Genomic DNA, 208,734 nt, shown 5'->3' on the forward strand with positions numbered 1-208,734 from the left:
AATGGACCAAAACACAAGGCCGTGACATCACTGTGACGCACTGACGTGGCGTGCGTGACAACCAGGAAATAAAAGTAAACAAGGCAGAGGTTGAACGAAATGTTATGGAGCGTTAGTCGTCTATTATCGTGCCGAATCTGTCATTTGTTGTGGTGCTTTATTAATAATCCATGAGGCATTTATACCCCGATAAGGACAGGGAGCCGGTTAGAGCCAGGCTGAAGACTGGTAAGACACCCGTAGAGTTGAGAAGAGTCGGGTGCGGCAGCCGCTAATCATAGCTAACAGTTAGCTCGACATGGCAGTTTCTTGTATTATTTGACTCTGTTTCGCTAACTACAGGATGAAATGCCATCACGACCATGGCTGAAAACGTCTCCTTGACGTTAGGGCTGTTTGACAAATAAAACTCCCTCCCCCCTGTTTATTCTACCATCGATTTGCCCAAGTGTATACGCGTGGTTTCACTTAACGCTACTAATTTCAGATTTAGCCATGCTAGCCATTAGGTCTTCAGAGGAGGAGTCCACTGAGATTGAGGAGATGGACACCTCAGAGCCCAACTGGTGCTGGTTCTACCTGGCTGAGTGTGGAGTGTGGCATATGTTTGAGGTAGTTCACTGAACATGAGGACTTTCTAAAACACAGCACACTTTCCTATACTGCATATTATTGTTGTTAGTGCAGTGACAGTCAGAGACTTCTGGGTTCAAGGGTGTGATTTGCTTTTTCATCTCTTGCTGAGGTCCGTCAATCAAATTAATTGCAGAGTATAGTCTTTGTGGCATTTAAGAAGACAAATGAGTCTGCAGATGAAATGATGATAAATCTCATCTCAGATCTATTCAGTTATTTTCAAGGCAAAATGTCAAACATTTTCATGAACATACTGACTTCACTTTCTTGTAAATGTAGTAATTTTATTTTTATTATCAGATAAGAAAAGACATTTGATGTTAGCCTCAGGTGTTCTGGGATATTGTGATGGTCACTTTACACAATTTTCCAAGTTTTGCAGATAAAGCTATCAACTGTGAAAATAATTGGCAGGTTATTTAATCATTGCTGCAAATACTCAAAATGAGGAAGCTGGAACTAACTGATGTTTGGAAACATCCTGAAAGCAGTTGCTACTTTACCTTTTAACATCAAATAACAGACTCTCAGAATAACTTTTTTCTATTGCTCCAATCAATTATTCATTTTTATATTTTTTTAATTAGATTGATCCCAGTGCAGCCTGTTCTGTGACCAGTGCACAGATCGAGCAGTGCTACAACAGAAACCAACGCGGTGTCATGGAATTCTACACGGCCAAGTATACATACAGACTGGACTTCTCAGGTATGTCGATAAAATACTTTGTATGACACTGCACGGTTGAAGTATAACTTTTGAACCTTTATCAAATTCTTTTCCAGTTATGCGACAGATCAACGTCACAACAGGGAAGCAACGGCCAATCAAACGCTCCCTCCACTCTGCAACTGGCTTCAGGTAAGAACTGGTTGTGTGAACAAGTGAACATGCAGAGAATTTTTTATTGTTTGTTTTTAGTTCGTTGCTTTACTTGCACAGATATGGTAGAGACAAATGTATGTAACAGAAGGAGGTTGTGAGTAAGCAGAGTCAGGGTTCAAGCATCTGCCAGCCCTTAGGCCCTGCAAATGCACTCAGTCCTTTGTTGCTTTAAGAGCTTCTCTTTTACCTATTCTGTTTAGGTTTATTTGTGATAATCTTGCCTTGCCTGTTCCCTGTCACTGGGAGAGAATCAATACAGATGAGCCTTATCAGGTGAGCAAAATAACACCCACTACTTTTATAAACATACAGTTTGGTTCATACACACAGTTTGGCATTGTGATATTTTGAGGTTTATCTACTGGGAAGGAAACAAGTGAATAATGAGACCAGGCAGACTTTATGATGATGTCATTTTTATTCATGTTTTTACACGTTTAGACAGGGTTCGTTTCCCCAAATGCACAATTTATACACAGAAGCATAGATGGCAAAGTAGCTTGCATTGTCATTGTTGATGAATGTTTTTAATATTAACAGTAACATTAAAACTAGAGATGTAACCTGTAACAGCCCTGGTACCAAGGCCAAAATCACAACACAAACATTCACGGCCTTGTGTTGTTGTATCTTTTGTCAGAACTCCCTACCATCACCACCAACCCACTAACACCTCCCACATATTAATAGCGGAAGAGAAGAGGCAGGCAGACAATAACATACTCAGTAGTGTGACAAATGTATACATGTGTGATTGTATTTTTGCAGCTAATCCAGCTCGGCAGAGACACGTATGAGTTTAAAGAAGTGGCCAGACTGTATGAAAGGACTATGGATCATCCAATCAAATCTATCCAGAGGATTCAGAACCTGGACTTATGGGAGTTCTTCTGCAGGTAGACCATAATTGTATTGTTGTGCGTGTTCAAAGAATTGTTTGGGTTAATCAAGCGTTGTTGTTGTTTAATGGGATATATGATGCGTAATGCAAATGCATAAATTACTTCACAGTGGTTTTCAGACCATGAGACATTGTGTGAGAAAAGCAGTGGTATCATTCTCCAACTCCCACCACACAACTCTTTCTTCTTTTAAAGTAAGCAAACAGAATGAAACCCAGGTTAGAGCCCTCTCACCTCCACCAAAACATGCAACTGACTGTGCTGCAGCCTCTTAAACCACAGTGAATTTGTTTCTTCCATGAAAGTCAGCCATGCTGTAGTTGTGAGCGCAGCCCTTTAGCTCAGTGTAGCTCGGAAATGCATTCCTCCAGTAACCAAGTGATGATCAGTGCTGTGTGTTGTGTTGTCATTCCTTGGTTCTCCCCTAAGGAAGAAAACACAGTTGCGAAAAGTCAAGCGCACACTGGATATTGAGGAGCGAATGCTGTTTCATGGCACAGGACACAGCAACATACAAGCTATATGTACATTTAACTTTGACTGGCGGCTGACAGGAAGCCATGGCGATGTCTATGGCAAAGGTAGATCTCTCTGTTTTGTGATGTAACATCATGAAACAATTCACCAGACTTTTCTTGGGAGATTTTAACATTTCTCTCACACTTCTCTCTTTCAGGGAGCTACTTTGCCCGGGATGCCAAATACTCCAGTAAATTCTGTCACACCACGGGGAAGCACAACACTACCCTGCAGAGACATGGACTCGCACCGCCAATATTTGCTAGTGAGCCACCTTATAAGACCATGTTCCTGGCCAGAGTGCTTGTTGGAGAATACACAGTCGGTCATCCCATGTACTGCAGACCACCCTCCAAGGATGCCAGCTTCACCAACTTTTATGACAGTTGCGTGGATGATATGGCCAATCCAAAGATCTACGTAGTTTTTGACAGCAATCAGATTTACCCAGAGTATCTGATTGAGTTCTACTGACGGCAAACAGGAAGATATGGACTGTTTCATCGAGGCTGGATCTCAAACATGGAAATGTTTAGGATACGGGACGAAATGGAAAAAGAAGTAGTCGTGCTCCTTCTCAATTCCAGCACCTAATTGGAGCATGGGTCATCTAAAGTGCCTTTGGGAACATATGGAAAATGAAGAAGACAATAAAGACTTTGTGTACAGTTTTAATCTGTACTGAATATTCTAAGACAGGAACTTAAGTCTCTGTGGCATTTTTTGTATTAAATGCAGAATCTGTGCTTGCTTGGTCAATATTTGTTTGTTTAAAACAAGAGCGCCACTCGCAGCCTGTAGATTCTAGGTGATGTCCTGCCATCAGCCACAGCCCTTTCTTCTCATCCACAGTGCCACGCATGAGCAAGTGGTGTAGACATAATTCCAAATGCCGAGACCAAAAACCACCACATATTCCTGCTCACTCATGTAGCACCTTTATAGGCCGGTTAGTGACATAAACATCTGTGTGTGCCCAGCACTCTGGATTTTTACAGTTTTTTTTATTCATGAAAACGCTTCTACCTCTGACTTTTTTTAATCATGCATCAGTGCACCCCCCCCCCCCCCCCCACCCCCTTTCCATGAAAGGTTTTGTAATTGTGTCACATTGACATAAGTTGCGATGTCGTGTTCACTCATCATCCTTGAGCAATATGTTTCTGTGAATCTGAATATTCACTTCAGCCACTAAAAGACTGCACGGTGACGGAAGTTGAATGTGCTACGAGTTTGCAGCAAGGTTCATTCCACCCCCTCTGAGTGTGACATCTCCACCTGCAATTGTTGAGAATAAAGCAGGTTTTTCTTTTTCAATTTATAATAAAATGAATGTAGCCAGCACATGTAATAGCACTGTAATGAAAATGAACCACACAACGTAGTATTGCTTTGCTCTGTGCATTTGTCGAACTCATTGTATGATTGTGTTTGTGTGTTTTTATGAACAGTCAGAACAAGAGGATCCAGAGTATTACTATAAGTTTGCCACAAGGTGGTGTCACGCTACAAGAATGGGTCACGAGCACCTCTTGAATTTCCTAACAGCAGAGGAAATGCAGAGAACAAGAACACTACAGCTGTGTGAACAGGATGTGTGATAGTGTTGACACTTGCTGGCCACGTTATTAGGTATGTTATATTAAAAGGGAATTTGTGATGTTTTTTCTCTCTCATTTATGTAAATAGAGTGGCCAAAACATTAGAAAAACCTTCTGATATAATACACTCCAGCACCAATAATAAACAGATTTCAGTAGAATTATCACCTTTCTGACCATTTCAACAAAAACTGAGAAATTATAACTGTCAAAGTAAAATTCATGACAGAGCTGCTGTAATGGATTACGTTAGATTGCACAGGTGTACCTAATAAAGTGGCCAGTGAGTGTATTTGTCCGTCTGTAATTTGCACATGTTAGACCTAATAAACTTTTCAACACATGCTTTTTTCTTGTGGAACATCTTTCAGCAAATCACACTGCTACTGCTTGTACTGCTAATTATTTTGTGTTGGTAACTATGGGCACTTGCTCTTTCCTTAGTGAATAAGCCGGCCTACCTCAGAAGGTGTGGCTATAGATGAATCAGTATATGAATCTGAAGAATCCTATGTCAACTTTAATAGTTTCCTGATAAGGGCAGAGGGGCGAAGGTCAGTTTTCTTGAACCTTTGTTGTTATACAAACTCCTATTTCTTAGTGTCAGGACAATGACGGATGATACAGATGTGGAATTAATGGACACATCCGACGTCCCATGGTGCTGGTATTACCTGGCAGACTGTGGAGCGTGGCACAGATTTGAGGTAAACTTTCAAACATGTCTTTGCACTGCTCAAAGCCATGTAGAGTTGATAGTCTTGGTTAAAATGTTCCTCCTGTTACCTTCTCTCTATCCTACAGGACGACCCAGATAATTCCTTGAAGAGTGGGGATATTGAGAGGCATTACCTGAGAGACTCAAAAGGGGTTTTGAAAACATATTCATCTAACTGTTTCAGCAAGATTGATTTCTCAGGTATGTAGAGTGATTTTCCTCTTTGAGTAAAGTCACTGTTCACATATTATTACTACATACTTGGCTGACAGAGTGTGTTTCTATACAGCTAAGTTACTGACTGACCTTAGAACAAGCAGGCAAAGACGAATCCGGAGGCACTACAACTTAAAGAAAAGGTGAAATGAGGTTTAAAATACATAAATATAACAAATAATCCATACAACAGGAGGACTATGAATAAATCAGTCTTTAGTAGTAGTTTCTTCCAAAACGAAAGTGAAACTTTCAGTGAAAGTGACACTTTCATTTCAATGAAAACAGTGTTCTCCTCCCTGTCCCACAGCTGTTCCTGCTTCAACACTGCTCCAGTCTTCTGGGAAAAGTTTGATCCTACATGTCCATATCAGGTGACAATGACAGAAAAAGTATTTTTTAGAGCTGAGGAGATATTAGGGCTCAGAATTTGATTCAAGCACAACTTGACATTTAATAGTTTGATGTCTTATTACTCAAAAAAAAGATTTAATCATGATCAAACATATTACAGGTAAAGTATGATGCAGATGACTGAGAAATTTAAAGAAAAACATAGTGACTGCCCGACCACTTTGACTGCCTTAACTGTATAAATCACTGAAACTTGGCTGGTAGCATGAAACAATTGCCTCATTTGTTGTTTATATGACGCACCTGGTAAGTGCATCTACTGCATGACTTGTATACTTATTCAGGCATTCATTTGCCCCTATTGCCCAAGGATTGGGGTGTTATTATCTAGGAAAGGACCATTCCCATCAGGATAGGTGGCACTGTTTTTGTTGACACAGTAATACATTACAGTACATTCTCAGTCACCTGACCTAAATGCAGGTGTCACTTTAGTCATTGTTCCTGTTTCTAACTACTCGCTGTTTGAGGAGTCTTTTTGTGACTGAAGTTGCTACTATCCATGCACCAACAATCAACCACTTAGGTCCAAATCAGCCAAAGAGCAGAAATGCATCTGTTTTTCCGCTCATTCATTCAGGTTTTTCATTTTATTTGTCGCCCATCTGCACCTATCTCTGCTGTGCTTGGCTTTGGCTGCCACTGAAATAGGGAGCGTCCATTTCCGAGCTGGTATGCAAAGTATTCAGCGAAGCCTCCGTGCACTTATGAGGCCTGAGAAAGAGTTTAGCAAAAGTAGCTTGATTATTTCCTTTAATTTGTATAAAAGAGGCTCTGAAATGACTTTTGCTTTGGGTCAAACACCTTTTTTGTGGTTAAAATTACTCTTTTTGTATTTGTCAGTTATCAGATTTGACTTCATCATGAACACTTTTGATTTAATTCCAGTGTGTTTATGTTTTTTAATGAATTGGCAGTTAATCCCTCTGAGTGAGCTCTCTCCTGAGTATCAGACAGTGGCAGGTTATGTGAAGAATGACGGCTTGTTGGACAGACGGTTTATATCAATCAGCAGGATACAGAACTTGGACCTTTGGGAATTTTATTGTAGGTAAGAAAGTTTTCAGTCTCTATTCTCTTCACCATCCATCTTCTTTGTTAGCTGAATGTCTTTTTCTTTATTTGTGTTTGAGGAAAAAGAAACAGTTAATGAGGATTCAAGGTGTCTCCGAAATTCCAGAGAGAAGACTTTTTCATGGGACTAATGTCGCGAATGTTGACACAATCTGCAAGTACAACTTCGATGTACGGTTAGCTGGACGACATGGCCACATATTTGGCAAAGGTAATTGAAATGATTCAATAACAGCTCAATGTGCATCAAAATAAAAGATGTGTGTGTAATATCATGACAGTGGTGTCAAAAGAATCACCTCATCTGATGTGACTTGCTTTGTTCTTATTTAGGAGTATATTTTGCAAGACATGCAACAGTTGCAGACAAGTACACCATGAGCAGCATGACTGCTTTGCCTCTGTATGGCGGGGCCACATCGAGTGCAGACTTTGGACCCACGAAGGTGATGTTTTTGGCTCGCGTGATAATTGGAAGACCAATTGTTGGAGAATCTGATTTCCTAAAGCCAGATCATGAAAGTTCTGAAAATTCTCACGACAGCTGTGTTGACGACATCACACACCCCAATATTTTTATTATTTTTGACTCAAATCAAATATATCCAGAGTATTTGATTCAGTACATTTGACATTTGATTATGAAACAAAAGAGCTTAATAAATTTTTTGGCAGAACTAAACCTGAGTCTACGTGTGTTTATTCCTATTCCAGCTTTTAATCATCAGCATTATTACAGGGGATTTGACATCTAACTATTCTCGTCCCTCTCACAAGATGTATATTTTCTGATTTCTAGAAAATTACTTCTCTAAAAGATGAAGATTAAATCATTGAAAATCAGTCAAAAGCGTTGGTGCCCGTATTCTTTCAAAATAGTGTTTCTTTAGCAGTATATTGGTTCAGTATTTGGATGAGAGGCATGTTGAGTTTTCCTGTCAATAAACCACTCCTGCACTGACATCACGGACTGGTGTGTTTGTGGTTTGTAGCCCAAACACTGCAACGCTAGTGAAAGACAAAATATTTACTAAGCAATTAAATATACCCCAATTTCTGTACTATGAAGAACAGGTTCATTGGGTTTTCATAGGCCTGTTGTTTTGTTTATGATTACTTGAACACACCTGTCAGACTATCAGCTATTGTGTGACGTTGTCAGCAGAGGTCACTGTTGATACAGGCAGCATTGGCTGGTCTCTATTTGTGTGGTGGTCAACTCACTCTCTTCATTTTATTTCCCTCATATGATGTACTCCACCACATTTCAGAGGGAAATGATGCATTTTTCTGAGTCACTAGAAAACTGCAGGTTTTCACTGACATGTTACACCTCACATAAAAGCACAAAGTTAAAACTAAATCTGAAAATTAAAAGGCTGAGAGCAGGCAGGTCATGTAGCAGGGGAATGATGACAATCTGACAGAGTTGAGAGGACTGAGGAGAGGTTTTGTAGGGGGAGGGGGACACAGGTGGAGCCAATGTGCAATTAGTGAGTGGAGGAGCAGGTAGAGAAGTGGCTGGTGGGTGGAGTCCAGATGGAGAGGGAGAGGAAGAACTGGGGAAAAACCAAGGCTGGCCGGGCGCCAGGGCGAAACAGTGACAAACATTTGTACCTGATCTTGAATTAAAGAGTTTTACTTCTAGTGTTTTGTACAGGGAGGCCTGTGACTTCCTTCCCTACAGTGTCATCGTAGTACTTTATTTATTTTATTTTGTATGTGCTGCAGATGCTCCCACCATCAGAGTTGATGTCTCACAACGTAATACGTGAAGGACTTTCATATTCTAAACAACAAAGGCAGCTTACAGTTAATTAGCAGTTGAGTGTAAAGTACAGTAACATGTGCAGACTGCCTTCACTGAAGGAGAGGAAAGTGTTGCTCAGCTGTAATTAGAAAAGAAGACTTGTATTTAATGTCAGCTTGACAGGATGTAAAGAGCTGAACTGAGAATGACAACACAGCATTAAGATAATTCCCATTTATTTCCACCGTGTTAAATAACTATTTAGTTTGTGGAATAGAGGATCCTGCACATTGTTCTCCGCTCCCAGTGGTGGTCAGCCTCACAGGCAGGACACAGAAGAGGTTATCAAAGTGTTTCCTCATTGGGTGTCAACTAACGTGACCTGGAAAATACGGAGACAAGCTGGGGCCGGGCTTCCAAAGAGACTCACTCTCTGTGTTTGACACAGGATATTACTTTGAGCTGCTGAGATTGATCCCTATATGAGCATACGCATGCATGATTTGTAAATGCATTTGTTATATTTTAAGACTGTAAAAGAAAATATAAGGAAAAGATAAGGAAATGTAAAATCATGGCATCAGTCTCCTTATGTGTGTCTAGTTTTTTATTAGTGCCGTAGTGATAGTTCTTATAGATGAACTGTTTTCCAGAGCCAGGCCATTTCTCAGTAAACTATTCTGCATGATTTAATTGGCCCAGTTGGTAAAATGGACGGATTCAATAAGGAGTCTAGCAGATGGTATTTCAAAATAAGCTTCTTCCAATGAATAACAAACACATTTTTCATTCAGAGTTATTATTATTACATAACAAAATATGTCTTTGCCGATGCATGCTAACTTCCCACTGCATCATTTGAGATTAAATGAAAGTGGGGCTGTGAGTTCTTGTAAGTGAAAAACCGAGGCAAGTTCAGTATGGTCTTAAATATTTACAGCTTGGTGTGCTCAAAATCTGGCATGTGATTAGAAACTCTTTGATGTCAGCTTGATCAGATGATAGCAACATGTTGAGTTTTTAATTAGTGGATCTGAGTGAATCTCTGAGAGACGGGAGAGAGAGAAAGATTGAAACTGTGCACTATTCTTTTCTGCCACCAAGCCAAGACTAGGTAACACATCTGGAGAGTAACAAGATTTTTATAAATTATTGAACGATTTCTGCACTTGAATCCTGGAAACCTACTTAGATACATCTCTCACACTGCAACACTGCAGCAGCTCCCTTTGCACAGCACTTCTCCTGCTCCCAGTTAACTTTGTTTGCCATCAGCTATTTGTCACATTTGTACAAATCTGCTGTCAGCAGCTTGGGACCCATGCCAGGCTAAGAGCCTGAGAACCTGCCTCTTGTCGCCAACAAATTTGTTGTTTGTGGTAACATTATTTCACGCCAAAAAGGAGATTTACACAGTGTTTGTATTATTTACTCGTTCTGTCGCTCCCAACTCTTTTTTTCAAGTAGTTTTAGATCATTCTGAGCCTTAATTACAGACAGTAGATGGATGGCAGAATGTGGAGAAAACATGGAAAGAGGCTGCTTGGCTGGATTCAAGCTACAAGTTGGAGGTCTTGGCTAACCACGGGGTGCCCCGTCACTCCCTATTCTGTTGTGCAGTGTATGTTTACATGGAATAACGTGATTAGAGCCTAATGTCAAGAAGGAGATACTATTTAGTATATCTGTCAAGAGCTTTAGGTCATTCTGAGCCTTAATTACAGACAGTAGAGCCTGATGTCAACTCTGTACGTACACTGTATGCACATAAATAGATCCATTGTGTCTGCTGTGAGCAAAAGTCGTGTTTTTATTATGGAAAAAGATTCACTTTTCTTTACAAAACACAACAGCTAAACATCTCTATAACTTAACCAAAACATCACAATCATCAAAAACATTTAACATAATTTTAAGAAGCTCTCTCTGTGCCACAAACCCTTTCTGTGACAGGAATCACGATGATGTCCCTGAGCAGAGAGAAAAAGAAAATATACATAGATATAAAAACTAGTCAATGTCGTTGTCATGTTACCTACTGTAACTGTGTGGATGAATCCGAGAGGGTGAGCTATTGTGACAGTGACATGGCACAGTGTTGGCATCTCCACATAAAATAACACAATAATAAATTAAGTTCGATCACGTGACATGAAACATCTTCATTTGACTCGAGGAACACAATACTTGACATATTTGACAACAGTTTCTTGGCACAAGAGACGTGAAGACTCATTACAAGCTTTGGCACCGCTGAGGAGATTTCTCTTGACCTGTTCCCATTTTTACAGTCTCACACACACACACACACACACACATTTAAACACACCCGGTGCAAGCAACCTTCAGTGACTCGGACAACAGAACGTGACTGGCTCACGGAGTCTATGGATTGGCTATAATGTCTTTTACTTGTCTGGAGAAATGTTCTGTACTGCACTGTACAGGTCTCCCCTTTAAGACAAACAGTTCGCATCGTGGTAATACCCCGTCAGTCATCAATGCTGTAAAATTCAAAACCCATGTATTTGTTATGTCCAAAATAAGTGCTAAAAAACAAACCTAATTTATAATTAAAGTGAACCAATAATCAGCTGATGTTTTAGGTTTTAGGCTGTGACTTTGATGTAATTATATCATTTAACAACTGAGCATCACGCTATTAGTTTTAGTTGTTTGAGTCACCTTACAGCTCTGGCTGTGACATACTGAATCTGCCCTTTGAATCCCAAATAAGCGTCAAACTGTCCCCCAAAAGCATCGCAGGCCACAATTCCAAATAAACTGTCTTTCCTGTCTTGTACAGAGCGTTGAGGCTCAAGCTGTTTGATATCTTATCCTGCTTCATTCTCTGGAGGACAATACGTCTTCACTGAGGGAGCAGCACAGCGACAATCTTAAAGTTCAAAGGTCGCTCTTCTGCATCCCAAGCCCATGCTTAGTCCTGAGTCCCTGCCTGTCCATGATGTTCCACAGCTTGCGCAGGTTGGACTGGGTAATGACATCATCAGGTTTGAGCTGGAGCGCACGCAGGTAGTTGGCCTCTGCCTCGGGAAGTTTTCCATTCAGGTGGAGGATGGCACCAAGATTCATGAGTGCAGCCGGGTACTAAAAGAAGGAGAACACACAGAGGTCAAATCAGAGCGGGGCATAACGCCATGATTATCGCAACATGAGGTGTTAGGGTGTTGTGTTACAGGATTACTGCTCTTGTGGCGACTATCCCGACCTTGAATTTGGGCAAACTATTTTAAACTTGCCCTTCTCAGATCTGCATTTCACACAGATGGTTATGTGAGACATTCAATAAGCTTGCCAAGTTTTTAAACTTGATTAAGCGAAGGGCGGTAGTGAAATTTGTTTAGAAAATCAAATATGCATTTATTTTTCTACAGCTAAAGCAAGGCCAGAGACAAAAGTGCCATACTAAGTCAGATAAATGATGTTGTCTGTCATTATAAGCATCTGGGCAGCAAACAATACAAAGTCCTACAAACACTGGGACATTGTAAATGGAGTTCTGTATAAATGTGTACAGTATGTAAGAAGGGTGCCAGAACGTAAGTCAGTGATTCATTTGGTGCCTCTCTGTTTAATTAAAAAGTTATTTCTGAAGTTGGGTTGATCTTGATGCAACACGCTCACGGTGATGAAATGACGCAAGCTCCTGACCATCAGCAAGTTTGACATGTACCTTTTTTTTTTGTGGACATACTGTTTATTTACATTCTGTGTGTGTAGCAGATTTCATTGTTAGTGGTAGAATGTGAAATAACCATGCAACGCTTGCCTTCGTACACAAGGGATTCACAGGACACACTACAGCATCTCTCTCAGCACTTTTTTCCTTTTGTATTAGGTCAGTGTTAATACAAAAGCAACATCGTGCTACTGCTGCTAAAAATTAAAAGCGTTTTTGATTTGTAGGGACCATCAAGTACACACTGCAGCCTAATTATGCATAGTATCACCACTTTCCACAGTCACTAAACATCGCCTAGTTCAATCAAACTACATGAACTTCTTTCCCAGTGGTGTAAATAAAGCATTTCAGTCTGTGTGAGTGTAAAATGAAAAACTCTTGCACCTGTCTCTAGAGGCACACACTTCTTGCCTCTCAAGCACACAGAGCCAGCACTGAATCTTTCATGACCTGAAAGCTATTGGATTAAGTTGATATTTGAGAATCTGTCATTCACCAAGCAGACGTGTGCAGGGAAAATGTCAAAGACAAGAGGAGCTTTACTAGTGACAAACGACAGGAGAAGCCTTCAGTGTGTCTGAATGTAGATGAAGGCTTCAAGACTGTGCATTATGTTATGACTGTGACTTTGAGGTAACTTATTTTTTATAGTATACAATATAAACACATGGGTTTCCAAACCAAGATAAACAACCAAGGGATGCATATAAAACAGTAGATTAGCTGTACTAGTTTGAAGAAAATAGAAATAAACACCTAAACATTGAATGAAAACTAGTTAACAAGCTAGATATCTATTTAAAAAATGAATCAACAGTTGAAATGGTTAGTGAAAACTGAACAATCATGAACATCATAACACACATTTATTTATGGGGTTATTAGCAGTGTTCATCCATCCAGTTAAACTTAAAATTCAACACGTCTAGTGATATGAAAGGGTACTTGAGTTCATCTGGGCTGTGCACATCCGACAGAAACAGCTGGGAAACGCTGCTGTGCAGGGTGTGGCAATATAACACCAGTTACTCCAGCAAAGGGCACAAAGATGAAAGTCTGAGCCTCTCTCGTGACTGAACTGGAAAGTCACAGAGCACGCCACCATCAAGCGGACTAACATGACAAATGACTGCAGGAAGCTCCTTGTAAGTCTAAAAACACAGGGACTCTAAATTACTTGTGTCAGACCAATCCACACACCCTTTCCTTTGAAGTAACTTCATCATATAAGGCAGGAAAGGGACATAATAGCTCTTAACTTCCTCTACCTGCATGTGCTGACACTGAGTTCCATATCAGACAATGGTAACCACTGAACCCATTTCTCTTTGGGATGTGTGTGCTTTCATAAATTCGCAGTCATGACCTACACACAGTTTCCATTTTATATTCAGCTGTATCACTGTTTGCCAGAAACAACAAAACTATAACATAATGTCTGAGCGATAGGTAAAACATAGTACGCTGTAAAATGAATTTACAGTAGAGGTGTATGTACATTTCCATGATAAGTGCTAACAGGCACACCAGTCCGGGTACTTACATCTGGTCTAAGCCTGGCTGCACGCTCATACTGCCTCTCTGCCGCCTCATTTAGACTTGCCTGTCTGAAGAGAAAGAGGAAAAAAGAGAAGGGAAGGAGAGTAAAAATGTGCACATAATAACTCAATTTATATTAATAATAGGGCACTAATACAAATTACTGATAAAACTGCAATTAACTTTGTACAACTATGAATTAGTGTTCATTAACTGTGTTAACTGGTTCCTTTTGATTTAATTAATTTTAATTTTTTGTTGGCACAGTCACATTAATCAAAGTTTTTGTTTGTAATCAAAAACAACCCATTTTAATAAAAACCATGTTTTGTGCAGGTTACTACCACATACGGACCTCGAGCAGAGCTAAAAAGAAATGTCTTGAGGGTGGTGTTGACTTTACAAATACTAACAATCAGCAGTTTTTTCTTTTGATTTTAGAGATGGGCACACAAAATGGCAGCAATTAATCTGCTCCGCACAGATCGTTTTATCCAAGGAGCACATGAGCCAGCACTGGCTGTTCCAAAAGCAATAAAGTCAAAGAAACCATTCTTTCCTGACGTGGTAATTAATATTTATAATACTGTGATTTAAATAAAATACAGGGTTCACCACGGTTCATAAGTGATATGCTAGTTGTCATCTTGTGGTGCCCTTCTGAGGTTTTTGTTTGGTTTGGTCAAGTGGAAGAGTTGCATGAAAGATAAAGAAATAAGTGAGTACACAGAGACATGTAAGGTTATTCTTGATGATCCTGTTCATGGTCAGTCAACATGACACAAGCCAAGTTTTATATTTCACCTTTATTCTCAGTCAAGCAGCTTTAGCTTTAAATCCATCTGATTGCAGGTGTGTGCTGTCGCTTTAGTTAGACCTTAATCCTAATCCTTCTGGATTTATGTCACATTGAGGCTCAGATGTATATAACCAGTGACCAGAGCAGAATAGAGCACAATGATCTGTCATTTAGATTTACTCTTAAGTTTCCAAAGTGAACCTCCGCCAAACACTGAGACTTTTAACTTTTTACAAATCCTCTGTGGTGTTGTGTTTATGGGGGATGCTAGAGAGCAGTAATGTCTTTTCCAGATATGTAGAGCAAAATGGAATTAAGGCACATCGCTCCGATATCCCATTCAGTTGCTGGGAGTGGAGGACATTTGCAGTCCCTTTTGACACATTCTCAGACTTATATGCTGTCTGTGTACAGGCTTGCCAAATTTCAAGGATAAATTCTCCAATGGCTTCTTTACAAGCTCTGGACTGAAACATTAAGATGATGGACTCAAAGTGTAGTGCTGTTTATATATGTAATTCATAATAGCTTTTATAACATCTATTTCCACAGAGGGTGCATTTACTATTCTATAACATTGGTAGAATTTATATTCCAAAGACGGTCGTTAAATGAAAGTAGTAAAGAATCAAGCCACAAATGATAAAGCAGCACAGCAGCAAACTCCCAGTTTCAGAAACCCTTACATTTCTTGACATGTAAGCTTTTTCTGTACTGATTTTCCACGTATGGAAAATCCACTTGCGAGTGGTGCTGTTGTATGTCAGCGGTTAAACCAACCTGAGCATGTGAGCAGCGCTGAAGACCACGTCAAACTCTGAACTGTCCATCTCCGCAGCTCTTTCGGCCACCTCTGCGGCCTCACCGAGACGAGACTGCTCCAGCAGAAACTGTCCTGGAAGAAGGGGAGGACAGAGGAAATGCGCTTATATCAAGTTCTGTATAGTATTTTTTTAACCATGCTTTAAGAGATGGGTAAGAGATGGAGACAGGGGACCAAAGGCAGCTCAAAGCACACAGTGAAAGAGTGAAGGATTGTTTTGCTCGGCAGCCTTTGAGAACACACATGAAACGGAGGTATTTCATGTGTTTTCCTGTGGGAGTCTGGCCACCTGGTGCGGCACCCTCAAGTGCCTTCCTCAACAGCTATAAATTAGCAGCCGAGGTCAGCCGCAGATGTTGCTGAATGCAGGGAGAGGGGAATGTGTGGAAGCTTCACTGAGATGTGTTTCTGTTGGCCTGTGTTTGTGCAACTTCCAAAAACACGCCATTACAAACCAAAGCAGGGTATAGGAAACCAGATCACACGAGGGGCAGTGTGCCTTACGAAGTGTTACAGCAACAAAGGGAACCTTGTTTTAGCAATTTCCTCATGTATCCTCACTCCATGAAATTATGTCATTTGTGTGTCTTTGTGTGTGCAGCTCTTGCGTTACAGTGTGGACAGATATCATCGCTCCTTACACACTCACACCTGGAGCTCATCTACTGAACCCAGGATGGCTAAGACAGACAGATTTGAGATAAACAGAAGTGAGCAGCCCAAACAAACATCACGTATAGCAAAGAGCAAGATTAGATAGCAACATTGAAATAAGAAAATAGTGAGATAGGCCGAGAGAGGGAAGGACTGTAAGAAGGGGAAACAGCTTGGTCCAAAGACAGCAACACGAGGTACCAAACTAAACTCCAACCCTACGATATCCAGCGGAGAGAAAGCACCAGGAGGAACGGAGAAAGATAAGGAGGAGGAGAAAGGGACAACACACAATGGTGCTTTCAGAAAGACAGGAAAGTTTTCATTTCCTGTGAATATCCTGGAGATAGTGGAGACACGGAGCTGCACGGAGCCCGTTCCTCCAAACTAATATGAAAAGTGGCATTATCAGTGTAACAAAATTACACTCTGAGCGAGGAGACGGCGCACTGTTCACCACAAATAAACCGTACGTGGCTGTTGGTTTGCATGTCTGCACCACCTGCACTCCCATCACCAGACAGTACACTATCACAATTATTGCTTGGAAACATGGTATGACAGTTAGGGATGCCTTCTCATTGGGTTTGTAAAAGGATCTGGTTTAATTAATGACTCTCGGTGACACTACAAAGTTAAAGTCTTTTGTTAGGTAGAGTCTTACTGCAGTAAACTCTGCAAGCTGCACAGAGAAACAATACAAATACAGAGGATAGATGCATGACTTTTATGATTCTAGTCTTTCTACATCTTTTCTCACCATAGTGCATGTAGCAGTTTCCTTTTGTTGGGTCTAGTTGAATAGCTCTCAGATAGTACTTCTCTGCTTCTGTCTTCTGACCCTGCAACAAAAAAACTGAAATTATTGATCATTGCCACAGTTTTGAACCAAAACATTTTTCGGAACCACTTAATCTATGTACGCAACGGAACGAGGCGAAACATGTGGTTTAATAAACTGTGTCTGTTTAGACAAGCTGCTGAGATGCCATGTTCTCACACTGCCAAGACTCAGAGCTGTGAAGCCTGCACCAGAACCGGGCTCCACTCAAATCATCTACTCACTGGAATTACATAATAATGTGGGTGTGGTGAAAACTATAAAACCCTTTGTGATGTATAAAATTAGGAATAGCTGAGTGACAGCACTACCAGGTTATTTAAATTTAAACAAACAGATAACATAATAATAAATCTGGATAATGCGGTAAGATGACAGTTTTAATGCCACACCCTGTGCACTTAGAAATATACTGTTTAACAAAGAGTGCATAGCCACATATTGTATATCTGTGCATGTTTATCTGGACATCTTATGTCACAAATGTCCATAAAATACTTTTTGTAAACAAAGTCACAAAAAAAAAAATCCCTTGATGTCTGCTCCACCGTTGTTTTAGTGCAACAACATGTATCCATGTGACGTAGTAACCCTGCTGTTAACATCCAGCAGGAAATGGATGGTCATAAAGAACACAGTGCCTCGCCTCCCATGCTTAATCTTTAAAGAAAATCACTCAAGGAATATATATGTGTGTGTGTGTGTGTGTGTGTGTGTGTGCACCTCGACCCCAACTGAACAACATATTGCTCGTGTGCACGAGGCTCAGTTTCTCCACCTATTTTGTTTCATGCTTCAGCACTGATTGCTTCCATATTGCCGATGGACTTGCCGTGCAACAAGAAACGAAAGCACTGGGCATTTGGTTTGCTTCATTAGCTTTTATCCGATGCCCGCAATCGCTCTAAATGAGTGAGTGAACATTAGGCCTAAGTAGCTTATTTCACATTTTCTTTGGCTCTGTTCTTTTAATATTCAATTAAACCTTTTTCCCCAGTTATCCATCAGAACTGAATGTAGAGTTGTGCTGTAGTTGAGCAGTCTTCCACGCTCGAAGGCTGTGGTTAGTATTAGTGCTGAGTGTATCTATGTAGATGCTTTGGTTAAATTCATAAATCAGCTTAGCGTTGGCTGTGCGGCTGGCACAACTAGTCCTAATGCTCAACACACCCTTCTGACAGACAGCAGGGCTCTAATGTTACACTGGATTTCTTTGTAAGCACTTTGACCTTGGGAGGATTAAGGCAAATTAGTGGCTCTAGGAGTTGCACTTGTTATTTGTTGAGGGACGAGGACTTTCAGGTTCCAGCTTTACTATTCTGTGGGGTTTTTTTTAGAGGAGAGGGTCACTTTGAAAGTCGTAGTAGTCCTCAAACCCTCCCAGATTTAGAGAAAAGTAGCACATGTTGGAGTGAACCACAGTATAAGACTTCAGTTTGACCTTTCCTCCCTACGTCTGTACTGTCAATTGGCTCCAGCAGGATGGCCAAAATTGTAACTGATGGAGTGATTTAATAAGGAAGCAGAGTAATTGCATTAAAAGCCTGTCCACTGACCCATTGTCTAGGGTCCATCCAATCTCCTGTTCCTTAAGCCATGTAGTAGTGGAGGGGGCCTCTCTGTGAGTTAGGGCCCTGCGTGGATCTGGAGCCCCCAAGCCTTAGGGAGCACAGCAGATGTCCAGCCACATTGGACAACACTAATCTGAACCTGTGCCCTGTAGGTCTGCGAGTGTGCTACGTATATCTTCAGATCTCTAAGCAAAGACAGGAAATTATCAAAACTGGGGTTTGAAAGCCCGTGGGGGTTGCAGCTGCAAGTGTGTAGGACTGTGTGTCGGAGAACTGCATTTGGTTGTATCTTCACTCAGTACCTGAGGCTGCGGAAGGAAAGAGGTCAAACCTCTCTAAAGAGGTTGCAGAAAGGCGCACAGCTCATCTCCCGCATCTACACTTGACTCAGCTGCGAACACGTCTGTTGCCGCATAAAGGTGTTTTTGTTTTCGCGGAATGGGAGAGGCGGTACAGGAAGTGTGAGTTTTTCCATGGAAAAAACAACATCAGAAGTGTAAAAGTTTAGCTCTCACATGTACACACAGATACACACAGCACGGGACAGAAAAAACACACAGATAATCTGGAACTCATCCACTCACAGAGGGATACTGGAGCTTTCATCTACCACGGACAAACTCCCCATGTCTGTGACCTTCAGACATGAATTTATGCAGCTCCAATGTAAGTAGCTCTTTTTTTTTTTTTATCTATTTGGCATCAGCCCCAGACCAAGGTCGGTCCAAGGTCACACAAAAAAGTGATTTAATGGAAGAGTTCTGTCTTAATTTCCTCCTTCACACTTCCCGAGCCACTTTTCATTGAAGTAATAGTGCTGAGGGTAAAACATTCAGTTATGAGTGCATCACAATTCCCCCCTTGACTTCCAATTAGGGAAGAGGACTTGTTTAATATGCACTTTTAAGAGTCCTAGGCTTGAATTTTATAACAATTATTGCTGTTCTTCTCTAGGGATGAATCGATAGGATGGGGGATGTTCACACATCGATGGGATGTTCAACTTGCTCCAGAGTCCCATAAGACACGGAATATGCATTATTCATCACTCCACTCTGCCAGGTAGTAGCCACTGTAATCATTAATACTGCACAATAATATTTTCTCTGGTCTTATTGAACGTGTGTGTGTGTGTGTGTGTGAGAAACAGCACTTACAATGATGGACAGGAGTTTGCCATACGTAAGGTGAGCAGGGATATGGTCGGGCTTGGCCCTGAGCGACTCTCTGTACCAGTGGCCTGCTTCCTCCAGCCTGTTCAACCTCATGTAGGCCTCTCCTGGAAGGCATCACACATTATGAGTCAAGATTAGTTATCTAAAATAATTATGATTTAAAAAAAACATTAGCGGCTCGAACAACTTTTCATGTAACCTACTTAACAGTGTTTAGTTTATGTCACAGAGTTTTTCTTTTTTTTTTTATAACACAAATTTGGATGAATAGATGAGATACAGCTGAAAATAACATGTTTTGATTTCAACACAAAACCATTCACACCTATGTTCTAATTGTCCATGTGTTTACAATTAAATATGTAACATATAGTTGTTGGATTCTTTAGTGCTTCAACTTGTGGCACTGACAGATTGACAGAAGTTATTTTTGTGTTCTGATGTTTCCTCTTGCTATTCTGGGCATTATTATTTCTAACAAATGCTTGGGCCTTACTCACTTGCTGATTAAAATGACCTCAGTGTAGTTTGATCTGGAACACACAGTTTTCTCTAAAAGAATAATAGTTGTGTTTGAAACTATGAGACTGTATTTGATCTGATGACGTTCTGTTTTCCCCGGAGGTAAAATTACATCAGTTTGAACACTGCACTCTCCCCACCTGACAAAACACACTTCTCATTCTCATCCAGTCCATCTCCGTGCAGTCTCAACTATGCTGTCGGGATGCTCTTCCAATAACGCAATTAGTATTGCAATAACAAAAAAGGATTTATTACCCTGTTTAGCTTCAGTCCAGAGTACAAAAAGTTTAGTACATTTTCATGATGTGTAGTTGAAATGAGCTCAGATAAACATGCAAACATGCACGATTCGTCACTAAAGGTCAAGACAAACTCGACCCAGAACTGTGCTGTTTTTGAATTATATTCATGTTTATGCACCCCTTTAGGAAAATAAATATTTCAAAAGACGCCACCAAAATGGTCAATGTTTAACCCTGCAGCTGTGTTTGCAAATAAAAAATTCCAGGTGAAACAGTTCCCTACAGTCTTACCCATCATGTTGAAAAGGCTGTGTGGTGCAAACTGTCTCGGCATTTTCTGCACAGCTTCCCTATAGAACGACAGGGCCTCCTGTAGTGGAGGAAAATAAAATTAACTTAATAAGTCATGTTCCTGTTTTTCATAAGCATAATAATGGCTTTGTAATTGAGGAGCTGCACTATCATTGTTCAAAACAGGCCTTAAAATTCCCCCTGCTAAATAATTGAAGTTTGAGTTCTAAATTAAGTCTAAATGTTTAAATCAGAAGTTATTTCAGCCCCTTCGATATTACTTTGGTCCTTTTAGCACAAATTAAGCACGCTAACCTCCTGCTGGCCTTGTTCGTGAAGCAGCTTTCCCAAGTTGTACAGGCAGCTGGTGACGGAGCTCTTGTGGGCGTTGGGGTCTTTCAAGTTCTCATCAGGAATGTCAGCACATGTAAGGAAGGTGCGTTTGGCCTCTTCCAGGTTGCCCTGGTTCATCAGGATGATTCCTGTGTTCAAGTAGGCCGCTGTGAGGAGGGGGGGCAGGGGGTTTAAACCATGACGGATACAGTTTATCAGAGGGGATGAATGATTTAACAGCACAATCTGCAATCGAAATGCAGACGAAATTCAACACACATTTAAAGTTTCTGTCACGCACACGTTCATGGACAAACAAGTAAATCAATTTTTTTGTTTAATTGCCTGAATATGGCCCTGCAAATAACAGCATGATCCAAAAACAGATTGTTAGCTCACATCCAATTAATATGTGAGAACATCTAATTGCTTGCAACTTTTCCCCTGATCGTGAGCACCAGTCACTGAACGAGACAAAAAATAAACTTACATGCTAGTGTTGGCCGACTCGCTATGGCCAGCTTGTAATAATGCAGCGCTTCAGAGAAACGCTCATTCTCCTGCAGCAGCAAACCTCTGGTAGACAAACACAAAAGAGAGGAATTTTAGAATACCATGAAGTGCATAGCAGAGGATTTGTCTTTCGCCATTTTAAATCTGTAGTGGTAAAGTGAGCTTTGACCGAAGTCACCACACATTAAAGTGAGGAGGACACTTGGGGTGAAAACTATTAAATAAAAACAAAAACTGTGGCAGTTTGTGAATCCCTTAGCCAATACACAAATTCATAAACTCAGTGTACCCAACCATCCATTATGTTTAAACAGCGAGTCTGTTTTGAAGAATGCAAAAACACCATCATTCAGTTTTCTCTTCTACTATGATGCACTGCCAGCTTCCTGACACTCATAACTTGAGGAGGAACAACAAAGTGAGGAAAAAAACGTGTCAGCATGGGAGCAGGAGACATGGGTCTGCTTTGAGGTTTTGGCACCTTTGACACCTTGTATTTCTGGCTTAGCACTGGCTTTGTGTTCTTCTGCAGGACTTGACGTTTGAAATCATCAACAGAGCAAACAGAGGCACCAGGGACACACAAAGCCATTTCCTCTTTGTCACACTCTTGCATCATGCTTCCCTCAATGTCTCACTTCCTTCTTTTCCTTCTGTTTTAGATCTATTTTTATTTTACCTTTTAATGTTCTTCCTGCCTCTCACTCTGTCTTCACGCCTTGTTCCCTCTCCCTTATCTCTTTCTGCCTTTCTTGTTCTGCCACTGTGATCCAAAGTGATGGATGGGAGGAATCAGAGCTCATTCGTGTCGAGACTTTGCAAACAGGAGGGGGTGGGGTGGGGGGCATCTTTAACACTCACAGGTTATACAGCATGTCAGCCATGTTCCCTCGGTAGTGCAGAGCGTTTCTGTACGCCTTCTCCGCCTCTGCCATCTTGCCCTGGTTCTTGAGCACGTTCCCCAGGTTTCCCCAGGCTACAGGAGAGATTTGTCAGTCCAAAGTTACACTTTAAGAGTGTTTTATATTAAAACAGTGCTGTTGCCACAAATGAGCCTAAATAAAATTAAATAAAATTATTAATATCACAAATAACAGTTAATGAGCTCTGTACATTTGTGATAATGGATCTTAGTGTGAGGTTTAGACACCTTTAAGGTTTGATACCCAGTTCTAATGTGAAAGGTTGCCTCCTTACCCTTAGCAGGATTCACATTAATCCCAGACTTGTAAAGGTTCTCCTCATTGCTCCAATCTCTGTTTCTTCGAACAGTTCTGAGCCCATTCAGCAGCACTAGTCCCATACAGAGACACAGCAGCAAGGTCTTGCCGCCTCTAGTCCTCAGTCTGATATAAGAGGTTCTTGCACCAGCAGCGACCAGTAAACAGAAACCAATACTGGGGATGTACAGTACCCTCTCAGCAATTACAAAACCAACATAAAAGAACAGGTTGGTGGCTGGGATGAATGGCAGTGACAGGATGCCTAATGAGAATAATACTACGTTTCCTGTACGGGGCAGGGATGTACGTGGAGGAAAATGGTGAAGTCCAGCCGACCCATTCATGGTGGTGTTTGGTGGCTCTGGATTTGTGTTATGATTTGTATCAGGAGCATGGTAACCATTACCATTAGAGATTGATTTCCCATTAGTGACATGGGCTTTCCCATTGGTCTCCTTTGCATTGCAGGTTGAACCACGAAGTCCAAACAATGCAAGGAGAACTAATCCGCCATAGAAGGCTATCGTGAGAAGGTTCCGCCAGTCAGCCAGGGATCTGACCAAGGGCACGGCGTCCATGGACCAGTCGAAACTGAGCTTGTCTGGGCAGAGAAGGAGCCAGGCATTGGCAGCAGGCAGATGGAGGAATGTTAGCATTCGGGTGAGGAAATGTGGCGAGTCAGCTGCAGGGTTGTCAGAGTTGGAAAAGTTGGGAGGCTTGTTGCCCATCCAGTAGAGGCGAGCTGACAGCAGAATCATTCCCCAGGAAGCCAGCACACCAAGACTCAGCAAAACATTGATGTTCTTTTTCTGAAAAAGAGGGGAAAGAAACTCGTGTTACATGAAAACACCTACATCAACGTTTCAGTCAAAGACACAGACACAGTACAGTCCAGAGCACCTATAGTACTAGTTATTGTAGAGGGCTACAATCCAATAATTGTATTTCTATTGGATACCAAGATTTTGTGTCTTAGTGTGAGTTTTAGGTATCTTATTAATAAATCGATCTTTACTAAACAGAACTCCCTGTTTCAGCATTTCACTGCTACAGTTAAAGACAATATAAGGCCGTCTCTGGAATGTTTTTGATAGCTGCTTTGGCCTTAAACCGCACTCACATACAATTATACAGCTCTCTTTAACACTGGCATACTGCTTAACATTAAAATTCACCGCAGCCAGAAACAACAGAGCTATATTTAAATGAAAAGAGTACTATGACAAATTCAAACTGGTGAAAGACACATAGGAATTTGGACAGCTGTTGAATTCAGTTGGCAGTCATCAGTTTTACACAATCAAACACACTAATAGATTTTCATATGTTTATAAAATATACATTACTCCTACAGTTTTAAATATTTCAGTACTGTAATCCTCTCTGTCTTTAGGTCTGACCTAGTAAGGGTCAACTTTTAAGTACACTGGAAGCATGAGAGCCTTTCCTCTAAGTCTTTCCTTGTTGCTTGTCAGGATTGCACTGAGTGTGACTGGTAATCAGCTTAGGACTCATTGTGTGGGTATGTAGATGTTGTTTGCATCTCATAGGAGCATTAATTCCCTAGTATGATCACCATTAGCTCCTCTGTCACGCAACACCTTTCTCCAAACGGACTCGCTGCAACTTGAATGGTCTTTTTTCCAAACTTAAGCAGTATAAGCTTAAAATGATGTTGAACTCCTCATGGTCGTGCAAATATACACTTGGAAGAAAATACAGAGAACATTTGGTGGTTGACTCAAAAAAGTCTTAGGAAATTGTCTTTGATGCATAAATTAGATTAAAAGCCAATGACAGAAACTACGTAATACTCCCCAAAGCCAAAGAGTCTAATTAACTTCAGTTGCTTCACACTGGTTTGTGTACATGTTTGCAAGGCTGCAATCGGAGTTATAGCTAGGATATGACAATGTTGCATGATCACCTCCTTTCACCTCTTGACCTTTGATCACTGGCTTATTACATTACATTAATCAGTGTCAGCACGGAGGGCGTAGCCGTGAAACTGACATGTTGTTCTTTTATCCATCAGATGCACAGATGTCAGATTTCTTCAATAATACATTTTGATATGATGCCTACTGAAATCAATTACTGCTTAAATCTGATTTAGTAGTGTGGTTTCTACCAGATTAAGTCAACCTGATTTCATTTCTTTCATTAAACCCTGATTAAACTGGAATGCCATACCCTTACTATGAGTCAAAGAACCTGGCTCTGTCTTGACCAAAAAGTTCTTGTTGCTTATGTTTCTCCCAGAGTTTATGCAGTGGACGAAATACGACATAACATCATGAGTGATCATGAAGATGCTGCTCACTTTCTATTCTCTGAGCCCATTTATCGTTTCAGCGCCCCAGTGTGATATGAACTCGATTTGAACTTGCCTGGGGGGAATTAGTGCTATGTTTGTGCATGCTCGAACACTGTAAGTGCTGTTTATACTGTGTAGAAATACTGTGCAAGATAGATGTTTACATATTGCTGGTCTACTAGTTGTGTTACCAGTATTGGCTTTAATAAACCGATAATCATCATCAGAACCTCTATAGCTCAAAGTGCTGTTGCTTTTATCTCTCAAGTGAATTTACTGTACTATTAGTTATAATTCCAACTGTTTGCATGACCGTTTAAATGAACTGCGCAATAGAGAGACTTTCAGGAACCATAATGGAATACACAAGTTATTCATAGCAAACCCGCGCTGGGATAAGAATAAGAGGTTTAGCATCGATTTGTCTGATATGCTGGTTTCAGTTTAGTTGCAGATTTGCAGGCAGATCAGAAATGAAACAGCATGTTCACCTTCAAGACATGTACTGAGGTGGGAAGTGTAGGCACAGCTTGTTACAGAAAGTCACTTGTCAATACGAAGATGGAAAAGGAACAATGCAAAGAGTTCCACATTGTGAATTTTGGAGCAGTCCAAGAGGCAGCAAGGCACTGAGAGTGGAAAAAAAAATTGGATATTGATTTGAACACTGAGAGGTAGTACACAAAAGATAAGAGAGAGTGCCTTTTACACAAGAAAGGGGGTGGTGCTCATTGATGGATGAGCCCATATTGCCTGTCAAGGGAGGAAACTGTCTGAGAAATCCAATTTTGCTTGGTATCAGAAGATAAGCCAATTTCAGCAAAGGAGTCATTTGTGGTATTTAGGTGAATGAGCTTTATTTTCCCCCTCACTGCCTTGTCTATTCCTAAATTGTTCCTTAATTGACTTCCAGATCAATGACGCACAAGCCAGCTCTTCAATGATGTATGAGCATGAATTCACAAATTCAGCAATAAATAACTAATAGACTTTTAACAAAAACTTTTAATTAACGTGATTTTGGAGAAACACGTTAGAAGCAGGCATCAAATGGTTGGGTTGCTGTGGTCAGTTGAAAATTGATCTTTAATAATCCAACATCATACTGTCAACAATTGAATCATTTCTTCTCAAACGGATCCTTTCCGATTGCTCCATAAGGCCCGTAAATCTCCCTACTTACAAGTAGCTGCTGATTTATTGATTTTCATATCCAATTCCAGCTTACATTATAATACTGTGGTAAGAGGGATATTAACAGGGTACTATCTTGACTTTCTAAGTGCATTTTCTGAACAAACAAGTATTTGAAGTAACTTTATTCTGAAAGCGTTTGGTAGCTCACCCTGTACAGACAAACCATACTTAAACTGGTATCATTGATGCCATTAGACTTTAATTCTGCAAGTCTTGGTTTTTGTCTCAAAGAATTTTCTGTTCTTCAAATTTCACTTTTTTCAGTTTTACTACTGTCAAACTCAAATTCCTGGGAATTGGTTCAAACAATGATTGATTGGCCTTCATGAGATTTGTGAGTATCCTTGGAGGACGGCTGGCATAATCCCCTGCCAACTGTCAAATGTAACATCCTACTCACTCCAAGCCTTTGAACCCAACACTCTTCCACATATCTCTTTCACTTTGGATCCTCATTTGGAAATTCTGCATCAATTTCTGTGGTTTTCCTTCCACTACTTTTGATTCTCCTAGATTATTCTCTACTTTCCTTTCTGAATTAACCCTTCTCCCATTCTCTCCAACTCTCTCTCTTTCCATACATAAATTTACCATATTAAGCTCTGAAGCCTTCATCTTTTTACAGTGCCATTCATTATATTAGGTCTCCTTCTTATTAATCCCAGAAGTGTGTGGTCTGCCTGTTGACACTGTAGCATGCGGAGTGTTTTAAACATGTCTCAAGAAACAGCAGGACATGGCTGACTTCATAGGTGCACTGTTTCAAGCTGCTGTGGACTGACGCAAACAGCAGGGGAACAATCTTCCGGACTTTTCTTGTTAAAGTCATGTCCAATTTAAACTGCTCATAACTCCTTTCCAGTACTATACTGAACATGCAAAGCATTTTTTATTGTAGGAATGCAAATATTAAATCTTGTTATCCTCTAATCTATTTAATTAAAAAGTTGTTGGTTAGAACGTTGTTGTCATAATTACTTTAGATTTTAAGTCCAGTGTTTCAAAAATATATACAAATATAAATAATCAGTAACTCAGTAAGTCTATTCCTTAAGAAATGATTTGAGTATTCAATGTACAAGTTGCATTGGAAGCAATATCAGTCTATTGCGGTACCATGATTTAACACTGACAAGTGCACGGAAAGGCAAATACAACACAGCACTCCTATTTAATGCATCATGAGTGACATGCCAAATTGAGATGAAATGCACAATGAGGCATGCATCCAGTTCTTTTTTTCCGGCTTTAATGTGTTCTGGATTCTGCTGACTTGGAGCAACTCACCCAAGTCATCAGACAGCAGCCTGGTTGGCACTGAGAGGGCTGACTTTGACAGAGCGACCTAATTACCTCATAGCTCTCTACCTGAAAGCCTGCTGCTGTTGGCACAGAGACCTGGAATGAGATGGGTCACAAGTTGAAGGCTTGCATACCATTCACAAGGACAGCTGATCAAAGCAGGGGCAACATCGGTGTTAACTTGACATTTAAAGAGCTTCCCGTTTGAGTAACACAGGGACAGCAGAATTAGAAGGGGCTTAGTAAAACACAGGGCTCCTTCATGCTCTTGAAGAGAAATCATTCATCTGATTTTGCTTAGTTGACTTGACTCTTTACTCAGTTTCTTGAAAGACCTTTGAATCACTCATTTGTGCTATTCAAGCTAATTATGAACAGCCTGCATGTTCATACGTGTTCCAAATACAATAGGCCTCATGCAAGAACCAGATTAGTATTAAGTTGGCATGTGCAAGTGATTTAAGGCCCCCAGTTGCACTTGTCACTTCAAATGTCAAGTTGTAGTAAAAATCCAGACACGATTTAGTGCACTTTGGATTACCCTTAGACTACATTCATGTTACAGCTTTTTTTTTTTTTTTTTGTATTTGATTTTTTGTGTTAATCATGGCTGCTTTTGTATGTGGTCTGAGATCCAATTCATTTCACTTCTTTGTGCTGGCACATATCAGTCTGTCTGTCATCAGTCAGTGTCAGCACCGTACAGTCAACATACAGTAGAGGAGAGCAGAGTCAAAGTCAATGGGGGTCAGTGGTGAGATGACATTTTTAGACTTGGAAAACTGGAGAGAAGAACTGAGCAGTTTAAGAGGAAGCTGCAAAATTTCACCTCCACACAAATTAAATTACGGTTGTTACTGCAAGCATCTGCCTCACACTGCAGTTTTATCTGTGCATGCATGGCAGTTTAATACGGCAGCAGTGTACACCCTGGAGTCTGAGGCATACTTACAAGTATGAACGTAAACCATCAAATCAGAAGATCTGACTCATCATTCTGATTTGCACTGAGTACTTGCTGATATTGTCAGTTAGGGAGTGTGTAAAAAAAAAAAAAGGGGGAAAATACTGCATTTGCATCTTTATAGCAATATGTGGAGAGAATGCAGCTGATTAAAGTCAGTCTCAAAGCCTTCCTCAATCTATTTACCATCACCTTTTTGAGTCCAGAATGCTATCTAATCTACACAAGAAATGTGACTGGGTTCTAACCCAATCACCACTTATCTCATGTGTGTGTGTATGTGATGTGGTCCATGTCTATCCACCTTTCTCAACAGAGAGAAAACATTTGTTTGGGTTAAGAATTAGCTACGTGTGCCTTCCTCTCGATGATTTGGGGAGTTAAAACGTTTTGCGAAACATTCCTTTAACCCCATTACATTTCAGTCATGGATCGTTTTGCTCAAGCAAGATGTTTCCTGGCGTCTACAGTAGCTTCATGTCAAACTTTTCATTCTTTATTTCTGTCATGGCAGTGCGATGACATGAAACTGACAGCAGTAATATTTTCTTATTTTTCAGTTCTCTTAATACCACAAATTTATGTTTCTGTCGGTGGAACTTTGGCAGCAGGACTTTTTCTCTACTACACCGAATAAAACCCTGCATAGATTGGGTAGCTTTATACTGGTAGTTAACTGCATGTAATGATCAAATTTCACAAATGCAATCATCCACTCATGAGCAGATGGTATTCATCATATTGAAGAAAAAAAAAAACTATTTCCAATAAGTCAGTGCCGTTAAGAGTTTTGTGAATCGCAGTTGGAACATTTTGCACAAGCAAACCGCACAGAAAGTTAAGAGGTAAGTAAAAAGTACTGTAGTAAACCAGAAGTCTCCTTCTGGTTTACCAGCTTTCATAGGAATGCAAGCTCACTAAAGAGCATGCAGCAGAACTTGTAACAGCAGGGTTCATTTCACAGTTGAATGCTTCTGCTACAGGATAATTGGCACAACATTCATCAAGCCGTCAGCTGGTTACAATGAAATTAATCTGCATGCCTGCAGCACTCATTGAGACAAACGAGGAGGAGTAGTCCATAACACTTTAATTGTAAAGTGGTAAGGACACTATCAAACGCCTTCACTGTCTGCATTCCTCCAGTATAACACTATCTGTCATCTTTCCTTTTCCTCCAGGTGCACGCGCTGCAGCGTGGAAATCCAAAGGTGTGAGCAACGGAGGATTAGCAAGAGTGATGAAAAAGCCCTCCCACCTAATCCATTCTCTGTCTTCAATCAAATAACTGCTGAAAATCCCAGCTCGACGTTAAACAAACACCTTTTAATGAATCCATCCTGCCTGCCAAAGTTTAACAGTTTACCTCGGGCTTAGCCGTGAGATCTTTAACAAAAGCAAACCAGGTAAATTGGGCCCCGTCTAAAGCCTGGAATTCATTCACCAAGTAGTCTACTTCAAACCAGAGCCAAAACAACAAAGACATTGTGGTCGTATGATCCTGCCATATAAGGCTCATTTTGCTTTAGTTCTAACACTACCCCTTCCTTTGTCTCCATTTATCCAACTCTCCCTCCGTCCTACCTTGTCTCGTTTGAAATCTCATCTCAGCCTGATTAGGGAGTTAATAGGATGAGAAATGGAGAGTTGGTGGAAGCACATCTGTCCCCTCTCTTGCACTGGAGCTGATTTGCATTTCCTTATTGTTTGTTGCTGCAGTAAGGCTGCGGGCAGGTAATGTGAAGTGCCGGATTCGTCATTAGTCGGCTTCATTTTTGAGGAAATGGACATTTGTTTTTGGTTGAATAGAACGTATCACATGCTATGTTGTGGTCTACGATGAGTGTCTGTCTCTCCACCTACAAATCAATTAAGTAACAACTGGCTGTGCCAACAGAATGATAACAAAGAAGCAATTTCCAAAGTGATTTTAGGGCATGGTGGGTGAGAAAGACCAAGAAAAGATAAAGAAAAGGAAGTGAGAGCATAGTTTCCCTTTCCCTCGCTCATTCTTTCTCGATATACGTCTCCTTTTTGTGAGTCCCATGTGCCCAGAGACGTCTGGCTCATAATGGAGGAAAGGACTGCCCCCGTGGACAGCACCAGCATATAACAAGCTCCCTGCCAAGATAAGCATAACTGGGGCAACAGAAGAGGGCACTGCCAGAGTGATAAATGAGCCAGATGTGCTTGTAGTGGTGGGTGGCACTGGGGAGCTGGCATCAGGACCTGACAGGCTGGCATGGGGATCTTGTCCAGGGCTATTGTGTCTGGGCAGAGAGGTGGAGGCTGATGTTGATAGTCCAGAACTAGTGTGTGATAAATAGACAAGAAAGTGTGATTTCTGGTTTCTTTTTTCATAACAGCTTCTGACAAGCGCTGAGGGTGATGAAATCTTTCAGACTGTAATGTAACAGACTGGAACACTGGACCGCACAGTGCTCAGTGTCTTTCAGCTTGTGGTATCATTTCCAAGGTTTTGTCTCTTTTTAATTTGTTTGTACAGGGCCAGATGGAAAAAATGTGAATTCCTAATAATACAACACAATGCCAACAAATACTACTTTTTAAAAAAGGTCAGGATTAATTTAATAAATAGTTTCTTTTATAGTTTATTTTAAAATTTAGTCAGTTTATTTGCAAACATTTGCACATTGGAGAACTGATATTCTACATTATTCAAGACAAGTGGAAAGGAAATCCTATTTTCTCTAGAACTAATCATTTTTTTCCTGTGAAATCACTCAACAAAACCTTTATTTTTGTTGTACTGATGGCCAACACATTTAGTAATTTTGATACCTTAGTCAACTAAAAGAAATGTGCAGTATTTTTGATTTTTCATATAAGGGACCCATGCAAAATCTGAATAACTAAAAATGTCAATGCCTCATAACGAGGTCAGCAAATATTACTATTTAACAGTTTTCTCATCTTTTTCGGGACTATATCCCAAAATGAAATCACAAAATAGAATGAAATATTCAGACCACATATTGTGAAAACAGACAATGAGCTGATACACAACATAATACACTTGATATTGTGTGAAAGGACTTTTAACATTAGGTAGGTGAAAACTTAAGGAGTATTTAGAGCTATTACATTAAATGTTCTCTTTCTGAATCTCCACCAGTTAATAAATAGCATCTGCTTCCCTGCTGCACAGTTGCTCTCGCAGAATTTAGCAGCTTTATTAGATGACTGAGCACAATTTGAAAGACAGGTGTTGTTTTACATCTGCTAAGGTCCAGCAGTTATGAAAGCCCACACACATTCCTGTCCAGCACGGAGAAGAAAAAACACGACTCCCTCTTTCTTCTCCCTGTGATCTCTCTGGGCTGCACACTTCAAACCCTTTAATTACTGTTGTAGGTTATCGTTCTCCCAGAAACAACTACAGGAGAAGCTGTCCCACTGGTAGGGTAAAGGCTTACACACATGTACCGCTGGCAGAACATGTTTTCATTTGGATGCTTGCAGTGTAAATAAGACAGCCATGCATAAAAGTTCATGAGGTGCTGGAGTTAGTACACAGCCCAGACTTCAATAGGTGATTATGCGATGTACTATACAAAGTTACACCACAAACCTTGTAACAAATGGAGGTATTTATAGGTGTTTCCACAAGAAGAACCCACTGTAAAGAGATCCCCATGCACACACACACTCTCTGAGCCAGAGTGTCCTTGCTCAGTAAACCCAAGGGGACTTTTTATTACACTAGTTATGCATTTTACAGCAGCCGTCATGTTGGCTAAGCAGCAGTTTCTGCAATCAAACGTGGAGTGCCTGTGTGAGAAGGCTTTCCAGTCAAACACAGATTCCCATATTCAGATGAGCCACTACATCAAGGTTGTCCTCTTCATAACCTACATTTGGAGGGGAAAGTGGAGTGTCTGTTTACAAATGTGTGTGTTTGGACAGCTTACTCCGAAAGTGGACCACACCAGCTACCGTAGTGTGATATTTTGTTTCTCCTGCACATACCTTTTGTCACCATAAAATGAAAAACAACTCACCCTGAAAATAGGTTTTCCTGCTCAACCTTCATTTCCATAAACACACACACAGACACACACACACGCATGCGGCTGAGATCCTAATCTAGAGTTCCTTACATTAATGCAAGGAATGTGTATCTATTTACTGCAGCAAATTGAAGTTGGCAGCAGCGTGGAATGAAACCCCCCCACCCCCCCACCAACACCACTTATAGTTCCTTCCTGTTTGCAGATGACAAATGAGAATACTTTACTTTCCATGCACCAAATGTGCGGTTTGCACAGGCAAACAGCTTTACTAATTACACTGCTAATGAAAAGCAAACACACACACACACACACACACACACACACACACACACACACACACACACACACACACACACACACACTTTTCACACAAACAAACACAATCTATGTACACACATAAAACACAATCCACCATACAGGAACCATTAACAACTGGCTGAGGTTTGCCTTTGAGGGAAGGAAGAGGAAACTGGATATGTAGAGATGTCAAGACAAGCGTCAGCAAACACACACACGCACACGCGCACACACACACACACACACACACACAGGCCCCGGCAGCATGCATTCATGCATTTACCTTTCCCAACAGGAGGAGAAGCGCCTGGCGAAACCGGAGTCTCTGGAACACAAAGAGGTCGTACACAGCAGACACAGCCAGCACGGTCACCCCTTGCTCCTTCCATAACATGCTGGCTGCTGCACACCACAGGCTCCCCAGCATCCAGCCCCAGCACCTGGCCACTGAGCTGCCCCCACACTGCCTGGCGTAAAAGGTCCCGTGTGCATCCCTGCGAAGTCCACAGTGTCTTGCATAGCACTGAAGAGACAGCAGAAAAAACAGCGCTGCGCCAACATCCGCCCGCCCCACCACGCCAGCTACTGCTTCAGTGTGAACCGGGTGGGATGCAAAAAGCAGGCCAGCCAGCAGGCTCCACAGCCCTCCACCCAGCAGCGGGCGACTGAAGGCAGTGAAAAGGGCTGTGACCAGGCCGTGCAGCACCACGTTCAGCAGATGGTAGCCCCAGGGACGCAGGCCATGCAATGTGTAGTTAAGGCGAAAGGAGAGGGTGCAGAGTGGACGGAAGGACTTGTGGCTGCCACTGTGAGTGAGCAGGGTTCCCCAGAAGTCATCGTACAGGATGTTGGTCCATGGAGTTTCTGGATGAAGGTCCTGGTTGGTTTTGATGGCTCGGCTGGAAGAACAGAAGAGATGAATAGAAGAAGTTCATTTCACCTTTAAAGTTTCCCACTTACAGATGCAGCACATATGAAGCAATATTATTTATTGAATTTGTGTTTCTGTATTGGGCACAAAGTGTTCCACAGTTTTTAAAATTAGTTTTTAGCTTTTATGATGATTTCATGTGATCAGTGGATTACCGTACAGTCACATTTAGCTAAAAAAAAAACAAAAAAAAAAAAAAACGTTTGGCAGCTTTAAATATTTTAACACATGAAAATGAATAAATCTGGTATTTTCAGAAATATTTAAAAGACCTCTTTTACAAAATGTTCTCATATGAAATAATGTTCTCCACGCTCCTAATAATCCACTCATAAGTGAGATTAAATAGACGAATGCAACGAGGATCTTAATTATAATAAACAGGCTACAGGGTGTGTGATTAAACACACGGACGGGCTCTCACTCACACACACAGCGTGTACATATGTCACAGGTACCAGCGCGCACACACAGACAGGTGGTTTCACACCCCCGGAGCTGCTGTGAAGGCTCATAATTAGTGAATCATTACTGAGGACATGAGGTGCATTCCTGTGAATGCACAGACTGCAACAAATGAGGTTCACCACAGCGATTAGGAGTGATGAATGAGATGGAGGCTGCAACAACTCGTCGAGCGGGAGAATCCCCCACAAGACAAAGCATGATTTAAAAAAAACAAAGCAAAAAAGAAATAAAAAAATAAAAGGGGTGAAAAGGAAAACAGTCTGTACTCTCTGCATTGTTTATGTGTTGGGTTTTACCTGCAGCTCATTTTTCATTTTACAATTAGGCATGTGTTCTCATTTTCACGTACTTTCAACCTGTGGATGTTTAAATGTATAATGTGTCTCAGAGCTGCCGAGTGGAAACGATGGCTTCAGGGCTTTTCTGAAAACTCCACTCAGCTGTAGACAATGCTGCCTAATGAGTGAGCACTAGGCTTGAGCACTGAAATGAACCTGAAATAATATTTAAAAGTAAATTTCACTCTTAAAATATTCACTTTCCAATAACAATGAAATATAACTCCGTTTTCTAGTGTATTTTATTTCTAATGTGAATTTCAGCTTTGACTCAAGTCGGTGTTGAAATGGCCACAGCTTTAAAGAAAACTACATCCCATCAAATAAACACTGAAAAATGTAAAATACCACTGCAGAATTTATTTTCCTCAAGCTATGAGCCTCCCGGAAGGCAAAAAGGTCACCAAATACAGTCGAAATGGGGGAATCGTGTTTGCTTTATGAAAGCATTGTTTCACAGACAATAGCTCCTTTCTGATCAAAACATTCAAGCGATTATGGAATAAGAGGAACTGTTCTCACAGTGCAATAAAATAAATAGCATAATGTCCTCGCACATGAGAAATCAACTCCGAGCCATCCTGTTTGTATTTGCTGTTGCACGACTGATGCTCGAGTTAGATTTAATGAATGAATGAAAAGCAGGCTGAAAACACCAGAACACCACTCAAGAACATCTAGTGCGTTTGTCACGATTGTTTCGGTTTTATTTAAGACTGTTGAATAGCTGTATTAAGAACAGACTCGATGCGGCACCCGGCATCACTGAGGCTGATTGAAAGGCTTTTTAAAAGCTACACTCAGCTGTAGACAAGGCCACATAACGAGTACCTGCCCACTGATTCAAGTGCTGGAGCGAACAAAGAAAATCTTATTCTCTTCTAAATCACCTTCGGAGTGAGCGCAAGAACGATTCATTAACAGAGAACATGATACAGAAAACAAAGCATGCCCATGATTTGTTAAAGCAACCAAATCTACTGCTCTGTGCAAAAGCTGAGGGGATGACGGCAGAGTTACATCCGTGCACGCTGCTACAATGCGAGTTACGTGACAATAACTTTCTGGCATTTTCTCGCGTTGACCCAGCGGCGACCTCCTTCTCTCAGGGTTTGAATATCATTAACACTGTTTCTGTGTTTGCGCATGGAGCACCAGAGAGGGAAAAAGGACAGCGACAGGGAGCCAGCCGAGGACTTCCTTTGTCTAGAGATTGTAACTCAGTGCTGAGAGCATGAGGGGAGGGAGACTGAGCTGCCAGCCAGGGAGAGCAGACAAGGTGGAAAGCAAGACTCAGTGAAGTTTAAATAGGAATATAATAAAGACGTTAAAAAAAAAACAGCATAACATAGAATCCTACAGATCCAGTATGAAGGTGAACATTTCTCAGTGAATTATTGCTTATTCCAGTGTTTTTCCCTCAAGCCCACATCCCTGTCATCATGTGAGCTATAGTAAATCTTTCCATTTCCCAGGATTGTTCTCCACTGGATAAAGGCAAGTGTGTGTTTCTCAGGCTCTGAAGCCAATGTGGAACTCTCCCTTGTGTTATATTCTTAAGGACCCGCTGCATTACATCAGTCCATTTACAAACGTTTCCCTTTCTTACTGTAGTTCCACGGCGAGCTATTATTTATAAAATGCTTTACAGTCAAACTGGAGAGTGGACTTTGATATGAGGGTAGGAGGACTCAAGATACAAGAGCAATAAACATACTAAAATATAATGATTATCAACACTGAAAGTTTTATTAACGCTGGCGTTTCTGTGGAGCAGTACGTCCTGAGAATATGTAAACCACCACAGTCTCACGTTACTACACGTAAAAGATTTTGATTCATTTATGAAGCAGAATAAATATCATGTCCGTCAAAACTTAAAACCCCCCACAGCCAGCTCGCTTATGTCCCTTTTCTCAATACGCTGTTGTGATAAATAATTTAAATATTCAAATCAGCTCCAACCACTCATCTCCCTCCCTGTCCCTGCCCGGCACTGGAGGATGAAAAGAATGCATTAAGCCATGAGGGTTTGGGAATGGGTGTGTGTGTGTGTGTGTGTGTGTGTGTGTGTGTCTGCATTCGCCTATACAGGCAAAAGGAAAAAAAAAAGCTACATCCAAGGTGTCTGTCTTTGTGTTTGTGAGTGTGTGCACATGTGTGAGTGTGTGACAACAGAGCCGATGCTGATGGCTTCATTGAGGCCTGTCGCTGCAGCGGTGCCGATAGAGTGGTCTCCCGGAGTGATTGCTCTTACAGAAGGGGTCTTTTGTATTCTGCCACCGTATGTGGGGCAGGCAGGCTGTGGGGCACTCTATTCACAAGTACAGGACGGATTTGGTCTTTTCAATTTTCTTCTTCTCTCTCTTTTTTTTTTTTTTTGTGGAGGGAGGTGAAATCGGAGGGATTTCCATCAGAGGCTGAAAAGAGACATTAGCAGGTAGAGATTTTTTTTTTCCAGAGGTCCATTTGTAATGTGGTGAGGTCTTTTTTCACCTGTCCACATCTTTTTCTAAGGAGAAAATTGGCCTTCATTCACTGTTTGGGAATGTGCCATTCAACATGCAAATGCCACACTAGCCCACCTCCCTGACAGTGAGCTCACCAGCAGTGATGAGCTTTTTCTTGCACTGCAGCTGCCTACAGATGCACACTACGGCCTCCTTAAGGTACAATAGGTCAATATGGGTTCACTGAATGTGACACATAAAGAAGCAATTCATATTTTTGTACAATGAAGTAAATCAAAGTAAGTGATGAACTAAAATTACCACATAGCAACAATCTGCCACTAAGTGAAAGACCTCTCTAATCAGTTTCATCACCTGACAGAGATTTCTGTCACTACTCTGACAACTACTATGTAAAGCTTCGAGCAGGAAGGACTTGAGCTGGTGTAACAACATGGTCTAGTTGGTCTAATTGTGCAGATAGTGGGTGCGAATATTCTAAAGTTCTTTTTCACTTATGTTTGACATTTTACTGGTAATGTGTTTACATTTTTCCATCACCACCTTAACTGTCTCTACCTACATCAATTATACTGAAGGGAGAGGGAAAAGATGTGGACAAAGGGAGGAAAAGGAGTTACAGAAGGGATTTTTTAAGATCTTTCCATAATTTCCTTTGGAAGGAATGGAAATAATTGAAACTCCTAAAAGCAAAGCTAAGGTGGAGCAGGATATATGGGCAGACAATGCAACCGTCTGCAGGTTATTACTATTTTTTTTTTTGAACCATTATTGAGAAAACCTAATACTAACATCTATTTTTACACATTTTAATATAGGAGACTAAAATTCATCCTTCAGTGAAAAGTCATACAGATTTAGAAAGAAGTCTTTTCACCTTTTTGTTTAAGGCACCACAATCCTACACCTGTTTGTCTAGTTGATGTAAAATATGTTTTTTATGTCAAGTGAAGTAAACATGGAGTTATTTACTCAATACTCCAGTGGTGATTACTTCATGGAGATATTATTTAGTCATTTTAAAGAGTAGATTCCTAAATATCAGCCTCATAAAGTTCAGTTTACAGAACACACACTACACTACACTACACTACACTACACTACACTCATTACTCTTCACTCCACTCTCTGTGGTCGGACTGAATAAAGCTACCTTTCGTTTAAATGATTTGTGTGCTCTATTAAAAGAAGGAAAAATATTAACTGCATTGCAAAACACTGCACTTGAGTCAGTTTTAAATATTTGGACTTTGGCCCAGCCCGTGCGTCTGCAGCATGTGCACTGGCCAGCCTGCTCCACTCTAATAAACATCTGCAATATAAACTGCCATCGCTTAATATAATCAGGGCTTCGCTGAATTACAACCTTTTGTAGCAGAGAGCATGCTCCTGCTCCCTGATGCCAGTAATGAGATGGTTTAGCCAATCATCATAAAAACAAGGCTGTTAATGGATGCTGGCCTGGAAATTATTTCATGGATATCATCACCTCTTTGTTCATTTTCCTTTCATGTGCTCTAGCCATCCACTAACCCGCCTCCATCCATTCTTAATTTCTATTGTTTTTTTCAAGTTACATTCTTATTCTCTCTTTTTCTCCTCATCTCATTTATTCCACTTCCCTGACTTCTGCTCCTTTCTCCTTTTTATCTTTACTATCTCCACTGTAACAGCTGTATCTGATGTAGTATGCTTCACTACCAGCCCCTTTACTATACACCTTGTCTGGCCAATTAAATTTCCATCTTCTTACTGAGCAATCTGAGTGCTAATTAAGCGCACAGACAGAGAGCTGCAGCAGACAGGCCTATTCATATGATGCTAATCTTGCACTGGCGCACCACTGAAGAAAAAACATCACCGATGCAGCTGGCTTAACAGAAACCCAGATGATTAAGACTCTATGAAAGAAGAAAAAGCATTTTAACTGAAGAAGCAAAACAGATACTGTTGCGTTTTGCAGCAGAACAGTCGAAAATGTGTAGAGGTGGAGTCGGTAATATGCGAAGTGATTACACAGCTCCCACAAATTTGTTCTGAAACGACAAAGAAAAGCAGCAGCTGATGACTTTTTGTAGTTGACACAATAAGAATTTGAACAAAGGTGAATTTCAGTCACTAAACTGATGTTTGGAGCATGACAGTGTGAAGTCTGCCCATTGTTTTGCACTACAAAAGGATCATATTTCACTGAGTGCAAAAAGAAAATACAGATAAATTATATTGTATTGTCAATAGATTTTAGACATTCTCAAAATGATTTGTATAGATTTCATCTTCATTCAAATTCAGTCATAATCTAGCAGTGGGGCAAAGGGAAGTGTATAACCAACAGAATGTATGCGTGACTAGGTATCTGGGTCCATATCACCTCTGTGTTAATCCAATGTTAACAGGATTAGAAAGTGAGTATGGACTTTCTGTGACATGCACAGAGCTTGGTGGTAAACGAGTAATCTGATTAAAGGTATGTCCGAGGCGCCACACTTGTACTGCACGTGAATGACACAGTATAGTAAAATCTATACCATAAAGTGTCCTAGTTCCATGTGGTGTTGCAGTTGGCAGGAAAACACTGTCCAGGGCTTTGTTCCCAGCCAACGCCACAGCTGGATGAGGATGAAAATCCCATAAATCTCACCTCAGTGGTTACTCTAGCTGGGAGTGTGTTGTACTCCACCACATACGGCAAGTGAACACGTGGTGATCTGGTGTGTTTCTCTGTTTTGTTAATCTTTGAGGTACCTAACATCTATCACAGTGAAAATTTAAACAATCATGTGTTAAGTCTTTACACTCGCTGGCTGGGCCTGAGTGATTCATTCGCTGGCTGATTATCAGCTGCTATAATCCTGCCAGAATGTGTTCACAGTGCGATGGCAGGCAATGAGGAGATGGTGATGAAGATGAAAGAGGAAGAATTAGGGAGAGGAAGACACTAGAACTCAGATTTTATTCTACCTATTTTGATAAAGATACTTTTCTTAGTTCAATCACATTTCTCTCTCACTAAATGGTTATGCTGCAGATACACATAATACATAAAGACATTAATAAAATATTTTCTTTTTTTATGCAGCTCATTGTATCTGTTTAGTTTCTGTTTCTGTAGTGTGAAATCTTAGGAAGTGAGCGATAAGGGTGTGTTCAAACATCATATAACAACACATCACTTGCAGAACAAGTGATGTGTTGCAAACAATACCCCGACCAGCAGCGGCACTGCTACTTTCCCACAGTTCATCCAACACCACACTAGCATAAATATGGAAGGAGAGGAAAATGCATTAACATCCAGATAGCATTCATAAAAAAACTCGTCATACTGCCAGCGGCCTAGTTGTGAAATATTTATGCAGAGCTTGGCAAAGGCTCTTCCCATTCCTGACGTGTTAGACGAAAATTGACATTAATTGTGTCCGAGGTCAGCAGCAGTTATTTGTTTCTTTTCATCATTTGAAATGTGTGAACAGTGATAAACTGCTGTTGGATGGTGTTCAACATAGTTGGGCACTTGGGACATGAAAAAAAGAAGAAAAAAGCTGGTCAAGAGTTCTTTTATATATATATATATTACACAAAATAAACATGAGACACAAAGGGTGAAACTTACTTTGTATTCAAGACACTAACCTAAATTTTTTGTCTCCCGCATAGTTCAGTGGATCTCTCTGTTCATTGATTAAAAATAGCCCATCCTGCAGCTCCCAGCAGTTTTCCCAAAGGTGCAGAATAACCAGCGAGACGTTTGGGGGAATGAATAGATCAGTTAAATGTTATTTTAACATTCTCACGCAGAGATCAGCATGAAAAAAAACACATAAAACAGTTTATTTTTCCTAAACTGCCGTCGGTCCGTATTTACATTTTTATTTGTTGTTGATAGGTGCATTTAATGGATGTATGTTTACGCTGAGGAAATCTTTGTGGCTCTATGTTTATGAGCATTTAGTGAGTATGTTTACTGCAAAAAGGTAGCTGAGTCTCCTGCTGTGGAAAAATATACAAAACTTGAACAAACATTTTAAAGAATAGGACCATGTGCCTCGAGCAACAATTCTACATTTTTTTAATGGAAATACTAATGCACTGATCTGAGGAGACGCCATGTACATGAAATGACACTGTTATTTGTATCTAGATTCAGATTGTAGTGAAGTTGTGTTAGAAAATAATGAATAATGCGAATTATGATTTGATAATTCTGAAAAGCAGAAATTAAACGAGCAATTTTACAACAATGATAAATACATATTTTTCTCAAAAACTGGAGGTACAAATAATCTGACAACTTTGAGTAATGTGCAGCATTATTATTACACAATCAAATGGAAATGTGCCAATAGGGCAAAAGACGAAAAACTGAGCATAACAACAAACAATGTTATGTTCTACAAGCATCATCTGGCCGAAGTCCAACTATCTATAAATATGAATGCGTTTAATTACAGTGATGACAATAACCCACTTCTGGATAGTTGGTCCTCATCACCGGAGTCCAGCTGTGGTTCCATCATCAACAGACCTAGTAGGTAGCTGATTAAGATAAAGTCTCCTCTACATCCTCAGTCTGCTCAAGCAACCAATCAGAAGAGAGTGATTTCTTCCGGTGGCTCTCGGCTTCAAAAAGGCTGAAACAGTCTGAGCTAAACATCAGGAAGTTGGCCGTCTCTCTTTTTGTCAGGCCACGGACTTGCTTTTATGTCTCCTGTGAAGCCAGTTTCCTGATTAGCACAACTACTAACTCCAAAAGATCGAGCCTCAGCCCATCGTGCTTATGGTAAATGTGTGATGTGCATTTAAAAATGCCTTAAGCATGACTTACAATATATACAAATATATGAATTAATTATATTGAAGCATTTTTCCTTTCCTTAAACGAGAGCTTATTAGTCTGAAAAGCAGAAATTGAGAGCCAAGAGTTTTGCAGCAAGACGCCGGAACAATCAGTGAATGGAGAGTAGTTGAAAAGATGTGCAGTCTTGTATTTGGCATTTGTAATGATCTCTCTAAATATCATGGCTCTTTGAACCACATATTGTAGATAGAAAATTAGCCGTGGTCATGATTATCAACTATGTGCATACAAAAATGACAACGCTTGTTGCCACATTTAGAAACAAATTCACCATCAATAAACTTCTAGTGGTTAAGACATTATGAACCCAATCACTGAAACCTGACCCTTCATCTATTTTTCAGTGTATAGATTTCAGAGTCTTTATCTCCATCGAAGTGATTGATTGATCACTTCCCATTAGCTGGTCACGCAAAACAGCGGTGATCTGACAATGATGACGCCACTGCCACCTCAGCTAAAAAGGAGACTGAGCTCACCACAGCGGTTCCCCGAGTGATGGTGTCAATAAAAAACGGTGATGAATCTTCAGCCTTGCTAGGGAAAGTTATGGAAAATCAATGGCTAATAAAACTAATGCTTTTCTCTCTCTTGGGCATGAATATACAGTAGCAATAAAAAGTATGTGAACCCTTTGGAATTTCATAGTTTTCTGCATTAATTTGTTATTAAATGTGATCTGATCTTCATCAGAGTCAAGAGTATTAACAAACATAATGTGCTTAAAGTACAAAAACAAACAAAAAATCTGATCTTTCATGTCTGTATTGAGAACAACCATAAAAACCTCACGCTAGACTGGAACAAGTATGTGATGCCTTAGCATAAATTAACAGAAAATTAGTTGGATTTCTGGACTAAAGCTACTTCAGCTGATATCTAAGACTTCAAAAAATACCAGTCTACATTTAGGCAAAGCCAAAGCACACAATAAACTCTTTTTTAATAAGATAAAGAAGCAGTGACAGCCAAAGACTTGAAGGCATTATGGGAACTGGCTAAAATCTTTCAACCAAGTATTAATTCCAAGGGTTCACATACTTTTTCCACTATCACGCTGAGATTTTTATGGCTGTTCTCAATAAAGACATGAACGATCAGAATTTTTTGATGTGTTCTGAAAATAAGAACACATCAAAAAATTCTGATTTATTTTTCAGCACGTTATATTTAATACTCTTAAATTAGATGAAGATCAGAACACGTTTATGAGGAACCAATGCAGAAAACCATGAAATTCCAAAAGGTTCAAATACTTTTTCTTGACACAGTAAAGAAAAAGAAATGATTGGGATTTCAGGGGGTCAAACCTCACACTTTTTTCTGGATATGACAAGTGCACAGGTCCAGGACCTTATGTAGTTGTTCTTTGAACGACAGCAGTTTGTTGGAACATAATAGTCATATTATATATTAGCTCAGTCTCCAAACAGACCTGCTACATCCAGTATCATATTTATACTTCCAAAAAGGCTAAAATGTGTAATGCTGTCTAACTGACAAACACTGCAGCTAGAACACAAAAAGCAAATTACAGTTTCACACTTCGATGAACACCCCAAAAGACCACCAGAACACCTGTGGAAAAAGGCTTTCATATACAGCGGTGTTTCTCCCTTATACATTAAAATAGAAGCCCTTAATGGGAAATTTATAGGTATTTTAAAAATGTCTCACCCAATAAATATGCCAGATGCCTATAGTAAGCTTCTGTGACTAACAGAATTCATAGGGAGAAACGCATTAAAATGAGCCAATGTCCAGGAGCATTGGACGCTTAGAGTTTTATAGGGTTTCAAAATCCTCCATGTGGCTTTCCCACACACCCAGCTCTTATCAGTGAAACAGTTGCCAACTTTAACACCCTCCATCCCACCAGTGGGATCCAGCCAGAAACCACCTCCAGCATGTTACACGAAAAGCAAATGAGCAGCCAATCAGTCTGTCCAAACTCTGCATCTAGCTTGGTCTTGGCAGTTAATTACAGTGTCTGACTGTGACGGGTAATTAGGGTGGCCTCCCCGAGTCGCCTGCATCCACAGTGATAAATCTGATGCTTGATTAAAAACGGACCGAGTGCTGTTCTCTGACTTAGCCAAACAATACATAAATCATGACTGTGTACAGGCCGGGGATATGATTCAAAATGCCAGACAGATGTTGGTGTATCTTAGTTCTCTGCTGTAGACACAACATTGTTTCTTCACAGGAATCCCAACATGGTAAAATGAACAATAGGGCTGTGATATTTTATTCCAAAATTATATTCGGTTTATCTGTTTAAATTCAAAAGTCACAGTGTGTAATGCAAAAGGCTGTGGCATAAACCAAAAAGAGAAAATGCTGATTGGGGAAGTGATTTTGGACCTGACCCCAGATTAAAATTACACTACACAGATTCAAGTGAAGTCATTCAAAGTGCATGTTTGTTCTCTTACGCACGTTTGTTCTTTTTGGAAAAGTGATTTGATATTTCTGTCTAATTTTTTATTCAATCTTTTGCCCCGAGTTTACTATTACAACTCCAGTTGTAGAATATTTTACTACACAGCATGTGATCGTGTCTTTTTTTAGTTCCAGGTAAAACTTCCTTTCCCTTTCCCCCAGCACCCCTAATTCATTTTCACCTTTTGCTTCTACAATCAATTCCACTGACCTAGTTCCACAAAAGCTGTGGGTGCTGGCACTGTAACCTATAAAAATGTGCACTTCTGAAAGTTCCCCCTTAAACACTAGACTTAAAAATTTAATAAAACATCAGGGGGCTCTAACTTTGTATACAAATATGATGTCTGGCACTGATATTGGCTCAGTTTTCACCTTCATCCAGCTGTATAATTTGCATTTAATCATGGTAATTTAATTAATGTGCAGAGCACTAGGTGTGGAGACAAGTATCTCCATACCATCCAATCCACTACACACAGAGGGTTGCAGGTCTACTTAATTCACTGGAATCAACAGCATGTCCGACCTTGGCAATGTCCAGCTGAGTCTACTGCTTGTTGCCAAGGAAAGAAAACAACCTTTTCTCTAGTCTGGACCAAAAACAGGCCCTGGAAACTTTGCTGCACTAGTCATGGACACTTGTGCTGGTATAAAATGATAAAGTACTACTTTTGCTGTAGGCTAATCAAATGCAGAGTCCATATTTTGTGGTACAGGTCTGATCAATAGAGACTTTACTTCCTCTCAAACTTTGGCGTTTCCTTATGAAACCCGATCACTTTTAATCTGCTGTGGAGCTCATAATGAAGACAGCTTTAATTGCTGATGACAAATCAGGGAGCCAGTTGAGGATCTGAGTGCTGCAGTTCTGCCAAGGGAGCAGCTGGAGAAACAAAGACGCATTCTGTTTCTGCTCAAAAGCATTCTGTCTCTGATTAGAAAAAAAATCACTTTAATGCTCCACCAGAAGTGGTTTGTAATCCGATCTTAAATTAAAAAATGCAGTTATTTTGGGAATGTAGAAGATTTGTGCCTTTGTGATGAAAGTATAGAATGGCTGAGCATTGTATAGAAAACCCATCTGCAGTGTCCCATTCTAGAGAAGGCTTCTTTCTGCTTTGACAGCTTTCAGTGGTCAGTTTGTAATGGCTAAGTATGCCACACTAATAGACCATACAGCACTGTATCCAATCCAGAATAGGCCCTCCTTTCTTCTGCCGTGACCAGTTGTCACATTCCAGCATTAGCCAGAGAGAAACGGCATCTATAGAGGGGTACCGCAGGGGCCAGCCCAAATCAGATCTGTCTTCTTTTCAAGGATCTGCGCTAATTATCTAAGATCTTTTCAGATTCTGGTCTGTGATCTGTTGAACACGGTTGGTACAACTGAACCATTTGCCTGAACTCTGCTTTTACATTGGAACCAATGAAGTCAACCCCTCAGTGCAAACCCCTTCCAATTGACCCTTAAAACAAAGCAAAAGTTGGTTAAAGTTGCTGAATAGTATTTTAACTCAAGCCATATTTTCATTAATCTCTAAAACACCTTGACAGTACAAATCCAATCAATGGTCCAAAGGCAATTGCGAATAAGTACCAACAGCACCAAGAGACCAATTTTATTAGTGCAATAATAAAATACATCAATGCATTTCCTTGCAGAAGGTTTAACATAATCCAAGTATGTCAAACTCTCAGCAGGGGTTCCGAAATATATGGTACTGCTGCAGGAAACTCCATTATGAAACCATAAAAGGCATCATATAACATCATAAAAGTACCATATCCCCTTCAGAGATGGACTGGAGGAACAAGCAGACATGATGTCATGCTACAACATCATGGCATTTGTTTGGAGGACTGGGTTACAAGTGACTGTGGCCAACTTGTTCTTTTTGTTTTCAACAAATACAAATAAATCAAAACTATGGAAAGCGCTGAAGGAAATAAACTTAATCCTTCCATTTGTTTCCACATTAATGAAGTACTGACATGAGGCTTTGCTTTAAGAAAAAGTTTGACAGCCACTTAGTTTATCTTAGCATAAAGTCTCACCTTGCCTGCCACTAGCCCCTTTATGGTGAGACCCAACTGGTAACTTGTCCATACCTTTCCTGTTTGCATCAGGGATGTCACATGGTGTGACTTTCTGCTGATAATGCAATCAGTGAGTAGATGCTCCTGGTCACAGCAGGAAAAAACAGCGAGGTCACAGAGTGCAGATTAAATTGTAGTTGTCAGCCACCTTGGTAATGGATTGACTGGATGTGGTATAACGGTAATGAGCAGGCCTTGGGGGAAACGTCTGTGTGGATTTTTCGTGTGGTGGATGAGCTGGCACCATGGCACTCTATGACGACCTCTAATCTGTCTGCTCAGTATTTCTACAGAACAAACACACGAATCAACAGCAGGACAGTACCTTCAGATGTTTCTTTAGCTCAAGCTGAAGCTAATTCACATGAAAAAGAATGACAACCAATCAAAGTACTGACATAGTCCAAGCTCCTTGCTGCATGTTCCTTATCAAAAGTGAAAATGCACCACATAGCTCATACAAATAGACGGCGTTCTTATCAAAAGCAAATCATGAATAATTCAGTGACCTTCAGTAGAGTCCAACAGATTAAAAGATGAAAGTAATAAATTACACGGGTAAAAACTATTCGGTGTGTTAGATTGCCCCGAAAAGGCATCAAAAATAAATTAGTGTTGTCATAGCTCATCATGAAAGCACTATAACCATACAGCTTTTCCATAGCCACTGATCCACGAATATCAAGATGGTGGTGAGAAACAAATTACATTTCATAGAAAGATAAATGCACTTCCTAGTTTATCATAGTTATTATCAAATGCAGATTTCTCCCATTTATCAAGACTGCTGTCAAGTATTGCTTGCTGGAGTCTAAACTGCCATGTTTACTTTAATAGTGATTCACCTAATCCCCAGTAAACTCCAGGTCACACAGGCTATTATGAGACCAGCTGAGCAGAAATCAGTTCACATCCCCTCTTATGACGAGGTAAAGAGAGTATTGAACAGTGAATTTAAGACGAGTGCATCAAAATGAGATGTTTCCTGAACCTACAGGTAATTAAGTAGAATAGTTAACTTGAGGGATGACGTGCCTTATAGCCCTTCACACTAAATAATATAATAACCTTCCAACCGATCCAAACCTGAATTAATTGGAGTTTCGACTGGGGAGGAGATGATGTACAACAAAATGAAAAATGGGGCTATATGGTGATACAGGAAATTAAAATCTGCTTTCGTGTTCAAAACAGATTAGCATCATATCATGCAGATTGCCGCATTCAACCACAGTCACCAATTTCTTGTATTTCAACTATCTATTGGACAATCACTGTCCTCTCTATTCATTGCACAGCTTGTGTCATCCCTCCTCTAAATAGTCTTCCATTGTGTCACAACACGCAAACCTCTAAACAACACAGCTGTACTGAGACCCCCACACTTCCTCTATCTGTCTTATCTCTGCTTTTAGGCGCTTATCATGAGGAAACAGGAAAAGGAGAAAGGCTATCTCTCACCACAGAGTAAATCATGTGGATGGGAAGGAAATATGGCTTCTAAAGTGTGAACTGAATTCAGACAGACTTTAAAGAATTCATATTATAAAAAGACTTGCTTTCAGCCCTGAGGTAGACTGGCGACCTGTCTGTCCGGGGTGTCGAGCTGGGACTGGTTCCAGCACCCTTGTGATCTGAAAGAAGCCAACTGTACCACAATGAGCAACAAGGCTTTTAGTATAGGCGAAATCACTTCACTCCTCCTCTGTCTCAATACCAAACACCATCACTGTATCACTGAGTAAAGTTAGTGGATCTCCTCTGAACCTTGAATCCTTTAAGCCCTCACACCAACTCACCATCTCCCTCCCTCAGGTTTTTATGAGGTGAGAAGCACAAACTGATTTTCCCCCATGCACTGGGTACTCTGCAGTTGGCCCTGTTCTGACCCAAAAAGACTTATGCATATTAGTATAGTTTACAACAGTTAGCTGGAGTAGCCATGCATGAAGATGGAAACAATGTGTGCAGGGCACAGCTAGGGTTCAGTGCCAAGGTTGCTGAGCTAATGAATCTCTATTGGCTTCCTGGAGAGTCTGGCACTTAGAATTATAATTAAGGCACAGCACAGCTTCAGTAATCCATGCTGAGATGTATGAGGGTTTCGTCACAGCTTCCAAAGCTGCAACAATTTTTACTCCATCATACTGTAAATCTTTGTCAAAAAAAAGTCTGACCACCTTTATTTCCTACTTTATTTTCCAGGGGAATTTCTCCCAACTCAACTAAATGCATGATGCTTGAGGAAAGTGTTGTTGCTTGAGGTGATGGTAACAGCAGGTTTTTAACATGTTATTGCAGTTCATCTCACACCAAGTCCTTCTTGCTCTAGTTCTATATAAAGCACACCAGAAGAACATAAACCTTGACCTTCTCCTTGAAATGTCAGCACAAATAAGCAAATAAGCATACTTCCTAAAATGTTCAGCTAATTCTTCAAGTTGAACTTCAGCAGCGGCAGCAGAGTCATGTTAGATGTTTCCTATATTACCTCTGCCAGCTACCACCTTCCAACACCTTCCACAGCTCACAGACTGACGAACCACAAGCCTGAGACAAGTCTGCTCCATCAACCCAATCATTTACACCATCAGCCACTGACAGCTTCACCCTCAGCCCAGAGAGGCTGTCAGTGCACATTAAAGCGCAAAAACACCTCCACATGCACAGACTCTTTGAGATTTGAGAAACTGGCTGATAAATGTCAAAACTCACTCTAGAGTGGTTTCCACGGTCAGAACTGATGGCGGCTGCAGTGAAATATGAGAGCTTTGTCAAGTGTAGCTAAAGAATATGGTTGAGTTTCTGCTCTGACAGCTGTCCTGGGCTACAGACAAAAAAAAAAACACAGTCACTGAAAGATGATACTCAATGGTTATTGATTACAAACGTTAGAAGGGACAACTGCTGAGGATTTGTGATCCCTAGCACGGCTTTGGTTTTGTATTACGCCTCAACTTCTATAAGTTGTTTTGGAAGTCCATCTTGTTGTTTAAAGAAGGAAAGTGAATGCCAGCTTCTAAGGGTAATCTAACGCCACAAAAAGGAGCTTTGCTTACAATGTGAGTTTAGAGCCCTGTGGTAGAAATCCAACCCTATGGGGCTGAACACAGTTATGAAGAGTATCAGTTACATGATGAACACATGCGGTTGGCTAGATAAGAAACTTATGAAACTATGTTTTCACAACTGTATCTGAGCTTCATGCTCCCAAATCTGGCAAGCAAAAATACAGTTTTGGTGGCTGTACACATAGGGCACAGGAAAACTTGTAGACCTAGTTGTCTGTGGACACCAGTATTTTGGGATCCACGTGGCGTGTACACAGGGAGGGACATGAGACAGCGGTTTGGTGGTCACGTCTTGGCCAACGTGCGGATCGACTGTGGCCTGCACGACATAAGGGCCAGCCAAGGTTTAGCAGCAGCCTCAACCAGCCTCATGCATGGCTGGAACCTAATGCAACAAAGAAGGACAACCTATAATTAAACAAACAAACCCATCTCTTCTCTATGTTTGTCTAGGTTTGTATAAGGATTGAGGAAATTCAACACTAACTTTCAAACTACTGCAACTAACATGTAATATCTGTATTTCTCTATCAATTATTTATCTTATAATTGTATATTGTAATAATTTGACTACAATTACCATTATGTTGCCATCTGTTTTGGATCTTCACTACATGCTTCAACATCAGAATAAATATATAAAAAATAAAGGGAAGATGCTAAACAGCAGGGACACTGTGACTAAAAACAGTCTTCAGCATGTTCTAATGACAGACATTTATTCTCAGAGACTTAGAATCTGTACATGAAGGAACTTTTTAACTTATCTTTCATAAAATGTTCCTGAGAAAAAAAAAAAAAAACAGCCTTGTGCATGCCTCAATACCCTTTCATTATTAAGAACAAGCCATGCAAGCAGTTCTGTTTGCCAAAAGACTGTTTATCCTGACCCCTTTAGGGTTGTAAAAGATGGATCACAGCCCAGGACAAGAAGATGGGTTTTACCATTTCATTCTCTGTCTTCAGCAAAACTACTGCCATTTCTTTCCTTAAACACTGAACCGGACACCATCACGAACCCAAAGAGAAATTCTAATTCAACCCATTCAACACACTGGGTTCCTCAAGCCTTCGTTTGTGGCTTTAAAGCAGTTTCAAAACCACAGCATCTGCAGAGTTGACCACTAAGTGCTTATGTGACTTAAATCTGCCAGTAATCAAGATTAGACTCTTTGCTCCTGCCCTCATATTGTCTGAATGAGAGTCCACACCCTGGCCACGAAATCGGAGCAGGCTACGAAACGCAAAAACAAGACATCAATAGCAACACTCTTTTTATCACATATGTTCGCACTTAAATATACTGAGAATGTGCATAAGATGGTGACACATCACCAGGGAAGTCTTTTTTTTTTTTTTTTTTACCACCAAACCACACTTCATGGGCTTTGCCTGTTTCTCCTTGAAAACACATAATCCTTTATGTACACAAATTTGGTTAAAAGCCCTATTGCCTCAAAACCATCTCAAATTACTATCCTCAAACACTTTTTCATCATTTCTGCTCACCACACTCACTTTTACTTTAATTTTCTGTGTGTCTTTAGGCACAAAATGCTTGAACAATGAAAATTCCTTCTGACAGACACAAGCTTTTTTCACCTCAACCGTGCTACTATTACTTAGGGCACACACTACTCAGACATCTTGCTCCCTCATTTCATTAGCCTACTTCTTCCCCCAATATTTATCTCCTCTGAGCACATAGTGTAACTTAAACAGCCTCAACACAACTAGGGCACATGCTTTAGGTAATTATTCCAGGGATTCATGGCACAGTTACAAGTGTGGGCCAAAATCTATCACACTGAATCAACCAATTATTTATCTCAACAGACATGGAGTAACGTAACATTAATTTGCCATTTGTGGAACGAGGAAATATTCACGCCACCTTTAGCACTGTTTTAGTTTCAATTCCAGAAGGAAATATGTCTCTCCAGCTGCTAAATGCTCCATTCTGGTCACCAGCAAGCTGCCAAGGCTGTCCGTCTGAGGCTGGATGTTGGACCGGTAGTGTACTGAAGGTTTATCAGAGCTTTTTAGATCAGCAGACTGCTGAGCGAGGTGAGACTGAGCCATTACAGTCAAGGTGCAGGCTGTTAGATGAACTCTAAAATCACACATTGAAACACAGGCTTCCTTAAACATTGAATTTGCTGCTTCTCTGCACAACAACACCCCACACCTTCACACACTTGCTGCATTATTTCTAGTTTAGATTTTTCTAGGTGCTTCATGCATGTGTGCACCATTAACAGACATACAGGCAATTCAACAGGACTCCAACTCAAAGCAATATAGTATACCCTATGATGAAAGCGCACTTCTTAAAGACAATCCCATATTGATGCATTTATCGGTTAACCTCAGAAACCAAGCTAGAGAAGTAACAGATGTTGCAACCAACAGACTGTAATAATCTGTCCTCAATGTGGCCCTTCTCTCCAGTCACTACTCCGTCATATTTAATTGTTGAAAACCTCGACTGAGGCAAACATATTCAGCTTTAACAATAAATAAAGGATATAAATTAACTAACTACATTTCATGGTGCTTGTAAAGGGAATGTGCCAGTCAGTGAAATCCAACCCTCACCCAGATTAAATTGTTTTGCTCTTCTGAAACAAAGTGGGAAGATGTTTTCACTTCAATCCCCACAGGGACCATTATGCATTTCTGAGCTGCGCAGAGGGACAGTGATGTGATTGAGGTCACAGATGTTTCAGGATACATGCTGAATGCTGAAAGCCACTTGGGATGCAGATCATTTCACGATGTCACCTTCTTCATCAATGTCCTTGCTTTATTTTTTTGCTGTTTACTTAACAGGACCAAAAAAGTGTTTCTCATAAAGACATCCATTACTGGATCGATTTATCAAAAGGCCTTGTTAAAAAACAATATCATTGAAATGTCTGTATCACACAGAGCCTCATTTGTTAACCTGTCGAAAGCCTCGATGATTTAGATCTAAAGGAGAGTTCAGAGGTCATGGTAAATATATTTTCCAATCTATGACCACAGCGCCAGAGCAATCAATCAAAACAGTCTGTACAACCATGAACATATCAGCGCTGTGAGCAGGTTGTTTAAAATATGATTTTAACAAGCTGCCTTTGGCTAAAACCATGAAAAGCCTGAATGTAAACCAGCAGACCAGGTCTTGATTTTTATTTTTTTTTCTTCTCCCAAATCAAAAAACGACCTGGCTCAAGCCTTCTCCCAGCTCCAGTAAAAGTTAGTCATTTCACACGCAGAGGCTTTTCACTGGGATTACTTCTGGCCAAGAGAGTGCTTGGTCGGGCCCTGAGCAGTGCCCAGGAAAAACACTTGACATGATTGAAAAAGCAGAAACCGACCAGAACATCCCCACGAGTTGGTGTGCACGGACAGTGAGGAATTATCTGCATCTCCATCTTATCCTGACAACATCAAGCATGAATTTCATTACAGCCTGATAAGTCAAAGCAGAACAAATGTACAGAAGCAACTTTTCAGCTGTTTTTAGGTTTAGTCTCAGCAGTGAGATCAGATGTAAATGAAGACCATAAACATTTCCTTTGACAAAATAACCAGCCATCCATAAGCCAACAACAAGCATATCTGTCAAAATTCAGCAAAAAACGTTCATATAAGACATCCAGATGATTTTAGGCAAAAAAAAATTAATGTGAAACACATAATGGAAGGTTGTTTGATTAAGACTGAAGCTTTGCACAGATGGTGTCTGGTCTGATGTTATTTTAAGCAATACATCCAGACACAAAAGAAGATAAAACAATAAAGTGTTGAAATATAAAGGATTAGTCAATACCAGGCCGTCTGATTCTTGAAATATGAGTCAATTATTGCTGTGATGTTAACCTTTTCGACAGCACAACACACACAATCAAAAAGAACCATAGAAAACAGTCCTGTAATAAACCTACTAAAAGGCTGTTGGTTTTATTCTGTTTTTTATTCTTAAATTAGATTTTACTGTACGTGTTTATAAGTTATACTCCACCATTTACAGTAAATACAGTATACATTATATTTGGAACCTCTTTGCATACAACACAACAGATCTGTATTCAGCTGAAACACAATCATTCAGAAGAAACACAGACTTGCTGGCTATCGAAATGCGTGTGGCAGTGAAGTTGTGCATGCTTTTGCATTTACACCACACATTAGGTTAGTCAAATTAGCTGACTGGGCTACTGACTCACATCTGCAAGCAATGCATCAGTGTCCTGTTCTGGTGAGATGCTTATATAAAATAAAACCTCACTTCCTTTAGTAATTGACTTAAAAAGTCATGTTTTTTTAATGCCTTTATGTTTGTGTGCCTTGATCTGTCTCTTCAGGTTTCAGCTTTACAAACAAATAGGCTACTACACACTCCCTTTTCTTTTCTCTTTGGCATTATATATATTTTTTGTGAGTCAAAATGGCTATAAGCATTTTTCACAACCCAGCTCATGCAGTAGCCATCTATTCCCATCACCATATGTTGTGACCCTAATTTTTTTTTTAAAGGTTTCAAAGGAAAAGGACGATGTCTGGGAAATGTATCTCCACAAGAAAAAGTGGTGGTCGTTCTCAGCCTCTGGAGCTCCTGTACTATTTACTATACTAGGGTCACATTTTTCATAAGGGAGGAAACGTGTCACCTAGTGTAGCTGTGTAGCTCACTGATGTGTTTGTGAAACACAAGGTGGGTGTTACAGAGAGTAGACGCTGTTCATCCTCACTCTTATTCTTTTTATGTGATTTGCTGACAATAACAAAAATATAGTAAATTACAGGACTTTTCCTTTAAAGTGAATTCAGTAGCTGTAGGTCCAGACTAGCACTGTTGGCAACGCATGTTAAATATTACTTAAAGAATAATTAGTGCATCTCTCCTCTGCTTCATCCCTTTTCTTGTCTTAACCCTCTGCTTGTAACTCTCTTCTTTCCCCCGAGGGAAGCAACCCGGAGCACATGATTCTTGACCCCGACAGAGGATGCTGTTTGATGAACGACCAGTGGACCAGCTCAGACCTTTGATTGGTATTCAACCTGCTCCATCTGAGAGCACTGAACCAAAGCGCCACTGTCCATCCCCTCGAGTGTAAATTGCCATGGTGACACTGATAGATACACAGCCTTGGCACATGCTGAACTTTCACTAAAGGGATGAAGTGCGAATGCAGGCTGAAGCGGGCAGGGCAGCCACCGGTAATCTGTCACCAGAGGGCTTTCTGACAACCTCCGAGTGTCACGGTCACACGTGCAGACGAGGCTGATGGATGAAGAACCGCTTTACAGGGATACTTGGCGAGGTGTGATGTAACTGGAGACGGCATACGGAGCTCATTTCTATATCTCCTCCTGCACTTCCACACACACTCTGTCTTACACACAATGCACGGGGATCACTGGTGGTGCTGAAAAGTAAAGCGGGGGGATCTTTGACCTTTCAGGGGTGTCTGGAGATGCTTACCAGACAAAGCTATGGGCGAGAGGGAGGCGACCTGTTCACTATCTGTTCATACTTTTAATTTGCAGGAAAAAAAAATCTAGCACATACTTTGCATTTCAGTAGTTTCCACCCTATGATTTAATACTTGATAATGAAATGATTAATATCAGTTTTGACAGAGCGTAACCCCCTATGCCCATATACAGTATTTTAGAGGCAATGAAGAACGACCTGGTGCAACTTGTGAACATTTACAGTGCCGAGCACATGTGTTCATCATAGGTTACAGCCTCAATATGAACATTAGAGAATTATGAATATTCTGTGTTTATTAAATTAGCTCCTTCTCTGTTTTATATCATTGGAAACTATAATGTCATGTCAAATGGGAACTGCTGGTCAGTATGAATCCCTCTCATGTCTCTTTATGGCTATCACTTCTAAAAGTTCAGCTTTATCCACCTCCTCCTATCTTTATCTCTGCACAACTGTCCATCACAGGTTTCCCTCCACATGTTTATCCAGCTGTTTGTCAGAATTTAATTAGCTCTGTTCCCTCGGGAGCTGGGTTTTATTTATTTTTTTTTTTTGTTACAACAGGCAGGAGAGCAACATCAGTACCAGGAGCGTGTGAGACTCTTCATGTGCGCAGCAGGCGGCGGTTCCGAGGCTGCACACAGTTCAACTTCACCTGTGTCACCTGCAGCTGTACTGATGGATTCACTTTAACTGAGCCAGTGATGTCTGAAATATGAGTGAACGTCACATATGCACAATGTTAGAGAGAAGATGGTTCACTGATAGAAACTCAAATGAGTAAAGTGACTAACAGTTTACTATCATAGTACTGTTCGTATTTCTGAGGGCTGCACTCTCCTCTGTCTTTGTGTCCACAAATAAGCACTGATTTATTACCAGTTACGAACAAAAGCACACGCAAACAAGCGGCCAGGCGCAACGAATCGTAACGATGCGAGTGCGGAGGACCGGATGGAGACGGTGGCGCAGCGCACCTACCTGTCATCGTAGCAGAAATCTGCGTCCAGCGTGTTCAGATAGAGACCCACAGCCACGGCGGTGCACACCAGCTCCGTGATCATTTCTCAACGCGAAGGTGGGAGAGGAAACTGGACAGAAATGACGGGATTCGGGTCCCCCTCCTCTCCTCTGGTCTCTGTGTTGTTGTGCTCTCAATTCAGCCGCTCGGCAACACGGCTCTCCACGCAACGCAAGGCATTTCAAGTGTGTCAAAGTTTGCCATGTTCCCTCTAACCCATCGTCCTGGGAGGTGGGTCAGGGCTGCTGGCACAAGGAGCTGTCGCTGGCTCTGACTCGGTGCCGCGGTGTCCTCAGTGAGCGCATCTCTCTGCTTTGGCACCGAGAGTGCAGCAGCGGGGAGACGCATGTGGTTTTCAAGGAGGCTGAGCATGCGCACTGGGCACTGCATTAGAGGAAAGAAGGTGGAGTGTGTGTGTGTGTGTGTGTGTGTGTGTGTGTGTGTGTGTGTGTGTGTGTGTGTGTGTGGAGTGAGTGGCTTATAATGGTTTATGCCTCCTGATGAAGCAGAATGAGAAAGCAGGAAGTCATGTTTAAAATCATATCTATGTCGCCATGATTTGTATTTAATCCAACAAATTACAGAAAAATAGTAAGATGAGCATAGGAATCTGTCAATTAGTGTGAAAATACGGGATCCCCATTTAAAATGACATAATAAAACATATTCATATCATGAATGGCTGTTCTGGTGCAGGGATGGGATCACAGTAACTCTTCTATTTCTATAGTACACTATAATAGTTTTAATGGATGTATTGTATGTTCTGCTCTCATCTGGTTTGGCAGTAACTGTGATTATTCAGATAATGACTGTCAAATGAGTTTGTGCATCATATTCAGTTGATATTTCCCGCTGAGGTTTCCTGCTCTGCTGCACTGTAAGCATCACCACGTTCAAGCACAAATTACAACAACTTATTCATTTCCTATGCAGCCACTCGTCTCCACTGGAGAGGCTGCACTGAGAGAGTAGGTGTGATTGATGAACGTGCACCTCACCCTATGGCGAGCATGCATATGGGCGTCAGTTTGGAAACATGCAGCCTGGTCCCGCTGACTACCAGCTGGACCAACGCCTGTCTCGCAGTCGGGGCTCCATGAGCATGAATCTAGTGCAGAGCAGTGGAGAAACGAAAAACAGATGGTTGGAGAAGGGGGTGTGGAGCGTAAGGGCATCAGCCACAGACGCCGGAGACTGTGACGAAGCATCACAGGCCGAGGTTAGGGAGCCATTTGTAACAGTGACTTTGATTCTGAACAAGACTTAACCTTGCCCTCCTGAGACCTGTGGGGCTATTTAGGAAGGTGAGGTGTGTATGTTGAACTGCTTTCTCTTCTACAGCATTTATCAGTGTCTACAGATAACAAATGACAGTCTGTGTTTGGTTTGGAAGAAGCAACTCTGCCCTCTTGACTATTTATTTCTAAGACAACCTCAAAATGTGCTCATGCACCCAAACAAACCCACAGTCCCAGCTTGAATGCTGTCACAGGGTGCACACTGTGCCCTACTCTGCCCCATGGGGACAAGGGGTGCTCTGTGCTGCAGCAGCCAGTGTAAGTGATTAAGGGATTAGCTAAAGAAAAGCAGGAAGAAATATTCCTGCAGAGAGTATAAACAGGCCGGGGGCAAAACAAACACATTACAGGAGGAAAAGTGTTTACTCTTACACGTCCTCACTGTGGAGTGGCGTAATGAATCGATCGCATGCTCCTTAGGTGTAAACAAGCAGGATTCCTAAAAATATCCTTTTTTGGTGTTGCATCTAAAGTGGAAGTCCAGGGCTCTATTTTCAATGGATGATATGTTTTTATCTCTAGTTGTCAAAATTCAAGCCTAAAATGTTTTTTTTTCTTCTTTCATTTCCTACTTGGTTTCGTCTATTTTGGGATCTGACAGTTATTTAAACCACATTTTGTTTTGCTCTTGCATATTTTGCTTGTCCAAACTGGGTTTGCGGTTTAAAATGAGTAAGAGTTGCACATATTCTGTAGCTTTAAAAGAGAAACCTCACCAATTTCTTACATCAAAGGCTGTTTACAAGTCCCGGGGAGAGAAATCTGATCGACTGCCTCAAATGAATACGTATCAGCTAAAGACTACAAATTAGAAAATAACAAAAAAAACAACACTTAGGTTCTTATTTTATTTATTTATTTTATGAGGTAAGCTCATCAGATCTCTAGAAGCCTGCCCCTCGAGTGTGATTGAGGCTGTATAAGATCATGAAAACCTTTAAATGAAACAATCTAAGAAGAAAACATTACGTTGTTGAACTCTTACAAGTCTGTGACAGTCCAGTAGTTCAGATCAGGGCCGTGGGGCATTGCTTCATCTTAAAGGGTCACAAAGCAGAAAGACAGGAGCTCTCTGCAGAAAGTATCATAATCCTTTAACATATCATTTATTTAACTAATAATTCCTAACTATTGTCAGTTCACATATTAAATCCAACAGATAAATTGCAATAGAGATAAATAAGACAAAAAAAAAATCCCCTATTTCCACTGATGCTGTTATTTCCTGTCCCTTTTGAGCTATTCGAAGCGAGTAATGGTCATTTCCCTGCGCTATTTACTCCGGAACCACCGCCTCTGCAACCCAGCAGATAAACATCACGCAGGAAACAGATAATCACGGCTGGAAGGACCACGCTTGGGTCCTGCCTTCACAGAAATAGCAGGCTGATGGTATTAATATCAACGCTGAAGCTTAACAAGCTAAAAATCAGGAGCCAAATCAAATCCGCCCAGGTCCGTGCTGGGGGTGTCACCTCCTGATTCTGCACAGGAAAATCAGAAGTATAACTTCATCTGCACTGGTGATTGTTTGGGTTTGGTGCTGAATTTACAGAACCTGAATGTGCAGGTTATTAGACTGTGGAGGATTAAAACATGACTCTTATCCCAAATACACGAGAAGACTTTGAACGAGCCACGCACAACAATGTTTCTAGTTTTCTCTGGCTGTTTGCAGCGACTTGGCAGATGGTTTAGATTGATCTAATTTGATATTAACATGGATAACATTACAACAGAGTGGGCAAGATTAATGGAAAATGTGAATCAGAGGGATTTAGAGAGTTGTTTTTCAAAATATGTGATGACTTGGTTGCACATTGAAAGCAGCAGTTCATGTGTTTCTTCACCGTGACACTGTTTCAAGGCAAATATTTACATAGCATAACACACCTGTTTACACTTCCACAGATCTAACAGCTACAGCTCTGACAAGTGTAAAATGTGCTCTTTTTTTCTCATTTGAGGTGGTAACAGTGAATCAAATCTAAAACGAGCAGTGTGTGCCGAACACAACGTGCAGCTTAATCCCCTCTTTTGCACAAGTAGGGCATCTGGCAGAGAGATGTAGTCTGTTCGTGACTGATGGGACAGGATGACGGCAGCAAGGGCATCGTCTCTCTGCTGGCAGCCAAAAATAAATAAATAAATCCCTATCTATCTTTGGACAATTAAGACAGGACAACAGGATGGAAGAGAGTGGATGTAAAAGTAAAGGTAGATAAGTAAAGCGAGTGAGTGTGTATGATGCTTTCAAATTCTTGGGTTCATTCATTTAGAGTTTCCCCATTCAAATGAGAGGGTATTATTTCAGCCCACAGCATAACATTCACCAGCAAAGAATGAACTATTTAGATATCGATGAATGGGCCCCTAAAATCGACAAATTACAAGCGTAACTCCCTTCCTGTTTGTGAAATTAGAGGAACTGCGAGACGGTTCTTCACATGTAGGAGGGTAGCAGGGACTTGTCTCATGTCCAAAAACCACCGTGAGAAACGGAGATCATAGCTGAGGGCCGAAGTGTTTGACGCACTCCCCTCGCTTCCTCTCATTCCTACCTTGCAATGAAAAGTCATCTGAAGTGAAGCTGCCTTGCGTTATTACCCTTCATCACATCCTGCAGCCTTTTTCCTGTCGCCTGTTAAGTGTAAAGTCAGGAAACTGTATCGCCCGCTCAGCTTTTGCTGATTTGGGTCTGCGTCTATTTTTGACTGATGACAGTGAAATGTCATGTCATCACATCTTGTAAAGTTCTCGTCATCCGAGTGGACACATGAAAGAGTCTGTGCCAGGCTGCGTGTTTACATGTAGCCTACGTACATGTGTGCAAACATGCGTGCAAGCGTCGAGGATGAGACAGGTCAACAGGACATGACTCACGCACCCACAACAAAAACCCATCAGCTTTTTCCATAACAAGCATCACTCACATCCCAAACTTGCTTGGATTCATGTCACTCTGCTTTGTCCACTACAAAACACAGAGCTGGAGTCAAACGCGGTCCAGATGCAGCCGAGACCTTCATCGTCTGTCTTTATGAGGTAAAAATAATAAAGCTGTGAGACGCAATTTCACCATGGCGATGTTGAGCGGCCTGATGATGGGCCGCAGATGTGCAGGATGCTGCAGTTACACAGAAAAGTAATAGAACCAGTGGGACGTGATAGAAGGAAGTCGTTTGTACCAGTAATGTTTCAAGATAATGTCTGATCTATTGCTCAAAATGCTTCTATAAACTTTAATTCTTACACCACTAACACTATAATTCATGAGTGAACTACAGTATAACATGTCTTCGGATATGCATGATTTATTAAATCACCAGACGTAACCATATAAATTTGGATTTCTTTTAATCCCACAATGCACCATTGCTCCCACTTGGTTCTTAAAAACAAGTGTTTCCTCTCAAATCATTCAAATGTAAAGACACGAGGTTGAGATGCAAGTTATTTTAACCAGACTTTATGAGGTGGTCTCTCAAAAGAGCACAAGATCAAGGAGTGAGATTTATTTTTCATCAGAAACAGTAAAACCATAAAAACACGTCCAGACGGATGCAGAAACTGCACAAATAAATGACACAACTGGGATGAAGTCATGCATATAATCAAAACAAGCAGGACACAACACATACAATCACTTCTAACGTCCAATCGTCACTCGCGTAAAATCAAAACCCCTCAATCAACGTGTTCGAGTCATGTTCATATGCGTACGTTCATCAGCTTGTCATTTTGTTTTCAGAACTCTTCAACCCGACGACAGCGTAACATCTCGGCGACAGCAGGGGATCGAAGAGCTGCACCAGTGCAGAGAATGACACGTCCTCCTGCAGTCGAGAACACACAAAATGACACACCCAGAAAACAATGAGGCACAATAGAGCCCAATAGAAAACACATGGACAGAAAGAATCTTGCTTCTCCTCCCAGCTTGGCTTTGTGACCCTTGGCATCCTCTGCTGTAGGATGTCCTCGCTGTTAAAGATTTCTTTACCGAATCCCCAGAGAAGAAACATCTGTACAAATATTGTGTCAGGTGTCCTCCATGATGGTTTGATGCTTAGTTGTAGATTTGCTTTAATACAATAAAAAGACAAGAGAAAACCCTCTGACTCTGGAGGGTTATTCCAAGGTGGTTCCACCACTGCTAGTCGTGCAGCCAACACTTAATAATAATAATTCCAATACCATGTCAACTACCTTAGTTAGAACTAAACACTGTTTACAGATGAGGCTGATGGGAATTTAAAAAGTTGCACAGGTATTGGCTAGTTTTTAACACATTATGAAAAATGAAGCGATCATTAAAGTAGTTACAGTTTATCCTCTGGGAACCATAAATGTTTGTATGAAATTTCTGTTAAATCATGATAAATTGTTTGTTTTCCGGGGTATAATATCCAGTGAATTTGTTGCTCCATTATAGAGATTTCTTGCATATTTTAAGCAGAAACACAGTGTTTGTACAGCATACATCGCTAATGAGTTTATCATTATGAGCACTGGGGCCTGAAAACTTAAACAGAACAACAAGCAAACATGCAGCATGTTTCTGAATGAACAGCTCCAGTATAGAATGGTGTGTGGGTGTGTTATATATACTCCTTTTAATGCTTAATGTCCTTCAGCACACTTATCATCACATGGATCACATTCACCCACATTCGTCACCTCCTCCTTTTCCTCGTTTGCTCCTCCTCCAGGGAGACCTCTTAAAGCCGACCAGCGCTCCTGATGTTCTACAGTTTGATTACACGACTCTATTAAGGAAGTAGATCTGACACACAATCTCACATGTAATCAGAACTTCAAAGCTTTAAGAGCCGTACATATGTCACAATGTCAGGCTGAAGATTAGATTGTTGTGTTTGGCTGCAGGAACATGAAATGGTCAATTGCAGGCTGGCTTTAATTTAGCTGACACCTACGTTATTGTTAATGATCTGAATCGAAAAGCGGTTTCCAGATTTCTGCGTTTTCACTTTCATTTACCTGGGACATAAATTTCAAACCCCAATCAACGAACTGTACGAGCAAATTAGAAAGATGAGCCCAGCTGCTAAAGGAGAATAATTAGGCCCTGTACATCACCAGCAAAGGTAAATCACACACTCTTTAATGTGTGTCCACTAATTGTTCAATTAGTTCTTTTTTTTGTAAAAGTATTTTACTTTAACGTTCACTGATTGCTTGGTTCAGTTTAGATCAAGATCCATTTCTCTTCTGTCTCGCTATTTAAAAGCGACCATCTGTTTCTCTCGATCGTGAGCACACACAAACAGCATCACAGCACTTCACGCCAGCGCTGATGCTTCACTGTCAAATGTTGCACAAACGTCCCGACCAGAACCAAGAGAAACGGGTAAATGATGATAATGTACCTGTTCTTTGAGGTAGCACAGGCGATCCAGGAGAATCAGACCTTCGATGCAGGGGGCCAGGGTGACCTTCAGCTAGTTGACATGAAGGAGGATTTAAGATGAATAAATACACATTCACTTCATATCAGCATTAATCACAGTACATGCTACCTCCAATACTGAGACTAAACTAATGCCTGGCTGCTTCCCAGCAGCTGGTGGATGATTCTCAAAAACCATTTTACTGTTTTATGTCATGAAGGAAATTTGGTATGTCTGCTGACACCACCGTTAGTGGCCTCGGGAGACAGGCTGGTTTTCTTCCCATTCTCGACAATCGTTCCTGTATTCCTTCCTGCACACTGCAATGATCTCACTTAATGGTCTGCAATTTATTGGCTTTATACGTCTCATTTTACAGGAATGAAAATGTCTGACACAAATCAGAGCTGAAACATGTTGTCGTGATGTAAGACGCCGTAAGGCCTGGGTGTTGTCTCAGCTTCACGGTTTTCCAGCGTTGAGAAAACAAAGCAAGCGCTCACCATATTAAAGGCATGCATCTCTGCCATCCGCGGTGTGTACGTGTCATGATAATCCTGGATGTCACTGTCAGAAAGCTGGAGGAAAGGAGGAAGTCTCAGTCATACAGGGAGTGGGAAAACAGGGGAATACAAATGAGAGAGGAAGGAGAACGTGAGGAGCTGAAGTGGGAGAACAGCTCGTGGCTTTTGAGTTGTGGGAAACAAAAGACTGAAACATGTGAGGATGACTGCCCAGGGCAACCAGCTCCCAAACTCCTCAAAATCCTGATACCTGGAAACTTCCCATAGCAACTGTATTGTTTACTAACCTGACATGAATTTGAATTTTTTCCGAATACACACCAAAAGGAACCATTTTCTCTCCCATGGAGCCAAAAGAATGAGCCCTCCTTCCACACTCTTCACTTTTCTCACTGTATTTTCCACAGTTTGTTTCGGAACTGTTATAATTCTGGTCCTGACCTTTGAGTCATCCACTTCCAGTCTGCGCAGAGCTCGACGAACGTAGTCAACGAACGATTTGGCCTTGGAGTAAACGTTGCCAACCCGTTTTTCGCTGTGGAACAAACAAACAAACACACATCATTTCTCAGTACTGCTGAATAAACAGCGCTCCCTTCTTTACTCTAACGTTGTTTCCTGTTTTTTTAAATCATGCCTGAGCACAGAACCAAACACTTCTTCGGGACCAAACAGTGATGAATAGCTGCTGCTTAGGGGACACTAATGGATATTCAATCCTGGTGTGATGTAAGTCATTAAACTGAAGGTCACACGGCAGCAGGGACCAGGTAATGTTCAATCTTTTAGGAATCTTTGATCATGTCTGCACGGAGCTGGGGCTAAAGGAGAACTATTCTTCAGTTTAATTAAGTAGAGGAGAGCACAGAGCATCATCCACTAAATGTCTGAAATACCTGGAAACTCTCAGTCATTAGGAATGCAATAACAAGTGACCCCAGAATGAGTGTGGAGCAGCAGGTTTTGACTTTCGAGAGCCTCCAGTTCCTAATGTTTGGAAAATGCTGCACAGCCAAGTAAACCAAAGCCAAACCCCAGTGTGATTGATGCTCACCTATTCTGCCTTATCTTCAGGTTTTAATGTTGTGCATAATTTAGTTAAGTCATGACTAAAAAAAGCAAACAGCACTGTACTGACTGCACTGAACTTGTGCTAACATCAGTGTTTACAGCACTACTCTGTGCAGCCTCGCACCACACAAAGTCACGTAAGAAATCATTCCTGTCAGTTATTTGTGTGTCACCTGACGGATCTTTTTCTTGACTGAAAACTCATTTCACCGCTCGAGTCTCGGTTCGTTTGCAACACAAACAAACCAGAAAGAAAATCTTTTGTGCACACTTTGTGCTGCTGCTACTAGAGTTTGCTGCCTGTTCTACCTCCTACATTTGTTATTGTATGTGGACGCTGTAAAACTATATAAACAGTTTTAATACAAAAGTGTCTTTACAAATAATAAATGTGTTGGACACTTTGAGCTATCATTTATCATGCTTATGTAATTCCAGATGTTAAATCCTGTAGATTACCTTTTGTAGGAGCTGTAGTGGTCTCTCAGAATAACATGAAGAACTGCCCGGTAGAACAAAGACTCCATCTGAATCTATAGAAAAGGGCAAAGATAACTTGATCTGACATAATGCAGTTTACTGTATTGTTCTAATTAAAAGTTTGTTATTCTCTTATTCTTTACTCGGTAAGTGGGATGAATATTCCTGACACTTCCAAGCTTGATGCAACACAAGCAAGCAATCAAGCCTGTTTTTGGAATCAGACTGCGGTTCCAACACGTAATCAATCTTGCCGTGATTGCATTAATATTTATACACATTCCATATTAATGTCTGTTAGTATTGTGTATCAGCTTTGGCCTGGAGCTCTGAGCGCTGCATTTCAAATAAATACACTGTAGTCAATCACAGACTTAAAACAATAGCCAAATTAATGGGCTGACGTTTTGAATGCAAGTAGAAGATCTACAGTGAAGATAAAGCAGCCTTGAGTGACCATGAACACCCATATTTGTGGCTGAAATAATGCGATTCATTTGTTTTGAGTGTGTGGTTACCTGCGGTTTAGAACTGTCACGCTTCCATGATGGTGACTATTAGTTTATGATATTGATTACAAATAGTATGGACGTGTTACTTACCCCCTGGCCAAGTGAAACTCTCTCCAGAGCCTGTATTTTTAGAAGAAAAACGATCAAGCGTTAACTGAAGCTGTGGCTGCAGTCGCAAAGGTAAAAACCACTCCTGACACTCATCTCGTTAAAAGCTCATTAAAAACCTATTTGGTCCACATGTCCGACAGTAAATAAAAGAACTGTTAATTCATTAGAGGCGTTTATTTCAGAGCCTATACTGACAACAACTATTCCAGCCTAAATACTGCGTTTATGTAGGAAAGATGCTGCTGCACACATTTGTGTCTGACATCACCCAAACTCACCAGGCATGCTGACATCCTCGCGTTCCTGCCGCAGAACCAGGACTCGTTACGGAGGTACTGACTCAGAGGGAAACCACACACGCTGCGAGAACACTCTGGGAGGAAACACACAGAGGTGAAAGAAATGAACTGATTATTTCATGCTGTTTCAAACAGTTATGATCAGTAGATGTGGATTTCTCCTCCTGACTTCTGAAGACAGGTCATATATCTCTTATATAATAATATTAATAATAATAACTGAGGTCAATGTGCAGTGAGCTGTGAAACATCCAGCTGTGTTTCACAAACTACTTTGGACATGCCAACTTGTTAGTAATGTTAGCTTTCTCTCTGCCCGGCACATGGCTTGTTGGCACAGGCCGACCGGGGCAAGTGGACAAACCTTTGCACAGTATACATTACAGTATGCAGATCTGTTTATAGTAATTAGCCTCTTGTTGACAACATAGTTGGCGTCTAAAGTGGCTGTGTACATGGACTGTAATTCCGAAATATATTCAGTATATACAGAAAGACAAATATTTCTGATACTCTTGTCTGCAACTGAACGTGTACACTTGAAAACACTCCAGACCGTAGACGCCTGCATGTGCTCATCTATGAGTTGATTAGTGTGAGTAAATAACTTGAGACTGAATTCCTTACTCCACATAAAGTCCCAACAAATCCTTGGTGCGCTGAAGGAATTCATGTATTCATACATGAGCAGGTCACATAAACGTGAGAAGGAAACATGTTTATGTGATCCCCTCACATCAAGTGTGACCTGCCTTCTATAACTAAACTTTTTAGCTCCTTTTCAGGGGGAGTTAGGCCACCGCAGGAGCTGGCCTGCATCCCAGACTGCAATGTAAAGCCAACAGGGGAGAGAGTGCACGTGTGTGTGCGTGTGTGTGTACAGATGCTGCTCTTCACTTCAGAAACAACCATGCAAAGGAGTGTTTTCAATCAGCGGTCATGATATCATCGACTGCTCTTGGCTGAAGCTGCGACAGACCCTGATGACGAGGGTTGAAGGTCACACTGTTAACAAGAGATGACGCGATACTGTGTGGACCGTAGCACGGACTCTGTCGACATAGCTAAAGTCACAGAATGAGGACACGTGTAGATGATTTCATACCTCATAAACTGTGAAGTGTAGCACCACCAATACGGATGATATCAGTCAGTTAACCTGTGCTTTGGCACCTGAACGAACTGTAGAGAATGGCCAGAAACCACCTCAGTGTGGAAATCAAGGCTAACTCAATAACAGTGGAAATAAAATACTATGTACTAGCAGCAGAATGACTGCCATCGCTTACAATTGATTCCCGTCTAAATTAAAAGATAAAAAAAAAAAATCTAATTTTCAGCAGCCTTAAACAGCCATCGTGAATCCATAAATCCACTCTAATGGCTCTTACAGTGGGTTTCAGAGCTTGACTCCATCACCAGGAGGCTAATTTGGCTGCATCTGCACTCTCCCAGTGGAACATTTGACTTGTTTACTATAAAATATGAATATGAGCGAGTATTTATGTGGTTTTATGTGAGGAGATAATATTTGATTTCAGATGGAGCAGTGGTGAAGTGGCTGCTGCAGGTGCCTGAAGTGGCATTATGGGAGCAAGTGAGTGAAAAACTCAAGTAGATATAGAAACTGAAAGAAACGTGTGAGCTCTCTGAAGAGAAGAAACTATGAGAGACACAAACACACTAATCTGCCCGTGGATCTCAGTATGTCTCTGTCAGTGCTGTATGTTTGTGCGGTTACCCTGTCCAGCAGGGTCGAACTCCTCAGACAGCAGGTGATAGCAGCAGCCCACGCTGCAGACTGCAGCCAGCTCCGGCTTAGCCACAAACATCCTCAGGGTGCTGGGAGCCAAGTCTCCACATGTGTGCAGGCCGATCATGACCGCATCCTGTAGTTTGAAGAAAGCACGCAGAGAAAGTAGAGAACAGGGAAGGAGGAGGAGGAGAAGAGGGGGAAAGGGTGGAGATCGATGGTGAAATTTATTGATGATGACGTGCTACACATTTGGCTCCACACTCGCCACAGTAATGCAAACTCCAGCCTCTGTGAAAGACCTGTAACTTTAGGAGCTGCTGTGGGAATCGTGCTTTGCTACTATATGACCGGCCTCCTATCTGCACCACCACCACCACCACCACCACCTGACACACAATAAATCTATTTTCAACATTTGCTTTTTTGACCTGCTCACCTCCAGCTCGTTGATGAGCTCTCTGAGCTCTGTATCCGCAGTAACATAAGATGTGAGCGGTGAAAACACAGCACTGGCGTCCTCGCTTCTGTTCAGAGCTTTCCTCTCCAGGTTTTCCCTCTTCCTCCTCTCCCTCTCCTCAGCGCTCAGTTGACTGGGGGGAATTCTGGGGGGTGTTGTCTGGATCACATCTGCTGCTAGGGCACTAAGGAAGAGCTCCTCTGTTTCTGGGTTTGGCTCTGAATGTTGCTCCACTGCTGGGTTCACATCTGACATGCTAATCAACACTTCCTTCTCCTCCTGTGGCACAATTCCTGCTCCACCACCATCACATAAAACGTCACCGTCTCCATTAGTGCCAGTCTTTATTGGTATGAAATCCTCCTGAGGCAACTGTGTGGCTGCTCCCTGAGCCTTCACCGTCTTGCTGAGTTTTTGGTACGCTCTAGAGAATTTCTTGAGCTTCCTGTTCCTTTCTTGGGCTCCATGAGTGTTGGTGCTGGAGGAGTCGATGCCATAAACTCTGAGGCCGTAATGAAGAGACAAGAAGGAGCTCAGGTAACCCTTTCCAGAGCCCACATCTATCACCTGTGTGGGAGTAAAACGATAAGGGGGAAAAATCATATCAAGCCTCTTGTGCACAGAGTGTTTGAGACATTCAGAACAACTTATAAATGTTAGTTTACCTGTTTGACTCGACAACACTTGGCCAAGCAGGCCACCACCTCAGACATGGACTGGACTTCATGGGATTTCTTAGAGTTCATAAACTCATCTGGCTCAAGCTCAGCACCTGGGTTAGACAACAGTCTTAAGTTATGGTTAATACCTCAGGTGGACATTCCTGGACAACCCTTGACTGGTTTCGGACTCTCAGCATGAAACGCTGTGGTCAGACAGTTCATTCTTTCATACCTGTCTCTGCTGGTGGAGCGCCAGACTCAGACGCATTCTCCCTGAAGGCCTGCAGTAGCTCATGTCTACTCAAACAGACTCCTTGGCCAGATAGAGAGTGAGACTTGGCCTTGAGCAAAAGTTCATGGATATCAACCAACCGGTTTGTATGATTGCAAAACCCAAATGTGGTGCTGGTTTGATCTGTTTCGAGAGACAGACGCAGAAATGTTGACAAAACTTTACAAAATACAGTCACACAAACAACTTCTGGTTCATTCTTTGTTTGTTTTAACTTCACACACAATGCTTTTGTAGATTTTGGTGCAAAGATTGTACCCACTTAAAGGGTAAAGTTAACAGAATGAACTTAAATAAAAAAAAGAGAGAGAAATAAACACATTAATTTTGTTTGAGATATTAAACTATCACTAACTAAATGAGCAATATTTATTTATTTATTATCTTTTTTATATTAATCCTAATCTAACCTAATCAATTAATCATCCAATTAGTTCTCATTCACCCTGACAAGTGTTTACCGTCCACTTTGTGTTGTGGCTCCCCCTGCTGGTCACTACGGGCGCTTACAGCTGACAGCACCTCCTCTGGAGACACGGCCACGAAGCGTTTCCACACGTCGTGAGTGTAAAACTCCACAGTGTGAGCATTAGCGATGCTCAGAGTTACAGACAGAAAGTGCTTCACTTCATCTATCCGTCGTTGAATTTCCGCAAGGCTATAAGAGGAGGACACCATGTTAAAAAGATGTTTAAAGAGGAACTGTGTAAGACATGTAACAACTCCTTCCTCCTGTACGCCTAGGCATTAGCAATCAAAATTGAACATAGGTTGATGATTTAACGCTGTAGGTCGCATTAGTATTGTTTATTTTTATTATTAAGTTATTGTGTTTAGTTGTCAAACGTGCAACGAATTTAAGAAAATACTTGTTAAATTAATTAAAAGAGTAAAATATACATGTATATTATTTGAGTGAAGATACTCCGTATTCGATTTGTCACGTCTCACCTTCACACGTCATCACCCAGCGCCGGTAACGAAATGGCATGAAGCACGAACCCGCATGAGAGTTGTAAACATTTAACGTTTCCGAGGAAGATCGAACTGAAATGGCACCGACAGATAAGAAAATGAAGAAAACGACGTTTTCAGGGAAACAGGACAACTGGAAGAAGTCAAAAAATAACGCCCAGGGTGTCAAAAAGAAGAGGAAATGGATGCCTGAGAACAAAATATTCGAGGGCAGTGTTACAGAAGGTGAGTTTTAGTAACTTCAAACTCTGATAAAGTCATAAGGAACAACAGTTGTTTAATTAATGGGGAATTAGTTAATGCATACATCTGTATTAGTGGAGAAAAAGTATGAAAAGCCATAAATGTGAATCTCTCCTCTGATAACTCTAAATTGTTGTTAAACTCTTCTCCAGAAGATCCGACATTTCTATGTGGCGTAATTTGTTAATATCTAAAATATTTTAGAGTTGTTTTACTAAACATGTAGCTCTTGTAGTAAATTTGGCAAATAGGTAACTTACTAGTTATCCACACTTTGTTCCAATGTAATATTAATGTATGTACATCCTATGCATTCTTCAGGTCAAGGGTTTGCTTTCAAGAGAAAGCAGAAGGTCAAACACCAGTACAACAAACTTCTGCGGAAGGAAAAGAAGAAGAATCCTTCATCTGAACTGCTGTACAAGGAGGAATATCCAGAACATCTCAGACATCTTTACGTGGCAGAAGCAGAGAAGCTGAAACATGAGGCCTGGACGAACAGAGTGAACAGGACCAAGCTGAGAATGAAAGGTCAGGAGAAAAGAGAAACGACAGTTGAAAATGATGATGATGATGCTGCTGCTGCACAACGGACTGAAAGTGCTGATAACGATCTAGAAGTTACTGTTGGCTCTGAGCAGACAGATTCTGTGACTGGGAACTCTGAGCCAACAACATCCCCAGAAAACGAAAGGTAAGAAATATCTGTTGGCACAGTCCTAAAACAGAAAAGTCCTGTTTTTGAGACTGTTTCCACTGATGATGATGTTCTCCATGTATTTGTAAGACTGATTTTATATGGTTTTGTAAAGAAATGGGGAAAACACATTCACAGCTTATCCTAAAAATAAGATGTTCAAGTTTAAGTGCCCTAAGATCCAAGAAATGTTTTCAATCTACAGCACTCCGCTAGTGGAAACACTGAAATAGGAGTGTGTTGTTATTGTTCATATTATTCTTCTGCTGTCAAAATCCAAGCAGTTAGAGAAACACAGAGTTATGCTGCACACTAATGTTCCCCTCCAGTCTTCCAATTAGCAACCGCATGAGGAAAAAACTGCTGAAGAAGACGTCCTACCAGAAGACAAAAGAAGAATTTGAGAGAATAAAAGAAAAACGGAGGAAAAAGAAGGAGGTGAACTGTTTCCCCTGCTAACTATTTCCCATGGGAAAAACAAAGCTCCCTCTGCTTTTGTCACAATTTCTACTGACGGGTTATCTTGTTCTTTTATATTTATTTATTTATTTATTTTGTTTAATGCCAGGAGTACCTGAAGAACAAGCAGCAGAGAGAAGAAGCCATCCAAAGGTACAAACAGAAAAAGATGGAGACGTACAATATGTTGAGCAAAAAGACCAAGAAAGGACAGCCAAATCTGAACCTGCAGATGGAGTATTTGCTTCAGAAGATTCAAGGAACTGATAAATGACTCCTGATTCACAACTGATCCTGAGGAATGAATGGATATTGTGTACTTTTGACTTGGATATAAAAAAAAAAACCTAATAAGAGTATCCCTGAGGTGTCAGTTTCACTGCCACTTTTGACATTGACGAATTTCAGTGATGCTCATAAATAAAGTGGTAAAACTCTGTTTATTCTTTATTCTATATGCAAGTTTGTCATTTAATTATTTGAGTCTTTTTGCTATTATTTTGTGACTTTGCAGTATTTTCTTCCATAAATCTTAATGCTGTGACTCATTGTAATCTTAGACCACAAGATGGCATTGTAAGATATGAATATGGAAAACATTTTTTTTTTTTTCCGAACTAATGCTTGCGTATCCTGTGCAGGGTTAGCAACAGTGATGTTTTTATTAAGAAGTGAAACCCTTAAAATGACTCAACCACTGTTTAACATGTCTTAATAAAACTACTGTCATCTTGTCCAGGTACCTTGAGTCTGCTGTTGTCATAGTTACAGAAAATGTAAACATTTTGCAAATGTGCAGCGTGTATAAAGAGTTCAGGCTGTAGCCCCCTCTCTCTCTCCCTCTCTCTCTCTCAGTGTGGAAGCAGCATGTGGGCCTCAGGCCGCTTCCTCATGACATCACATGGTTTCAGAGTGACTTGTTTAACATTCATCTGTGAGGCAAGACTTCCTAAACACAGCACCCGGTCACTGATCTGTTGATACTGAGAGCAGAGAAAGGCTGCAGTTACTTGTGTATATCTTTTGTAGAAGGTAAGACATTTGCTTGTGTTATTTAGTGAATACCAAGAAGCAATTTGTGTTATAGTATAAACTATAGTAGATCATAGAGTTTGCCGTGTTATTGCATCAAGAGTCAAAACTTTTCTTATTAATTCTGCTTATTATCCAATGTCTTTAGAAAATTGTAACTGTTACTTGAAAGTATGGTTTTAACTTGTCAGGGCAAAATACTCTAGCTAGGCATTTCAAAAAAATGCTATACCACTACAGAACAACCATTAAATCATGAAATTGAAATGAAAACAAGAAGCTGCTCTTAAAAGCGCAGAGGGGATGTAATATACAGTTTTGAATTTCCCATGCATCTCTTGTTAATGGCTCTTGAAGTCTTGCACGCATTATGCAGTCATGGGTTCTATATGGCAGGGTATTAAGGTAATCTGCTGCTTGTTCCTGGCGTATTAGAAAAAGGAAGTATGATAGCGGTAACAAGCATGGCACTGTTGCATTAATGTTCTTGCTAGTTGTGCAAGTCAAGATTTTCCACCTTTGCCAGCGCTGCAGTAAGATACATTCATCTTGACAAATGTATCTGTCTTGCCTCTCTCTGTCTCTCAGGAGCCTGCAACCATTTTTAAGCACATACGTTATCAGTGTTCTCTCCATCTGATGCTGCTTCCTGTCTCTGTGGTCATGGTGACTATGAGAGCCCCAGAGTGCTGCATGCAGGGCCAATGAAGAGGCCCAACGTCTGATTCCACCCCTGCCTGCAGCTGATGTACATGCTACTTGCACACAGTGCCACTCGAGCGTCTTCATAAAGAGTTGGAAGATGGAGGAGCAGAGCAGGGTGAATGGCTATGGAATGAACTCAGAGAGGAAGGACTCAGACTGGGGTTATGTTGCCCTGCTGGACAAGACCAAGGAGTTCTTCCAGACCTGCGATGTAGAGAGCAAAGGCTTCATCTCTCGCACCGATATGAGGGTTAGAAAGTGATAGTGTGTTTTAGATTTGACAGGACATATTTATAAGGTCTGCACTTCACCGGTGCTCCAAGTGTTCTGTTTATTAGGAGAGATGTGTGTTGGCATGATTTTAAGGCTGCAAATGATCATATTTTGATATGTTGTCAAAACCTTCTGCTAATTCACAGTGGTGCTTGACCACCATGATGCTACATTAAGCAGATATGATGATCAGGCAACAGAGTTCTGCTAAACTCTACTAGATATCCACTTGAGAGAATTCCTGAAGCCACAAAAGGCTGTTAAAACCTCTTCCACTCTATAAATTCTAATAGCTGTCATAACTAAATTAGTTTGGAGGCATCAGTGCGCTAAACTCAGACTCTCAACCTCATATTACAGTTGAAAAGACAAGACCACTGGTCTTTTTATCTCCTGGCCTTTGCCAAGGAAAGAGGAAGGATCATCTCATTTCAAATGATGTCATTGTATTGCACCTAATACACATTCCTATTTTGTTTTTAAAGGCAGGTTACAGGTTAAGGTTCTTTTTTTAATTTGCACTACATATGTCGCAGTAGCTCTGAGCTCCTAAAACGTGCCTGATGGGTAAAATAAAGGGGACAGTTCCACTTTATTTCCTTAATAATTAAAGAATACTAGACTAAAGTGCTAGAAAATAGTAAGAAAAAAAACAACTATGTTCTATTTTTGTCCAAACAAAAGTCAACTGGATTTAGTTTACAGTCATTTATATGTAGAAAAAATGAACATTATTCATCTTTGTGGAATTATTTCTGGCAACTATCTAAAGTAGAAGCAACATTTCGCATAGAGGATTGTTCTTTCTAGACACACTCATTAGTTAACGTCTCTTTTTCTCTCTTTTAAAATGGATGATCCACAAACGCATTAAGCCTCCACGAAGATGAACAATAGGTCTAAAGGACACGCTTTTACCTGCAGCATAATTTAGTGTCCTGTGGTGCTGTAATGGCCGTGAATGGCAAGTAGGAAACACTTTAGTGTCATAGTTGCTGTTTTTACTCCAATCCTTTTTTTTATGTTATATCACTACTGTTAAAGAAGCACTTCACCCACTCAACACACTCCAACAGCTGGAGAAGTGGTGGGGTAGCATCATTGATGGAAATGTTTATAAGTTGAACTCACTCTCTCTCACACACTCACACACACACTGGCTAAAATAAAGAACAAAGACAGGAACAACACACACAAGCCTCTTCAAAGCATTTACAATGTCCTAACTGTGTCCTCTGGTAATTAGGACACGGCTCTTTTGAGCTGCTCGTCTTTTGTTGCTATTGTTTGAGTGGAGGGTCCAAGAAAAGCGCTGCACAGTGACACATAAAACAGCCACTTTGCCTGAGCTCTGGCAAACATGTATCACAGATTGAAGGCTCAAATGTGGATTCATTTATTTAGATACGGTTTATAAACTAATGCCTAACCATGTCCATAGTCCACTGTAATCTTATATGTTGTTGACGTTCGAGTGATATTCACCTCAGTGGAACAGGATTTAAATGTCGTGTGTGTTTTTGTTTCTTGGCAGAGGCTCCACAGAGAACTGCCGCTGTCTGCAGAGGAGCTGGAAGATGTGTTTGACTCTCTGGATACAGATCACTCTGGTTACCTCACTCTGGATGCCTTCTCCTCTAGATTCAGTACGTTTTGAGACTTTTAAACCTTCATCCTATTACTCTGATCTTCAAGCTACAGTGTGTATCTTTATTTGAACAGGGTGTTATAAATTCTTTCAAAAGATATAATCTCGCTTTAAACGATTATCTTGTGTATTTTTGTGCTGGTTCAATTTAGAGTAGCCAGTCGTACTTACTGTGCTGTTATTTTAAGTTTCAGAAGTGCTAAACAGAAGTGGTGACTGTGTGACATGTAGGCATGACATATAGTGCTGCTGCAGCAATGATCTAAATAAGGATCCACTCATTACCCATGCTTTCACCTTGTGTTGATGTATCTCAGGTCAGTTCCTGCATGGCCGGAGGATCTCTGTCACTGATGACCAAAATCTGGCTCCTGAGCCTGTCTTCAGGGCCAAGGAAGCTCTTTACCAGAGCCAATGGGAAGCCAAGTTGTCGGGGGAGGAAGACGAGGAGGAGAGGCACTTCTGCATGCTCCTGGAAAGCCTGGGGGCCAGTAATGTGTTTGAGGAGTGCGTGGAATCACTGCAACACTTTACACACATTATTTTTGTCGAAGTGAAAAACACACAGTGTGAAAACAAACCTTTTTTTTTCTTTTCAGTCCAGAAGAGGTGCGCAGTCTTTGGGCTCAGCTCAGGCGAGACGAGCCCCACCTCTTGTCCAACTTTGAGGAGTTCTTGGCGAGGGTCACCCATCAAATCAAAGAAGCCCACCAGGAGAAGAAGGAAATGGAGAGCGCCCTCCAGAGGTAGAAGAACACACACGGTATGGTAAAATATGTGCAATCAAATAGAAAAACAGTTCCTTCACCGTGACCTTTCATTGGTGCTACAGGCCACATAAAACATTTAAGTCCTGTATTTTATTTTATTCATACGGTTCCTCTCTCTCATTATCCTCCTAAAGAATCAGTGACACAACAGTGTGTTTTAGGCTTTTGTGTGTGTTTACTGCCCCATGCTGGGCCTGCACCCAGAGAGTGTTTGCATGGATTTACCTTTAATTCTCTACTCTATAGAGCATTTATCCTTTATCCATGTCAAATGACTGCTAATCTGCAGGCATGCTCTGAAGTCTGGCTGCCTTATGCTGGTGTGGAAACCCATTAAGAAATGTCTGTGGAGGACATGAAAAACTGTAGGAAGAATAATATATATCTGTTAGTTTATCCCCATGATATGCAGAGCAACATGTTTGAAGATGACATCAAAATGCAGATGTGTGTAAACAGAACGTGAGCGTAGACTTCTAGCAAAATATGCATATGGTAGTTTTCCCATGGCTTGTTATTCCTCGAGACTTTACTAATTGGCCGTGGGGTCTTAACAGTTGTCACAGGGAATGCAAATGCCATGCAGTATTCTTGTGCAAGTGTGTACATGTAACTGCAGGAGCAGGGGGAATAATACAACCTAAAGCGCCACCCAGACAACAAAAGCAAAAAACATTGTATATATTGAATCTAATCTACTATTAATCTTAAAGATTGTACTGTCACTCTTCATAGGAAGGCTGCAACACATGACAGTGAGATCCGTCATTTGTATGAAGAGATGGAGGCACAGATCAAGAACGAGAAAGACAGACTGCTTCTGAAGGTACAGAAACCTAAAAAAAATCAAAAGCAACAAAATGTGTCTACGTGTATCTAATGTCTCTTAAATCATGAACAGTTCTTAAACTGAAATCTGTAACTTCTTGTTTATCTGGTCTCACAGGACTCTGAGCGTCTTCAACTGCGCAGCCAGGACCTGGAACACCAACTGTTTTCTAAAGAGAGAGAACTGGAGCAGCTTTTCCAAAAGCAAAAACGGGTGAAAACATTAGATTGATTCATTGAGTGTAACTATAGAACAGTGAGTTTCTAGTATTAGTTTGCGCCTCCTTAACACAACTTGTAGAGATTCCTACTTCTGCTTCTGTGTAATCTCACCCAGTGTTTTTATTGCGCTCCAGTTGGAGCTCCAGTGCCGAGATCTGAACAGTGAGAAGCAGGAGAGCCACATTGAGAATGTCAAGTTGAAGATGACCAACAGTGAGCTGTCCCAAGCACTCGAGAGCACGAGCCAGGAGCTTGCGCTGGCACAGGAGCAGCTGTCCATGCTGCAGGAGCAAGCCGCCCAGCTGCACCAAGAGAAAGAGATGTGAGTGTACACACTCATGAACATTAACAGTTATCTAACAGTGTTTCCTCACTGTTGTTAACTCCCAGCTATGTCTGAGATGTGACTAATCCTTGCTTAGTCTTTACCTTATCCTTAAATAAAGCCTGGACTTTATATAAACACAGGGACATTCTTTAGAAGAATGCAAACTATACTATACTCACTTGTGCTTCAGCTGTGAAGTTTATCTGACTTCTTTCTGCCTGGTTTCAGGGAAATGTACAGAATAACCGAGGGACTGCAGAGAGAGAAGCAAAGTCTAATGAAGCAGCTTGACCTCCTCAGGTACAACATGGACATGGATGTTTTCGGCTTCTGGTTCAGACCTAATTGGCCAATTTAGAAATCTGACCTCAAAGTTGGAAAAAGAATTTGCAGTAAAAGGATGAGAAAACGCTTTTCATGTGTGCAATGCATTTTTTCATTTAAAAAGATTCCACTTGTTTTCTCCTCTCTCTGATTCCAGAGAGATGAACAAACATTTAAAAGATGAGCGAGACATGTACTGTGGTGTGGTGAGTATACATTGAATCTCACTCATAGTGTTACCTGACCGAAAATACAGCTGTGTAACGCGTCTCCTTTGTTTTTACAAGCCTCGAACCTCACTCAGAAAGAAGCAGAAACAGAGAGCAGGTGTTGCAGATTTATTTGATGACACCAGCCAGCCAGCAAAAAGGTGATTTATTCAGCATCCGAGACTGTTTTAACAGGAATCATCACTGCCAGAATTTCTTCTCCGGTGTAATTTGGAAATCATTTATCAAAGGAGGAAAAACAGAGGATATCTGATTCTGTGCACATCCAAAATCAACTAAATTAACATTTCTCTTTTCTCTGGATTTGCATTTCAGTCAAGTGAATTGATTCAGTTATCCTCTGTTTCTCCTCTGTTTCCAAAGAGCCCCATTGTCAGTGGATGGGTCCTACCAGTCTCTGGAGGCCTTGCCTATAGAGCACCTTCAAATCGTGTTTGTTGCTTCCTCCTCCTGTAGTGAGGAAGACGCCACCACCATCACCACTTCCTCTTCAGCCACCTCTGTTAGTGCCCACACGTGTCAACAGCGCCCTGCAACGAAGAAGAGCTCCAGCTTAGCCAACGGCTACACCAGCTCCACTCCGACTAAAGTGCTCGATGTGAAGCCAAAGGCGAAGAAACCAATCAGCAAGGTGGCTACGACGAAGAGGGTGACAGGGAAAGACAGAGAAAGAGCAAAGAAAGGGGAAGTTGGGAAGAAGACAGGGGTGAAAGAGGAGGTGTTAGACGCCCCTCCAGACGGGTGGCCCCTCCGTCGGGTTATCTCCATTGAGGAGGACCACCTGCCACACCTGCTCCAAGGTGGGCCCCAGCCTCTGCTGCACCAGCTCAGTGAGGAGGAAGACGAGGAGGACGATGAAGAGGACGAAGAAGCCCAGAGTGACAGCGTGGGTGCCATCTCACCCTCTAGTCACCTGTCAGTGATAGCAAAAACTCCTCCAGCAAGGAAATCCCGCTTTACCCGAGTGAAGAAGATGCCCACGTCTTCTAGAGGACAGCCTGTGGGGAAGGAGTCTCAGCAAGTATGTGCACATCTTCGGCGCTTTAGTGACACAAAAATGTTTTGGTTTCGAGTGCGACAGACAAATGTCTCTGTCTTTCTGCTTCAGAAGACAAAAGAAGGAGCACTGTTTGCTCCAGACCGCCTGTTTAAGGTGGTCCTGGTTGGCAACTCCAGCGTGGGCAAGACATCCCTGCTGCGATCCTTCTGTGAGGGCCGTTTCCAACCTTTCACAACTGCTACTGTGGGTGAGAAGAAAGACATTGGAACAATATTGGATTGTTTTTATGCACAATTAAGTTTAGAGGCTGCTTTGAACAAATCTGAATGGTGTGTGTGTGTGTGTGTGTGTGTGTGTGTGTGTGTGTGTGTGTGTGTGTGTGTGTGTGTGTGGATGCTAAAAGAATATAGCAGGGTGACTTAGCATCACATGAAAGGGCTTGTGAAGTCACACTGCCTGTCTGAGAGCCCCGGCACACATTGTACTGCAGATTATGTCACGTCTGATGAATTGTTCTCCTCGCTTTCATCTTTCTAAAACCTCAATAAATTATATCTACTTTGCCCCCCCCCCTTTTCCTCACACAGGCAGTATCACACCTCTAACGGCCGTGTTTTATGTCAGTGTGGCTCTGATAAAAAAGGAAAAGAACATATTTAAATTTATATTGTATTTGAGTTTGAGAGTTTCAATATTCAGATAATGTGTGTTGATTGTGTGCTGATCAGGCATTGACTACAGTGTGAAGACACTAACGCTGGACAATATGCAGGTAGCGATGCAGCTTTGGGACACAGCAGGTCAAGAGAGGTGAGTCAATGGCTGCAGACCCAAAGTTTAAACATACTTTCAGTACACCTAAATATCAATATGTAAATGTAAATAAGATACAAATCCTGCCATTTGAAACAGGTACCGCAGCATAACCAAACAGTTCTTTCGTAAGGCAGATGGCGTGGTGGTGATCTACGACGTCACAGTGGAGGAGAGCTTCAAGGCTGTGCGGCCTTGGTTCACCAATGTCCAGGTTTGAAACTGCTTCTTGTTTACGTGTGCAAATGAAGAATTAAAGCTAATTACCTTTTTTTTTTTTAGTAGTTGAACATCTTTTACTAGCCAGATCTTTCAGGACACGTCAACCTGCATCAGTTTTGACCGTTTTCTACTTTTTTATCTGTCTCTCTCAAGTCCCCCAGCCTGATGGAAATACAACACTAAGATCACTTTGATTACCCTTTTCAGGAAGCTGCAGGAGAATGGGTACCCATCCTCCTTCTGGGAAACAAAATGGACATGGATGGAGACAGAGAGGTGTCGTTTAAAGAAGCAGAGCAACTTGCGTATGTAAGTTTGAAGTAAAGCTCATACTGTAGATGGCAGATTTAGAATGGTACATTTCTTTATAGTTGTACACAATACGATCCATGACATCTATTAAAATAACTTTACTGCTCTAATTACTTACGTGTTGTCTCAGGAGACTTTGAGATGCAAATATTTACACTTTTGCACATGAGCAGCAGCATGTCTCACTTATCTTTCGATGTCTATCCCGTGCAGGAAAATAAGGTGATGTTCTTTGAGGTCAGTGCCTACACAGGCAAGAATGTGACAGAGGCTCTGACACACCTGGCCAGGTAGGAACAGAACTGCTCACACAACAGCCATCATACGCCTGCAACGAGTGTTCACCTTTTGCTCTATCTGTGCTTAATTAGGGTGTTAATGGAGCAGGAGGACACGGTGAGAGACACAACAGTCATACTTAGTTCTCAGCCCATAAAGAAGAAAGCTTGCTGCAAGTGAAGACTCTGATGGTTCAAACTAGATGAAGAAATCTGTTTACTCAGTTTAATATTCCTGAATCTTTTGATTCTGATCATAAACTGAGTTTGAAAACACTGCAAAACTAGTGTAATGTTATTTCCTAATCATAGATTGAAATTAAGATCCTTGAAGAGGAAGTCTTCATTTTGGTCCAGAAGTGCTAAAGTTAACGTGAAGCTGAAACTACTGTTTAGATCAACATGATGAAGCTCGGAGGAAGCTCACAAAGAGCTTGTTGCAACATTTCCTGTAAATAGTGCTGTGTTGCTAAATCACAGTAGTATTGTCTATAAAATTTAAGTAACATAAAAAAAAATATTCTGTAAAAACAAAATAAATATTCCATCAAGAGAAAAATCATTAGTAATCGAGTGTAGTACATTTAGTGTTGTCGTCGTATTTAATGTTGAAACTACAACTGTAAAAAGTCACTTGGAATTCCTTAATAAGTAGCTTTAAATGAAAAGTATGAGAAAAATGTGATTCTTTGATATTTTTATTCATCATTCATGATTCATATGCTTAACTTTTTTCATAGTCTTAGTTCATCTGATCTCAGTTCATGACATATTGCATCACTGTTTGTTACCGTTCTGAGGTTTAGTCTTGCACCAGAATACAGTTCTTTTGATTTATCATCAATAAAAGAAATAAATAAAACATATCTGATCTTTCTGCAGTTAATGACGGAGAACACTTTCACATGAAAATAAATATGAAATAAAACACGATTCATTACTGTACTTTCTTTGCAATTATTACAGTGCATAATAAATGTTAACAAGAGGAAGGAAAACCCATTAATGACTGTGCTGTGACCCTCCTGACATCACACAGATCAATGCTTTTCAATTAGCTGCACTCACAATATAAAGACTCATAAATTCTTCTTATTTTATACTCAAAATAATACATTTCTGGAAACTAGTGAGAGGAAAAAAAAAATCAAGTTCATTAGGGATGTTACATTCAGCGATGTGTCTGAGTTGATCAAGTTGGTGATGGCACTATTGCTGGTAGGTATTTGCCTATTCTGAAGACATCCTTTAGGTGCTGGCAAGATGGCATCCAGTTAGATGCATCCTTTTGCAGTTGTTGGCCGACTGGAATGCTTGTTGGAGAGCATGTGCCCTTCCCCTCTCCACGCGTGACCAAAGGGGCTGAGGGTAGGTCCACACCAGGGCCTTGTTCTTGTTCTTAACGCATTTTGTAGTCATGGGAGATGGCGGCCTCACATAGCTGTCCTTTAAAGTCCAGCTCCAGGGTGAACTCTAGGTCACGCTACCAAGGATAGAACAAATATATAAATTAGCTCAATTTAAGCCACCACAACACTAAAATGCTATTTACAGATTACTACAATGGAAATAATGCAATAAAATAATGTAAAACAGTATAATATTGTCATTGTATGGATTATTTCTATAATAATGAACTATAACTAAAGGAATAGTTCATATTAGTAGTAACTTTAACTTCTGATTAACTAGTTTGATTTCTTTCTTACTGTTGAATTTACTCGTAACTTTGAGCTTTTCTGTTATCCATCTTACCACGTTTTTCTCATTGGGCCTGACAGCAATACTGCCAAAGATCTCTTCTCCCTTCTTGACAGTTAGATAGTCCTCTAAATAAAACACTGTCTGCTTCCAGTGTGTGCTGGGAGCATCGGGAGCTGGGGACATGGGGGGAGAAGGAGAGAGCTGAATGGGATCAATATGTCTAAGAGCATGAGAGAAACATGAAAAGGAATAAAGAGAAATGAAGTGAAGGTGAGGTTGGAAAAGAGAAGATGATTAAAGGGGAGAGGGGAGAAAAAGAGGAGCATGGGAAATTAAGATTTACAACAGTACCAATGTTCACTAAGGTGCTGTAGATATATTAGTATGAAAGAAATTTAAAAGGAAAGCAGCTACAATTCACTCACCCAGCGGGAGAAATACAGAGGCTGATAGGAGTTAACTCCTTCACTGGTGCTCAGCCTCAGACCCAACACACTCAGCCAAACATAGAACCTCCTCTACACAATATTATGTAAGCACCGGATGCATGAATGTATTAACATAAGCTTACGTAACGGTGTAGCTACTCTCACTGTTATAGCCATCCTCAACACCACATTATCGGGAGGGCTTGGCGACTCCACTGGTGCAAAATCCAGATCGGCTCATGTAACACCAGCAGAGTGTAGCCAAGAGCTAAGGTGCTGAAGTGCAGGGGCTTATAACAGATACTCATCTAATGCTCAAGAAATATGGAAGCTCACTGCAAACATTCAGTATTTTCAGACACAATTTGTTTGAGGAAGAGAAATTAAAATAGATTTTAACAAAACAGAGTGTTCCTGGTAGCTTAACTACGTTTTCTTTTCTTTTTTTTTTTACTGAAACTATAAAACAGAGGTGATGTTTTATTTAGGACACATTTTGGAGTATTGCAGGAAGTTATCATATGTACATTGTCAATTTCGTCTTTATTTTATACCAAGTAGCTTCTCCAACCGTTTCTGTGTCACCTGTCTACCTCCTCTGTTGCCTTGTTACCTCCATTCACCTTTTCCCCGACCTCTAGCTCTTGTTATCTTGTATTATTCTTAGTCTGATTTGTTTGTCCTCGTTAGCCCAGTCAGTCTGTTTAGAGGTCGTTAGTTCCTTTTTCCTCCAAAGTTTTAGGGTTTTGTTTTGTTTTGTTGTTAATTAGTCTATTATTGGGTCCCGCCTCGTGCAGCCTTTTCTGTTTTCTAGCTTATTCTATCTATAGTGTGTTTCTTCTGTCATGCACAGGGATTTTTTCGTTCCGATTTTCTCAGGAAGATAGCCTGCGTGGCAGTTTTCTTTAGCTCTGTTTTGTTTGTCAGGATTTCCATTTGCATTGCCCAGTCTGCTATTTATCCTTTCATTGTTAAATCTGTCAAACTTCTTTCTGCCTACCTTGTTTCTCTGCATCTCGTTTCTCTAGTTCGCATGTTCTTAACAGTGAATGTAACAGTTTAGCCTGTGTGCAATGCTAAATTATGAAACTGCAAAATAATTAAATACGTAAATCCCTATGTGAAATTACTTTTATTTTGAAAAGTATACATACTTTTAATGTTATTCCTGTTCTTATACATTGTCTACATTTTTATTTTATTTTATTATGGTGGGAGAACATATTACAAAGATAAATTGTTTTGCTACTGTTACTGCTACTGTTACATATACTTCCTCTTTTGATTCAGGGAAAGAGTATTTATGCAAGGGTTACCCTTTGAATGTTTTATTTCTCAGCTGCTGCAGAGAGGTTTCGCTGTTGCCATGTCTGATGTCTAGCAAAGTGATGAATGATGAAAGTGTGATTCTCAGTTTAAGGAAACAATGCAGAGCTAGACCCACAGTTCGAACACCATCTGAAACTGTGTGCCTAAATGCTAGTAATAGCAGGGGAGAGCGAGACAATATGCTCTTTATAATTTAAAAGAACAAACCTTTATGGGTCTCATGGGAAACACTAGGTGTAAAATTGATATATGATTTTCCTAACCCGTGGAGAAGCCAGTCTTCTTGTGACACTTGGTGAACTCAATGTTAAAATAGGTGACCAGGGCATGGACATAATCGTTGCGTTGAATCTGCAGACAGAAGGCTGAGGTGAAGGACAGGTCCTCTGGCTTGACAGTGTAGATGTCCACTTCCTGAAAAGTGGACAAAACGTTTGTATTATTTTTGTAAAAACAACAATTGTATGCTCTAATGTTGGAATAGCAGCACAGTCATGTACAAAAACACACACAGAAGTTGTTGCGGTCGCTTGTTATCTCTCACATACATGCAGTCCATGTATATGTCAATCCGTCTTGATTATTCACCATGATTTTCTGCATGTTGGAGTGTATGTGTGTGAAAGCCCACAGGTTGAATCATGGCTGGCGAACGAAGCCTGCTCACAGTACACATGCTGTGTGGGTGTCCTCCCTCGAGTCTACAAGGGAGGGAGCTTTTGTGTGTGTGTGTGTATGTGTGTGTGTGTGAGCGAGTGAAGATAGTGTTTACTCATGTCTATATCGAGCTCTGCCTTATGAATATTGCCATAAATTTAGGTTATCACATTTTGTTACCTACCAGGCTTCACAGTGAGCTCAAAATGGGAGGAGAGCAGGTGTGTCTCTGGTTTGCATGTAGATGATGTTGTATTTAAGAAGACTGGGGGGAGATTTTCCAGTCCAACCTGTTCATGTTGCCCGTCCTCTGTGGCTATGGATCGCCATTGCCATGTGGCGTCAGCATGGCAGATTGTGATTTAACACCTCTGTCCTTTCCAATGATACCAGGCCAGTATCATATACAGCAAATCATAGAAGGGGAGAAAAAAAGCCCCTCGCAGCGACTTTGTAATTTTAGCGTGTGAGGAATGAATGGCAGTTTGAATTGAGACATGGTGAGATTGCTGGCAGCAGGGAAAAAGGGCGAATAAACCCCGATTACATACATGTGAATGAGATAAAGGCAAGGAGAATTCATTTTCCGAGCCGTGTGTCACTAAATAGAAAGTAACCATCCTTTATCCTAACAAATATATCGTTTTTTTAAACACCGAACAAGGGCTGGTGCTACATCCAAGTCACGGAGAGCTTATTTTGTTCGTGCTGGTGATTCAACGCCTTCTCTTATTTGACATTTCACCATCACACAGAGGGCGACACACTGAGACCTTCCTATTCACTGAAACTAGTGAGGCCTGACATTGTTTAGATCAGAGGATGTGACAGAAGATGAAGCCAAGAAGACGTGAGTGATTAAGAGGGAAAACTGTGAGAAAGGAGACCATAAAATGCCAAGAGAAAGAGATAAGGAGAAAGAGCGACGACAATACACAGGGAAAACAGAAGACGTGAAATAAAGCAGAAGAAGGAAGAGCGAAATAGGAAAAGCAATAAAAACCAGTGAAAGCAGAGGTAAAGGTAGAGGGGACAATCAAAAGAAGCTATCACTTCTCTCAATGCTCTTATCCGCTGCTCATTTGTGAGATGAAAGACAAGCCACTGTTGTATCTTCAAGCATGGAAACAGAGCTGCAGTCTATCACACCTCTCCAGAAAACACTATTATGTACTAGAAAATAGTCTCGGCAGAGAGAAAATGTTTAGAGACTCTGAGATTGACAACTGCGTCTGACTTTTCTTTTCTTTTTTTTTTTTTTAAGAATTCAGTGTGTGTGGTAGAACGTGAACGATGACAAACTTGTTTGTATCTAGGTTACTAAAAATACAGGCATGAAAAATGCAGCATGAAGGAGAAATGCTTGAGGTGCAGTGTACTCCCACACCGCATGCATACATTTCTCCACATGGACATACAGACTGACCTTCAGGAGGCAGGCATTAGTGACCACCTGCTTGGGATCCACCACATCCACCAGGGGTTCTTTGATGGCCACGTTACGAATGCAGCTCATGTCGAACCCGTACACATTTTCCCACCCTGTGCATACATAAAAACAGAAACATTGAAAGCACAGCTACTCAATATATGAATATATACACACGCATGTGTTTTCTGTTTTTTTTTTTTTTTACTTTTGTAATCTTCATGCACTTTCAAGGCTTGTTTCTCTCTGTTCCTGCCAAGCTGTCAGCACAAAAGGTAGCAGGAGAAAATAACACAGAGCGCTTAACCCTGCCAGGAAGAACACTCCTGCACTCAAGCTGTCTTTCTGTCTATCCAGGCCCTATGTGGAGAAAGACAGGCCTCCTGAAAATAGACTCCAGCCTCCTCCACCTCCTCCAACATGTCTGGCAGGCTTTTTTTAAATACAATTTGGGCTGCACACACCAAGCAGCTTTCCCTCCCTCATTTCCTTTGTCCCTCCACTCAACCTTGCTTTGTCAGGGGGCCACACACGAGTCTGTAGGATGAGAAGGTGCAATAAACCACCAACGCAGAGAGAAACTAAAAATAAGAACATGAGGGTTTGGGTAGACATCTTTTGGGATTTGTGTGGAAGTGTGTACCTTTATGCGGTTAAAGGAAAACTAAGCAGAAGTTATATGCACAAGTATGAGTGGAACTTGTAGATGTTTTGAACTGGATCACATGGTTAAGCTCAGCACTTCTGCTGTGACAGAGTTTAGAGTTAATAAATGTCCACTCCACTAGCTTACCTCAACAAAGTCTGCAGACCCAAATCCATGTGTCAACATGCTATTCATATTTACAAACCCAAACATGTCTGGTTATTGTCTAAGAACTCTATATGACTAATAGTAGTGACTAAAGACACGGTGATATGTTGCAACATTTGACCTCACAACCTAATGTTATCTTTATTGATGACTTATTATTGGTTGATCATCAAAGCTGCTATAATCGATAGACTTAAAAATTAGTGTGATTAATGTACTTTTCATCACCCACTTTACTCTGCAGTTTACCTTCATTGTTAGTAAAATTATTTTACGTAATTAAAGTGTGATTATAGCATCTTTTAGTGGACTGTTTCAGTTTTATAGCCTGTTTGAGTCAGTTGTTTCATTATTGGTTTTTCCAGCTGCAGACAGCTGTCTCCACCAAAAGCTCTGATGAACACAGTGTACCCAGTCAGACACTTAAGCTAATTTAAAAGTGGAGCTATACTTCTTTATATATTGATTTTATCTGCAAAGTGATCATTAATTATGCACAGTTAAAGAGACAGAACAAGTGCAAAGGCAATGACTTAGCAAAAACATGAACAGCAACAAATCCTGCTTAACTACTCACAATGAATCTTGAAGTCCTTGTACTGCCTATCTTCGATGGCTACCACGTAGAGAGCAGCTCTGTCAGGGAACATCAGGCCTCCAGGTTTCTGAACACAAGAAAAGCTTCGGATATTAATAAACACAATAGAAAGGCCATCCATTTTCTTTTTTGTTCACACACCTGGCATGTAATACAAGACCACATGATGTGCCAAGTTTAAAGCCTGCAGGCTGCTACTAAGCTTAGAAACCCAACTATTCATGTATGACCTCAGCATCTGGGCAGCAGATGCACACACGCACGCACACAAGTACAGTAAATCCTCTACTTCTTCACTGTCTGGTATGTTTATGTGTTAAAAGCCTTACTTGTCCAGTTGGCCATACACACACAGAAAGCTTAACACCTCCTATCCAAGACTCCAGCAGCACCAGCATACCAGCCATTTGTCCCTGGCAAAGATGACAGTGTTGAGCATGGACTCATAGAAGAGGCAGTAACCCATCCACTCAGAGATGATAATGTCCACCTTCTCCACAGGCAGCTCCACCTCCTCCACCTTGCCCTTGAAGATGGTAATGACTGCAGTGTGGAGAACCACAAAACAGCAGGCACCAAATTACTTCACAGCATCTTTGTCACATTAATGGAAATCGGACAATGACTCTAATCTCAGATGACACTGTTTTTATGCCTTGGGACAGCAGTAAATTAGTACAGGTTAATTACTGTGCTCATCTTATGCCTCAATTTTTTATGCATGTCTTGTTTTCTGTTTCCCATTCTACCTTCTTTGACCCATGGAGATAGAAAGAGACAGATTTTATTAACGAAAGAACAGCTTATGTGCGCTCTAACTCAAATAGATCCCATTCAATAATTAAACAATAATACATTAAAATAAATACTACAGGACTTTTATTTGGAAGTGGATAAAAAAAATGTGGAAGTAGTGGAACTATAACATAGTTTTGAGAAATTACAGAACTACTGAAAGTAAATGATAAACTAACAGTAACATGATGTATGAATGCATTCTGTATATGGACTAACTCCTCCTCAGCACTATATATTTTAAATGATTTATGGCTAATTTATAACCAGCACTGAATCTAATCTGTTCTGTACATTGCAGAGTTGGCACTTGAGGTTTAACACCCGCTTTCATGCATGTCTTACTGAGATCATAACCAAAATCTAAATACGTGAATTATAAATATTAAAGATGAAACAAAATCAGCCTGATTTCACATGTGCACATTATGAAACCCACAATCTGTCACTAGTTCTACATCAGTGAAGTTCAGGGTGGCATTTTTCAATGGCAATCAACCCCCCCACCCCCCCCCCCCAAAGGAAGTCTGATTGATGGTGGAGATTACAGTTATTTGACATGAGAGACGAGCTGCCAGTTAACCATCAGAAGTGTGACTAATGTTGTCAGGTGTGACAGTGATGATGGAGATATGCAGATTTTTCATGCTACTTCTAATCCACATGTCATTGCACTGCTCTGAATTCAGACAGATGGATATAAGATATACTGTATAATAATAATAATAATAATAATAATAATAATAATAATAATAATAATAATGGAAAACCACTTCAACTTACCGTTGTGTAGGTGATTCGACTTGATAATCTTCTCTGAATATTCAGATATACTTGAACATTCGATCTGCAGGCACAAGGATCAAACAACAGATCTGGTTAAAGTGACTGTAGTGTTTGTGGGACCATGAACATTGTTTATATGATTGCACTTTTCTTTATTTTAATATTTTATAAAAATTATAATATTTTTTGTAAGCCGAAAGACTGATTTCATTGTTGCACAAAAACACTACGGCGCTATACAGAGCATGTTCACCTTTGGAGTAATAATGAAGGACAAATTTAATCGAACCCTGCTAATCCATCTGAAATCACATGTCCCCGTTCACTCATGTCATACCCTGTGCCGCATGAAAATGAATATATCATTCCGCCCTCCCATCCATAGGTGTAATAGTAAATGAATCATACATAACTGTGAAAGACACTGCAGGTAATGTATAACCTGTGATATGCAGCCCTGCTCTAAGGGGAGCCAGATGTCTCTTATTGCTTCTGTGTGTTAGATTGTCTGAGAGAGATTACCAATTTATGGTCTACTGCCTTGCTCTTCAGAGGAATGTTAAAAAGGCAGGGAATATGGTCATGTATGGGTGTGATATGGGAAAAGGAAAGGACACGGATGAGAGATAATGTGACAGCAGAGCCACATATGATATCTAAAGCATGCACTGAATGGTTGTGCGACTTTAGTCTCTCATAATGATTTCCACAAAAGCAGAGATTCATAATATATATATCACAGAGGCATATTCGTTTGGGATCCAAGAGTGCATCTATCTGTCTTACCCCATACACATGTTTAGCACCAGCATTGGCAGCGAACATAGAGAGGATCCCTGTGCCACTACCAACATCCAGGACGATTTTATCCTTGAACACATGCTTGTTGTGGTACATGGCATTGCGATACGTCAGTGTCCGCACCTCATCTTTCAGCATCTCCTGTTCAAATTGGAGACAAAAAGTGAAATTTCACAGCTGTGATATGTAATTATTTTAGTCTTAAATCACATGTAGACAACTACAGGTTCTATACTGAACTGGCATAAACTGCCAACACATTATACATCTTGTTACATAATGAACAAACAAATGCGTAGTATTATATTTTGGATAATATCTTTATCACCATGTGAATACATGCTGATATATAATAAAGCAAAAAAGTCAGTATTTAGTATTTAGGCCAAAAACCTCTGTGACAGCAGTAGAGCTCCTTGAAATAGACAGGAGTCCAACACAAAGCCTTTGGGGACTGCCTGATATCCATCTCCCTGAGCCCATTCACATATCCCACTTTCTTTTTTCTTGCTTTGCACTCCTCTAATCAGGACACTCTCTTTGTCTGCAAGCAGACAAAAACCCGACCCACATGCTAAATATGGGCACTATATAAAAGGGTCTATATGTCCCCAAACTTCACGGAGCAAGGTCATTAGCTAGGGTATAGCTCTACAATTTGACTTAGCAGTTCACTGGAGACGACTGTAAAAGACAGTCATCAAGAATTATGGAGTGCTGTGAAGACAGATAGAGTCTGTTGTATACAGTGCTAATAGGAAATAGAACAATCTCCTCTTTTGTCAGTTTTGACACTCTCCATAAGTCAGCAACTTTCTATTTCCCTAGATGTTATCAATCTTAAAACTTAAACATGTTTGCTGATTGTATAGGGTTGATTTTAATATGAGTAAATATCTTGGTTACATTTTATATTTGAAACAAGTGTATTTGTTTTAATATATGTGCAATAAACAGGTTTTTGCTTCTGATGGATGTTTGAGTTTTTGGTGGCGTTTGGCTTCATATTTTGTAGAAAACCCTTGTTTGGAGAGTAGATTTTAAAGCGCTGGATAACTTAGAGCTCCTCTAAGCCCTATTTTTACTTTGTCTAGATCATTATCTTCTTGTTTTTGTCACTTGTTAGGGCTTATATTTGGCTTGCATACTGTCAGGTTATAAATGAGTTTTTTTAGATCCAAAGAACTGACGCATTCGAAGAAAAAGTCTAAATACCACAAGTTCTCAGTTATGAGTAAAAATATCTTCTATGCCAGACAGAAGGTTTGGATGACAACCAAAATCAAAGTCTATCTGTTCGTGGAAATCTGTTGGTGTTAAATCCGCTGAGGTTTTTGACATTTCCTGCTAAGACAAAATCAGGCATCAACAGTACTGAAACTCGTTGGCAAACTGAGGAACATCAGGTAGCGTCTGATGTCATTCCTTTACTCAAACCATAGGAAGGCTGTTGCTCATCAAGTTGATCTGCCTACCTCATGGATGCCAAAATGAGCATAAGAGTCAAAGTAGTAGTCCCGAGATGTCATTTCTTCTGGGCTGATGAACTTGGCAATCTTGCCTCGACCAGGGCAGGTGGCCAGGGCTGCTACATGAGGCGTATGGGGGACGCAGGGCACATGGTGGGTAGTAGGCACTGGTTTTGGCAGTGGGGAGGGCTGGGCAGACTGAGAGAGAGGGGATGTGACAGACTGGTGCCGCTGATATGGAGAAAAAAGAAAGTAAGATTTTTGGTCAGAATAAGATGACATTTCTTATAATTCTCACAATCATGAATCCAACACCAATGACTTAGCGATGGCTGTTTTCAAGGTTAGGCAATCACAGAGTGAAATGACTTAATGTTAATATGGGGTGTATAGTGGTATTAAATGCAGGTCGAATGGGAAAAGCGTGATAACCAGCCACTGAAACATACAGCCTCTGTGCTGATACAGATGAAAGGCTTGCCATACTCATGATCCACTCAAAGAAGAGCCGGTAAAAAGATGAAGGTTCCGTTTCAGCACCAAGGACAGCGGACAAAGCCGCGTTCAATACACTAATGCACCCACAGCTGCTCGTTTGGGCAAACTGCAAATCTTCTGCATGCATTCTCACTATCACTGACATGAGTCTACACAGATCCCCCCCCACGGAATCTGCAGGACAGTGGGCTTTGCACTTTTCTTTGCTGGCACGGCACCCTTACAGCACCGAGTCTGAATTTTGTTGCAATCATGCAAAAACACAAATACAGATGATATGAAAAATCAAATGTGTCGCCACCATAGCAATAATGGGATTGAAAGTGTCCCGGTCCCGCTATTACCGGGTGCAGGACACCACAAGGTCCCTACCTCCGAGCTGTCCGCCTCCGCCATCTTCCGCCGTAGCAGCAAACAACGCGACGAATGCCTCAGTCCCATGAGAGCCGACGAGATTTAGGCTACAACTCTTTTAAGTGTACGGAGGGTCTGAAATACACTAAGAAACACTAAGCCAACGAATATGTGGCTCAAATGCATGTAAAGATTAAAGTCCTGCTAAAGAAACGTGTGTGCAGCTCAGTTCCTATCGAATTAAATCCATTTCCACAGAAAAGTTGCTGAATGCATTTGCGCGAGGTGAAACGTCCAGTATTCCATGTTCTGGATGTGATACAGGTTGTTGTTTCCGTGGGAGGACTCCGAATGGCAAATCAGTCTGTTGGCTGGACAAGAGACCGTGTTGCGGCTCCAAGGTTGCAGGTTTGATCCCAGCAAAGAGTCCGTGGAGCCATTAACACCCGCGCCCCGCGTTTGGTCCTGGTGCAGCGCGCCGAGCCCCCACCTGCTCGCTCATTGTCAATCTGTTGGCTCAGCGTACCCGAGAAAAAGTGTCACCCACGACGGGAAAAAGGCACCCAGCTGCTCCCAAACAAAAAGTCTACAGCAGAAAATGTGCTGCACCCGCCGCACACTTCAAGTCGCGCAAACCGTCTCCTCCTGCGCGCTGTGGAAAAGTCCTGTGCGTGACTCCGGAGGGGGTTCCCGGAGTTGAGCTACAAGGTGTTCCAACTGGGGGTGCGCACTCCTGTAACACACGAAGCCCTCGACGTGAAATGAGAACAATATTGCAGCCTAATAACAGCAGCAACAACAAAATAAAATAAGAAAATAAGACTCATCGTTGCCTCAAACCAGCAGAAACACCGAGCGAGCATCACTCACTTATATAACACAACTGTTTAACTGTGTAATCAAAATATATAACACAGACTGTTATACTCGAATTGTATTAATTTGGCAGCAGAAAGTGGAAGTTATTATGTTTTCAGGTTCTAGTAGCCCAGTAATGAGTATTTCCGGGGATACATTAATATTTAAATGACATCAATCACAGGTGTTGCAGTTAAGCTCAGGATGTGACTCAGCCAATCAGCAACGAGAACCAGCGTTCTAGAATCCTCTGCCTCATGTTAACAACCAATGAGCTTCAAAGACGCATTAATCACCTTGACCTTAGTGTGACAGGATCTTAATAAAAATTAATCTCAAAATAATCTCAATCATAATACACTCTTTGTTTTGTGTTAATAACTCATATACAAACATGTCCAGCTCCTGTACATTTCTTTGTGGGTTGAAACTTTCAGCTGTGTTCTCATCTTACCTGATCTCAATCAGTGAAGTCACAGCAGGTGCTTTTCACTGGCTGCTAAATACAGAACACCTCCGGTGCCATTGCTGATTGTCATGCGGCTTTAAGTGCAACATGCTTGAACTTTAAATCTGTGCAGAGCTGCAGAGGGAGCTGCCCTCCCTCTGCTGTTTCAAGTCACAAATTATCCACTTTATATACAACATTCTTTTATTTTTTACCAGATGTATTGTGGAGCGCACTCTGAAACAATTCTGCTTCCATTTTCCACCTGATTTCACAACTGATAGTGAAGCTGTGTATTTTAGACAAAATAATCAAGTTGTGTTAATAATGTTAAAGATAATATAGATAATATTTAATTTCTATCTACTATTGCCTTCCTCCCCCAAGTATCCCCCACTCTATAATAAATGATTTCCATGCTTTCTCGCGTACAGTTGATGTTAATATCTGTCCCTCTTTTCTTACATGCTTGCTCAATCTTTTCATACTGATTCAAATGATTCAGTAGTAACCTAATTAGGAAAATATAACTCTATATTTGTCACTATTAAACAATAAACTAGTGTTTCATTAAGGACAGATGAAATATGATTAAAGAAAATAAAGAAAAACACCAGATTTTAGTCACAATTATAGATGAGCTCCATCCATGGTGCTCAAGAACATCAGCCCACGCATCACACTTGAGGATAATGTGTGCATCCACTTCAACATGCGCTCGCGTATAAATCAGTGTCGTGTGGGAGCAGGCGCACGTAAGCTTAAGTCAGGACTGAAAGCAGTGGGAAGACTACTACTGATTGATTTACGAGCCCCACAAAGCTGATAACATGACAAAGACGTGAGAAGCTATTCTGTTGTGTAGGTGTAGGCTTAAATTGTGGCTGCAAGAAGCCAGGGCTCACTCAGACGTATTTCTTACTAATGGCTTTGTAGTTAGATATAAACAGATGTATCTAAAGTAGAGTATAAAGACGTCCATAAATATGACAGAGGTTTTGCAGTCAAGTTTGTTTTTAATAGCAGCATGTCTCTGGGCTTTGGGTGATCAGTCTACACGCAGAGAGGTGGTGTCCTCTTATTCTCCAGCTGATTTTTGTGCATACACTGCTGTACACCCACATTACATACTCAGGAGTTGTTCACATGTTCGTGTTGTGACAGAACATCTCGAGAAGGAATGACACAAGGAAATCAGCCTAGATGTATAGTTTATTAAAAATGATTCCAGCTGCACGAAATGTGAAACACTTTCAGTAGAGACAGTGACTTTATTGAGTGAGATCAATTTAAATTTCAATGTTAAACATTAGTATCATTAACTTTTATACAGCAAAGTACACAGTAGAGGAAGGAACTAAATTCTACCAATGATTCAAAGTCATATTTCTTTTGTATGTCTGTGCATGAAAAGCAATAGCATACAAACAGAACTATTCAGTTTGAGATACAGGTGTTATGATGATAGGAGCAGAGTTCATTCCACTGCTGTGTTGAGGGCAGAAGTATGGATGAAGTTTCTCTTTGAAGCAGCAGCCAGTGAAGCTATAGATGTGTGACTTAGTATCTACATCATAGAAAGAAACCACTCTCTTGTTGTAGTCCACAAAGATGCCCACTTTCTGAAGTTTGTCTTTAAGCGTCATTGTAACACATGGATTTTCATAAGCTTCAAACACACCCTCATCTAGCCCAATGGTCCAGAAGCCATCTGAAACTGACAGGTCCGTGTCTCCCTTTCTATTAACAGACTCATTAGCCACACCAACAGCCCAATTAGTCTTGTCTTTTACCTGCACCTCAAAATAAAACTTCCCTGTCGTGAACCCCTCCTTTGCCAAAACCTCTGGATACATCTTAAATCGCTTTGGATTGTTGGGAACATCTTGGTTTATGGCTACAGTTTCAACTTGTTTTCCATTCTGACTGATGACGAGTGAGTGATGTGCTGTGTCGGGGTCAAGGGTCACGTCCACTGCATGTTCTCTCATTCTTTTCATTTTGATCTCAGGAACCTTTTCCATTATTTTATTTATTTTCTGTTGCACCAAAGTCACAGCTCTTCTCACTGCATCAAAAGACAGGTCACAGTGAACAGCAGCGTTGGTCCAGTCTTTGGTTAAAGGAGAGGACAAGGTTGGGAAGCTCTGGAGAAAACAGTGATGGTCCTGAGACAGTGACAGCTGCTCCAGCTGGTTACTTCTGCTTTGAAGCTCAGCCACTTCCATCCTCAGTTGTTTGAGAAAACCTTCACCCTTCTCCTTCGTGGCTCTGTTCCTCTTCTCAATCACCTCAACAAGCTCGGCCTGACTCCTCTGAATGGACTGGATTAAGTCAGTGAACACCTGCACGCTGGCTTCTTTCTCTTTCTCAGCTTCTTTCTCACTGACATCAAGTGAGTTTTCGATCTCAGCTACTTTTTTGGACCTTGACTGTATCATCTTTTGGATGTTTGCCACTGCATCATCCTTTTCTTGCCATCACTGCTTCATATTCTTCTTCAAGTGGAACAACATTGTGATTCTTGTGATCGGCTTTGATGCACAAAACACAAATACAGGCCTGGTCGGTCCTGCAGTAGAGCTCTGTTATTTTGTTGTGCATCTTGCACATCCTGTCATCAAGATTACTCACAGGGTTGATTAGTTTGTGACTCTTAAGAACAGTCACTCTCTGATGTGGTTCAACATGCCTTTCACAGAAAGAAGTTAGACATGTTAGGCAAGATTTAACGGCCTTTTCTTTTATTCCAGAGCAGATATCACAGAGAACATTTGCTGATTCAGGAACCTTCAAATCCGGAATTTGAGGCTTTGTCTTGAACCAACTTCCTAAAATCAGCAGCTAATTCAGACATGATAGTGTTGACCTGGAGTTCAGGTCTTGTAGAAAATGTCCTTTTGCAATATGGACACTGGCAAATGTCACTGCTGTCCCAGTACTTGTGGATGCATGAGCTGCAGAAGTTGTGTCCACATGGTGTTGACACTGGCTCAGTGAACACATCCAGACAGACGGAACAAAGGAACTTCTCCTCTGACAGCAGACTGCTGGCTGTCGCCATATCTTCACAAGAACCAAGTCAAAATACAGTTATGACGACACATTGGCTACAAAAAGTCGACTCAGTTGTGTGAAGAAACGGCTGAAAAGCGTAGATTTACTTTATCGCTTGCAGCAAAAAGATACAAAAAAGATACAGAAAGTGGGAAGAATTTCACTTACCGGTCAAGCTGTGAGTTATAAAAGCAGATATGTCAAATGAAAAGCAAATTACATTTGAAAACTTGCCGTTCGTTATGTTTCCTGACTATCACTTTCGTTTCAGCTTGTAACAGCCGACATGCCACTCCTCCTCCACTCCGTTCAAACACTTCCTGATCTCATTTAACTCTTTACTTTTGCTGCTGAGCCGATCAACAGATGCACCTGAGAGTTGAATTTCACCTTTCATGTCTGGTCCATAAGAAATAATGCAAAACTACTGACTTAGCCATGAAAATAAAACATCCACTAATTTAACAACAATACTTATCTGCATAACTTGTTCTCATATCATTAAATATTGCTTTTATGTGTGCAAGACCTTTTAATAATTAGATTTAAATTCTATTTATTTAACCTCCACTCCAACACAGTCTAGCCAATTCCCATCACCATTACAGATAAATGTGGTCCCAGTGTTTTTAGGAAGGAAAGAAAAAGCAAAACACTTTAGTTGTGTTTTTCATTCAATTCCACTCGTCAAATGACAACAGCTCCTCATATCAAGCCACTTTGAATTAAACTAATACATTCATGTACATATTGCTTGTCCCTTTCTGTAGCTCTCTCTGAGAAATCACAATCATTTCTGTAGTTTATAAGTTAAAAGCAAAACACATCTGACATAATTTTGCAGGAATATTACACTTTAATGCATAGAACGTATTTCAACAATGCGAAACATGCATGAAAAGAAACACACACACATCCATTGATCCATTGTAATACATTATGGTTTGACAATTCTGGCTGCGCAACATTTTACACATGAAAAGCAATATAGACAAATAAAGTTTTACAGAGTATCACCTATGATACAATTTAACATTTCAAATATCAGTGGAGAGATTTTATTATAATTCACATATTAAACATGCTAATTTCATTAAACATGTAACATTTGAGAGTTGCTGTTAATATTTCGAGTAGAGAAGGTGACTTCAGTGAGATCTATTTCTCTGTGATCTTGAAAGGACAACCAGAAATGAACATGCACCTACATTACACATTCAGGAGTTGTTCACATGTTCGTGTTGTGACAGAACATCTCTGGAAGGAATGACACAAGGAAATCAGCCTAGATGTATAGTTTATTAAAAATGATTCCAGCTGCAAGAAATGTGAAACACTTTCAGTAGAGACAGTGACTTTATTGAGTGAGATCAATTTAAATTTCAATGTTAAACATTAGTATCATTAACTTTTATACAGCAAAGTAAACAGTAGAGGAAGGAACTAAATTCTACCAGTGATTCAAAGTCATATTTCTTTTCTATGTCTGTGCATGAAAGGCACTAGCATACAAACAGAACTATTCAGTTTGAGGTACAGGTGTTATGATGATAGGGGCAGAGTTTGTTCCACTGTTGTTGTCTTGAGGGCAGAAGTATGGATGAAGTTTCTCTTTGAAGCAGCAGCCAATGAAGCTATAGATGTGTGACTTAGAATCTACATCATAGAAAGAAACCACTCTCTTGTCATAGTCCACAAAGATGCCCACTTTCTGAAGTTTGTCTTTCAGTGTCATTGTAACACATGGATTTTCATAAGCATTATACACACCCTCATCTAGCCCAAAGGTCCAGTAGCCATCTGAAACTGACAGGTCCGTGTATCCCTTTCTATCAACAGACTCCTTGGCCACACCAACACCCCATTTAGTCTTGTCTTTTACCTGCACCTCAAAATAAAACTTCCCTGTCGTGAACCCCTCCTTTGCCAAAACCTCTGGATACATCTTAAATCGCTTTGGATTGTTGGGAACATCTTGGTTTGTTTCTACAGTTTCAACTTGTTTTCCATTCTGACTGATGACGAGTGAGTGATGTGCTGTGTCGGGGTCAAGGGTCACGTCCACTGCATGTTCTCTCATTCTTTTCATTTTGATCTCAGGAACCTTTCCCATTATTTCATCTATTTTCTGTTGCACCAGAGTCACATCTCTTCTCACTGCATCAAAAGACAGGTCACAGTGAACAGCAGCGTTGGTCCAGTCTTTGGTTAAAGGAGAGGACAAGGTTGGGAAGCTCTGGAGAAAACAGTGATGGTCCTGAGACAGTGACAGCTGCTCCAGCTGGTTGCTTCTGCTTTGAAGCTCAGCCACTTCCATCCTCAGTTGTTTGAGAAAACCTTCACCCTTCTCCTTCGTGGCTCTGTGCCTCTTCTCAATCACCTCAACAAGCTCAGCCTGACTCCTCTGAATGGACTGGATTAAGTCAGTGAACACCTGCACACTGGCTTCTTTCTCTTTCTCAGCTTCTTTCTCACTGACATCAAATGAGTTTTTGATCTCAGCCACTTTTTCTAACCTTGACTGTATCATCTTTTGGATGTTTTCCACTGCATCATCCTTTCTTGCCATCACTGCTTCATATTCTTCTTCAAGTGGAACAACATTGTGATTCTTGTGATCGGCTTTGATGCACAAAACACAAATACAGGCCTGGTCGGTCCTGCAGTAGAGCTCTGTTATTTTGTTGTGCATCTTGCACATCCTGTCATCAAGATTCTTCTTGGGGTCTAATTAGTTTGTGTCCCATGAGAACAGCAACTCTCTGGTGAGGCTCAAGGTGTACTTTACAAAAAGATGCTAGACACATCAGGCAAGATTTAACGGCCTTCTCTTTTATGTCACAGCAGATATCACAGAGAACATTTCCTGATTCAGCAACCTTCAAATCTGGATTTGAGGCTTTGACTTGCACTAACTTCCTAAAATCAGCAGCTAATTCAGACATGATAGTGTTGACCTGGAGTTCAGGTCTTGTAGAAAATGTCCTTTTGCAGTATGGACACTGGCAAATGTCACTGCTGTCCCAGTACTTGTGGATGCATGAGCTGCAGAAGTTGTGTCCACATGGTGTTGACACTGGCTCAGTGAACACATCCAGACAGACGGAACAAAGGAACTTCTCCTCTGACAGTAGACTGCTGGCTGTCGCCATATCTGCACAAGAACCAAGTCAAAATACAGTTATGACGACACATAGGCTACAAAAAGTCGACTCAGTTGCGTGAAGAAACTCTTGAAAAGTGTAGATTTACTTTATTGCTTGCAGCAAAAAGATACAAAAAAGATACAGAAAGTGGGAAGAATTTCACTTACCAGTCAAGCTGTGAGTTATAAAAGCAGATGCGTCAAATGAAAAGCAAATTACATTTTTTTAAACTTGCTGTTCGTTATGTTTCCTGACTATCACTTTCGTTTCAGCTTGTGACAGCCGACATGCCACACCTCCTCCACTCCGTTCAAACACTTCCTGATCTCATTTAACTCTTTACTTTTGCTGCTGAGCTGATCAACAGATGCACCTGAGAGTTGAATTTCACCTTTCATGTCTGGTCCATAAGAAATAATGCAAAACTACTGACTTAGCCATGAAAATAAAACATCAAATAATTTAACTATAATATTAATTTGCATAACGTGTTCTCATATCATTAAATATTGCTTTTTTTGTGTGCTAGACCTTTTAATATTTAGATTTAAATTCAATTTATTTAACCTCCACTCCAACACAGTCTAGCCAATTCCCATCACCATTACAGATAAATGTGGTCCCAGTGTTTTTAGGAAGGAAAGAAAAAAGCAAAACACTTTAGTTGTGTATTTTATTCAATTCCACTCGTCAAATGACAACAGCTCCTCATATCAGGCCACTTTGAATTAAACTAATACCTTCATGTGCATGTTGCTTGTCCCTTTCTGTAGCTCTCTCTGAGAAATCACAATCATTTCTGTAGTTTATAAGTTAAAAGCAAAACACATCTGACATAATTTTGCAGGAATATTACACTTTAATGCATAGAACGTATTTCAACAATGCGAAACATGCATGAAAAGAAACACACACACATCCATTGATCCATTGTAATACATTAGGATCTGACAATTCTGGCTGACAACTAAACAAGCTAATTTCATTTAACCAGTAACATTTTAGAGTTGCTGTTAATATTTCGAGTAGAGAAAGTGACTGCAGTGAGATCTATTTCTCTGTGATCTTGAAAGGACAAACAAAAATGAACATAACTATTCGGTTTGAGGTACTGGTGTTATGATGATAGGAGCAGAGTTCGTTCCACTGCTGTTGTCTTCAGGGCAGAAGTATGGATGAAGTTTCTCTTTGAAGCAGCAGCCAGTGAAGCTATAGATGTGTGACTTAGAATCTACATCATAGAAAGAAACCACTCCCTTGTCGTACTCAAAGATGCCCACTTTCTGTAGTTTGTCTTTCAGTGTCATTGTAACAACAAAATCTTCATAAGCTCCATACACACCCTCATATAACCCAGTGGTCCTTCTTGCCTCTATCTCCTCTGAGATCCTGCACGTTTCACCTGCCTGAATTGTGCTGCAGATATCAATCCTTTGTCAAACTAGCTCTGTGCTGTGTTTTAATAGAGCAGTGTGTCATATGGCTTCCAGGTGGGTTTGACCACAAGAGGTCAGGCACAACAAGCAGGAGCTGAATGGCTCAAACTTTATTCCATTGTACTCTCACTTTAAGTTGAACCTGCTCAGAAACTATAACAATCTAATTATGCGATAACTATTATTATCTGTAATTTGGCCTCTTTCGTAATTGTAAATAAAAAGACATTACTCAAGCTAGACATTTTTCACCACGTGTAAAGGAGCCAGTTGTCACCCGACGGAAATCCAAACAACCAGATGCCAAAGCCTGAAATAAAATTTAACTGTGCAGTAGGGAGTGTGCAGTTCTAAACATCTTTCTGTTATTTATCTATTTTACAAAGAGACCCATTTTCTCATTGTTACTCGTGCACACACACTCACCAGTGCACATCATGTTTGCTCTCCCTGTAACCAGTTGGTGTTTGACATGCACACTCAGTTAAGCACTGTACTCTACTGTGGGTAAAAGCATTTAGAGGGTTTGGAGGGATACAGAGCAAGACAGGAGATAAACTACCTGTAGCAGAATGAGACTGGACACACAGACGCTCGCTTTAGGGGAAACTATATTTCTGTTTGTGTCACATATACAAATGGAAAAACAGAAATGTGCAACATTTCTATCCATCAAACAATGATACCATGTGCTGTAGGTTGCTCATGTTCTGGTTGGATGATGTTTACTGGGGAAAACCTAACCTGATGGATGACATCCTCAGAGTAATGCTGTTTTGGTAGACTGATTGTCGCCAGTGCAGGTGACCATTTTCCAGCCATCATCTGCTCCTGTTAGCTATCAGGCTTATTGAATTACAGAAGGAGAAAAAGTGGCACATACGTAGTGAAGATTCTGCTTTGGTCAACTTGAATCTCGTGCTGTGATGACATAAAATATCACTCAGGAGCGGTTCAGTTGCTTTATCCATTAGATGTTATTCACATTTATGTCATGAACATGCTACCACAAGAAATAGAATAATGATGTATTATTTTTAATAATATTTCTTTATTTTTAATTTCCTTTTCTTTTCCTTCACAAATATTTTACACTTATGTGGATTTTGTTTGTGTTTATTTTTTTCTTTGGGGGATTAAATGGCTCCTGAATTAAAGAAGACAAGTCTAGACAAATCAATTTTGATCAGCTCAATGCTGAAATACCATATTACCATCTCTTCTGTTACTCCGTTCAGTCATTTCCTAATCTACTTTACATAATGAAGAACATAAAACTAATTGTAAGTCTGACTGGAATTCATAATGAGATGTGTCCAAGTTAACAACAATAAAGCTGCTTGTTTACAATCATTTTGATGCAAACTGACCAAAAAGCATGTGCATTTTTCTCTTTTTTACCTCTGTTTATGTGCATTTCTCTCTTTTCACCTTTGTTTATGTGCATTTCTCTCTTTTCACCTCTGTTTATGTGCATTTTTCTCTTTTTTACCTCTGTTTATGTGCATTTTTCTCTTTTCACCTCTGTTTATGTGCATTTCTCTCTTTTCACCTCTGTTAATGTGCACTTCTCTCTTTTCCCCTCTGTTTATTCATGCAGACCTCTACGTGACATTCTGCAGGAGGTGTGTAGTTACTCTGTAACCAAGGTTGTGCAGTGAATAGCGCTGGTATTCAGCCTGTGGGGCGGTGGATCAGGGAGGGGGCAGCTCCACTTCCCTCCCCAACACTCCCCATGGTGGCTCCCTCCACAGCTTCGCACCGGTGCTGCCTTCAAGGCCAGTCGAAATCTGTTTTGAGATCACTGTCATCACAACAAATAAACAAATAAATAATTAGCATGTGCACAGAAATGCTGCTTAACCTCAGTGAATAGACTCCTTTGTATTTGGTTATTAATTCAGAGTGTAAAAGTCCCATAACGTGTGTGAACTTCGAAAATACGAGCTGTGCGTAAACGCAGCACCCTCGCAGCCCTGCTCTCGGACACCCTGAGAGCAACAAGCGTGGCCGGACCCAGAGCTCTCCGCAGCCGCACCGCGACTCCCAATCGACCGCAGTAGCCACACAGAGAGGTTATTTCCACTAACCGAGCGTTGGTTTGGTGAGTATGTTGTCCAGCATGAGGCCAAAGCGTTTGTCCGTCGACATGTGACATATTAACGGGAAGATAATCCAATGAAAGTTGGTGCTGCGCATCAACGACACAGGTGGTGGGACGTTTCTTCAGGATGCTCTAGCTCCCGTTAACGTGACACGACACCTTGTGCTGAAGAAAGGGGGCAAGAAAGTTTGTTTCACACCGTAAAAGACGCATATTCGCTTGATTTATGTGCTTATTTTTGACGATAAAACACAACTGCAGTGGTCAAAGTCCGACATAACTGAGGCAGGTCAAAAGGGAAAACGTTAGGAGTAACGTTAGGTGGCTAACTGTCAGGCTAGCTGTTAGCTTAAACTAACGTTACCTGTTCACCTGGGATCCGTCTTATAACCACTAAAATATATTTATATTACAATATATACAGTATACAATCTCCCAAAAAATTTAATAGTTAATTAAACTGCGTGTAAGTGACATTTAGCTATGTTTGGCGTATTAATAATTAAAGTAGTGTTGAGTACAGTCAGTGGTTTTAAGCTAAAGTTAATTTGAATGTGATGTTGAATAGTTATAAGTTTGCAGGGTTTAATAAAACAAACCCACTAACTCACCTGTACTCACCTGTACTCACCTGTACTCACCTGTACTCACCTGTACTCACCTGTACTTACCTGTACTCACCTGTACTCACCTGTACTCACCTGTACTCACCTGTACTTCTGTAGTAGCCATAGCTTTAAGTGTCCAGGTGTGGAGCTTTCAACCAGGTATAATACAAGTGGATTGAGTTTCTTTTGGGCCATTCACACTATTTGAATTGTAGTGCAGTGCCCACAAATAGTCCACATACCACTGGAAAGAACAGTATTCAGAACAATAATTGCTTTTTATAGAAGAAGAAATCGTATCTGTGTATTTTCAAGAGCAATGGAAACGTACAACGGTAACATTATTTTTCCTAATGCTGTGCGATCCCCTAATGAAACTCTCCTTCATTCTACATGGATGAAGGCAGATTTGGTATTTGCAAGCAAATGATTAATCCAACACTATTTCTCACAGACACATACTGTTTTGGGTGTGTATGCCTTACTAGACAACACACCCTGAACATTTGATTTGATTTCACTTTATTGTCAGAAGCATTTCTGAAATTTGTCTCGTGTCCTAATGCACATTACAAAACAAAACATTTACTTTACCAGCACCACAGGTATTACATTTATCAGAAACACCATCATGTCTCACATGAGAAAGCTATAGAGCAGACATTCAGTATTAATCACTAAGGCCACACGCTATTTCCTTTGGTGTTATCTACTGAAGGATACTGTGTAGATCAGTTTTACAGTTCTTCTTCAGTACTTCCCAACCCTGAACTGTAACTGTGTGCACAATTAATGATTCAGAGGTTTATTGTCTGTTCAGTGCATGAATAATTTATCACTGTGGTTTGTGGATATAACATAAGGAGATGATTTTGTGGACTGCAACAGTAATCAACTAGTAGCATGTACTCAAATGGAGCTCTTTATAATAAAAGTATAGCAGGACAGTGAGTTAGATAATTAAAATTATATATATTTTTTTGGTTTTAATCCAAAGGCTGTATGAGCTTGTTAGTTGACACTACATCACTGTGTGATCAGATGGGAATTGTGCATAGTTGGGGGATTAAAATGTGAGGACATTAGTTGAGTCATTTTATTTTGTAGACTAAATCTTTGCAATTATCCTCACTTGCCACAGTAGAGTTGTCACCTCTCATAATAAGAAGAGTCTTGACATGAGTGACTTGACTACTTCAGATGTCTGCTGGTGTCTCTATGTGTGTTCAATCAATCAATCAATCAATGTATTGGTATAATATGAGCAATACAAAGTTACTACTTATTTATTTTTCACACTCTCATAAACTGTTACACCGCTATGAAACCAGCCAGTTTTCAGTTTGTATGGGATGTACAGGTATTTGTCATGTATTTGAGGATTTACACTAATAGTAATATTATGCTACCAAGGCAAAAAATAAATTAAATGAGGAAGGTGTCAAATGTCATCTGTACAGTAACTAAATTAAAGTGTTGCTTTATTGCTGCATAATATATATTTCCTGTTATTGTCTTCTCGTAACCAGAAAAACTTCTACACTTTCAGAGCTGAATTGGAGGAAGGAAGATGTCAGCTTATAAAGACGACAAAGACGACTGGCTGACAGTGTGTCTCAAGTACTTGCTATTTGTTTTCAACTTTCTCTTCTGGGTAAGTGGAGGAAAGTAACAAATGACCATGTTTTTAAGCTACCTGTTCTCACAAAAACTGTTGTCTTTTGACTTGTACTTACTTGCAATGTGGCTTGAACATAATACATTTTAAATTATTCAGCAGCAAATGACTTTTCTGTTGATACATGTAGGTCTAACAGTGATTAGGGTGAATAAGTATCATATATCATAAACATTTTTTTAATGAAGACAGTTACTTGATGTTCTTTTAAGACTGCAGACAGGGACACATTAGCAAAAAGAAGCTGTATAGAAACAGGAAGAGGATGAAGGAGTTGTGATTCTGAAAAGACTGAGCTATGGACTTGGCCAAAGTGAGTCATAGACTATTTACGGCTTGTCAGTGTACAGTGAGGAACAGTGCATCAAACCTGCACCCTGGCACCACACTTTGTGATATTGCAGTTCAGTGCTAAAAGCGTGTGCTCTTATAGCTACTAGTCTAGTGTCTGGGGTCACTTTAGAGCATTTTCTGAGACAGAGTAAAAAAAAAATCTGAGTAGAGGGGCAGATCTGTGTGTGGGGAGGTTAAAGAGAATAAAGGAATCAAGATATATCTTCAGACTTTGGTCAATGCTCTGTCACCAGCTAATAACTCAACTTTTTAGAAAACACATTGTCTCCCTCCTCTCATAGTGCCATAGGCTCCCCTCTATGTTTTTCCTCAATTCACTTTTCAAGACCACCACTGAACCATCATAGCATTGGTCTTAGAAGCAGAAGAAGCAGTACATCTCTTGTCAGGGCAAAGTGGTTTTGAGCCTTATTTTCAACGTCAGTGCCTTAGATGTAACGTGGCTCTTAAATCAATATTTATAACTAAAACACCAGATAAAGTTAAATCACTGAGTTGGTTGATAAAGTAAAATATTACTGAACAGTCTGTGAGCTACGTGGTACTGAACTATGGAGTCAGAAACTGTCTCTTTGGTCAGGATTTTTTGGGAGAGGCAGAAAGGAAACTCAGTGACACACACTCCAAAAACCCCATTCAATAAAAGTCTAGGAATGCAACCTTTTTCAACTCTGTGCAATGTAACTTACTTTACCTGGGTTGTGCAGATAAGTATAGGAGTTTTTTTTTATCTAAAACAGTATTTAGTTATTGATTTATGTGCACTAGGCATTCACAGTGCATGCACAGTAAATATCACGGCTTGACAGAAGAGACCAGCCCATGTGTGAGTCGATGGGTAGCAAAGAGCTCAGACATGTCTGGAAAATGGCAGGACAGAGAGGACTGCATTCTGCAGACTACAATATAAATCAAGAGTGTTGATGAGATTTATGTATTTGGACAACACCGTCAGGCAGTCAGCAACAAAATAGTTTGGCTGCCAGGCTGAAATGTATAGATACTGATGAAACCCAATTTATTTTGTATTGATCATCTTTCCAAATCCGTAAGGAATTTTGATCCAATAAGTGGTTTTGATATTGTACGTTTATTTTATAAAATGTCATTGAACCCTAAGCTCAGTGCAGGCCACATCTCCTTTAAAGATTTTATAAGTGATATATGTATTTTCAGGCACTCTAGGCCATATTTGACAAAACCTAGTGCAGAGATGGTCAGAAACTAAAATAGAGAGAGGGGGGAAATACACACTTAAGCTCCATAGTCAGTCTTAAATATACCATACTTTAGGAAGAGTTGTTTCAACCTAGTCTTTGTGTGTGTCCAGGGGTCGCTTCCTTGGCATGTGTTTTTGTGAATAATAGGATCTAGCATTTGACGGAAACGGATGGGAGGATGAAGGAGAGAGACTATTAGAGGCATTTCCTATCCACGTGAAACTGATGAAATGAGACGGTTGTTTGTAAGAAAGTGGTCATTGTGCTCTGACTTGACCTCTGACGTCCCACTTCTCCTATGGCAGTTATTCTACATGTCTGGCCACTCCCCTCTGTTTCTTTCTATTTCCCCTTTTTCCTATCCACCCATTTTATGCCCTTTTTTGCTTCCTGCCGTCCTTTCATGTTGTTTTTTTATTCAGTATGTATGACACTTGCACTAAACTCTTTTTATTTGTCACTTCCTGTCCTGTGAAGTGGTTTGCTTTTGTCTTTTTTAACATTGCACTGACCTAATACTCTGTGTTTGCTGTGTGCTCATGTCATCTAACTCATACCTTTACACCATGCTTTATTGTTCCTTTATCATGTCTTCTCATCTTTATTATATCTCTTATGTTAGTACTCTTCTCAGGCTGCCACCTCCCTTTTTTTCTCTACCCGTCTCTTTCAGTTGGGTGGAGCTGCCGTTTTGGGCGTGGGAATCTGGACAGTAGTGGAGAAGAGCGACTACTTGAGTCTGTTGGCCTCCAGCACATTTGCTGTCTCAGCATATATCCTCATCCTGGCTGGCAGCCTCGTGGTGGTTACAGGATTCCTGGGCTGTTGTGCTGTCATCCGGGAGCAGAGGAGCTGTCTGTCCATGGTGAGACTGGAGACCAACAGTAATTTGGGTATATGGTACAATATGCATGCAAAGAAGTTTCACAAGAGTGCTTACCTCTCATTACATCTTATCATTGATACTGCACTGATACTATGTCAGTGTGTGTGCTAACTGTTCATCCATGGCAAGTTCAAGAGAAATTTAATGTAATAATGTGCTGAAATAGTATCAGTTAAACTGTTTGATTGAAAAGATTACATTACTTAATTAATATCAAGACTGGACAAACTATTCATGGACTGAGAAATATCCAGAGTCATACCACTTACAAAATATTGAAACATGTATAAAATACAGCGCAGCAATATGCATAATGGAGTAACAATGCTTTCTGTCAGTGCTACAGCATGGTGGTCTCAGGTTGTTGTATGTACAATGAGAAGCTTGATTCAAACCCACAAAATAAACAGTGTTTGCACCTACATAACAACTGAACAACATCATACCGTGGAACCTTTCCATCCTCTCCTTGGTCTAAGTTCTATCACTGGATGCTGACAAATGGCTCTGACAGGGCCCTTACTGTCCTCATTATTTTACTGAGACAAGGCCCAGTGGGAGAAAAGCAGGCAGGAGGTGAACGTTCACTGCCGCAGGACTATTTATAGGCCTATCTATCTACTGTTGATGGATGGAGCAATATGAGAAAGAAAAGGGCTTACAGGAGTGAAGAGGTGGATGTGTTGTGAATTTGGAATCTGTGGTGCATTTTGGTTGAATACAAACTGTATTGTTGTTATTAATAGATTAGTTTTGGACGATTAATGAGTGATACCAAAATGAAAGTGTGTGGGTTGGGAGCAGACGGAGAATGGTGTGTTTTTGAAATCTTGTAACCAAGAGATACGAAGCAGGCTGTATTTCTGCATGATCACATTGGTAACTGCAAAACAGAAGAGGATATTTTCCTAAGTATCTTAAGTATTAATTCAGTACGACTATTGCTCCTTGCAGCTCTTTGTTTGACCAGTACTGCCACCACTTTGTTTTCTGCTTACACGGGCTGGATGGTAGCATCATCCTATGTAATCCTAATGAGTGAAGCAGATGTGTTGCTGCTGTCAAACTGTTGTCCTGCTCAGCAACAGGTCGACCCAATTAGCTCTATGCATGTGTTTGCGTTTTTTGGCATAGCCTGTGTTTGTGTGGGGTAAAATGTAAAAAGTTGTTGCTTGTTTTTTGAGCATGGGAAAACTGTTATGTTGGTCTCACTGATTCTGCAACAGCCTATTAGAGCACTCTAAATGTGTGGGTGATCTCTTAGCTACACACTACACAGCTTACATAACTATATGCTGCACTTCTGTACGTACAGTGATGCTTTTCATGAAGAATCAAACTTGTGTATTGTTGATTGCCATTTAAATTTTTGTTTGCAGAGGTGATGAATTTTAGTTTTGATTAATTACACTAACCTGATGTCCGATTCTTTATATTCCCTGTCCTGAATAATATTTCGATTTTGCAGTAATTGAAATTTTGCCACAATGGTGTTTTGAAGTTAATTATGATACCTAATTGAGGCAGGCAGAGCTTTTTAAAAGATGCCCAAGAGAAATCTGATTCTAGCCTGCCTGTCAGCCTGTCAAATTGCCTTCTAGTTGTATTTCTTCATGCAGCGTTGCCATCTGTGTTAGGAGTGACAGATGCAGCACAATGACAGTTGATGAAAGTTTTTATTGAGCCTTCACAAGTGTGAACAACTTTCTCAAATTAGATCAGGTGACAACTGTGCTGATGAAATTGTCTGTTTTATTGAATTGATATGTTCCCTTCTCTCTCTCTTTCTCTCTCTCTCTCTCTTTCTGTCCCTTTTCCACAGTATTTCTTCTGCCTGCTGTTGATCTTCTTGATTGAACTGGTGGCAGGAGTACTGGCTTATGTGTACTACCAGAGGGTAAGTGATCACTGTTCATTAGTTGCTGTTTTCTCTTCAGCTTATTGGTTGACTATTGCTCTGCAATGAATTTCCTAACTGCCAAAGGGAGTGCAGTACTGCATAGAAGAGCAGCACTTAGCAGCAATAGCCAGATTTTTGCAGTGTAGGAGAAGGAAATTATGAACATAATCAACTTTTAGGATAACAGTAAGAAAGTAAGGCAGAGGCAGTGTGCTTGTTTGCGTCTCTGTGTTTTTGCTGGCTCATCTAATTTTGTTGCATTTCTTTAATGTGCAGTGCAGCTACTGATGATGACTAGTTAAATCTGTGTTTACCACTCAGAGCTATGGGAGATAGGATGAGCAGGGACACCCTGTTCAAGATTTGTGGCTTTAAGTTTTCCATGATTATTTTCCCATCAGTTCCAGGGATCTTGTCTCTTCCTTTTGAAGGGCTACACTGTAAACAGGATTTTCCTACAGAAATAAAATATCACTACATTGCATATTGTTGCCTAAACACAGACAAAATCCTTTGAAACAGATACAATTCAGTGACACAGACTCAGTGTTAGCAGTTCAGATTGTACCATGTAAATCCTGCTGTGGACAGAATCTAGTCATTTTCCCCTCTGGGATTTCATCAAAGCTTTATTTCTTTATTTTATTCGTCTCAACTTACATGAATATGTTTCCCAGTGGTCTTAGTTCTGTCTTATAGGAGGTGGGTAAAGATAGGTCTTGGAGATCTTTAAGCTTTCCTCTTTTCTCTTGCTTGGTGCCCTTTTATACCTGTATGTGTTACTTTGTGCCACCTGCACTGAGCATTATTTTCAGTGTCTGGAGCTTATCTAACACATAATTCCTAGGATTTCGTTATCTCACAAACATCTGCCTTTCATTCAGTAAGGACTGCTGGAGCACCAGGTTATCTGTCAGCAAGCTCAGAGATTTATAATGGAAAAAGGATTCAGCACAGGATAGATAGTCACTTTAAAGATAAGGGCTCTCATTCAGTCCCTTTGTTTCTTGTTGTATCGTGTGTGTGTGTGTGTGTGTGTGTGTGCGTGCGTGTGTGTGTATATGTATATGTATGGATGCACACAATTATAACCACACATCAAAAGCTTTTTTTGAGTGTTTCTTTGCAATATGCTGTCTGACATTTAGTTACAGCAGTCATAGATGCATGGGAGTTGCTACCTGTCTATCTTACACTAATCCTACCACTCTTACTTTCTTTAGGCTTATCACTTCAACAATGTCTCACCTTGTACACTTTGCAAGACATTTTCTCAGTTCTCTCCTGTGTTTTAATGTGCCGCATGTGTAATATATGAAACAGCTTGTGGTTACAAATAGTTGCAAAGAAAATTTGCTCCCCTCATAAACACCCCAACCCCTCTTCTCTGTTTCAGGCAAGCTGTTTCTCATGTATGTCTGTTGTTTCTTTTTTTCCCTTTAATTTCCAGCTGAGTGAAGAGCTGAAGCAGCATCTCCACCAGACCATGACAGAAAACTATGCCCAGCCAGGAAAGGAGTCCATCACATTAGCTGTGGACAGACTACAGCAGGATGTATGAACTATATTTACAGCAAGCATGGCAAATTATAGCCACGCTTTGATATAAATTCATTTTCCACTACTTAACCTATGCAGAAGTTCAGTGTGATTTGCTTGTTGCTCATATCCATTAGGGTTTGCAAGTATTGTTCGAGCTTAAACTTTAGTCATTTTATCCAAGTCCATCAGATAAAGGTAACACAACTCCCTTTCATTGCGAGAACTGTTCACGAATACAGTTAGTATGAAAAATGAAACAAAACTCTCTGCTTTCTTTTTTCTGCTTATCTAGTTCAAATGCTGTGGTAGCAACAACTCCCATGATTGGATGGCGAGTGTGTATATTTCATCAAAGCAGGCAGAGCTCAGGGTGGTGCCTGATAGTTGCTGCAAGACCATCACTCCTCTGTGTGGCAAGAGAGACCACCCCTCCAACATCTACAAGGTGGAGGTTAGTGAACTGCATCCTTCTGGAAAAGAAATGACGAGCACCAAATTCAGTAAACATTATTGAATTAGTATTGATTGATTCTTTTGATTGACACAAATGTTCACCTAACTTTGCTTCCTGTCATAAACAAATACCACTAAAGTACTCAGAATATTTTCATGTCCTCATATTTTTTAAAAAATGGTAAGAAATACTGAGAAACACTGCTTATTGTAACTATTCTCTGATAGAATGAGTTCTCTGGAAATGAATGAAACATGAGGCTTTAAATGCTTATCAATGGTACACAGGTGAGATTTCTCCACCTTCTTGTTTCAAACCCTTCACTTAACTCTCTATCAATTGCGGTACACCACCTACACTCTGGGTAAAGGTGAAGATAAACCCTCACAATTAATCAGAAGTGTGTCACATATCATCGTTGAGGAGTATACACATGTACTGTTATTGTAGGTTTGGGGTACACATATTTCCTCTAGGATGTCTTCTTGTTAGTCACTACAGTTTGGAAGCCAGCCAAAACAAGCTTAGAAGGGTGTGTTCAATGTCTGTTCAGTGCTTGTGCTATCTAGTAGACAATTTTTAACTTTCAGCTTTTGACTCTGCAGGGTGGTTGCATCACTAAGCTGGAGCAGTTTCTTGCAGACCATCTGTTGGTCATTGGTGCTGTGGGAATTGGAGTGGCCTGTTTGCAGGTAAGTAAAGTATGATATGCAATCCGGAAAGTTGTTGAAAGCAGGATATAACTGTGCACTTTTATTCCTGTCGCTGTTATTATTTAATCGAAATTAGATACTTCCCTTATTTTAGGATGAAGTGCTTACAAAACCCAGACAGATGGGTCTTGATCTTTCCATTACTAAAATTGTACCCCTGCAGGTCAACAACGTCTAAAATGATGATGATTTTGTTTGTTCGTTATTTGATTCATCCCAGTCTGAGACGGACTAAAGCTTTTAAATCATACAAAGCCCAGTGAGGCATACAGTTTTTAAACTGTTAGAGCTGTGCTTCCCTTTGTAATTGAACTTAAAGGAAAGTTGAAACAACAAACATACTGATTGTTTCCAGTGTTAGTAAGATTATGTCCACCATTTTGCATACTTTTACTGCTGAGCAGTTTTAATGCTGCACCAAGGATCTGAGGAAGAGGCCACGGATTTGGCTGGCATAAGGCCAGAAGTTTCCTGCTGTAGTAGCCAAGACGTGATGGAGAAAAATACGTCATCAGTTAGTTGATCTGTGACTCTGAAGAGGTCATGCTGAATTTAAATAGAATATATATGTAAAATCTGAATAATGTGTGGGTCGGTTTGCTCACATGTTAAAGTATGTATGTTTTGCTTTTGTTTTGTGCTATAGGTTTATCGTATGTCTTGTCTTTGTTAACTCTTCCAGTCTGCCTTAATGTTGGTGTAATTTGCAGTCTTTAGTAACTGATTAAATAATGTAGATTTATTACAATTCAAGTTGAAGCATGTTAGCTGGGGTTATGACCTTTTGTGCTTTCATGTGTTGTTTATCACAATAACCTGTCTATGGTGCATTGTACTATATGTATGTCTTTATGTGTGTCGTGGCACTGTAGCTGACCGGGGCAGCCTTGACGGCCTGTTTTATCTATCTGCTCTATAAAGAAGAGGAAGAGGACTTCGGTACATTGTGATTTAGCTCTAGAACATCTTTGTGGTTTAATCAACTGGAGAGACAAGGTTGGAGGGCATTTGTGGAAATTCTGTCTGAATTTGTCTGCATGTCCGTGTGTGCTGGTCTGCTCTGTGTTAAATGGAAACTGTGGGCATATACGCATATACTAAATGAACCTATGAATGTTCTTATGTCGTCTTTGTGAAGCATGCGGCTGCCTGGCTGTGTCTGTATATTGCAGATTGTTGCTCTGCATGTTTTGATAATGGGCTGCGTTACTGCTTCTCTGCAGTGTGTTTAGGAAGAGTTATGTTCTATATCTTATGTATATTTTAAAGTTTATTTTAATTTAGATTTTGTATTCAGTTTTTCTATACTGTCATCATACCAAAATTTGGAGGCTTTTATAAATCACTGACTTAGACAGAAGAGGGAATGCACACACTACATGACTTAAAAAATATAATTTTCTGTATTTAGAAATACCCTGGTATGTTATTATGTAAGAAAAGCCATTGGTGTTGTTGCTATAGTTACTTAGAATCCAAAATAGACCAGGCCTTCATGAATATTGAGCTTTTTGAATGCTTCTAATGTTTACTGGACTTAATGTTTCTTAATAGACATATGCCAATCCATCCACAAACAACTAAAGTTAGGCCAGTGTAGCTCTTAGGTATAACTTATCCTCTTCTTCGATGGGACTGCAGAAACAAAAAGCAAAAAGGCTGTTTGCCTCGTCTTTTCTCTCTCATGTCATCTATTTGAGCCAAAATGCCTGCAATGCTTCTACATGACAGTCACTGAGGGAGAAAGAAAAACAAATCAGAAACTTGGCTGAAGAGAGATTGTGATGAGTCAATAGGCAATGCTCACTTGTTTGTCAAGGCTTTTTCAGAAGGGTTCTGAAGAATCAAAAATTAAATTTAAGCACTTTCCTGTCATCCTGAGAGCTGGCAGCCCAAGTGACCTCAGTCAATATTTGTTCCCGATGCTCTTTATTTTGGCCTTTGCTGTAATAGTGGATAGTATAGTACCTCAATCATTGATTTAAGTTCTGTGTGCACCCTTTAACAAAAGAATATACCACTGGATAATTTGTGTTCTTGTGTTCTTCTTTAATGGGACATTATATTGGAAGAATTATTAAGGTGTTAAAACCCTTTTAACTTTGTATGATGCAGTTAGGTGTTTGTATATCTTCACCAGTGAGTTAAAACCATGTTTCAAGGGGCATACAACTTTTTCTCTTTTATAAAGGTGGGTTTTTGTGAAAGTGGTAACATTATAGTAAGATTAGAGCGTCTGTGCCAAAATTCACATTGAGGGTGAAGTATTGTCGCTTGTTTATAATCCAGAATGCAGTAAAGAAAACTGGATACTAACATGAATTCACTTTTTTAGTGCTTTACTTTGTTTCTGCTTGTACAAGCCTGTGCACACAGATGTTGCTGCAATAATGCCTGCTTGACTCCTAACTATCTCCACAGTTACTAGTTACATACTTCCAGGTATCTGTCAAGCCGTCACCTTTAACCTCTCTCTATCCCCACAGTCAATAGCATTCAAGCTTCCTGCAGTCGTCTATGGTGACTGAGCAGCAGTCTTTGACCTAACACTTCCTGTTTTCAGATCTGTGGGATGGTGCTCACCTGCTGCTTGTACAGAAGGATCCAGATGGAGCCTTACTGAGGACACCACAATACCAACACACCACCTTCAACAGACAGATGGAACAATAACCTGCTGACACCTAACTTCAACCCCTGAATCTTTAACTGGCCTGATGATCTAAGCCAAGTATAAAGACATGTTCCAGCTCACCCATACTCTATTGACCAAACTGGCCTGATTTTAGTTTTACCTTGTGGAGTGTAAAGGTGGATGTGCTCACATAAGTTTCTGACTATAATCTAGGATGCCTGGATCATCATTTGTGGTTGCATCATTGCCTTGACTTAAATGCATGCTTTAGTTTGAGCAGGACTGAAAAAGGGAATCCACAGTCATATTGCATTGTAATCGGCTAATGATGATTCATAATGTTTTCATTGTATAGAATAGGTCTTCTATACACTGGTGTCACTGTTAATGAAAAATGGTTACTTGGTTTTTAGTAACATATGATATGGATCTTGTAAACACAACGTGCCTCTTTCTTTTTTGTGCTGGTAAATGATTATGTATTAAAGGGAGCGGACATCGCACTGTGATATATAGCAGCAAATTACAGTCATGGCCAAAAGTTTTAACTTTGATCACTGGCAAGGCATCAATGGATTGCCATCAGTCATGCATGAATTTGATTTATTTGCCATTACGTTTTTTAACGTATAAAATGCTTATAACTGTTCATCAATATACCAGAGAAATGTCGGAAAGAAATCTCAAAAACCTCTAGCAACAAAGTTTGTGAAAGACAAAATAGTTTCGCTTTGGCATGCTCGATGTCAGCCTCTGAACCAAATTATGATTAATGACGATCCATTCCTGCTTTATCAGTGCTCGAAGTCTCTTCTGCTTGAAATTTGTGTCACTACCAAAATCTTTGGCCATGACTTAATACATAGGTTTATTTTAGTGAGAGGAGTGGGAAATGTAGACCGATTTTATTTGAACTATGCAGTAATGGTAACACTCAATTGTGTGGCCATAATCATTAAGTCCAACAACCAAAGGAAGCCAGGAAGTCATTTTTAATATGTGGTTGCCAGAGACTTGAGTTTATAACTCCACCTAGTGGTTGGCGCTAGTCACACACTGCTCTTATAGTAAATGCAGACTTTTGTTTGAGCCAAAATGACTGAAGGGCTGTTGTTCTTATTGTCAGACTTATGACCAACTTTTCCTTTCTTACAGTTATTGTTTATATATCAACAGTGCTGTAGCTAATATACCTAAAAGGTGTGTGGCTATGGGTTATAAGGAGTAAAAAAAAAAGACAATATCTGGATAAAGTTGTTTTTGATCCAAGAAACAGAATTACGTCTTGCTGGTAACATGGAATATGTCACAGTTGGCAGGATTCAGCGGGTTATAGGATTTTTTTATTTATGTTTTTTCCAATAAACTTTGAAATGAACAATGCTAATGGATGTAGACCAATGGTGAGATAATGATATAACATTGGCATTTGATCCTACTACTGACTGTGCTATTCAAAAGGCTAATATGAAAGTCATAAATAAATATTCCAATGCTGCTGCAATCAGAAACTGCACTGTGTGAAAGCTAAATGTTTACCATTAGTTTGGACAGGCAGCTTTGAGTCTGATTGCTGTTTGGCAGTTACTAGTTGACCATGATTATGATCATGGGGGTGTTCTGTCAAATTAAGTCAGTTTATTTATATAGGTCACAACAACAAGTTTGTCTCTGCTGACAGTTTATACAGCATTAAACTTCTATCTATTAACTCCCTGTTTGTGACAGCTGTGAGTAGTGAACCACTAGAGGGAGGCAAAGATTCTCTATTTGTAGTGGGATCGCTTCAATCCAAGATCCAATTACCTGTTGTTTTTCTAGCTATGACCCAGCTACGCAAACTCTCTGACCATGTTGTATTGTGAATTTGGCGAACGTGACCAAACTGTTGGTATTAAAGTTGCAGATTGAATGAATTGATCTATGTTGACAATGATCCATTTCTCATTACTTTTAATTGCTGTTTGATTTCCCATATGTCATGTCAGATTTGCTATGTGTCATATTTGTCAAAATGTTACTGGGTCATTTGAGCTGGACTAAAATCTCCAGTTGAGATTGATCTTGTTTTTATGTTTACTTCAATAAGAATATCCTTATTGAAAAACCAATTCAGTTAGTTCCATTTCAAACCACAGTTATTTATAAGCTAGTGTAGTTCTGTGTGACTTTGTGGAGGGAAAGTCCAAGACTATGCAATGGAGATAGACTGTTTGTGCATTATGTGGTATTGTTCCCATATGACCTAACTATTTGTCTTTGCACAACTTTCCTATTTTCCTTTGTTTTCCGTCTGCTCTAGATTACTTAGAAGCCGTGTTGGTTCACAGCAATGTATCATTGTCACCCATTTAGGAAGAGGGGCACAAAGTTTCAAGAGTTTGAATTGTTCAGTTCAGCCTATAGAGTCTTCAGCTCTAGCCGGATGGCTCTTATTTGTTGATACTGACAAGGTATAAACATACAGATGCTGTACATTAGCATATGGTTTGCACCACTTGTCAGAAAAAACCCATACGGAAGAATTGGGGTCAGCTGGAGATCCACCACTCCCGTGAGCTGAGACCAGAAGCACACACATTACTTAGCCCTCAGTCCTCATCATATTGTAGCTATGGGGATGATATTTCAGTGGCTCAAGACAAGAATTTACCTTAGAACACATGTTGCAGTAGCATTAATCTGTCAACTGTTGTTGCATGTGTATGGATAAGAACACGGATATGTGCAGATTTACCTAAAGGAGAGCAAAGCATTCCAGAAATGAGCAAACACAAAATATGTTGTCTGATTTATAAATCAGTATATCTACTAGTGTGTACTCCTGTACTTGTCCCATTGCATGTCAACATGCAGTTACATGCTAGAGTTATGGATTTTTATCATCTATAAGGCATTTGTTGGGCTCATAAAATGTATTCTGGCACAACACAGCTATTGTCTCAGTAAGTGCACCTGTGTTTGATTTGTGCAGAAAAAGTGCTCAGTGTCAGTGATCGAGTACTGTCATCACTTAGCATAATAGATGTGTGGGAAAGGACGCGTTTGGTGCAACACTCCTTGATTGTGTTTGGACGTTTGTGGAAACCACCTCTGCACGTCTGCAATTAGATCAGGAAGACAAGTGTCTTGTCATGAACTGAGACTAGGATTACATCGCTGTCCAAGGATAGGGTTTGCGTTTGGCCTGTTGTAGCTGAAGAAATGCAGACAAAACAACAGTTTATTGAAAAAGACTTTGAAGTTAGGAACATAATTCTGACTTCTGCAAAGGTGGGACAGATTATGTTGGATGTCAGTTAGCATTTGGACTTCAAAGGAACATGATAAAGTCCAAAGAGGCTGAATCATATGTACACAAACTGCAGGTGCATTTACAAAAACAGGAAAAGAAGCTGAATTATGTGCATGTAAAATATGAATGTAGACCTGTTGTTTTTTAATTCTACTATGAAATGTATTTATTTTAAGCACTTTGATCCAGGACAGATCTGACTAATTTGGTTTCTAAATTTTTGCTGACCGTCTTTCTCTCACTCACCTCTCAACAAATTTGTATCTGGCCTGCAACACATTAGCTCTGGCCATAAATGTGTTTGACAGATCTTCACTGGGATCAAAGGCCGAGGCATGGACATGGCGTGTTTAGATGACGTCAAAGACCAGCATAACAACATGAATAGAAACCTGGTATCTGTCTTCAGTGGAGAAAAATAAAAATGGACATATACTGTAGTATGCTACCTGTGCTAATGCATGTGCAGCATTTGTTCTGTTGCAGGTGATATTAAAACATAGTCTCGCTTTCATTTCAAATCCATTTTTACTCGTGTTTTGCATGTGTGAATTCAGTAACACAGAATCTCAGATAAGATGTTGCACTATTTAAATACAGCTGTGACATTTCACTTACTAATTTGAAGTGGGGCCTATGAGTACATGTCAGACCCCTAAACGTTACTCACTTCCATCCCAAGGCTCCCACAGTTGAGAAAGCTGTGGTTTCTGAGGCATGTGTGTGTGTGCTGGGGACGGTCTTTGTCCATGGGAGAATGAGTCTAAATGGAAACAAACTTCAGAAAGTGTTTGAAGACGGCATTTCCAAAGTTTGCTCCTCTGATAATGATGATGAGTGTCATGTTGATGGGGGCGATGATTGATATCAAACAGATGATGGGGCAGCTTACAAGGTTACACCACCACACTTTGATGTATTGCACTTTCAGCGCAGGCACTCTCGTGGTACCTCGTAAGACAATGATAAGGCAGGACTTTGTATAGAAATGGAAATAGAAAACTGATAGCATCGCCTGTTGTCTCTCACTGAAAATGCGTGTGCAGCATAAAGACAGTATGATGTTGTTCTGTGCACTGGACCAGCCAGCAACCATTTTGATAAACAGTGACAGTTCAATGAACGTGCTTATATCATCTAGGTTTGTGTATGAGTGTGTTTGTGTACCACCAACTCTTTGTATTGAATAGACTGTTGTGATTTGTGGTATGTGATCGAATTTGCTTACGTTACAGTCACGGTAGACCGACTAGTTTCCCACTGCGTCAAAGGGGAAGTGGCTGTGGAGTCAAAAGACTGGGTGATGAATGTTGTGTTACTTATATGTCATAAAGTGGGACAACAAGGCTATGGGATTTCATGCTTTGAGTATGGCAGCAGCACTTGGCCTTCACTGATTCTGTCTATACTCTGTAATTTATATGGCCTGAGTGGTGTTTCTGTTTAAAAGCGAGGACTGGAGTCTGTAAACTTTTACAAGCTGGACGCTGTCTGTCTTTACCCTTATGGATTGTTCTGCCAGTTTGGTATACATGCACAAACAAAACTACACACTCTGCTTTGTACTGTTTTATGTGTAAAATAGCCCAAACAGAGAAAAGATGAAGCTACACAGAAAACAATTTACAAGCAAAAAGGCTCTTTTATATCAGGGAGAAATCATATTGTGTGTATCTGGATGCTGTACGTGTGTGTGTATGTGAGCCATGTGCAGATTTCCTTTTGGTTATTTGTGTGTACCTATATCGCTTTGTGTGAGGTTTCCATTACATCAGTCCAGACAATGAAAAACACGTTTCTTTTTTCTTTTTCTTTTTTTTCTTGACAGTTTCTCACAAATGAAGAGCAGCAGTCTTGGTTTAGACACAGAGCTGTGAACTGGAAAGAATAAGACCTTCGTATCAAAACAGATTAGTCTGTCAACCTGTGTTTGTTTATGCTACAAAGATGAATGGAAAGGAAGAAGCAAATATGATATTTGGTGGGAGAGTGTATTTATCATGTGCAACGAAATAAGGGAGGTACAGGAACAAAATAGCGTGAGAGGAAGTTCTGCTTCTCCCTCTGAGATTGATGGCACTGAGGAGAGCATGGGAGCGACCTTGACTCGGTCGCAAGGCTGTTGTGAGCTCGGTGAAAGATACAGAGAAGGAGCATTTGTAATCAGTAAACAGGTTCTGGAGTGCCCTTTAGGAAGCAAACACTTACACATGCGGCGCTGTGCCACCACAGCACATGGCCTCGAGTTGAGATAGAGGCAATAAAGACAGATGGCCAATTCGTTGAAAAGGAGGAAAAAAGATGTTTGGACTTTGAGAATGCACAAAAAAAAAAAATTAAGAGTAAATGAGCACAGTCATCATGTTGCGATGCACATTGTTTGTTTCAGAGAGCAGACTCATTTGCCGTATGGTGTTTTTGCAAAACCGTAGGCAATTTGTGAGACAGTCATCCAAAAATCCCTGCACTGTTTATTGATTTCATTGTCACGTAAACAGCACTTTAGAACTTGACTTTACCTTTACTGAGGCAGGACTTTTTTTTTTGTTTCATAACAATCACATATTAATTGATTCACACAATCACTTTATTCCAGCAGCAGCAGCTCATTCACTGTTTAGATAGTACTAAACAGTATGTGGAGCTACTAGATGACAGCGACCACTTGATTTTGATGTGTATTACAGTGAAGGAGAGTGTTGTTAGAATCCATCCCAAGAGTTTCAGTTATCTTCTCTAACTCCTCCAACATCTGTCATCAATCATCGACCTTTACTGCCTGAATTATTTTACATCCTTTTGCTCAAACACCTCTGATATAATCAACGGCATGTGTAATAACCGTATGGATTTCCTCCTGCCATGGCTCATCAGGAAACAATGTGTTTACAAAAACTTGGGTTCTAATTGACAGTTTCATTGCTGCGGTGCACTTGAGGTATTTATCTGTATCTTAGTGTTGATATGAATGTAATTTTGACATTTATGAAGCTTTAATGCATTCATTTGGAAATGTAAACAGTGTGTGGTATTTCATGGGAGTGTGACAGTGTTTATGCATTTAGCCTTTGAATCATCAGCGTTCATTTTCTCCTCGCAGAAAGGTGCATGTCAGGCCTTAAGGTGTGCAGCTGTGGGAGCTTTACAGTCCATACATCTGGAGATCCTTTTCAACACCGGCTAGGATGAGACATGTCTCAATGAATCAGGATTTAACCAGAGAACACGATTTTAAATGTTGTACTTGTTAGCCCTGGCATCCTGCTGCTTCCCATCTGTGAAACATATCTGCAAATAAAATGATTACAAGCTGATGTGAGCTTGAGGTTCAGTGTTCCTAATGTAAAGTAGCTCGACTGTAGGACAAAAACTAGCCAGTGGGCACTAGATATACTACATGTTGTAATAAGCTTTGAGTTTAGCCACCGGGCAGTTTGTCCAGAAAAAATAAGAAGACTTTCCATCAATTGTATGCTCTATTATAAGTGAAATCTACACTGCTCTTCCTCTACTAGTGATCCTAAAATAACATAATTTGTCTGAGGGTGATTTCACTCAGATGAAATATAGAGTGCTTTTTCCTTGTTAGGAAATTGTTTCAAACCCGGATTACTCATTTAAAAACACGGTTCTGAGACACATGCCTCACATTAGTGCTGGCATCTACGTTGCCTTTCACACTGAGTTGTACACGGTTACGTGTGTGTCCAGTCGTATCTATTTACATATGTTTGCATGGGAATTGTGTTGCATAAGAATTTGCCTACTTAAACTAAAGTACTGACCGGTGTCGTCCACATTGACCTTTTAAATATCACATTTAGGAGTAGGTAAAATTAAACTGAAGAGTCAGATGCGACCGACCCAGTTCTCTGTTTATCCACCAGGTGGACTCAGTGCTCTAAATGGCCATTTTGGCACAGGACAGACAGGCATTCCTGCTTAGCCTCCTTCATTGTTAGAAGTGTAAACCATCAACTTGGACTGTGTGCTGATGGCTGTGATGATGGGCTGCATCAGTGGCGAACATGTGAATCACGCCTTCAGCTATCTGCAATGAAATAAGCACAGACTTTAATAAGACGTTGTGGGTCTCTAAAGAAAGAAATTAGAAACTGTTTGTTCCCTGCACTCATTTCTGCATGTTGTATTCTGGCCAGAGTATTTATTGTTCTCATTTATGGTGCTCAGAGAATGCTGTGTAGGAAATGAAAATAGTCATGTGGTTATGAATAAGTAATTATTGTTTTTTCTACACAAGGAACAAAACACAGAAACAGATGCAGGGGGGCAAGTTCACATGGGCACTAAAACAATCACCATGGAGACCAGGATTTAAGTGTGTTTGTGTGTGCACGCGTTCTTTGTGTAAGCATGTGAGTGAGAATGCGTGTGCTCGCTCGCTCGTGTGTGATGTTTCACAAAAGCTGGCCCGACATCTATTACAGAAGTGTCTCTCTGTGTAAGGAGGAACATGCCTCCATTTGGCGAGCTAAATCGGCCATGTCTGTCTCTGGCCAACTGGTGTTGCGTGATGATAGCTGAACGCTGGTGAGGAGAAAAGCAGGGTAGGTGTTGGCGATCGTCACACAAGCACAGAAATGTGATCTGAAGGCAGAATTATTGTGAATAGAAACAGCCTCGCAGGTGCCACCTTGCAGTTTGACCACCATAAGAGAAGAGGTTTAGCAGTAAAATAAACGGATTCTACTCAAGCAGTGATGCTGTTACAAACACAAGATAAATTCAGGGATTTATGTCTGTCTCTCTCTAAAAAAAGAAAAGATTGCTTAGCCCAAACACATATTGACACACTTCCTTTTTAATAGAATATAACCACTGTGTGCCTCTTGAGACGAGGAGTGTCACAGCCTGCCGCAGATTTCTGCCAGTGCTCATTATGCAATCCTAAGCTTTGATAATTCCTCCACTGCACCGTTTAATTAGAAACACATGGCCCTGAGATCGCAGAGGAGTACAGAGCTTCTAATGTCTATACAGCCTGTGCCATGAGTAATTGTGTCTCCCTTGCTAGTGCTGAGCCATTTTTTAACCTGCTGACAGCCGGCAAGCAGGACGAGGAGAGACGGAGGAAGGAGAGGGCAGAGGAGAGAGTGGAAATAAGGATGACCGCATATCTGAGTTTTTATTGTCATTTTTTGATACAAAGGAGAGTTAGCTAAGGATGTGAGAAGAACTGAGAAGCAAAGGCTATAGATGAGGACACCAGTTAAATTGTCCCTTTTCTTCCATTTTTCATTCTTTCCTTTTAGCTAGGAGTTGTTAAGGGTGAGAGAGGTCCCAGGTGAGCTGGAGACCAATGGAGGCTGACATCATGACAGAACACTTCATCAAAGCCTGCAGAGGCTGTTTGGATACCTGCCCAGGGCCAAGGAAGAACTGTTATAGCTTCTGTATACTGCCAAGCAGAGTAGGAACTCTCTCAACTAAGTCTAAGTAATATGACTGTGTATGGTTTAGGCCAGGTCAAACAAAGAGGACAAGGTTTTCTTAGAAACAGCTTCTTGTTTGTGTGCTGATGAAGACTGAATTCCATTTTATCGACCAAATGAATAATCACTGAATTCAAAAATCCAATTTCACATATTTTCAGTGAGTTTCTACTTGTTCTTCATCCTCATTTTAAACTTTGCCACAGTGTGCTCCACGCCTGTCTCCCCTTTGTCAGATGTCAGTCATTCCCAGCCTGTGGGTGCTGCACTGCTGGGTGGTGTGTAAGTTGACCTCAAATACCAACAGCTGTTCACAGCCACCTTAGATGCAAAGAGGGAGGAGAACGGCGCTAGAGAGTCATGAAGTTGATGAGCTTCTCAAAAGTCTCAGCTAATTCTTTCTCCATCTTGCTGTTTCACTCTGTGCTTCGTCCAGAATAACCATTTGGCCGGTGTGGTTGGAATTCCAGCTCACTTGACTCAAATCTTCCTCTGTGGGAGCTATTTTGGCACCTTCTGCTTGTGTGATGGTGATGTCACCGATGTGGGGTCCCTCGTTGTAATCAGGAGCTGGACTCCAGGGCTGATGTCACAAAACCCGTGTTGTCGTGAGTTAGAGTCGCTGACAGACAGCTTGGTGTGTTTGTATGGCACAGATGGTTGGGGAAGGAAGAGGAGGGGGGACTCGGGTGCCAGCAGGGAAGGTGGCAAAGACGCATCTTATCAAGCGGTGCCACATGCGGGCTCTGATGTGCCATTGTGACAGGATGTTTTTCTCCCTTTCATCTAATTTAGTCTGCTATTGTCTATTTTTTCCCCTATTGTTCTGCTTTCCCTCATTTTTCTCCGTCATTAATTAATTTCTATTTGGCCTGTACTGTTTTTTTTTTTTGCTCATTCCTGCTTGATTTTTGTCTTTGTCTTTCCAGTTTGCTGTCTTTTCTTTCTCGCTTTCAATTTGCCAGTGCGTTTGTTGTGGTTTATCTAAGTCTCTCATCGATGTGCTCTTAAGCTCTTTCCTGCATTGTCTCCTCCATTTGTGATCGGAGTGCTTTTTAATCCCTCTTTGTCTGTTTCTCACTTCCTCATGAGCTCTTTCCTACTGGCCTTTCCCTCTTTCCTTCCCTCCATCACTGCCGTTACTCTTTATCTGGGATTGTGTCTTTTTCTCCTTTATGTGCTCTGACAGGCCTCTTCCTCTCATTCATAGTGATGGCAGGCTCAACCCCACTCCATAATGCTGCTGATATTTTTCCCACTGGAGACCCCACTGTTGCTGCTGCTGCTGCACACCCCTGCATCCAAGTAAAAAGACTGAGATGGCTAGTTCCCTCCAGTTCATGCTTCTCCATTTCCTTTAGCTCTGCCAAGCTTCTACTATTCAGCAGGGGTGCAGTACAACAAGACTGGTTTGTTTTGGACAGTCACTGGGCCCCAGTCTCATAGAGATTAATGTTTAGACAGGTCGGGATGACATTTATGAGGCATGGACTGGCAATAAGGGATTGAAGAAAGGGAAAGACTATTGAGTAATGCTGTTGGATCAAATGTGACATGCTACCACTTCAGAAGGAAAGTATTTTGGAGACAGAATGAGGACTAAATTGTTGTTGTAAAGTATGTAAAACAAAGTCCTCATCAAACATGAAGTCACCATCACAATGAGCTGTTGTATTTGCTGCCTCAGCATCATCCAGCAACATGCTGGTGGTGTTCTCTGATCGATGGTGACAATCTCCAAGCCGGTTGAGTGTTAAAGTGAATGAATCAAATATTTAATTCCTCAGCTGTTTGCCCAGAGTAACCATTAATACATGTATCGACGTGGCCTTCAGTTACAAGTGATCACTGCAGTTGAACATACACACACAGCAATCAAGAATTCATCCATACACGTCTCCAATTATATCTGCTTTTAACAGAATGATGAATACTGCTCAATTGCTGTAAAAGGGTGTTTACTCTATTCTGTGCACTAACATGCACTACACCATGCTGGAAAGGGTTCTAGGGGAGATGTTATCAATGTAGAGCCAAATTAAAATGGATCTTAGAAGAATTGGAACATGCACACTGCTGTCTCCTCTCTTCGAGCTTCATCACTCTTCACGGCCATGTGATCAATGGGGTTGAGATGGTGTGGCCAAGCGGCTATCCATTCTCATTACTGATAATACTGCTGTGGCTGCTTTCTTCTTATTGTCCACCAGAGGCTGGGAGACTGCGAGGCCGGCGGTGTAAGTGGCATAGTTTGCATGAGTTTGGCGTAAAGTTGATCATGTTATTCGCAATGAACTTTGCATTTGTGGTCTGCTGACTGAAGTTAGGACACGTCTTCTGCAAGTATTAATTCACCTGCACAGTTGTTTTCATCATTTCAATTTTTTACTGCACCAAAGTTACACAAACTGTTTGTCCATGTGAGAATATATGACTTATCAAATCACTAATATTCAGTTTACTTTCTTTTGCAGTATCAATTAAAGCAAGTATGAAGCACAAGGCCTGCAATTCCATCCAGGACAAGCAGTGAGCATGAGTGGCCTGACGCCAGTGGTCCTGTGGAGTTCAGATTATCATCATATTTCTTCTTCTTCTTTGAAGTTCCCACAGTTTAAATCCGGTTTCCTAGAGATTTCCTGTCATCTATGTCACATAGTGAGTAATTGCTTATGATATGCTCGTATATGCATGCACTTTCCCATACACACTCATTTGTTTAAATACACAACCAACCAACCAACTACACTCATACCAGGAACACAAAGAGTTTTGCACAATAGGCCTGTGTGTCCAGTGCATGTACTGTAAAAGACATGTGTTTTCATAGACATGTACATGTGCACTCACACTTCCCTGAGCCTGGCCTGCTGATACTCAATAACTGGAGCTTCTGTGAGGGAACATGCCAGACCACAAGATACATCTTGTCATGTCTTAATTTAATTATCGAGGAATTCTAAATATCCATGCTTGTTTGTCTTGGTTGAGTTTCATATTCATCATAATGATGTCAACCAAAATCCCTACTCAGCTTACTACAAACAGCTCTATTGTGAGTTGGAAGCCTTTGGGGGCAGGGGGAATCCATGTAATTAGATTAAAAGGATAAATTATTTTTCTAAACACACATCCAAGTGCTGTTGTTATATATGAAGCTAATTGTTTTGAGGGCAAGAGACTTACTGCTTGGGTACAAGAAGCCTTTTGTTTTGCAGTGTTGTCTTGTGCAGTGAAAATACAGAACTGTTTAAACAACCAGAGACATTTGATTTGAGTTTAAGAGCACTAGTATGGCATATGGCATGATCCTTAGGGCTTTGTGGGTAATTCAGACATGCCAGAAGCTATGAGAATTGCCAATACGGAAAGTTTAACATTCCCATATCTTTTCTCTTGAACCTTTTCCTAGTTAGGGAACCATAGTCTTTCATAGCAGACACACACATGTAAATATATGCACAGATATATCTCAGACTGACCTTTGAAGCACCATTTGTGTGGTGATTCATATGTTACCCAAGTTGCACCTGTAAGAAAGGCCAATATCATTACTCACCCAAGAGAAAAAGGAAGTAATGAAATCTGGACCATTCTAGCTAACAAAGTACTGAGCCTGCAGCACATACAGAACAGCACATAATATCATATTGTGTTGTCATGTAAATATTTTCAACTAAACCGACAGTATTCTTCTTTTTATTAATCCCAAGTGGATTGTTATGTCTGAGAACAGGCAACAGAGGCCACGGCGAACACGAAAGCTGAGATTGATTTTGATGAATGCCAAATGCACACCACTGGAAATGGGAGCAATTTCACAAGGGTTGAGGGCTGTATTAAAGCACAGTGTGTCTCTGGTTTCACACACACAGTGTTCATTTGGGAGACGAGCCATTCGATTCATTTGTCCCTGCTCGTCGTTTCACAGACAGGGCAGGTTACTGATGGCTGTGGCGGCGGAGCAGTCCTCCATCATGGCTGACGGGTGTGACAGTAATACAGACTGTAGCTGCTAATGGGACCGCAGAGACTTTCCGCTATATGTGACATCAATCAGAGTCCTCAGCACTCTCACTCAAATGGCCCTCCTCAGTCACTCAACACGTAGCAGATGTCCCACTCTGATCCTACAGCACGCATATAAATGATGCCAAATGCATGCTAAAGACGCTGTTCTATTGCTTTGGCAAAACAAATCCCCATTACGGCTACAAATGGCTGCAAGGTGTTTGGTGTGTTCTTGTATCCCATTTAATGCTGTTTGAGGAGAAATCTGTGTTTCCTTCTAGTTTTTATATTTAGCTGTAATAAAGCTAATCTCTAGACAGAAATTGATGTAAATGTCTGATCTTAGTGAGTCATCTTGGCCATGCTGTGGAAATAGTGTATGTATGTGAAGGTGGTGTCCATCAACCACGATGTATGTGGTGTATCCTACTTAAAATAAGGAGAGTAAAGAACAAGCAAAAATAATCGTAGATGGCAGTTTAGTGTACATTCATCCACACTATTTGGTGCGTTTGTGTCTGTCATGTATTCTGCCTTGAATAAACTCATTAACAAACAAACGCATTATTCCACCTAAGGACGGAGCCAGTTTTCAAGGTCCCAAGGGTCTCTGTAATCAGCAAAGGGACTCACTTTCACAAAGGATGTCACAAGTTCTTCAGAGCTAGTTGAGATGTCACTTTCTTCTTTCACTTTTACCTTTGTCCCTTTGTCCAGGTGCTGAATCGACACAGTAGTGTCTGTTGGAGCGGAGCATCGATTCCCTCCCACAGTCAGCATGTCCTGGGGGGGGTTAAGGAGAGAGGAAAGAGAGCGATATGCTTAGAGCAGCATAGCCCCTCTTGTAGTAAAAATGCTGAGACAGAGAGGAGATGCGCTGATCTGTGTAAGATTCCCTCCTGAACACTGCATGATGGACACGATAGTCTGTAACCTTCTACCCAAGTTTCAAGGTGTTTAGTACTGAGTGTGAACAGCTTTTTATCTTGTTATGTCAATTGCCTTTACATTTAGTCATTTGGCAGACACTTTTATCCAAAGCGACTTACAAGTGAGGCACAAAGCAAGCAAGCATCTAAGCCATGGAGACGAACTTTAAAGTAAAGTGATCTTAAAAGGAGCTGTTTCCGTTTCATGGGGTATAAGTGCAAGATATTTGTGGACTCCCAAGTTTGTGGCAGACTTAGTTGGAACAATCACTGTGGACCCTGTCTTGATGCTGATATTGTGTTTTATTGAAGGTCTGGCTGGGACAAGAACTTCTGTCTTGGAGAGGTTGAGCTGAAGATGCCTCTCTCTCATCCAGGCTGGGAGACTCAGAAACCTGCCCCTGCCAAGTTAAAGGTACGTCCAGACAAATAGGACTTAAGCCAGGCCAGAGCTGTGCCAGTGATGCCCAAATCAGAAAGTGTAGGAAGGAGGATTCTTGTTGTAATTCTGTGTATGCAGGTGCAACTACTGTATATCCTGCTGCCATGTCTGTTGTAATGCTACCTGTTCCCCACAGTGAATTCTTCTTATTTACTTGTGCACATACTATTGTGTCATCTCAATCCTCATTCCTTTATAGTCTAATCCGGTTTACCTGCTTGTTTCCTCCTTTTCCAATAAAATTGGAATAAAACTGCACAATTTCCCTGTTGCCATCATTGCTGCCCCCCTTCACCCAGACAGGGAGGGCTTTTTGTAGTTGGTCCCTTCCCCTGCAAGCTGTAATCACCCTGGGAATGGGGTAATTAGGGCCACTGTAGGGTAATTACCAGAGCTTGAGTTGTTTAATTACGGCCTTCTCTTGAGCTGTCTGATGCCAGTGACAGTGGAGGCGCCACTCACTGATGGAGTGATTTCATCCTCTTGACTGCTGCAGCTTATGAGGGACAAGGAGGGAGAGAGAGAGAGAGAAAGAGAGCGAGAGAGCGAGAGGGGACACACAGTGATAGAATTAGAGGGCGTGAGTGGGAGGGATCGCAGGAGCTAAATTGAAAGGGAGAGTGAGAGGTACAGGCAAAAGCAAAAAAATCCTGTGATGAATGCACATGCCTGCTGTAGTGAGGGGAGGCAACTTATCATAAAGCAAGTTCATTTCTGAACAAGAGATATACCATTGTGTGATATATTTGACCCTGGTTGTTTTCCTTTGCTATTTTATTTGCTGCTAGTTGTTATGAAGCCTCCCATGATTTATTAAGCCCATCATGACTGTGCAGCGTCAGTGAAAAAGGGGCGAGCAGCTGAGGTAGTGCAGTGCTTTGTGTTGTATTTATTCTATATGGTGCTGTACAATGCTGAATTGATTACTTTTTTTGATTGACAGAATCTTAATCCAACATTTCTTCTCTACATCTGTTTTCACTGTTTTATATTATTTTAAATGGAAAATCTTTAGAGCTGAACTGCTGCTTAAATGTACTATTGTTTCTAGTTTTCATTTTAAACAGCAGGGGCAAGATGACAAACAAGCCTCCAATTGGCAGCGGAACAGGTTCCTGTTTAAAGAATTATCCATGAATGTGACTGTGATGAGGGCCTCCCTTTCGTCTCTTTCAATGGGCCATGATTCCTTTGGGCGGCCATGTTAGACTCCAACAGTAAAAGACCTATGGACCTGAAGATTTGTGGGGCAAAGGGCAGGCAGGTCAATTCCCAAACTAGGTGAAAGGAATTTCCCCAGGCACCCTAACATTCTCCCAACTGGAAAGATGATTCTGTCCGCACATTGTCACAGACCAATCCCAGAATAGTGCACTACGAGACACACCATAATTCTAAAATGCTAGCCAGATCTAAACATCTAAATCTATAAAAACTGCCTAAACGTTTTTCTATGGTTTGACTGGATTGTTGGAACCCAACATTTGATTCTGCTAGATGGATTTGAATGTATGTTTACTAAACACCAGATTCTTTGAAGTTTTCATTTTCATTAATGATGATTGAGGGGCTTTTTGACAGTGTGATGAGCTGTCAGATCTTTGGTTGGATTCCAGCAGCTTGTGAGCTGTGTTCGTATCACCACTGTATCACAGACTCTCGTTACTCAAAACACCAGAAGATGAAGATATAAGGACAGAAAGCATTTCCTGACAGATGTCGACTGATAGCGGCCCTTTGGCCTTTTGAACCTTGACCTTCTCCTCTCATATCACTAGGTTTAGCAGCATTGACTCCCCCCATAGAGAAACATACTGTATACGTATTCCTGTGTTGGTTGAAGGAACAGTTCATTGGAGCAGCATCTTAGCTTGAACGTTACTTTAGCACCACATTTTGACTCTCTTCCATTCTGAGGGTTAAATGACAGACATATTTCATATCCACATCTTCAAACTGATGAGTTACAGTTACTGTGAATGCTACAGATGTGACATACTATCATTCTTGCACAGTGCTCAACAGATGTTACAGCATGACAGAGGAAGTCCCTTGGGAAAGGTTGGTGATAGATGAACTGGTTACCTTCCCTGACTGACGAACCACAGCAATGCAGGGAATCACCGCTGCTGGAATGCAAGTATGAGTGACCGGGGCACCGTATTGTAGAAACTATAGGACCTTTAAATAGCTCACTGAGCTTTTATTTGTTTTCATTGAGTCATATTAACACTCTGTGAATGTCAGTCAGGTGGAACTGTTGGTCATATGAGTGTAAAACGAGGAGACACCAAAGGCTTGTTGAGAAGTGCTATTTCCAGACGCTCTTGCCCTCCCGCATGTTGGGACAGATTCCCTCAAACACCTTTGGCACTCTGCACTCACTATCCCTAAGTTCACTCAAGTTTCTGCTAGGATGTAGAGACATTACAATTTGGTTCAGTCGATTCTACATTTTCTTCACATAGCGTATTGGTTTATTTCAGAAGGATATGGGGGCTACGTAGACAAATTTGATCTGGGTTCAACGCGCACTTTTGCGGAGGCGTATCCATATGTTTTACATTGTCTCTAATGTGTTTTCCATGTGTGGTGAATTCTCGTAAATTAATGAATGTGCAAACTTTAAATGGTTTGGATTATATTAACTCTTATTGCTCTGAGAAGGCATTAAAACCATGAGCTGTTTGTTTGCTTTTACTTTGCTTTGATTGGCTGAAAATTGATTGCGAAGCATATAATTAGTTGCTTCCAACATAATTACTCTTTCAGTGTTGAAGTTCCCATACAGAAATAACTCAGCTGTATTTAGAACGCATCTCTTTTGCCAACATGTTCGCTGCTTACATATGGTCACCTGGCAGATTTCTTCCAGTGGAACGCTCCGCTGTCTCACAGGATTTCACAAAACCAAAACACTTTTGAAACTATTTCTTTGAAAGAAGAAGAATGTACTTCATATCAGTGACCTTCCTTAGTTCCAGCTATCTCCTGCATCCGTCTGTGAGTCTTCTCTCCAATTAGTGAGAGAAAAACAACCTAACTCAGAGAACTGAGACAAATTCAATCGGAGAGCGAAAAAAGCAGCCTCAGTGTTTGATCTCTGCAGGCAACAGTATAAAGAAACCTTTGCTGAAATGTGTTATCTCCCGAATGTGCTGCAGCCTTACCTCCTCCACCTCAGTGACCTTGTCATTTGTCTTTCCGTCTTATCAGAGGAGGGAATGATGTCAGCACTCATTCCTTTTCCCTATAACAAGAGGTGAAACCAGACTCTCCTGCAGCCAGTTAGTTACAAATAATTAAGGTGGAGGCTCAGTGATTTAACAGGAGACCACAGATCAATAATATCTTGTAGTGTGGAGACAGAAAATGCTGGGTAGGTTTTTGCAGAAAATAAAAATAAAATAAAAAGCCCTCTCCGTGGATTCCGTTGTGTTTCCAGTGTCACATGAGGGTCAGTGTAATGCAGTTGGCTGCCAAAGTCTGGTTTTTAATTGGCTCCCTTGTGTTGATCATTGGACTGTTCTCTCCTGGATTTCGGGAGCAGCAGTACAGTGCTACTGCGTCGCTGCCTATTAGAACTGACACTTTAGCATCCATCACTTAATGTGTCCAATTTCTCATCGCCTTGTCTCAGGGAAAACTCAGAGACTAGTCCGGCTGCTCTACTTTCTCTTTTTATTTCTGCTTCGTTGTCCTTTTGTTTAGGCAGTATGGCTGTATGCAGAATAGCATTAACCCCAACTCATAGTGTCTGTCAGTCAACACAGTGCCTGTTCTTTGTACATCACGTCACTTTTGCCAAGCGCCTTTAGCAGAGATGAAAAAGCCACCTGACCCCTTTTAAAGCGAGCTCTACTTGCAGCCCTGTGATCACTCTACCATTTGTGCCCTTCCCCACATTTCATGGCTTCAGACACTTTCACTGAGATCAAACTCCCGAACTCCCAACCCCCTGCTGGGACTCCCTCTGAAAGTGCTAATGACCCTGTTTGTCTGAGGAGAAACCAGCTCTTCTTCCCTTGTGTCTGCATTCCCCCCAATGCCCTGACTTCATCTTAACTTTATAGTGATTACTTTGCCACTTGTGCCCTACTTGTATGACCTTAAGTGCCTTAAGGGCGGAGGATGGTTGAACTTTTGCAGTAGGTCAGTGTCTTTGGTGGGAGAATAGTGCTGGTCTAGTTTTGTAGGGAACAGACGGGGCAAACACCTGCCGACTTGCTGCAGACACAGGTGTTGACATGTCAGCCAATACGTCACATAGTGTAGATTACTATCTTAATACTTGTTAGGCCTACAGCATCAGATTTAGATCTAGTCAACAAACTTCTTACTGTCTGTTTGATTGACCCACAAGGACAAAGTACTCTGAGTAGGACCACTATTAAATGTTAATGTCAATGCCTGCTGGATGTTCACAGCATGAAACTACATCAAAAATTCAGTGTAAATTTACCCTAAATAACAACCTGACAAGAGACCAGCTGTATTATTTCCATCTGGCCATGTTTCAATAGCACAAACTATGTTAGAAATCTGATATGAGAGCTGTGGCTGTGTATCCGGTGTTTTGCAGTGATGCATCTTTCCTCTATGTCAGCGGTTGGGATCACAGAGAGATCATCTAAACTGTGATGATGCTTTCCTGGGCTCATACCAACTCAATATTATCCATGAGACTTGAATTTGCCGCTCCCCAACCCCTCCTCTGCCCAAGGCCTCACATTACCATGAGCCCACAAAGTAATTTGTAGACATATAATTTCAGTGACCTCTGACAGCAGCTACACATTGTTTGCTGTAGTCCTTGTTTGGCAGAATTACTCTCAAGGGTTCAGCTTGTTGCCAGTTTTGGGGAAGTGAGTAAGTCTGTGGTAGCCCAATTAGTGGTTTTGGCTGAACGTGCAGGTCATCAGAATTAGTTAGTGGAGCATAATAATGTTCATGTTCATGTCGCTACGTTACAAACATATAAGATAACCAGAAAAAATGTCATTTGTGTTTGTTTTCATTGTACTTTATAAAGAGATACTGTGTTAAGTATGCATACATATGGGCTTGATGTCATGAAGCTCAGATAGCAGAAACAGAGATGACGGGATCAACCGAGAACTCAACCACCTGTCACTTACACAGACTTGGTTCCTAATCTTTGATGCTGGGTTTTGTCTGTTTTCTTCACACCCTTTCAGACACACGTGAACTCTTATCAACCTTATCAACCTTTACCTTGCATTTGAACTTTTGAATGGAAGCAAAGTAGGAACCTTTAGTGCTCATTAATTGACATGACAATATGGCAATGGACAAAACTACATACATGTAATGCTTTTATCTCCCCATTAATGAATAGAAGCATGTTCCCCGTATGGGACAGTTACTGTGATTCATTCAGTTCTTAGATGTTTATGATGCACAGATTATTTTTTATTTAAAAAAAGAAAACAAATACTGACATTTGTATTTGTTATACTGACATATTTTAACATGTCTGTCTGGGCTGGATACAATAAAAGTTGCCTAGATGTTAAACTTTAGAGTTTAACTTTAGTAGTAAAGCTAATTGAAGCTAATGGTTTTCACAAATTATCTTTGCGCTCAATGCATATTTATTTATGGCCTAAATAAAAACATGATCAATAATAGTATATAGTCATGCTTATTATGACGCATCTTAAGACACAAAAGCAGAGATGATGCCATACTGTTATTTATAGTCTGACAGTTATTTCGAGGCTGTTAGGATATCCATTTACGCAACAGACTCATAACATTTTTGTGGATATTTTTTATGTGTGGGTAGTGCCGCTCTTGAAAAGCCAGACATTTCTTTTTAATCACACAGTAATAACAGTCATATAGTGGTCAGCATAAACATATCCAAATGAGCATAAAATGCCTGATTGTTAGAGTAGATTGGTATGGGGAACATTTAGAAAGCCAGTGACTGGAATACTTCTTGGCAGACGCCCTGATTTTACTGCACAGGCCACTTGTGAATGAGTCAGACTCACTTTGCGGGGTTCTTTGCCACTCTAGTACCTGTGAGAAAACCACTTAGTCTATTCTGTAAGTTTCTGGTCTGATTAGTCAAGAGTCTGGCATAAGTGCTCTGAATGCCTGTGGTTTTCAAGTTAAAACCTTGACAAGAATCCAAATAATCTTGTGGCAACCCCAGCACTACTTCTCCGCCTGGTGAAACCTGGTATGTACAAGCAGAGACGTCCAATAACTGATTTCATACCCCTCGTGTGATTAACCAGTCAGTGATGAGGCATGGGAAAAGTAAACACTCCCCTCTATACAGCCTTGTATAGAGGAGCCAAATATCTCGATGGTTTCCTGCTGTCAGGTTGTTTTTAATCGAATTCCGAGTGCAAATTATTTTGCTATTGTGATTCATTTATACAGATGGAACAAAAATAGATGAAGATTTAACCTTCAACATGTTCAGCTTGTTGCTATATTTAAACTGAAAAATATAAACACAGTTTTTAATTACAACATTTTTTGTATTAACATAAACAAAAAACCTAAAACAACATCTCAAGCTACAGACCCGTTGGTGTCTGTTTCAGATTTGACAATGTGTTGTAGCAGAATTTATTATTGTTTCAAAATTTTAATGAAAGAAATCAGCTATATTAGTTTATTGGTTTAGGATGATGATATTAATCAGACATGAAAACAGGTTGTCTTCTTCTGTTGGTTCTTTATTGCTCTGAGCAGCGGAGAGCCCCTTCACAGCTGGAATCGATACACTTATCCGAGGAATGTGATGCATGAATAGATAATTATAGTCACTGTAGCACAGAGAGAATGCCAAAGAATTGTGAGCGTTCCTTAATTACTCTTCAGCATGTGGAAATAAGTGCCCGCACTGCTGATTCCAGTGTTGTGAGTGTTGGTGTTAAAAAGGAGTTGATAATGCCTGCAGAGTCACCGCTAGCTCCGAAACCAAAGTAGGTTACAAACTGAAAATGTGAGGAAGAGCTGCTGATGTGACTTGAACACTGTGTGGAGCGAAAGCAACACTTTAATGGTACTAATTAGTTTTCCTGCCCCGTGTTTCAGTCAGATTTATTTTGAGAGCTGGCGTTTTTTAGCTTTCAAGTTCATGTGTTCATGCAGGAGACTTGTTTGTTTTATCTGTTCTTGGTCCAGGATGGTGGAGGTTATTCCTGTTTCCTCTTTGGATGAGTAGAAAATTGGTGCGTCCTTATTTGACCAACTCCATCCACCATGAAGGGTGATTTGAGGATGTGGGATGAGCAAGGACTAAAAAATGTGAAATTAGTCATCAAAAAAATCCCCCATGTGTAACTAACCATGGTTGGTATTAATGAGTGCAGTCATTGGCTGCGTGTTTTGTATCTGTTTTGTTTTACGCTGTGACGGAATGGGAGGACGTCAGCTAAACACAGTGTTTTTATGATGCAACCGCCAACTTGAGCATGACGGCCAAGTGCAGCCGCAGGAATCCATTACAGAGAAGGAGAGGCTCATTGTATATTGCATTGTTACGATGCAACGATGAAAAATAACCATTTAGGAGCCATGTGTGTTATCTGCTGGGGCCCACTCCACGTTTCCATTGTGTGTGTGCTGGATATTGTTAGGAAAAAGAATAAAAGCCCAATTTAGTGCTTGAATTGTTCTCATTCAGCAGAGTCTTCCCCATAGGTACATGGGTTCACTCTCTCGGAATAGAGCCCTTCTTGTGGTATAGTCGCAGTGTTGTAGCCATGCAGCAATATAACATATGTCCTGTGGGACACTGATTGAGTTTGAAATAGGGCAGGTCAGCCTGGAGGTATTGGAACAGGACCTGAAAGACCTGCAAGAGCCCCCTGAGGGCGGGGCTGGCTAGTAAGGGTCACAACAGGGTCATGTTTAGTCAGTGCACCTTGGAGTGTGCCAAAATCACGTGGGTTCTGCTTGTCCCCCGTTCCTCGAACACCTATTTTGCATCTCCAGCCCTGGCTTACTGTGAGTGGAGTTCAGGACACATCTGGATGCAATTCCACGTTAAGCTGACTGTCTAAAGTCCTACTGAAATTCCGCATCCTGGAGAAAGCAGGGAGATTTTAATATAGCCAAAATGGAAGGAAACTGAAAATGTAAAATGGAACTTCTGTTTTATATTCTTTATGTATTTATTTTTTCAGTGCACCATGGTATCTGTCAACCTTAAACGGTTACTTGTACTGTGGCCTGTCAAATATGCGGATTTAGACAAATGTGACATATTTATATGGATATTCGTAGCCTTGTGGGATTAGGCGGAGGGAGACCAGTTTCATATTTGAAGGCTGTTTAAAGCAGGCAGTCACATTTCATTAAATCCAACCAGATTTTGGAATACCTGCCAAAAGTTTGCTGCGCTCTTGACTGAGCGAGTGATGCAATGGGGAAACACAGCATGAACGGGACACGCTGAACATGGCACCAACTGTATCACAGGAAAAAAAAATTTATAGAATAAAGTGAGAGTTGATTACTTTTCTATGTAGCACTCTGGACAGTGGCTCTGCTACAATAAAAGCAGTGTATGATCCTGAGTGAATGCACTCGTCTCTAATGTAAGGCCGGCCACAACCTTAGGCTCTTACCTTCACATTTTTTCAATAATGAGAAGAGAACGGTGCTGAAAATGGGACCAAAAAAATCTGAAACACTTTCACCAAGGTTTGTCTGTAACTCTGTGTCCTAGTTTACAGTCTGTCATTAATATACCATTACACTGTGATAGATTTTTACATGTTTCACAATTTTGTCTGCATTTTTTTGTACTTATTTGGCACCAAAAGTTTGTGTTTAAAGTACGCTAATGCACATAACATGGACATTTCCCCTCGCTGAAGGTTAACTCACCAAACCTTCTATCACCTAATAGAAGTTTGACTCACTATTTTTACAATAGTACTTTTACTCAGGTTACATCTGTTTCTGTGTCAAGTTTTCATGTATCTCTTGTTAAATGCCAAATATGTGTCATAACATTTTTGAGTCTTTTTATAACAGAGTCACCCACTACTTGAGCTAGTGCGTGGCTACCAGAGCATTTCAGCTGGTAAAAACTGTGTTTACATTTCCAAAGAATGTTATTGAGGTTTGAGTTATTTATTGAGCTGTTCTCCTCATGCTCCTGATCTAATTTGTGTGGGGAAGGTGTGGATGTGGACGACCAGCTTCCCAGCTCTGCATTGTGCTGTATTTGCACACTTTTGAGTGATTCAGTCGCACCAAAAATATATTTTCTTACATTATATCTAGACCCAGCCCACATTTCAATGATAGATAACAGAAGACATAGAGGAAAGTTTTGATTTAACACTCAGTAAATCAGAACAAGATGTACTCTTAAACAAAGCTTGTTATTCAGTTATTCTATTAACTGGTTCTTTTGTGTTCCTAGTCCTTCACAATGAATTTGGCGCTGAGTTTCTTTGACTTCAAGTCTCCCAGAAGCTGATTGCTGCTCAGTTGGCATCACATACAGCTCTGTTAAATTGCCTTTGAAAGCTGTTCATTTGCACTGATGGACTCTGGCCTGCACCCTTGGACCAGAGAGCTAAAGAATGTAACTCCCATTGACTTCAAATAGAGATATTGACTTAAAGTGAAAATCCCTCTAATATGGAAAAGGATATGCGTTGACACCTGTCATGACCTATGCAAGTGAGTAGCCAAAGAATATGAAATACATTCACAGATGTGGTCTCTCAGGAAAATGGTGTTGATTTCTGATTGTTCTAGGGGGCATTTTAACTTGCATAGATCTCACTAGACACATGCACGCTATTAATTTTACTTTGGTATTGATCCTTGTGTGTGCACCTATCCAATGTATAATTCAGAGACAGCAGTGGTCAGAACCCTAGTTTTCTACTGGGATTTGCGTGGTATCATGTTCAGGTTTCGTGATCCGGCGTAAGAGGCTGACTGAGCCACTAAGACAGCAGAATAATCCAAACCAGCTGGGAAACGTTACTCACTGTTTACTGATATTTATCTGTGAGTCACACTGATTACACGACCGCTATCAAGGAAGGGTGAGCTGGTGATGGAGAACGAGTCAGTGAGGAAAAGTATCCGACAGGAAAGATTTGGTGAAATAAATGGTGAGGGAAAAGGAAATAGCCGACCAGAGACTGCAGGAGAGGGTTAAGTCTGAGAGATGAAAGAGGAGATAGAGCTTAAAGGGTCACTTCACCCAAATTAATATAGTTTTCTCTACTGTGCAGGTACTTTACTGTAACTTTCTGACCAAATACAAAGCACGTTTATAGAGAAGTAAAAAGTGCTTTAAAAACTCAAATCTGGGATTTTAAGTTTTTAGATTTTCTATATTTTCACTCAAGATCTTAATGGTATTTTGTAAATATAAGCAAATTTAGTTTGACGAAAGAATAGCATGTTTACCACCTTTACTTTTAATTACACTTTTTATTTATTTGGGAAAAGCATTTCTGGAGTCAGAAGTTTTTTTAAAAATCTCCCAAGCCCATCTACTTTTATTTATGGTGGTGGCATGACAGTTTTCTCATATTTTGGCAGAAAGTGGTAAACCATCACCCATTTTAGTTTGTAAAGGGAAATTCATCTCACATTATAAATTTGATTCACCATTTAATAACTCAGTTAGCACATCTCCTGTTGCTCATGTTAGCCATAAGCTTAAAGATACAACAATGATCTCTTCATATAAAGCAACAAGAGAGAGGCTGAGGTTTCATGCTGAATGTATTATTCCCATGCCTCTTCATCCTCACCTTCTTGTCAGATCATGAGCATGAAGAGCCAGGGTCCTGGAACGCAGCCTCTCCTTTTTGTCCCCAGTTCTGTCCATACCTCAAACTTTAGCATTTCTGTCAGTTGCACAGACAGCAGAGGTCTGGGACCCTCTACCTGACCTGCCCATCAGCTCCCAGAGGATTCCCACTAATGAAGCACTATGGGGAACAGATGCACAGAGGGCAGCCTGGGCAAAAACAACCTGCCACAGTCATTTAATGATCACACACATGGTTATGTCACAGAGGGTATCATGACAGCTCGTTTGTGTGTGTGTGTGTGTGTGTGTGTGTGTGTGTGTGTGTGTGTGTGTGTGTGTGTGTGTGTGTGTGAGTGAGAGACATGTCGAGGTATGTATACGATAAAGTAATTTTATATGTTTCTGTTTTTGTGATTCTTTATACCATGTGTCCAACCAAATCCACAAACATTATTCACTTATCCACCACGTGTCTTTTTATTTTCTTTGATTAATCGTGTGATTTCTCCTCTTTCATACATCACTAACTAACATTTATTCCATCTGGGTCAGTCTTTGTCCACATTTAAGACAATTTATAGGCATGTTATTTTGTGTTTGTGTCTAGCGTGAAGGACCTCTGAAGACATGTGACCACACTCTTTACTTTCATTACAAGTGGTTTTCATTTCTGTACATATGAGGCAGAAGAGATGCCCTCAGCATTTGGTATGTAATTTCAGGAAGGGCTATGCAATCAACTATCAACTATTCATACTTTCCAAAGAGATGAGGCAGTGTATTATTACAGTACGGAAGTAATATCAGATGTGATGGGTCCATGCACTCAGAATAATGCCCAGAACATGCCTGGAATCACACATGGGTTGTTCAACTGTTCAACCCGGCACACATGTGCTCCGCCTGCTCTTAGGTAATGGGCTCATTCCAACTCTCCAAGTTGAAGGCCTTAACTTCAATCACTGCTGTAAATGTTAGGACATGTTTGTGTTTGTGCAATTGCTTGGTGTATACTCCAGTGCCCTGTGTTGTTTGCATCAATTGTGGTTGGATGGAATTAAAGGGCTAGTTCATAAAAACAAGATGCGGCTGCCAAGAGCAAAGAAGAGAATGAAAGGAGTGGAGTCTGTGCCAAGTACTTGCAGACTGTAAGTGGTCATTTGAGAAGCGAAACTCTTATGTAATTAACACAGTTTAGTGTTTTTTTGTCTTCTTGGTCAATGTTCTGTTTGATCAGCATTTACGGTAATAAAATCAGTATGACTAAACTGATCAAGTGTGTTTTCTTGTTTTAATAGAACTGCATCAACTGAATACGGACGAGGCGGTTTTCATAAAGTGACAGCCGATCCACCCCAGATGTTGACACATTCAAGTGATTTGATCAGGTACCACCAGGCCCAGACTTTTTATTTCTCACACTCTCACTTCACTTCTTTTTGCTTTCCTCTCCTGTCACTATGTCCCAGTTTTCCCCACTGACATCCACCTTGTAAGACCTGTGTTTTGTTGTTTTTCTGCTTGTCTTTAAGAGAAAGATGGTCTAGGCAATGAAAATGACCACATACCAGCTGTTGTTAGCGATCAGCTCACGCTTACCTCAGCCCCAGATCGAACCACAGATTAAATGCAAAACAGAAACCCCATGCTAACTACATCTGGATACTGATTCATTTTCATGAGATTCTGCAGTGCCTTTGGCCCGCCATCAACAGAGGCCCCTCTTTCAAGTACATATTGAGATTTATGAAGTTCCAGCACATGATAAAAGTTGATTTATGGACTTCGGCAGGTATAGATTGTGAAACACAGATCAGGCTTTCAAAAAATCATAAATAATTAGTTGGTCTATTAATTGTCTCTTTTCACCATGTATTTTATTGTAACATGGACAATACTACATTGTTTAATTGATGTTTTTAACATCATCCTTATCCCAAAGCAGTCTTTATTGCTACAGACATTAGCTTTCTAATTTGTATGTGTGTATAAGATAACTTTAATCTAACTTCTATTTCCACAAGTATGTGTTTCTCCCTCAATAGCACAGTTTATGTGTCTAGACACATTTATAATTGTTTGCAGTCCCCTCCATTTACAACTAGAATTAGCATTTTCCTGGAAGGAAAAAGGACATTGAAATGCCAACTCAACAGTGTGGCACAATGAACTCAGCCCAAAACAACTGGGCCCACACAAGTCCAGGCCATTTAACAATGAGAAAATAGAAATGTAACGCAGGTCTGTACGTCTGATGGTGCTTATTGCTAAAGGTCTTTAAATGTCTCAGGGGAAAATGTGAACACACTTAGAGTCATGCTTGGATTAGTAGGAACTCAATAAGGCGAGTTTTGGGATTGCTCTTGAACAAACATGATCAGTTGTGATTGGGCATGTGTAGACTAGCTACTTACTGTATATGCAAGCTGCCTAATCAGCACAGTTTAATTGGGGTTTGGCAAGTCTTTACAGGTTTTTAACAGCCCTGTAATCATATCGATCGACCTCCGGGTTGGAGGATATGTATTGATTAAGTCATGACTAAGAAGCATGTCTTAATAAGAGGGATTATAAAACAAACAGCTACAGAACTTGAACATTTTGAAGTAGGGGTGGTGGTGAAATCACCGTGAACTTTGCTGACCTATTGGTTAAAGTTGGCTGACTTTGTGCTGTTGGGGTCAGCTTCTTGATTGACTAATCGAAGATGCACAGAGAGGAAATGAGGGAATCCGTTTGGAGGGATTGGGGTATCTAAGTAGAAAATTACACTATTGATTTTCATTAAACTTTCTACACATGTAAGAGTGAATTCATTTAGAGGAATTCTTTTAACCAGCCTGACTGCACTTTGTTCTGTCCTCACACTGTATTTGTTGCTACATATCTGTCTCTTTTTCTCATGGCTGACTCCTGTAGTCAAGATGAGAAATTGATGCTCTGTTGCTCATATAAATTTGAAAAAAATTAGGTTTAAACAGGCAACTTGAGATTGATTGTTTTTTTTTTTTAACTCCGATGGCATGTCTTTGCTGCTTCCATAGTCAGTGCCCATCATGTGCTCTTCAAGTGAGTCATACAAGTGAAAGCAGTGTGCTCCTTTAGAAGGAAAAAAGAGTGCACAAGGAAATTGAGAGCTGGTCTCGAAAATGCCATCTCAGAAAACATTATCAGGCTGCCTACTCAGGTTTCTAATCTTCAAAGTCTTGACTTGCATTCCGTTGTGTTTTTGGTGAATATTTTGTGTCTTGCGAACGTTCCCACCTCTGCGTCCGGTTTCGTGTTACCGGCGTGGCTGAGTATGAATGATGGGACGGTGATAATTGAAGGTTACTCATATTGAAACTCTGGTGGAGAAGCCAGATCAAATCTCACCATTTCACTGGTAACACGCATTACGGTCTTGAACTTTCTTCAATGTACGACTGGACAGATTATTATCATGATTTGAATATGTCCTCATGACACAGAGAGCTGGGATAAATACAGTGTGTGCTTTGTGTTTTCACCTCCATGGGAAAACTCGCTTTTAAAGCCAATATCAGTTTCACTGCAGCTTCACTTTGTTGTTGCAGTCACAGCTGAAGAATGAAATACGTCTAGCTTGGACAGGATGTTATGGACAGATGGATAAAGGTGTTTATGTGCTTTACCTCTAACCCCACGTTTGCATATTGTTTATCCTTGGAGCACTTCAAATGCCAATAATTACACTTAAACTTAAAGAGCTTTTAACTGGAATGATGAAACAGCACCTCCTAACCTTTAGGACTGTTCAAGCCATTCTCTGTTTTACCATTGCAGCAGGGTGTAAGTCAAGATGTCAGGCATTTTCTGCAACACATGAACCATTCCCTCTTAAACCCGTTGACCTCGGCACTAATACAGGTAACACCACAGTAATACAGGCATTGAGGAAGCTTTGGTTGTAGGTATTGAATAAGAGAAAAGCAAACAGAAAAGGGGCTTGGGGCACGGGAATCAATGGCAAGGTGGACAGGAGGCCAATGCAATCAAGGAGCAGAATGAAGCAGACTCAAAGCCTGCTGAGTCAGCTCCAATGTACAGAGAGAGTCATTTGGAACCGAGTGCCTTCTACTTGTCCTCTGGGCTGCAAACACGATCCTGCAACACAACAAAGGTACAAGCATTACAAACAGTACAACAAGCATTACATTTCACCCACATTTAATCTCCGTCATGCACTTTTGCCCTCATGCAGTGCCCTGGCTGTTCTTGTTAATAAGAGTTGCTGAGACAGAGACAGATGAGTTCCATTTTTATTTCATTGCAGTTTTATTTGAAAGGAATAATGGCTGCAGCAGGAAAATAAATGTTTTTCTGCTCATAAATATATGTTGTGGTCACAGAACAGGTGGCAAAGGATAAAAACATGGAGGTGCACTGTGTTGTGCAATGTTGTTTCCTAAGTATATGTACGAGTGTGTTTGTTTGCATGGTGCTTGCATGTTTTCGTGATGCTGCGAGTTTGCATGTGTGGTGCATTCTGTAGAGGCTTGTTAAAACTGGTGACAGAGCTCTGCTGGATTTCCATGCTCACTTATAAACATCGCCACATGGATGTTGTGCAGCTGCGCCTCCGTGCCTCAACATGAAAACAGTGCTTCAGTACCGTATGGGAAAACTCAATGCAGGCGCCTGACAGAGGGGTTAGTTTCATACAAGGCCTCAAACTCTGACACTTTGATATTCTCTGGGAGCTTTTACTTAAGGGTGGTCCAGTTGAATGCAGTGAGGTCACTACTTTCATTCATTTCCAATGAAAGCATGGGTGGTGTGGTTATTGTAGACCACAAGCAATAGTAGTTACTGTAAAGTCAGTCAAAGCCTGATCAGGTCTTGGTGCAAAACACCCAAAATGGCCAATACCGGCCTCTCTGGCAGGAATAATATGAGTGTTTTCTTAGTGAGATCTCTACTGGTTAGCCAACGTGCTGCCATGCTGTTTTTCTGTTAAATCACGGTTGAGGTCTCTGTCCTCTGGCTCTATTGTATACTCAGCCTTGTCTGTGAACACAGTGGGAGTTTTCCGTCAGCTCTATGTGCAGAGATTCTGCATGTGCACGAGTATGTGACCTTAGAAATTTGCATGCACTAGAAAAACTAGATATTCATGCGTAATGCATGCCAAAACCTGACCCTGTGCAGGAAGAACCATTGTTGTTTTGACATTTTCTGCGGAAATTGAAATTTATGAGAAAAAGTTTAAAGACAGATAACCTACAGTGATGCCAAGAATCGAACTGCTAATTTTAACCTGAATGACATTATCCTCACACACAAAGACTCTTAATTCAACTTCTTTTAGGCTACTTTGCACAATGTAAACACTGTAAGCTCTTACAATGACTGATTAAAACTATTCGGATTCAAGAATAAGAGGCAGCAGAGATTTTATTAACAAACTTTCAGTGTGTCCGCTGAGTTGCACTGGCTCAGCAGAGTTAGATGACTGACTGGGCACCGTGAAAGCACATTGTGGTGGCTCGACTCAGGTCAAACTCTCTCCAGGGACCGGTAGTGGAAAGTGAATGCTGCCAGTTTGGACATGAGGCTATGACAACTGCTCTCAGCAACATCTCATCTGACAGACCTATTAGTACAGACGCCAACACACAAGCACATAAACAGCGGGCAGACACACAAGACTATAAACATACAGTACAGTAGAGGGAGGTCATGCTTTGAAATAAAGTATAGGCAGAGACTTTGCCATCTGTCCTCTCCTCATAACTCTTACATAGTCACAATAGACATGCAAGTGCACATAGAACCAGTAGGCAGTGAAGGGCACATTTCATATGGTGCCTCCCCTAAACACATCACAAATCCCGAGCCACAGGGTGGGACATTTGTGTTTCATTTCCGTTCATGTACTATATGCCAACAGCTGCCTCATGCCCACAAAGAGGAAATTGAAACATCAAACTCCTGCGATTATCCAAAATGTAATTATTTTTACTAGATGCCAAACATTGATAATGGTCACTACTTGCAGAGGTGTAACTGGGTTTTATGAAGACGGAGTGTGTTGCTTTAATGTGAAGTTCTTTGTGGACTAGACCGTGGGTCTTGATTATTTATTCAAACCTTGACTTGTTTACAGAATGTTTACTACTGAGTATCTGATTAATATGTTCACGTCTCTGTTCCTTGCGCTGTGCCTTTGATGACGTCATTGGGTCAGCCATTTGTGTACGTTTCCTAAGCTCTTGACTGTGTGAATAGAGGTCTTGATTTGTGCCGCCTCGCTCTCAATTATCTGTCGAGGCTTTGATTCGTCTGGCTGATGTTGTTGCTCGAACGCCCAGGTGTTTCTCATCAGTTCCATAAGAGGGAGTTTACTGCTCACCTAAACCTTTCCATACGTAGAGCTGCCCTTTTTCCTCTGATCAGGTTTCAGCTTACTGGCACTGATGAACCTCAAACAGAAATCTCCAGTCCTTCAGATCTGGAGGTTATTAGGGCTTTACAAAAAATCCAAGATACAAGTAGAAGCTGTTGAGAGATGTTGCGATCTGTTAGTTAGTAATGAGTCTTGGCCTGTTCCACATACTGACTGACTGACTCTCAGACAGTAAAGTCTACATGGGGTTCACATGATACTGCAAATCCAGACTGCTTTGAAGTCCTTTGTAAACTTTCTAGTAACTAGACTGGAGACTTCGTACTATATTTGTGAAATTAAATTTGCTCTCATATGTGAAATGAAATCGTTCTCACCAAACCTGCAGCAGTTTCTGAATCTGTTTTATAAAAACGTGAAACAACTTCAGCGCATTGTCTTACTTAGGCTATAGTATGATTTCACAATGTTCCAGCCTCCATCCAGCCAGACAACAAGCATTTCTTTAAAGTCATTTTTACCACAGCACACCTGATTGTTTTTTTTGAAGAATCGGTTTTGTTCAAAATGAGCTGCACTGATATCTGTCCTCGATGAATCAGTATGCCAATAAAATGGAAGAAATTGAAAAGATATTCAACATCCAGTGGTGTAAAAGAGAAACAAGTAGCAGGAAAAACTGGCAAATGTTTGCCTTGAAATTTCCTAAAAGGTTCAAGTACTTGCTCAATAATTATCTCTTTATTGAATTGTTTTACTTCTAATTGTAGGATTAGTTCTTTTTCCTACCACATATCACATCATTAAAATTTGTTTTTACAACCGGAACAGAATCTTTGTAAAACTCCATCCTGGTATTTATTCTTATTTCTGTCAAATGTCATGAGTCGGAATTAATCTGCCATGTGTTTTAATCGTTAGCAGGCACCTGTCAGTAAAACACCATGCGTTATTGTGAGAGAGGGTGCTCAACCTTCACAGGGGCCATGGGCCAGTAGTTTAAGCTGTTCCAAAAGCCTGGCTGAATTCACGCCTCTCTGTTTTAACAACTCTTGGCCCCACTTTTGGGAAAACGGGCCTGTCCTTTTCATAGGTGCACATGGAACAATTTTATTTGGCACGTCTGGAAATTTTCAAGGTGCAAGGAAAAGGGACATGAGTCTCTTGGCTTATATTGTCCCGAGCTATGCCAAAGCACTTTTTTCATTAAATCCACAAATAGAAATTATTTGTGGTGCTGCTCATTTTTGGTTGTTAGACTGACAGGATGAGCATTTCAGGATAGATTCTGTTTTGCCAGAGTTTTCCTTTCTGGGACAGTGATTTATGTAAGACAACTGTTCCATACATCTCAGTCCAGGGTGAGATTTTGTGCCTTATGCTTTGCTACAGTGATGTGGATCCAGGATTCCTGGATGACATATTCCCTTCATCTAAAGTAGCCTCTTTTGCTGAGTCAAGAGAGCATTTTTAGATATTGTGTTCCTTTGAGTCTCGTCCCTTTCCCTCAAACCTCAAGCAGTTTCTTACAGGTTTCTTACCCTATACCGTGTTACTCATTTTATTCCTTCCTTTAATTGTACTAGACATACTTCTTTGAAAACCACTAACTCTTAAAAAAAAATCACAGGCCAAGCGATTGCATGGCCAGCAGTCTTTGAAACATGCACTGCGTTTGCACACACACACACACACACACACACATAAGGACACATTCTCACACACACGCATCTGGTTTCAGTTTCAAATGCCTTTCCTTATATATTTTTCCCGTTCATCCTCACACACACAATAGTCTTTTTGTCCCTTCTAAATCTGGCCCTGCTCAACCACAGTCACTATGTCGAAGTAGGCCAATGAATTGTAACATGTCATCAGCATAATTAAGCCATTTAGTGTAGGGAGCTGAATGTGTCATGCATTTCATTTGATTCTTACCATTTCCTCATATAGGTCAGGTAAAGTATTTTAGTTGCTCTTTGTGAAAGGCAGGCGGGAGAATAAAGAGTCTTCAGTGGCTGTGGCATTTCACAAAAAGCAATAACCATCAATCATGTTGAAATCTGTGTCGAGGTGGCCTGGAGTCGATTCCTGTACCATAGGGAGAGCGTTTTGACAGTAACATAGGATCCTATATTGGCTACAAACAGGAATGTTGAAGATGAAAGATCTTATTGGACCTAATGGAGGCCGTGATCTGAAGTGTAATGCACGGCCATTGACTGTCATTACGTCCTTGAAAAGCCAAGAAGCTGCTGTAGGACACAGACTATTATATGTCATTAGGTCTTTGAGCCAAACACATGAAATTATACTATAACCCTTTTACCCACTAGCTTTGAAAACATGAGTGTACTTTTCAATACAGTAAAGTTAACCACTTGGTGGTTAATGCATAATAATGTGTCATTTAATTGTTTATTTGTATTTTTTAATATACAATATAGAAACGTAGTAAGCAAACATATTGTAAAAGTAACAAAATTCTCCTGTAAATCACAAGAACCTCAAAACTGCACATAAGTACAGTTCCTGACAATGTTGTATGTACTTAGTTACTTACCACCTTTGTCTTTTTCCTCATCTATCATTACAAACTTGACACTGCTGCACTGTACACACAAGAAGCAACTGTACACACATAATAATCACCTGTGTCCAGGTATCTTCCTGCAAGTGATTATAGTCCCAGTGAAGGGAATTGACAGATCCCACTTCTATCTCTCAGGCCTTCGGCACAGAGCTTTCCGCCACTCTGCAGAGGTGTTGGCTAATTAGTCACGTGACCTTTTAGGTCAAAGGTTGCCGGTGCATCCAGCCTCAGGGGAAGTCAGTGATATTTTAAGAGTTTTGATTGTTGGTACTTAAAAAGCAGAAAAACCCTCAGGGCCCTGAGGCTGTCTTAAGTGCATTACCTGGGTCACATTATGACAGATGATGGGTATCAAGATGAAACCGTTGCATTTTCTTGACCTCCCTCCCTCAAAGCTCTCAGGTAAGGAAAAGAGTCTGTTGATGATGCAAGGGGAAAGGGGTAGTCCTTCAAAAGATGACCTGAAATAGTTGCTTCGGGCTGTACTTGGCGAATTGCAGCATGTTCCCTGCCTGGACTGGAGAGGCCCAGGGGACAACGGATGTAATCGCTTATCCCAGCAGCTACAGCCTAATAACAGCCTCTCCTCTTCTTTTAATGGACTTAGACAGTATATAGAGTTTACTGGTACCTAAGAATGATCACTTACCAAAATCAGTAGGATTATTTTAACCAACAGGTCCTTGGTAGATGGAAGTATAACCAGGTATAACCAGGCTTCTCAAGATTTTTACGGGTGGAGTTGGAGTCATTGGGTTCATAGAAACGTCTCTTTAGAGGCCGAAGCAGAGGCAGTGATAGAGTGAGAAAGAAAACAGGTGTAACAAAGTGGGAAAAAAAGAGCCATAACCCACAAACATGGAAACCTCATTTGCAAGCCCTGGCCTCTTCGTAATGGATCTCAGTCTGTATATCTTCCCCACTTTTTGACAGGTGATACCTGACATGCATAAATCCATAACATTCCTTCCCACTGATCTCCCACTGCATCTTTACTACTCACCACCCACGTGGAATATATAGCCATACATATTGGAGGTCTTTGATTGAGTGCTGTCAGTCTCTTTTTGCCCCAAGGGGTGTTTGAACATATTGCAGATGACCTGCTACACCACTAAACACCACATTCAGGTGCGCTGTGTGAAAGTGCAAGCTACTGCATGATTTACTCAAGCCTGTCCTGGTGCATATGGCTTTTGGCGTTGTTAACTGTGTAATTCAAATAATTCAGCTATTGCCAAGCCTTAACCTTTGGCTCATGTGCAAAAGAGATGCATATCGTAACACCAGATACCAAGATTAATTTGGAAAACATTCTACTGTAGCTTGGTCATAGCAATTTAGGGTGTGCCGAGACCACCGTTTTGGTGCACTCCGCCGCCTTTGCAGTGCTGCTGCATCCTTCATAAGTGTCCTTGTGTTGTTGCTGCAGCCACAGTCTTTGTGTGGTGACCGCAGTGCAGTACTTTGTTTTGTTGTCCTTTGTTTGCTGATTCTGTTTGTCCATTGTCCTTTCACATAATTAATCAACCTCTGATGTAAAAAAAAGAAATAGGAACCAAGTGAGAAAATGCAGCCAAGAAAAGTCCGTCTGAGTTAAACAGCTCTCCAAATACTTCATTATATGCATTATTAATATTTTATAAATATTCAATGTTATAGAGCTCTTTTTTTTTTACAATGTTTGTTGATGAATGCAATATTAAATAAGTCTCCACTGTTATATAATAATAATTCATAACGTTTAATATGTTTATTCTGCTTTGTACTGTAACCCTGTGGTATACCCCTCACTGTTTCTAAATCCACATTTTAAGCAGTGGTGTTGCTGCGCAGGCACAGCAGGAGGTTTACAGACTGTGTAAAGCATTAGGAGGCCACACAGACAGTAATAAGCCTGCTCTATCTTGACTGATAGGTCTACTTTATTACAACAGCCAAAGTGCTAAAGCCCCCTCAAGGGACGCATACCTATCTGCATGATGGATGGAGATTTTCGTCACAACAGAAACCCTGTTCGGTATTGGGAAAAAGTTTTTCACTGTTATTGAGGCGTAGTCTTGGACAGTACTATTTGGCCAGTATGTGGACAATTAAAGTACAACTGGAAAGTTAGGGGTTCAAGCTGATAAGACATTGTGGGTATGTGGGAGACAGGTTTCACAGGGTTATTTGTTTCCTCTCCGTCCACTGAGGATTCGAGTGAATGAGCTCCACTGTGCACAGAGGCCAAGCAGTTAGGAAGTTTGGAAAGTGTGAAAGTAAGTTGAAGGTGCTAAGTTGTCAAGCAGCCATCAGGCAGCAGGGAGGATGTAATGAGCTCAGTGTGTGTGTGTGTGTGTGTGTGTGTGTGTGTGTGTGTGTGTGTGTGTGTGTGTCTGTGTCTGTGTGTGCGCTTTTGAAACAACTAGAAAGAAAGGGGTATGTTTTGATTTATTGTGTTACCGAGTGGTACTGTAATTTGTTTCCTTTTTCCATTCCCCATCTGTCCTACTCCGTTCTGCCTACACACCCATACACATGGCCACTCAGGTCATTCAGACACCATTTTTCTCATTTTGATGCAGAAAACACAATATATTAACAAACAGTGTAGATTATTAAGCTCGACTTCTCTACTTGGCCTTTTGTTTACTCACAAATCCTTGCAAATACACCATCAATAAACACTAGAAGGAGTCAAGCTAAGCTTCATTTTCTGATTGTTTATAGTTACCTACTGCGTAGTACAGTGATGACAGAAAGCTGTCTTTCTACAGTGGATCTTTGTTGTGATTGTTTTTAAGGTCCTTGAGGTCAAAGGTGGCTGCATATTAATGCCAGCATGTTTGAAAACATCACGTATTGATTTATATTAGATCGTTAGGTTTATAAAAGTCAAGCACTGATAGATTGTGGTCCTTGGTTTAAGAATTTGTCAGTCTGGCTGATGGATGTTTGGCCTGGCTAACGTGTCAGTATTGATAGGCAGGGATGGAGGGATTCTGTGCTGAAACGTGTGTGAGTATTGATTGGTTGATGCAGATGAACCCATGCGAGGGTCAGAGCAGGCCTTCGGGGGCTGTGGATGCGTTGGTGGGAATGTCAACCAAGGTTGGATCCAATCATTTTGCAACATGTGTGTTTAAGATGGGCTGGGGGCCATCAGTGTGTGTCTGGCATGTTGATATATTGTACAGATCAGGATTTGACTATTCATAAGTCTGTGCTGCTTCTGTGAGCACAAAATTGACCAATTTCCTAAAACGTTTTCACCACATACTCTGTGAGCTTCTATGGTGAATGCCAAAATTGAGCAGTAAACATATGCAGTAAATATAATTGTATGGTTATTGCTGATACGGCATGTAGCCATACCAAGATAAATCTGTGGAATGATTCTTTTTTTCAGAAGATTAAGTAACTATATTTCAAATATGACCTAAATTGAACCACAAAGCTCTATCTAAAGATGGATTATTCCCTTAACTTATAAATGTTAACTAAAGTGGTTAGCCTCACAATTTTCAAAACAGGTTTCTGCTTATGATAGCAAAAAATAAAATATAGATAGAACTGAAGATGATAGATGCTGTTAGAGAAACTAAATAAACAGGGAAAGACCAGAGGAGAATTTTCCATTAAATGCTGTTTATGGTGAAAGCACTTCTCCTCAACTTCTGCAAACACAGCGAATCGTTCGCTAATTCACAGGCACTTTAAGAAGAAATGGGCATGCATTCTGTCAGTAAGAAGTTTGACATGTTGATTTGGTAAAATAAATAGTCATAGCACAGAAATGTCTTTTGTTGCAGAGGTCACACTGAAAATGTGTCAAACTGAACTTACTAAAATCCATTCAGATATATACAAAGCGATGCTGGCAAAGACAATAAAGAACGGAGAGGACTGGTAACTGATGCATGTCTCATCATCCACAGATACAAACAAGATTTATAGATGTGATAATGATTTGTGAGTAATTTGTGGTGTTCACAAATGCATTTTCCAGTCCACAGACAAATACAGACGAATTTGAAAAACAGTCGGCAGCACATTTTGAATTGCTAAAATTAAAGCCACATGACGCCAGAATATTCTATGTAAATAGTTAGTGACTAGCTATCAAGTGGAGGATTTGTGACTACTACAGATTACTCAGAAAACATAATTCACTTTGAACCATACATTTGTTTTCAGCATTGAGACTGATTTCTCTCAGTACTAAAATGTTCTTGCATTTTTGTGAACCCTAATTTGAACTCTTGAACCCTATGATTCGTCTTTGACTGTGAAGAAGGGAGCGTCTGCTTCAACCATTTGTCACTATCTAGCTTTGAAAATCTTAAGTCTGGTATAGATTTCCCCTGATATTTGTTCAGTAATTGCTAACAGAGTAATATTTGCCACTAATGTTACGGTTATTGTGTTAGTTTTGTCACTATATGGCAATTAATGTTATCTAGAGAATCCTCCAGACAACCCAGCTCTGTTAGATATTGTCATTTGATCCTGGTGATCTCACAGTTCAGGCCAGTCATCACCTGATAGTAAAGGTTAATACTCCTTCCAATGAAGACAGTCCTGTTTAGATAGTAAGAACAACACATGTGGACGGTCTGGAAAATATTGTGACTGTTTTCGTTAAAATACCCAGAATGGCCCACACAGTCTACCAGATTCTTCTCTGATATTATGTTTCTCTCCCAGCTCAGTTTTGTATTAGAAAACTTCAAATTCCTTTGACCCATGTCCTCATTATTCAAGTATCTGACCTACAAACCTGACTGCGTCATATATAATAGCTCTTGGTGACATGGTATGTTAACCTTTTGTCTTGGCTCCGGTCCCTGTGCCTTTGCAAACAGTTTCATTTTCCAAATGCAGAGGGGCAGACAGCATAGTTTAGTATACCTCTCCCATCCTCACACCTGCTCTCAGTACAGAGAAGAAAGGGAGGGAGGAAGAGAGAAAGGCAGCAGTAGATCACATGTCTTCATGGCTGTCCAACAGTAAATTAAAACGAGGAGCAATTTCCTGAGGCCCAATTAGCAGAAAATTGGTCCTGTCTGTTGGAGTGACTCCCTTGGGAGGAGGGAGAGTTGGTGGGGGCCGTTGCTGACAGAGAGAGAAGGTAAACTCTGCACAGACCGTCACATTGCAGTTTGTGAACTAGAAATAGTGCGAGACGGTAAACTGTGTTGATGTGACAGGCAAAAAATAGTCTGAGTGATGATAGATTGGACAAGGTTAAACAAATGTAAACAGGCTCAATGTGTGTGGCAGGAATTGTGGACTACATCTCCATCTAAAAACAGGATTCAGGTCATTTTCATTAAGATAAATGTATTCATCTCTTCTTGTTAACATAAAATAGTATGTAAACATAATTTCCAGTTGACAGGGTTCACAAGCAGATGAGAAAACAATGCAGAAATTAGCTCTTGAGACTTGGATGGAGGCTGGATTGATTTTTACTCAAAGAGCAACAAGCGCTTTCAGTCCCCTTTTAATCTATTTCCACTTTTATAAGAGGCAAAAGCCAAGTACAGTATGTTTTCACTCAATTCACAGAACAACCACATAGCTAATAAGGCAAAATGTTTGAGTGGGAATGTGCTGAGCCTTAATTTAACCATAATGGAGAATTGATAACAGAGGCAGCACAGTAAGACATGTTGGATTTTGGATGAGGTCCAGTGCCTCTACGAGTAATAGGCTACTCTGCATGTGCACTCGATGCACATTCTGCCCTCATGCCTTTGGATATAGATGACAGTGATGATGGACTTGGGTAGACACAGGACTGATGCATGAAGGGAACTGGGTCAATGTCAGTCCTGGTTCAGGATCGACCTGTGCCAGGCGCCAGTCGATCAGTATTAATGATTGTGGCGGATCGATTGTGTGCACGATCCTGTCACAACAACACAACTCCTCAACTTACCTAAAGTTTCTGACCAGCAACAGCCAATGATGGAGTCATTCTTCTTCTTCTTCTGGTAATGAAGTGAAAATGTATCTGAGCTTTTCTTTCTGCTAGAAAATCCGAGTAGTTTAATGTAATTGTATGTGATCTAATCAATGCAAAGAGATAAAATAGTTACTTAATATAGTAAATGTTATTTGTTCTTGCTGCTCAAGCTTTACTGTTGCTTAATTTCTGTCAAAGCAGTAAATAAAATAAAATGTTTGAAAATTGATTGCATGTTGCATAACGTGATTTCTAAAATTTTAAATGGTCGTTCTAGCATCAACTATTAAAGGCGATGTAAAAGAATAGAAATTATTATACATTGAATATAGTATTTGTTAAATGGAACATGTCTTCTGTTTTCTTTTTTTAGCTACAAGAGACAAGAATAGCTTCTGCTTTGAGTGCCTTAGTCACCCTGTTAGTTCATTCATCCTCTACTCTTAAATTAAATAAATGATGGCCTGTCTCTGTTAATGAATTTCATCCTATCAAAAAATTATCCCAATCCTCTCTGGACTAAATTATCATGTGCTCCACAATCCAAGTTTTTCCAGATGACCCAGAAGTAAATTTCTTTTTTTTTTTTTTTTTTCATCATTGCTGATAATCAAATACTGATTTTAGTGGACACATCTAAAACAATCCTAAACCCATCCTGAACACATAGACCATATTTGTTTTGCAGACTTTCACTAGAGTTGTTTTGTAGTGTTTTGTCCTACTGTGAATGTGGGACAGAAACTTTTAATGAGCATGTGCGTGTGCATCCATCAAAGACACAGGGACATGGTGATCCAGTATTGTCTGCTTCCCTGTTGTTCCTTGCTGATAAGATTCAGCTCTGTGTCTACTCATCCATCTAATTGTCTGTCTACCTGCCTGCCCCTGTCTATCGCCACCCTCCTCTTTTGTTATTCACTCCAGGCAGGACAAACATGACTTGCTGACCTCTGGCCATTAGAGGCCTTTCAAGCAAAAAGAAAACTGTGACCCTTTTTACCTGTAGCTCTCAGGGTCACCGAATGCCACTGTTTAAATGCAACATGTCATTATATCATTTGAAAATAACATAATGGCAATTTGCTGTTGCCAAGTTTCATAGCCTCAACCCGGCCTAAACGATGGCTACCAAGAAGACAAAAGCAAGATAACCCTTAACTGAAACTAAATGAAAACCTAACCTCCTTTAAGCATCACTGAACATAAGAATGGAGCTTCACCTCCACTTGGGGGTTAATATATAATCACCCACTCAGAGAGTTTCTTCCAAGATCTCAAAGACACAGAAGGAGCTTGACCTGGATTTCTGCAAAGCTCTAACTCCAGGCGACAATCATACTATTCGGGGATCCAATCTTATCATCTCTCTCTCTCTCTCTCTCTCTTTTTCAAAGTAGGATCGCTTACTTGGTAAAAGCTCTGGCTTATAACAATAGGCCTTATTCTCTGGGTGACTGAGGTGCAGTTTTATGCTGTAGCCCTTGATGCCTAGGGTTATTTCATGACTCCTTCCTGCAGACATGAATCAGACACAGTGCTCTATTATCAAGACCTGAGTATTAGGCTCCTAGGTAGCGGATGGAGGTTGATGGGATATTAAGCCTCAAAGTGTGTGTGTGTGTGTGTGTGTGTGTGTGTGTGAGTGAGAGACTCGGTAACACAGCTAAGGAGAACATGAGTGTAATCTTCATGAAGCAATAGTGGATAGTGAGGTTGGTGGCGGTGGGGTCTCCCAGCCGGTCCTGTGCATGATGTATCACGTTGCCACTATGGTTGCTGCCATCACATCAAAGAACAAAGGGGTGTTTATGTCAAGCCTGGCTGATTTGGTTTTTATTAATGTCCTACCTCCCTTTTTTCTCATCTACCATCCACACATTACTCCCCATCCCCCATGTTGTCAACTCCAGACTGTGATTTAGAGACTACACTAAGTTCTTTTGCATTTGTACATGCACACACACTGTGCAGGGTTCCTGCCCGACCCCTGTCTCAGCTGGGGCCTCCCTGAAACGTGCCATGTATTCTCCCAGAGTGGATGAAACGCGCAGGCACACATTCATTCTCACTTGAGTTCCTCTTTCTCCCCCCCAGGCCATTTACACAGTGGAAAAGGTTAATTGCTTGAAACACCAGCAGTGTTATTTCAGCTGATTCCAGAAGCATTGCATTTGATATTAAACAGACAAGAGATTACTGCGATGATAACAAATTGTGTGCCAAAGGATTATTTGCACATGTAAATGGGATGTGCTCTTATTCTTGGGGCTGAGATTGTTTATTAATGGGTTATGGAGATAACGTTAAGAATAATGACATGTAATAAAGCTTTTTTTACTATGGCAACCACGGCACAGTAAAACCACATACATCCACAGAGTAAGAAAGGAGAATGCAAAGCAGCTCTAAGGTTGTTAAATCATTTTGAGTTAAATCTGCCTTTATACTCAGCTGTCCTCACCCTTGAGTGATGGGTCCATGTGCAGAGAACTGTGCTAATCCCTTATGACCACACTGTGCGCAGTATCATCCCATGAAGACCATTAGCATCATAGCTGTGGGTGATCGGTTTCTACAGCTCAGGGTCAGCACTGAGTTTACTTTGAGGTAGAAGGAGGCTGGAGCCCGGAAGAAAGAAAGATGTGCATCATGGGGACGATTTTTGAAAATAGAAAGGGGGGTGAACAGAGACAGAAGGAGATTAACTCAAAGAAGCATTCGACTTGACAAGGCAGAAACTGTTTTCATGAAAGAAAGGCCCAGCCTACAAAATGTTGACAAGTCACTAATTAGTTTCTCCTCTCTGTTTTAAGTTCGCCAATCACTGAAGTCTCCTGTGTTGCATCCCAGTTGATCATAACTAAAGAAATACTCCTGCTAGTATTAACAAATGTCAATGTACTGTACTGTAGTTACAATGATAATGCTGGGATGTTAAGGTTTAGCTAATATAATACTAAAGCACTAAACACAAAGTGTTAATGATAATGGGGATGCCATATGGGAAGCTTATTGTGGTACAAGAATAAAAGTTGGGGATGTTAGAGTTAGGCAGATTTATTGTTTGGAAATTATATGGATTTGTATTAAATTGCACAGCAGTTAATTCAATAGTGATCAAACTACTATTTTATTCTTCAATATGGTGAACCAGCCAATAGAATGGCATTGTCCTTCATAGTGCCATGCCATTGATTAAAAATCCGATATTATAATCATTACGTTTCTAAAAAAAAAAAAAAAAAAAATTTGCATGGTGGAATGTTCTTTAAAAGTAAATTATTCATGTTCAACGAATTTCCTCCTCTAAGAATCTACATTTTATGAAAATTTTAAATTAAACCCAAGATTGTAATTTTGTGGCACATTTGGCTGCTGCCTCACCTCATGAATAAGTTATTTTCTATGAATTTAGCTTCATCAGTTGTATGCTCGAAGTAAAAATGTTCCCTGTACATGTGTGTTACTGTGTGCGAGAGTGTTTGTGATTCTGTAAATGCTCAAACGCATTAGGTGTAAGTGGCGTCGGAGAGGCTAGCATCGTCAAACAAATTACACAAAGAGAGAGGGAGCCCATGCTCTCAAACACGTTACAGTGATCGAGCTTGAGAGGTAGAGTGTGGCATTCTTTAAACACACCGTGTTTGGCGAGAGGTGGCGTATTCAAACACATTATGGATAAGAGAGATGGGGGTCGTGTAGCAAAATGCATTACGGAGTCGGAAAGGTTGAGGGAGTGCAACATTTCTAAACACATTATGCCGGGGCAGCGATGACATGCTTAAACAGAGTGTTGATGGAGAGTGTAGAGAGAGGGAGTTCAAGAGAGTTTCTGTTTTATTTCTGTGAGCTTTGTGTGCTTTGTCTGTCCGTTGAGTGCTGACTGAGTTTTGACATCAGCCCAACATGGGTATACAAACTTACTAGGGTGATTCATCTCACCTAAAGCACCCTTGAGAGTTTATTGGCACGTATATATGCTCAAATACACAAATACATGTACATAAACTTGGACGCATAAGTGAACAAAGTCACAAATTAAAAAGCACACATCTCTTTTTTTAACTTATAAAACCACCCTGCGGAATCACTCCCAGAACTACACTCCTGACCCCGCCGTCATGACAGATTAAGCTCAGATCCAGCAAAACACTTCAAGACATGTTCCCCCATACTTTTTCTTGGCACAGTGTCCAGCCCAATTAACCTTACAAGCAGGCCCCTTTTCACATTGCCAACTCTGAAGCAGCAGGGGTACCTCATCCCTGGCATTTTCCTTCGCCTGGCAACAGAACACCTTGAACAGTGCAGAAAAACAAATGCAAAAAATGCTGTCTTCTACTTTTCTGCTCCTGTGGCAGTGTTCAGGTTGAATCTTTTCAATTAACCAGCTTGACTTTACATGGCTAATTAAGTCCTCATCCTTGACGAGCTGTCTGACTTCTCCTCCAAGCCTCTTACTGGGGGCTTACAGCCCCACAGGGGCCACCGGCCAGACGGATTGTTGTCCAGCTGGAATGGGATTAGCAGTGCGCCAGGGGCCTGAGGCCCACAGTCCCTGAGCCTTTGTTTGAATCTGAAGTGTCGAGTTGGAAGGGGTGAAGAAGGGAGAGAGGATTGAGGTAATCCCCTCCTCTTCAGGGCTGCTCCCCAGAGGAGTGAATCCCCAGTAAACCTCTGAATGCTGTAGACCACCAACTACCTTCAGAGCCTGTGTTTATCCATCACACCACAGCAGGTAGAAGACCCAAAAAGACCCAGGCATGAATTAATCAATGCTCCGAAGGGTGCTATTCAATAGCTGTTATCAAAACATGTTGTTCCCTGGTCAGACACAAAATATAGATGTTGTCCGGCAGGATTAGAGACCTCATGCTGTGTTGTGGAACCCACTTAGTCTATACTAGGATTTCTATGTTATACAAAGCACAGCCAGATTTATATATTCAACCAACTGCCAATCAATAATTAAAAAAATTTAACTAGACATAGACAAAGGAGTGTTATTAAATATGGTATGAAGCATGACTCTCAAACGCACTTAAACACACCTGTGGCATGCAGATGTAAGTAGACATGTCTTAGCTTTACATTGTATACATCATGATTATACAGAAAATAGATGATTCAAGAGGTCGGCATTCTGTCAAGGACATGTCTTGTTCTGTGATGTAGGGCTTGCCTACATATTTCCTCTCACAAGTGTTATTTTAAGGTAATCTCAGATATAGAAGATGAAGACATGGTAATTGCTAGTAGCATTTGGTGCCGGGACTAAACTTGTCCAATTTGCTGACACAAAGAACACAGCTAGCAGTTTGTTTTAAAGCCACCGCCCTTTTTAAAGGATTAGGGAAGCAGTAGGCAGAATTTTATAAATTGTCACATTAGTCACTACAAATTCAGGTTTTACAACTTTAAATTAGTATGTTTTAGTGCTGTAAAGAGATTTAGGTGTTTGCCATGAGAAAAATTAGTGTCATTCATTTTATGGATGTTCTTTGGTTATTGTTGTGCAAGTGTCTGACTTTTATGTAAGGTTCAGCTTGCAGTGTGACCTCTCCTGTCCCTCGTGGTGCACCTGTGCCTGTGAGTCAGCCTCAACATTGAGCCAATACCAACAGGCTGTCTTTCATCACAGTGTGACAGAAGCACACAAGATTAGAGAAGAATCCACCAAAAACAACCACACTGAGCTGAGGGATAATCCAGAGCCCAAGCATCAGAGGGAAACAGGAGGGCACTGCTTCATCTATCATCCAACAAGAATCCTCCCTGAAGAAAAACAGAGGGACGAGTTGCTCTGCTATTGTCCATCCTTACCGGCACAGGAAAAACAGGATCTGATGAGTGCTGATGACTGAGATAACTGGTGAACCACTGTGCCTCCAGGCAGAAAACTTGTGATGTTATTGGTGCAAACCGTTGCCCATTTGTTTATGTTCACGGAAACATTTCTATTCTGTTTGTCTTGGTTCATTTGGAAGCAGACAAGTGTGTAAAAAAGTTGGCCCAAGTGCAGTTTTATTAGTGATGAGCATTGATAGGCTCTGAATAGACTCCAGGCTTCAGGGCATATTTGCAGAGTTGATGGTAGTTGTGCATGAAAAAGGAAAGAGAAAGCTGTGCACCATTATCCACCTTTCACTGTTCAGGTGACTGATGTGGTTTCTTACACTGTCAGTGCTCTACATCTTATTTTACTTTATTGTTATCACAAAGGCTTCAGTTCAAAGCTGTGATTCAGTGCCAGAATTTCCAGTACAGCTGTTTGAGACATTTAATATATTGGTGTCTTCCTGATCTTTTTCTTTTATCATCAACCAACACCCACACAGCCCACCCTACTACTGTACATTATCTTGTTGGCACTGCCTATTGAAATGCAAGATGGCTGGAGTACAGTTTCACGGTACTCTATGCCATTGCATGATGTGATTGTGTGTGCGCGCGTGTTTGATTATTGTGTGTAGCGAGCTTTGCCCAGTTCTCACCAGCAGGCACAGAGGCTGTTTTTAAAGCTGCATTTCTTGCGTCAGTTCTTTGAGACGTCAGGACTGACGGGTCAGAGAAAAGGAGCCTCCAACTGAAGAGGAATGAGACTGATCTTCTGCCAGACAGCCTCAGCTGGGGTCCACCATCCACTTGATTTTTCCAACAGGTCCCCACCCCCACAAACTTTCCATCGTATACCCACTGTCCACCCTCCCTACATTCATTTCTGGACATGCAGTGATAACAGAATTTCTGGGGAACCATCCAAACAGACTGCCCTGTGTTGCACTGTGTGTTGTGTGGGTTAGGATTAGTTCATCGCATGAGCATTGGTTGCTGCTGCTTTGTCAGCATTTTAAAAGGGAAAAAATGGCCCCGTTTGTGACGTTGCGTAGTGGAACAAACCACAGCTCAGTATTTGTCCTGCAAAGTGATTGTGTGATCTATCTTCTTTCCTCATTTGCCAAATCCTAATGCTTGAGCTCAAGATATTTTCTGTCAGGCCCCAGAGGGACTGTGTTGTGCTGGTCGAACAGCGTACAAATGACACACTGACCTATCTATTTTAACAAAGCCTGTTGTACATTTACTATATTCCATTAAATCCCCTTTTTTCCCCTCAGTCTCTTGTTTTCTCATGGTCAAAAGTTAAAAAGTTAATTTGATCACGGTCACTCCTCCTGATCTCTGGGCAGTCCTTTTTTTTCTAACTTCTAAGAGAGACATTTATTATAAGACATTAAAGAGTAATGGGGTGTTTCATTTGCCATAATGAAACCTAATCACCCTGTGGACAGTGCTTTGAATCCATCTGTCCAGTAGTTTAAAAGTCAAGTTTAACTGTGGAACATGGCCGCTCTGGGTCTGCAGACTGTCAGAGAAGAAAGGTATTCCTTGACATCTTAAAGGATTCAAAGTCAACCTTTTTTTTATTCATGTGAAAAGATGGAAAAGACGGATGAAACCCTTAGTGGGATTTGTTAAGAGGAATTGATTTCTACTGTAGTTGTACTTCAGTGAACTTTAACTTTCAAATTTGCATTTTGACAGGGCTTATCATTAAAAGAAAATCTAAAAGATGGAAGCTATCTTTTTACATTAGCTATCATCATAACGTGGTTTCATCCACATCCAAAAAATCTCATCAACAATGTCAGCAAAAGTCATAACTCCAATGTTCTAGCTAGAATTTCTGTTGTTGAAAATCTTCTACGGCGTCCACTCTTTCCTATCTCACTGTTATTACAGGCTTGTCTAAACTGGCTGTGACCAGACGACTCACTTACAGACTCGCCTCTTCTGATAAGCTGTGATGTTTAACTCGCTTAGGGCTCATGGGAATGTTTTTTATCAAAGACAGCTTCAAACCAAAATATTGGAAAAACACTGATGTTAGATTGTTTTTCAGAAAACAACTTATCAACATAATGCAGCTTTTCAATGCTGCATTCATTGTTAATAGTTATGGGCAATGAGCACCTTGCTACTGTAGTTAAGAGAATAAAATGATGCACAGTACTGAGACTGGACCTGGTGTGACTGAGCTTTTAGACATTGATTTTCACAACATGGGACTGCTCAAAAGCATTGTTAATACATGACAGTAATGTTGGCAAGAACCCCAAAACATACATTAAACTGTTAGCTGTGCAATTTCCTCTTTCTCAAACTTTTATAAAAACCTGCCTTGCAAGATAGTGTTCAGCCAAGAGTTTACCGTTTAGTATCTGCCTGCCAGTTATTTGCCAAGCGAGTGTGAAAGATAATTGTTCACCTAGGAGGTTTTTATGGGGCTGCTTTGATGGAGTCATTTAGTTGCACCACTTTGCATTTCATCACTTCTGTCTGTCAATTATACTTGATTTACAAGGTGTCTAAGGGACAGCGAATGTGAAGCATCAATTTGTGAGTGGGTGATTGCGCCAGAGAGAGAGGTGATGGCAGAATTTATCATTCATTAACACGGCTGGATGTCCTTCAGTTATCCCTTGTCGAAATGGAGTGAGTGATTTCAGCTATAGCACATCGACCTGTCCCACGTATAAGGTGAGAGTCTGCATTAGTGTGCGCGAGTTTGTGTGACTTGTATTTGGTACATAACCACTTCAGAAGCCCAGCGGCATTTTTTTTTTTTGTTTTGTTTTTTACAGGTGGGAGTCTTCGCTCACCATGCAGGCCTGACAAGTCTGTGTTTACACAGATGGTTTGTATTCACCAAAGGTCCAATATGAATGTTGTAAAGCAAGAAGAATACAATGACTTTGTCTGCATAGAGTAATGAATAGAGAGTGCCTGACAGTTTGGTTCTCAGGGTTACATGACATGGTCTCATAAAAGGCAACAGACATACACCACTTCACCGGAACAGAGTGCGGCACACAGTTCCCTGCGGTTGCATTTTGACCCTGATAAATTTGAGCTGATAATATTTTGCTAATGGCTTTGGGAGAGGACTTAAACAATAAATAAAAGTTGATAATTATCTTGTTGAAAATGGGGACCATACCTCCATTTAAGAGTGTAGCTTTTTATCTGGAGGAAAAACAAGAGTTGAGCAATGTGGTGATGAAGTTGATGCCATTTGAGCTGGACCGCTGCATACCTGCGATGAGTTTTCTTCTGTTGATAAAGCACAAAATTGTGTTAGTCTGTTCACACAGCTGTGGCAAATCACTGGAGAATTATACGGTGACTGAGTCACACACATGCCACAATGCATCTGCTATATTAACAAGACACATTCAGCCACCAAGCTGAAAAGCTATATTTCACATTCTGATAACTTTCTCCAGAATCATATGGTAGTGATCAATGCTGGACTCACCTCTAAAGAAATATAGGGTCCTCATTCATCATTTCGGAAGGAATATTACCACTCTACTTATTACTCTCTGGAAACAGTGATTAATTGTTTATGTTACACAACTTTTAAGTTCTAACCACTAAAGCAAACTCGTATTCCCGGAAATGAGAGTACCTCAGTTATCTCACCGTGAATGAATGTTTTCCCAGTGAATGATGTTTCTCATTGCAAACGCTCAGCAGTGTGAATTCACTTGGTGTCTCTGTCTGTCTGTCTCCCTCTACCTCTCCTTATTTAACACGCATATTCTTGGAAGTGAATGTGAGCCGTATTAAATCGGACTCCTCTGCTGAGCAGTAATGCGAGCGCCGGCGGTTAGTTTTATATGTTTCACAAGCGTGTAAATATTTAATAGGAGAGCGGGATGGAGTGCTGCGTCACTGTTCCTGCTCTGTCAGCCGTACAGAGATAGAGGGAGATATACTGAAAGAATTTCTTCCTGACAGGAGAAATTTATGAAGCAGCTTTTTCCTAAACATGTTTCATCACAGTCAGATTCTTGGATCATGTGACACAGACATTGATATACAAGCTGTTTATGGTTTATGGTTGCAGAAGATGTTAGTTGGTATAGATGTTGATACCCAACTTGATATGTATGACACTTGATGGCGACTACCAGCATTCCAAACTTGAAATGTGTGTTTGCGATGTAGGGGTCTCTTTAGTATTTTGTTACTGCCTAGTGGGAGGTCAGATACTTCTTGTCTTGCAGTGTTCTTTTGCCTATATTTCTTTAAAACACAGCTATTTAAAAGTTCAGTTTTGTGTTCAGTGAGATTTGTTTTGTGTTTATTGTAGCGCTACAAAAATACAAAAGATTAATTTGATTTAGTTTATTCAGAAATATTTATTAACAAAACTCAAATTCAGATATTTTTATTATTATTGTTATTTATAATAACAGTGTGAGTTGGAAGCACACAGAATTAAGTGCAGAAAATTATTGTTTGTAACCGTAAACATTTTAAACTTAGTCTTAATCAGAATCGACATGGTATGAACTAAGTCCGGGCATAATACTTTTGAGTCTGATCATTACTTCACCACCTTAACAAACCCTAACACTCAATTAGGATACACTTTAATATCAGCAGAGGAGCTAATGCTCTTTAAAAGAACTCTCACGGGTCCTATTCATGTTGACTCTGGTGTAGATAGGAGGCAGGGATGAGGGAGAGCAGATTTCTCAGAGGACTATAATCTCCCTGCTTTGGCTGTATGGAGGGAATAATGAGCTTCTCCACTCTTGTCTCAGCCCAACTCCGGACTTAAATCCTCCCCCAACAAACCTCCATTCACAAATTGTGTGTGTTGCATTTACATACACATACAATTTAAAAGGATCCTTTGGGTCATGGATTAGCCCATGCCCTCTTCACTTAAAGATTTCTGTTGGTCCTTTCCGCATCAGTGATGCCTTATGATGAGCTTCCTTTGGACTCAGACGACTCAGGACTCTTTCATGTGAAAGTTGGAAGTCGCTCAGTCATTCATTTGGGACATTGTGCTTGTTGTTCAGCTGCTCTTATTTAAAAAAGCTTGCTGGCTTACGTGTAGCGTACATTAGCGTAATTTACTTCATAGGAAGAGATTACATTCTGGACATGGTTTTTGTAGTTGCTCAACAAGTGCACATCAGCTCATATCAGATGAAACAACTCCTCCACCCCCCTCCCACACATCAGCAACAAGTTTCCCCACGTCAGCAGCGGGGCTTTGCAGGAAGTGATCCGATTTTATGAATCAGTGTTACGTTTCAGTCAAATTTCCTCACTTACCACCACCATCCCATCGTCAGAACGGACACATCTGTGTGAGACAAAGCTCCACAGGAGACTTAAGTCACTCGAAGATGGAAATGAATCAGCAGTGAATAAATACAGTCATCAACTTCCGTTCATCTCATCCTCAGTGTAACAGATGTTGCAGCTCGGTAGTTTTTTCTCTCCCGTGGTGCAATGTGGTTCCACTTTTGTTTATTTATCCCATCATTCCAGTACTTGTCTTGAGTGGATGCGGAAACTAGATTTGCGCACATGGAGCTGTGTATGTATGTGAAGGTGGAATGCCTCTCTAAGAGAGATTACCCGAGGTCTGTCATGCACTTGATGGGGTTGCATGACCTCATTGTAAACCTGGAGGTTGCCCTATGACCTTTTGAGAAGCAGTGAAATGGAGGGAAACCTCCCATTTCCCTCCGCTGGGCTTTTGGGCTCTTCTGGTGTTAGAGGAAGCATTGTTAATGAGCTCTAGAATGGATTTTTAATGATACCGCCACTTTGTTTGAAGACTGAGAGTAGGGCAAAAAGAGCATATGAGAGCAGAAACAGGTGTCAGCACTTGACTGGACAATAAGTTAAGGACGATAATCTAAGGGGAGGATTTAGATTTTCTTGTGAATTTTTGAAAATGATTGAACTCTTGTAGCTGCCTGAACTTCTTTCCATCACACTCCCCACGTCTTTCCTGGTAAATTATCTTTGGATTTTAGAAACATTAAGCACCCTGAGTTGACACCTGACATGGAGACATACTTTCAAGCTTCATATACTGTGATATATTACTCATTCTACAGCTTTACAGCTTTACAGAGTTACAATAATAATAATAATAATTGCATACACAGATGTGTTTTTTTTTTTCTTTTTTGTTCCTTTCCCATGACTAAGATTTCAGGTAAACGTTTCATTGTAATGCTTGCACAACTAGTGATATATTTAGGGGCTTTTTTTACAGCCAAATGTGTGTAATGAAAAGGTCCAGAGTTGCACAGTTGTCTCCATAACTTATGCTCCTCTTACCCTCCCTGTTACAGTGAAACCCATCTGTATGGGTCCCACATTTAACAGTTTCACTTTGCTCATTCATCTCTTTCTGCATCTTTTATGATGTCATATGACCATGAACACTCAACACACACCACACACGTAAGTCTCTTTGACCTAGCCTGTCAAATGTTTTAAGCAGCTTTAGGGTGTTGGTAAACGGTGCAACGCCCTTTAGTAGCTACTGTTCTTCCTCTGCACTGATCTTTCCTGACTATCTCAGCCCTGTTTCCTGGACATGTCATATGCTGACTAAGGGTGTTGCTGTGTGATCTTCTTTAACCCGGAGGAGGAGGTGGTGTTTGCAAACAGGAAGCGAATAGGAAGAGCGACTCCTGTGGTATAAAGGAAGTGATGACTGTTCGTACCTTGAACTTGATATGTCATTTATTGGCAGAGTAATTAGTTTTTCTTTGCTAGCAGTGGCAATGGCCTTGGAACAGGGTCAGTTAGGATATGAACAGGGTGTTTTGTAGGCGTGTGCTGAAGTACGCAAATGGTCAAAGGGCAGTGTGTGCGAAGCACAGGGTGGGACATGTCCAGTGTTCTCAGTAAAATAGATAACTGGGGTCATGTTACCATAATCATTTTCTCTAATACACACACAGAACATTAACAGTGCTTCCCACACCACCGGATGAAGATACACCATCATATCAGTAACAGCACATTGACAGTCGCCGCACACGCAGACCTGTCTGACGCCTATCGTCTATCTGCTGTGTCCTCATAAGCAGGGTGTCTTGTGTCCACGTCTATTTTTACCGACAGGCGCTGAAAGCCTCTGGAAGCTCCTTGTCAATGGACATCTCATTCCATTGCCAGCGGCGTGTCACCATTTATTAAGTTGTCATTACTCAGAGCCGCAGCGCCTACCGGGGTGCTGGGGGTGTCACAAATAGATCAGCAAGAATAGGTCAGACTGTTGCTGCACTCCCTAAAGGGCAACCCATAAAGGCATGTTCCAGCACATCTCACTCCAGTGGTTAAGATCGATGCAGGTAGCCTGGCTGCTATTAGTTTGCCTAATGCAGATAAATGAGAGGAAGGTGGCGACCAGGGCAGAGGGAAGAGGCAGAGGGCGATGGAGTGGGGCTGAGTGACACGAGAGGGTACTTTCATGCATCTGTCCACACATGTTTGTGCATTGGGTAAACATCTAAAAAGGCTGTTGAGGGTGATGAGATACGAGGACGTGGACACCGTGGTTGTGGAAGTGAGTACACAAAGGAAGACAGGGATGCATGCAGTCACACACTTTAACAGTTGTATAGGACATGCAATGACTAAATAATTTATTTTAATCCATAAATTATTCCTATAAACTGGCAGACTTTTCATAAATGTGATAACTATACTCCCCAAATTAATTTGTGAGATCTGTAAACTTAATGGAGTAACTAGTAAGACAGATTATCTAAAACTACCTCATTTGTCAGTAACAGACACAAACACACTTGAAATTCCTTAGGATAACGGTGAGCCCGCAGCTATGGCGAGCACAGTAAGTCAAACTTTTAGCACTGCGACTGATGACTACAACTACAAAAAGAAGGACCGAGTTGTAAAAAACTGATATTAGTCTTTAAGGATAATGTTTTTCTACAGCAAGTACAACTTCTTTCATTTATTTTTTTTAAGTTTTAATTTGTATAAGACTAAAACAAGCACAAAAAGCCAGATCAGGTATGAAAAGCACTGGTGGGAATGCTGACACATGGGGGTACCCATATATCACAAGCACACACTCGCCACACTCACAACACTCACTATATCAGGCCAACTCTCAGTGTTTTCTTTTTAACTTTTTCGGGTGTGTGAGTTGACACATCAGCACTCCTGTTTATCAAAGCTTTTATCACCTCGCCACTGTTATGTCACTCCCTGAGAGGAAACAGGAGGTGCCCGCTCACACACTAACACACTCACACAAAAAACACCTGCAGGGGGCTAGCAGGGGTTGAGAGGAAGAGGTGGAGGGGTGGACTGTTGTTGACCTGCCTTGCTGATGTGAATGACTTTACCAGAGACAGGATCCATCGCAAACTATGCAGGTTAACTACCAGCATGTGTCCCTCTTAACTGGTGGGTTTCAGATGGATAAAGGTTTCAAAAACACACTCAAAAGCTATACTCTCTGTGGGAAAAGTGAAAGTTACAATGTATGCTGTTATTCCTCTTAACCAGCTGAAAAAATAATATATAAATATTCTTAACTGTAAAGAAAACAAATGTCAGAGATTAATATGGTAGCCACCTAACATTAACAGCAGACGTCTTTCATATAATGTATTTTGCTGAAGGTGGGGCTTTCAGTGAACATGATATGCCTATTATACAACTGTTGTTCTGTCTTGCCTGGTCTTGATTTATTTCTCATTACTTTTCCAACAACCATGACTGTTTTTCTTCATCCATGTCATCCAGTTCAGTGCTAACTGACTCTTCATCCCAAAGATCCTTCACCAGAATCATTCACCAAATATGATTCACCACGGCAAATATTTAAGAGATAATGTAGATGATCCTGCACTGGCCTTTCCCACCTTAAGCAATCTGATTGTGATGTGTGTTTTTTGTACATTTGATGAAATGTAGTTGAGAAATATGACTTGTGTCATTACATCCTTTATTTTTTACAACCAGGAGTCTGTTCAGAAACAAAATCTAACAAATCAGTTTTGACAAAACTGTTTTTACAGTTCAGTTACAAGAGGAAAACTCATTCTGCTGAGAAATATTTTAGTTTGTTCTAGCTCCAGAACAGCTACCACATGAACCTTGTGGTGAATTATTATTTCCGGTGTCACACATATGTAGTAAATTGGAAGCTCCTTCGTTGCGTACATTGATTTTACATAGTAATATTTCGATTTTATAACCATTTAAATTTTGGCTGAAGTGAGGGAAAAGCCATTAAAAGATTTACTTGCCTTCCAAACACTAGTGCCTCTATGCCTTTCCTACAGTTGGTGAAAAAGGTGATAGGAGCACTTAGTGATGCAGCTCAGAATAAATTGGCCAGATAGTGAATGAGAGAGAGGAAAGGTGAAAAAAATTGATTAAAGGAAATGGGGAATTGATGAATAAGAAAGAAGGAAATAAGGGCGGAAGAGACAACACTATAAAAATCTAATCATCCACTTCTATTCACTGTACTGGTTCCATCGTTGCTCTCAAGTCATCCCGCCCCCCTAACTCTCTCTCTCTCTCACACCAGCACTCCCCTTCTCTCTCTCTCAGCTGCTCTCCCTCCTCCCTTCTCTTCTGGTGGATGGTGCTTCTCTCTCTCTCTCTCTCTCTCTCTCTCTCTCTCTCACAGTCTGGTAGAGCCGCACACAAGGATTAGAGGGTTGGTGTGAGTGTCTGCTCAAAGAGAAGAAGCCAGAAGACAGAAAGAGATAAAAAAAAATTCAGTAGAAAAGGACAGCCTTACTGTTGTGGATAAGTGATCTGATTTACCTTTACACAGGCTCTACCTCTCAGCTTAATCACGCCAAGCTAAAGCTTTACTGAGCCTTCACCTGAGGACAGATAAACCAAAGGACTACATATCCTGGACCTCCACACGGGGAGCCATGTGAGCGGCACCCCTTCACCCACTTCACACTGCAGAGGTCCTCACACAGTCTGCCCTCTGAGCTGGGAAGCACAACCCAGGATTGCCCCTACTTCCCTGGAACCCTCACTATCAGGGCTCGCGTGGAGGGACTCTCTAGGCTTGCCGTACCCCAGCAGGAGACACTCATCTCGGGGCACTGGTCGGGGTGTAAGTGCCCCCTGGTCTGGAGGCCAGCCAGCAGCACTCCAGCACCATGGATTACCTGTTAGGGATTGTAGTGCTGCTGTGCGGGGCAGTGCAGCTGGGAAGAGGAGTTGAGCCCAAGCACAATGTACCCAGACTAAGGCTGTCATACAAGGGTAAGCCCATTCTCCATTATCCCTTGACAAATATACGTAAGCACTGTGGTTACTGGTGCTTTAAAGGTAGACTACCTTATCGGTCTTTTTTATTTATTTATTTATTTGCCCGTGGTTATTCTTTTGTGCTTTTCTTTTCAGCCATTCTATTTTACGTTCAGTATCATTATTCCCTGTCTATTTCTGCCTCTGTTTGTCCCATTCACTCTCCCTCTTGGTCAGCATACAGCACCTAACTCTGTCTTTAACCTTCTTTATTCCTCACTCCCATTAACTCACTCCTTTCTTCTTTCTTGCCCTGTCTGTGTCTTAATTCACTATTCTCCTTACAAATAGTCAGATTGGTTCCATATGCTGAGGAATGGCTCTCGCCTGAAGTTAAATGTATGTATTGGCCCCTTTACCAATTTTTCCCTTGTGCTGTTCCCTTCGGCTAGTACTGTACAGCCCTGTTAAGTGCTCCGGACAGGCACTAGAGCCTCTGTTTTAATGGCTTCTGTCCCAAAAAACTCCTAAGAAAGAGAGGATCTACTTTGATCGTGACACAGAGGCTTTCTTTAAGAAGCCACGCAGGTTTCCTGACTTCTCATAACTTTATCCTTAATGGATCCAGCAGTAGAGGAGTTTTATTTAAATAGAAAACTACATATGCACATAATGCTCGTGCATTAAATCATCTATTTGCAGTAGAATGTATTCGTAGAGGATGAGAGGGGGTTTCGTGCATCTTGTTATATCATGCACGTGTAAGTTTTTGACGTATACAGCAAACATGTTATTCTCTCTCCTTCTGTGTTATTTTGAGGGGAGACTGCGGAGCGCCGGCTCTTCCTCTCCTCCTCCCTATTCCTCTCTCTCTCTCTCGCTCTCTTGCTCTCTGTCTCTTCTCCTCTCTCACACCCTACACTAAATCAGGCTCTTTGCAATAGCAGACTTTTCATCTCAGCTAGAAATAACTGGCAACATTTTTGGCATATTTTGGGAAGTTTTTTTTTTCCTTCTTTCTTTTCTTTTTAATGTCAGTGCGGGAGGCTATTGTGGTTCTTTGTCCTAAAACATGACCAAAACTTTATGGCTGGCAGTGTGGTCTCTCAATTCTTTATTTTAGTCCTGTTTCACTCATAAAACATGCCCTCTGAAAATTTATGAACAGGCTGATTTGCCATGGTTTTGCAGCTGAAAACATGAGCATGTGGTTGAAAGTCCCCATGTGTGTTTGACGGTCACCCAAGACTTTGGTTCCTCAGATAATTTCCATACATGTTGGGGAAAAATCACATTTTGGTCTTGAAAGGGGTGAATATGATGTTGTCACTGTAGCTCATTTTCTATCTTTAGCCCAGATGTTTACTATAACGTATGTTTAGAGGCTTGCTATATGACACATACTTTATTTTTTAAATGGACTGCAAGTTGTAATTTAAGGATAGTATTTTTCCTTTATCACCACTTCAGTTTCCAAAAGTGTATGGTGTATTGTCTGTGCTAAAATAAAAATATGTGCAACCTTTTCATTTTAAAACTGTGTCATATAATGATTTAAACAATGTAGATAGTAATGCATTAACAAACAAATAAAAAAAATAACTCTAGAAATAATCATAGTTGAACTTACCTGCTGCAATTCATGTATCCCCTGGGCTCCATGTATCAGTTCACATGAAGCCAGGCCTCTAGGCATTATGGGAAAATGTCATCCCTTCTTTACACAGCCATCTGTGTAAAGAATGTGAATATTGTTCCCTCCTGCCCCCTTTTGTGATCCTCTTCCCTGTTCAGTCTGACAAGTGAACATGTTGCTGACAACAATACTAGACAGGAGATATGTCATCAAGCATCAAAGTCTGTATTGACAGTACCAGTGATGGATGTGCATCATCAGACCAAGAGAACAGGTCAGCTGGTAAAGAGGAGCCTGTCGTGATAGATATACTAAAATCATTTTTCCTAAAAGTACATCAAAGACTCGCTGTTTATGTATGTATGTGAGAATGTTCTTGCCACACTTGGTGTGAACACTCAACACCCTTGCACTCTTGTTTCTGTGTGTGAGGTTTTTTTTGTTTGTCTGTGTGTGTGTGTGTGTTTTGTCTCAGCGAGGTAAAAAAGTGTCAGGTCTGGCATGCACTCATATAATTAGACACCTGGTTTTGTGCGTGCATCTGTGCACATATGCATGAGCTCACAAATCCGTATCTTTTATTGTGCTGTTGAATCAGTGTTTCTATAATTATGTGTGATTGCAAACTGCTGTTGGCTTGCGCTGTTGTGTTTGTCTATGTACGCGCATGTCCCTGTGTGCGTGAGAGGCATGGGGTGTAAAGGCATCACAGCCTATTGTGTGCCACTGCCTCTTTGTGTCGCTGCTCACCAGTGTCTGCGCTAGTGTCTCGGGCCCACAGGTGTTTGATGGCTCTCTTGATGCCTGTCAGGGGACGATTCTCAGTTAACACCCACACTGTAGCGGATGAAGGAAGAAAGGGGAGTGATGGTGGAGGGGAGGAGATTTGCTTTTAATGAAGGAAAAGCTGGCAGACAGTAGAAGATGCAGAAAGAAGGGAGGCTGGTCGTTAAGTGAAGTGTCACTCATCCCCTCTCCCTTCGCAAAGCCAGCATAGTAATTAAGTCAAATAAATGACAAGGAGGAATCCTCCTGGGAAGGACAGTCAAACAAGTGCAGAGCAAAGAGAGGGCCGGGCCAGAAGTGGGATGATCACATAAATACAGTGTAAGAGAGACTGAAGCCCATGAGTAGGACAATCTGGATAATGTAGAGGTAAGATTGTCGTGCGGGAGACCAGGGTTCAAATCCCGCCTGTGGCCTATCACAGACCTACCTCCAGTAGGAGTTTATAGGAAAGACCTACATATGCATACCCTGCCTTTGCCTTATACATTTTATCTAACTTAAAAGTTGCTTTGAAAAAAAAGTGTCGCAACTCAACGAGTTAATGTAAATCCCAAGAACAAGCAGGGCCTGCGGTTTAGGACAGTTTGATGAACAGCAAGTGCATGAAGAGAGTCCCATGAAATCAGTCTCATTTAAGTGCTGATGACATGCACCCAGGGACAGATAGAGTCAGACAAAAGTGAGTGATTTCTTCTTCTGGAAAGGACAGACAAATGACTGCAGAGTGAGCAGTTTGGGACGCAGAACCACTGAGAAATGGAGGCAGGTAGATAAAATGACCTCCCATGGGACGGCTGGCGCAGTAAGTGCAGAGTAAATGATTTCCCAGTGGGGTTAGTTAGACATTTAGCGAAAAAGACCCAGCTTCATGGGGACAGAACGATGATCACATGAGTTAATGATTTCCTCTTCTCCTTGAGACGAAAATAGCTCTTACTTTCTTCACTTTGACCAGGAACTTAAGGGACATTGGGCTATAAGGTAGAACATAAATTTAAGTTGCTTGGCATTGAGATATTGCACATGTTGATATCACCAACTGAATCTAATAGCAGATATTACCAGAAATTCATACTAAAACTTTAACCATCCCCTAGAATTGATGGCAATGCATTAATGTCAGTATCCTGTGCTGCCGTCATAGTAAATAACAAGGAGGTGATATACTACCATGGATCAATTCATACCTGCATGCAATCGCATTCCTCATTACGATCCCTGTACACTCTTTCCATAGTTAGCGGCCATCAGTAGGAAGGCTGACCCCTAAGGGTCAATCGATCCAGCACATCCAGCACACAATCAAGCTGTGGATCTACAAAACGTGACCCTATTGTGATCCCTAAAAAGGAGCAAGCAAGCAGCGCTTTAAAACTTAAAAGGTCCCGTTAAACAACCCGGTAATTACCCTCAGCTCTGGGTAATTAGGGAGCCTACTGTATGACCTCTTGATGCCATCACAGCCGCCATACGCTGGCTTGATGGGCGGAACAGAGGAGGAAAGACAAAAATGAGACAGAGGAAGAGACGGGGAATATGGAATCGGCTTACAACCCTTGAAAATAGACAGTTGGTGTGGAACCGCACTCAATGCAGTCTGGACTCAGCTCCATAATAAGCCCTGTGTGATCATGTCCATGTGTGTTTGCGTGTGGGCGTGCCGGCCTATGAAAATATGCATTGTGTGTATGTTTGTGGGTGTTTGCATGTGTGCGGGTTCATCAATGTGTTCTGTCTATTCATTGTTTACATGTGAACATCTAAATGAGTCTTTACCTCTCTTGCTCTCCAGTTCTCTCTGTTGTATCTGTCCATTCTGTGGGCTGGGGCTGACAGAGCGGATGTAGATAATTATAAGGTGTTCGCCCAACGCGCCAACTTTGGAGATGTCTGCCTCCCTCTTTCTCTGTTTCTTTCTCATCGCTCCTTTTTTTTTTCTACCCCCTCCTCCTTCTCCTGTGGTTCAGTCGCTTCTCAGAGAACCACAGCACCGCAGACCCAAAGTACAATCTTCAAGTATACTGTGTGTGTAGGTCTTTGAGTGTGTGTGTTTGTATTTTTCTTTTTTCTTTTTCTACTTTTCCTGTCTGTTGATTGCAGCTCAGTTGATACATATCTTTTGGCTATCCTTCTTTTCAACTCTATTTGGACACAGTCACACGCTGAACTACCCTCATCTTTGCCTCCACACAGCCACCTCCCGGTCGTATAAACCAATGTTTTGCAGTGGCTTGCTTTCCAGCTATGCCCCTATGATACATATTTTACATTGCCTTACTCTGACTCACATACCTGACCACAGTATTTCATAAGCCCCCACCACCCTAGTCCACAAGCTGAAAGATGGTATAATGAATTGTGTGTTTGTGCTGACACTCATTGCCCCAAAGATAATTGTGCAGTGACACAACTGCACTTGCAAAACAAATAATTTATCAAGTCACTGAGAAATCTGTCATTTTTTATTGCAGTTTTAGACTTGCGTGCTACTTCTATGTATCTTATTATGTGCACTTTAAACAATACAGAAATGCAGCAGAGGACGCATTACCCAGTGTTGTGAGCTTTCAGATGTCTATGGTTTGCTTTCTAAGGTGGTGTGTATTTTGGAAAGTCATTTAATTCTCCAGTGTTCATAAAATGTTCACTTACTATACAGCTATCTGATTTAGGAACCTCTATTTAAACGAATGTGATCATCAACATCCGTTTGGACTGGCAGAGTATTCTGTCAAGATTTATGTGAGTGCACACAGCAATTGTGTATGTTCAGACATTTCTGTCTGTGTGTACATAAGCTCTGTATGGACATGCACACGGGAAAAATATCCTGTGTCTATGCATCTGTGTTTGGGATGTAGGCTTGGGTTACAGCGTGGTGCAGATTGCTGAACCACGGGTATGAATGGGTCCCGCCACCTGCTAAGTCTTGTCAGTCAGATGGAGAGAGGGTACACCATTCAATCTGAACAGAGTCGAGTTACGAATGAGTGGGACATCTCTGCAGAAAGACGAGGACTGATGGATAGAAAAACACACAGATGAAGAAAGGGAAGTGGCAAAAAGAAATATAAAAAAGTAGAGAAAGTTCATTTGACATGGAGTGAAAGTCTATTATAATAATTTTAAGAACTATCAGTAGTTTTAATCAAATTCCACCACTCCTATTGCTTTTAATGTCACATTTTAAGGTTGAAACAGTAGTCTCTCTAAATCCCAGTAATATAAGACGCAGAGGGGTGTGTTTGTTTTCTTTCTCTCTTTAGACTTTGTTTCATTTTTCCCGTCATAAATTCGAACATATTAAAACCACTCAAATGTTCATACTTTAAACTATGAATGTAATGTAAAGGATGTTGTCGCCACAGTAGGAAATGCCAAAATCAAAAGCCTTTTATGACAGGCACTGTACTCACTTATAACATGAAACCTCATTTTGTTACATGAAATCCTTAAATAGTGCTGTACAGAGCTGTGATGTGCATCTGTGCTTGAGCATTTGTGTTCCGGTCTCCCTGTCACATCAATGTGTTTGCTGTCACAGTTTGCCTGGGACACATTCAGATCTGTAGCCCCGTCTCATTAATTCCTAATAAAATGGCAGAGCTGACATTCAGCTACACTGTACAGCTGACAGGCTGCACTAACAGGCAGTGGCTCCAGACATGGCCACGCTAACCACAGCCTGGTTCCTCCATCCATCAAATTGCCTTGCGATAGCACAATTTCCTTCTCTATGCACAGCTTTGCAGAGGAGTGATTTTGTGATTTGTGATTTGTGAGAGTGTGTGTATGTGTGTGTGTGTGTGCATGGATACACATGACCTACTATGCCTGTTTGTTTATATTCGAGCAAGTTTGTCTTGGTGACTACATTTGCATATAAAAAGTGAGTGTGTGTCTATTTGTAAGTGTGTCCGGTGTCTGTGTGCTTCTCCCTTAAAATAAGGACCAGAGAGACTGAAAAGCATGGTTATGCTGTGAGTATGTAGTGGTGTGAGAGTGGGCTTTCTGTGGTAGGCTTTGCCAGGCCTCTAGCCGTCTGTGGTCACAGTGCTGGTGGAAAACCGCTCTCTGTGATGCAGCCGTCCAATAACAGGAGGAGACGCACACTAATGAAATGGTCCATATACAACCCCTTTTGTTATGTTCTTCTTTTTTTTTTTTTTTAATCTGTGCTCAGATTTCTGCCTTAGTTAGCTGTCATTATCTTTGATTTCAATTTTTTTGTCCTTCTCTTTCTGTCTCTTGCTTTTCCTGCTTTTCTTCTCCTGTCAACTCTCTCTGTATACACCGCTCTCATATTCTGTCTGTCCTCTCTCTCTGTGTCTTTTTCTCTCATGGGAGAACAGGAATGTTGTGCCGTGATGAGGAAGTCTGGTGAAATTCAACACATACTTAGACTACTCATATAGATTTTTTGTGGTTTGGGATGTGGTCACGTTTTCCTTGTCAGTCCCCCTGATACACATCCTATGATTGAACATACTGTGTCATATTCATGGGACAGAATATAGTATCAAAATGACCAGCACGATGTGGCCCCTTATTATGAATTGTGGCTATGAGTCACTTTGAGTCACTTTGGTAAAAAAAGAAAAATAGAGAATTAAGTTTCTATTTCAACTCAAAAGAAAACTCATCCATTACTCATTCCTTCTTCACTGTAATAAAAATAAGGTTTTAATAGCAATTTACATATTTAGCTTCTCATCTGCTGTGTGTATACACATTCTCTTGGGCGCTTTTCTTAATCATAGAGTTCATAGCACTGTGTGTAACGTAGCATATTTCCTGTTCGAGCTGTCACTCATCTGCACCTGAATGAGAAATCAAATGGCCCAGGTTGTATTATACAGACAGTAGCCATGGAAACCAACCCACACCTGCTACTGTGCTTAGAAAGAGAGAGAAAGGGAGGGAGAAAGAGAAAGACAGGGGAGGTGAACTTTTGAGGCATGCATGGATATCCTTGAGCTTAGGATAATATTTGAACACTTTGTTAAGCAAAGCTCTCAGCAAATTTCCATGGCGGGCGCCTCGTCTTTTTTTCTGACACCTGTGTTTTGGCTGAGGCCATCGTGAGAGCAGCGCAACGTACACCGCACCACACACATCGAGAAAAGAAAAGGATTCGGAAGCAAAGATTGACATGCCAAACCAAACCACTGGAGATATTAGAGAACTGTGTTTCTTTTCTGAAGCCAGCCCCTCTATTTGAAAGATAAACATGTGCAACTGGTTGCACCATGTTCTTTTGTAGCTGCCATTTTCTTTTCAAACTGTCTTTCTTCCTTGCCTATCAATGGAGTAACTAGAGTTACTCCATGGATAGGCAGTCTGACAAACCACAGAAACACAACTAGTCACGCACCCTCTGCCAGCTGCAGAAGAAAAAGACCAACATCAATGAACAGGAAATGAACAAGTAAAACGTGTCACACAAACACCTCTTTACATATTGACGACTTCTCTCCCCTTGTTGAATATTCACTGTATATGTGAGCAACACTTTGAATGCTGCATTATTTTAATGGAATATTACCCATCTGTTTAATCTAAGTCAAGTGTTTTTCTCTGTCAGGCTTTTATGTTTTATGTCACTCAAACACACATTCACACAGCGGTGCGTACGCACATTCAGATAAATATAATTTAATGCCCTGTCGCCTTTCTTTCATGCAGTTTCATTATTCCACTATTGCGTGGCATGTAGGCGTCTAAAACGCCTGCCTGTTCGGAGAATGGGGGAGTGAAGAGTACTCCACAGACAATTGTACTTGAATTTTGAATGTAGCTCATTTTTTCCTGGAGCTTTTTAAGACAAGAGCCGGTGTTTTTTTTTTTTTGTTTTTTGTTTTTTTTCATAATCACGTATATTGAGTACAGAGACAAATGATAATTTATTTGAATGAATTGCTTGTATTTGCAGGTTTTCAGGGGTGTCCTTTAATATACTGTGCCGTTGAGTTAATATTTAAATAAAGACATGTAATTTCAATCTGGAACATGTATAAATATGTAAATACACACGGGGTGAAATATAATACAGTAAACATCCATCATTCAATCATATATTCATACTAGGCTACACATTGGGCCAAGATGCTCACAGCACAAAATCTTGCACACAGATCTCTTCAATTTTGCATCTGCGTGCATGTGCACGCGTTTTCCATGTATGTCTGTGGCTGTATTCATAGGCCTTCACTGTGCCTGCATATTTTATGTGTGAAAGACAGAATGTGCAAGAGAAAAAGAGCAGACAGAGGATGTGTGTAACAAGATAAAGTGGGATGGAAGTGGGTAGCACAGACCGAACAAAGTGTGCGTAGCCATGTGTGTGGATGACGTGTGTGTAACTCATAGGCACACACAGGTATGCGTTTAAATGTCTGTCTGTGTGTCCATTGGTTAGTGTGAGCAGACTGTGTGTGGTGATGGGGATGCAAAGCATGTGCATGCACAAATATACACGAGATGAGGTGTGTTTGAATGTGTGTGTGTGTGTGTGTGTGTGCGCACGTGTGTTTGTGTGTGTTGGGGAGTCCGGGGCCAGTGAGGGCGTTAGAGGTAGAAGCTGCTGAGTGTGCTCGCTGTTCCACAAGTTCATGCTGCATAAGCAGAAATACTGATTGGATTACAACGTAGTCTGAGAAAAAATGTGTGTGTGTGTGCGTGTGTGTCTGTGTCTCTGTGTGTGTGTGTGTATTCAGGGACAATTGATGCGGTGTAAAGATTTAGGTCAATATTAACATGTGTATGTCAGATTAAGGGTTTGGTAGGTGTGGCAGAGGGCAGTGATTTCATGTCACGCTGTTTTGTGTGTGTGTGTGTTATTGTGTGTATATGTCCACTTCTCTGTCTGTATACTTACTATATTTTGTATAAGCGTGCGCGCTCAGTTTCAAACAAGCGTGTCTGTGTTTAGGTTCGAGGTTCTTAGGTGCTCATGCCCCAGATCCCCCAATTCTCCAAACCACAGTAGATCCCAGCTCTAAGGCCTCTCTGTGTGTTTTGTGCGCACAGACCACCTTGTCTTTATCACACGTGTTGAAATGTGCGTGTGTGTTTTTCTTTTCTTTGGCCCATCTGGGGGAAACCTTTCGTGACGGACCTCAGTAGCTGCCATTTTGGACCACAATCCCAGCCTCTGGGTCCAACAACAGACTCTCACTTTCAGAAGATACAGTTCATCGCATTTATAGCCAAGATCGCAGTGAAGAGGGAGAAAAACCTCCCCTAAGTGGAAACAGAGAGACGATAAAGGCTATTGTTATTTGTTCTCTGGTTTGTTCATTTGCTATTGACTGTTTCTCCTCATGTCTCAACATCTGCCATGCTTCTCTTCCGATTCTATTCTGTCTAATCTTTCAGGCTCCTAAAGGAGTTTATTTTTCCATTTTAATTCCGTTCTTTTTCCATTACTTCACAGTTCAAACATAAGAAGACCACCTCTGTGTGTTCTGTGGACTGGCAAATGCATTTCCTTACTTCCCTCCTCTAGCTCATTTCCTGACCATGTAGTGTCATGTCTGATTAGTAATCTGATTGGCTCCCACTATAACAAAATTGCTCAGGAGACACCTCTTAGCTTGAACATTTCATTTGATGTAATCTGAGTACCGCAGCGTTCCTTCTCTTCTGTGGCAGTGAGTGTGTACAAATTTGAATGCCAGGATACTGGTTTGCAAGGAAGTGGCCAGTGTAGAAAAAAAAAAAAAAAACTACATCTACACGCACTGAAACCCACACACATACGCTCAACCCATCTGTGGTACAGTACAAATTCTTACACAAACACACATCCACAGACCTCCATTCATGCCCACACCCACCCACTCCTTTTCCTGAGTCTCAAACTTAGCCTCAAGCTGAAATCCAACTGACACAGATGAGCTGCAAACGTCTTTATTAGGTGACGACCACTCCCTCTCGCAGTCCTAGTCCACCCCATAGTGGTACTCGATACACAGAGACGGTTGACACACCACTTCCTCCGTCAGTCCCTTCTTTTATGTAGACACAGATGTCCAAGATCTTACACACTGTGAGTGGGCGCAGATGGCTCCTATAGCAGCCCGTCAATCAGAGCTTTGTAGAGAGAGCAGGGAGATCACAATCCATCGGACTGCAGGCTCATACATATGTGTATACAGTATATATAGTATAGTTTGTGTGCACATGCGTGCTCTTGCTGGTTTCTATAATGTGTGCTCGTGCATGTCTACGCTACGTGTGGTGACACTGATGATGATGGACGATGTTGTATGATAGATAGACTGAGGCCGATGTATCAGAAGACTGGACCAGTGGTGCAAATACAGAGCACATGTTGTGTTCAGCAGACCAACCAGAGGCAGATGGTGAATGGATTCATTCAGTTTTATTTTATTTTATTGTGTGTCAAATGTTACTTATGTTATTTTAATTGTTGTATTTTAGAGAGCAAGAGAAGAATGGCTGTTGATTGACGGGCTGCACATTTTGTGCTGTGGGAGCTGTTGCTCTGTGAGCCAAAGATATTACATTGTTTTATTCTTAATTTTAATTAAAGACAGATGTTGTTTATAGATATTTCAGTTAGCTCTGCACAGTAATTGATGTGTGAGGATTGAGAAGTGCCTGTAGACTGTCTTTATATACATCATGGTGCTGATTTTAATACATTTAAAATTGCAGCAGCTGATAATTATGTTAATTCACGTGTTATGTATGACTTATTTTTTCATTAATCGCTTAGTTCAAATGTTGGAAAACAGTGACCACTCATTGTTTGCTTCCAGGGGATGGGTGGTCACTGTTTTCCAACATTTGGGCTTAGTGTTTGTTTGGTTTTACTTGGCTTTTGCTTTGCTTTTTATGTTGTCGTGTCTAGGCTCAACTTTTCCACATTTCCTCTCAGCTGGATGAGTTTACAATACGAGAACCTATGGCTGTTGTGGCACAGTTAGAAACCTGACTATTTCATCTTGCTCGTGCCACAGCGTATGATGTTTACTGACACAATGGCTGCTCATACTGGCATGTAAAGGACATATGATCCTAGGTTAACTTTCTCTCAGGAAGGGAGTGTTGGGTTTGTTATTATAATGCTATTGCTTACTCTAGGTGACTTTTCACAGTTGATTTAACTCTTCTGTGGTGATTAAACGTTAACTGTCTGCATTCTGCCAGGCTTTAACCCATATGTGAAGTCTTACTCTGGTTTTTGTTTAGCTAGGCAGCATGTTGTTCAAATATGCTTCAGGACTTTGTACCACTGAATGGAACCATGTGCAGAAGTACATGTGTAGTCACAAACTCTTTAATGTTAATTTACATAATAACCCATTTACAGATACACGCCACACACACACACACACACACGTACTTAGTTACACACAGTGTCTGCTCTGGCCCAGACTCCATATGAATTATTCAACCAATCACACGGCTGAACAGTCTGAACTGTGTCCCTGATTGGGACATGCTGTGTTCACTCTTAATGTCTCACGCTATACCTGACTCGTGTATGTCTGTGTGTGCAAATGGTGTGCTATGTAAAAGCTCATAAATACACATAAAAAAGTTTCTTATCCAAGGTTCATTATTTTTCAAAATAAATGATTAAATCTATTGAGTGCACTTTTAAACTAGTGCCTTTTTATCTAGATGTAAGTGATATTTAGTAGTATTTGTTTTCTCACTTTCAGTCTGATCATTCATTGAACTTGTAGTGTTTTCTCAGCCATCTCCCACACCGGCACCAATTATTTCTTCTACTTCTCTTTCAGAGATGTTAGAGTCCAGTAACCTCGTCACCTTCAATGGCTTGGCCAACAGCTCAAGCTACGATAGTTTTCTAATGGACGAGGAGCGAGGGAGACTATTGGTTGGTGCAGAGGACCACATCTTCTCGTTTGACCTCGTCAACATCAACAGAGACCACAAACAGGTAAGATTCAGATTGTATAAATGTATTGTGGTTACAGTATATTTTAAAGGTTAGTGTAAGAATTCGTTTGGTCTGTGTTGAAAGGTGTTATTTGAGCTCTTCTCTTCTCTTCTCTTCTCTTCTCTTCTCTTCTCTTCTCTTCTCTTCTCTTCTCTTCTCTTCTCTTCTCTTCTCTTCTCTTCTCTTCTCTTCTCTTCTCTTCTCTTCTCTTCTCTCTGCTGCTACCTCTGGAGTTCATTACATTCTCCTCCCTCCATCCCTCCCACTGTCTGTCTCAGTCCAGACAGGGCTGTTCATAATTCCATTACTCCACCTGGACAAGGTTAACAGTCTTTTTATCTGATTCGAGCTGCTATCATAGACACACAAGACTTGCCTGCAGGCTGCAGAGTGCTGCACAGAGGAATCAAAGTGCTGAAAAATACATAGTCAATGCAGAGAGGGAGAGTGCGTCTCTGAAATCTTTTTGCCCTTGGCTCGGATATGTAATTGTTCTTTTTCCTCCTTTGTTCTGAGTTTTGCATCATTATAAGATAAAAACCAAAAAGCAGTGATTAAGCAAATCTAATGTAATTACCCTGAAACGTGCGATTGTGATTTGCAAGAGAGGAAAACTCAGCTGATCTACGGAGTAGATAAAATGTAGGAATAGAATGAGCAATATGTGTGTGCATTGTGTGGACATAATGTGAGTACCTGCATGTATTCATTTCCATTGTCTTTCCATGTCTGTGTGGCCACCAGCAAGAAAAGTGAGCTCAATTGTGCCCAGTTTTTGAGTGTATGACCATTCTCTTCCTCATTATAGGTCACACATGCATACTCATATGCTCCATGTGTGTTTTTAATTCATGTGACACCAGGGGCCACCGATGGATTTGCCTTAAGGACATTACAAAGCCATTATTTATTTGACAATGAGTTCTATCTCTTCCAAAAAAAGAGTAGCAAAAGCCTACTTTCTCTTCTTATTTCAAGTGAAAAATACAACCATATGTTCAGGCTCTGACCCATAGAAAGGAGTTTGGGCTTTCAAATCCCATAATTTGAACCAGAACCCAAATTTATAAACTATGCAGTTTATATATTTTTATTTAGTTTCACATACATTAAATGTAGTGATTTTGAAGCTATGTACTCATCATTGAAGCAGTAGAAGAAGTACTTAGATTATTTATTATATTAGATTATTTACTTAAGTAAAAGTATCATTAGTGTGGAAATACTCTGATACTACAAGTTGATAAGTCATAAAAAGTATTTGCTCAAAAGATATTTGAAGTACCAACAGTAAAAGAGCTTTTTATGTAGACGGTTCATTTCACATTATTATACAATATTGTGTTCTGTACCTTTACAGCTGATAAAGATTGATACACTGATTTCATCACTGTACTGTATAATTGACTTTGTCTTTTTTCTCTTTTTTGGACAGATTGCATGGCCGGCCACTCCCTCTAAGAGGGATGAATGCAAGTGGGCCGGAAAAGACCTTGGGGTAAGTCCACAGTCATGATGGCATCATGATGTGAGCTCTTTGTTTCTGTTGTTAACCACTTTATGTAGCAGTCCTTTTTCCCTCATGCAGTTCAATGTTTCAATCACCTGCCACAGTAATGTGCTAACAACACTACAGTATAGCATACACACACTGGAGCAGTGTAGAGAGGTAGAAAATAAGCTCAGATAAAAAGAATAGAGGTCGTCTCTTTTTTACTCTGTAAACCACCCCCCACAGCTGAATGTACAGAAACACACTGTACAGCAGATGTTTGGTCACACTAAGGTGTGCGCAGCGTCTCGGTGGCACAAGGACAATGACGCACTACCTCTGAGGTTATTTGCCTCTGTGATGTACAGCTAAATGTTGGGAGTATGTTTGTGTGTGAGGTTCAGAGTGTGTGCGGCGTGCATTTTTATGTGGGAGTCAGTTGTTTGAGTTCTCGTTATCTTGCGTGGTGTGTTAGCTCACATGTGCAATTCTGCGCAGGTATGCTGAACACATACTATATGCCACCAGCTTTTTTTTGTGTGCACTATGGTGTTTGTGTGTGTTATCTTTGCGTTGCTGTTTGGATAGACCCGCTCTGTGTTATATCTGATCTTAATTTCACGGCTGGATGACTCTTGAGTGCAGCGGTTGCGGGGTTTTAGGATTATCCTGAATTACACAGACCCCAGTGGAATCACAGTTCCACTGGGGGCCAACTCACCACCAGCTTTTTAGGTTTCACACACAAACACAAAGTCATGACCATGCAATCCAGACTACACCTTCACTCCCTCGCACAGTGGAAAAAGAGTGTCTTCTGGCAGCACAAAATCACAAGAAACGCAATGATGAGGTATTTGCGTGCTGCGAAAATGTTTACCCTTGAAAATGAGGCAGAGACACAGTGCAGCCTTGATTAGGACATTACTAAAGCATTCAGAGCTCCCAAAGTGATGCATTTTTACAAACCACAATTTACAGCCACAGAACAAATGTAACAGCTGCCCCCCTTCCAAAATGCCTGATGGCTGTATCATTCTCTTTGGCAAGATGAGTGTGTAGCATGGCCCATGTGATTGAATTTGATTCAGTGAACAAAGGGTCCAAATAATAATTTTGTAGAACTGACTGATGTAAGTTCTAACTATTAAAGGAAAGATAATAGTCCAAAAGTTATCCTCCCTTTCCAGCATTTTCCATATTTAATCAGAGATCTCAACATAATCTCAAAATTTACTCAACTCATCCAAATATACAGTATACAGCCACATACAAATCTGTCCACTCATTTCTCCCATGGAAAGTCGTCATCAATATGCAGTCCAAAGAGCGTCATTCATTTTATCCAATAATGACTCATTTATCCTCTGCGGTGATTGTGGTTTTCACATAATGACATGGTTTGTGATCAGGGACACCATTTTTCACCTGAAGGCAAGACAAAGTGACTTGTGTAACAAATTCTGTCTGTCAGTGCTTAGGTGAAACCTACCTACCGCATAGCTAACGATCTAACTTCAAAACAGCCATGAAAAGTCCTCAACAGAGCTGACATAAGGGGGGATTATAGGAGTTGGTGAAATGCGTATAATAAGGGCGTGAGAATGACATGGGGGGACATGTGCTTCTGATGTTCAGCAGTAGGAAACGCAGAGGGTAAAGTCATTAAGTCACAGCCATATAGACACACAGGCGTGCATGGCTGAGGTCAACCACAAGACATCATGCAAGGTTAGTCTTCTTCTGTGAACTCAGCAATAGCTGTGGCTGAAATGTGCAAACTTTGTTGGGATTGTGGGTTAATAACACGCACCGCTGAAAGGTCTGGTAGCATGATGTATATGACATCAGCTGAGTTGAGATCTGGACACTTGACAAGATGATATTTTATATTAAAGAAAACATTCTCAAAAGTTTTGTAAATATGCTTATTGTCTTACTTGAGAGAGTGTTAGACAGGAAAATTAATCTTGATCTCACGTCTGTGCAGCTAATGTGGTTTTCACAGTGACAGTTCATTTATTCATTCAGCACAAAGCTGAATTTAAAATTTTGTGGTTTGACAGTGAGCTATGTGCGGGACGATTTCTTGGCTGGGTGCAAAAACTTTATGGAGTCTCCTCTGGTTGCCTGGCAACCTAATGGTGATGGCACAGTTTTAGGAATTCACTGCATCCTGCCAATAATTGTTTGGGACACGATCCCTTGTACAGTAAAGCCACAAAGTGATGTTTTTTATACTTTGGCTGTTCATTAATTCTAATGTTACTTGACAGATTTTAGAGCCAGGTTAGATAACCAGGTTTTTACACAACAAACTCTCTGCAAGAATGTAAAAAAAAGAGCTGTATGTTTTGCAAAATGTCTTTAAAAAGCTGATAACTGTGGAGGAGAAACAATCAGAGCTGAAACAAGGGTTTGTGAATAATGGCACTGAGTTTTTTGGAAAACATCCGCAGTGTTAATGTGTTATTGCTCTGGAAAATGTCGCCACTTCAGCTCAAAGCCTTATATCCATTCTCGTCTCATCATCGAATCATCAAACTGAAATGTCTATTAGGGTGAGAGGCCTGAAGAGATGCACGTGTTTAAGGGAGGAAGGAAATTTTGGCTGTCTGCTTGTGATGTGAGTGCTGCAGTTCCAGATCCCCAAGCAGATGTGTTCTTATTTGTTAGGTGGATATTCAGCATGTATTTATAATTAGGCAAACCCCCATCCTAATCTCTTAAACACATGTGCCCAAATCAACTCTTCGAGGCTGCTAATAACCCTGTTACATTAACCAATCCTCTTGATTATCACTCTAATAAATAGCCTCACACCACAGGGAATATCAGCGTCTACTAGAGAGCCAACACAAATACTTGTAGTGAATTCAAACATATGGATCATTGCAGATCAGAGGTAAACTGATGTGACTGAATTGACTTACAGGTGGGATTTCCTTGAAGGAGTCTTACGCCAGTCTTTTCCAAACCAACTGGAAATCCCCTTCTTTAAACAGAATTCCAACAAAGCTTTTCTCAAGTCTCATTATTTTCAGCTTTCTATTTTTTCTATTCTGTGAGTTTTTTTCTCTATTTAAAGTGTCAACGATATTTTCATAAAGAATAAAACTTAATTTAAACATTATGACACGGAGGAAGACATTGGCAGTGTGGAGTTTACTACTAACATGTGCAAGCTCTTTTATAAAAATCCCAAAAGGTTCATGTGCTTTGAAAGGCTTCAGTATATAATATACTACTCTGGTAGGATTACAACATAAACAGGGACAAGTATTGTATACACTAAATGTATTTAAATCTCTTTCCCAGCTGCTTGACTCACTGTATAAAGTTGTGCTGAGGTTCGGGTTCTAATGTTCTTGTCTCATTTCCTTTTTCAGAAAGAGTGTTCTAACTTCATCCGGGTTCTCCAACCGTACAACCAGACTCATCTATATATCTGCGGGACGGGAGCTTTTCACCCCATCTGTGCTTATCTGGAAATGGGCAAGAGGGCAGAGGTAATAAATTCTGTGCACTGCTGTTACTTCTCCAAATGTTGTTGGTTTTAATCAGTTATATATATGCAAAAGGTAATTTACATTTCCACTGAGTTTCCATTAAGAAGCCATTACATGTGACACCAGTGCTATAGTAAACTAATGACAGAGAAAGTCCAATATTGTTTCCCTTTAAAAGAATTTATGCATCTGTAGTGGCCGCTCTGAGTAGCTGCACTTTTCTGTCAAGCACAGCAGCATTCATTCCCTTCACTGATTATCTTCTCATCAGGTGCAAAGAAAAAGTGGTCACTACATGATTTGGCTTGGAAATTAAACAACCTCCCTGTTACATAAAAAGTTTAATCAGTCACCTTGATAAAAGTCTACAGGTTAATCAATGTACCAGCATGGATTCTGTAGTCCGACAAAGGGAGGGGATTGAGTGTTTGCACCACGCAGGTTTGTAGTATAGATGAGCGTGCATATGTTTGCTGGTGCTGTCAGTAAGTGATTAAAAAAGAGAGCAAGTAACGTTGAATTTATTCATAAGTTTACTTGTGCTTCTGTCGTAAGATGCTGTTTTTCTCCCTATTATTTCTGTTAATTGTACAGTTGGAGAAACTTCTGTTTTTCTATACCAAAAATAGTTGAAGTTGAATGTAAAAAAAAAATCTTATTGCTTGTATCTAGCTGAAGTTGGAGTGGGTCCCGTTCCAAGAGTAGCATGCTATAATCAGAATATGTTGTAATTTGAAACACAGGCTATAAATGTACCTTTAACTGGGTTTAATGTGGCTTTCACTGGCCTCAGTTTGAACTCTGACCCATTCCACCACAGGACAACATCTTTCGACTGGCCTCACATTTCGAGAACGGCCGCGGGAAAAGCCCCTATGACCCCAAAATGCTCTCGGCCTCTCTTCTCATCGGTGAGTTTGATCTATGGTTTGATTAGTTCCAGGAAGTTCACATTCACTTCAGAACTGGTCATTTGTTCCTAACTATACTTTCTCACTGGCAGATGGAGAGCTGTACTCTGGCACATCTGCTGATTTCATGGGAAGGGACTTTGCTATTTTCCGGACCCTGGGAGACCATCATCCAATCAGAACAGAGCAGCATGATTCAAGATGGCTGAATGGTAAAAAAAAAAGACATGAAAACATTTTTTATTCACATGTGAAAGAGGACGAAATGTAATTTTACTCTGGAAGGTTTATATATTACCCGTAAATAGCTGACCTGGGGTTTGTACAGTCTATTTAAAACTTTATTTATTTGAAATCTAAATGTTTCAGTTGAAAGTCAAATGGCACCACTGGGCTTTGTCGCTGTCATCTACTCCAATATGTTGCCTATCCTGGATTTTGTACCTTCAATCAGAGGCCATTTACATTTACAGCCCAATAGTTGAGGTTGATAGTGTTCAGACTGCAAAAACTATAACTTTAAGCTTTACAGTGAAAGTAAAATTGGAGACTTTTGGTGTAATAAACTCAGGTATTCAGTACAAAGTGGAAGTAAACCCTTGTTAATGAAAGCATACCAATTATTATAGATATTCAATAGACTTTAAATCGTTAAATTGTTTCCATTCATGTGCAGACATTAGATATCAGACATCAGAGAGCATTCTCAGTTGTTGCATTGGCCTGTGCTAGTGAGATTAGTGACAGTAAGGGTTATTGACTGCTGAGTCTGTCTGGCTATCTTTCGGCACCGTGGATGACTTAGAGAGCCACAAAAGGTCAGTTTGAACCATTCCCTCAATATGTGCATCCCTTTTCCCCCTCTTTCCCACAGAACTAATCCTCTCTCAGCTGTTTTCCTGTAGTGGAGTCAAATTCCTCTCAGTTCCCCTCAACCGCCCCCCTCCCCCAGCACCATCAAAAATCACAAACACCACTATCTGCAGTGCTGATAAGTGTGACATATTAATAAAGAGCGATTTAAGAGGGGGAAGCCATTGTTACTGGATTAATCCCCATCGATCTTTCACCTTGTTCAAACAAACGTGCTGGGGGATTGTATCCGTTCAGCAAAATCTAACTCCTTCTCCACAAAGAGGGGATTGTAATTGCGTGGCTTACTGTGATGGGGGTATTCTATTGAGACTTTATCAACAAGGCTACATGGTGCTCAAATGTAACAAGAGAGGAACTTGGAAATGAATCCTTAATAGCAGCTTATTCTGAAAGGATTTGGGTTACACAGTAGTTTGGCTTTGTTAGTTCGATCCTTGCATTTTATTTACACATCTCTTAACCTTTTAATGCCCTCTCGCTCACACAGGTTGGATTAAAGTTTCCCTGAATAAAGTGGCCTTTTATAGGGAAATAAATGTAATGAATAGTATGACCTCAGTGGCTGGCGACATTGGCAGTAGCGTGTTTTTGTATGCGAGCACACGCAGACGTGAATTGATGAATGTGTAGATTTAAATCCTCAGTTTCACAATAGAGGTTTGAAGCGTGTGTGGGGTACACATGACTCATACCAGAGGTCTCGCACCCGCACTGCGCTTATAAATCTCTTTCCCACTTTGGCCACACTCTCCTTTTTCACAGCTACTCTATATCTTAAACGGTCATGGAGGCGTAACATGGCACTACTTGTTTCACTCCAGCTAACCCCCGAACTTTTAGACACAGTCTCGTTTTACGTGTGACGACGCCTCAGTGACTGCGACTCCTTTTCCGCAGTCTTTTCTGCCTCTTCATATCAAGAGATATCCCGACCCTAAGGCCCGAGCTCGCCCATTTAGCTTTGATTTCCTCCCGCGCTTAAAGTTGAGATACATTTATTCAAGTGTTACCCAGGACAATCAGAGCCATGTGTGTTTGCGAGGATGTGGTCTAGAGACGGGGGTTATGTGGGATTTGGACTTGGAGCGCTCACTTGGGGTAAAGTCAGATACTGTAACACCAGGGTGTAAAGTGAATGGCTGTTATTACTGAGCCGTGACTGGAGAATATCATGGGGGATTGGTTTCAGAGGTGTAAAATAGGGGTGAACGTCTTGTCAATGGGACAGAGGTTGAACTGTAAAACTCCATTTGTATGTGTGTGATTCAGTTTGGTGCTCTGTCTATATCTTTCTATTCACTGCAGGTAAAGTTTGTATTATTTTATTAAATGTTTTTGCATTGTTTATTCTCTTTTTTTCCCCATAGACCCCAGGTTCATTAGTGTGCACTTGATCCCTGAGAGCGACAACCCTGAAGACGACAAGATCTTCCTCTTTTTTAAAGAGAATGCAATGGATGGAGAGCACAGTGGCAAGGCTACTATAGCCAGGATAGGACAACTGTGTAAGGTAACAACACACACACAACAACAACAACAACAACAACAGTTTACTCATGAGCAACAAAAAGACTCATTACTACAACTAATTTCTACTTTATATCATAGAAAAAAGTGCATAGATATTGAGGAATATGTTGATGGTAATTACGGATGTTGTTTCAGAATGATATGGGCGGTCACAGGAGCCTGGTGAACAAGTGGACCACTTTCCTCAAGGCCCGGTTAATGTGCTCAGTCCCCGGTGCCAACGGCATTGACACGCACTTTGATGAGCTACGTAAGTGTGTATTGTTTATTTTAGTATGATTCAGATTGTGTTTGTTTGCTGGGAAAACGCCTCTATTTCACTCACTCCTGTTTTGTATTTTCAGAGGACGTGTTTCTCATGAGCTCCAAGGACCCAAAGAATCCAGTGATCTACGCTGTATTCACCACATCCAGGTACAATCCAGTCCACGTCTTTTCATGGTGATCGTCAAAATAAATATGGGTGCAAAGGCTCATATGCTCATATTGTCAAATAGCTTGACAAATGCTGGTCGTATGATATTTATTTTGTTGATCGGTTGCTAGGAGATCAGACGGAGCTGATATAGAGTATATTCTGCAGGCAGCTGTCCTGGGCAAGTTATTTCCTCTGTATCTGAAAAACACACATGCTTCATATTTGGTTTCAAGTATTCTTCCCTTTCACATTCTTTATTCCTTTCCTTTATCTGTGTCTCCAAACCATTTTAACTGAGACGTCACAGACCAAGCACGCCCCTGTCACATTTCCAGACAGTGCTCCCCATCCCCTAATACACTTACAGGTGTCATACTTTTTTTTTTCTCTTGTATGGCACCCCTCCCCATCACTCAGATTAGAGATTGCTTTTAGCCGATTCCCTGTTCCCCGCTACCTGTCCCCTCTTTTCATGGAAACCTTGGCAGAGGCTTGTTGGGAAATCAGATTATGGAGCAGAAGGGAGTGGGGGAAACATGATATTCACTGAGCGGCAATGCACGTCTCTCCCCTGGCCGCCGCCCCAGCATTGAATGGGGTTTTCAGAGGCCGGGTGCGGCTCTATTGAAGCATGAGGAGAGGTGAAGGCATGGGGCAAGACAGATAAGTGAGTTGAAATGGCACAGATGGTGGCACTTATCGTGATGATGATGAATTTGCATTTGGAAAAGAGGAGGGGGTATTTGTGTCCAGTAGTGTGTCTGATCTGCTTTGAAAGGAGGACAAACACTTCAATCAATCACCACTAATGATAAGACAGGCTGAATAGAACAGCGGCACAATCTAACCCATGCTGACAGGCACATTGCATCATCAGGCCTGTATGGGTTTTCTCAACTTTCTGGAATCTATTCAGACTAAGAGGTTGGGGCATGGCAGTGGGCGTACACCTCCATACCCACATGTGTGCCCGCACGCACACATACACACATGCATGCTTTAAAATTCAATTATGGGGCATTGAGGAATTAGAGTGGTTTAATTGGTTTTCTAAGTGGCCGGTTTTCAGAGATGAATAGAGCAGAGATTCGGAGGAACTAGCTTTTAATATCATTGTTTAATGAGGCACAAAGAAGCTGCCGCTCACAGATCAATGTTGGATTTTGCCTATATTTGTGTGTGTGTGTGCATTTTTGTGGTGTTGTGTGCCACTCTCTTAAACTGTGTGTGTCTGCACAAACACATGTTCTTAAGCACAGATATTGGAGTGCTTTTTTTCTTGCCCCCGGAGTTAATTGAATTTCTCTGTAATTAACATTTTCAAATGCTAATCCATTCATCTTCCATGCTTTGGTGAGTACTGTCGGCTCTGCTTATGCCAGCTACATCCATAATTAGTCCGATACAACTTCCCATAGCAGTCAGCGAGACAAAGGATGTCCTGAATCCTATTGAAGCATTTGGTTCTTGCAACTGCTAGAGATTTGCTGTGCAAATAAAAAATCTGCCATCTGTAAAAACTGACACTTGGAAAGTTGATGAATGAACTCCAGAGTTATTTTAGGACATCTATCCTAAAATCAAATAATAATAAATCCATTAAAATGTGAAACAGATCTCTTACATGGCCACGGCTCCAGGTACTTGATGGTGCTCAGAGCAAACAGCCAGCTTACTTTGAGTCAACATGAATATTGTAATAATGCTTGTGGAATATATATCTTGGATTATTCATGTGAAACTCCCAAATTCTCCATTTAAATGAGTCATAGCTTGAATTGCTGTCTTTTGGATGACCCAGAACACAGCATAAATTGAAATAAAATCCACATACTCTTTTTTTTTTTCATTCAATTGATTGACCTTGCCTGTTTTAGCCCTCATCTGGCAAGTGAAAGCAAAATCCACCCATCTGGCTCGAGCAAGCACTCGCTAAATATTGGAGTGGGGATTTCAAATATGGTCTCCTGTTTTGTTGGTGAAGTGCCCAAATTCCTGTCTGTTCTCAAGAGCCTGGAAGCAATCAGAGAGAAGTTCCAATCTGTCATTCCAATACTTAGGTAACGACAACCTTGCTCCCTTCTGTCTTTGTGCGATGAAGGGTCATTTTGTTGTCTTTCTTCAGTATTTCACAAGCTCCTAATCCCTTTTTTGTGAGCGATCATTTATAAATCCCCTCTGTCTGTTTGTCTCTGTCTACTTTCTTTATTTCACCACCTCACTCCCTCTGATAGTTCAACTCTTTCTTTTTTTCCTTTCACTCACTTTGTGCTTTTCTTTCTCTCTCTTCCTCCACAGTAACATCTTCAAAGGCTCAGCAGTGTGTATGTATAACATGGCAGACATCAGGAGGGTTTTCCTAGGTCCCTACGCCCACAGAGATGGACCCAACTACCAGTGGGTGCCTTTTCAAGGACGGGTGCCCTACCCTCGCCCTGGCACTGTGAGTCTTCACATAAATCTCCACCAATGCTGTACATGTACAACCAGTCATAATTTCCATTATATTAAATCTTCATAACTTAGCTTCACATTCTTGAAGTGAAGAGGTTCATGCAGATTTGACGTGTTTTTAACTGTCACTATTTCATGTCTCATTATTAGTGTCCCAGTAAGACATTTGGAGGTTTTGACTCCACCAAAGATCTTCCCGATGATGTCATCACCTTCGCCAGGGTGCACCCAGCCATGTATAACCCAGTGCACCCGATAGGGGGGCGACCCATCATGGTGCGGACAGATGTGGACTACCAGTTCTCCCAGCTGGTGGTAGACAGAGTCGAAGCAGAGGATGGACAATATGATGTCATGTTTATTGGCACAGGTACACAATAACATTTTTCTTTTCTTTCCTAAAAGTATATTTCAACAAATTAGACTAGTTGCAGTTAAAAAAAATAAGCCATTTAAGCCTGGATGATATGTTCCTATTTTGAATAGCAAAATTAGTATTTCCTGCTGCAAGAGGATTATCATACTTTAGAGAAATTGACAATCTCTTTCTGGGAGCTCTGAAAATTTGCCAGAATCCAACTTGACAAGGAGTGATTTCTAAACAAGCTCTTTATGACCTTTGTATATTTCTTTTTTTAATAAACACAGATAAAACAAATTACTAATTTGAAGTTACAATAAGACATTTCAGTAATAATGAGTTGCGTTTCTGTTAGACAGATACGTCTGTGATACTGTATGCTATCAAAACAGATTTGTGCATAAGCATTCTGTATCTGACTACGTGTTGGTTTTCAGATATGGGAACCGTCCTGAAAGTGGTGACAATCCCCAGAGAAAGCTGGCATGACCTGGAAGAGGTGGTGCTGGAAGAGATGACTGTATTTAGGGTATGACCTTAAAAATTGAGTCAATTTATGACATCATATCAGAACAGATTTGAATTAAACTGCGATGTGGCTGTAGATGTGCTGTTAAACTGGCTCCGTTTGTTTGTACAGGAACCTACTCCTATTACTGCGATGGAGCTGTCAACAAAGCAGGTAAAAACTTGTTGTCACACATAATAATGTATTCAAAAGTTGTTGACAAGGTTACAAGTTCAAGGAAAGTAAAACATGAGAACCTCTGAGCCTTTAAGCAAACACCGATATCCAAAAACAAAGCCATCTAATGTGCCTACTGAGAACCAAACCCAAAACCACCTTCTTTTAACAACAACCTTTCCAACTGAGTCACACAGGAACGCTCACTTTTATGTCCTCACTGTTTCTTCGCCTCCCACAGCAACAGCTGTACCTTGGCTCAGCCCTGGGTGTATCGCAGATGTCTTTACACCGTTGTGAGGTGTATGGGAAAGCTTGCGCTGAGTGTTGCCTGGCTAGAGACCCTTATTGCGCCTGGGACGGCACCGAATGCTCAAGATACTTTCCTACGGCCAAGAGGTAGGAGCACGCACACACTAAACACTCCTGTTTAACCCTTATTTGTCATCACCACGTTTTCTGAGCTTGCACGCTCCTTGATACCAGACCCCGCCTGTGTATTACTGTCTTCACATGGAGTAACACCTGGGAGTGATCAGTACACCTGCAGTCTGCTGTTGAAATTACCTTTAATGCCTTGCTCAAGGGCATCTCAACATACTACCTTATTTCTTTGGCCTCAGACCTCCGCTGGCCTATTAACAAGTGCAAGTGAATACAGAATAAATGCCAAACATCTAAAGATGGAAGTAATCTGGAGAAGGAATATTATATGCAGGCACAAATGGTTATTAAGCACACACACACACACACACACACACACACATTAGTATGCATTCCAAGAGGTAAAATCCAGCAACCCGGGGTTATAACTCCTGCCAGTAGGAGTTGTTCTAAATTGTTTCTGTCACTCTGCAGCCAAGATGTACACACACACACACACACACACAGAAATATACAGCTACACAAGTACAGACACACTAAATTATAGCCAACAGGAGCTGTCTGACCGCTTCACCCTGCAGCCAGGAGGTATGAACATACACACCCTCAAATTACCCTCTGCTGAATCCAGCGGGATTAGGTTGACCATTACAGCCCTCACACACACACACAGCACTACACCCCTGCATTTCATTCATCCAGAACTTCTCACACATAGCAGATGTAGGCCAATGGCTATACTTCAGCTTGGCAAGGTTACAGAGGAGGTGGCACACCCCATGGTTAAGGCCAGGACCAGCTCTCCTTAGCTCTCCTCCACGCTGCAAATATTTTCCCTCCCAGAACGAAAGCCAGACATCCGGCCCCACACGTGCTAAGACGGCCGAAAAGGCAGGAATGTCAGCCCAAGAAATGTACAGAAGAGGGACGTGTGTGAGAAAGTGACAGAGAGAACAACATCCAGATATGTAAGGCATAGAGAAGTAAGGACGGGAGGACGGAGACAGGTAGTCAGTAAAGCCGGGCTATGAAAATACCTCACCTTTGCACTAACAAACCTGAATGACAGCAGACATTCATATCGAGAGGGCAAAAAGCAGGGCTGCTTTTATAGGCAGTTCTTCAGTGAAAAAGTACCGTATGTATTTCATAATAACGGTTCATCGGCAGGCAGTGAAGCATGCTGTTTTATTGCTCAGCAGGTCTACGTTCCTACATTCTGCCAGGTTTACTGTAGGTATGTTGTTCTTCTGTGTGATTTAACAGTGGAGTGAAGGTTAAATAAATACTCACCTTTCTTGTCCTAAAGCACGAGCGAAGCTGAATGTGAAGTAGCGTTGTGTAACATTACCCCCTAGTGGCTGAAATGGAACAGTACATTTCAGAACACAGATAAATGCCTTTATGGACAATTCAGTGCAACACGTGTGGCTTAAATTACCAGTATGTTCAGTAATGTCATCAATAGAATACAGTTTTTATTGTGGTTTCATCTCAGGCGAACCAGACGACAGGACATCCGAAATGGAGACCCCCTCTCCCAGTGTTCAGACCTTCAGCATCACGGTAACTTACAGACTTCATGTGAACACGGACATCTTTCTCCTGTTCTCCTTTTCTTGCCACTCATCTCAGTCCCCTTTCTGTGTGTGTCTTGGTTCATCTAGATGACATGGACAGCATGGAGGGCAGAGTAGAGGACAGGGTTGTGTTTGGTGTGGAGAACAGCAGTATGTTTCTGGAGTGCAGCCCCAAGTCTCAGAGAGCTCTCATCTACTGGCAACTGCAGAAGCCCAGCGATGATCGCAAGCATGAGGTGTGTATGTTTTGCCATGACGGCCCTGATTATATTATATTATAGCTGTATAAAATGTATAAAATTCATCTGTGGTGATGACTATAAAACACTTACATAATCATTTTGACGTTGACAGTTTCAGACTAATTAGATTTCTACAGACAAAACAACATTTCTCTGCTGCGGGCTTCACCGTTCCTACTCTCTGTTATCGTGTCATGACTCCTGACCCCTTTGCCCTTTAGCCTCAGTGACCTTGAAAGGGTGGTAACCATGGGTTGGGGCTGTTTAGATTACTTTTGACCCTGTGAGCCAAAGACACAAGAGAATTTCAACTGTGGCTATCGTTAGTAGGCTTCCTGTTCAGGGTGTGTTGGTTTAGATACAGGGGAGATGCAGACGTGAAGTCCAGGAGGTTCAGTTTGAGAAAGGACCTGTGAATTAAAACCTTGTTGTACCTAACGTGAATGTGAACGTTTAAGTACACAGGTCATTTAAATATTAAGGTGTAGCCTTATGTGCATTTGGATCATGCCTGTTTGTCTGTTTAGCTCAATCTGTCAACGATTAACCTTTTTTTTTTCTTTCTCTCTGTCTGTCTTACAGATCAAGTTAGACGACAGAGTGCTTCGTACAGACCAGGGCCTGCTTATACGCAGTCTGGCACAGTCTGACATAGGCATCTACCACTGCCAGGCTGTTGAACACGGCTTCATCCAGCCTCTGCTGCGCCTCAGCCTCCAGGTCATCCCTGCCCAGCGACTGGGTGACATCTTACCTGGACTTCCAAGTCCAGGGGGCGGGGCAGGTCACTCTGCCAAACACAGACTGTGGTACAGAGATTTCCTGTCTCTCTTGGACCACCCGGACCTCAACAGCGTTGAGGAGTTTTGCGATCAAGTTTGGAAGAAGGAGCGCAAACAGAAAAAGGTGAAGACACCCAATGGCAAAAGTCAGAGTAAACCTGACAGCACCGGTCTTTCCCACTCTGCATTGAGGCCTAAAGCTTTGGCTCCTAATGCTCAGAAGCAGCAAGCCAGCCCACCACAAAGCAGGCAATGGCTCCAGGCTGGAGCTGCAACAGCGGAGGGCCCAACACGGGGCCAGAACACCCAGAAAGCTAAACCAAATCTGGGTATGTTGAGCGGTCAGCCACCTAAAAATAACCAGAAGACGCAAAACAGCCAGAAGGGGCAGGGGAGCGCGACTGGTTCTCAGGTTGCAGGGGGATCTCGGGCCTCCAGTCAGCACACAGCCAAGTGGAGAAGGATGCAGGAAAATAAGAAGGGACGCAACAGGAGGACCCATGAGCTTCAAAGACCTCCACGGAGTGTTTGAGCAGAAGCACAGAGATGCACACATACAACCAGATCGATCACACATATACACACTAGCAGATTCTATAGATTGTGTATCCAGTGTATGATTCAGTGACCTCTCCACAACAGCAGCCAGAACGAAGAAAAAAAACCAACCCTCAGACACTTTTTAGGTAGAAAAACATGAACTGCACATTCTGTTTCTCATTCAAAGACACATGAACAAACGCACACAACCTGTGAAGTGGACAAAGAAGAGCAGGAGAAAACTGGAATGCATATTATAAATGTGTGAGGATATGACTGGTTGCCTGGGGTCGTGCCTGGCAGACACTTCAAACTCATGTACATAAGCTACTATAATAGGACTTGGGCAAGAATTTTTAGTGAGGGGTTCGTTGGTAAGGAGATGGCAGGCAGGTGTTGAGATATTAATTGACACATGGATATCTATTGAAGCAGAAATGATGCATTCGCTGCAACCTGGTGCCCTCTTTGACCTGAGCATATGAACTTCAGGATAGTGTACAGTACATTGAAGTGGATTAAAAAAAAAACTTTGAAGAACTGTTTGAGGAGAAAGGAACCTTGTATTGAGTCTGTCACGTCAAGATGCAAACAGCAGCCTATAAAGGAGAGGAAAGAGAAGGGTTGCAGTTCCCCCTGAGGTGTGCACAGCGTGCACTAGCGGCCCTTGAAACATTATTACATGCAAAAACTGCAAAGTTACGCTGTGGTGCAGAGAAAATGCTCCAGCGTCCAGTGAACACTCTCCACCTGAAGCTGGGAAAGCATTGTGCATGTTGTTGTCAATCAATGTTTTAATAAGCTAGTTATTTTATGAAATTATAGAGTTTTCTTTTCTTTTCTTTTCTTTTTTTTTTTTTACACCCTACCTAAAAATGTTACATGTTTGTTTTATAATTCCTTTCCTTTCTAAACCAGTGCTTCTAACTTTGGGGTTAAAATTACGAGCAACATTGTAGTCTCACTGTGCATAATCCCTTCTGCTCCCGAAGGTTTCTGTGTAAGTTATTATGTTGTTGCTTTTTCTGGGATTTATAGAATCTGGGCCCAAATTCCAGTTGTACGCTATGCTAAGATTGCAGTTTGAAATAGACTGCCACTTGTTTTGTGTACATATATACAACAAACTTAACTCTCTGTGTATATACAGTACATATACAGTACAAGAACACCACTTGATTATTATTTATTGCTCATGTTTTGTGAAAGGGTTGCATTTATTTTTGATATTATGGTATTTTTGGCTCATCAGTATATTGGAGAAACGATGGCAACAGCAACTAAGAAAACTTTGATGGACCAAGTGACTGAAATTGTGTTAAGGAATCCCTTTTTGGGGATATGATGCTTGCAAGTGATAAGTACAGGGGTTTGTGTCATTGACCAGATTTTTTGGTTAACGAGATCCCACCATCAATAAGCACAATTTTGTCTCTTTTGCCTTTCATAAAAGCTCATTTCATTATGTTTTCCTCTCTCCCAGATCCATCCAACCATCCATGTTTGTTATTTGAGTAGTCATTATGTGTAAAATAATTCCCCAACCTGAAAAACATTAGCTGTGAGTCTCTGTAAGAAATAGTGGAGAAAAATGTTAAATCTAGTCTGAGGAGAAGACACGTTATACTGCATGTGAATGCTACCTACAGTAAGTGCATCTTTTTTTATCGTCTCTTTACGTGTTTCGTGTGAGAGGTTCCCTCGAAGCAAGGTGTGAATTACTTTTGTCCTTTTGCCAAAACAGTGGTGTTAACAACTGGTGATACAGCCAAAGCTGTTCAAGAACCAAGCTCTTCGGTGTTCGATTCAGCAATGGCTCCCCGTGTCTCCCCTGCCCCCTGAGTACACGACAAGAGTATGCCGATGTCGAGTCACGTGTCAATGCAATAAATTATAGCAGATGCTGTTCTGTACCAAAACTCAAAGATTGGTGTGTCCTTACTTTGGGTGAGAGAGCTGAACGTTACTGCTGCTGTAACACAGTTCTCTCTGGCATGCATTCAGTTGTCTAAATAAACATCTCCCAACAAAACAGTTGCTTTGTTCTTATTTCAGTCAGAACTGTCTGGACACGGTTTACTCCACCTCGCTCTGTTCCCACCTGTTGTGGCCAGTTATAGCCGGACACCAGATGAGAGCTGCAAGAAAAAACCCTGGTTAAGAGGAAAGAGGAAAAGAAGCAGGTGTAAACATAAAGATAATATTATTACGGAATAAAAGCATAGATAAACTGGAATCACCAGATTATGTCTTCACCAACTAGTGATTGTTATTGTACAGACAATTCAGAGAGACAGCCTGAAAATATAATGACTCTGAGGAAGGACATACAGTAAGCAGTAATAATAATAAAGTAATAAGTTTAGCAGGGTGTTCACCATCTTGCTTTAGCATTCATAAATGTAATTATTGGACAAATTAACATTGGATGAGTTAAAAAATTACATACATATAATTGCAACAGTCCCTTTCCTCAGCGAGACCAGATGAAGTAACAGAAACACATTTATGAAAAGAACATTTATTGCAAAAGTATTCATTTTGGCTTTGTGTGTGTGATAAACTGCCAGCTCAGCGCGTCTTCCCAAAAGCATTGCTCCACTTCCTTTGGATAATTGACAGAACATGGTGCCAACAGTATTTATAGGGGCTGTGTCTTAAATGAAAGTAGGTCCAGTTGTATGTTTCTATCAGGAGTAATCATGAGTAATAGGCCTGTTTTACAGCACACATTTCGGTTTGTCACGGATGGAGAAACTCCAGTGTAACCGATTAAAAAGTGCTTATTGCGTAGTTTCTAATGCAATCATTAACACAGTACACAAACCAGTTCACCCTGGTGCTGACTCACTGTATGTGGCTCACACGGTGGGAGGAAGCCTTCATTACCAAAATGCATTTCACCTGTGCTTGTTGTTCTATGGAGAGTTAGCACATCTGGTCTGCTCTGGACAGACTGTAGATTTACACACGTCACTTTTACACAGCATGAATTGATTTTGTAGTGATGCAACTGAGGCTGCAACCCCGGAGATGTTTTTAAAATAAAAGCAAATGAAACGAAACAGACCCCAAAACTCTTCATGGCAAAATACCACAAGAGGTAAGTGAGATTTTATTTTTATACACAGGAGGCAAACACATAACTACACCCATCTGCAAACGGTTAACATGTTCGTGTAGATCTCAGCTGCTTTTTGATGATTTATTTTGTCTTCAGTGAAGCACAAAAACCTACTGAATGATAAAAATGGCAGGTGTGGTGAAGGTAAAGGTAAAGGTGGCCTCCAGAGAACATTCTCATCACTCACCACCAGAGGTCACTGTTGTTCACATGCTTCTGGTTCAGTCCAAGCTTCAAGTAGAGGTCTGTGTCTTCCTGTAACATCTCAACACATTGTGATATTCTTGCAGACGCCTCTTACTCACACAGTCAGACACAATTATCCCTGAAAGCAGCGTGCTCAGGCGCTCCGTGTGCGCTCTGTGTTTGTGTGTTGCCTGTCAGCTGAAGTGATTGGAGTGCCGCAATCATGTTCCCTGCCCTCACACTTTCACACGTGTTGTGAATTTGCTGATCCTGTTACCGTGGTAACGGTCCTTGGATGTCCTGTGTGTTTTGTGCGCATATGTGCGCGTGGCTGTCTGAGTCTGTACAAATACACATTATGAGCTTTTATAAGGAGAAGTCTTCGCCATTATGTGAGTTTTATAACTGTGTCCTTTGCTTTGAGGGAGCTCGTCCACTGTCTGAAGTGCTTTCTGCTTCCAGCAGGATTGTCTTGATAAAAACAGTTCCTCAGCTGCTACAGGATTTATGCAACATACATTAAAGCTCAACTGAGCAGCAGAGTACAACTGTACTTTGTTTTTAATGTGTGATGCAGCACTTGTGCAAACGCTCCTAGATAGTTGATGGTTAATTAGATTCTAAACATCATTTCAAGTAACATTATTTCTCCAAATCCCATTTTTGTCTGCACTCCTCTTAAAACAGTGTCCAATCGTTGCCGTATATGACCAGCCACGGATGTGTGATTTACAGTATGATGTAAATAGACTGATGTAGAATTTCCTAAATATACTGTACTGTACCTACTTCTTGAAAGTAGGTCCTCTTCAGAATCTCTGACTCACTCCTTTTTGCCCAGAAGCAACTCTAAGGGATTGTGGGAAATCAGGGCTGTGGGCAAGGGGAGAGGAATGAAGAGATTTAGGTCATCGACAGGACAACATGCCAGCAGGCTGCTGAACTCACCACTAGTCACTCCCTCTGTGCCACCACATGCAGAACAAAATGAATGTACAGATATTTATTTTTTACTCTCACGTCCTCCTGCTCATCTCTCTGCCTCTGGCTGATGTTAAAACATCTGTAACGCTATAAATTGTATTTCTTCCATCCTATTCACCGATGGTTTATCTGTGTCAACTGCTGTGGAAAGCAGTGACGCACGCTGTATGACACATACAGTACTGTACAGATATAGACTTTGTAGGTGTGCTACACTGTACCGTGCTGCAAGGAACTGTAATGTACTAATGTTCAAGTGGTCCCATAATTAGGAACCCTGCAGGTGAGTGGAAGCTGTGCAGAAACCATGGCAACTGTGCAGGGATCTGATACAGAACATCTCTCCTTGATGGTGGATGACATTTTCCACCAAGACTGACCCCCGCTGTGTACTTTAGGTCTAGATTTGTCTTCTCACTGATGGCATTTACTGGACTCAAAACAGTCGAGGAAAGTATATCTAAGCATGAATACACACCGTATGGTGTCGTCATATTTTGCCAGCTGTTCATGATTTAGTATTAAATCCAAACTGTGCAGTTATTATATATGATTATTGCACAGTCATGATTTAGTATTATTTCTGCAAAAGACTAGAAAACTTCCCAGAGCCACGTTTGAGGAAAACAAAGATGAGTTAAACCAGATTTAGCGCAGCCTGGGAGATTTAGACTTTTAGTAAGTACCAAACTCCAAAGTGCTGAATTGAATTTTTCATTTACCATATTGCAGCTGAATGAGACTTCTGAGACTCTTTACTGATGTAGAGGGTCTCAGCTTTTTACCAAAGGTTAGGGCTCAGCTCACAACATGACAGTCTGTTGTGAGTACATGTGAACGTCTGTTTCTTTGGACTTAATGGAAAAAACATTCTTGCGTTTCATATATAAATACTAACCACCAGTGATTTGTCTCTCTCTGCACATACAGCCCTCTGAGGTTTCCCTGTATATACCTTTCCCTCTGGGAGGGCAGTCTCATTATGTGTTGTTAAGAAGCCGGGTTTTATGTCTGTGATCCCGCCTCCTCAACACTGAGCTACAAGGCTGAGAGTAGTAAACACCTTACACAGGTACAGGTAGACACACACACACCATTCACTGGGATGGATGTGATGATCAATGACCTATTCTTGTCCATCTCTGGAGAGAAGACTGATTCAGAATGGACCACAGGGTTACGTTCAAGGACTGCCAAAGCTCTCAGCTCCACACAGCACATTAGCCACATTACAAGCCAAGACTTTATTAAAGTTGAGGCAGTATGGACACCCCGCGGGCTGAACAGTTGTTCATCCATGATTTGCATTTCATAACACCTCTCTCTCTTTCTCTCTCTCTCTCTCTCTCTGTGACTTTGCAGCCTTTTACAGAACCTCTACATCTACCTCCTAACATGATACGTATGTGTATGTATGAGCACATTTGAATTTTCCTTCAGCGTGACTCAGCTTTGTTTAGTCTAACTAAACAAAAGGGACTTACCCCCTCGTTGCAAAGTGGTAATGTCACTAGCTATGACGCACTAACTTGATAACAGGTGTGTGTTGTTAATGATTCATGACCTGTGGGCATTCAAACACACATCACTGCGACATTATCTCTCACCCCCTTTCTTCCTTTTTTCTAAAGAAGCACCTCATGTCCTCCACTCATTTTCTACTGCTCCGGCCTCCAACCACTGATGATTCAGCCCATTAGAACCTAGAGCAGCGTTAGTTGAGGTGCCAGCTGCTGTCAGTCCAGAGGAAATCAAGTGAGGAGGGCACTGTGGGAACAACAGAATAAAGCTAATCTACCTGGGAGCCATGCTTTTTATAGATTCTCCTCAATTCCTACATTTCACAGAAGGAATTACGTACAATATGTGGGGAGAAACGTAAAGCACTCATCAGAGGTGGGTGATAATATCAGTCAGGTGAGAAATAAATGAAGCATTTTGTGGAGTAACATGTTTCTTCAGGCTTGTTTCAGTTTTAGGTTCTCCAGAAAAATCTTCTAGTGTTGTGTTTTATTACTTTCACTGTGTAGAAATCACTGTAGATGTGGTAAATTAGCATGAGCAGCCTCCATCGAACAGTCCATAAATAAAATAAAATACTAGAATACTCACTGGAATTCATACTTCCAAGGAATAAGTCATCAGAGAAATGTCACACTATATAAAATATATGCACATATATCACATAAAGGAGCACGTGGACCCAACTTGGTGAGTTCCTCTTACTGCTACTGCTGTTACACATATACTGTAACCACAGTGTATTTGTGTATTAACAGTCAGTTATAGTCAGCTCACTGTCACCGCTGCACCTTTCACTGGAAACGAGGCTGATGCCACTGTTACATCAACCAGCCACTGGACTAGTGGCCCTGTAGATTGGCTTCCAGACAATGACCAGCAAATCTTATTAGCAATCCTGTTACCAGTTAAGGTCTCCTTCTCGTGCCCTTCACTCACGCACCATAACATCCTCCTACAGTGATTGATTTCAGATCAGTCGGACTACATCTTTCCAATCCACCTCACCAATGATGAGCTGCCAACGTGTGATTTAGCAAAATCTCAAAGACCAACATACATTTAAGCCTCTCAGCAGTTCAACACTCAGTAAAGCTTCTTGATTCTACTTGTCTTTGTGTTTGTGCTGCTGTGTGTTTGTTTGAAACAAAGGGACTTATATAACTCAGAGTCTCTGAATCAGACCCTTTGTGTGTCTTCAGGGAGCAAGAAACATTATTCACGGAGAATTCTGCTGGAGGAAACTGCCTCTACATACTGCAAGTGCAGCCTCAGAGGCATCTGTGGCTGCTGCAAGGGAAGGAGAAGTATTCTTAGGGTAAAATGTAGTTTGGCAAAGGATGAATAATTGATTTGGGAGCTTTTTTTTTCCTGTTGGTTTGTTTTGTTGTCTCGGTTGATTAGCCAGTGAGTTAACTTTAACCTCGGCCATGACACAACTGTATGCACTGTGTGTACAAGAAAACAGCTTACACTACAGAGTGGTGTGTGTGATTGGCCTATCTGTCAGGAGAAAAGAGGATTAGAGGGACCTCTTATGTCTGTGCATGAGCATGTCTTTGTCTATGTCAGCGCCTGCACTTGCAGAGTGTATGTGTACTGACAGCAGGTGCACCCAAGCACACGTACCCGTATGCCAGTGTGTGTGTGCGCGTGCACGTGTGAATAGCAGATACTAGGATTGAGTGAGCAAAGGAAGGGAGCCTCTGTGACTTTAAAAGTATTTTTAGCGTCTCGTTGGTCAGGAGAAATTGGCGTTAAGGGCGGAATTAGCTGTTGCTAATAGGGATGAGAAAGGCTCAGTCCCACTGTGGCAGAAATTAAACGTCACTTGTAGGTAAACCATCTCTCCGGAGCTGCCTCACCTCATCACACACTGACTTCAAGGATTCCACCAGTTACATTCCTGCACACATCCAGTACTTTAAATCAAGGTATGTAGCTCATGTTTTCTTTTTGCATTTATTTCTGAGTGGAAAAGGAGATTAACGCTCTCCAGGGAAGGTTCTCGGTCTTAGGTTCTTAGTTAGTTTGTTTGTCACACGGGGAAAAGGAGCTGTTGTGATCCAGTCTGAGTTGTCTTGTCTATAGCGGTGTCTTTGGTGAATTGTCCTATGATGTAAACCTGCTGTAAAACTTCCTGTATTGGAAACCTGGTGTTAATAGTCTTAAACCTGCTGCCTTTGTTAGCATCTTTGCCTCATACCCCAACTGAGTATTCAAATTTAATGAACACAGTGCAGTGTGTGTTATCTGGTTACCGGAGTTCAAGTTACAGCACAGAAGCTACCTGGAGGAAACACACAGCAAATGTCCAGGAGAGGAGTTGATACTTTTAGTTGTGACATGTTGTGATGTTCCAAATGTTTTCATGTTGTTCCACCAAAGATAATTGTGTTAGGACCTATTTTAAATATTAAACAATGACTGGATACATCTCAGTTATCCACAGAAACATGCCCAGAGGCCCTTTATTGCACTGGGAGTCTAATCTAAGTCCACTGACTGCAGGTGTGTGTGTGTGTTTAAATTGCTGGGTTTGCACATGATTCACAAAGTGCTTGTCTCCATGCAAGTCTGTGTTTGATGTTGCATATTTACACCTGTTTGTGTTTGTGAGCCTGTCTGCCCGTCCGTCTGTCTGGGTGGACGTGTTTGCTTTGTGTGCATGACTGGATGCTTCAGTCAGTGCGCCTCTGTGAGTATGTGGGTGAGATACAGAGAGCGAGGGGGTGGGGGCTGCATGTATGGGCTGCTTCTGCTTCACAGCATAGAGACAATCAGGCCATGCATCAGTGATCAGTGGCAAGAAGAGGAGGAGCAGAGCGATTGCTACACCACCACAGTTTATCACTGGAGACAGATACTAAAACTCACCTTTGCCTACGTCTCCACATACAGTACAACAAGGTGGGGGAGGTGGAGAGAGAAGATTGATAGGAAGGAAGCTGGTAACTTTAAAGAACTGTAAATATTCATACACGGTAAAGAAGAAATTGTCATTTTAAGTGTTTGTAGTAATTAAAAAATGAATGGGGAAGAAGAAATGTTGGACACGTGTCCACACTGTGGATACACACAGAGATGCCGCATGACCCGCTTCTGTCCATCAGGGGTGATGCGTCAACTTGGCCGCCACATTAGATCAGGGAATGGATGTACAGTACGGGTGTGGAGGCAGGAGAACGTCCTCAATTCTCCCTGAACTCGTTTAGTTTCCATCAGTTGACTTTGGTACAAATGGCAGAAATATATATTTATGATGTAGGACAGGTGATTAAATTAAAGATGTGGATTCTTTATATCCAAACGTCTTTTGTGGAGTGTGACTACTAACGTTTCAGACTGATCTGTCATTTCTTTCATTAGAGCATCCAAAATACAAACACAGAAGAACGGGTCTTTGGTTTTGCTTCCTATAGTGACCCAGTCTTCCCTTCCACCCCAGCCCAGGTACTGAGGGCTCTGAGCTGGGTGCAACCAGGACACATGTGCCCCAGAGCTCCACAGACAACACGCTGTCATGTTGCAACACATCTGCTTGATGTGCAGCAGAGACATGTTTTAATATCAAACTGGATACTCCTGCTAGATCTGGCGCCTCGCTGTGTTTATGCTAAATATACTTTCATACTAGAGTGTTGTTGTCATTTGCAGCATGTGGGCTGTGTAGTTTTATTTACTGGC

General features: G+C 40.9%; 9 protein-coding genes and 1 pseudogene across 21 annotated transcripts; 6 read left to right on the forward strand and 4 right to left on the reverse strand.

Moving 5' to 3' along the window:
- Positions 1-73: 73 nt before the first annotated feature.
- Positions 74-4,326, forward strand: LOC113164812 (protein mono-ADP-ribosyltransferase PARP11). The gene is made up of 8 exons (XM_026364309.1): positions 74-228; positions 488-612; positions 1,224-1,344; positions 1,422-1,497; positions 1,722-1,794; positions 2,290-2,417; positions 2,853-3,004; positions 3,100-4,326. Exons 1-8 carry the CDS (start codon positions 171-173, stop codon positions 3,414-3,416), a joined length of 1,050 nt encoding a protein of 349 aa, XP_026220094.1. The 5' UTR covers positions 74-170; the 3' UTR covers positions 3,417-4,326.
- A 762-nt stretch (positions 4,327-5,088) lies between these two features.
- Positions 5,089-7,629, forward strand: LOC113164138 (protein mono-ADP-ribosyltransferase PARP11). Its single transcript, XM_026363282.1, has 7 exons — positions 5,089-5,250; positions 5,348-5,462; positions 5,551-5,620; positions 5,788-5,851; positions 6,809-6,942; positions 7,025-7,176; positions 7,299-7,629. The coding sequence occupies exons 1-7, from the start codon at positions 5,155-5,157 to the stop codon at positions 7,595-7,597; spliced, it is 930 nt and encodes a 309-aa protein (XP_026219067.1). The 5' UTR covers positions 5,089-5,154; the 3' UTR covers positions 7,598-7,629.
- A 2,883-nt stretch (positions 7,630-10,512) lies between these two features.
- Positions 10,513-56,570, reverse strand: LOC113164820 (protein O-mannosyl-transferase TMTC2-like). Its single transcript, XM_026364320.1, has 12 exons — positions 56,210-56,570; positions 33,342-33,957; positions 22,922-23,756; positions 22,586-22,700; positions 21,702-21,787; positions 21,194-21,378; positions 20,879-20,957; positions 19,803-19,924; positions 16,994-17,075; positions 15,537-15,651; positions 13,962-14,025; positions 10,513-11,823 (listed from the first exon to the last, which is right to left on the reverse strand). Exons 1-12 carry the CDS (start codon positions 56,290-56,292, stop codon positions 11,620-11,622), a joined length of 2,586 nt encoding a protein of 861 aa, XP_026220105.1. The 5' UTR covers positions 56,293-56,570; the 3' UTR covers positions 10,513-11,619.
- Positions 56,571-61,046: 4,476 nt separating this feature from the next.
- mettl25 (methyltransferase like 25) lies at positions 61,047-69,929 on the reverse strand. Its single transcript, XM_026361242.1, has 12 exons — positions 69,587-69,929; positions 69,066-69,248; positions 68,837-68,943; positions 68,151-68,738; positions 67,700-67,847; positions 65,938-66,032; positions 65,639-65,668; positions 65,016-65,089; positions 63,927-64,020; positions 63,465-63,539; positions 62,941-63,012; positions 61,047-61,386 (listed from the first exon to the last, which is right to left on the reverse strand). The coding sequence occupies exons 1-12, from the start codon at positions 69,801-69,803 to the stop codon at positions 61,279-61,281; spliced, it is 1,791 nt and encodes a 596-aa protein (XP_026217027.1). The 5' UTR covers positions 69,804-69,929; the 3' UTR covers positions 61,047-61,278.
- Positions 69,930-70,073: 144 nt separating this feature from the next.
- On the forward strand, positions 70,074-72,209 carry ccdc59 (coiled-coil domain containing 59). Its single transcript, XM_026361244.1, has 4 exons — positions 70,074-70,325; positions 70,665-71,037; positions 71,370-71,478; positions 71,609-72,209. Exons 1-4 carry the CDS (start codon positions 70,178-70,180, stop codon positions 71,771-71,773), a joined length of 795 nt encoding a protein of 264 aa, XP_026217029.1. The 5' UTR covers positions 70,074-70,177; the 3' UTR covers positions 71,774-72,209.
- A 143-nt stretch (positions 72,210-72,352) lies between these two features.
- On the forward strand, positions 72,353-81,866 carry cracr2ab (calcium release activated channel regulator 2Ab). 8 transcript variants are annotated; one of them, XR_003298856.1, is made up of 18 exons: positions 72,353-72,531; positions 73,120-73,486; positions 75,044-75,155; positions 75,475-75,664; positions 75,757-75,903; positions 76,663-76,753; positions 76,874-76,969; positions 77,112-77,299; positions 77,534-77,605; positions 77,787-77,835; positions 77,917-77,999; positions 78,223-78,880; positions 78,968-79,106; positions 79,588-79,669; positions 79,810-79,886; positions 80,102-80,203; positions 80,420-80,496; positions 80,578-80,638. XR_003298856.1 is itself a non-coding variant. In XM_026361239.1 (18 exons), exons 2-18 carry the CDS (start codon positions 73,334-73,336, stop codon positions 80,663-80,665), a joined length of 2,439 nt encoding a protein of 812 aa, XP_026217024.1. In that variant the 5' UTR covers positions 72,353-72,531; positions 73,120-73,333; the 3' UTR covers positions 80,666-81,866. The 8 variants fall into 8 exon arrangements, 4 of the variants coding, with proteins under 4 accessions (XP_026217024.1, XP_026217023.1, XP_026217025.1 ...); XM_026361239.1 differs by having other exon boundaries at positions 78,971-79,106; positions 79,772-79,886; positions 80,578-81,866; XM_026361238.1 differs by having other exon boundaries at positions 79,772-79,886; positions 80,578-81,591.
- prmt8b (protein arginine methyltransferase 8b) lies at positions 81,826-92,941 on the reverse strand. The gene is made up of 10 exons (XM_026361243.1): positions 92,165-92,941; positions 91,301-91,525; positions 89,811-89,966; positions 89,022-89,085; positions 87,844-87,986; positions 87,423-87,510; positions 86,029-86,144; positions 84,209-84,359; positions 82,240-82,361; positions 81,826-81,967 (listed from the first exon to the last, which is right to left on the reverse strand). Exons 1-10 carry the CDS (start codon positions 92,231-92,233, stop codon positions 81,884-81,886), a joined length of 1,218 nt encoding a protein of 405 aa, XP_026217028.1. The 5' UTR covers positions 92,234-92,941; the 3' UTR covers positions 81,826-81,883.
- Positions 92,942-94,646: 1,705 nt separating this feature from the next.
- Positions 94,647-99,922, reverse strand: LOC113162854 (annotated as a pseudogene).
- A 3,158-nt stretch (positions 99,923-103,080) lies between these two features.
- tspan11 (tetraspanin 11) lies at positions 103,081-121,827 on the forward strand. 3 transcript variants are annotated; one of them, XM_026363851.1, is made up of 9 exons: positions 103,081-103,195; positions 105,353-105,457; positions 107,729-107,920; positions 109,764-109,838; positions 111,292-111,396; positions 111,676-111,834; positions 112,443-112,529; positions 113,423-113,546; positions 115,114-120,017. In XM_026363851.1, the coding sequence occupies exons 2-8, from the start codon at positions 105,374-105,376 to the stop codon at positions 113,498-113,500; spliced, it is 780 nt and encodes a 259-aa protein (XP_026219636.1). In that variant the 5' UTR covers positions 103,081-103,195; positions 105,353-105,373; the 3' UTR covers positions 113,501-113,546; positions 115,114-120,017. The 3 variants fall into 3 exon arrangements, with proteins under 3 accessions (XP_026219636.1, XP_026219635.1, XP_026219637.1); XM_026363850.1 differs by lacking the exons at positions 113,423-113,546; positions 115,114-120,017 and adding an exon at positions 121,581-121,827; XM_026363852.1 differs by lacking the exon at positions 113,423-113,546 and having other exon boundaries at positions 115,114-120,016.
- Positions 121,828-123,243: 1,416 nt separating this feature from the next.
- On the forward strand, positions 123,244-201,254 carry sema3aa (sema domain, immunoglobulin domain (Ig), short basic domain, secreted, (semaphorin) 3Aa). Of its 4 annotated transcripts, XM_026362727.1 has the most exons (21): positions 123,244-123,911; positions 126,408-126,591; positions 129,186-129,288; positions 141,397-141,486; positions 170,673-171,121; positions 183,308-183,468; positions 184,904-184,966; positions 188,350-188,469; positions 189,290-189,380; positions 189,473-189,592; positions 191,624-191,766; positions 191,922-192,036; positions 192,131-192,200; positions 194,503-194,647; positions 194,809-195,028; positions 195,457-195,548; positions 195,660-195,701; positions 195,946-196,103; positions 197,587-197,654; positions 197,756-197,904; positions 198,493-201,254. In XM_026362727.1, the coding sequence occupies exons 5-21, from the start codon at positions 171,016-171,018 to the stop codon at positions 199,222-199,224; spliced, it is 2,595 nt and encodes an 864-aa protein (XP_026218512.1). In that variant the 5' UTR covers positions 123,244-123,911; positions 126,408-126,591; positions 129,186-129,288; positions 141,397-141,486; positions 170,673-171,015; the 3' UTR covers positions 199,225-201,254. The 4 variants fall into 4 exon arrangements, 3 of the variants coding, with proteins under 3 accessions (XP_026218512.1, XP_026218511.1, XP_026218514.1); XM_026362726.1 differs by having other exon boundaries at positions 123,244-126,591; XM_026362729.2 differs by lacking the exon at positions 170,673-171,121 and having other exon boundaries at positions 123,244-126,591.
- The last annotated feature ends 7,480 nt before the right edge of the window (positions 201,255-208,734 follow it).

The sequence above is a fragment of the Anabas testudineus genome, chromosome 23 (assembly GCF_900324465.2).
Source record: "Anabas testudineus chromosome 23, fAnaTes1.2, whole genome shotgun sequence".
Classification (NCBI taxonomy): Eukaryota; Metazoa; Chordata; class Actinopteri; order Anabantiformes; family Anabantidae; genus Anabas; species Anabas testudineus.

Coding starts and splice junctions, on each gene's coding strand:
- LOC113164812 (XM_026364309.1), top strand. CDS start 171: ATGAGGCATTTATACCCCGATAAGGACAGGGAGCCGGTTAGAGCCAGG. Junction 2,418..2,852: donor TTATGGGAGTTCTTCTGCAG/GTAGACCATAAT, acceptor TTCTCCCCTAAG/GAAGAAAACACAGTTGCGAA. Junction 3,005..3,099: donor TGGCGATGTCTATGGCAAAG/GTAGATCTCTCT, acceptor TCTCTCTTTCAG/GGAGCTACTTTGCCCGGGAT.
- LOC113164138 (XM_026363282.1), top strand. CDS start 5,155: ATGACGGATGATACAGATGTGGAATTAATGGACACATCCGACGTCCCA. Junction 5,621..5,787: donor CACTACAACTTAAAGAAAAG/GTGAAATGAGGT, acceptor CCTGTCCCACAG/CTGTTCCTGCTTCAACACTG. Junction 5,852..6,808: donor ATCCTACATGTCCATATCAG/GTGACAATGACA, acceptor ATGAATTGGCAG/TTAATCCCTCTGAGTGAGCT.
- LOC113164820 (XM_026364320.1), bottom strand. CDS start 56,292: ATGATCACGGAGCTGGTGTGCACCGCCGTGGCTGTGGGTCTCTATCTG. Junction 22,701..22,921: donor TAATGTGAATCCTGCTAAGG/GTAAGGAGGCAA, acceptor TCTCTCCTGTAG/CCTGGGGAAACCTGGGGAAC. Junction 20,958..21,193: donor ACGAACAAGGCCAGCAGGAG/GTTAGCGTGCTT, acceptor CCTCCACTACAG/GAGGCCCTGTCGTTCTATAG.
- mettl25 (XM_026361242.1), bottom strand. CDS start 69,803: ATGGTGTCCTCCTCTTATAGCCTTGCGGAAATTCAACGACGGATAGAT. Junction 69,249..69,586: donor GCCACAACACAAAGTGGACG/GTAAACACTTGT, acceptor CTCTCGAAACAG/ATCAAACCAGCACCACATTT. Junction 63,013..63,464: donor AGATGCATGCCTTTAATATG/GTGAGCGCTTGC, acceptor CATGTCAACTAG/CTGAAGGTCACCCTGGCCCC.
- ccdc59 (XM_026361244.1), top strand. CDS start 70,178: ATGGCACCGACAGATAAGAAAATGAAGAAAACGACGTTTTCAGGGAAA. Junction 70,326..70,664: donor CGAGGGCAGTGTTACAGAAG/GTGAGTTTTAGT, acceptor TGCATTCTTCAG/GTCAAGGGTTTGCTTTCAAG. Junction 71,479..71,608: donor AACGGAGGAAAAAGAAGGAG/GTGAACTGTTTC, acceptor GTTTAATGCCAG/GAGTACCTGAAGAACAAGCA.
- cracr2ab (XM_026361238.1), top strand. CDS start 73,334: ATGGAGGAGCAGAGCAGGGTGAATGGCTATGGAATGAACTCAGAGAGG. Junction 78,000..78,222: donor ACCAGCCAGCCAGCAAAAAG/GTGATTTATTCA, acceptor CTGTTTCCAAAG/AGCCCCATTGTCAGTGGATG. Junction 78,881..78,967: donor TGGGGAAGGAGTCTCAGCAA/GTATGTGCACAT, acceptor TTTCTGCTTCAG/AAGACAAAAGAAGGAGCACT.
- prmt8b (XM_026361243.1), bottom strand. CDS start 92,233: ATGGGACTGAGGCATTCGTCGCGTTGTTTGCTGCTACGGCGGAAGATG. Junction 86,145..87,422: donor CAAGGACTTCAAGATTCATT/GTGAGTAGTTAA, acceptor ATGTATGCACAG/GGTGGGAAAATGTGTACGGG. Junction 82,362..84,208: donor GAAGACTGGCTTCTCCACGG/GTTAGGAAAATC, acceptor CCATGTCCCCAG/CTCCCGATGCTCCCAGCACA.
- tspan11 (XM_026363850.1), top strand. CDS start 105,374: ATGTCAGCTTATAAAGACGACAAAGACGACTGGCTGACAGTGTGTCTC. Junction 109,839..111,291: donor CTTATGTGTACTACCAGAGG/GTAAGTGATCAC, acceptor TTTAATTTCCAG/CTGAGTGAAGAGCTGAAGCA. Junction 111,835..112,442: donor CCAACATCTACAAGGTGGAG/GTTAGTGAACTG, acceptor TTGACTCTGCAG/GGTGGTTGCATCACTAAGCT.
- sema3aa (XM_026362726.1), top strand. CDS start 171,016: ATGGATTACCTGTTAGGGATTGTAGTGCTGCTGTGCGGGGCAGTGCAG. Junction 188,470..189,289: donor AAATGGGCAAGAGGGCAGAG/GTAATAAATTCT, acceptor ATTCCACCACAG/GACAACATCTTTCGACTGGC. Junction 192,037..192,130: donor CACGCACTTTGATGAGCTAC/GTAAGTGTGTAT, acceptor TTGTATTTTCAG/AGGACGTGTTTCTCATGAGC.